General features: G+C 49.2%; 2 protein-coding genes across 4 annotated transcripts; one reads left to right on the forward strand and one right to left on the reverse strand.

Moving 5' to 3' along the window:
• The first annotated feature begins 214 nt into the window (after positions 1-214).
• Positions 215-234,425, forward strand: TG (thyroglobulin). The gene is made up of 48 exons (XM_065903111.1): positions 215-281; positions 1,212-1,320; positions 1,768-1,865; positions 3,229-3,432; positions 4,105-4,264; positions 11,962-12,068; positions 12,510-12,653; positions 12,838-13,023; positions 18,917-20,017; positions 20,665-21,252; positions 21,496-21,735; positions 23,857-23,979; positions 24,590-24,667; positions 25,215-25,327; positions 27,563-27,665; positions 28,650-28,850; positions 32,386-32,598; positions 34,179-34,333; positions 35,606-35,762; positions 37,084-37,308; positions 45,025-45,174; positions 47,277-47,447; positions 50,914-51,030; positions 51,538-51,653; positions 53,333-53,441; positions 58,232-58,423; positions 63,561-63,725; positions 72,676-72,741; positions 73,971-74,051; positions 74,715-74,852; positions 75,865-76,041; positions 77,992-78,103; positions 79,229-79,308; positions 80,215-80,358; positions 88,381-88,443; positions 109,609-109,743; positions 114,046-114,210; positions 120,834-121,053; positions 122,615-122,708; positions 125,209-125,368; positions 132,707-132,909; positions 195,049-195,213; positions 196,660-196,827; positions 210,608-210,789; positions 213,277-213,384; positions 231,460-231,594; positions 232,944-233,134; positions 234,274-234,425. The coding sequence occupies exons 1-48, from the start codon at positions 215-217 to the stop codon at positions 234,390-234,392; spliced, it is 8,298 nt and encodes a 2,765-aa protein (XP_065759183.1). The 3' UTR covers positions 234,393-234,425.
• SLA (Src like adaptor) lies at positions 138,596-175,063 on the reverse strand. Of its 3 annotated transcripts, XM_065902862.1 has the most exons (8): positions 174,911-175,063; positions 163,605-163,750; positions 153,604-153,703; positions 152,681-152,767; positions 149,195-149,298; positions 145,743-145,874; positions 141,550-141,682; positions 138,596-140,669 (listed from the first exon to the last, which is right to left on the reverse strand). In XM_065902862.1, the coding sequence occupies exons 2-8, from the start codon at positions 163,663-163,665 to the stop codon at positions 140,453-140,455; spliced, it is 834 nt and encodes a 277-aa protein (XP_065758934.1). In that variant the 5' UTR covers positions 163,666-163,750; positions 174,911-175,063; the 3' UTR covers positions 138,596-140,452. The 3 variants fall into 3 exon arrangements, with proteins under 3 accessions (XP_065758934.1, XP_065758933.1, XP_065758932.1); XM_065902861.1 differs by lacking the exon at positions 174,911-175,063 and having other exon boundaries at positions 138,596-140,666; positions 163,605-163,782; XM_065902860.1 differs by lacking the exon at positions 174,911-175,063 and having other exon boundaries at positions 163,605-163,782.
• Positions 234,426-281,540: the final 47,115 nt, after the last annotated feature.

The raw sequence follows: 281,540 nt of genomic DNA on the forward strand, positions 1-281,540 counted from the left end.
TCTCACCCCACACTGGCCACACGAGTGTCCTCCAGGGGAACAGATGCAGGTGGAGGACCTCCTAGTGACCAGCAGAGAAAACAGGGTGGTGCTGCTTCCCTGAGTGCCTGTGGGTGGGGGCTAAGTGCCCACAGTGGTGCTATAAAGGCTGCTTGGCCAGAGCCCTAAGCTGGGCAGCAGCTTCTGACCCTTCGTCCCTGGAAGGGCTCCCGAGATGGCCCTGGCCCTGTGGGTCTTCGGTCTGCTGGACTTAGTCGGCTTGGTGTCAGCCAACATCTTTGGTGAGTTCTGACCCTGTGGTCTCAGAGTGTCGGGTCAGGAGGGACCTCTCAGGCCAGCTCCTTGTTAGCCAGGATCTGCCCCAAGCCCTGGGAACATTTGTGACCTCATTTAATCCTCACACTGTCCCGAGGTCAGTTATGCACTCTTCCCTTTTCAGATGAAGAGACAGGAGGTCTGAGAAGTCACAGAGTTAGTGATCGGTGGAGAGGACACGGGAAACTAGATCTTCCTAATTGGATTCTAGTTCCCCTCACCCCACCCTGTTAGCAAATGTTGGTATTGACTATTTTTTTTTTTAATTATCTTCACAATCTCAAGTCCCAGGTTGTCCATATGGGGTATTTGAGAAATAGCAGGTAGTGAAAAACACAAATCCACCCATGGTGTGAAATAGACCTGAGTTCTATTATGCTGCAGCTCAGCCACTTGGCGTTGATTTTGGATAAAGTCTCAGCCCGTTTCCTCTCTGGGAAGGAAGCAGTTGTGACTGTGATTTCTGAATAAGCCCCTGCACGTTACATGCATTCTCCATCGAGGCCAGGAAGGTGCTCTGTCTGCAAGGAGTGCCTTGATAAACTCAAGAACACCTCCTTTATGGTGTTCCCTGACCCAACCGTGGTCTTGGGGAACGCACAGTCCAAGGGTCCTCTGTGAACCCTTCTCTTGCCAACGGTCTGATCCTGAACAGATTACATTCCCGGCCGAGTCTCAGGGCCAACTGGGTAAGATGGTGACATCACCTCCCAGGGGGTCAGGGGAGTTAATGTCAAACTTGTGAGTAGCCGCAAAACCGTGACTTGGAATATACTTGCTGATGGTGCTAGAAATAAAACCCGGAAGAGGGTCTGTGTCTCCAGCGAGCCCGTCTCCATTACTGGAATCCAGGCAGCAGGTCCTCTCTCATGCGCGGCATCACCTCCTTTGTGCAGAGTACCAGGTGGACGCCCAGCCTCTCCGCCCGTGCGAGCTGCAGAGGGAGAGGGCTTTCCTGAAGCGAGAAGACTACGTCCCCCAGTGCGCCGAGGACGGCAGCTTCCAGTAAGGCCTCCTCCAGCCGTGCGAACCCAGGGGCCTTAAAATCCACCTTCTTCCTGTCCCCGCTCCCTGCCCTTTACGCTCCTCCTCAAAACTGACCTGTGGCCACTGTTGCTGCAGTGCTCCCCAGACCCGTCAGCACTGAGTCATCCGACGCTCGTGGCCCCTATCCATGCTTCCTTCCAGCCAGAAAGAACCACAGCCGTCCCTTCCTTTCCTGACAAAACTTTTTACCGTAATTGTTTTAATAAGGGTGCACAAGGTGATGGTGATGGGGTGGTGGGATCTAATGACTAACGCTCCGATGCCCCCTCTCCTCCCTGCATTGAAAAGGTGCTTTCTCTAGTTATCTGTCACACTTCACACCCGTCTTTTTTCTAACTGAAATGAGTTAAAGGGTGGAGGGAAGGAAAAGGAAGAAGGGGACCTGACTGTGGCTCCTGTCCCCAGGACCATCCAGTGTGGGAAGGATGGGGCCTCCTGCTGGTGTGTGGACGCTGATGGCAGGGAAGTGCCTGGTAGCCAGCAGCCCGGGCGGCCTGTGGCCTGTAAGTAGGAAGGGGAGGAACTGCAGGGGGCAGCTCAGGCCTGGATAGAGCCCTGGGCTCGGGTGCACCCGGGGCTAGTCTCCCTCTGGGCTGCAGATCGTCCTCTGAATTAGGCCCCACCTCCTATGGGACTGCTGTGAAAATCAATGGGACAATCAAGTCATGTGTTTGGCAAGTAGCCTCTGACTTTCCCCTGTGCCAGGCCCCACGTCTGAGGCTAAGGATGCATCAGGGAAGAGACTTCAAAGTCCTCTGAAACCAGAAAGTGCCCTCTTGCTCAGGAAGTGTTTTTCTCAACTGGGATGTTTCTAAGATTTGAGACTTAAGGCAAAAACTTTCCTGTTAAAATAATTGCTATGATGATTGGTCAAAGAAGCTCAGTTCCCTCTTTAAAGCGTGTCACAGTAAAGCTATAACAAGGGTCAGTTTAAGCTGCTCATCTTAAAATGGTGAGACTGAGCTTCAAACCAGTTATCCTTTAAGAGAGCAAAACTCTGTTGCAGCGCTGGTTTTGGGGGCCAGCACGCTGGCTTGGGGAGCAAGCTGACTCCCAGCAGTCCTGCTGAGTGACCTCTGCTGGGCTCCCCGCTGTCACTGAACTCCAGTTCCTGGTCTGTAACGGGATCTGCTGTAGGGGCAGCTCTGACGGTCGTGAGGGTTTAAATTGCACGTTAAGATATCTGGCCCCCAGTAGGTACTGAGCAGGGGCAGCAATCACTAGGGTCACTAGTCCTCACGCACCTCAAGTTGACTTGTTGTTCAGTCACTAAGTCGTGTCCACATCTTTGCGACCCTGTAGACTGCAGCACGCCAGGCTCCTCTATCTTCCACTGTCTCCCGGAGTTTGCTCAAATTCATGTCCATTGAGTCAGTGACGCCATCTAACCTTGCTCTGCCATCCCTTTGTCCTTTTGCCCTCAGTCTTTCCCAGCATCAGGGTCTTTCCCATGAGTTGTATTTTAATTCTATGGAGAAGGCGAGTTGGGCTCGGAGGGGTGAAGACTCCCCCAGGTCACAAGGGTGTGCAGGAAATTCGTATTCAGACGAGATGTCAACAGCCGGCCTGTGCTCCCTTCACACCCCACCTCTGCAGCTGCAGGGCTGTGGGGTGTCCCATGGACTGAGGGGACGCGATGAAACCTGCCCTTCCCAGCTCGGCCTGCAGGATGCCAGAAGAAATCCTGGGATATGGAGTTGGGCAGGCCGAACACTGGCCCAGAGGCTGCTGCCGGCTCTCGGGCCTCCTTGGGTGGTGGGAAGGGCCGCCCTGCCTTCCCGCCCCTAGGGAGGGTGCATGGTCCCCCGGGGCGCGGACCGTACGTGGTCCCCCCGCCTGCTCTGACACCGCTCTTTGCCACCCCAGGTCTGTCGTTCTGCCAGCTGCAGAAGCAGCAGATTTTGCTCAGTAGCTACATCAACAGCACGGCCGCGTCCTACCTTCCCCAGTGTCAGGATTCGGGGGATTACTCGCCCGTGCAGTGCGACCTGCGGCGGGAGCAGTGCTGGTGTGTGGACGCGGACGGGATGGAGGTGTACGGCACCCGCCAGCGGGGGAGGCCGGCGCGGTGTAAGTGCCACAAGCATCGGGGCACCGGGGGAGGCGGAGGTCCTGGGCAGCCTCCCACACCTGACCGAAGCGGGGTCAGGGCTCCCCGAGGAAAGGCAGGGGGCCTGTCCTTCAGCACGAGAAGGAAGGCGTTTTAGGAAGGTTTCATCCCTTCTAGATATTCCGCGCGGTGGACCGCAGTATTCACGGGCTGATCGTTAAGAAGTATAAGTAGGATTTCCGGGAGCATCAGGCCTTAGTCCCTGTTCGGAATGCTCTCCTGTGTGTAGCAGGAACACAAGCATCTAGACTGCAGAAGCACATACGCCTCCTCGTGTGGAAGAATTAGAAATTCTTTCCTAAACCTATGGACACCAAGGGGGAGAAGACGGGGGTGGTGGGATGAATTGGGAGGTTGGAACTGACACCCATACACTCTTGATATTATGTGTAAAATAGACCAACGAACATCTACCAATAGTACAGTCAGCTCTACTCAATGCTCTGTGACCTATATGGGAAGGACATCCCCAAAGGCGGGAGTGTATGTAAATACATGCAAATACATGCAAATATAGAGCTGATTGACTCTGCTGTACCGCAGAAACCAACATAACCTTGTAAAGCAGCCACACTCCAGTGAAGATCAATGAAAAGTAAATAGACTTAAACTGTTTCCTTGGAAACGCTTAGGTCCAAGGAGCTGTGAGATAAGAAACCGCCGTCTCCTGCACGGCGTGGGTGACAGGTCGCCACCCCAGTGTTCCCCAGACGGGGCCTTCAGGCCGGTGCAGTGCAAGTTCGTCAACACCACGGACATGATGATTTTCGACCTGGTCCACAGCTACAACAGGTAAGGGCCCTCCGGCGTGCGCAGCGCGGGCCACGCCTCCCGTCTCCCGCCCAGGCGCCTGCTGTCTGCGGGGCTGGGCGCTGGCAAGCGTGTGTGCGACACACTCAGCCCGTGCGAGCTGAGAGAGGCCTCGTGTTCACTCTCCCGTGACGGATGACTGAAGGCTCATGGCGTCTCCCACAAAGCAAGCTGGCAATAGCTATTCAATTAAAATACATGAACCCTCTGGCCCAGCCAGCCTACAGAGACGAAAACACCAAATGTGAAGATTCTGTAACTAGGATGTACTAGAATGTCCACTGCATCGTTGCTTTTTTTTTTTTTTTTAATTGAGGCCAAAAACTGGGAACAGAGTGAGTGACAACCCAAGGTGGGTGTCTGGATAAAAGCATGCTGTGCTGTGGTTAGTCACTCAGTCGTATCCGACTCTTTGCGACCTCATAGGCTACAGCCCGCCAGGCTCCTCTGTCCATGGGAGTCTCCAGGCAAGACTACTGGAGTGGGTTGCCATGCCCTTCTCCAGGGGGTCTTCCCAACGCAGGGACTGAACCCAGGTCTCTGGCATTGCAGGCAGATTCCTTACTGTTGAGCCACCAGGGAAGCCCAAGAATACTGGAGTGGTTTAGCCTATCCCTTCTCCAAGGGGTCTTCCCAACCCAGGAATAGAACTGGAGTCTCCTGAATTACAGGTGGATTCTTTACCAGCTGAGATACGGGAAGCCACTGTAAATATTTCCGCAGCCCTTAAACAGAATGCACTCAGACTGTGTCTGTTGGTTTGGAGTGGGCTCTGCAGCACCTTACGATAATATCATGTGAGCTACAAGGTGCACGTAATATAAGAAGATTTAATTTTTAGAACACAGACAAGCAAAAAGGTCCTAATTTTAAGTGCATGTATATGATTATATGATGATGCTTGTGTCTGTATAGGATTAGCTTCCCTGGTATAGGACTAGGTGAGGACAGAGAATTACATGAATAAGCACAAACTGGGTGGTTCTCACAGCCACGCTGAGGGTCAGGTTGCTGTGAAGGAGGAGGAGTCAGGAGAAGAATCAGCAGAAGAGGAAGAATGTGGACCACATTGATGCATTCTTATAAATGGCATGTATGTGTGCACCTATTAAGCTTATTTAAGCTTAAAGATTTATATAACAAATATAAAAAAGGTATTTTTAAAAAATAGATCTTGGCCCAAATAACTGGATGGCTTCTGGTTATTTAATATGGTGACTTTATCAGTATACAGGGCTTGCACAGACTTCAGATATAATCAAAACACTGTGAGGGAAAATAAATAATAGTATTAATCTGTAAATACTGGTAGGAATTCTCTTAGAGAACCTGAGGCTTTATGTGTCTGGCTTTCAAAACCACCAGTTTCTTTCCTATGAGAGAGAGAGGGAATTCCCATGGGCTGTGCCAGAGGGGTCATGGATCGGCAGCCTGTGACCAGGTACTGTCCCAGAGACAAGTCTCATTTGAGCTGCACACTATTTTAAACACTGAGAAATTTTAAATTGAATCCTGTGAAATTTAAGTTTGTGTAGGTAAAAATAGTCCAACATAGCAATTTTGTATGTTCAACCCAAGACACAAAATTTTGAATTTTTGATTCTAAAGAACAAGGGTGGGGACTGCATGTATTGTCCCAGGGAACCAAGAAACTGATTCTTTTTGGATCAAGTGCAACCCACCCCGCCCCGCACTGTGGGTCTCTTCCTGTATGCGCCACACTCCTCCTGCTCCAACTGTTTGCATTACCTGTCTGGCCCCGTAGCATTTGCCCTGTGACCCTCATTCTGACTCTGCACTGCTGGCAAAGTGAACAGGTCACTTACTTCTGAGTCTCAGTGTTCCCATCTGTAAGGACAACGCCAGCTCGTTAGTCATGCGAAGATCTGCTGAGCCCTTGCCAATGAAACCACTGTGAAAATGGTAAATTATTATGCATCTGTAGGGAATCCATCACCAGCTTTTACAAATGTAGGTTACATTCCCTTACCCACCTCAGGCCTAGACAATGTCCTGCCCATGTGCATATTGGAATCTCCAAACGTCCTGATTTACTGATGCTCAGCAATGCAAACCGATATGCGCTCAGTCCAAGTTCAATTGGATACTCACTGTGTACACTGGAATTTGGGATCTTTTCATCTACTTCAATATTTATAAAAATAACTGGAAAACGATGGTCTCTAGCACACAGTGGGGAATCTGAAGAAGAGAAATTAAGGAACCCACCCTAGGAAGCACAATTTGTGGGTTATAGACCCGTCTGGCTCCTTTTCAGTTCAGTTCAGTCGCTCTGTCGTGTCTGACTCGTGTGTGTGACCCCATGGACTGCAGCACGCCAGGCTTCCCTGTCCATCGCCAACTCCCGAAGCTTGCTCAAACTCATGTCCATCAAGTCAGTGATGCCATCCAACCATCTCATCCTCTGTCATCCTCTTCTCTTCCTGCCCTCAATCGTTCCCAGCATCAGGTTGTCTTTTCTAGTGAGTCAGGTCTTCCCATCATGTGGCCAAAGTATTGGAGTTTCAGCTTCAGCATCAGCCCTTCCAATGAATATCCAGGATTGATTTCCTTGAGGATTGACTGGTTGGATCTCCTTGCAGTCTAAGGGACTCTCAAGAGTCTTCTCCAATGTCACAGTTCAAAAGTATCAATTCTTCCGGTGCTCAGCTTTCTTTATAGTCCAACTCTCACATCCATACATGACTACTGGAAAAACCATAGCTTTGATTATGGGGACCTTTGTTGGCAGAGTAATGTCTCTGCTTTTTAATATACTGTCTAGGTTGATCATAGCTTTTCTTCCAAGGAGCAAGCATCTTTTAATTTCATGGCTGCAATCACCATCTGCTGTGATTTTGGAGCCCAAGAAAATAAAGTCTGTCACTGTTTCCATTGTTTCCGCATCTATTTGCCATGAAGTGCTGGGACCGGATGCCATGATCTTAGTTTTTTGAATGTTGAGTTTTAAGCCAGGCTTTTTCACTCTCCTCTTTCACTTTCATCAAGAGGCTCTTTAGTTCTTCTTCGCTTTCTGCCATAAGGGTGGTATCATCTACATATCTGAGGTTATTGATATTTCTCCTGGCAATCTTGATTCCAGCTTATCCTTCATTCAGCCCAGCATTTTGCATGATGTACTCTGCATATAAGTTAAATAAGCAGGGTGACAATATACAGCCTTGATGGACTCCTTTCCCAATTTGGAACCAGTCCATTGTTCCATGTCCAGTTCTGTTGCTTCCTGGCCTGCATACAGATTTCTCAGGAGGCAGATAAGGTGGTCTGGTATTCCCATCTCTTTACAAATTTTCCACAGTTTGTTGTGATTGATCCACACAGTCAAAAGCTTTGGTGTAGTCAATAAAGCGGAAGTAGATTTTTTTTTCTGGAACCCTCTTGTTTTTTCGATGATTCAACAGATTTTGGCAATTTGATCTCTAGTTTCTCTCACTTTTCTAAATCCAGCTAGAATATCTGGAATTTCTCGGTTCACAAAATGTTGAAGCCTCGCTTGGAGAATTTTAAGCATTACTTTGCTAGCATATGACATGAATGTAATTGTGCGGTAGCTTGAATATTCTTTGGCATTGCCTTTCTTTGGGATTGGAATGAAAACTGACCTTTTCCAGTCCTGTGGCCACTGCTGAGTTTTCCAAATTTGCTGGCATATTGCATATACCTACAATTCTCAAAGAACTTCTTGCAGGTGCCTGCTTGAGGCGCAATTCACAGCTTTGTCCACCAGAGGGCAGTCGAATTAAAGACAAAAGTTCAGGACTAAGCGTCTATTGTTAAAGAACCAAAAAAACGTTTACCCCTGAAATGGGAGCTTTTCTTTTATGTAAGAAAGCATGTCTCTGAGCGAATTCTGATTTAAGAAGGTCATGGGAAGGGTCAGGTAGTTAGTTACTGGAAGCCCAGCCATGCTCAGGAATTTTCTGATAAGCGGACCTGGGCAGTGCCAGCCCCAGCGTCTCCACTGGGCAAAGTGTCAGGAGCCCTGGAGGCTATGTGGAGAGTCTAGACATAGTACCCTGGATGGCTGTTAGATGAAAAAATGCCAGATGGCCAGTGATACTTGAATTTCAAATAAGCAAGGAGCAATTTTTCAGTTTAAGTGTGTCCCGAATATTGCATCAAGAATTTTAAAGCTGGTTGAGGGTTGGAGATATCTCATGAACCAGCAGACTTGGATTTTAAAAAGAATGGATTGCAGTCAAGGAAGAGCAGAGTGGTTGCCTAGGGGTGACTCTATAAGTTTGGAGGCCACTATAGTATTGCAGGTGAGAGGGGCTGTCAGCTTGAACCACAGCAGGTGATGGAGTGGGCGATGGTGGGATGGAGCGGGATTGATGGAGAAATATTGACTTGGGATTCATGGAACTTGGGGAAGGAACAGATAAGAAGGGTGAGAGAGAGAAAAAGTCAAGGATGACTCCTAGGTCTGGTTTCTGGCTGGCTGGTAGAGGAAGAGTCTGGAAAGGAAAAGTCACAAATTTGCTTTTGAAATATTGAATCTGAAGAGACGTCTTTGGGAAATTCACACGCAGAAGTGGTGCAGGGCAGTTGACCCATTTCCATGGGGCCGCAAGGAGCCTGAAGCCTCGCTTGCCAGCCTGTTTGTTGTGGGTTCTTGATGTGTTGGGTGATGATTTATGCTTGAACTTGACCACAGTTTTTGCCCATTTGAAGCAGATCCTTTTCCCCTTGAAAAAAGCAGCTGCTAACTACACCCATTTGGCTGGTGAATTTAGGAAAAAAACCACGTCATGGTGGGGAGTAAGCTTTGCTAGTCCTTCTGCCCCTTTCCTCATCTTTCACAAGGCCCTCATCTAACCATTGGCTAGGGAAGTGCATTCTGGATAAGTAACCCTGGTTAAGGCTTGATATGTCATCATCAAACCTTAGTGACCCGAGGTAAGACTCCACCAACTGGTCTTTTTATCAGCACTTGTTCTTAGTGACAGAGCTCATCCAACTCTTTCAAATGCACTGGGAACTCCTGCTACACAGATGACCCAATGAGAAGGAGCTGATGCATCTTACCATGCAGTAAAGGGGCCTGGTTACCTGAGCATGAGAGTGACTGTGTGTACCCTCATGGACTCATCATTTCCTGTTGTGCTCACTGGGCCCTCTGCAGGGGTCTGCATTGCCCCGGGCGTTGTGGGAGTTATCACAGCTCTTGATTTTGAGGAGGGATCTGCTGGTCTTCATCAAGGGCTGGTATCCGGAGGGACCAGCCATGAGGGGGGTGGGAGCATCTGATTGAGTAAGGGTGCTGGCTACTTGAGTCCAGGGGCATGAATCCTGCGGTGCAGGTGGGCAAGGCCAGACGCCTGCTTGGAACTGATATTATATTTCACGGAGCCTTATTTGTGATTTCTTTAACTCGGTGTTGGCCACAACCTGAGCGTAAATGCAGAAACGCCATCATTTCCCCCTCCACTACAGTTTTCCTTCTTGAGGACTCTTTGATCATCATCCTGAGATGTTGCTTTTCATTCAACAAAAGGGAAGCATCCTCTTCCTTTAGATGAAGGTCGAGGTGGGTCTTTGGGTTGAATTGGTGGAATGTGGGACTTGAGTGGTTTAAACTTCCTGTGCCTCATGCTGGAAAGGCTTGTAGAACTTTGGGCCAGCCGGGAGCCCCATCACTGTCTGTTAGATGCCAGGAAACCCCAGGATCCAGCAGAGAGGGAAGAGTGTCGGAGCAGAGGACTGCTTCTCGGGAGATGGGGCAGGAATGGGGAGCAGCCGAGCACTAACAGGTCGCTTGGTGGTGACAGCCTGGCTTTGAACTCCAGCTCCCACCACTACGTTACATGGTGGCCAACATACCTCACTTCTTTAACCTCTAAAATGGGCACACGCAAAAAAAAATACCACCTGGTTTTTAGGACAGTTAAGTGGATTAAACGAGTCAATGTCTACTAAACATTTTGCTGATTGTCTTTTACAAAGTAATGCTTAATTAAGGGAGGTGATTATCGTACTGTTTTAACATGTTTAGAATTGAATTTATCCCAGGTTCCAATGAAGGAACTTCTGTCATATTCCTCCAGTCAGTGTGAGCAACTGGGCCACGTGTGTCTTTAGCTTCTATTATGCAACTTACTAGAGCAGGAAATGGCAACCCACTCCAGTGTTTTTGCCTCGGAAATTGCACGGATAGAGCAGCGTGGTGGGCTCCAATCCGTGGGGTCTTGAAGAGTTGGACACGACTGAGTGACGCACACTCATACTCATGCAGTTCGCTGACTGTAACGTTCTTTTTAATTTAACCCATGTACGCATAATCACAGACCAACCATATGGAAAAAATCCACAATTCTATAGTATGTATGTAAGTTTTGTTTTGTGTGTTCATTTCCTTTCAGATTAACTACTACATGTGCACCCTGTGTTGAGGTTCTGAAAAGTTCCTGGAAATATATTCCCTTCCAATTCTGGTTCATTTGCATAGGAACAATTGTAGTGTATGCACATGCCATTTTGTAGTCTACCCTTTTTACATAATGTTATGCATGCATTCATTTAGGGGATTTACCATAATTCACTTTAAATTTTCATAGCTTTGGACATTAAGGTTGTCTTCAACACTTTCCTAGAATATATTGCACAGCAATAGACCTTTCTGTGCAGAGAGCTGCTATTATACTTCTTCTAATTTTTTGGTTGGGAATATATTTCCAGATACAGGTGGAAACATACTATGCTTGTTTTCATAGTGCTATATGGAGCATAAAAACTAATTTCTCAGTGTTACATAGAGATAGCAACTCCTCTCTGGCTGCTATGTCATTGCACGTGGGTACAACTTTTTATCACCTGAGCATCAAATTACTTCTAGGATGGGTAGCCCAGCCAATTAGTTCCTTGTAGCAATTGTTGGGCTACGCGTCATTTTGGCATCTTTTCCCTCGTCTTATGGAAATGATGCATAGCCCTTGTTAGTGATGTCACAGTGATTTGGTGTTTTCTTCGACTATGGGACTGGGAAATGTCCTACATAAGAATTTCCCGTGGTGGAGCCTGGCTTCTTTTCCAGCTCTTGAGAAGTCGTAAAGGGCTCTGAAGTCATGTGATCTCCCCAAATGAGATCATCTGCAATGTGTACCATATGTTTGTAAAACACACTTGGCCCTTAGTCTCGAGAGTTCTACTCTAGTAAAGGAACTCTTTAATGCAATGCTGATTAACTGTTTTCTGCCTGATCCTGTGAGACACCCGCTTGGGCATAAATTGGTCAAAGCCCACGAGTGAGAAAAACACTAATTGGTAGATGACAGTCAAGCACTGTCATCTGGCCAGCCTCACTCTGGCCAGGGAAAGCCAATTCAGAGAAAAAGCACGTCTACTGCAGGAAGCGTGGGGTGAACGGCGTGAACACAGAGGCGACGGCTCTTGTCCCCGGATGAAATTGTTGCTGCGGCTGCTGCTTTCCAGTTACCAAGTCATGTCTGACTCTTGTGACCCCGTGGACTGCAGCTCGCCAGGCTCCTCTGTCCTCTATTTTCCCCTGGAGTTTGCTCAAATTCAAGTCCATTGAGTCAGCGATGCCATCCAATCTCATCCTCAGATGGGACGAGGCCACATTCATTTATTTCTACTGGAAGAGGTTGTGATGACTTGCCTTGTATGAGACGGTGACCATGAATCCCACTGTCTTGCAGGTTCCCAGATGCATTTGTGACCTTCAGTTCCTTCCGGAGCAGGTTTCCAGAGGTGTCTGGGTATTGTTACTGTGCGGATAGCCAAGGGCGGGAACTGGCTGAGACAGGTAAGCACGTTCCCCTGAGAGCCTCAGTGTCGCTCCCGGTAAAGCAGAAAGAGCAGCTGGGCTGTCCCGGGTTGGAAGAGGGCACAGCCTTCACAGGCCTCCAAGGAGGTACTTTGAATACAGCTGCTGCTCATCCACGTGGCGCCTTTGCGGGAAGAGTTACCCCCATCAGCCCCCTCTGAGCAGATGCAGCTCCGAGCTTGGCGAGTGGTACCCGGGATGGATTTCCTTCCCTCACTCTCTCAGCTGTGTGCCCTTGTGCTGTGAACAACCTGTGCAACCACACAGAGCCACCCTGACTTTGGAAACCTGGTTCAGACGCAAAGTGCAATGATGCCCGCTGGGGGCTCTAGCCTCTTTACATCTGTTTGCATGGTGGTGAGGTCAGGGCCTCCTTTCTGAGTGAACCCATCCCTCCAAACACTTGTTTTCTTGGCTCAGGTTTGGAGTTGTTACTTGATGAAATTTACGACACCGTCTTTGCCGGCCTGGACCTTGCTTCTACCTTCGCTGAGACCACTCTGTACCGGATATTGCAGAGACGGTTCCTAGCAGTGCAACTGGTCATCTCCGGCAGATTCCGATGTGAGTACAAGCTGGAGGCCGATGTGTTTCTGCTAGGAGGAAACCTCTTGGTTTTCATGTCCCTGAAGCCTCCATGGCTATCCTATCAAAGCGGGCATGGGGATTGAATTGACTTTACCAGCATCCAGAATGCGTGCTGTAAACACACTAACCGCCCTGCCTCTTCTGCCTGGATCTCTTGTAGGCCCCACGAAATGTGAAGTGGAGCGGTTTGCAGCCACCAGCTTCCGCCACCCCTTTGTACCAAGCTGCCGCCTGGACGGGGAGTACCAGGCGGTACAGTGCCAGGGGGGAGGGCCGTGCTGGTGTGTGGACAGCCGGGGGCAGGAGCTCCCGGGGACGCGGCAGCGAGGGGAACCTCCGTCCTGTGGTGGGTGTCCTCTCCAAGCCTCCTCCCTTGTTCTCATCAGGTCAAGTTACTGTATCGGTCTCTCCAGACTGACCTTTCCAGAACACATTCATTCCACTGGCCCCCAGGGGTGCCCCACAGACCCTTCAAGTTCAACAGGATGGAAGCCCATGTATCATTATTAATTTCTAATATATTTCTCGTCCCGTGTCAGACATGGTTGCTTCCTCAGGGAGCTCAGAGAATGGTAGGAGAGGAGAGAATTAAGGGTACGGGTGCCACGAGAGAAGTGTGTGCTGGTAGCTCTAGGAGCGCAGGGCAGCAGGGGGTCAATTTTATCTGTGCCTGTAAGGCAGGGAGGCATCCAGGAGGGCTTCATGGCAGAGGTGACGCTTGATGACCGTCTTCTAAACTAAAGATGTTTCCTGAAGGAAGAAAATAAAGACAGGTGTTCACTAGAGTCAGAGCTGGGGAAGCAAAATTATAGGGACATAAATACGGATGGGGCCTGACTTAACAGTGGCTTGACTTACAATTTTTAGACTTCCTGACAGTGCAAACGTGATACGTGTTCAATAGAAACAGTGCTTTGAATCTTGAACATTTCCTGGCCTGGCGATATGTGGCATGAAGCTTTGTCATGATGCTGACCAGTGGCAGTGAGCCGCAGCTCCCACTCAGCCACACAATTGTACCCCATACACTCAGGACAATTCTGTACCCAGACAGCTATTCCATTCTCCTCTTTCAGGACAGCTATTCAATAACTCCCTGGCAGTCCAGTGGTTAGGATCTGGCACCCCACTGGGGCCCAGGTTCAATCCCTGATTGGGCAACTAAGATCCTGCAAGTTGCATGTGTGGGACTCCCCCACCAAAAACTTGTGAGATATTTGAAACTTTATTACAAAATGGGCTTGGTGTTCAGATGATCTTACCCAGCTGTATGCTATTGTAAGTGTTCTGAGGGAGTTTAAGGTAGGTGGGGCTACACTATGGTGTTAGGAATTCAAAGTGTTTTTGACTTAGTGATATTTTAAACTTATGATGAGTTTAACAGGAGGTCATTCCATCCTAGTCAAGGAAAATCTGTGACAGGCTTGGTGTGCCAATGAACAGGACTGAGGGACTTTCACATGTGCTAAGGAACACGGAGTCTGCGAGAAGGATAGAGATAAAAAACTTGCTGGAACATGTTTGGGGTGTGTGTGTGTGTGTGTGTGTGTGTGTGTGTGTGTGTGTGTGTGTGTGTGTGCGCGCATGGGAGCTCAGTCATGTCCGACTCTTGCGATCCCATGGACGATAACCCTCCAGGCGCCTCTGTCCATGGGATTTCCCAAACAAGAATACTGGAGTGAGTTGCCATTTCCTCTCCCAGGCGATCTTCCCAACCCAGGATCGAACCTAATTCTCCTGCATTAGGAAGGTGGATTCTTTACCACTGAGACAGCTGGGAAGCTCCTGTTTTGGGTGGGGACTCTGAAAGGCAGGGGTCATGAGGTCTTTCATATCAAGCAGAGCCTTGGGGGCTACATCCTCCAGTTTTCAGAGAAGCTGTTGAGGGCTTTGAAGCTGGGGAGTGCCCTGTGTGAGTTGTGTGGAAAGGCAGCCCAGGCATTTTGGAGGAGAGATTGAACAGGAGCGTCAGGCTGCAGGCAGTAGGCATTTAAAGGTCATTGTGGTGTCCTGAAGAGAGATGAGTGGCATGTATTATTTTCCTGGGGTGACTGTAGCGAATTACCACCCATGGAATGGCTTAGAACAGCAGAAATGTATTCTTGCGCGCTTCTAAAGGCTGGACGTCTAAAATCAATGTATCAGCATGGCAGTGCTTGCTCCGAAGGCTTCAGGAGAAAATCCTTGTTTCTTCCTGGTTGTGGTAGTCACCAACAATCTTTTTTGTTTTTGTTTTTTCAGCCAGAAACTTCGTTGTTTTATTTTCTTTTTTAAAAAAGTTTTTATTTGAGTGTAGTTGATTTACAATGCTGTGTTAGTTTCAAGTGTATGGAAAAGTGAATCATTTATACATATACCTTCTCCGTTTTAGATTATTTTCCCATATAGGTCACTACAGAGTATTGAGGACGGTTCCTTGTGCTATACAGTGCATCCTTATTAGTTATCCGTTTTATATGTAGTAGTGTGTATATATCGGGCTTCCCTGGAGGCTCAGTCGGTTAAGAATCTGCCTGCAAAGCAGGAGAGCCGGGTTCGATCCCTGGGTTGGGAAGATGCCCTGGAGGAGGAGGAAATCGCAACCCACTCTATTATTCCTGCCTGGGGAGCCCTATGGACAGAGGAGCCTGGTGGCCATCGTCCACGGGGCTGCAAGGGTTGGACAGGACTCAGCGACGAAACCATGAGCCGCGTATGTGTCCATCCCAGTCTCACAATTTATCCTTTTGCAGCACCTCCCACCCTCTAGTAACCTTAAATTTGTTTTCTATATCTGTAACTCTTTTTATTTATGCTTTGTGTGTAAGTTCATTTGAACCCATTTTTAGATTTCATCTATAAACAATATGTGATATTTGTCCTCCTCTGTCTGAGTTACTTCGCTCAATACAGCCCTCTCTAGTTGGTCATACTCTAGTTCCTCCATGTGACTGCAAGTAGCATTATTTTGTTCTGTTTTACACCAACAATCTTTGGCCTTCCTTGGCTTGTGACTGCAGAACTCCACACTCTGCCTCTGCCGTCAAACGGCTGTCTGCTTTGTTTGTCTGCCTCTGTGTCTCCTCCTCTTGTAATGACACCAGTCATAAAGGATTAAGAGCCACTTTAGTATGGACTTCCCAGGTGGCGCTGGTGGTAAAGAATCCACCCACCAAAGCAGGAGATGCAGGAGACGCAAGAAACGTAGGTTTGATCCCTGGTTCAGGAAGATCCCCTGGAGAAGGGAATGGCAACCCACTCCAGTATTCTTGCCTGGAAAATCCCACGGACTGAGGAGCCTGGTAGGCTACTGTACCTGTGGTTGAAAAGAGTCGGATACTACTGAGTGACTGAGCATGCTGCCTTACCCTAGTGTGACCCCATGTTAACTAATTACACCTACAATGGCCCTACATCCATAGAAGATCACATTCTCAGGGTCCAGGAAGGATGTGAATTCTAGGGAGACACTATTCAGCCCAGGACAGGAAGTAGTACTGAAGCAGACGCAGTGGGCTGGGGAGAAGTGTGTGAACTTGAGACAGATGGCCAGGCATTGCATCAGACTCTGTTCCTCCTTACAGTGAGACCCTGAGGGGTGTTAGCGGTGGAGCGGGAGGAGTCCAGGCGCACTCATCAGCTCCCACTTGGGGTGAGCTGGATGGCTCAGCAAGATGTGAGACAGTGAAGGAGGAGGACAGTCTTTTCAGAGCCTCAAAATAGACATGTGTTGACATTCTTTCAGTAACTTCCTGGGAAACCATTTGATTTCTCCAACTTAACATTTTGAGTTCTCGGTACTGTGTTGGGTAGCATCCTATTGGCTAAGTGTGAAGATGTAGAAAAAGAACATAAAGCTCTGCCTTGAAGGTAGCCTTTACAATTACACTCTGCTTCTGTTAGAACCCAGAGAACATTGTACCCTAATTCCAGGTGAAAATGAAGATCTTTGGTCTTCCACATTAAAACCAAAAGTACTTCCAAATGCATAGATCATATTTATATATATTCTACTTTTTCCATCTGATGTATCAGTCTCATTACCATGGAAACAAGTGCCACAAGAAACCAATATCTGATTTTTTCTTTGCCTTGGTAACACTACATAACAAATGAATGGACAGGGTGTGCTCTTAATTTGGAGAGAGAGTAAGCAGAGACGTGAGCCTGGTTTCTCCCCTGCCTTCCTGTAATACCCATTAGAGGAAGCCCTGGCCTTGTGGACGGATGTGTTATGTGTTCAGATGTTGCCAGCCTCTCTCACTCTCCCTGACCGCATGTTCCAGCTCTTACTCTGTTGCCTGGTTACAGAGTGAAATTGGCTGACTTTCTTTTTGGCGCCCGTGTGAACTGAGGGGAATGAATTATTTTCAAAAGTTGGGGGTGGGGTGAGTTGAAAAGAACGTCTAAGATTTATGATTTTATGGAGAAAAATGGAGTTTTCTCCCTTCCACCTATGTGACTGAGATGGTCAGAGTTTGAATTTTAAAACTTTTTTTTCTGAATATGATGACAGTCCAATTGGGATATTCAGACAGAATGACCTGACCAGGCATGGAGTTGATTACTAATTAATAATTCCGAGGAAAGTTCAAGAAGTCTGGAAGACTGTGCTAAGTGTGTTTGCTGAGCGGCCATTATCATGTTGTGGGAAATACCATGATTCCTGTAATGTTGTTGTTTAGTTGCTCAGCTGTGTCTGACTCTGTGACCTCAAGGATGTAGCCCGCCAGGCTCCTCGGTCCATGGGATTTCCCAGCTGGGAATGCTGGAGTGGGTTGCTATTTCTTTTTCCAGGTGATCTTTCTGTCCCAGGGGTTGAGCCTGAGTATCTTGAATTGGCAGGCAGGTTCTTTATCCCTGAGCCACGAGGGAAGCCCAGTTCCTCTAATATTGCATATTAAAACATAGGAAAATGTTTCTTCTTATGGAAAATACCAATAGCATTTAAAATATGGTTTTTAACCTCAAATAGATGATAAACTAGTTAGCCTAGATAAGATGATCCCCGTGGAGGAATTGACAGCCTGTTGAAGAGCATTATAATGAAGTGTTAAAAAGGCCATTGAGGGTTCTGATAGGAGAACCCTAGAAAACAACATTCCATTAAAAACAAACAGGAATTTGTTGGTGCAGGAGTTTCCTAGGACAGCCATAACAAATGACCACAAACTGAGTGGCTTAAAACAACAGACATTTATTTTCTCACAGTCCTGGAGGCCAGAAGTCTGAAATCAAGGTGTGGTCAGGGCTGTGTTCCCTCGGAAAGCTCCAGGGTAGAGTCTTTGCCAGCTTCTGGTGTATGCTGGCAGTCCCTGGCATTCATTAGCTAACAGCTGCATCACCCTAGTCTCTGCCTTCCCTCCTCCTATGTGTCTCCTCTCTGTATTCACATGGCATTCTTTAAGGACACCAGTCCTTGGATTTAGGGCCCACCCTAAACCAGTGGAGAAGGAAATGGCAGGCCACTCCAGTACTCTTGCCTGGGAAATCCCATGGACGGAGGAGCCTGGTAGGCTACAGTCCATGGGGTCGCTAAAAGTCGGACACGACTGAGCGACTTCAATGTCAATGTCTAAACCAGTATGACCTCATTTTAACTAATGACATCTGCAGAGATGCTATTTCCAAATGAGATCACCGTTGGAGGTTCTGGGCAGACATGGGTATTGGGCAAGGCAGGGCACTCATCAGTCGGGGAGACATCATTCCAACGGGTGCATTTGATGAGTGTGTGGACAGGTTTCCAGAAAGTGGGCTAATGTCTCTGAGCCCTGTCTTAGGAAGGGGTCACCCTCGAGTGGAATCAAGGTGAGGAAGTCAAGTCACCTGGAGTCCTCACTCCCCAAGATGGGGGTCACGGACTCTGCTCAGGGGGAAGGAACAAATAGAAGGACTTGGAGAAGGAGGAGACAGAGATTCAGTCCTTGACGGAATTTTTTTCATCTCATTACCAGAAAGATCTGAGGGCTGTGTCAGAAATGCTGTTGTTGTTCCACCTGCCAAGCAGGAGACACAGGCTCGACCCCTGGGTCGGAAAGCTCCCCTGAAGAAGGAAATGGCTACCCACTCCAGTTTCCTTTTCTGGGAAATCCCATGGACAGAAGAGACTGGCAGGCTACAGTCTGTAGGGTTGCAAGGAGTCAGACAATGATTATTAAACAACAGTAAACCAGAAAGATCTGAGGGCTTGCGCCAGGGTCACTGGTGATGGTGAAACTATTTCTTCATTTCTGTCTTTGCTTGCATTCCCCCTGCAGCTGAAGACCAGTCTTGTCCCTCTGAGAGGCGGCGGGCCTTTTCCAGACTCCGCTTTGGGCCCTCTGGCTCTTTCAGCCGTTGGAGCTTGTTCTTGGCTCCTGAGGAAAGACCGGTGTCTCAGAGATTTGCCAGATTTGCTGCATCCTGCCCGCCCTCGATCAAGGAGCTCTTTCTGGATTCCGGGGTTTTCCAGCCAATGCTGCAAGGACAGGACATGCGGTTTGTCGCCCCAGAAAGTCTCCTCAAGGAAGCCATTAGAGGGATTTTTCCCTCCCGAGAGCTGGCCCGCCTCGCCCTGCAGTTCACCACCAACGCAAAGCGACTGCAGCAAAACCTCTTCGGGGGGAGATTTTTGGTGAATGTCGGCCAGTTTAACTTGTCTGGGGCCCTGGGCACAAGAGGCACATTTAACTTCAGTCACTTTTTCCAGCAGCTGGGTCTCCCAGGCTTCCAAGATGGACGGGCACTAGCCGATCTGGCCAAGCCCCTCTCCTCGGGACTGAATTCAAATCCTGCCTCTGAAGCCCCCAGAACCTCCACGACAGGCGTCGCCCCAAGGAAGCCAGTTGTGGGCAGCTTTGGCTTTGAAATCAACTTGCAAGAGAACCAAAATGCCCTGCAATTCCTTTCTTCCCTCCTGGAGCTTCCAGAATTCCTTCTCTTCTTGCAGCATGCTATTTCTGTGCCAGAGGACACAGCGAGGGATTTAGGTGACGTGATGGAAATGGTGTTCAGCTCTCAGGGCTGCGGGCAGGCACCTGGCAGCCTTTTCGTCCCGGCATGCACCGCGGAAGGGCGCTACGAGGAGGTCCAGTGCTTCGCCGGGGACTGCTGGTGCGTGGATGCCCGGGGCCGAGAACTTGCCGGCTCCCGGGTTAGAGGTGGACGACCCCGGTGCCCCACGGAGTGTGAAAAGCAGAGGGCACGCATGCAGAGCCTCTTGGGGAGCCAGCCCGCTGGGTCCAGCTTGTTTGTCCCCGCTTGTACCAGCGAGGGGAGCTTTCTCCCTGTCCAGTGCTTCAACTCAGAGTGCCACTGTGTGGACACCGAGGGTCAGCCTATTCCCGGAACCCGAAGTGCGCTTGGAGAGCCCAAGAAATGTGAGTCTGTTGAGCGTTCAACCTGCAGACTCCGATTCTCCCCTAGGACCCTGACACGATGCATCCGAGTCATAGCTAAAGCCTAAACTTCTGCTAATGGTGAAATTTGCTGCCTGATTTAAACATTGTCCAGAAAGGTCTTGATAATGTTAATCATTCTAAGGAGTGGATAGGGAGATTAATTTGGCCTTAAGGAGCTGCCACATAACATTTCTGCAGTGCTGACAACAGCCAGTCTCAACTGCATTGATTTAGTGATGGGGAGGATCTCTGTCTGAATATTTACAAATATAAGGTTGATGAGGTTTCTATGGCTGTGTAAGGTTTTAGATGGAGTTTGGACAGATAAGGGTTTCCATCTTGGTCTTGGGTTTCCCAGGTGGCGCTAGTGGTAAAGAACCCACCTGCCAATGCAGGAGATGCAAGAGACAGGGGTTTGATTCCTGGTTTGGGAAGATCCCCTGGAGAAGGAAATGGCAACCCAGTCCAGTATTCCAGCCTGGAGAATCCCATGGGCAGAGGAGCCTGGTGGGCTACATTCCATGGGGTGGCAAAAGAGTCGGACATGGCTGAAACGACTTAGCACATATGCATCTTGGTCTTTGGGGCTTATTAACCTGACGTGCCTGTGCTTCGCCCCTCCCCAGGCCCCAGCCCCTGTGAGTTACAGGCCGAGCGAGCCTTCCTCGGGACGGCGCGGGCCCTGGTCTCTAACCCCAGCACGCCGCCCACCCTCTCCAGCATCTACATCCCGCAGTGCAGTGCCAGTGGTCAGTGGAGACCCGTGCAATGTGACGGGCCCCCCGAGCAGGCCTTCGAGTGGTACGAACGCTGGGAGGCTCAGAACAGTGCTGGCCAGGCGCTGACCCCTGAGGAACTGCTAATGAAGATCATGAGCTACAGAGAAGCAGCTTCCAGAAACTTCCGTCTCTTCATTCAAAATCTATACGAGGCTGGCCAACAAGGCATCTTCCCAGGACTGGCGAGATACTCTTCTTTCCAAGATGTCCCGGTATCGGTGTTGGAAGGGAACCGGACTCAGCCTGGAGGGAACGTGCTTCTGGAGCCCTACCTCTTCTGGCAGATTCTAAACGGCCAGCTTGACCGATACCCAGGGCCCTACTCAGACTTTAGCGCCCCTCTGGCCCACTTTGACCTCCGGAGCTGCTGGTGTGTGGATGAGGCTGGTCAGAAGCTGGAAGGAACCCGGAATGAGCTCAGCAAGGTCCCAGCATGTGAGTTCCTGGTGTGGAATAAACATTAGCTATTGCTGATCATCTCACAAAGTGGGTATGCCGTCGGTGCAGTGAATCCAATCGCCGAGACAAAACAGAAAGAACATTCCAGGTTGTGGGAAGAGTTGGGGCGAAGGGAACAGCTAAGGCAGAAACGCGTGTGTCTGTTTATGTGCGTACACACTTCCGAGGGGTCAGAGTGAGCTCCACATGGTGGTGAATCCATCTGCCTTTCCTCCCCAGGTCCTGGCTCTTGTGAGGAAATGAAGCTTCGCATCCTGCAGTTCATCAGGGAAGCAGAAGAGATTGTCACGTATTCCAACAGCTCTCGCTTCCCTCTGGGAGAGAGTTTCCTCGCGGCCAAAGGAATCTGGCTGACTGACGAGGAGCTGGCCTTTCCTCCACTCTCCCCGTCCCGGGAGACTTTCTTGGAGAAGTTTCTGAGCGGGGGCGATTATGCCATTCGATTGGCAGCTCAGTCCAGTGAGTGCCCCGTGCTTCTGGTTTCTTGTTTCTTCTTTGGCGGAAGTGAGAGCTTGAATGAGTTCCTCTTCAGTCATCTAAAGAGCTGTGGTGTCCCCCCGCCCTTGGATTCTGGAGAAGACAGAACGTCTTTTGTGATCCCAAAGCTGAAATTTTGCCTACCCCTCCAAGATGGCACCCAATTCTCCAGCAGAGCCACTTGGGGGCAGGGCTCTGTATTTTGTATTGCATATGGTGCCTGTAGCCCACCAGGAAGCCAAGTATTTGGGTTAAAATATTCAAATGTGTGAGCCCTGTTTCTGAAGTTTCCCTCCATTTCCAAAGACTCAGGAACACCCCCAAGGGGGAAAGGAGAAGAGCCCTCCTAAACTGAGGAAACCCGCTCTGGGCTTAGGCCCCTTCCTCTTGTGATCAAGTCTAATCCAGATAGTTAACTCCAAAAAGCACCACTTGGTCCCTGCGCCCAACAGAGACATGTGCTCAGAAGGCTGGCCCTGCCCCGGCCCGGCAACAGCTCAGCATTGCTTGATACGTTCCCCTGGCCAAACACTTTCTGTGCTAAATAGATGTTTACCAGATCTTTGCATTTGATCCTCCGACAGTTCCACGAGAGCCATGCTGTAATCACCATCCGTGATTCTTTTCAGAAGTGGAAACGGAGGTTAAGTCACGTGTCCAAGATCATCCAACCAGCAACTAGTGGAGCCTGGATGCGATGCTGGTGGTTTGGCCCCCAGGCCTCTGTCCCCACTCCCACTACTCCCCCCGGAACATCTGGACCCAGATAAAGAGCGCCCACGCCCACAGGCTGGAGCCTCCCTGCCCTCACCTTCCTGGCAGGTCTGCTGGCATTGGGCTTCCCTTGCCTTTATTCCCCTAACCACACGAGAGAGTCCCCCAGAGCCATCTTTGTTTCCCCCCTTCCCCTTCCCAGGCACCTCTGCTGGAGGACAAGATACCCCACCTTGCTCTTTACATTCTGGGTCTCACACAGCACCCGACAGAATGTGGGGACCTGGAGAAGGATGCTTAACCATCCTCCTTTTCTTTCTTCCTCTTCTCTCTCCTTCCCTCCCCAGGTACTTTTTTTTCCCTCTGTTTCTCGGAGACTTGGAGATTCTGCTTTTGGCAGGAACCCAGTTTTTAAAAAAGCGCTGTGCCTGGGCAAGTTGTCGTGTAATCAAAGAGAGGAGGACGGGTTGATGCCCTTGAGTGGTGACCACTTCTGTCGGGGAGGGAAATTTAGAGGAAGAGAGAGAAGTGTTGGCCTCATGGGAATTTATTGGTTGAATGTTGCGGTGGCACGTTGCTCAGAAGTCAGGCTAAGGAGGTTCCCCTCCACCGAGCCACTGGCTCTGCTTTGGCAAGTCTGACGCCATTGGGAAAAAAGGAAGTGTCTGTAGAGAACAACCAGGGTTGGTCACTTTTCTGGGCATCCCTTCAGGTGAGAAGGGGCATCTCTAACTGCACCAGAGGACAGGAAGCTCTTGGTGTGCAGGCCTCCGGAGCCTGGGGAGTCTGGGGATGGAAGGCCCAGTCCGGGAAGAGACTGAGGGCCACGAAGCGTCTCTGACCCACAGAACCCGGGAGCGGTGTCCTGGGGCCTCAGGGAGGAGGGGTGGGCACAGTAGGAAAGGCAGTTATGTAACATGCCATCAGTGTTACCAGCGATCACTGTTCTCTCACGTGCCTGGAGACTCTGCCTTAACCTGATCGGCTCTAGAGGAGAATTCCTGAAGGAGGAGCAGTGATTCCTTCAAACTCGGCTGACAGTTTTTACTTTTCTGATTGCACCATGTTGCTTATGGGATCTTAGTTCCCCAACCAGGGATCAAACCCGTGGCCCCTGCAGTGGAAGCATCCCACCCACTGGACCACCAGGAATTCCCATCCGCCGGCATTTTAATTTTTTTCATTTTCATTTTAAAGGGCAATCTGGTGAGTGCCCACCCACTCCTCGATGAGCCTCTGTCCTGTTTTGGGGTGGAGATGTTTGTCACAGAAATACACAGGCCGCCTGTGTTGGAAAAGGACGAGGTGGCTGTTCTCAGGACAGAGTCCGCTCGGCCTGAACTTTGCCCGTCCGGTGCTCACCTCTCTCCTCCTGTCTCCCGACTCCAGCCTTTGACTTCTACCAGGGACGCCTGGTGACCCTGGCCGCGTCTCCACGAGCATCTGGCCCCTACGTGCCGCAGTGTGACGCCTTCGGAGGCTGGGAGCCTGTGCAGTGCTATGCCGCGACGGGTGAGGGGGGCAGGCGCCCTGGGGGTGCTGAGGGACACCCCCTTTTCATCTGGGGAAAAGAGCCCTACAAAGGGAAAGAGCCGTACACTACAGAGCAAGCAAAGTGGACTCTAGGCCTTGGCAGCTGGTGGCAAGTCCCTTAATTCCTCTGCCATCTGGTCGTTGCGTCCGTACAATGGGGGTGGTAACCTTTTGTCTGCCTGAAGATCAAGGGGGTAGCTTCGGGGGTTTCCGGGGGTTAAGGCCTCTGATTCTGGACTATGTTAGGGAGAGCAGACAGGGGGTTGGGTGAGAGAACTTACTGGCACTGCTGGGCACTTTTAAAATTCTGATTGGAGTATGGTTGATTTATAATGCTGTGTTACAATAGTTTCTGCCATACCGCACAGTGAGTAGGTTACACCTAAACCCACTCTTTTTCAGATCCTTTCCCCATATAAGGGCCCTTCCCCTTCCTATATAGGCCACTACAGCGTGTTGAGTAGAGTTTCTGGGCTGTACGTCAGGTCCTTATTAGTTATCTCTTCTATATATGGTAGTGTGGATTGCAGGACCCTCGGGGCAGGGCCCTTGGGCGCCTTCTGAACTTCTGGCCGTGGCTCTTTTCCAGGGCACTGCTGGTGTGTGGATGGGAGGGGAGAGTACGTCCCCGCCTCGCTGACCGCCCGCTCCCGGCAGATCCCGCAGTGTAAGTGGGGCCTTCTGGCGGGAAGTGTGGTGCCCTGCCCGAGGAGGCTCCGTGGGCCGGCGCTTCAGACCAACCCCTGAGAGCAGACAGACCGCATCCCCACCCCACCAAGTCCCCAGGCCTGGAAGACGTCCCTGTTCCTGACCTTGGTCATCGTTCCTAATTGTCTTCCTCATTTCCCAGGTGGAGGGAGGGAGCTGGGGGTGGGCAAGGAGCCCCAGGTCCAGTCCCCCACACCTGCTTTCTGGGAAGTTTCATCTATTTCTGTGCTTTCAACAACGGCCTCATGTCTGGTCCATAGTCAAACCTCTCTTCTGAGTCTGGACCCGTATAATCAAGCACTCACTTTATGTCTCAGAGATGAAATGTCCCATGTGGGTCTTTGTCCCCGACCCTCAGACTACTTCTCTGGGGTTCCAGCTCTCTGCACAAGGCACCTCCATCCACCCAGATGCATGGCTCCGACTCTCGGGGCCAGCCTGGGCTCCCCACCTGCCCTCAGCGCCCGCGGCCAACCTGTTGAGAGCTCCCCTCTCTCCCCACCCAGGCCCCACTGGCTGTGAGAGATCGCGAGCCAGTGGGCTGCTTTCCGGCTGGAAACAGGCTAGTGTCCAAGCAGAACCATCTCCTAAAGACCTGTTCATCCCTACCTGCTTAGAGGTAAGTCTCTGAAGGCCCAAGAAGGTTTGAGAAGAAGTCAGAACTTTCTGGATGGTGAATTTTCAATAAACTTGTTTTAATTGAAAACTCTCAAGGAATTCTAGGCTTCGGTTTTTGTCCCAGCCCTGGCTGACCCAAGCTATGTGGTGGTGGTGATGTTTAGCTGATCAGTTGTGTTTGACTCTTTTGTGATCCCATGGACTGTAGCCCACTAGGATTCTCTGCCCATGGGATTTTCCAAGCAAGAATACTGGAGTGGGTTGCCACTTCCTCCTCCAGAGGATCTTCCAGGTATCAAACCCACATCTCTTGCATGTCCTGCATTGGCAGGCAGATCCTTTAACACTGAGCCACCTGAGAGGCCCAAGCTGTATGACCTTGGGAAATTTATTTACTGTCTCTGTGCTTCTCTGGGCTTTGCGTTATCCTAAGATCAGACTACATTTTAATCTTTCCTAGCGCTAAGATTGTTTTGAGGTTTTGAGGAAATACCTTTAATGAAACTTTTTTTAAATGAAACTTTAATGAAACTCTTTGAAGAATAATATACATATACATAGTTCCTTAAACCATGTAGCCACATCAACATGCCCATCATACTTCAGCTTCTCAACATAAATGGAAGACTCTGTAATATTTCCCTCTCCAGCTCCCTGGTTGTCATGATTTAGGGTAGCGACTGATGTGAAAGCTCTTAGAGGGAGACTTCTGGCTGGAACCTACCATGCAGGTACCAGCTGATGGAAATCCCTGTGGCTCAGGCCCTGTACCCTGAAGTAGGGATGATAGGAACACCGCCACCCACTCTTCTGGGCTCGCAGGGGCTCCAAGGAAGTCAAATGAAATCAGCAGTGCAGAGGTTCATAAAAATGCAAATTACTGACCAAGGTTTCCTTGTTACTGTTCCTCACTGTTATTAACATTGTTTGGTGCTATAAATATGGACCCCAATTACGGCAGAGTTTTATAGAGAAATTAGCATATCTAGTCTTTTATCTTGGCTGGCAGCCCCCTACCACTGAAATGAGAGTCTGCTCCATCATCCTGGGACGCAAGTTCACCTGTGTAGAAGGAGAGGCAGGAACCACAGTTCTGACGAAGGGAAAAGTGATTGAGACCAGCTCCCAGAAACCTCCGATCGTGTGGTTCCCCAGGCCGGCTCCTGGAAGGACCCAAGTGCCAGGAAACAGGACCCAAGATGTCCAGTGCTCAAACTGGACGGCTATATGTTGGACCTGTTCCTCAGGAGGAGTCATGTTAGCAGCTAGTATGCTCTCTCAGCATACTTTACAGATCTTTACGATCCCATATTTTCTCAAACCTTTGCTTGGGTTTGAATCCGACCTATGCGGCTTGAAGGCAATGCACCCGGGGGCACCTCATCTGATTCCCCTGGGTCTCTCTGCGTCTAATGGGGACGTAGGCTCCCTACCTACGTCAGGGACTGAAGGACACCCCGGGGGCCTCCTGATTATGTTCTCTGTAAATGCCGGGTGTTATTACGATGGTCATTTATCGTCTGTGAAAGAGGCACAGCAGAGTTTAGAATGAACAAGTGGCCTCGGAAAGCTCAGGGAAACCCTCAGTGGTCCCAGGGAGTTTGGAAGAACCACCCTCCCTTCTGCCTGCGGCTGCACACACAGGAGAGAGAACATTGTCTTCACCAGCAGTGCGTGGGTCCATCTGGTCCCACCTCCTCTCTTTTCAGATGAGGAAACTTGCCCCAGTGAATGGCGGAGCTTGCCCAGCATCCCCAGCTGGCCGAGGAGAGAGGGGCCCAGGGCAAAGGCAGGGGACTGCCTCCTCCCTTGTCTTTCTTTTCTGGTACAGACCCCTTTTCTCCAAGGGATGCTGGTGGAAAATCGTTTCTGGAACTAGGGGGATGGTTTTAAGCCAGGAGTTGGGCTCTGGGGCTAGGCAGGCGTGGGCCCAGCCCGGTTTGCCTCTCCCCAGCTGCGGATGCTGCTCTGTCACTATGTCTCTCTCAGTGAGCCTCAGTTTTCCCCACTCTAAAAATGGGTTCACTGCAGCTCTTGTCTCATGCGGATGTTATAGCCAGAAATTCAGACAATGTCCGTAAAGGTTCTCAAGCAGGACAGCCCCTTCCAGCCCCTCCCCAACGTCTGGAAAGGTCATTTCCAGTATTTTCGGGAGAAATGCCCTTGACATCTGGCTCCTGACTTCTCAGTTACAGAAGCATCTTCCCTGGGTGACAACACCTCGGTTTTGTCTCAGACAGGAGAGTTTGCCAGGCTGCAGGTGTCGGAGGCTGGCACCTGGTGTGTGGATCCAGCCTCGGGAGCGGGTGTGCCGCCTGGCACAAACAGCAGTGCCCCATGTGAGTACTGCCCCCCATCACCCTCCAGCCCCCACCTCATGAGCACGAGGTATGGAGCCCCAAGAGCTGGCTTCACGTCCCAGCTCGGCCATTCCAGAGCCGTGAACGCCTCTAACCTCACTGTGCCTCAGTTTTCTCATCTGTGAAATAGGGGCGTGATTCCCCCACCTCATGGGTTCTTGGGAGTAATACATGTGGCAGGGTTTGGGGTGACTAGAGGCAGACATCAGGCAGTGGGCACTTCTGTGCAGTCCTGACGCCGGGGCTCCCGCCTGCCCCTCGTCCTCCAGCCTGGCCCAGCGATCTGGTTTCCACTGTGAGGGCAACATGGTGTCTCTAAAGGGCACATGTGCGGCTGTCCTCTGCCTGGAGCCCGTCGACGCTCCCCGCGGTCCTCAGGCCCAGGCTCCTTGCTGCGGCTCCTGGACTTATCTGTGTAGGCTCCTGTATCTTCTTGGGCTTCTCTTATTTCTCCGTCTCAGCATCAGGTCCAGGAATAGTAAACTGTAATCAGACTTTTCAAGCAGGTAGTCACGCTCTTGCCTGGGCCTTCATGGTCTGGTTCAGCCTTTGCAAACCCCCCGCCCCAGCTGGCTGACTCTTACCCTGCCCACCCATCAGTCCCTCTCGGAAGCCTTGCGAGCCTGCCTGTCCTTCACAGCAGAGCTCAGTGCCTTCCGACGGGCTCACAAACTGCCCCGCGCTCCTCCCGTTGTCATCCTTAGCATCTGAACTGCAGTTGCTCACTTACCTGTTAATTATCCTCTAAGAGTCTCAGCTCCTTGAGGACAGGCAATGTGTGTGTGTGTGTGTGTGTGTGCATGGAGTGGAGAGGGGAGCACACAGCCGAGTGTCCGAGTGCAACATCCCAGTGGGGAGGCAGCCCCAGCCCCTGGGGCCCTGCAGGCAGGTGGCGGTGGGTGCTGACAAGGGCTGCGGCACCCCCGCGGGCAGAGAACACATGTAGCTTCTCTTTGCCTCAAGGCCCGAGCCTCTGTGAAGTGCTCCGGAGTGGAGTCCGCTCCGGGGGAGCCAGCCCCGGCTACAGCCCGGCCTGCAGGGCGGAGGACGGAGGCTTCTCCCCAGTGCAGTGCGACCCGGCCCAGAGCAGCTGCTGGTGCGTCCTGGGAAGCGGACAGGAGGTGCCCGGGACCCGCGTGGCCGGGAGCCAGCCGGTCTGTGAGAGTAAGTGGTGACGGCCCAGAGCGGCCCCCCGGGCTGGTGGGGATCCTATCATCTCTTCCTTGGCCCTGGCTGGGATGAAGGGGTCACCAAAGGTGCCAGGAAAGTGAGGGCAGGAGGGGAGACAAGGGAACTGCATGAGGGGTTGAAGTTGACCCCTGTGATGTTGAAATTCTGTCTCAGTTCAGTTCAGTTCAGTTGCTCAGTCACGTCCGACTCTGCGACCCCATGAACTGCAGCATGCCAGGCTTCCCTGTCCATTGCGAACTCCCAGAGCTTGCTCAAACTCATGTCCATTGAGTCCGTGATGCCATCCAACCATCTCATCCTCTGTCGTCCCCTTCTCCTCCTGCCTTCAATCTTTCCCAGCATCAGGGTCTTTTCAAATGAGTCAGTTTTTCGCACCAGGTGGCCAAAGTATTGGAGTTTCAGCTTCAGCATCAGTCCTTCCAATGAATATTCAGGACTAGAACTCAAACCAAGGCGAGCCTGTGTGGTGATCTCCTGAGCCAGTGAAGCTTGGGCGCTGGCCTCCTGGGGGTGTCAGGCCTTGGTCTCCCTGTCCTTGAGTCGGGAGGCGGGTCCACACGGCAGGATCTCAGTGAGGGTGGGGCCATCCCAACCGGGGAGCTTCAGGAATCAGTGGAAGTGTTGATTTATTTATTTTTGTTTCTACTTTAAAAGATCATTTGGATGTCAAATATTGAACTGTACATGAATATATAATATTGAAATACATTGTTACTTATTAAACATATTGATTTATTAACTACTTACCTTTAATTTTTCCTATATACTCAAGTCACTGGACATTGTAGTCATTTTAAAATGTATGTGCACAAGTAGGTTATATTATCTGTGACTTTTGTTTCAGAGCAGTAAATAAAGACATTGCAAAATATTTATTACAAGTTGGGATGTTGGGTCTGGCAGGGTTGAGAAATGCTGCACAAAATGACTAATTTTATGGCAGTTGCCTTTCTTCTGTTGTTCTTACTGTTTTGTTGCCTTATTTTATTTTTTTAAACATTTGTGGTCTCTAGGCAACATTTTGGAACTGCAGACACATTTAATTAGGTCTAGTAATTTCTATGTGTAAAGAGAATTTTTACATTTGTAGAGTGATATTTATATTTGTAACAAGAGAGGGGAGTCTTCAAAAGAAGGGTGGGAAGGACAAGTCGACGCTGTCTTCGTGGGGCTCTGTCTCCTTCTATCCATCCCTTTGCCTACCAGGCAAAGGGGTGTGTGCCCAGGGTTCTAACTACATGCCTTTTCTCCCAAGTCCTTGAGTTTCCCAGTCTCTATGGGTTCTGTTTCAAGACCCTCAGCCGCTGCCACCATGCAGGGAACACAGCAGGTGCTCGATGGGTGTTTATGAGAAGAGCTCCCTGCTGGGTGTTGCCGAGAGCAGTGAGTGTCAGCCTTAGTGTCAGACACATTGAACTTACAGGACAGCTAAGAGTGGTCTGCACTGTTGAGACCGTAGGAACAGACTGCTGAGTGTCCTGCAGGAACAGGTCTGGGGGCACAGCTCTTTTGGGGTCTGGAAAGACCTCCTGTGTCTTGGCCCTGCCAGGATTCCGTGATCATAGCTCACCTGTGCAGAGATTCACCTATTAAAATGTACTTGTCACATCATACATTCCATTTTTTGCCTCCCACTGAAGGTAAATAGATAGAAGAGTCCTACTCTCCATTTTACAGATGGCAAAACTGGGACTCAGAGAGGGTCATTAATGTGTTGAAAGCCACCCAGCTAGCAAGTGGAACAACCAGCACTTTGAGTTCCCCAAAGCTTCTTCCTGCTGACTTCCTGCAGAGTGTGGGGAGAAAGCTCAGTTGAGGGGGTCAGAGAGATAGACCCAAGTGTCAGCTCTGCCAACGCCCTTGCTGGGTAACTCTGGCCAAGTCCCTTAACCTCAAGTTCCCAATCTGTAACTTATGGGCATGGGGTGGGGGGAATCATAGCTATTTCTTATCATCACTGTTAGGGTTAATTCAAATAGTTCCTGTAAACTGCTTAGCCTGGTGGCTAAGAGCCAACTCAATGAGCCCACTGCAAATTACAGCACACAATCTTGTCCAGAGGCCATTGTCCTTATTAGACAGAAGCCCAGGCTGCACCCTGAAGATCAAAATGAGTCATTCTCCATCTGAGGACCCCAAGTAACCTTGAATCATGTGAGGATTGCAAGCTTTAAAGCCAGATATATACAGGCAGCAAGGCTGTGCTCAAGAGTCAGATAATTAACTGTATCTTTAGCCAAGTGTGAAATTGTCACTGAGCGTGTCTGTTCTTTAATTTACTCATTCATCTACTGATTTAACACACACTCCTGGAGCTTGTGGTCTGGGTCAGCCTTGGGCCCTGGGTAAACAGAGGAGAGACAGCCTCTCCCCTTCTGTGGCTCAGGCCAGCGGGGAGACCCGAATGCAGATAGAGTCTTGTTTGATTGATCACAAGGCGGTCTGCTCCAGGGGCCCTGAGGGCTTGGAGAAAGGTGGCTAAAGTCAGCTTGGAAAAACTGCGGAAAGTGTTAGAAAGTTAAAGGGGTTGAGCTAATCACTGAGGACCCAAAAAGAAATCTTCTAGGCAGATGAGCAGGTAGAAGAAGGAAGGACGTGGGCTGTACATGCATGTGGTTGGGAAATAGCCACTCTGCCCTGTGTCAAAGTGGGGCTGGAGAGGAGACCAGAGTAGAGAGAGGGGCTAGAGAGGAGACCAGAGTAGAGTAGAGGCCAGCAGGCACTCAGGAGACTTGAGAACCAAGTCCAGCTCCATACATTTCTCTGCTGGCAGGGGGAATGGATTGGACATGGGGGCAGAGGGCAGGGGGTGAGGCCCAAATGCAGGGAGCTGGTGAGAAAGCTTCAGTGGCCATTCAGGGAGAAGATCACGCATGTTTAAATGAAGGATGTGCGGTGGGGATGAAGAGAAGTCAAGAAGTTGTGAGCCGCAGCTTAGCTGGTGGGCAAAGGAGGTGGGACCGTCTGGGTTGGCCGCCGTGTTTCTGGCTAAAGGTGCCAGGCCTCAAGCTGGGGTTGCTTAAGCTGGAGCAGGCGTGGGCAGCAGACGCTGAGCCTGATCCTATTGGCTTTGAGGTGGAGGAGACTGGGTGGGAACTGGACTTAGAGATGGGAAGGTGCTCCAGAGGGCCTGAGTAGAGGTGAAGATGTGAGAGTCGTCTCTGCTCAAAAGTGCTATCAAAGTGTTGGTCACTCCGTCGTGTCCGACTCTTTGCGACCCCATGGACTGTACCTGCCCGTCTCTTCTGTCCGTAGAGTTCTCCAGCAAGAATACTGGGGTGGGCAGCCGTTCCCTTCTCCAGGGGATCTTCCCGACCCAGGGGTGTCTGTTAAAATGAGAGAGGATGGGATTAGCCAAGAGGAGGGTGGAGAGGGAGTGGGCGGGCCCAGGCTGGCCTGAGGGAAGGTGGGGTGAGGGGGGCCCAGTGCTTGCGAGCAGAAACGGGAGGTGGAGGCGCTCAGCCTCGGTGCCAGGTAGGAGCCCACAGTCGCCCCTTTCCTCCCCCAGGTCCGCAGTGCCCGCTGCCCTTCAACGTGGCGGATGTGGCTGGCGGGGCCGTCCTGTGTGAACATGCCTCAGGCCTGGGCACGGCTGCCAGGCAGCAGTGCCAACTACGGTGTGGCCGGGGCTACCGGAGCGCCTTCCCTCCGGAGCCGCTGCTGTGCGGCCTGCAGAAGCGACGCTGGGAGTCCCGGCCGCCCCACCCCCGCGCCTGCCAACGTGAGTGGCCCCAGGAAGGCCCCCCAGGATCCCAGGGCTCGGGGCCCAGGCCTTTATTTTCCGCGCCTGAGGGGAGCGTGTCCATGATAAGCCAGGTGGCATCGGAGCAGGACAGAATGCTCAATGCAGCATTTTCTTCTAGAACAATCAGATCAGATGTGCTTCCCAGACCCCTGGGGCGAAGCTTTATTCGTGGCTTCTCTGCAGCAATCAGCTCCCTGAGACACCTACTATTGTTTCTGGTTCCCACGAGAAGTCCTGGATCCGGGACTGTTCTCGAGGTGTAGACCCTTCAGTGGCCACATTGGTTACTATGATGCTGACAAGCTCAGAGCTGCTGGTCTGGCTTCTGGGAATCACAGTGACACTAACACACCAGCCTCTACCAATCCCCCCCCACCAGTCCACCTGTAGCTCTGGGCTGTGGCGTCTGTTCTGATCACTGTGGACCTGGGTCATATTTAAATATGGGTGGCTCCTTCCTCCTGCTCTCAGAGAGAACCCACTCTCACATGCTCACGGCTGTGAGGCTACACCGAACTCTGCGTCCACCTGGCCAAAGGCCGGCTGTGGTTACTCACAGCCAGGCTGGGCAGGGGTCAGCGCAGGGACCAGTGTTGGGTTCACCCAGGGCAACGGGATGGGCATTCAGGAGAGAGACCCAGATCCTGGGACTGACTGTCACAAGGCTCTGGTTAGCTGGTAGAGGGGCTGCTGCTGCTAAGTCACTTCAGTCATGTCTGACTCTGTGTGACCCCACAGACGGCAGCCCACCAGGCTCCCCTGTCCCTGGGATCCTCCAGGCAAGAATACTGGCGTGGGTTGCCATTTCCTTCTCCAATGCATGAAAGCGAAAAGTGAAAGTGAAGTCACTCAGTCGTGTCCGACTCTTAGTGACCCCATGGACTACAGCCTACCAGGCTCCTCCGTCCATGGGATTTTCCAGGCAAAAGAGTACTGGAGTGGGTTGCCATTGCCTTCTCCGGTAGAGGGGCAAAGGACACAAATTTGTCACAAAGTATTCTGAAATAGAGACTGCTATCCTGAAAAAGTTCAAAAGGTGATTTGGACATAAAAGTGACTTGTCCCCCTGATGGTGACTGAGTAGCTGGAAATCAGAGCTAGACTTGTCATGAGTAAGGGACTTGGGAGAAGAAAGGTGTGGATCCTGAACTCTTAAAATGGAGTGCAGGGTTGCTGGGCACATTTGTGCAGGTTGTGCACTGCACAACTTTAGTCTTGCACATAGGCTGCAGTATCTACTCTGAATGGGTCAAAGCAGGTGTCATGGCCCCATTGAGTGCAAGGTAGTATGGAAGATTTTCCAAGAAGAATGTCCAGGACCTCAGCCTGGGTTTAGAAGCTGAGGCAGGACTGGGCTTGCTGTGAGGGTGCTAAGTAATTTCAGAGACAAGCTGGCATGCTGGGAAGTAGTTAGACCCAGAGGGTGGCAATGCAAGATGGCAGCACTTGTGGACTCCAAGTGAAATGAAGAAGGGTTAGTTTTTGCAGAGAAAAAAACACAAAAGCACCCCACAGCTCTTTGCCCCTGTCTGCTGACCTCTGGTGCTCGCCCGCAGGGCCCCAGTTCTGGCAGACTCTCCAGACCCAAGGGCAGTTCCAGCTCCGGCTCCCAACGGGCAAGGTGTGCAGTGCTGACTACTCGGGCTTGCTGCTGGCGTTCCAGGTCTTCCTGTTGGACGAGCTCACGGCCCGCGGCTTCTGTCAGATCCAGGTATGTGCCCACAAGCAGGGTCGGCCTGAACGCAGCGTCACTGCGCAGAGAACCTCAGGGCTCAAATGAACCTACAGTTCAACCCTCATTCATTTTGCCAACTGAGACCCAGGATGAGGAAGGCAGCTCAGACAGGGCCAATGGCACAGAGGTAGAGGTGGGACTGGCCAGCTCCCTGGCCGTTCTACCTGCGTACAGATGTACAGATACCACTCCAAATGTGTGCCGAGCACTTAGATTGTGCCAAGCAGTGTGCACCCCTTGGCACGGCTTAGCTAATGCAGTCCTCAAGGGACCCTATTATTATAACCGTTTTGTGATGAGTTAAAAGAGTTGGGCAGTCACACAGCTGAGAAATGGTAGAGCCACAGAATCCCCTGCTTTTACACAGCACCTTCATTCACCTTCTCATTCACCTCCGACGCCCCAGCTTCTGATAAACTAACATCCCCAGGACTCCACACAGAAGCGCCTGGGCTGTTGCCTTTGCAAGAGCACAATGCAGAGTGCACAGTGAGGCCTGTGTGGACCCCCAGCCCTGCCCTCGAGGTAACCGGGCCCTGCCACCATCCATCCTCCCAGCCTGCCCTGCGGATGGTCAGCGGGCGCTGTGGGGCGTCCTTAGGTGGGGCAAGAAGCCGGGCTGCGTGGTCACACTGGAGGAGCCGGTGGGTGCTTCCCGGGAGGGAGGCTCGTGTCCTGCTGGGTGTGAGTCTTGCGAGGGCTTGAGCAGTCGGCAGGAGTTGTTTCCCCAGTGAATTACAGCCCCATGAATTTGGAGTGTCTGAGCTTTCTTTGTCTCTGTATGTGTGTGTGCCCTTTTTATTATTTTTTGATAATCTTTACCTTTTTTTCTAAGCATATTTTTTGTCATCTATCTTCTTTTCACATGTACATGTATCTCTTCTTTTTCAATCCTTTCCCCATGTACGTTGGCTCTTAATGCAACTTAACACCTCTGTCTACAAGCTGTGTAGCGAAGGCAGGCGATTCAACTGCTCTGAACCCAGAACCTCAGTTTCCGGCTCTCTCAAGGCTGTGCCCTCCCAAATGCTCCCACGAGGCGGTGGGGGTGCAGAGCAGCCTTTGGCAGGGCAGGGGAGGGCCTAGGAGTTCCGATCGCCCTGGGGTCAGCTCCAAGGTCAAGGGCCAGTCCTGTTCTCTCTGGGACCTCCTCCAACAGTAAGATAAGCCAGTTTCGGTGCCCGGCATAGGCTCGGCAAAGCTGGCTCCCGCTTCGTGTTCCTGAATCCCGCCTGCATCTCCGTGCAGGTGAAGACGGCGGGATCCCCTGTCTCCATCCCCGTCTGTGACGACTCCTCGGTGAAGGTGGAGTGTCTGAGTAGGGAGCGGTTAGGAGTCAACATCACGTGGAAACTGCGGCTTGCAGACGCGCCCTCTGCCTCCCTTCTGGACCTGCGGGAAGTTGGTATGTTTCCTCACACTGCTGCCCTGAAACCACGCGGACTCCTTGGGTCTCAGGCTTCATCTCAGCCATTCTGCAGTGCTTGTGAGTGATTATTAAGGCCACCCCCCCCCCATAGCATTATGACTTGTGTTATTATTTAGTCTGTAAGTCATGCCAGACTCATTTGTGACCCCCATGGACTGTAGCCCGCCAGACTCCTCTGTCCATGGGATTCTCCAGGCAAGAATACTGGAGTGGGTTGCCATGTCCTTCTCCAGGAATCTTCCTGACCCAGGGATTGAACACATATCTCTTACGTCTCTGCATTGGCAGGCGGATTATTTACCGCTGAGCTGCCAGAGAAGCCCCAGCATTATGAATTAAGGGCCCCTGTTCGTTGTTCTCTGGCAACAGACTACACAGTTTGGGTGTGTTTGAAGCTGCAGATGGAGGCAATGGTTATTCCTGGCGTCCACGGCCTGGGGCTGTGCTCACAGCAGCCATTGTGGTGGGAACATTCATTGCGTGCTGGGGTGTCCCAGCTCCAGGTGTGGGTCTTGCCCATCTACTTCCTTCCTAGGAAACCCTCGTAGTTCCACAGCTGGAGGGTTGCCAACTTTAAGCTGAATGTTGAGGTGGAGGCTTCACCCTCCCTCCAAGCGGCCCCATCACATCCTCTCTTGTAATCCCCACCAACTCCAAAAGGGGCTTTCCCAGCCCATTTTTCGGATGGGGAAACTGAGGCTTAGAGACAGTTGCTTGGCAAAGGCTGAGACAGTCATGCATCTGGACAGTGTACCTTAGATGAGTGACTTGGGTCATGATATTCTCAACGAGTGAGGGTCACACTGCATGTGTGTGTGCTAAGTGGCTTCAGTCGTGTCCGATTATTTGCGACCCTATGGACTGTAGCCTGCCAGGCTCCTCTGTCCATGGGATTCTCTGGAAAAGGATACCAGAGTGTTACTACCGGTTGCTACTCCGTCCTCCAGGGGATCTTCCCAACCCAGGGACTGAACCCTTAAGTCTTAAGGTCTCCTGCACTGGCAGTCAGGTTCTGTACCATCAGCACCGCCTAAGAAGCACTGAGGGTCACATTGCTGCCACAGAAATAACGGGAGCTGGAGACCTGGACTGGAGTCCTGGATGTGCTTCTGATTTTGTGACTTTCGGTCAATCAACCCCCTTCTCTGAACCTTAGTTTCTCCCTCTGTAACTTGAGACGCTGGGTAAGGCTTATGTCTCCTTTCAACGTGGACATTCTGGGAAGCTCTGCACCTGGATCCTCCCCGACCCCAGCAGGAACAGTGATGTGACACTCCTGATTCCTCTTGTCTTGCAGAGGAGGCCTTGGCAGGCAAGTATCTTGCTGGGCGATTTGCAGATCTGATCCAGAGTGGAACATTCCAGCTTCATCTGGATTCCAAGACTTTCTCAGCAGATACCTCCATCCGCTTCCTCCAAGGGGACCGCTTTGGCACCTCTCCCAGGACAGAGTTTGGGTGCCTGGAAGGATTCGGCCGAGTCGTGACCACCAGCAATGCCAGTCAGGATGCACTGGGATGTGGTAGGTGTCTCCTGTCTCGGTGGACCGCTGTTACTGGGCCATGCCAGTTGGGGGGATGGCCACAGAGCCCTGCGGGAGGTTATGCTGACATGCAGAGTGGGGAACCCTTCATTTAATTATTCAGTGGAAGCGTTTCAGATGTCTAGCTGTATGCATGGGCTTATAGCTATCGCCCACAGGGTAGTAGCTAAAACTGGGAGCAGCATGGAGAAGGAAACAGTCCCGTGTTTGGGGTTATCCATCCTCTCTGCTCTTGCCGAGCACAGACCCGCAGCCTGGGTTGCATTGTGTTTGTGGAGAAGGCCGACATCCACCCTGTGCGTGCTCTGTGACTTATCCCAGCCTGGTTGCAGCAGCATCTTTCTCACCACCATCCCCGGATGGCCAGCGATCAGCCCAGGGCGCGGCGGCTCAGGGGCAGTGAGTCCTGGTGGAGGTCATGGGGCTGTTCTTGGCTTGACACACGAGCAGCCTTGGAAGCACCCTCACTAGCCCGTGCCTGCTGGCTCCCAGAATGGAAGCTCTGTGCGTTTCCTGTTGCTGCTATAACACATGGCCATAAGCATCGTGGTTTAACACAACACCCACTTATTATGCTGCCGTTCTGTAGGTTTGAATTCTCACACGGGCCCAAATCCAGGTGTTGTCCGGCTGCATTCCTACCGGAGGCCCTGGGAAGGAATCAGTTTCCTGATTGTTTTCCAGCTTCTAGAAGGTGCCCACATTTCTCGGCCCTTGGCTTCCTTCCTTCTTCTTCAAAGCTGAAAGCGCTGTACTTCTCAGGCTGTTCCTCTGCCATGAGAGCTCCCTTGGAAGTTTATCTATTTATTTATCTTTGGTTGTGCTGGGTCTTCGTTGCTGCACGTGGGTTTTCTCTGGTTGCTCGGGTGAAGGCCACTTCTCCTTGCGGTGTCCGGGCTTCTCACTACGGCGGCTTCTCTTGTTGTGGAACATGGACTCTAGGACAGACAGGCTTCAGCAGTTGTGGCTCATGGGCTTAGTTGCTCCTTGGCATGTGGAATCTTCCTGGACCAAGGATCGAACCCGTGTCCCCTGTGTTGGCAGGTGAATTCTTATCCACTATACCACCATGGAAGTCCTTTCTTTCATTTCTTTTTTTTATATTTCTTTTTTATTTTATTTTATTGGAGTGTAAATGTTCTGCAGTGTTGTGCTAGTTCTGCTGCACAACAAAGTGAATCAGTTGTCTGTGTGACTACACACAGCTGGATAATCCAGCAAACTCTCCCTCTTCTAAGGCCAGTTGACTAGAGACCTTATTTCCATCTGCAGCCTTAGACTCCCTTTGCCGCGTGACCTCACGTGTTTACAGTTTCCAGGGACTAGGACGTGGACCTCTTTGGGGGCATTGCTCCATCTGCTACCGAAGCTTCCAGGGTCTCACAGTTGGAAGCCTGCCTCCCACATGACATGAGACACAGAGGCTTTTTTATTGAGCTGAAGAGAGAGAAGATGTTTCTCAGTTATTTATTTTTCCACTATTTATATTGGTTGCCACACAAAAGCTACAAGGCCTCTCCTCTCTTGAAATCCATGCCAAGTTTTAAGTTCCACACTAGATATCACATGCTGCTAACTCAACACAGAGACCAGAGACAACAGTTCTTGCTAATATTTACAGAGAACCTTGCAGTTGATGAGACATTGTCACAAATACTTAGCCATCACAATCTCCCCCGGTGGCAGGTCATCTCCTCACTTGACAGGTGAAGGGTGGAGGCCCAGATGAGGTGAGGTCATGGGTCTGCAGGACTGACTCAAAGGAGAAGTTTGGTTCTCTGTGGATGAGTCACCCTAGGTCCTCCAGGACCAGCCTTCATGATCCTCCCACCTCGCAGAGCTGCCCAAACAAAGAGGACAAGAAGCAGAAGCAGGTGTGGATGGCGGCACCCCCCAGGGTGGGTGAAGCAGCGTCACTGCAGTGGAGGTCTCTGCAGTACCTGGCAGTGGGTTCTCAGGCTCGCTGTGAAGGGCCCTGGGCTCCACTGCCAAAGACTGGGAGTGTGTATGAGTGTGTGTGTGTGTGAGAGTGTGTGAGTGTGTGTGAGAGAGTGTGTGAGTGTGTCTGTGAGAGTGCGTGTGTACATCTGTGTGCTGTAAGTGTGTGTGAGTGTGTGTGTTAGAGTGAGTATGTATGAGTGTGTTGTGTGTGTGTGAGTGTGTGTATGTCTAGGTGTGTGTGTATGAGTGTGTGTGTGTGTGTGAGTGTGTGTATGTCTGGGTGTGTGTGTGTATGAGTGTGTGTGTCAACATGTATGTGAGTGTGAGTGTGTGTGTGTGTGTATGTCTGTGTGTGTGTGTGTGTATGAGTGTGTGTGTGTGTGTATGTGTGGATGTGTGTGAATGTGTGTATGTCTGGGTGTGTGTGTGTATGAGTGTGTGTGTCAGCGTGTATGTGAGAGTGAGTGTGAGTGTGCGTGTGTTGGGAGGAGGGTGTTTTCAGAGCCACCCCAGGTGGTGTTGATGAGGGGTCTGAGAGCCCACTCTGAGGCTCAGTGGCCTTGAGTGCCCCCTCTGGAACACGGAGCCAAGAGGCGGGGTGGCCAGAGGTGGCGAGAGGGGCCAGCCAAGTGCCAGCTCCCCATTTCCTTCATGTAAAATAAAGGGGGTGGCCTGGAATCCGGGCCTAGGTTTTCTCTAGGGACCTTGATTGATGGTTAGATGAGCATTTCCTGTCTCCTAGGACATACAGTCAAGTAGGAGATGGGAGGAAATGATGATGAACCAGGAGTGCAGGTGGACTTTCCTGGTGGGTGTTGAACAGTGAGGGACCGGGAATCAGAACCTGGCCTGTGGTGACCGGGCTGCAGAGAGTGGAGCCCCAGGGTGGGCCTGGGGAAGGGGCCGAGTGAAAGGTCTGGCTGGGGCTGCAATTACTCCAGGAGGTGGCCACCTTTTTTTGTAAAGAGCCAAAGCAAGTCTTTTAGGCTTTGCAAACCATTCTCTTTTGGTCTCGAGGACTCAAGTCATCCATAGTGGGGAGAAAAAGGCTGTGTTCTAGTAAAATTTCATTTGCCAGACAGAAGGTGAGCAGTATTTGCCCCGAAAGCTGCAGTCTGCCCATCTTAGCTCTACATAAACCTGCATTCTGTTTGTCAACTGCGGCAGCTTTTTACTGATTCACAAAGAATTGTTGAGAACACCATTCATCCCCACCCCTTACTCCAAATGCTCAGAAAGGTCCAGAATGGAATTCACAAAAGCAATACCAAAAGCCCCAGGTTTTTTCCAGTATCCGTGATAGCATCCATCCTCTACTGAGTTTCTGCATTGCTCTGGTCCAGAGAGTTCAGTATCTTTAATGCTGTGGGATGGACGAAGGAGTGGGGGGAATACAATTGACAGTGTCAGGAACTTGGAAGTCTTTTAAGTCAGATGGATCTGGGTTCAAGCCATGGTTCCACCACTTCCACAGTGTGGGTTCTTGGGACACTGCCCATCTTCACTAGGCATCATCTAGAAACCAGGGACAGTGATATCTATTTCATGGGGCTTTGCAATTTGCATAGCAGAATATAATCGATACAAAGTATGCTGATTCACACATAGTGAAACTTCAACAGGTGGTTTTGTTGTCAATTGGCTATGTGAGATTTCAACTCAGCTGTGCTGGTTCCATAATTTTTGTTCTGTCCTCCGATTCACAAGTCTCCCTTCTCAACAAGGGCTCTTGGTGAAATCATGCCCTCTGATCCCTCAATCTATTCTAATTGACTCTTCCCCTTTTGAAGCACATCTGGAGCACAGCTGCGAGGCTACAAGCAGAGCATTGTCTTATGGAGATGAAGCAGGGTTTCTGTGTGCCGTCTTGGGGGGCTAATCTGGATGGTCCCCTGGGAGGGCAGTGACTCAGGGGGACCAATGGGAGTGTCTGCCTCCCCTTACTCCAGTAGGCAGGGCCGTCTTGACCTACACAGTATCTGTTGCGGAGCGGGGAGGCTTTGTTTGCAAGTCCCATGGGGTCAGTTACTTTCAACCTCTTGCCTCAAGGCCAGCCTAATGGCTTTCCCTCAGAATTACCTGCAGGCAGCTTTCATGCCAAATTGGCCCATTAAAGGAGAGTCCCAGGGAAACTGTCTGGATTTTCTATTTTCATTCTGGACAACATTTGCTCACTCATTCACTGCAAGTTCTTATTATAGAGCTAGTTCTCCATGGATTTTTTTCTAAAGTAACAAGTTGTGTCTCGTTTCCTTCCCCCCTTCCTCCTCTCCTTTCTTCCTTCCTCTTTCTTCCTCCCTCCTTCTTCCTTCCTTCCATCTCTCTATCCGTCCATCCATCCTTCCATCCATCCTTCCATCCGTCCATCTTTCCATCCTTTCAACCATCCCATCCAAACTTTCAAAATGCAATTATGTGTCAAACACATAATGTGAAATACTTAGTGAAGCAAAAGTCATAGCCCCACTTTCAAAGAGCTCACAGTCTAGCTGAGGCGAGGTGAAGTGAAAAGACAGCTAAAATATCCTGTGAAAAGCCTTTTGCATCACAGTCAGGGCAGTCAGAGAAGGCTTGCCGGGCTAGCACAGGCTGGTGTGAAGTCACACAGGTGAGTAGAAATTGCTGCTTGGGTAAGAGCAGACAAGCAGTGGTGTGTGTGTGTGTGTGTGTGCGCCCCTGTGTTGGGGCTGCTAAAGTGATGGACGTTCCAGAGCTGGAGATTAGTGGAAAAGCAGGCAGTTAGGAAGTGCTGTGCCTTTTATGGGGCCCGTGCACATGGTTCATGTGGTTGGAGAATGGGGTTATGGGGAACGTGGCAAAAGATTGAGCCGGAGTGGTCGGCAGGGAACAGCGTGGGGGCGCCTGGGGGCACAGCAAGGGGCTTGGTCTGGTGGGGTCCCCCAGTGGGGGGACAGGGCCAGGCCAGGGGTAGGCTTGAGTAAAGCAGGTTAAGGAGGGAAGGACGCTCCCTGTCCTCAGGTAGTTTGCTTCAGCACAAATGTGGCTGCCTTATTTGGGGACCCTGGGATCCGGTTGGCAGAAGGGATGGCATAACCCCAAAGCTTCGTGAAACTCGCAAACTCAAATAGGCCAAATGGCCTTATTTTACGGAGGAGGGAACTGAGGCTGCCGGGGCTTTCCAGCAAGTTCCATGGGGGGATTTAAGTGAAGGATAAACACCTAATTGTTTCTGTGAAGAGGACCCAGTTACTGGAGGAGGAGGCTCACTGTGATGTATACAAGGGTTCTTTTGGGTGGAAAAGACACTTGACGTCAGAGATGGAGAGAAACACAACACGGTTTCCTTGTGCGTGGTCGAGAGGCCTTAAGTTTGTGGCAGCAAAGATCTCAGCTTTCATTTTTCTGCCCCTTCACTTGCACCCGGGGTTCGGAGGCAGCAATTCAGGCTGGCTGCACAGGTTTTGTTTTCCTTCAGCAATGAACTTGGAGACTGCTTAAAAAAAAAATGCCCCAGCACGGAGGTAAAAATACTAGAGATGATCAACAATGTGACTCATAGAAGTAACGAAACTCCCCTCTGAACGAGGGTGTGCATGGCGCCAGGCAGGCCGGAAAACATAGCATTCTGTTTCCAAGATGGGCCTGGGTTTCTGATTTACTCAGAAACACTACACGCATATGAACACACGGGAGAGTAGCTGTCAGATCCACACGGGCTCTGTTCTAGCAGGTCCCACACGTATGGGCTTCATTTCTTTGTCAAAAGAAGGTGGCTGAAATGGTGGGTGGAGAAGAGGCTTTGGTTTGGCGAGAATGGGACTAAGATCCCACCCGTATCACCTTGCTGCCTGGTTGAACTTGACCCTGAACATCAGTTTTCTCCAGACCAGAATGGTGGTAATACCTTTTCCATAAGGTGGTGACAGTGAAGCATCTGGCAGTGTGCTTGGCATAGTCTATAATTTTACTCCCCACTGCCCTTCACAGTGGGCAAAGGGGCGTCATGCATGGATTTCCTGAGACTCAGCTTTCTCATCTGTGGAATGGGCTAACATGCGAACTCCTGTCCGTGCAGAGGTGATATACATGCAGTGCGTACACAGAGGCGCACCAGGCACCAGGACAGTGCTCCCAAGAGCGGGCATGCTTCTGACACCCACCCTCCCCGAGTAACAGCTCACTTCTTCCGGAAGTTACTTGACAAACTCAGCAATACCACCCTGGACCAAGAAAAAAGGCAAGAGGGAACCTCTTTCTCCCATCCCTTGTCTGAGCTTTCCGAAACAGTGTGGCCAAGTTCATACCCTCGCCGGACAGCAGAGGTCTTGGATGCCAACTTAGAACCTTTATGAGACGGGCATCTGTCCAGTTTGGGTTTCTGTTTCCCAGCTCGTGTCCTGTTGGAGGAAGCACAGTAGGAAGGGCTGCGAGTGTTAGAGCCAGCGGGACAGAAGACCCTGAGAGTCTGCAGACAGACAGGGGTGCACAGGCAGGAAGTGAATGAGCGGAGGGAGGCATCCAGGGTGCCGACAGGAGCCGGTCCCCACTCCCAGGGTCACACCTGGGGTTTCTGAGAAATCAGAGCCTCAACACGCTGACCGCTAGTGCCTCTGTCGATCCCGTGCCCCGGGCATCTCACGCCCCAGGTCTGAGCCCCGCCATCACTGAGTGACCCAGAGGAAGAGGCCATGTGAGTGGAGTGAGATGGTGCTGAACGGTTGAGATCACCCCACGGAGGGAGGGCACCCTGTGTAGAGAGAGCAGGAGTTGAGGTACAAGGAACAACTCCCTCACCTGTAGACTGGGTACCTATGAGTCTGGATTACGGTATGTGCTTTCTGCACATCACTACTTCACTCCAGTGGGATAATATAATGAATCCTTATTTTATAGAGAGGGCTTTCCAGTGGCTTATTGGTAAAGGATCTACCTGCCAGTGAAGGAGATATGGATTTGATTCTGGGGTCAAGGAGATTCCCCTGGAGAAGGAAATGGCAACCCACTCCAGTATTTTTGCCTGGGAAATCCCATGGACAGAGGAGCCTTGCAGGCTATAGTCCATGGGGTTGCAAACAGTTGGACATGACTTAGTGAATAAGCAACAATAAAATGTCATGGAGGAGAAAATGCAGCCTCAGAGAAGCCCACAGTCATTTAGGCACAGGGAGGAGGGGGGCTTTATTGGGTCTGTCTGACCCCAAAGTTTGCATCCCCCACTGTTTTCTACCACGTTCCCATGGCAACCTAAGGATGGGTGCTCATCTTTAAGGATGTTCTCCAGCTTCATCTCATGACACCCTTCTCTTTCTCCACTAAGCTCTAACTCAGTAGCTGGCTCTGTTTGGCTTTTCTCTTTCCATTCCTTGGAGAATCCAACTCATTCCTGCCTCAGGATTTTCGCACTTGCTGTTCCCTCTGTCTGAAATTTTCTTCTGCATCCTTGCCTGGGGTCCTCCTCACCCATCAGGTCTCACAAGTCATCTCTCAGAGGGGCCTTCCTCGCTATCATGCCCTCTGCTCCTGCTTCCCCTCACTCGCACCTGACATTCTTGTCAGACACCCTCTCATCCTACCAGCCCCTCAGCTCCTGGAGAGCAGGAACCTTGTGGACCTACTTCAAGGCTTATCCTCCACTCTTGCAGCCTCACGCACAGTGCATTCCTAGTGGGCGTTTGCTGAATGAATGAGTTCTCGTCTCATTTTGGAATTTCACAGATCCAATGCATTCTGAGGTTGTAATTGTACAGTAGGTGTCTTGTTTTTTAACCTCATTACTCCGTTGATCTCTTCTAGTCAAGTGTCCGGAAGGAAGCTATTTTCAGGATGAGCAGTGCGTTCCCTGTCCTGCTGGATTCTACCAAGAACAGGCAGGGAGCCTGGCCTGTGTCCCCTGTCCTGAGGGCAGAACTACCGTTTATGCTGGAGCTTTCAGCCAGACTCACTGTAAGTCCTCACAGGTCCTGCCACGAAAGAGAAGCCCTACAGTGCCATGCGAATACATCAAGACAGCTCAGCCTTGATACTCCTGAAATCTGGAGACAGACAGTTCTTCATTTGGGAGGGCTGTCCCTTGCGTGAGAGGATGTTTATTTAGCAGCATCACTGGTCCTTACCTATCAGATGCTGGAAGCACCTCCTTCATCCACACCAAATTGTGACAACCAACCTGTCTCCAATGCCAAGAATCTCTTAAGTGTGGGGCAAAATTGCCCACTCTTGAGCACCACTGTGTCCATAGCATAATCAAAGGGGCACCACCTTTGAATGCCTCTGCTGCATTGAGACCTAGGCCAGACATTTCACTAGTGTTGTCTCAGTCCATCCTCCCAATTATCCTTTCAGATAAACATTATGAGTTCAACTTTTATGTTTAAGAAAGCCAAGACTCATCGGATGAAACTTAGCTAAAGTCGTTCAGCTAGTGTGAAAGTCGCTCAAAAAGTGACATAACCGGCCTTTGATCTTGGTATTGTCTGATTCTGAAACTTCCAATTTTTGTAAGTCAATGTTATCAGATTTAGAAGTGGAAGATGTTTTCCACCTACAGTCACCTCCACCGTGTAGCTCATATTCCCTTTCTGGGCCCATGGATCTGTCGGGTCTGTGTGCACGGTGGCCTTCCCGTATGTCATGTGATTTCACTCGGTCTATTTACTTAACAGTCACCTGGGGAGGGTCGGGTTTTCCCTCGCAGAGACCCATAACTTGCCTCGTTGCACATCTTTTCATGGTAGTCTGAAATGGCATCAACATGAGGCAACCGTGGCTACTATTATTTGAAATCTGAGTCGGCTACTATTATTTGAAATCTGAGTCGTGTTTGGAGTTGTAAAATAATTAATCAAAAGAGATCAAGTCCCCTTCTGTGATAGAGGAGGTCTTTTTTGGTCAGGAGAGCAGTGGAAATAGGGCGGTATATCTAAGGAAGTAGAAGTCAGAGGAATTCCCGAGGCTGGAAGTCCGGCATCCCTTCTAGAGAAGAGATTCTTCGCCGGAAATACAGCGTCCTTGATGTCCACACGTGGCCCTAGTCACTGCAGTCTGGGATGACGTGGGGTGCTGTCACACGGCCTGAGGGATCCTTTCTGGGAAGGGGTTCCCTGCTAGGCGCTGGTCCTTGTTTGTGGAGGGCGTGCTGCATACACACGTGGTGGGCAGCTGAGCAGGAGGCAGGGGCTCGGGATCCCTGCCCCAAACGCATTTGCTCCTCTTTACTCCCCACTCTCGCTCCTCCTGTTGTGACCTCGGCCGAGTTACCGTCTTTCTCTGAAGGTCCACTTCCAGGCATGGCGGATCAAGACCAGATGCGTATTTCTTATTATAAACCACAGTATCAAAGCCCAGGGCGGGCAGGGGGGCTTGTATTACATGTCAGAGGCTAGGCAAGACACTGGGATATAACAGGAAGCAGAACCAGGTGAGGTCTCTGCCCGCGGGGGAGGGAGGCAGACAGTTGCGAACCAGTCCTTCCGCAGACTGATGACCATAATCACCACGCTTCTGGCTCTGAGCAGAGATGCGGGTCTGGAGGACAGCGTGTGACACTCGGGCATCAAGGGACTTCCCTGAGGAAATGACGACTGGGTGGCAAAGAGTTAACTCCCTGAGAACCAGAGAGAGTTGGGCAGCAGGAGAAGAACCAGGGGGCAGAGTCGCAGTCCAGAAAATGGTATCAGAGCCAGTGGTACCCACTGATGTGGACACACAGGTGCAGATGGAGGGTCAGATGGGCGGGTCCAGGTCACAGAGGCCCTAGTGGCCCAAAGGTGAGCCCAGACTTTGTCCTTCTGTCAGGGTGGGGACACTGACAAGTCTGAAGCTGGGGGAGTGTGTCTGGCTCAGACATGGGACTTGGATGTCTGATCAAGGACTGGGAGCCGGGCAGATAGGGGACCCCAGAAGCACAACACTGATAGTTTTTTTTTGGCCATGCGGAGCCAGGGATTGAACCTATACCCCCCTGCTGTGGAAGCATGGAGTCTTAACCACTGGACCACCAGGGAAGTGCCAACGACACTGATGGTTGTATTCATCTTTGGTTCCAGGTATCACCGACTGTCAGAAGAATGAGGTGGGCCTGCAGTGTGACCAGGACGGCCAGTACCGAGCCAGCCAGAGGGACAGGACCAGTGGGAAGGCCTTCTGCGTGGATGGCGAGGGGCGGAGACTGCCCTGGACGGAGGCCGAGGCCCCGCTGGTGGACGCCCAGTGTCTGAGTACGTGCAGGCCACTCCTGGGGACAGGGCGTGTAATCCCACTGGGCTTTCTAAAATGGGAGAGACACGCAAGATGTGTTTGTCCCCAACCTTTTATTTTGAACACTTCTAAACTATGTAGGTGTTGAAAGAATAGTAGGATGAAAAAATATTCATCACCCAGATCCACAAATTATTATTGTTTTGCTCTTTCTCTCTCTCTCTTTTAATCATTGGAAAAATAAAAAATATTTCCGACATCATGAAACCTCACACCTAAGTACTCAGCCTCATGAGAAATGAATATAAAAGTCATTCATCTGCTGAGGTTTCCTTTCTTGTGGGCAGCTTGCCCCCCAAAAGTGGTCAGTGTTTCTCCCTCAGTGGGATGTTAGGGGAAGACCCGAGGGCCAGTCCTGCTTCCCGAACTTACTTGCTGGGTGACCCAGAGCAAATTGCTCAACTTCTCTGAGCCTCATCACCCCGGCAGCCTCCTGCTCACTTCCTGAGACACAGTGAGGGTCAATATCATCCTGTGTAAACGACAAATGTTCACTGAGCCCAGCTCTTTGATGAGATAATGGATACAAAGCCCTGGGTGAACAGACAGGTGTCCTACAGTCCTAGGTGTAATGGGACGGGGCACAGAACTAGTTTAATCCCAATGGTGCCCTTATGGGTCTTGTAATGCTGGGCAAGTCACTAACCTTCAACAGTTTCCCCATCTGCAAGATGGAGATGAAATGACTTAGCGAAGAACTTATAAATGCCAAGGATTTGTGCATGTGTGTCCATGAACAAACTTTCATGTCCATGGATAAAATCTCATGGCAAATCCAATGAAAATCTTTATGGCTTTTTCCATAATCCATCCTCTTGGGCAGAAATAGCAGTCAGGGGAGTTAGAGCTTTAAGGACAGTCAGAACTTTAAGGACTCAGTTAGACAGATCTTTGCTGTCCTTTACAAATGAGGGAGAGGAAGGCCACTTGCCCAAGGACCGTGGTGATGACTGCTGTTCTGGGTGCTCGCATCTTAACTCCAGCCCTCTTTGCATCCCTACCACCAGCTCAGCTGTGTGGATTGTAATGCACACTTTGTAAAGCAGTTCCTGGCTCACTCTGACTTTCATTCATCTGGAGCAGAAAGGCCCGTTCAATCAGTGGCATCAGAAATGTTTACAAGGAACACGGCTCAGCTTTGCCAACTTTGATGACGCCTCCCTGAGGTGTTGTAGGAATAGCCTCCAGATAGGTCCTCAGAATCTCTGGCTTCTTATGCAAAGCTCCAAACTTACTCAGCAAGAATACTGGAGACACAATGAATGAATGGCTCTAATTATCTGGGCTTCTTCAGAACTTATGCTTCTTAGGTGTCTCAGTGGTAAAGAGTCCATTTGCCAATGCAGGAGATGTCGAAGTCACAGGTTAGGTTTCTGGGTTGGGAGGATCCCCTGGAGGAGGAAATGGCAACCCACTCCAGTATTCTTGCCAGGAAAATCCCATGGGCAGAGGAGCCTGGTGGGCTACAGTCCATGGGGTCACAAAGAGCTGGACACTACTGAGCGACTGAGCATGCATGATCAGATCAATCTCCTAAAGGGCACCTAAAGGAAGGGGATTTTCCCACCATCTGAACTCCTGTAGCCAGTTTCACGAGCTGGAAATAGCTGTGTGACCAATAGGGTGCTGTGCCTTGATGCTGACCTTTAATCCTTTTCCCAAGACATCTGTAAATATGTTAGATATGTAAATTTGTAATCAACTATAAGGCATGTGGGATGTAACAACAAGAGGATGTATACATCTGCATACTAACCCAATATTCCATGGACCCTTTGGTAACTCAGTTCACAGATTGTTTCTATTCTCTTTGTCAATGAGTTTTTTCTTAGAGCTCTGCAATGTCGAGACATCACTGTGGTGTCTCTTAGGTGAAAATCAGCAGATTCTCTAATTGAAGTGCTAAACTTACCACATTTACAGCTCCTGAGACTAATTTAATTGGAAACTGAAAAACTTCAAATTTTATTTAGTCTCCTAGAAGGCTGTGAGCTTCTTGTCCACACCACCCAAGCCTTAGGGACACTGTGCTCAGTATAAGATTGTATTTGCTGGATTGGAGCTTCTGGTCCCTATAAACAAAATATTAAGGAGTACAAAAAATAAAGAAGAAAGGAGGGGATGGGAAGGGCTGATTATGGACTAAGCATATGAACTTGGCCACTTCTAAGATCAATGAGGGCCATTTTGTAAAATGAGAGTTTTTTGCATCAAAGTTTCTGAAGGCTTAACGCCTGTCATTTCTGCTATATTAATACCCCCTCTCTCATTCCCACTCCAAACGCACTTTTTTTCCCCCTACACTTATTTAGTAAACTGAGAACAGATTACTTAGGATGGCCTTGAATGTACTGACATGATGAAAATCAACCCAGACACAATCTCGTTTTTTAAAGCAATGGGGAACACGTGTAAATCCATGATTGATTCATGTCAATGTGTGGCAAAAACCACTACAATATTGTAAAGTAATTAGCCCCCAACTAATAAAAATAAATGAAAAAAAAATAAAGCAATGGGTGTGTGTGAGGATGAGGGCTTACATGTGTTGGGCTTAGTGCTTGGTTGTGTCTGATTCATACCTATTTACCACCACATCTTCAAAAAAAATCAGTACTCAGGTACTTCAGGGCTTATTTTTTGATAGTTACCTACAAAATATTAGTGCTTTTGAGCATTTTGGCTTGTAAATGAGTTTCATTCCTAGAGAGCTAGTAACCTGCCTTGCTTGTTTTTTGCTTGGTAAAGGGTGAGTTCCAAGTTTCATAGCCTTGAGAAATTTTATTTCTTTCTCTTCTCTTGCCTAGTTCCATGAACTCGTGACTGTGTCATTGTGACAGATAGGAGCTCAGGTGTGCTGATGGTACCTGGGAAAACAGATGCTAACGTATCATTTAGATAAATGCTATCATAAAAATGTCTGGGCCACATGGTGCGTATTCAGACTTACATGAACCCATGTGCACGTGTTTTATCTTTTAAAAATAATTTTTCTTTCCAGAAAGAGGTCAAGTTGTTTAACAATAAACATGAGATATCATTATAAATAAAATATTTTATTTGTATCATTATAAATAAAATAATTATGAGATATTATTAGCATTCAAAGATAAGGACAGGAAATATAAATGTATGTAGAAAATCAGTATCAATGTGAAAAAGGGAGTTGTGAGGATTAACATATATTAAATATTCTTCTTACTTTCAGACAATGAGATGGGAAAAAAGGAGACATGATGAGCGATAGCTCTCAGTGTTAGCTATGAGGCAGCTTCTGGAACTACCCTTCAAAGGGAATTTGTCTCTTTGGAGCACCCGTGTGAGCATAGCAATGAAGTGATTTCTTGACCTAAAGCTCCTTTTGGCTTCTCTGCAGAGACCCCAGACTCTTCAGACTCAAATTTCACGGATATGCTTACATTTCAGTGATGCGGAAATTTGAGAAGCTTCCAGAATCTAAGGTGATCTTCAGTGCTGACGCGGCTGTGATGGTCAGGTCTGAAGTTGCCGGTTCTGAGTCCTCACTGATGCAGTGCCTGGCAGGTGAGGGGCGATGGGGGGCCGGGCACGTGGGTGGTGCCATAGGAATACACAGTGCTGATCTTGCAAGACACATCAAGTACAACCTTTGAGATCATAATCAAATATACTTCTTCAGAAATACTGTGTAAGTCAATTGATTTCCAAAATGTACATCTAACTCATAATTTTAGTTCTGAGTTTATAGTGCATCCACTGCCTGCCAAGAATGAGGCTCTGCCAGATGTTAATGGAGAAGCACTGAGGGACATTTGTTCTTTGTAGAGCATTTAGTCCAGCTCAGGAGATGCAGCTGTCTATTTCAAGGGTGAGGCCAGAGACGAATAATAACAATGACCACATATTGAGCATTCATCTTCACAAGAACTTCCTCATAATCCTCCAGTCCTCCACGAGTAGTCACTGTTACAGTGTGTATGTGTGTTTGAGGGGCAGGGAGTAGGCGTTTGTGTCTGTCCGTCCTCTGTGTCGCTGAGAGACAGGTAGCTGACTGTCCCCTGGTTCTTGCAGACTGTGTACTGGACGAGGCCTGCGGCTTCCTCACGGTGTCCACAGCAGGATCACAAGTGTCCTGTGATTTCTATGCTTGGGCAAGTGACAACATCGCCTGCACGACTTCCGATCCGGTGAGTCGTGGCAGCCGCATGGAAGTTCTGTCTTGTGTCTGTCCTACATCGGACATGCCCTCGTTGAATCGACACCACTCTGAGCAGATGAGGGAATGAGATTATCAACAAGTGGTCCCACATTTCCTCCATTTCTTCAAAATGATGGGATTTTGGGAAATTGAAACTGTAGGGGACTGGTGATGGCTCAGGATGAAGCTGACATAGGGACTATTCATCTGAGCAGCATCATTTCCTGGTAGATTCATCAGAAGAGGGTTGCAGTGATGAGCCCCTTGCCTCTGTCCCCCACCCCCTATCTCACTGGGCAACTTGGGTCACAGGACACACCAGAGTCCCAAATACCATCTGAGTCCCAGACTCCAGCATTCTTTCTCATTGTAGACGTAAAATATGATTATAACTTTAAAAAGGAAAAGATAAGTTAAATATTAGAGCCACATGAAATTGTTCTTTCCATACGTCAAAGTGGTAGGGTACCGGCAATTTCAGCAGATGGGTCAGGGTTCCTGTCATCTGGGACCTAAAACTCAGGTCCTTTCCACCTGCCAGAATGTCTCCTGCTTAAAGGCCTTTCTTCCCTCTGCATACCACCTGTTCAATGAGTTTGATTTTTATCTAAAAAGCAAGGAGAGTGATTGCTTTCCAAAAGCCTTTGTTTTAGCTTCTGTCCTCCCCAAATTCCCAAAATTGAACTGGGAAACTCAAAGTTGGGTAACTCTGGAGGAGTCAAACTACTAGAAGCAAGACACAAATGGATACAGATTTATCCCACCAAACCCACACAGCAAGAGCTCTGGAACTAGAGATCAGAGATAAACGAGAACGACACGATTTATAGATGTCTAACCTCCTTATTTTCAAGCTAAAGAGTCTTCCCCTGATCCTCACCACATACAAGCCGTGCACCAAACAAGGTCTTTCACAGGCTGGCCCCTGCCTCTCTCTCTCCCACCCACCACCTGCCTCCCATCCCTGTAACAGACAGTCCCTGAGAACCACTGGACCTAGTTAATCGAAACACCTGTGGGATCCTGGGTCTCCACCTCTGCCATGTCCTCTGCTTAAAACCCCTTGTTTTCCCCTGACAACCTCTTATTTATACATCAGAACCCCACCTGGATTCACTTTTCCTGGGAAAACTTTCTAGCTTCTGTTTCTCAATAGAATTAACCACTCCTGATTGCCCTCTCCCCAGAACACTTAAATTGGCAGTGTCGCCCAGTGGTTGTATGGAAAATAGAATCCAGCTGGGATTCATATCTCTCCTCTCCATAATTAGCTGCATGGATTTTGCAATCTACTCATCCTCTTTAAGCCTGGGTTTCCTTATTTTAAAATGCACATATCAATAACACCTACCTGATAGAGCTGTTTTAGAAGTTACAAGAGATAATCACACACACACACACACACAAAGAATTAAGCACTCCTTTTTCAGGGGGTAATTATCTCCTCTTTTATGACATGTATCTTTGCAGCTAACACTCTGGCTGGAATTTACTGCTTACCTATCTGCGTGCTCCAGTAGAAGGGGAGAAATTAAGGAGGAGGTTTCCTCTCTTATTTATCTCTGTAGCCCCTGAGCCTAACTTTGGGTAGAGTTTGGTCAATGTTTGCTGAATTTATTATTATGGTAAACATCACAGGACTTTAATGGAGCTTCTTTCCATCTTTAGGATGAAGACACGTTGGAGACCTCGCAGGCCACCAGCTTTGGAAGTCTTCGGTGTCAGGTGAAAGTGAGGAGCAGGGAAGGAGACCCTCCAGCTGTGTATTTGAAAAGGGGTAGGTTGATGATCTGGATGACTGGAGGGGCCCACTGGATTCATGTGTTCAGTGTTTGGAGCTTCTTTCCCACAAGGCGAGTTTAGAGGGGAGGCACGCTGCCCCTGGCCCCAAGGGACGGCGGAGGCCCTCCTGCAGGTGAAGGCTTGAATTGCAGAGCAGACACGAAAGCTGCAGGCAAAGTCAGCTGAGTCCAGCCCGTGCCCCGTGCAGACCTCTGAGTCTGCCTGTGATACCGGGGCGTTCCCAGCAGGGCCATGGGCCCGGAGCTCCCTGCAGCTGCTGGTACCGGCCCTCCATCTCAGGGACCTCCACCCCACCTGCTTTCCTCTCTACTCTCCTCTCTCTCATAAGCAGTCCAGACCTCCACGCACTTGTCTCTCCCCACCCTGCACCGCAGGAGCGCCTCCGGCTGTAGTGCGCATGCGCAGTACCATTGGCCCATCCCAGGTAGCGCTAGTTGTAAAGAACCTGTTTGCCAATGCGAGAGACATAAGAGACACGGGTTCGATCCCTGGGTTGGGAAGATCCCCTGGCGTAGGAAATGTCAACCCACTCCAATATTCTTGCTCAATAACTCAAGGTAAGGCCAAGATTCTGCCTTTCAAATAACTTCTCAGGGGTGCCAAAGTTGCTGGTTCATGGACTACATTTTGAGTAGCGAGGGTATCTCATAATTTATAGTTTATGTCTCACTTCTCCATACATCCTTTCATTCCTCCCCTCACAGAGATTCTCGAAGGAAGGTGAAAAGGGTGTCATAATCCCTGTTTTACAGATGAGGAAATTGGGGCTCAAAGTGATTAAGAAAGTGGCCCAAGGGCTTATGTATTGCTAGAAATCGGGGATCTGCGTTTGAGCCTAAGTGTGTCTGAATCCCCCATGCGGCCTCACAGAGGGGGACAGGGCGACACTTCTTGGTCACTGTAACACATGTGGGAGGAGCGATGGGCCTCTCCCAAGAATCCTATGGCATCACACTTCTGCCCTGTACGCGGGGCCACGACTAGGCTCTGCCCGTGAGCTGTGATACCTTTGCTAGTCAGGGCCCCCTGGCCTCGCTTCCTGCAGTTAAGGGTGAGGCGCTGGAGCCCACCTGATGGGTTGACCCGGGCCCTGATGCCGCCAACTCTGTGGTCTTGGGCAGGTTCCTTGGCATCACAGGCTGCTGGGCCTGCATTAGTCAAACAGGAGCTGCAGGTGGACCGAGGTTGTTGGGAGGTGGGAAAGAGGGTGCTGTAGAACGATGCAATGCTTTTAAAACAGCCTGAGGCATGTGGTGAAGAGCAAGCGCAAGTGGAGGTTTCTACGATCCTTTTCACTCTTGCCAATGGTTTCCCAAAGGCCCAAGGCTGTGGCTCTGGACAGGAAGACAGGGCAGGGAGCCTGAGCAAGGACTAGGGGGTTGGAATGAAGGTGGCAAGCATGTCACTCCCCTAGGTCCATGGCTCTGGGCAGGCAGCCTGGCCACCAGCAGCCACAGACTCGCCCTGCGAGCAGCTGGCACTTGCAGGGAGGCTCGGTCCGCCCAGGTCCAGTGCCTCAGCTGACCCCAATAGCAGGCTTGGTCCATGGCAGGGACAAGCGACCACATCCTTCGGTCTCTGGCTCTTCTTTCACCTAATACCTCCACCCTGTCTTAAATGAGAGCTCCCCTGGGAGGAGGGAGTCCAGCAGGGTTCTGTTTTCTCTGATCTCTGGCCAGGGTTTTAGAATTTCTGCCCCAGTGTTTATTCCAATTATTTTTACTACCCGTTTTGAAAAATAACAGAGCACAGAGATCATTTTCTGAAACAGAAAACCCAAATAAAACAAGTAACCCCTCTCAAAAATGTTCTTGAAAACTCTGCTTTGGCCTTTTATCATTTTTTTTAATGCAATTTTATTTCTTTTTAAGTGTTTGTTATTTTTTTCTCATCTCCTGAAAGTTTATACTTTGGAGGAAAATTGCGAGGGAAATTGTGAAGTTTCTTTGCTGCCAAACTGAATCAAGGACAGAACTGTTTTTTTTTGCCCTTTTTTGTTTTGTTTTGCTTTTTATTTTTTCAAGCAGAAAACGCACAGACCCAGCCATTCTGGATTGTGGTGTAATGGAAAAAGAAGGGAGGTGGGGTAAACTTGATCTGGGTTTAGACTCACCCCCAACGTACTAGTTCTTTGATCAGGAATGCCTTCTTTATTTTACTTTCTGTAAAAGTGGAAATACAGTGCCACAGCTGAGGTAGAAAGGACACAGCTTCTGAAGGTCTCTCGAAAACTCCATGGCGCCCAGTAGGTAGTCAGCATGTCCGTCCACACGCTGGAGCTTAGGTGACCTGGAAGATGCTACAACTTGGCTTGTCTTTCAGGGCCATCCTCTGCCCAAGCTCGTGGTCTTGACCATGGAGGAGGAACCACATGCTTTTTCAGAGTAAAAGGGAGTCAGGGCCTGAGGGTTCCTTGGAGATTGTCTAGCCCTCGTTTCACAGAGGAAGCCTAGAAACAGGAAACATCTGGTCACACTCCATCCAGGGAACCCAAGACTTCAGGCCCTGACTCCCCCAGCTTGGGAGGATCTCCCAAATCTGCTCCATTGCTCAGGACTCGACCACCATGTGGGTGAACCCAGCACGGCACACCCCGTATGTGTTTACCCAGAGCCTGTGGTAGGATATGCACTTCAACAGGTGCTGTGGATGCACCTCTGATCAAAATCAGAATCACAGCTGATAGAGGAATTGATCCAACAACAAGAGCACTTCAGAGGGTGATCAGTGCTTTGTTGAAAATGAAACAGGACATTGGGGTAAACATGGACGTAAGGTACCTAGAAGAGACACATTCATGGAGAAGAAAGTGGAGCAGTGGTTACTAGGAGCTGGGGGAAGCGGGATGCAGAGACAGTGTTTGATGAGGACAGAGTTTTAGTTGGGAGGATGAAAAACGTTCTGGAGGTAGATGGTGGTGATGCTGCAGATCCTGTGAATGTACCTTTTTGCCTTTGAACTGTACACTTAAAAATGGTTAAAATGGTAAATCGTTCATTATATTTTATGACAACTTAAAAAGGAAAAGAAAAGTGGACATGAACTGCTTTGAGTGCTCAGTGAAGGAACTTCCCTCAGATGTCAGAACAGAGGATGGGGAGGGGCCCACGTGCCCACATCTCAGGGCAGGTGGTCCTCTGTGCAGGGCTGTATGGAGGATGCCCTGTGAGCTGAGACGTGGCCCTACCGTCCGGGCAGCCCTCTCTGCAGGTGTGGAAATGTTCCATGTCTCTGCTGTCCAGCAGGACAGCCGGTAGCTGCGTGGCCACTGGGCACTTGGAATGTGGCTATTGCAACATGGCTCTGATGAACTGGAATTGATATTCGAGGAGTCACACATGGCTGGCGACTCCCGCCTCTGACAGCAGGACTGGGTCCAGGAATCACAGCTGGTGTGGGAGCAGTTGCTGTCCCAAGTGGCTTAACTGCTGGGTGAAGGATGGCAGAGCCTTAGTAGAGGCACAGACAGAGTGTAAGAGAGATTGAGGGTGAGAGGTGAATTCTAACCCCATAAAGCTGGGACATGGGCTCTTTAAGTTAAGCTGGGCTTTGGTGCATGATGGGCCTGGCACTGTTAGAGGGCAGTCAGGCAGCAGGGGCTGAGTGAGCCAGGGCTTGGAGGAAAAGATGCTGGCTTTTTTGGACACCTGTAATATATCCACTGAGTGTCAGCTAAGGGCCAGGTTTATGGCTCAACTTTTTAATGTCCAGTCTATCTTTTCATCCACTCAACATCATCTGCGAGGGTTACATGCCTGGTTACAGGAGGGGAAACTGAGATTCTGAGGACCTAAGAACTCACATGCCCAGGGTGCTGCGAAGGTTTGCACTTGGGTCTGTCTGGTTGTGAAGCTTGCACTCTCGGCTGTAAGGTCTCCCGCAGCTTTAGGTGTGTGAGTTGGTTAAAACCTGGTGAACTGCTAGGCCACTGGGAGGTCAGGGTGACCTTAAGCACAGGCTCTGGTGTTCTTTCTGCCACCGACGAATTGTGTAAACCTAGGCCAGACTGCTCACTTGCTAAGGCTCTCTTTCCTCAAATGTAAAATGGACATAATAATAGAACAGACATTTTGGCTATAGTGAAATATATGTGTATATATATCTGATAAAAAACCTCATATTTGCAAAAGGATGCTCTAAAAGTAACTGGCCTGTCTGAGGCAAGAAGCAGCCTGTGGGCTGCTGGGTATCACGTAGCGCTGTGTGTCTGCAGCCCGCTGTCTTTGGCTGTGTGTGTAAGTGCTGCACTGGCCTGTGGTTTGATGGCACAGAGCAGGGACACGCTGGGGACACTGCAGGTCAACCAGGGCGACTCAGCATCGCAGCAGCCAACCTGCCTATGCACCATGCGTTCTCGTCATTGTGTTACAGAAATGCACGTGCTGGCAGAGCAGGCCGAGCCCAACTCCAGAGCGCTGAGCCTGAAGTGAGGTTGTCTGGGCAAAGCGTGTGGTCTGGTGTCTATGTATACAGTTAGAGCTCAGAAGCTATTTACTGGTGATAAAACCATAATAAATGCCCACTCTCCACATCTCCCCTGCAGACCCGCCAAGGTGCAGTGGGCGTTTGTCTGGGTCCACTGATTTGGGGCCAGGTCTCCATGCTCTGCACCCACGGGAGGTCCAGGGGTTTTATGACACAGAGGACATCTCTCTGGACTGAACTCTGCCCCGGTTGTGGTCAGAGGGTCCACTGTCGTGTGACCAGCACAGTCTGCGTTCCTTTTAGAGTTTGAAAAAGTTTATATTTCTGCTTTCCTCCCAGGCCAGGAGTTCACCATCACAGGTCAGAAAAGATTTGAACAAACTGGTTTCCAAAGTGCACTCTCTGGAATGTACAGTCCCGTCGCCTTCTCAGCCTCAGGAGCCAGTCTGACCGAGGTCCATCTCTTCTGTCTTCTCACCTGTGACCATGATTCCTGTTGCGATGGCTTCATCCTCGTGCAGGTCCAAGGAGGTAAGGTGACAGTGGGGGCCAGAGCCTCCTCCCTCTTGTGCGACCTGTGGTCTGGAAAATTTGAGGGTTGCTGAAGCTAGTATGCACAGCACGGGGAATGCTTTGGGAAGCAGCAGGCATGAGGGGACCACCGTCATTTGGAAGGTGATATTTGCAAAATGAGGGACGACTGTGACCCTTCCAACAGGTCACATACTGTGCTGGCCACTTCACATGGCAACACCACGTTTCTCCTTGCTGCTGTCTTCAGGGGAAGTATTTCAAGCTCCATTTTTACAGACAGAGAAACTGAGGCTCAGAGAATTTAGACCAGCGGCTCCTGGTCACCCAGCTTATGACATGTCCAAGCATGTGTGGGGTTCTGCTGCGTACCAGGCTTGATACACAAGATGGCATGAGGGTCTGAGGCCTTGGGAGACTGGAGTGCAAAGGAGGAAGATGCCAAGGGGACTTGACGGCCAGGGAGGGCTGTCTAGAAGAGGAGAGACTTAGTCCAGGCTTTGCAGGCTGAGTAGTGTTTAGAGGGCTTCCCAGGTGGCTCAGCAGGTAAAGAGTCTGCCCGCCAGTGCGGGAGACCCAAGAGATACGAGTTCGATCCCTGGATCGGGAAGATCCCCTGGAGGAGGAAATGGCAACTCACTCCAGTATTCTTGCCTGGAGAGTCCCATGGACAGAGGAGCCTCGTGGGCTACAGTCCACGGGGTCACAAAAGAGTTGGACATGACTTAGCAACTGAGCGCACATGCGCGCCTGCCGTGTTTAGAGACACGCGTGCACAGTCACACCTCGTTTTACTGCACTTCACTTAGTTGTGTTTTTGCAGATGGTGTGTTTTTTTTTTTTTTTTTTACAAATGGAAGGTTTGTGGCAACCCTGCATCAAGCAAATCTATCAGTGCCATTTTTCTAGCAACTTTTGCTCACTTTGGGTCTCTATATCACATTTTGGTAATTCTTGAAATATGTCAGATTCTTTCATTATTATTACATTTGTTATGGTGATCTGTGATCAGTGATCTTTGATGTTACTGTTGTAAAAAGATTACAGCTCACTGAAGACTCAGATGATGGTTAGCATATTAAAGTACTTTTAAAGTAAGGTACGCACATTGTTTTTTTAGACGTAATGCTATTGCACACTTAGTAAACTACAGAACAATGTGAAAATAACTTTTATATGCACTGGGAAACCAAAAATTCATGTGACTCACTTTATTGCAATATTCGCTTTATTGTGGTGGTCTGGAGCCAGACCTGCAATAGCTCTGAGGTGTGTCTGAATATGTCTCTATGTCAGCCTATATTTAGAAACCCTGCAATTCAAATCCAGGATGATTTCTGCTTCTTTAAACTAAATGTCTTTTCTCAGGACACCACAATTTCCCCAGGTGTCCAATTACTCACCAGACCATAGGGTTTTTCAAGTTGGAAATGTTGATTTCATTTTCCATAGGATCATATACGGAATAATTATTTTGTTCCATGGAGCCATGAGCCCACATGATCCTTTATTTTCCATGACATTTCTGGCTAGCAGCTTGCCAGCCTTCCCCTTCAGTGTAACCCTGATCTGTGAATTATGTGGGTTTGAACAGCGACCTCGAAATGCAGCAAGTTAAGCTTTTCTTCAAGACACACATCAACCAGCAGGCAGATATGTTTCCCAGTCTTGTCTGGTGGGCAGACCTGGAATTTTAACTTGTGAAGTTTTGGCTGGATCTGCTCGTACCCAGGAGCAGAATCCCCTCCCTGCTGTCTGGGAAGGCACTTAATTTCTGCAAGAGTCTCTCTGCTCCCTTGTCCCCTCCTCCCCAGCAAGGTTCCCACCCCCTCCAACCTCCCACCCTGAAATGGCTTTCTTTCCACTGATAATTATTAGTGAAAACTCATGAGACTTCCATACCTACATTCATGAGCCTACTTGTACCTCAATAAGTAGCTGAAGCCACTGGGAAGTGGAGTTCAGCGACCCTTGCGTGGCCTGGTGTAACTGAAGCTGGCCTGCGGGATCAGCAAAGTGATTTCAAATTCCCAGCTGTAACAAACACATGAAAAGATGCTCAACATCACTCATTATCAGAGAAATACAAATCAAAACCACAATGAGGTACCATTACACACCAGTCAGAATGGCTGCTATCCAAAAGTCTACAAGCAATAAATGCTGGAGAGAGTGTGGAGAAAAGGGAACACTCTTACACTGTTGGTGGGAATGCAAACTAGTACAGCCGCTATGGGGAACAGTGTGGAGATTCCTTAAAAAACTGGAAATAGAACTGCCATATGACCCAGCAATCCCACTCCTGGGCATACACACTGAGGAAACCAGATCTGAAAGAGACACGTGCACCCCAATGTTCATCACAGCACTGTTTATAATAGCCAGGACATGGAAGCAACCTAGATGCCCATCAGCAGACGAATGGATAAGGAAGCTGTGGTACATATACACCATGGAATATTACTCAGCCATTAAAAAGAATTCATTTGAATCAGTTCTAATGAGATGGATGAAACTGGAGCCCATTATACAGAGTGAAGTAAGCCAGAAAGATAAAGACCAATATAGTATACTGATGCATATATATGGAATTTGGAAGGATGGTAACAATAACCCTATATGCAAAACAGAAAAGAGACACAGATGTACAGAACAGACTTTTGGACTCTGTGGGAGAAGGCGAGGGTGGGATGTTTTGAGAGAACAGCATCGAAACATGTATATTATCAAGGGTGAAACAGATCACCAGCCCAGGTTGGATGCCTGAGACAAGTGCTCGGGGCTGGTGCACTGGGAAGACCCAGAGGGATGGGATGGTGGGGGGGGTTGGGGGGGGGAGATGGGAGGGGGTTCGGGATGGGCAGTACGTGTGGATCCATGGCTGATTCATGTCGGTGTATGGCAAAAGTCACTGCAATATTGTAAAGTAATTAGCCTCCAACTAATAAAAATAAATGAAAAAAAATAAAGAAAAAAAATCTTAAAAACAAAAAGCTTGCAAGTCTTTAAAAACCATTCTAACTAATAAAATGCTCTAGTTAACACCAAAAAAAAAAAAAAAATCTCCAGCCAGCACCCACCTCTCAGACACCCGCACTGCTCACTGGATGCTAGTTAAAGAAGAAAGCAGCCTGTGTTTCTCTTCCCAGCTCTGAGAGGCGGAGGGAAAACACGACCTGCCTCTTGTTTAAGACCAGGATTTTCATTCTTGGTTTATGAGACGGGCAGCCAGAGTTCAGGCTCCTCTGGGCTCTCCGCGGGCTCTTACGCTTCCCTGCTGCCCCGTGTTCCAGCTGGGACAGACCAGCCTCCCGTTCCAGCCTCTGTTGCCCCATCCGTGAGATGATGCAGCCTCACCAGCCCGGGGATTCTGGGATTCAGCCGTGTTAGCTCACGTCACCAAAGTGCACCCGCCTCCACCGGCCTGCATGGTCGGATGAGCACCTCTGTGGTTGGTGCTGAGGAGCAAGCGTGTTCAAAGCCCTTTCTGCGACTTTGATATGACGGCCCAGGCGGTTTGAGAACCACCAAGTTAGTTTATTGGGTCTCTGAGGTAACGTTCACCACGGAGATGCTGCTGATAGTAATGGTGACGGTGATTTTTAGCTATTCAGTTAAAAGTGAGATAGGAGAGAACAAAACGTCAAATTTATAAGCTGGACATTGGTGAGTCATCTGTTTTGGGGACATTTTGGTGAGAGAGGTTTGAAGTGTATCTGCATTTGGAGATAAGTTAGGATAACAGGGGATGGGAGATGTGAAGTGGTGTATTTCCATTCTGCCCCCCCCAGGAGAATCTGAACAACTGTACTGCCTAACAGGATTATGTATCCAAATTGGTATATGGTATATAAATTATATACCATATAATGGTATGTATGGTATAAATTGTATACCAAGTAACAGTATATATGGTATAAATAATATACCATGTAAGAGTGTATATGGTATAAATAATATACCATGTAATGGTATATATGGTATAAATTATATACCATATAATGCTATATATGGTATATACATTATATAAATTGGTATATAGTATATAAATTCATTTGGTATATAAATTACTTAATTTCTAAATCTCAATAAACTTAAGCAATGTACTTATATGAGGCTTAGTTTCCTCATCTGGAGAAGGAGATAAAAAATAATAAGAATTAAGAGAATTAATATTCTTAAAACACTGACCATAGTGGCTGACATGTCACAGGCATCCCAACATTTGAGTTACCTTTATTGATCTAACTATAATCACTATCAAATTCAGTTAGCGGGCAGGTAGGTCTTTCTGCTACTAAATAAAGTCATAACATTGGGGCAGCTTTTTTAAGAGTCAGAGTTAGAAGGTATATTCAAGACAAAGTAGTCCAATGCTTTCCAGCTGCCAGATCTAGTAATGGATCCTCTCTGTGCATCCCAGGGACGTGGGTGCTCAGCCTTGACTTGCATCCACCCAGAGACGAGGAGCTCATCTCCTACCAGGACGGCTTGTGCCCTGAGTGTACAGCTCCTGGGTCTTAACAGTTCTGTACCTTGACTCTGAATACGCCTTCCTTGGACTTCCTTGCCGGTCCAGTGGTTAAGACTCTGCGCTTTCCAGTGCTGGCTGTGTGGACTCAATGCCTGGTCAGGGAACTGAGACCCCACACACCGCATAGTGTGGCCAAAATAATAATAATAAATAAATTAAAAAAATAATCCTGAGCTCTTCAAGATTGATTGTGTGTGTGTGTGTGTGAGAGAGACACAGAGAGAATTGGAGATGCAGGGGGTGGGGTGGGCACTGTTTATTTCCTTGAAGCCTCAAAAATGTGGAAAGTGGAGACAGAGGCCGCTGGCAATAGGACCCCTGGTAGTATCAGAGGTGTCTCTGCTGCTGATCCCGTGACGAAGGGCTCTTGTTTTGGAGGAAGTGGTGGCCCTCCTCTCTGGACTTGGCTGGTAAGACAACTGCAGGACGATCGGGGAAGGATGGGCCAAATCAAAAGCAGGCTCCTGAATTCCTGGGCCCATTCCCGAGGACTGGTTCCCGGCCTGCATCCTGCGAGCCTCTCAGGGCGCAGACGTGCGTCTCCAAGGGGCCCCTGCTTGTCTCCCATAACACCCACCTCTCCTCTGTCTCGTGACTCTGCAGGTCCTCTCCTCTGTGGGTTGCTGAGCTCCCCCGATGTTCTGCTGTGTCACGTCAGAGACTGGAGGGACCCTGCGGAAGCCCAGGCTGATGCTTCCTGTCCCGGGGTGACCTACGACCAGGACAGCCGCCAGGCGACGCTGCGTCTGGGAGGACAGGAGATCGGGGGTAAGTGTCTGCCTTCGTCCCGGGTGCGTTCCTTCACAGTGACCTGGGCTCACCAGCAAGGTCTGCTCCTCTGCTGGGAACCTTCTCTGTATCCTGAGAAATTCATCCTTCTGAAAAGAATTTGTACCAAAATGCTGCATTAAAAACAACCAGAGCTTCTCAGCAATGCTCCATGAGAAGCATGGTGTGACTCTGGGGCCTCATGTTGGCTCAGGGTAAGCAGGCTCAGCGGGATGACTGTGCTGACCTCAGCCAGGTTTGCTCATGTCCTGGGGTCACTTGGCAACTGGATGATGTTGCTTGGACTTGACCACGGTGGCCTGGCCCTGCTTCAGTGCCTCGCCTTCTAGACGAGCATATTCTCCTGTGGGCGGAAGTGGGAGCGTGCGTGCATGCCAGGTGGCTTCAGTTGCATCCGACTCTTTGTGAATGGATGGTAGCCCACCAGGCTCCTCTGTCCTTGGATGCTCCAGGCAAGAGTCCTGGAGTGGGTTGCCATCCCCTCCTCCAGGGGATCTTCCCGACCCTGGGATACAACCCACATCTCCTGTGCCTCCTGCACTGGCAGGCAGGTTCTTTACCGCTAGTGCCACCTGGGAAGTCCCAGAAGAGGGAGAGAACAGGGAAAGCAAGCCAGGCCACTGAAGGTTGAGACTTGGGTCTGACACTGTCATCAAGACCTCATTGCGCTAGCCTCACCTGAACTCAGGGCTGGGGAAAAATACTCCACTCTTTAGCGGGAGCGACTGCAGAGTCCTGTGTAAAATGTGTGGTTCCAAGGAGGGGTGAAGAACTGGAGGCCAAAATGCAATCTGTCTCCCAAGTGAGTGCCCCCCTGGGCAGAGTTCCCCCTCTGACAGTTAAGGAATTCCAGGCGGTAACCACTGCATCGCCCATCCTACTTAGAGGGGCATGAGGAACTCTGGGGCCCCTGACATGGGCTCAACTGATAGAAATGACCCTTGAGCTGGCTCCTTGGTCTTTTGTCTTTGAGAAGCTCTTCCAACCTTTTCCTCAAGTATGTAAGTGTTGGATCTAAAGGTCACCCCGAGATCATGCATTCCACCCCTCATTTTACAGGGAGGTATGTTAGCAACTGCGACCCCAGTGGGCAGTCAGCTCTCTCTGTCTCCCCTGGCCCTGGGTGGCCTCCACCTGCAGAACTCTACCTGGGAGGGGCTGAGACTGCTCTTTCCTGAGCCAGGACAGACCACACCAGTGCGCCTCAGTGTGGTCAGGACCAGCAGGCAGGCTGAGCATCACCAGGGGATCAGGAGAGATACACGTTCTCAGACCTCTCCCCGAACCCCCAGGGATCCACTCTAACAGACTGTCTGATGATGCTATGTCCGCTAAGTCTGAGAAGCTCTGAGTAAGTAGGTGACCTGGAAGTTCTCTTCCGACCTCAAGAGTCTGAGTTTACAGGGCCCAGTTGCTCACTTACTTCTTCAGATCCAGTGTGAGGTCAGGGGCAGCCAGGTTCCATCTTATCTACTCTCTGCTCTATTTATTTGCCAGCCCTTGAACGTCAGAACTGGACCCCATGGTTCTAGTCCACCCTCTGAGTGGGGAGGGGTGAAAGCCCACGCTGGTGTCAGCCAGAAAGAGGAGGGAGGGGGCTGACCTGTCAAAAGAGCCGTGAGATCCCCTGGAACGTGGTCCTCTATGGGCTGGCAGAGACTGAATCTTGCCTCCCGGAGAAGTTTCCACCCTCTGCTTCTCAATGTGCTGCAGCTCTTGGGGTTCTAATGGCAGTGAGCTCAAGGTCACCTCCTCCAAGAGCCCTCCCTGACTACCCACAGAGCTTATTCCTTCCTCCTCTGTGGACCTTCAAGCGTACTTCATGCACTGGTCTTTTAGGAAGCACAGGGCAATGGGCAGGGCGCTGAAGCTGAGCCTTTGTCTGGCTGCTTCCCTCCCTGGCCCAGTTGAGAGTTTGCCCCGTGGTGTTGAATTACAGTTTTGGACACCATCTGTGTGGCCTTGAGCAAGCCAGTAAATGTCTGCAGGCTTGATTGCTAATGGGGTAATGACAGCTCCCTGCTCACTGGGTTGCTGTGAAGATGAAAGGAGAGGATAGACAATAACGATAGTCATAGAAATGTCTTCCATCACGCTTACTAAGAGCCAGGCCCTGCTCCAAGGTCTTGAGCTGTTCTAACTCACGGATCCTCAACATGGTGCTTTGGAGGAGGCACTAGTGTTACCGTTGTTCCCATTTTGCAGCTGTAGACACTGAGGCAAACAAGTTAGGGCTTCTCAAGGTCTCAGAGCTGTAAGTAGAAGGGTTGGGACCTCAATCCAGGCGTTCTGCCTCCAAAGGCCTCCAAAGTGACTTTCTTAACTGCTTCCTTATATCGGTACTTTCAGATGATCCCCGTGTAGAACTTAGTAGAGTATTTGACACACAGTATTAATATTACCTGATATCATTAAATGATATCCGCCATTTTTGGTTATATTTTAAGAACTAGACTTATTATATAGTATATAATAAGATCTGTGTCTTATTAACTTCTGGATTCACACTATGGAACATAAGACCTGGAATAGACACTGTACATAGTACCTGTGGAATGCCTATTCACCAAAGCCTGGAAAAAATATTACAGAATTTGGTGGAATTCCATGAGGATTCGTTTCTTTTGCGGTAAATAAAATCAAATAGTTTATTTCTATGATGGAAAGTTAACATATGGGATCCGTTATTCTGAGAGGTAGCCCAGGGTGAAAATGAGCATTTGAAGAAAGACACATGATCCATTCGTGGGCAGTAAATGCAGAGTGAATCGCTTAACACAGGGTGTGTGCTTGGTCCATGCCCAAGAAGTGGAGACTGTGCCCTCATCTGGCCTCCCTGAGATGGAGTGGTTACTTTTGAAGTTTTTTTTTTCCAGGGCCCTGGGTGTATATGTATATCTTGGGGTCCAGGCGGAGCTTTATGAAGGGAACTCTTTGTTGGGAATTTCAGGCAGCCTCAGTCATGTTCGTGATGTTCCAGATTGAGGGTTGCTTTGTATACAGAGTGACTTGGAGGTCACCTCCAGTTGGGAACTGTAAGGAAAAGAAGGGATCCTTCCTTTCCACAATAGAAAGTCAGCTTCAAGTACAATTAACCCCTGAGAAAGTAAACATAGGAATTAAAATTCTTACTAAAGTGCGAATAGCTGAAAAAATCCTTTCCTAATGGCAGATATTGATGAAAGGAAAGAGGAGTGAGAATTCCAGGTATCTGAACAGATGATGGAGCCAGTGTAGACTGGGTTGGGAGAACGTGAGAGGGGGTGGGGCAATAAAGAGGAACTCCATCCATCCCACAGTGGTTGAGGGTCAACTTCTCTTCCTTCCATTTAGCAAAAGGCTAGATGCTCATTAGAATACAGACTCTGGAATCAGACCTCGGGAGGCAAATCCCAATGTGAATGCTTACTCATTGTACGATCTCTCTGTGTCTTGGTTTTTCTAATTATAAAATGAGTTTTATGGTGATTTCTGATGCTTGGGGAGGTTGGGAGGATCCTAGGAAGAATGCATGTGAAGCCCTTGGAGTACTGCCCAGATGGGCACTGGGTAAATACTGGAGATGCTGGAGCAGTGGTTTGCACTGAAAACATTGCAGTTGAATCCTGCTTCCTCCTCCCCCACCAGTTCCATAACCTTGTTCAAATCACCTAATCCCCCCGCCCCGAACCTCAGGGTTTTCATCTGCAGAATAGGGGTGTACTTTTTAATATCTTACACAATGAAGCAGGGCTTTCCAGGTGGCTCAGTGGTAAAGAATCCTCCTGCCAATGCAGCAGATACAGGAACATGGGGTTTGATCTCTGGGTCGGGAATATCCCCTGGGGGAAGAAATGGCTACCCATTCCAGTACCCAATCCCATCGACAGAGGATTGCTAACATGCACTACAGGCTGAAGTTTAAGGTGGTTTTCTGAACCCCAAGTCCCTGGTCCCCTGCCTGCACATCCAGCAGAAGTGCTCAGCAGGACGTCTGGTTTGGATGTTGACTCGTCGGTCAGCTCAGGACCTGCTTCAGCAGGTGGCCTGGTTCATGGAGATTGAGCATTTACTTAGAAAGCGTCAGTGAATGGAACACCCTAAATTCAGATAGTAAGCATGTCAGTATCCGTGTTGCATTTTACAAAGCATTTTCCATCAGCTCAGTTGATCTGTGTTTGACAGTCTGGTGAGACCGAGGCCACCTGAGGCAGAAATGTGAGGTTGTATCACACTTTTGCTCATGGGAGTCAGGTTCAAAGCTGTGATGTGTCACATTTCAAGAAGCTATCTTTGCATTAATTGCTGTGGCTAGGGCTTCAACTGCAGCTTCGGGGATCAGAGTTGTCAGGGGCAGCACTCACTATCTGCTGAGATGGTCCTGCCCCTGCTTGGCTGGAAGCAGAAAGTGCTTCAGAGGGATCCTTCCATCAAAGCGGCAAACTAAGGAGTCTGGTAATTGAAAAGTGTGCTGCCTGGCCATCTCTCTGGGGCCGCTGTACTGCAGTCATTGGGTGATGAATGTCAGCTCCCAGCCTGCTCTACTCCAGGAGTCTGAAGGACTGTGGGGGGAAGGGAACAAACGGTGCAGGAGAGGCGGAGGGTCGAGTGTGCGCTGCCGTGCTGAGTGGGGGGGTGCAGGACAGCCGTGGGGAGGGGAGTTGCTGAGCTCACCCGTCCGCCTCTCGTCCTGAGAAGCAGCTGGCTGTGAGGTGCCCAGCCAGGCAATTGGATCACTGAGATGGGTGGAGTGGTTTCTGCTCTCAAGGGGCTCACAGGCTAGTTGGGGTGACCTATAGGGACGTTGTTAAAGTCTGGTGGGCTTTCTATTTGCCCGTCTTATGGACTGATGACAGATCATTGGACACAGAATCCCCCTGAGCATGTCTTTACTCTTCCTTAAAAAAAATTTTTTTTTTCTATAGCACAATTTTAGCACAGGTGGGCGTCCCTGGTGGCTCAGTCAGTAAAGAATCTTTCTGCAATGCAGGAGACTGCCTGCCAGTGCAGGAGACCCAGGTTCAATCCCTGGGTTGGGAGGATCCCCTGGAGAAAAAAATGGCAACCCACTCTATATTCTTGCCTGGGAAATCCCATGGACAGAGGAGCCGGGTGGGCTACAGTTCATGGGATTTCAAGAGTCAGACACAACTTAGCAACTAAACCACCACCATAGCACAATTTTATGTGTGTATGAAACAGGGTATTAAAATTGAATTTTCATCCAGACCTCAATACACAATAGGTATGACATTTCCAAGTGAGGAATCACTGTAGACACTAAATGTAAATTCTCAAGAAGCATTTCCCAGAGCCCAAAACACCTACTTGGATGATGTAAAAGGTAGCAAAACAGAGGAGAATTTTGTAAGTAGGCTTATTTGGGAGAGAGCTGAGGGACATGTCCCCTCTTCTGTTAAGCCAACCAACCCTTTCTCACTCCAGAGGAGTTTAGGGTAGACTTCTGATATTACCCAGAACAAACAAATATATCTCCAAACAAACAACCCCACGAATCACCTGAAAACCATCTTATTGTCACTTTTCACTTGCTGTGAGGTTTCTCTTTCCTGTCACCAGCTTTCTTGTTAACCTTTGTGCCTAGATTGACATGTGTCTCAACCTAGGGAGGAATCCGCTCAGAGTTTTTGCCTCTCCTAAATTCCCAATGGACATCTCTGAACATTTTCAACTATTTAATGTTGGCTAGATTGATCTTGTTTCTAAGAAAAAAGGCTCAGTAATCTTTAAGCTCTGGAGAAGGACATGGCACCCCACTCCAGTTCTCTTGCCTGGAAAATCCCACGGACGGAGGAGCCTGGTAGGCTGCAGTCCATGGGGTCGCTAGGAGTCAGACACGACTGAGCAACTTCACTTTTATTTTTCACTTTCATGCATTGGAGAAGGAAATGGCAACCCACTGCAGTGTTCTTGCCTGGAGAATCCCAGGGACGGGGGAGCCTGGTGGGCTTCCGTCTATGGGGTCGCACAGAGTTGGACACGGCTGAAGTGACTTAGCAGCAGCAGCAGCAGCAGCAGCAATCTCTAAGCTCTGTCTCATTTCTGACAGTGGCTTGTAGTATAAATGAATAAAAAATAGGCAGATTAAACATCTTCCAATGTCCATAGGGATTTAAAATTTTATGGGAAAAACAGGCCTTGGCAGAAGTACTCCTGGGTTTGTTCTAAATCCTAAAGTTTCATGTTGTTGGTTCATGGTGAGGCTCAGCATGCTGGCTGGCATTCTCTTCATGGGAGTCTGTTTTGTATTAATGATTGTCATTTTCTTGGAGTGCTGGGGGTTGAGAGGGAGGAGCTCACATGCCTCTATGTTGCTTGTTGTCACTGGATGACTCTGGAGTGGATGTATGGCGGATACGTACACACGGATGGCCCTATTGGTTCTTTACAGTAGCCATCATTAGCACCAAGAAGAGCCTGAGACTAGGGTTCAGGAGTGTAGTTTATGTAGGAAGGACAAGGAATAGAAGTAGAGACATGGGGGAGAATAACACAGAGAAGAGAAAATGGCCAGTAAAAGGTAGATTCTGAAACCTAGGATTTCCAGTTTAGGAAACTGCCCACCCCCAGTTCTATTAATCCCAAAGGAAATCAACCCTGAATATTCACTGGAAGGACTAAAGCTGAAGCTCCAATAATTTGGCCACCTGATGTGAAGAGCTAACTCATTGGAAAAGGCTTTGATGCTGGGGAAGATTGATGGCAAGAGGGGAAGGAGGTGACAGAGGATGAAATGGTTGGATGGCATCACTGACTCAATAGACACAAATCTGAGCAAACTCCAGGAGATAGTGAAAAACACGAAAGCCTGGCATGCTGCAGTCCATGAGGTCACAAAGAGTCGGACTTGACTTAGCAACAGAACAACAACACGTCCAGGTTTTTAGAGTCAAGCTTTTACACCCCAGATGCAGCACAGGGTCTCTGCAGAATTGTCTTGAAGTCAATTAAAATCACATAACACCCATCAACCGTCAAGAATCAGGCTCCATGCCAAACTCCCACCATTCTAAATGTGCATGTGTTCCTGCAGCCTTGATTACAGAGAGAGCAGATTACATGCGTCAGAGTCTGCAGGCCTGTTTATGTAATGGGGAAGTTTTAACTCAGTTCTTGTGGAAGGCATGGGACAATGTCTGAACAATCTAAACCATTAGCCAGGAAAAGGAGGAATCGTGTGGCTTCTGTTTTCTGTACCTTATCATCAAAAACATAGAACTGGAGAGGCTTTGAGGAATGGAGTGCAGGATCAGAAGTTTGCAGGAAGAAAATCAGTTTCACGGTCAGCCTTCTTGTGCTTGTGCAGTGAGCCTCTGGGTTTACTTGGTGGAATCCGAAAACCATTGGCTGCTTTGTTTTCCTTACACACACCTCTTTGCATTCATGAGTGTGCTGAACACTGGTTCTATACCAAGGGTTATGCTAGGTTTGGGTGAGAAAAAGAGGAATAAGGCTCAATTCTCAGCCTCTGGAAGTGTATTTAAGGAGCTGGAAAATTATGGTCAAGCATGGATCGGAAGATAGAAATTCTTGGCCTCACAAATACCATCCCCATTTGCCAATGGGGACTCAGAGGACTTAAGTGAGATGGAAAATTAATACAACTGTTGACTCTTCTTTAAGTTCTGGCCTCTTTAAACCAATCCTCAGTTCCTTAAGTGATGCTAAGTGTCACGGCACCCTGACCCTCCTTCCCCCTGTCGTCCCTTCGGTGCCCCAAGAAAGACATGTGGAGTCTGGTGAGGACAGAGGGAAGGAAAAGGGCCCACTGAACTGAGACGGTATCTTGACACTGGGAAATGAGGCAGGCAGATCCAAATAATCAGTGGGTCAATTTATTACAGGGAAACTTACTCAGAGGGGATGGGGATCCAACATCAGTGATCTAGAACCATTAATAGCTACACTCTGCACTGTTGAGGAGCCCCTGGGATGATTTATAATTAATCTAGGGTCCCGAAGAGTTGGACATGACTGAACACATATACACACATAGGAGTATGTCCTTAGTGGCTCAGTGGTAAAGAATCTGCCTGCCAATACAGGAGACTCGGGTTCAATCCCTGGTCCAGGAAGATCCCCTGGACAAGGAATTGGCAACCTGCTCCAATATTCTTGCCTGAGGGAACCCCATGGACAGAGGAGCCTGGTGGGCTACAGTCCACAGGGTCACAAAGAGTTAGACACAACTAAGAGACTGGCTGAACAACAAAAACAAATAGAGGTATGTGCTTGGGAACAAGGCATGCATTCCTAAGTCAAGATTTATGAATGGGTAGCTAGACTCATGGGTGCTGGGAATATATCAGCCAAGGTCTTCATCATTTTTTGGAGGCTACCAGAGCACAGAAACCACCTGGACTTAACAATTGTTGTGTGTGGGTTCATCTGCTTGGTCACATCCGACTCTTTGCAGCCCCATGAACTGTAGTCCTCCAGGCTCCTCTTGTCCACAGAATTTTTCATGCAAGAATACTAGAGTGGATTGCCATTTTCCTCCTCTAGGGGATCTTTCCAACCTAGGAATCAAACCTGCGTCTCCTACATTGGCAGGCAGATTCTTTATCACCAGGACTACCTGGGAAGCCCAGCAATTGTTAAACAATACATATTAGCTACAAAACCCTTGACAACAGAGAAGTGATTTACCAACCTGGACAGTCCTAGGCTTTAATGGAAGAATAGGAGGAACTGCATGGGCCCAAGATGACATCAGTTATGCTAACAGCTATACTCTGGCCAGCTCTAGTTTTGTACTAGCCACTGGAAGAGAGCTCCAAGATAGACTTTGGGATTCACCTTGTATGGGAAACAGAATGTCAGGCTCAGGAGGGGCCAGTGTCGGGGCAGTGAGGCAGTTGTGGTCATGGTGAGTCCCTAGTAGGAGCAAGCACACTTGAGCTCATACAAATAAACATCTTCTTTGCAGGTCTGACCCCCCTGGAAGGAACTAAGGACAACTTTACCAGCTTCCAGCAGGTTTATCTCTGGAAAGGTGAGCTCTGTGGTGGGGACCGTGGTGAGCAGGACACTCATCACAGGAGAGCCTGTGGTCCTATTTCTCATTCATGGTGTGCTCTGCTCTCCAGAAAGAAATTGTAGAGATTTACTGTCCAAGTGAGTGCCCTGTGTGGAGAGAAGCGTGGAAACCCAAGGAGGGATGAAGTAAGCACTAGGTCCTGTGAGATCAAGTTCATTGACCACAAGGTGTCTTTGTCAATAGGATGGGAGCTCTGAGGACACCACACACTGGAGGCCTTTCTCCTGGGGGACTCAGACCCAGGTGCCTCCCTCCCGGGGGCTCGGTCATCTTTCTCATCATGTTAGACTCATCCCACATGCCTTTCACAGTCCCTGGCTCTGAGTAGGCACTTGGCCAATGTTCATAAACTCAAAGGAGGACAAACAAAGCAGTGAAGAATCCACCTGCCAATGCAGGAGACATCAATTTGATCCCTGGGTTGGGAAGATCCCCTGGAAGAGGAAATGGCAGCCCACTTCAGTATTCATGCCTGGAGAATTCAATGGATAGAGGAGCCTGGTGGGCTACAGTCTATGGAATCACATAGAGTTGGACATGACTGACCAACTGAGTATGAACAACTTTTATAATAGTGTATATAACTATACTTCAATTTAAAAAAACATAAAAAAATAAAATTCTTGTAAATAACTTTCTAGCTGGTGGAAAATTAAGGACTTGCTTCTCCCCAGGACATTTGCCCCACTAAGCAGAAGCATCCCAAGATCCACCTAAAACCTAGTTCCCCTACCATGGAAAACCTGTTACTGACTTGGGAGTTTTATTTAACTCTTTTGAATTCCATTTCATCTACTCTCCACCTGCCTGTTCTAGAATAAGTTATTTCAAGTCTCTGAGTCTCAGTTTTCTCAAGAGTAAAATGGAAATCTTACCCCTTACCTTCATGGAGTCTTGTGAAGACCAATATTTATGAGCATACTCTGTTAACTTTGGAGGATTTTGTAAATGTTGATAATTTCAGCATCAAGGACAATAATAGTTCTCTTATGGAGAAGTTGATTGATGTTCCATAAAAAGCCAAAGAATGCAGAACTATGCCACTGGATTTGTTCAGATCTTATTGGGGCCCCTGGCTGTGGACCCTGAGGATTTCTCACATTGTCATTATCATTTTGTTGACCAGAAGAATACCTCCCCTTTCCTCACGAGTATTAGAACAATAATCCCTTTTTCTCTCCTAGATTCTGACATGGGGTCTCGGTCTGAGTCTATGGGATGCAGAAGAGACATGGAACCAAGGCCAGCATCTCCAACAGAAACAGGTACCCACCCCAAACTTCTTGATATACTTGGGGGTCTGGCTGTGGAGACAAGATGGTGATGCCAAAGGTCTGATCTGTGAATGGACCCATGATGGGTAAGCTGGAACTTTCAAGTCTGGGGCTGAGCAAAGCTGAGAGCTGTCTTCACAGATGAAGGCTGCCATTTGGGAGGGAGATAGATATTCCATGTGGCTTCAGAAGACAGAGGGCGTATCAGTGGTTCACATTTACAAGGAGGCAGATTTGACTCCTCGACTTCCTAACTGTGGGATGGGCTGCTGCGGTCAGGATAGACAAGTCACATGAGTCTTCAGGGAGATTGGACAGAAATGTCATGAGCAAGAGTCCTGCCTTAGTGAAAAGTTGAGCCAGATGGCTCTCAGGTTTACTCCCCAACAAAGATTCTAAGATTTTGCAACTCTATAATTTTTAGGACTTTCTGGGACCTTCTGAACTTTTCTTACCTTACCAGCCTCCCAGCCATATTGATTCCAAAGTGGCTCTGGGGTCATTGAGCCTGCAAGTGTGTGTGTGTGTGTGTGTGTGTGTGTGTGTGTGTGTGTGTGTGTGTGTGTATGCGTGCGTATGTGTGAGAGAGAGACAGACAGAGAGAGTTGCCATGAGATAAAGCCAAAGGAAGTTGACTCGCCCTTTCTTTTTCAGATTTGACAACAGGCCTTTTCTCCTCTGTGGATCTTAACCAGGTCATTGTTGATCCAAACCTATCCCTGCCCAGCCAGCAACACTGGCTTTTCAAACACTTATTTTCGCTTCAGCAGGCAAACCTGTGGTGCCTTTCTCGTGAGTATCTTAGCCCTCATCCGCCTTCTTCTCCACCCTGTGGTCAGGCAACACAGACCTAGGTTAACAACTCCTGAGACATAGACAAGATCAAATTCAGTAGCATAGCTCACAGATCACTTCAGTATTAGTGCCGTGAGTGATACAGAAGACAGGACATAACCATATCTTCAGAAGCTGATTGTGCAGTCGGTATCTACTCTGCTCCCAGAACCTATCATCCAATCATCCAATAATCCATCCATTCATCCTCCTATCCATCCATCCATCCATCCATCCATCCATCCATCTATCCATCCAACAGTCCATGCATCCATTTATCCAACAATCCATCGATCCATCTATCAATTCATCTATTCATCCATCCTTCCATCTATTAATCTATCCATCCACCTATCTATCCAACAATCCATCTGTCCATCCATCCATCCACCTATCCATCTATCCATCCATCCATCCATCCACCAATCTATCCATCCATCTATCATCTATCCAACAATCCATCCATCCATTCATCCAGCTATTCTCTACCCAATTAGTGTGTCCTGTGTTGAGCATGTGCTGTGTTCTAGGCTCTGTGTTTGACCTTGGGGATGAGAAAATAAAAGGTGAATCAGTCATACCCCTCTCTCTCAATGAGCTCACATGTACCAGAGCAAAGTTGGACACAAGAGTGGGAGCAGGGGAGACTGTTCACAGCGTCACCAAGTTTTACATCCTATGGTCTGTAGTCTGAGACCCTGACTGCCTCTGAGATGCTCCCGGGCAAGGCTCAATGGAATTTCACCCTCTCTCCTCCCATATTGCTGAGTTTACAGCTGACCCCTCACCCTCCCGGCTCTGCCTTTGTTCAGAGCCCCCTGGACTTCCTGTTTTCCAGCTGGCAGAACCCTGGTATTTTTCTTGAGCCTTTCAGACTGGGCAGCCTCTACTGTCCCAGAAGATCCTGCAGGGATAACCTTCCCCCGCCAGCCTCCCAGGGACTAACACCCAGCTGCTGTCTTGCCTGTAGGCTGTGTTGGAGAGCCCTCTTTTTGTCAGCTGGCAGAGGTAATGGACAGTGAACCCCTGTACTTCACCTGTACCCTCTACCCGGAGGCCCAGGTGTGTGATGATATCCTGGAGTCCAGTCCCAAGGGCTGCAGGCTGATCCTGCCCCGAAGGCCGAGTGCCCTTTACAGGAAGAAAGGTGAGCGCTTGGTCGGATCATCCCAAACTGCATTTTCAGTGGGCTGCTGACTCTGTGGTTTTAGAAATATCCCGATCAGCTCTTCTTCTTTTCTAAGGGAAGTTACCCAGGCTTCTTGTAGAGATGCAGAGACATTTAGAAATGTATCAGATTGACCAGAGAGAAGAAGCTTGCTCTGGACTCCACTGCTCTTAGAAATCATGTTTATTGAGTATAGCAGTGGGAATTCCCATTGGATGTTTATCAGAGAAAATCCCAACAGCTGTGGCTTCAATAAGACAGAAGTTGATTTTACCCTTTGGAAACATCAGTGATACTCTGGGGAGAGGGATTCACCTTGCACAGTTTTCACTTCTTCCGTGATGTTGTGATCTTCTGCTTACTGTTCTGTTATCTTTGCTGGAGGCCTTTCTTAGGTATCTGGTGACCCTTGATTTACCACTTCAATGTAAGAGAGGGGCCCAGAAGCTAATTGGGAAGCTCTAAGTGTGTGGTGGGAGCATGTTGACCTTGAGTTTCTTTGTAGGATGACCTAGTTGGGCCACCCTTTGGGGACTCCCTCACATCTATGTGGACTTCCTTGATGGCTTAGATGGTAAAGAATCTGCTGGCAGTGCAGAAGACCTGGCTTCGATCCCTGGGTTGGGAAGATCCCCTGGAGAAGGGAATGGCAACCTACTCCAGTATTCTTGCCTGGAGAATCCCATGGACAGAGGAGCCTTGCAGGCTACAGTCCATGGCGTCACAAAGAGTTGAACATGACTGAGCAATGAACACTTTCATATCTGTGTGTTTAGGCCCTTCCTCCAGATGCATCATGAATAATATCTGGCCTGGGGACATGAGCCTGGCTGCTTGTGGTTTAGATGCCAAATAAGGTTGGAAAAATGAAAGAGTCTCAATATTCACCACTTAGACTAACTGGGAAAAAAAATATTCCCTGGCTTCAGCATGGTCCCGTTCGCACTGTAACTCGCTCTGGTGCCCCTGAGAGACCTCACCTTTGTACAAGGGGAAGGGGAAGTTGTTGGAAAACGAGAAGACCTCTGGAGACATACCTGCTTCTGTAAAAGACTTCCATGCCTCTGCCTCAGCTCACTTTCATCCCAGTACTGTGAATGCATAAAGCTTTCAGGACTCCAGAAGATGTATGTGTGTGTGCCCAGTCGTGTCTGACTCTCTGTGACCCCACGGACTCTAGCCTAGGGCCTTCCCAGATGGCACTGGTGGTAAAGAACCCACCTGTCAATGCAGGAGACGTAAGAGACGAGGTTCGATCCCTGGGTCAGAAAGATCCCCTGGAGGAGGACATGGCAACCCGCTCCAGTATTTTTGCTTGGAGAATCCCACGGACAGAGGAGCCTGGCAGATGGCAGTCCACAGGGTCATATAGCGTTGGACATGACTGAAGTGACTTAGCTCCCACGGACTGTAGCCTGCCAGGCTCCTCTGTCCCTGGGATTCTCCAGGCAATATACTGGAGTGTTGCCATTTCCTGCTCCAAGGATCTTCCTGACCCAGGGATTGAACCCATGTCGCCTGCATCTCCTACATTGGCGGGCGGATTCTTTACCACTGAGCCACCTGAGAAGCCCCCCCAGAGGGTGTATGGGGTTGCTTCTTCCTACAGAAAAGTCAAGAATTCAGGCTTCTTAGGTTTATGAGGTCAATGTTTACTCCTCTCTATTTTTTCTAGCTTCCAAAATTTGTCACTCTGTCCTCTTTCCTATTCTCTTTTGCCTTGTGGGTGTATGCCTTTACAAAAGTCCCTTTGCTGTGATTTTAGTGAGATTTGGGGAGAGAACAGAGAGTAAGTCTGTGGGTTTAATATGCTATCTTTAATCAGAAGTTCTCAGGAGGGGTTTGTATACTTTGTCCCCTACAGAAGTATTTTTCTGGTTACAGTGCATCTCCCCTTAAATAATATGATGTCTTTCTTCCTCTGTGTAGTTGTGCTGCAAGACAGAGTGAAGAATTTTTACACTCGCCTACCATTCCAAAAGCTGACGGGGATTTCCATTAGAAACAAAGTGTCTATGTCTGACAAATCCATTTCCAATGGGTAAGCTGCTTTCATTCATTCCTGCCCTCTACAGTACTTATTATGAGGACCCTTCTATTTTCATAAAGGTGATATGATATCAGTTAAAGACACAAGCATAAAAAACTGCAAAACTCAAAGCAAAGGTGAAAAAGTAATAAAGAGGCAACTCTATCTTAAAACCGTGGCTAAGGTCAGTGACTCATAATCAACACAACATTTAGCCCTGAACCTAAGGCCAGCTGATGCAAAAGGGGAACTTGACCTGTGTTTTTTTTTTTTTTTTTTTTATCAGTAAATACAAATTATCAAGCATTGAAATTAACTTGATCAGCAAAGTCTCCCTACTGCATTCAGAACCCAGAGAGCATGCAGAACTTTTCATAGGGTCCGAGGCATATAAAGTCTTTTATTTAATTTTTTATTTAAAAATGTATCCTGTGGAACTTCCCTGGTGATGCAATGGTTTAGACTGCACTCCCAATGCAGGGGGCATGGATTCATTGCTAGTCCGGGAACTAAGATCCCACATGCTACACAGTGAAGCTGAAAAAAAAAATTAAGAAAAGTTTTAAAAATATATTTTAATTGGCTATAGTTTAGCTGTTTTCATTGAATGTGACTAGTGTTTCTCTCCACTAGTCTGTGAATCTCATCCATCAGAATCGCCAGAAGGGCTTCTTACAACCTGTGGTCCTGGGTCTTACCCTGGACCTCCCGAATCAGCATTTACAGGGGGCTCAGGAATGTGAATTTTAACCAAGTTCTCCTTGTAGAAGTTAGAATTTGAGAGTCATCCATCTATGAGCTATGGATCTACAAAGTGTTGTTGATATATAAAACTATGCCCTGCTGCTGGCATTTAAGATTGGCTTTCGAAAACGGAGTTTAAAAGATGCTAAAAGAGGTCTGGCCGGGCACTGCCCACGCTGATGGAGTGGGGAAGAAAGGGAGGGTGGAAAACGGGGATCAGCCTGGCCCTGGTGCTGGGTCGGGGGCTGCAGGAGCAGAGCTTGTGTGTCTGGACTCTGGGAAGGGTGTCACAGAGAGCAGGCCCCCAGAAGTCAGAATGACAGTGATTCAGCCCACCTCGAGGATCCCGTCCAGCACAAACCTTCAGGCCTCCTCTTTCTCCTCTTCTGCCAGCTTCTTCGAATGTGAGCGATTGTGTGACCTGGACCCGTGCTGCACCGGCTTTGGCTTTCTGAATGTTTCTCAGTTAAAAGGTAATGGTAACAACTCCTTCTGTAAAGTACCCAGCACGTTACAGTCTAGAAACATGTTCACACCTATGTTGTTGTTTAGTCGCTAAGTCGTGTCCGACTCTTTTGTGACTCCATGGTCTGTAGCCCACCAGGCTCCTCTGTCCACGGGGTTTCCCAGGCAAGAATACTGGAGTGGGTTGCCGTCTCCTTCTCCAGGGGAACTTCTTGACCCAGAGATCGAACTCGCATCTCCTGCATTGGCAGGCAGGTGGATTCTTTACCATCTGAGCCACCAGGGAAGCTCTGCTCACATCTGTGGGCTGATCTAATCCACAGCGTCTCCTCATGGGGCTTGAGAGAGGGCAGGTGGCTGGTAACTATGGTAGCTGGGACAGCTGCTGGCCAGTACCCAGTCAGCCGGACACCACGCTTGTGCCTGACCCAAGCAGCCTTCTTGCCATGGCTCACCAGACTGTCTTCTGCTTGCTTTTCAAGACCTGGGTCAGGCAGCTTGGTGGGCTGAACGTGGAATCCCTCCATATGACCTGCATTTGAAACTTGATTCTCTCATGTACTAGACAAATGATCCTGGACGAGCCACTGTGTCTCTCTGAGTCTCAGCTTCCTCATCTGTAAATAGAGAGATAAGTGCCTTTCTGTGAGGACGAGCAGTATGACGCAAACAGAGCCTTACACAGCTCTGGGTGCATGAAGGATGCTTGACGAGTGTGTGTTGCCCCCACTGCCGTGTTCTTAGACCAGAAACTCACTAAGGCAGCAGGGTTTTCATCAGCGGCTAAGATCGTCCCTGGAATAGGGCGATTCACCCCACGCGTCTGCTGAAGGATGAGTTTACAGAATTCCTCTCATTCAGTTAGAATCTTGCATCATGATCGTGTCCCTGGTCCTGGTTACTTTTTGCTCCAGGAGGAGAGGTGACGTGCCTAACTCTGAACAGCTTGGGCCTTCAGACGTGCAGCGAGGAGTATGGAGGGGTCTGGCGCATTCTGGACTGTGGCTCCCCAGACACTGAGGTCCGTACTTACCCCTTCGGATGGTACCAGAAGCCTGGTAAGTGACCTGCCCTGAGCAGCTACACAATTATTGCTTAGTGCCCTGGGGAGTGGACAATATTTCCTTCATTTTAAGATGAAGAGAGTATGGCGCAGAAAGCGGAAGTTATTTGACCTGAGCCGCATAGCCAGCAGGAAGCAGTCAGGTTACAAACCCAGCTCTGACGACTCCAAACTTCTTTCTTCCCCTTTCATGCTGTGCCTGGTGGGTCTCCCACATCCCACGAGCTATTGGATGTGAAACTGTCTAGATGCGCTGTCTGGCTGGTTTTCCCCCAGCTCAACTCAACTGGCCACGGAGGTCATTGACTAATAAATTGAAAAAATAAAACTGACTAATAAACTAATAAATGAAACCAGTGGTAGGTTGGCTGTGTGTTCCAGAACCATGTCCAAGCCTCGAGACCTGGGATGGGGCTCCTTGGTGGAATCTGGTCCTTGACACTTAAACATGAATCTACTAATCCCAAGACATTTTGTTGCTGCGTAGCAGATTTTTTTGGAGTTGGTTGTTACCAGGCTGAGTGGAATCCTCTTTGCTCCCTCCTTGAGTATCCTGTGTTTGGAGTTCACTCTATCTATGACCTTTATTTCATCTTAACATCTTGAAGTGTTTTAAGGAAAACATCAGGCCTGTATGACGAAATAGCCTCAGTGGGTTTCTGTGTATGTGTGCTAAGTTGCTCAGTTGTGTCTGACTCTTTGCAACCCCATGGGCTGCAGCCCAAAGGCGCCTCTGTCCATGGGATTCTGTAGGCAAGAATACTGGGGTGGGTTCCCATGCCCTCCTCCAGGGGATCTTCCCCACCCAGGTATCAAACCCATGTCTCCTGCAGCTTCTGCATTGCAGGTGGACTCTTTACCGCTGAGCCACTGGGGAAGCCCTGGGTCTCCATGAGGGAGAGGAGGGGTAATGTGCCATTCAGAGGAGGCTTTAACTATCTCACAGAGACTGGGGCATGAACGCCTGCCTAGGTTGGTGGCTCTGCTGGAGATCCAAAGCCAGCTCTGAGTATTTAGGGCCTTCAGGACTGAATTCTCACTGTGCAATGCCTCTTTGCCCATCTGTCCTCTCACACCTCTTCCCGTCTCCTCACCCTACCTACCAAAGGCTGGAAAATGTCATTTTTCATCTTTCCATTGCGCAGGGAAGGGCTGGGTAAAAAGAATCAAAGACATAATTCATTTGTTCAGAAATATGGGAATCAGACCTGAGTGTTACAACATCTTGGCAGCAGTTGGCAAGGAAAAGTATTCAAGGTAGTTATTGTCCAACTCTTTTCCATCTGTTCTGTTTCTTTTTATCTGACTGCAGAGACTATTAACTTTTTCCAACATATATTTCACAGGGTCAGACTGAGGACTCAGGAGTTCTGACCAGGGCATTGACCGAGCATCAGCCGTGCCGCGGGGGTCTCTGGTTTTCTAAATCCAGCCTCTGTTCTTTGGGGTCTTCTGGTGTGTGTGCCTGGCTGTATGTAAGCACTTGACAAATGTTATCCCATCTAACCTCACAACCACTGTTAGGTGAGGAAACAGAGGTCCAGGGAGTCTAAGTCACTTTCCCAAGGTCACACAGAGCAGGTAAATGATGGAGTTTGGACTCAGGATTGTTGGACTTTGTCAAAAAGAACCAGGTCCAAATAACCAACTGTATAACCAAATGGTGTGGCTGTACTCAGCCGTATGACATATTCACTATGATGTAATGGCTGAGTATGAATACGATATGATTCCTGTCCTCCAGGTGCTCAACTTAAGGAATAATTGATGTTGTTGCTGTTTAATTGCTCAGTTGTGTCCAACTCTTTGAGACCCCATTGACTGCAGCCTGCTAGGCTCCTCTGTCCATGAGTTTTCCCAGGTGAGAATACTGGTGTGGGTTGGCCATTTCCTTCTCCAGGGGATCTTCCTGACCCTGGGATCCAACCCACATCTCCTATGGATTCTTTACTACTGAGCCACCTGGGAAACCCTAAGGAGCAATTACAGACTGTAACTAAATAAGCCATTCTAGTGCTGGATTGCTCATATCATAAATCTAGAAGTTTTGAAACTCTGTTGAGTGTCCATTCTGAGTCATACATTGTGCCAGGCAATGGGAAATGTGAAATTAATAAGATGTAGTCATTTTTCTTATTATAGATGCTCACATCCTAGTAAGGAGGTCGTGGGCATATATGATTAACTGTACCAGCCTAGACTCAGGACCAGAACAGACACACACGAGGAGTTGTGGGAACACAGGAGCAAGGAATTAGCTCTGCTTCCGAGAGGTGGAGATCCATTACTGACAGCCTCCGGCAAGCCCTCTTCCATGCTTCAGGGACCACTCCCTGTAGGCTCTGGTCTGCTGGCCTGGAGCTGCCCTCGCAGGCAGGTTTCTACCCTGCACACTGCCTGTTTTCAGTGCTTGGGTGAGTGGGGTGGAAGACATTAAAATGCCACAATGGCATCAGTTTCTCAGGACTCCTGGCTGGAAAACACCTGAGATGTGCATGGCTCAAGGCCATTCTGGTGCGAGTGGCTCTGAATCTCCCATTTCAAAAGAGCAGAAGAAAGAGGGCTGGCTGACACAGAGTTTTGGTGACCTGGTGTGACCCATGGCTCCCATCAGAGCAAGACCAGGTTCTCACCAGTCCATCTTTCTCCCTTAAGTCATCTTCATCAGAAGCAGGTGGTAGGGTAGGTCTTAAGACTTGATGAATGATCTCCTCCTAAGATCCAGGCAGAGAAAAGGAATATTATTCAAGGAAACTGGCTTCACTACTTAGACTGGTCTTGTAGTTGAGTCACACTGATCCAGTACAAAGTCACCTTTTGGTTTGTGACATATTTTGAGCCAATGTCAGCCACCTTCTGGATTCTGAACCTTAGTATGGCCTTGTATTCTGTTTTCTGTTGTAGACAAAACTACAGCAGTGTAACTCTGGAAAACCCAACACACAAGCTGACATTGTCATTTCTTTTTCCCCTTCCTCATCGTTGTGTTAGACTGTCGCGCACAGTCAGAGGCGGGAGGGGCCCTGCGGGAGCAGGGAGGCTACACAGAAGGTCCTGCACCTTCAAGGGTGACCTCTCAGTCAGCGCTGGCACAGGAAACAGGGTTTTTACAAAGGAATTCTTGCAAAGATTTTCTGTAATAGATTTCGCCCTGGCTTCAAATCCATGGCTTTGTTGTGTAGCATCCTGCCTTCGGTGGTTTTTGGGGCGTCATGACCTTGAGCACTGAACTCTGAGAGCATGTACCTCAGGGGAGAGTGAGATTCCTCCTGAGATACGGCTGGGGGGACCCTGTCGTGAAACTCAGAGAGGCAGAGGCGAGCAGGGTGCACGGAGAGGCAGGGAATGTGATCTAGGACCTCAGGGCAGAAACCCAAACGCAGAGAGATGACAGATGGATGGGTAGATCCAAAGATCGTTACAAAGATAGATGATAGATCGATGGGCAGATAGATAAATAAACAGATGATGGACAGGTAGATACATACATATTCCCTGGTGGCTCAGATGGTAAAGAATCTACCTGCAACACGGGAGACCTGGCTTTGATCCCTGAGTTGGGAAAATCCCCTGGAGAAGGGAACGGCTACATACTCCAGTGTTCTGGCCGGGAGAATTCCATGGACAGAGGAGCCTGGCGGGCTACAGTTTATGGCGTTGCAATGAGTCGGATAAGACTGAGTCACTTTCACTTTCATATATACCTTGGCACATAGTTACTTAGACATAAAGCATGCCTTCTCTATTGCCATCTATGTTGAGTGATGAGCATGGACTCCTGACTTGACTCCAGGCTGAGAACCAGACACAAAAAGCGTAACGCGGGGCCTGTATCTGAAGAACTGGACGGAGGAAAGGGACAGGAAGGGCCATTTGTTGAGCTCCTAATGTAATAATAATATGTTCTGACGCTCAGTCGTGTCCGACTCTTTGCAACCCCATGGAGCCCACCAGGCCCCTCTGTCCACGGGATTCTCCAGGAAGAATACTGGAGTGTGTTGCCATACCCTCCTTCAGGGGATCTTCCCGACCAGGGATCAAGCCTGGGTCTCCTACATTGCAGGAGGAGTCTTTACCATCGGAGCCTCCAGGGAAGCCCCTACTGCACGTCAAACACCGTGGAAGCACCAGGGCTAGAAGGTCCTTCCCCAAAGGGTTGAGCCTGGCCTGGGAGGCAGACGTGAGAGAAGGAACATTTCTCAGGCACTTAGTGATGCCAGAAACACTTCTGTGGTGCTCTCCCTGAGTTCGCTAGGACCGCTGTGGGGCTGGTGCTCTCCTAGCCCCTCATCTGGGGTAATTACTCCCTCTCCCAGAAACGACTCAGCCCTCTGGCTTGTCTTACTGTGGGGAGATGCAAGGGGGCTCCTGGAGCACAAAAGGGGGGCAAGAAATGTTGTTTTACATGGGATCACACCAGAGCCACTCTAGGGGGAATCTGGGCGGAGTTGACGGAGTGTCACGTGGAGGGTGCAGGGACAGTGGGTAGGATGGCCATGGTCCTTCCCTGCAACCCCCGGGCCCCCAGAGACCTGCATGCAAGAGACACCACCCTGGTACTGAGCTGTGTTCTCAGAACAAAAATGGAAGTCAAGTTTCCTAGGAGCCCGGAGAGAGGCACAAACCTAGAGCTGCGAGGGCCCAGAGGGGCCCCCCAGAGAGTCGTGTGATTTCTCACTGCTGTCTGCAGTGAACAGAAAGTTCCAGGGATCTGAGTACAGAACTCAGAGGCCCAGGCCTAGTGACTGTGGATGCAAATGAGGCTGTTTGCAGCCCCTTCCGGGCAGGGCGACAGTACTCAAAGAGGAAGCATCTTAGCAACCAGGGTGGGGATGGAAGGGGAAGAGGCTGCACTGTGGTCCCGCTGCCTTGGGGCTCCGGGCTGCCTGGAAGGCGGCGCCTCTCAGAGGGGAGCTGAGCTGCTATTCAACCCCCCCCCCCCCACCCCCCCCCCCCCCCCCCGTCCCATACCGCCCACCCCTGCAGCCTTGTGTGGCCTGAAAGTGGGGCAGGGTCTTTGGTTTGTTTACAAAGTCAAATGCAGCTTCTAAAGAAACCAATAGAAGCCTCCCACTTCCTCTCTTCTTCTGCTAAACAAATGCACTTGGACCCTGTAGATAGATATTCTAGATACGGGAATGACTTGGAAAGGAAGTGACTGGCTCTTCTAATTATGCCTCTCTGCAGCCCACATAGAAACCACTGCACGTAGGAGAGCTTACTGTCTAATTCATTCCTCAGCATCACTCACATCCCAGCATGAGCGTCTGCCATTTGCTTAGCATGGTGTCGGCTCCTTGGCTAGGCTAGTGTTTAGTCTTATTTAGTCCCTAAACAATGTGATGAGTGGGGTCTCTCCTTACCCCCATTTTCTGCTCTGCTGGCAAATGTATTACAATTAGGGAGGGCTGGGCAGATACAGGGCGGGGTATCGTGGTTGCACTTTCCATGGTATAAACACCTCAGCCGCAGCCCAGCCCATTTCAGGCCACCAGCTGGATGTCACTGAAAGCAGAGTTGGGAAGAAGCAAGAAGGGTTACCATCCTCTTGCTTCACAAGCATGAATTAGCTGAGCAACTGGCTCAAATTTGCACAGTGCGATTCTCTGTAGGAGGGCCCCCAGGGAACGAGGGTGTTGAGATTTTCAGTGCCCTGGGGGGCCCAGGGAGGCTGAGAACTTTCAGGGTTCAGCTATTCCTGCACAGTGAGAAGGTCCCACCCAGAGGGTTGACAGCACCCTGTCAGCAAACACTGGGGGCTGAGAAAGAGTAAGTGAGGCAGTAGCAGTGGATCTAGGTGATAGTGCCTGGACGTGCACGTGGTAATTATCCCTGTGGACAGCTTGCCTAACTGTTCTCACAGCCTTGGATATATAGAGGTTCTGGCGATTCATTAATGTTGTATAAATCTTTCCTTCACAAACCGAGCTTGCTTTGAATTTCCAGACAGACTTCCAGAAGGGGAATCACTGGGCCTAAGAGGGTGGACTTGTTACAGATCCATCAAATAACTGTTCTCTGGAGTGTGTTGACTCTCAAGGTCTTTGCTCTGAGGAAGCAAAGATGGACATTTAAATGAACTCGCTGGCCCCCTGGGTACCGTGGAGGGTGATGGGTGGTTCTGAGTTTTGTGTGAGGAGCTCACAGGACGCTGGGTGACAGAAGCCTTGGCTCGGTGACCCTCAGAGTGAGTCCATGGACCAACAGGGTCAGCATCACCTAGGAACTTATTAGAAATTCCAAATCTTGGGCCTCAGCTCACACCTGCTGGGCCAGATACTGCAGGGGAAGCTCACACAGTGTGCATCACCAAGGCCTCCAGGGGATTCCAGTGTCCGCTGAAGGCTGGGAACCAGGCTCTAGAATGATGACCGGGAGCAGGTGCTTTTAGGCAGATGGAGCCAAGCAGAATGGACACACAAGAACTGAGGCTCTAGAACTCGGGGAGGCTGGGTCACAACGTGTCCGACCAAAGTGAAGAAGGCAGAGGAGGAGATGGGATGGGAGGGGACCCAAACCGGGGCTTTGGGGACCAGATGGAGCAAGAATCTGACTTGAGGTTTTCATGGAGGCAGACTAGGCTGAACATCAATGATAAGGATGTGTTACTATGAAAGACTGACACATGTTTTTTTAAGTTTTGCTTCACTGACAATTTCAGTAGTGCTGAAATTTTTAATTTAATTTTACTTTATTTTATTTTTTTCTTTTGGCCATGCCCCAAGGCATGTGGGATCCTTGTTCCCCAGCCAGGCATGGAACCTGCACCCCCTGCATTGGAAGCTCAGAGTCTTAACCACTAGACTGCCAGGAAGTCCCAAAAAGGCTGATATTAAGAGTAAATAGTGGCCAGCATTTATTGAGTGCTTACTGTATGCCCAAAGCTTCACATACACTGACTCATCTAAGCCTCAGAGCCCTAAATGAGGTACTATCATTACTCCCATTTTACAGACAGGGAAGCTGAGGACAAGGAAGGTCACCCTGGGTTCCTGACCCTTGACCGCTGCCCATGCTTCACTATAGCTCAGAGAGGGAGAAAGTCTGGCCGCACTCCTGGTCTGGGCCATTGGGAGAAAAGGATGCTGCGGCTTTGAAGACTGTGATCTGTTCAGTAAGGGGAGAGGCAGGGGAGAGGGCGATTAGCACTGATGAGCCACCTCCCGGATACGTGCAGTCTCTCGTTTAATTCTGACATCATCCTCTCATATCAGTGCCCGAAGCTGGGGATAGAAGAAGCCAGATCACTTGTCCATTTGCCCTGCTTCTAAGAGGCACATGGAGGTTGGAGCCCAGGTCTGTCTGCCCACCTACTCCAGGTTCTGTCCACCTGCCCCGCTGCCTGCCATGAAGAGCTGTCTTGTGACGTGTCAGGCCCTGTGCCTGGCCTGACACTACCTCCTGTCATGCTCACGGCAATTCTCAGCATACGCTGTGTCATCCCCATTGTACAGATGTGGAAACTGAGGCCCAGAGGGGCTAAGTGCTTCCCCTAAGTGAGTCAACTAAGCAGTGATAGTGGGCATTTCCTTTGTTCACCGCATGTCTCTAGACGTCCACTCTCTGGACCACGGCTGGTCTGCACTTTTGCACCTCTGGCTTTGGCAAATGGTGTGAAAATAAGTGCTATGTGTCACTCACAGGCAGAGCTGTGAGAGCAGGGGCAGCCTTGTCCTTCCCAGCTGGAGTGTCTGGGAGGCAGGGGTGTGATGGAACCTCCCCTTGTCTGGGGCTGAAGAGGCTTGACACAGAGGAGAACCCCCAGCATCTGCAGCAGGCACGTAGCTCAAGGGAGAGGAGACCCTTTGTTGCTTTAAGCCCCTGAGATGTTAGGATGTCCCTTCAACACAGCCCACCCCGTCCTGACCACACAGGAGTGGAACCAGGCGCTCTGCTCACTGTCTTGCCTTCCACGCATGACTTTGTGTCACCAAGTAGGACCTCTCTTCCTGCCTTTGGGGCTTGATAATCCAAAGAGTCAAAAAGAGCTAAAAGGCCGTCTTTGTCTTCTTTTCAGTTTCTCGAAGTGACGCTCCCAGTTTTTGCCCTTCGGTGGTTCTGCCTGCCCTCCCGGAGAATGGTGAGTCCATGGTCGTCTTTGTCTCTCCCGTGTGAGGCTGATTTTCTCCTCGCTTCCGTCCATCACATTTCTGACCTCAAGCTCCTATCAGTTAGACACATGCATGCAAAGAGCAAACACCAGCACCACACCCATTTCATAGACGAGGAAACTTGCAATGCTTAAATGATGGCCAAACAACGCAGCCAAGCGGAAGCCGAGTGGGATGGGAGCCCAGTACAATAAGTCTGCTACACGTGTATGCGTTCCATCCAAGAGCGTGTTTTATGACATGCTATCTGACAAAGTTAGCCTAGGTACCCAGCTAACACAATGGGTTAGCAGTAGTGTACTGTAATAGGTTTATAATGCTTTTTGCACAAATAATGCATACAGAACAAACATAAAAAAGTAAAACATGTTTAACCTTACAGTTCACTACCTTGAAAAGTACAGTAGTACAACACTATAGCTGGTGCATCTTAGCAGTACCAGCTGTTTCACCACTGCCTACGCTTGTTTCCAGACATCTTGAGCTTGAAATAAATATACTGTACTACTATACTCTATGCAGTTCTGTACAGTAAAGTACCCCAAACACTACCACTTGCAGAGGATGCACGCACCTGGCCATGCATGCCAGACACATGAACTAACTTACGTAATTGGACGTGTGAACACACGTTTGCATCTTTCAAAGTCTGCAACTTGAAGGTTCCTGTGTAGAGGGTTTACTGGTACTCCTGATTTTCCTTCTAAGGTTTGTTTTCACCGTATGGCGTGGTGATGAGGCCTGCACAAGCCTGGGGCCGTGTCAGGAGCCGTGGTGTTTGGGGCCCCAGAGTGAAAGGAGCCAGGTCTTCTATGTGCGGAGGAGTCGGGGCTCAGAGCCCTGGGTGCCCCCGAGTGGCACAGTGACCTCTGAGGCCGGGCGCTGGCCCCGAGCCCAGGAGCACGGGCAGGCTGAGGCTGCTGTCCCCTCCTGCGCCTGGCACCGTGCCCAGCACCGCTGGCCCCATCTGCTGCCTGGGCAGCGGGAAGCGTGGGGCGCTGGGCGCCGGGTGGGGCAGGGCGGGAGTGGGCAGGCCAGCATGGGCTCACTGCGCGTCCCGCTTCTGCCTCCCCTGAGTCAGGAAACACGAGGCTCTCATCATTCCTGTCTGGTGACATGATGTCTGAGGGGCGCTAGACGTGTGTCATCACGGTCCTGGCCGAAGGGACAGAACGTGGCTCGTGTGGGAGGGAATCGTTTTTAGTCAAGGCTGGGCTGAGAGTATGAATGTCTTCAACCGTGTCGTCACTTCCTTCACTCAGCAAAAAGAGCTGACTCTGTGTGTACTTTTCCCCCGAGCATTCTGTGCAGAATATCAATGTCTAAGCACTTACAGATTTCATGTCTAAGACTTTTGATCATCACACCAATCTCCAAAGGCAGGTTCCATCTTCCTATTCGTTAATTACAGAAAAATGCAAATGATACCAGAATACAGGGGGGAGAAAAAATCACAGGATTATTTAGAAGTTACTCCATGTCAATTAATACTTTGGTTTATTTCCTAATCTCTTCAGATTTTTTTTTAATGTGTGTGTGTGGAAAGTAGTTGTAATTTCTCTTCAATGCTTTGTTTTTACCTAATATTGCATCATGTGTGTATTTCCAAACTGTTGTAGATGTGCAGACCATTCGTGCATGCATGTGTATATTCATTCATTCATTCAATCAAGTTCTTACCCCCAAAATGTTCCCACTCTGGTGATGAAGAAACAAATGGAACAGTATCAGCCACGACTGTCATGTAGTTCACTAACTCATTCCTCTATTTCTGGGCATTTGATTGTTTTTGACTCCTCATCACTATGAAAATATCACAAGAATCCCTTTGTGCATAAAGCTCTTTCCAATGTCCAGATTATTTCCTGGTGGTGGTGGGTGTACCTTCTCTGAAGCAGAATTACTGGACTTGAAAACTCTAGATTTTAAGACTCTAGGTCTATATTGCCAAATTAGTCCCAAACAGTTGTTTGTAGTTTCACACTTGCTAGCAGTGAATCAAAGTGTTTTTTTTTCATAACATGTTCTTAAATACTATCACTAAGAAATCATTTATTAAATTTATGGATAAAGAAAGTTTTGATATCTTATGTCAAATGTATACTGTTAGATATAAATCAATCAACATATAAGCATCTTCAGGTGATTTTACAATGCTTCCAGTCTGTTTTTGATAAGATTTGTATTACTGAGATTTGGATCACCAACAAAAGAAAAAAGATATAGAATTCCACATCACTCTTCATGAACACACAAAGTCTGCGAATCTGGGTAGATGTTTTGAAAGCGGAATGAGATGTCACAGTATTTTCAAATATGCCTTGGACGAGTGTGGTTGGAAAGCAGAAGAGGTGTGGGGCCAACATTCCATCTGTGCACAGAGCTCCCAGGTTGGAATTAAGAGTGTGAGCATGTTTGTTTGATGTGTCAGAGGCAGGAGTGTCATTCTGCCTTCAGGGTATTGGTGCCTCTATGTGATGCTGACATGGATGGTGTGCATGCATGTGTGTGCACACACATGCAAATACACACCAAGCATATGTAAATCTCTCATCTTTATGCGCTTTTTATTCAGGGAGAAAAGGAAGTATTTATTACGTACCAAACATTGCATATATGATTTCATTCTCAAAAGGAAGTGAGATGGTCACAAGGTCTATTTTTCAAATAAGGAGTCCGAGGCTCCATTAGGGTAAATGACCACACTGGAATTGGAACCCACGTGTATCTGGCCCCACTAAGAGTTAGATGAAAATGTTTGATTTGAGCTTCTGGAAAGGGTGACAGAGATGAACTTCCCCATCTCAGACTTGTCAGGGGACTTTTAAAGTCTTGGCCTTGTTTCTTTTATGAAGTTGTGTGTATAAGCTACTCCTTCAATGTCTGCTGGAAAAGGGGAATTCTGATGCAGTGATGGATGGATTAATGTGGAAAGAGGAGTCGAAGGTGACCTGTGAAACCTCAGGGGCCTGTCTTGGGTACATACTGTGTGCTGGGGACCACTCTAAGCTCTGGTTTATGTTGCTTCAAAGAAGGTTTCTAACACATTAGCGGGTTTGAAGACAGCGCAGAGAAAGTGTTAGTCTCAGTCGTATCCAACTCTTTGTGACCCCTTAGACTGTAGCCCGCCAGGCTCCTCTGTCCATGGGATTTTCCAGGCAAGAATACTGGAGTGGGTTGTCACTTCTGCCTCCAGGGCATCTACCTGACCCAGGGATTGAATTCGAGTGTCCTGCATTGCAGCTGGATTCTTTACCCCTGAGCAACCTCCATAATGAGCTTCAAAATGACTCATACGCTCTCCCTTTGGGCTGAGGACACGGTGCATGGACAAGCTAGGCTTTGAGAAAATGAAAATGATTGTGTCATCTGTGTGTTAAGTGTCATTTTACCCTAAAAGGGAAAATTGTATGTTTTTTTAAATAGGCAAAACAGCAAAGATGATATTTCTTCATAGGAGAAAAGATCCATTGCTTCTGAAAAGACTCATGACAACCAGTCCAGAGCGATGTTTAGGACATTGGAGGCTTCCTATACGATGACCACTATCTCCCCGTCCCCTGCAGGCCAAGCTTGGGGTCTTTCAAGGGGTAATTCCCAGGATAATTGCTTGTCATCCACTATTTCAGAAGCTCTTCTTTTAGTGGTGTCATTGAAACAAACTGAGTATTTAGAGTGCAAGCCAGAGGAAAACACCAATTGTGAGTCTTAGAAAATCGTGTCTATGCTCTGAGTTCCTTTCACCTGAGGAATTTCAAAACACCCTTTAAAATACGCTCTTGACTGTGAGCACAGGTTGGTACCGGCAGATCAAGGCTATGGGTGAGGCTGCAGCTTGAGAGGGTGAGAGGTGTGGCTGAAGAAGATGCCTGGTCAAAGTCTGCCCTGCTCAGCTTCCCCAGCCTGGAGCTCAGCGACAGTGACAAAGCCTGAATTCCAGTTTGAAGGAGATAAAAGTGGCCGCGCCAACAGGCTTTCTTGGGGACACACGATTGTAGTCAATCAACTTGGTCTGCTTGGCCTCCGTCCTTTTCTGGCTGTGCCAAGGAGCTGATGGAATTCAGTTGATCTGTTCTGCAAATGTTTTCCGTTAAGCTGGAGGCAGAATTGTGTGATCCTAAAAAATGCCAGCACTGGCAGGGAGTGTGTGTCTGATTGAGGGAAACATCAGGGCATTCTGGTGCAGCCATGGGCTTTGAAGTCTGTCCGCCCGGCTTCCAATCCTGCCCCATCACTTAACCACTGGGTACTCCGGGGTCAGATTCCTCAGCCTCCTCAAGCCTCTGTTGGCCTCTGTAAAGTGAGGATGGTGGTGAAATATAAGAAATATCAGTCTAGTAGGTTTGCGTTGTAGAATAAAAAGTACAAGACTCCGCACAGAACCTGATAAGACTGGGTGTTCAAGAAATGTCTGTAATAATTCCCAAGTTCAAACCCGTCCTTTTACAGAGGAGGAAACAGGCAGAGAGAGAAAGAGTGACTCTCCCAAGTCACAGCCATTTAAGGTCAGAGCTATAAAGTCATGAATGTTTCCATTATTATGTATATAGTACCTTATTCTGTCAATCACTGTGCTAAGAACTTCCATATTTTCATCCCCGTAACAGCCCTAGGAGGTGTGTACCCTCATGTCCATTTTACAGACTTGGAAACTGTTAGTCAGAGAGGCCCAAGTTCACAGAATTAATGAATGGTAGAGCCTGGATTCAAACCCAATCTGATCCAAACCCAGAGGCTCCCCACTGAAGATGCTGACTGTTGCTGATTGGGACCCCCAGGATTCAGACTCAGAGATTAGAATGCAGGTCACTTTTTAGGGAGTGGAGTCCAGGGGGTGGAAGAGGAAAAGAGGACAGAGAGAGAACTTGAGCCTCAGTACGACTTTAGCTCAGTTGATCTCCAGGGATGCTGGGGTGACCTTCAAACTTGTTACACCCTCACATTGGTCACACATAGATATGGCTGCCCTTCTGGGGTGCCACCCTCCCTGCATGGGTCTGACAGTAGGGTCTCTGCTAGCAGCTCTCCCAGCAGCTGGGGAAGAGCCCTTCATTCCTGAAGGGGGTTCTGGAGGACATCCTGCATCCCAGGGGCGCTATACTTTAATGATTTCATCTGGGGCTCATTTGAGGCTGGGATGGGAGCTATTAGCAACTGTGTCCTGCAACGACCCTGGGCACTGCCACCTGCCTGCCATGGCCATTAGCGTGGTGATGCGTTAAGCCACACACACGCCAGTTCGTCATTCTTCTGGTCCTTGGGCTGAAAGGACCATGTGAGCAGGCACTGACTCCAACATTGCCCCGTGTTTGCATAAAACTTAAATCTCGTTTTCAAAATGCACAGAGCTGACATGTGCACTCGTACACAGAGACACACAGCCTTTCTCTGGACCTCGCAGTATAGACTCTGTCCCTAGTCATGGGAAGTGGTGTCTAGAGGTAGATTCCATATCCCAGGGCCCAGCAAGGTTGGCAGGCACGCACTGTTGCCTGTCTGCAGCCTGCCGAGAGCGCTGAGTCTAGCTAGCAGCAACAGTGCCCACCTAGACCAGTGCTTGCAGCCAAGACGCCCGCCTGCCCCGGCCCCGCGCTGCCTGGGTGGCTGTGACCGGCAGGACTGAGTGTGCTCTGGACACAGCCTTGCCTGGGGCAGGTCCCCGGACCTATGCCCTGCTGCTCAGAGACCCAGGGGCTGAGATGGAGAAGAGGCTGGCAGACTGGGATCCCAGCCATGGCCGAGGGAAGTAAAGTGGGACACAGGTGGAAACTGGCCCCCAGCTCCGAAGGCTTCACTTCTCTCCACAGAGGCAGAAGGAAGCCTCGGGCCAGCTGGTGAAGTGCAGGATTTGGGGCACAGTTATGGTTCCTCTACCTCAGCTGCCATCCCCCTGTTCATTCGCTTGTTTGTTCAACAAGTGTTTAGTGAGTACTTGCTCTGCCGGGCGCTAGGTACTAGGGCCAGAGCCATGAACGGAGCCTCAGAAAGCCGCTCACCATGGAGCCTTCATCCTGGTGTATCTTTGGGGCTGGTACCTCCTTGGAGCTGAGCTAACATCACCCTCCACCGTCCCCATCAAGCAGCCTCTTCAGCACTCCCTACCCCTTCACCCTGCCGTAGTGTCTGCGTATCTTTGTGCTGTGAAATCTTCTCCCATGTGTACTGCTTGAGTAATTGTTTGCCCTCCTCTAAAAGGGAAGTCACATGGGGCAGGGGTTTTTATCTGTCTTGCTCACTGCTATATTTAAGCTCCTAGAAACATGACTGTACCTAGTCAGTTCTCAGGAAATAGTCCCCAAATGAATACACATATTTCTCTTGTTTGCTTGCTTGTGAGATTTCATGCTCCAAAGGGCAGATATCGTGTAATTCATGGTTTGATCCTAAACACTTAGCAAAGTGTCTAGCAGATGCTCAATCTTATTTTATTTACAATTGTTTGCTTTTTTAAGAAAAAATGTAAATATTCATTTTGCTCTAGGTTAGTATTTTAAAGTTAATAGTGATTCAATTAATGCTTGTTGAAAGAATGAATACATTAATGAATGATAACCAGGTGAATGGATTAGAAATCACATGGGATGTAGGAATTTCATCTTTGCCCTCCTTAGGTTGTGAACTTGACAAATTTAAGGGACACTTATGAGTTTCAGTTGTTACACTTATAAAATGGAGATGATGGTATCTTCAAAGAGGTTGTTATTAAACTTTAAAGTTGCCTTATGTGTAAAACTGCTGCCCCAATGCCTGATGAAGTTTGGCCATGTTGGAATAGCTAGATTAGGTCAAGCACTGCTAGTTCTAAGGGATCCTTTTCACAGGTCACCTTTGTGGATGCTGCCCCTGCACCTGTACAGTATACAACCTGTGCAACTGTACATGGTGTGTCTGGGAGACATTTGATTAATGTTTGCTGAATAATTGTGTCTTAAACCTTTGTTAGATCTTAGAGACTGGAGAAAACAAAGGATTTACCTTAATAACTTCCCTCTCAGACAGCACCAGTTTTATACTGGTCCTCAAGGATTGGCTCAATTGAACTGAAGGGAAATAGGGTCAAGAACAAAATATGCCAACCTTCTTTTGTAACCTGGAGAATCCCAGGGACAGGGGAGCCTGGTGGGCTGCCATCCATGGGGTCACACAGAGTTGGACACGACTGAAGCAGCTTAGCAGCAGCAGCAGCAACCTTCTTTTGTATAACATTTTCGCCAAGAGTGATCACATTTTAAGAAGTGGGTAAACCAGGAAGATTTCATTTTTAAAAGTGGAAATTCAGATCCTTTGTTAAGCATTTGAGGGGAAATATTTCAGAATGGTTACCCTTCCTAGGACCACTGTAATCACTGTGAGCTGATTATGAATTAAACCATCTCTGAAAGCAATCTATTAACAGTGGTAGATTTCCTTTATTTTTATGGGTTTTAATAATTCTGTTGATTAAAAATGGTAGCACTATGTTACCAGTGGCTAGTGCTACACAAAGTTTTTATTTTATTTTATTTTTTATTGTTGTTGTTTAGTTGATAAGTTGTGTCCGACTCTCGTGACCCCATGGACTGTAGTCTGCCAGGCTCCCTTGCTCATGCGATTCCCCAGGCAAAAATATTGGAGTGGGTTGCCATTTCCTTCTCCAGGGGAAACTTCCCAACCCAGGGATTGAACCTGTGTCCCCTGGATTGCAGGAGGATTCTTTACTACTGCGCCATCAGGAGCCTGTGCTGAATTCTCTGGCCTCCTTAGTGGAACAGAATCTTATTTGTCAAGGAAGTAGTCACCTTTCCTCCCCGATGAGTGAAGTTACCAGGAGAGGAGAGGAGCCTGGCACAGGGGTGACTGTGGGAGGGCTTTCATGTAGACATGACCTCATGGAGGGGGCAGTAGGAGATGAGATGAGAGGGGGTAGGGTCAGAGGATGAGAAAGAGGCGCTACTGGTCCTACTGTGATGGTGTGAGGTGGAGAGGATGAGGTCCCCGTCAGTGGAGTATTCAAGCATATTGGAGATTCCCTCGCTGTGGGAGGGGGTGGCTTCAATGGCCTCTATACTTCTCTTTTAACTTTTCTATTTTGGTAATTCTAGTGACTGGTTCGGTTACACTTTAAGGCGTGGTTTTTTATTTTCTGTTTTTGTGATAACTTACCCAGAGGGAAGCAGAAAGCTCTTGGTAGATGTTTTTAGAAGCAGAAGCAGTGAAGCAGAGAGACCTTGGCACTGGGCAAATCTGGGTTTCAATTCCAGTTCTGCTCCTCCTCTGTGTCCTGGGCCAGTCGTCCCTACACTTCTCTGAGCCTCGGGTTCCTCGGGGCAGACTCTTCATGTCTCCTGCATCCATGAGTTGCTATGAGATTTGGGTTAATCGGGCAGGACAAGTGTTTAGCATGATACCTAACGTGTGTAGTGAGTAAGGGGTCAGTGGGGACAGCTCAGCGGCTCCTGCCCCCACAGTGGCTGGAGAGGCGGAGGGTGGGAGTGCTGTCTTGAGAGCCTGACTGCCTGGGTTCAAACCAACTCTGTGACCTTGCGCGAGTTCCCCACAGTCCACTGAGGTCAGGGTGGCCTCTGTCCCACACAAGAGCTCAGAGTCCCTAGAGAAGCCTCTTCATCACTGGAATTACTTTGCTTAGTTTACATTGGTCCTCAGATGCATGTGTGCCTCTGAGTTTCTGCACGTTTCCCCAGCTTCCCAGGATCACTTGGGGGCTCCAAGGAAGAGTTCAGATGCTCCAAGTAACCCAGCTGTCCTGCCACCTCCCAGGAAGCCTTTGTCTGGGGGTGGAATTTGGGGCCTCCACTTGATAAGAGTCAAACTTCTTTGAGAGAAATCATATTCAACCTGAGCCTTTGAATTTCCACTAGGAAATTCTGCTTGTGACACATTTAGTGATTTGCTGTGAGGACGTGGACAGAGTCTGGTTTCTTGGGTATGCTTTTTTATTAGACATTTCTTGAGAAGTGTCTTTGAAGTTAGCAATGTAAAAGGTGATTACTCACCAATCACAAGCTCACAACCTCAGTAAGTGTGGGACTGTTTCAGATGTCTTTGAAAACCCCTGCCTGGGATGTCCATGCCGCTTGCGTGCCTGCTAAGTTGCTTCAGTTGTGTCTGACTCTTTGCGGCCCCATGGACTGTAGCCCACCAGGCTCCTCTGTCCGTGGTATTCTTCAGGCAAGAATACTGGAGTGTGTTGCCGTTTCCTACTCCAGGGGAATCTTCCTGACCCAGGGATTGAATCCCAGCCTTTGAAGTCTCCAGCACTGGCAGAGAAATTCTTTACCACTAGTGCTGCCTGGGGAGCTCACATGCCACTGCAGGAAATCAGTTTATGATCTGGAATTGAGCCCGGGGAGGGAGGGGGCAGCTGCAGTGGGATGGGGATTGGAAGGGGACAGTCTGGGTCAAGTCCTTGACATTCATGAGCTGTGATTTTGGCCATGTGATTCACTAGCACCAAGCTTCAGTTTGAAAGTGTAGTCACTCAGTTCAGTTCAGTTCAGTTCAGTTGCTCGGTCATGTCCAACTCTGTGACACCGTGGACTGTGTCACAGAGGAGCCAGCCAGACTCCTCTGTCCATGTAATTTTCTAGACAAGATTATTGGAGTGGATTGCCATTCCCTGCTCCAGGGCATTTTCCCTACCCAGGGGTCAAACCCAGGTCTCCTGCATTGCAGGCAGGTTCTTAATTATATAAGCCAACAGAGAAGCCCCCATTATTAAATATCACAGTTTAAATGAAAATGTTTCACAAACAGGAATGGGCCACATAAAAGTGAGATATTGTAAAATCACATGTACATTATTTGCTTTCTATGTGATCCACTGATCAATTAATTGATTTTGTTCAATTATTATTTACTGAGGTCTTGTGGTATGAGAATAGTCATAGCATTAATCTTTATAGAGATGAAAAAAGAGTGAGTATCCCATTTCTCCTTTATTAATTAAGGATCTCTATTAATTCACTCATTTGTTACATGTTTATGGATTGGGCAGTTCATGCAAAATTGTGATATTGATATTCCTGTTTAGCATGTAAAACCCTAGATCCTTTAATAAATGCTAGCTACAACTTTATTTGACTTCCCAGGTGGCTCAGTGGTTAAAAAAAAAAAAAAATCTGCCTGCCAATGTAGGAGACTTGGGTTAAACCCCTGGGTCAGGAAGATCCTCTGGAGAAGGAAATGGCAACCCACTCAGTATTCTTGTCTGGGCAATCTCATACACAGAAAAGCCTGGCAGGCTATAATCCAGGGCTCACAAAAGAGTTGTCACAACTCTTTTAGTTTAACAACTAAACAGCAACTATATATCTATATCTATCCTTATTTTTTGGCCACGCCCTGTGCAACATGCAGAATTGTGGTCCCCTGGCCAGGAATCCACCATGCCCCCTGCAGTGGAAGTGGTGAGTCTTAACCACTAAACTGCCAGGGAAGTTCCGCTATTGTTAGTATTTTTATATGCTACCATGACAAGTCTTGGAGAATTAATAAAACTAAGGCAGACTCTTTGTTCTCTAGAAACTGATAATTTAACAGGGGGAAAAAACATAAGTAACTTGCAATGCTGCGTATCAGTGGAGCACTTGACATATTTATAAGATACTTAGAGCAGAAGAGAAGCTCCTGGGAATGGCCGAGGAAGGACTCTTGGGAGGGTTTCTGAGGGAAGTGACATCTGTGCTGGGTTTTGAAAGATGATATGAGCTTATCAGGTGCATAAACTGAATTCACTTTGCAAGTGCAAAGGGAATGGTGAACAAAGTCAGACATCACAGAATGTTTTGCTAAACCGCCAAACATGAGTTTGGGGTAGTAGGAAGTAGGTGGATGAGCGAGGAGCCTGGAGAGGCAGGTGAGGGAGGCAGCAGACAGAATGCATGAAAACTTGGAGGCCATGTTTTTTTGTTTGTTTTTTTCACTAGAAAATCAGATAAATGCATTTACCCCACACAGAGTATCCACTTATAATGGATGTTTAGACTTGGAAAAAAATAAAACCATTTATTTTGACTTTCTTTCTGTATTGTGTCCTTTCTAGATGGACAGTCTGCTGATATATTGGTTAAGGATACTGTTGAATATTTCAAGTCGGGTAGTCCCGCAGGTAGTGGTGCCAGTTCTCAAAAAGATAATGCAAAGAGGGAATGAGTTAAAGAGCGCGAGGATGGAAGCGAGACTTCAGGGTCCAGCTTTCAACATGCCGAGTTTGGGATGCTTCAGGGAGGTATCTAGTGAGTTCTGAGTATCTCAGCATGTGGCTTGGACAAAGGTCTGTCCTGGAGATACTTCTGATAATCACTAGCATGCCAGTGGTATTTTAAGCCTTGGGGGTTATGAGATATATACTATATACTCACCCTTGGAGAGTATATAGAATGTAAATAGTAAAGGTCAGGGACAGACCCCCAAGGAACTGCAGTCTTTAAGGGAAGAGAAGAGGAGAAACCAGAAGAGACACTAGGAAGCTAAAAGGAGCACCAGGGCGTGTGGAGTCATGGAAACCAGAGTACCTTCAAGGAAGATGAAGACTGTGCATATTCATTGGATTAGTCATGAAGGGCCTTTTGTAAATTTCGCTGGTGAAGAGGGAAGAAACTACATAGTAGTGATTTGAGAAAAATGGAAACTACAGACTTTCCAAAAAATCTTGGCTCTGAAGTCAAAGAGAGAATGAGATTGACAGCTAAAAAAGAATTGTGGAACGTTCGTTGGTAACCAAGCATTTTAAGGTCATGAATCACCCATGATAAAGTATTGGAATGTATCCTCCATAGGTACCAAATTTTGCATGTGTTTTCATGCAAGCGACTCCGTGAAACCCAGAGCTCAAGTTAAGAAACCTAAGGTGATGGGTTGGTTTCATGGTGGAGAAATGTGGGTATGTTTTCGCACAAAGACTGAAGTGTCAGTGTCCAGGGTAGGTGGGGCGTATAGGAGATGGGGAGAAGAAGGGGGAAATTGGAGATGGATGTCCAACTGGCTTCAAATAGCCACCCTTTCTCTCAGAAGAGACAAAGAGGGAAAGATGGGAGGCTTCACAGAGAGCAGAAAGGGGGCAGAGAGTTAAAGCTGATGCTAATGGTCACTTTTCCTCTGGGAGGCAAGGGATCAGGCACCTCCTGAGAGGGCAAGGGTCATGGTGATGCCTGGCTTAGGAAACCAGAAAAGAGAGGACCACAGTATCAGGCTGCACAGAGAGTTCAGTGGAGGCTGAAGGCTCAAAACCTGTAAAGGCGCCAGTCTGTTTGTGGGTATTTCTTTAGCTGTGTTCAGGTTGAGACAAGTTGCAGAGAAAGCAGGCCCATTGGATTAATCCAACTGAAGGGAAGGGGGTTGAGAGTGCTGTGGCAGAAGGGAAGTTGAAACTCTTGACCAAGCCTTGAGAGGCCTTGGTTTATGAGAAGCCAGTGAAGATGGGCAACCTGGAGGAGGTTAGAAAGTGGAAATCATAGTGAAATGAAAGAGCTGATTTTAATGGAATAAAGTATAAAAATTCTGGGAGGAAGGAGGGCTGTGGGAAGTAGCAGCATGGGGCACTTTGAATGAGTGGCGTTGGCATGGCAATGGAACCCAGTGCCCTGACAGTTTGGCTGTGGAGGCGCTTGGCTGGGGTGAGTGCAGGTACAGTTTTCTGTGTTTAAAGAGGTCAAGAAACTGAGAGCAGAATGAGAAATGGGCCATCTGCTTTACCCATAGATGATAAAGTCACTCGAGATTTTAGCAGTAACTGGGGTGAAGATGGAAATTATCTTGGCAAAGATAATTGGAAGAATTATCTTTGCTGGCAAAGATAATTCCAACTGGCAAAGAATTGGAAGAATGTGGGGGAATGACCAGAATCCATAGTTGGGGATAAGAGAAATACTAGAAAGTTCCATAGCCAGGAGACTGTAACCCAAAATGAAGGCCGGGAACTTTATGGTAGGAACCCTTGTTTCCAGGACACAGCAGATAGGGAAGGATGAGGGGTTTGCTGTGGCAGCAGGGAGGTGGTTTCAGAGAGCTGGGAGCCACAGGAGCCTGGTTCAGAAGTAGGGTAAGACTATGTGGATTTAGGCTTGGATTCTACCTTCGAATTGGAGGGCAGCTCATGTTGGCCAACTTTTCCTTCTACCAAATAAGAACCATCAGAAAACACAAGCCAAACAAATCTTTGTCATTTTGTAAAAGAACTTTAACATGCCAAGTTAGGAAGGAAGGGCGACTATCAACGTGTCATGCTGCTGCTGCTAAGTCATTTCAATCGTATCCGACTCTGTGCGACCCCATAGACAGCAGCCCACCAGGCTCATCTGTCCCTGGGATTCTCCAGGCAAGAATACTGGAGTGGGTTGCCATTAAAATTACAATATTTTAGCTTCCAGACGGCATTCCCCAGATGACTCCTCATTCCTGGAAAAAGTACAGAAACTCCCTGTCAACTTTCCTGTTGAGTGTTTGGTTCCCAGAATGTAGACCCTCCACCCATCATGGTGCATGGTGACTGAACCCATGGCCCTCTGTCTCTGCCTTCTGGACCAGTGGTGGCAAACCACAGCATGCAGTGTGTTCAGAACCTATAATCTGAGAATGGATATATAACATACAGAGAGTATGCAGCAGAGAATGAATGTGGGGCAGCCAAGCTTAAAATATTTACTATCTGGCTTCTAACAGAAAAGTCTTGCTGACCCTGCTGTAGCCTGAATATGTGTTGTCTTCTCCATCCTTCCTCCCAAGTCCCTGAATCATCTGAGCGGGTCTTCTCTGGTCCTCCCAGGCCACATAACCTACCCCTTACTGTGTGACAGGCTTGATCAGGAAAGTAAAGAGGTGGCAGCAGTCCTACTAATACTGTTAATGCTCATGTTTTGGCTAAAAATGCCCTGTTTTATTGATACAAATGACAAGATGTACACCCTCGTGCATTCAGCCACATGGCACAGAGGTAGAAGCTCTGGCTTTGGAGGCCAACACACAGGGGTGACTCTTTAATAAATGTTAGTGAGCACTCTCACGTGCCAAGCAGTTTGCAGGCATCAGTCCATTCAGCCCTCACCCTCACCATGTGTCCAAGGCTCACTGACTTCTCATGCCATGACACAGGTTGGATGCAATGACATGGCACTGGGAAAACCAGGTGGAAGGCTAGCCCAGCAGCCTCCACCCCCTCCTCCAAGAGACTGGAAGGCTCAAGAGCAGACTCTGACCCTTAGCATAAGGGAAGCCCTGACTCAGGTGACATCGGGTGGCCAGACTCTTCCAGTTTACAGAGTGCAGTGTACCCTAAATCAGAGCTAGCAGAGGGCAGAGCTTGGGACTGAGGCAGGCAGAGTGCCCCCAGAGTGGTCCTGCCTTGGAACATGCATTGCAGTGGTGACCAGAACACCACTGGTCACCATTGCAGAACGTGACCAGAACAGTCACGTACACAGCTCTGTATAAATTAAGTGAAACAACACGTACACATTGCAATGTGTCTGGTAAACAGGAGCTGCTTAAGAAACATTAGCCATTGTAATGTGACATGATAAGAACTATCATTAGGCTCAGCATGTCTGTGCAACAGCATGTCTGCAGCAGGCTCACTGTGAGTCAAGGAATGGACGTTTTTGCTGAATATTCACTCACTGCAGTAGTTCAGGCTATGTAACAAAATGCCACTAACTGAAGGCTTAAACAGTAGAAAATTAGTCTCTCCCAGTTCTGGAGGCTGGACGTCCAAGGTCAAGGTGCTTGCAGGGTGGGTCCCTTCTGATGGCCGTGAGGGAAGGATCTTTTCCAGAACCCTCTCCTTGGCTTGTTGATGGTGGTCTTCTCCCTATGTCTGCTCATCATTTTCCATTAATGCCCACTTCTAGGACTTAATTTCCCCTTTTCATGAAGACCCCAGTCTCTTTGGATTAGGGACCAGGGCTTCCCTGGAGGCCCTAGTGGTTAAGAACCCACCTGGCAATGCAGGTAGATATGAGAGATGTGGGTTTGATCCTTGGGTTGGGAAGATCCCCTGGAGAAGGGCACGGCAACCCTCTCAGTATTCTTGCCTCAAAAATCCCATGGGCAGAGAAGCTTGGTGGGCTACCATCCATAGGGTCACAAAGAGTTGGACACAACTGAAGCGATTTAGCACAGCAAGCATTGATGACCCTACTTTAACTTGATTACCTCCATAAAAGCCCTGTCTTCAAATAGCGTCCCATTCAGAGGTGCAGGGTGTTAGGATGAATTTGAAATGTGAATCTTGGAGTGGGGGCGGGACACAGTTCTACCACAGTACTCAGCACCATCCCTCTGCTAAGCTCTGGAAGTGCAAAGTCAAAGATGAAAACACACCTCCTGGGGAGCTCAAAAGTAGGTATTTAGGGGCTGAACAGAGGTAAATATGTCCCTGGATACTTTTATAGTGTTATAAGTGTTGAAATGGGTCCAGTAGGGTCTGCTTTAAATGTCGGACATGAGAGACAGATAGTTCGCTCTGGTCCCATTTTCATCTCACAGATGATTGCGAAATAACAAGGGGTGTCTTTTTTCTTTCTGTTATCAAAGGAACATCTAGGTGTTTTTTTTTTTTTTTTTTTGCTAATGAGGGTAAAAATAGCCCAATGTGATGTGGTTCTCACTTGAAAGACGGTGTCTGGTGAGAAATGAGAATGTCTGAGCAGTGGTCCCATCTAATAATGATAGCACACAAGTTTCGTCATCAGCTAGAGCTTGTGGCCATGAAACTGTGAAAGCAGCGTCAACAACCCTGTTACCCTCTGTTTATGCCAAGATCGCAGAGGATTGCTGTTGCCTGAAATGGTTTTCCTGTCTGAAAGCCTTTTCCTGTCTGAAAGACTTCAAAACTTTGATGTTTTCCCCCAGCCAGCCAGCCTGGGCATGGAAACCACCTCCATTATTTCCTCAAACTTTCCCCATATCCAGCATTGATAAGCATTAAAGAGCAGAAAGGAATTCTTGGTTCTTGACTACAAGAAAAACAGTATGAGTCCTGGCTTCTTTTCAGTGCTTTAGAGTTTCTACTTTTTATCTCCATTCTTGGTGATTCTTAAGAAAATCCCATCAGTCTTTTCATTTAACAAATGGGTCTGTGATTATTTGAACGTTGGCGAGGTCAGGCAGTCACAACTGGCTTGACATTTCTGCACTTGGATCTGATTGAAAATCTTTGAAAGGCTCCTTGCCCTTGTTTTGAGAGGCGAAGGCCAGAGTGAATGCTTGCCCTTGCTAACACAGTCAGCAAGGGACAGACCTGCTCTTCCTGTCTCAACACAGGTCTGCAGTTATGTGGGCGTTTGTTTTGTTGTGGCTAGTTTTAACACCTGAAATTACTCTATTTGAACCTTAAAATCAAAATCAAACATTTTCTTCTTTAACTGACATCTGTCTGGAAAGCACAAAGGAAGGCAGGAAGACAGGAAGGCAAGAAAAGAGGAAGGAAGGGAGGGAGGACGCGAAGGGAATGAAATACAACTTTCCATATATTGGTGGAAATTTTCAAATGTGTTTTTAGTCTAGTGATTTTTTTACGCTTAGTCGACATTAATATGGAATAATGCTGCCTGGAAGGGAATGAAGGACCCTGGTATCACACTGAGGCCTGCCCTACCCAAAGTTGCCCCCCTTCCCTCAGCCCCACCCCACCTCAGCAATGCTGTGGAGTGCAGGGAGACATAATCAAAGCAGCAGGAGATTTCAAAACCTTCCTCCTGCCTTCTCCTGATCCCTCCCCCCGCCACCACCGCCACAGGCTTGTCCCAGGACCCCTGGCTTTCTGCCCGGGGGGGATTCTATCCACACCTCCCCTCCCGCCTCTGGCTCTGGGACTCCTCGGTGAGGCCATTAGCACAGTGGACCCGGGCCACGTGCCCGACACTGAGGCCTGCTGCCGAACACAGCGACATTCGGAAACAGGAGCGTTTCGAGGCTTTATGAGCCCAGCACATCCCCAAGGGAACCCATCGCTGCCGCCACCCTCTGTCCTGCTCCGTGCCGCCATGCCGTGTTCTTTCTTTCCTCGTGGACATTTTCCACTGCACGGTCTGTTGTCCAACCCAGAAATCCCATGGTCTTCATCACCATCTCCCTTACCCTGTCCTGTCAATCCTGTCTCCTCGGCCCCTCTGGGAACTGTCCTTTCCTTTCCACTCCAAATCTTTCTTTCTTGGCCACACTGGGCAGCTTGCAGGATCTTAGTTCCCCGAGCAGGGACTGAACTGGGGCCATGGCAGTGAAAGCACCAAGTCCTAAGCACTGGACTGCCAGCGAACTCCAGTGACCTTCTTTTTTAAATAAGTGATGCTGGCAATGTGATTTTGTGACATAGATTTTACACAAAGGGAAAAAACTAATCAACAAACCACAGAGGCTGCATTTCAGGGGAGACTATCCCTTGGGGTGAGTCTGAAAGCCACCGCTGCCTCCTTCACCTGGTGAATAAACCAGAACCCTTGGAGTTAACTGTGGATGCTGAAACTGAAGGAGCTGGGCTCAAGCCCAAGCAGCACCACTTGTCGGCTAAGCCCTTTGCGTGTGTTTCTGGATCTGTTTGCTCGCCTGTAAAATGTGCACGTAATGGTGGCCACAGCATGGTTTATCGTGAATATTAAGTGGCAGTGGTATTGTTGAGTTCTTGACAAGTTAGTGAACTCTTATGAAATGCTACCAAGACTACCCAGCTTTCATGCTTCACTATGATTTTGCATTCGCAAGGGATTTGCTGTCAGAGTTTTTCATGAGGTGCATATAAAACCCCAGATGTTGGTTTCAGCATGGCAGCAATGATTCATCCAGGGGTCCTGTGGGCCAGGTGCCCGGTGTGGCAGAGAGCTGGCTCCAGGCCCTGGGTTGGCCACCGATGAGCTGGCTCTCACTCTGGCAGTGACAGTCACCCTTTAATTAGAGCATTTTCCCCTAGACATCAACCTAAATGTGGAGGGCAGCCAAAGCTTCCATTTTAAGATCATAATTGGCAGGTTCAGTTCTGAAATCCCATCATAAGTTTTCTCTGAAATTTCCCTGTACTCACCATCTAATAATATGTGCCTCAGATCAGCCGTGTTGCAAAAATGCCACTTGCACTGACCATGGAAATAGCAACACATGGAGGATGCTTAAGAAAATGACAGCCTTGGGTTTCCTGCAGGGAACCAGGTTCCAAGTTCAGAAATACATGGTTCAAGATTCTGAGAGTGATCTCACAGCTTCAGGATGAGTGTGGGGGTCTCACCTTCCTCTTCCTGAATCCATGTGAGATCTGGTTGCATTATTTTGCCACTTCTCTGAGTACACCTTTTTTTTCTCTCTTTTTCTTCCTTCCTTCCTTTCCTATTCTTTTTTTTTTAATTGAAAAAAAAAAAGGGTAGTGGTGCTAGATTGTTTTGGTACTTTATTTACCATTCTAATTTTAGTGACCCTCAGTACTATGGTGTCAAAGACAGGTTCGAGATAAAAATAATAGGCTTCCTCATATAGCTAAGAGCTTTTGCTCTCAAAGACAACAACCTTTTCCTATCTGAGGATGGTCTTCTGGAGAGGCTCACCCCGTGGGAGGCTCAGAGGGGTGCAGAGAAGCACTGGCTTAGAGCCAAGAGGCTGTGTCTCGGGCTTTGTCATCATCCAGCTCAGTGTTCTTAGAAAGTCACGTAACCTCTCCCAGCTCCTGACTCCTCACGTTTGATCCCTGTCTGGGGCACCGTGTGAATCAAGCGCAATGAGGTTTTACAGACAGGGAGACAAGGCGATGGAGTATCGCTCCCAAAGGGCTTCGGTGTTAAGTAACGGCATCTTATAGGCTGTGAAGTGTTGCACCTAAGATGGCCATTGCGTTTTGCCAGCACAAGGTAAATGCTCACAGATATTTGTCATAAGGGTACACTCTATGGTCTTCTAAAAAAAAAATCAAAGACAGAAGGAAAAATGAATAGATAAATAGATTTTCCCCATTAACTATCAATTCTGTACACTGAACCGCTCTGTACGGTATTCAGGTATTAGCACGCCATCACAGAGACCTATTTTGGGAGGCGATTTTGTGCCCTCTTCAATGCCACGTGTGGTTAGAATACTGCACCCACCCCCCTGGGCCCGTCCACAGTCCTTCCTCGGCGGCAGCCTGAGGCCCCTGCAGGGTCTCCTCTGTCCTCACAGGGACACTGGTGCTCTGGTAGGGCTCTTCGCCTCTGCCAAGCATTTCTCCGGCAGCCACAGCCTGATGATGCCTCTCACTCTCGCGGTGACAGAGAGTCACTCACTCAGGATAGGGGAGTGGCACACTCTTGGGAAAGCTGTTTTCACATCCTTGTGCCTCACAGACTTCATCTCTTATTTTTAAAATTCTTTTAAAAATTTTGATTGGAGAACAACTACCTTGCAATTTGTTAATGTCTGCTGCGCAGCGCTGTGAATCAGCTCGGTTCAGTTCAGTCGCTCAGTCGTGTCTGACTCTTCGCAACCCCATGGACTGCAGCACCCCAGGCCTCCCTGTCTGTGACTAACTCCTGGAGTTTACTCAGACTCATGTTCATTGAGTCAGTGATGCCATCCAACCATCTCATCCTCATCAACTATACGTGCAGATATCTCCCCTCCCTCGTGGGCCCCCCATCCCACCCCTCTAGGTCATCACAGAGCGTCGAGCTGAGCTCCTGGTGTCACACGGCAGCTTCCCACTGGCATCTGTTTTACACACGGTCGTGTGTATATGTCAGTGCTGCCCTTTGTCATACGGAGGGAAGCAAGTCAGAAAGACAAAAACAAATATCGCATATTCATGTATAGATGTGCAATCTAGAAAATGGGACTGATGAACCTATTTGCAGGGCAGGAATAGAGATGCAGACACAGAGAATGGACTGTGGACACAGCGGAGGAAGGGAGGATGGGACGAATTATCTTCATCTTTTAAAGAGGATGTTTTGGCTGGAGTTTTCCAGGAAAGACTCTGAGATAGAGTTGCATACAGAAAGTTTAGTGCACAGTGCTCTTGGGAGCAACACGTGTAAGGAAGCGAAGGGGCAGAACTGGGCCGGGGGTGAAGTAGAACATGGATGCAAACCAAACCCTGGCCACATGGACACCTCAGTGAGCTGTGAAGTTGATTTGGCCACCGGTGGTTGTCCCATTTGGGGGCCAGAGAGTTGGAACTTTGGAGATCCACCTGAACTAGTTTGGGGATGAAGGTTGACCCTGTGGAGGGAGGCAGCTGGCCTAGTCCTAGGTAATTCCTAGGGAGGGACTCGGCCAGCAGCCCCAACCACTTGGGGAAATGAGAGCTTTCTCCAGCTTCCCAGCACTTGGGGAAATGAGAGCCTTGGCCCTGAGGCAGCCTGCACAGTGCATCACAAAGCACCAAGTAACCAGCACGGTGTGTGTGCTCAGCCATGTCCGACTCTTTGTGATCCCCTGGTCCCCGTCAGTCTCCTTTGTCCATGCGATTCTGCAGGCAAGAATACTTCAGTGGGTAGCCATTCCCGTTTCCAGGGCATCTTCCTGACCTAGGCATCAAACCCTACTCTCTTGTATCTTCTGCACTGGCAGACAGATTCTTTCCCACTGCGCCATTCAACACTGATGAGCCTGTTATTATCATGGGTGCTGGCATTATTCTGATTTTTGCATTATAACAACCGTGTGTGTGTGTTGGTCACTCATTTGTGTCTGATTCTTTGTGACCCCATGGACTGTAGCTCTCCAGGCTCCTCCTTCCTTGGGATTCTCCAGGCAAGTATACTGGAGTGGGTTACCATTGCCTTCTCCAGGGACTCTTCCCTACCCAGGATCAAACCCGGGTTTCCTGCATTGGCAGGTGAATTCTTTACCATCTGAGCTACCAGCGAAGCCCATAACAACTGTACTATGATGTTTTTCTTATCCTTTCACATTCTCTCCCATTCTCTTGTAAGCTGCTCAATAGAAATGCCCATGCATTTGTTGATTTGTTTGTTTTGTTTTTTTAACCTCTGTATTCCCAAGCTTGAGCACATAGAAATTTGGAGTTTGGCTCATAGAAATCATTGAAAAATTGTTGTAGAATGGAGAGATGGGTAAAGAAGTGGGGTCACATGAGAATGGAGACCCCCGGAGGAAGCCCTGGGCACCCTCTGGGAGCATCGTGTGACACCCCACTGATGGTCCACTTCTTTCCCTACCAGTCACTCTGGACTCGTGGCAGTCCCTGGCCCTCTCTTCAGCAATCATTGATCCATCCATCAGGAACTTTGACGTTGCCCACATCAGCACCGCTGCCATGGGGAAATTCTCTGCGGCCCGAGACCGCTGCTTGTGGGGTAAGGGGAGTGTTCACCCTCTAGGTAGGGGGTGGATTGGGATGAGGGTCCTCTCACACAAGTGCTGCTGAAGATTCTGATCTCATAAACACATTGGAGACCCCAAGATCACCTGGGTGGGGTGCCTGGCCAGAAGGATGTCACCTGGGGGAGGAGCCCTGGCTGGGTTCTCCTCTGTAGTCTCCTCATCCTCCTGCAGAGTTGGCCCATGGCCAGGGTCTCCAAGAGGCTAAGCCAGCCAGAAAATAAGCAACACCGAATCAGGTTAGAGGAAGGATCTAGGAGGTTAGTCTAAGACTCAGGAGATGGGTGGAGGCTGTGATGGCTGTCCTCAGATGACAGGTGGGTAGTCATGACAGTGAAGCAAGATTGTTCTCGCCAAGTTCATGGGGCAAAGGGAAGACCTGTGTTGTGGTTGTTCTGTTGCTCAATCACTTCCGACTCTGTGACCTCATGAGCTGCATCATGCCAGGCTTCCCTGACTGTCACTATCTCCCAGAGTTTGCTCAAACTCATGTCCATTGAGTCAGTGATGCCATCCAACCATCTCATCCTCTGTCTCCCCCTTCTCCTCCTGCCCTCAACATTTTTCAATGCAATACAGAGAATTTTCTAATAGGCAAAGCTGTCCACAGATGCCTACTTCCTTTAGAGGGTTTTGGTCACTGGTATGTAAACAAAAGCTCGGTGACAACCTGATCAGAAGATTCTACAAAGACTTTACCTTATGAAAGAGGTCAAGATTAGATAACATTTGTGAAAGTGAAAGTTGCTCAGTTGTGTCCAACTCTTTGCGACCCCATGGACCTTACAGTTCATGGAATTCTCCAGGCCAGAATGCTGGAGTGGGTAGCCTTTCCCTTCTCCAAGGGATCTTCCCAACCCAGGGATCAAACCCAGTTCTCCTGCATTGCAGGCAGATTCTTTACCAGCTGAGCCACAAGGGAAGCCCATTTATGCTTCTGCAATTATGAGGTTCCATGGATCTCCTCCTCTACAAGGTTAGATAACAACACGCCCAAATTACAGACGGGGCTGCCATGTACAGTTGTACAGGTTGTACACTGTACAACTCTGTGTGGTACCACAACACAGAGATTAGGCTATGAATAAGGGCTTTAGGCAATGCCTGACTTGCTCAACTGAATGAAATGTCATTATTTTCAGGGCTGTTCTTAGGACTAAATATCCTAATGCCGTGAATCATTTAAACTGTCTAGGGCAGGACCTGGTTTACATGGGAAAGGACATAACCCTTGATGGAACATAATGAGTGTGATGAGGCAGGAGGCAGAGGGAGATGAGGCTGAAGAGGAAGGCATGGGGTAGAACATGAAGAGCCTTGTCTATTTGACTCAGTCCTGAGGCCAGTGGGGAGCCATGAAGATGCTCTAAACAGAAAAATGACAAGAGCACATTTGTGAACAAATAACCAAAGAAAACGCTGACTGTTGTGTGGAAAATAGATTGATGGGAGAGTTGAGTCCCCCCCCACCACTGTTTTATTCCAAGATTCCAGCCCTGTGCCAGGTGCTAAAATGAAGGAGTGAGTGTTTGCTTGTATGTATGCATGCATAATTGGATAGATGAATGGATGATGCATAAGTGGATATATAGATTCATGAAGTGTGATTGGATGAAGGATGGCTAGCTGGCTTATGCTCTTAAAAACTGTGACTTTGGGCTGACCCTGAAGGAAAGTGAGGAGACTGCAGAGGAGTGCTCACCCATGTCTGCTCTCCCAGATGGATTTCTTCCTGCCAGGCACCTCAGGTTGTCTTGGGACAAATGGAAGAGTGGGTAGATGGATGATACACAGATTCACAGATGTATAATTGCATGAATGGATGAATGGATGATGTTTGGATAGATGGGAGGATGCATGCATGGATTCATGGATGTATGGTTAGATGGCAGGATGGATGGATGAATTCATGGATCACAACTGGATGGATGGATCAGTTCAGTTCAGTTCACTTGCTCAGTCGTGTCCGACTCTTTGCAACCCCATGAATCACAGCATGTCAGGTCTCCCTGTCCATCACCAACTCCCAGAGTTTATTCAAACTCAAGTCCATCAAGTTGGTAATGCCATCCAGCCATCTCATTCTGTCGCCCCCTTCTCCTCCTGCTCCAAATCCCTCCCAGCATCAGGGTCTTTTCAAATGAGTCAATTCTTCATATGAGGTGGCCAAAGTATTGGAGTTTCAGCTTCAGCATCAGTCCTTCCAATTAACAGCCAGGGCTGATCTCCTTTAGGATGGACTGGTTGGATCTCCTTGCAGTCCAAGGGACTCTCATGAGTCTCCTCCAACACCACAGTTCAAAAGCATCAATACTTTGGCCTTCAGCTTTCTTCACAGTCCAACTCTCACATCCATACATGACTACTGGAAAAACCATAGCCTTGACTAGATGGACCTTTGTTGGCAAAGTAATGTCTCTGCTTTTTAATATGCTATCTAGGTTGGTCATAACTTTCCTTCCAAGGAGGAAGCGTCTTTTAATTTCATGGCTGCAATCACCATTTGCAGTGATTTTGGAGCCCCCCAAAATAAAGTCTGTAACTGTTTTCACTGTTTCCCCATCTATTTTCCATGAAGTGATGGGACCAGATGCCATGATCTTAGTTTTCTGAATGTTGAGCTTTAAGCCAACTTTTTCACTCTCCTCTTTCACTTTCGTCAAGAGGCTTTTTAGTTCTTCTTCACTTTCTGCCATAAGGGTGGTGTCATCTGCATATCTGAGGTTATTGATATTTCTCCCAGCAATCTTGAATCCAGCTTGTGCTTCTTCCAGCCCAGCATTTCTCATGATGTATTCTGCATATAAGTTAAATAAGCAGGGTGACAATATACAGCCTTGATGTACTCCTTTTTCTATTTGGAAGCAGTCTGTTCTATGTCCAGTTCTAACTGTTGCTTCCTGACCTGCATACAGACTTCTCAAGAGGCAGGTCAGGTGGTCTGGTATTCCCATCTCTTTCAGAATTTTCCACAGTTTATTGTGATCCACACAGTCAAAGGCTTTGGCATAGCCAATAAAGCAGAAACAGATGTTTTCTGGAACTCTCTTGCTTTTTCGATGATCCAGCAGATGTTGGCAATTTGATCTCTGGTTCCTCTGCCTTTTCTAAAACCAGCTTGAACATCTGGAAGGTCATGGTTCACATATTGCTGAAGCCTGGCTTGGAGAATTTTGAGCATTACTTTACTAACATGTGAGATGAGTGCAATTGTGTGGCAGTTTGAGTGTTCTTTGGGATTGCCTTTCTTTGGGATTGGAATGAAAACGGACCTTTTCCAGTCCTGTGGCCACTGCTGAGTTTTCCAGATTTGCTGGCATATTGAGTACAGCACTTTCACAGCATCATCTTTCAGGATTTGAAATAGCTCAACTGGAATTCCATCACCTCCACTAGTTTTGTTCGTAGTGATGCTTTCTAAGGCCCACTTGACTTCACCTTCCAGGATGTCTGGCTCTAGCAGAGTGATCACACCATCGTGATTATCTGGGTCGTGAAGATCTTTTTTGTACAGTTCTTCTGTGTATTTTTGCCACTTTTTCTTAATATCTTCTGCTTCTGTTAGGTCCATACCATTTCTGTCCTTTATCGAACCCATCTTTGCATGAAATGTTCCCTTGATATCTCTAAATTTTTTGAAGAGATCTCTAGTCTTTCCCATTCTACTGTTTTCCTCTATTTCTTTGCATTGATCACTGAGGAAGGCTTTCTTGTCTCTCCTGGCTATTCTTTGGAACTCTGCGTTCAAATGGGAATATCTTTCCTTTTCTCCTTTGCTTTTTGCTTCTCTTCTTTTCACAGCTATTTGTAAGGCCTCCTCAGACAGCCATTTTGCCTTTTTGCATTTCTTTTCCATGGGGTTGGTCTTGATCCCTGTCTCCTGTACAATGTTATGAACCTCCATCCATAGTTCTTCAGGCACTCTATCAGATCTAGTCCCTTAAATCCATTTCTCACTTTCACTGTATAGTCATAAAGGATTTGATTTAGGTCATACCTGAATGGTCTAGTGCTTTTCCCTACTTTCTTCAATTTAAGTCTGAATTTGGCAATAAGGAGTTCATGATCTGAGCCACAGTCAGCTCCCAGTCATGGATTTATGAATGTATGGTTGGATGGTAAGGTAGGTGGTTGGATAGATGAATGGGTGAATTGGATGGGTTCATGGATGCATGACTGGATGGATGGATCAATGGATGCATGGATTCATGAATATGTTTTTGAATACTTGACTGAGATGATCTCTCAGGCTCAATCCCCACCTTTCTCCTCTGCAGAGTGTTCCCGTCACCAGGACTGCCTTGTGACCACTCTGCAGACCCAACCTGGAGCTGTGAGGTGTGTGTTCTATGCTGATACCCAGAGCTGCACACATAGCCTGCAGGCCCAGAACTGCCGACTTCTGCTCCACGAAGAGGCCACCTACATCTACCGGAAGCCGAGTGAGTGCCAGCCTGTGTCTTTGCAGACATTCTTGAGGGCCTGGCTATGGCTGGGAGGGACTGTCCAAGCATGTGGTGACTCATGGGCGGTGGCTTTTGAGGTTCTTAAGGAAAAGTCAGTCATAGTCATCTTAGGCTATGTGGCACTTACATGGGATGAACTGAAGGAAGACAAAAAAGTCTACTTCTGACCTAGAACTTCTCTTCACCATCTGTAGTCATGACTTCTTTTGAGTTATAGAAGCCATTTTGGCCTTTGAGTTTCTGGATAAAATAATTCATTAGGCCACATTTTAGTACTGTTTCAGAGTTTATAAAGTTGTTTCACATATCTTATCTTGTTGGATCCTCATGTTATCCTGTGAAATATCAAGATAAAGGATTGATCCCCATCTTAGAGACCAGAAGACTCTAGTCCAGAGAAGTTAGGTTACTTCTCTGATTTCACACAGCTAGTGATGACAGAACAGGGACTTGGAGCCAGGTCTCGTATCTCTAGAGGCAATCCTCTCCCACAAAACCGCATTGCCTAGTGACCACATCACCATCACCAAAGAGTGTGGTTGCTCCTGGCTGGGTTTAGTTTAGAAACATCCAGTAACATGTTATCATGTGTCAGCCCTTGTGTTGGGTGCTGGGGATGCAGGGGTGAAGCAGGCAAGGAGCAAGCAGCATATAATTACAGCCTAAAGTGAAATAATATGAGCTATAGACCAGGAGACATGGGAGCTGAGGCCCTGGAGGACACCTCCTCACGGCTAGACATGCTTATGGGATGGAGTGAATAACTTTTTAGAAATGTTGGCTGAATCTGCCATCTTATCTTCAAGAGCAGATGTTTGTTATCTCTCTCTGTAAAGAGTCAGATAATAAATATTTTAGGTTTCACAGCTACAAGTCTCTGTTACAGCTACTCAACTCTGCTGTTGAAGCAGGAAAGTGGCCACAGACAATAATAGATCCATGAGTATGGCTGTGTACCAATTAAACTTTATTTATAAAACCATGTAGCAGTGGGATTTGGCCCCACCTTGTCCTCAAGTATTAATGGTCCTTCAGGCCTGTCTTGATCTGGGGATGTCTTCTCTGCCCCGTTCCTCCACCTCAGTGTTTAGATCAGGAGAAGGTCCTACAAGAACTTTGATTCCTATAATAAGGCCCTTAATCTTAAGGCTTGCCTTCTATTCAGTTCAGTTCAGTTCAGTTCAGTCACTCAGTCATGTCCAACTTTTGTGACCCCATGGACTGCAGCAAGCCAGGCTTCCCTGTCCTTCACCAACTCCTGGAGGTTGCTCAAACTCATGTCCGCCGAGTTGGTGATGCCATCCAACCATCTCATCCTCTGTCATCCCCTTCTCCTCCTGCCTTCAATCCTTCCCAGCGTCAGGGTCTTTTCCAATGAGTCAGTTCTTTGCATCAGGTGGCCAAAGTATTGGAGCTTCAGTTTCAGCATCAGTCCTTCCAATGAATATTCAGGACTAATTTCCTTTAGGTTAGACTGGTTTGATCTCCTTGCAGTCCAAGGGACTCTCAGGATGCTTATACCATTTAGTCGAGTTAAATAGATTTCATCCATAGTGTAGCCAATCTGCGTGGTAGTCCTGCTGAGAAATGCCTTCACTTTGAGGTTTGAGTTCTGTAAAACAAATTAGACTGTTTCTCTCTCTGTGTGTCTCAAATTCAGCATGAAATGCTCACTCTTCAGCAGAAGATACATGCCCGCATGTGCCTACAAAGACATTTATTTGTACCTAAAGTACATATAGAGTTACAAACAATTTTATTAATCCAAATAGTCACAGAGCCTAAATATATGGGTATTCTAGAAAGACTCTCCACTTCTGCAAAAGATTTCAAAAGGAAGAAATGCACAGCAGATATTTTTCCTATGTTGGATCTCATTCTGTCTGGGATACATTAGGCAGCCTCTGGAGGGAGGCTTAAATACCAGTGTCCGTGGGAAAGCAGGCTTGCATTCCCTCGAAATTCTTTAGCTTTTATATTTTCTGTCTCTGCTCCCTGCTTGAGATGATGCCACGTTCATGAAATGTGGCTGTTTCCTGCAGAGCAAAAGAGCTGACCTTGGGAGTTTTCGTTGCCTTAGCATCCACGGTTGGTCCTGAATGCTGGCCAGAGAGCCTGTGATTTGCAATTGAAACAGGAAATCTTGTGAGAAGGAAGGAACTGTGGGGGTGAGAGCAGGTATGATTTGCGATCGAGGCCAGATTATAAAGCGGCACGTATTTCTTTCCATCCCAAGTTTCCATTTTGGGTTATAACTCACACGCCAGTGTGTGAACAATCAAGTTTTCACTCACTCTTTCCTTCTTTTCTCTCTACCTTTTGTCCTTCCTTTTTCTTTCTTTTTTTCACCCCTCCACTCCTTCCTTCTATCTCTTCCTCCTTCCTTTCTTCCTTCCTTCCCTCTCCCCATTCATTCATGTGTTGGTCTCCTGTCTCGCACCAGGCACTGAGCTTGGGACATTATGGGCATCGTGTTATTTATTCCTGACGTCTTTGTGTTGTAGGGACAGCTACTGCTCCTTTCTGGGTGATGGGAAAATCAAGAGTCAGAAGAACTATGAGATATTTCTAAAGTAGCTGGTCCCTCACACAAACACAGGTCTGCTCGACCCTTCATTGCTTCCTCCTCACCACGTGGGCCCTCAGTGGCCCGGAGGTCATGGACGCACATCACCAGGGGGTCTCAGCCCCGACACCACTGACACCTGGGACTGGATGACTGGATGACCTGTCGTCTCTATCGTAGGTTGTTTAATAGCTTCTCTGGCCTCCGTCCTGTGAGATACTAGGAGCTCAGAGCTCTTCTCAATCCTTGTGACAACCCCAGAATATCTCCAGAATATCTCCAATACCCCCAGTCAAATGTTTCCGGGGGTCAAAACCACCTCCAGCTGAGCCACTGCATAGTACCAAACTCTTGAGGAACGGCTCAACTTCCGCCTGTCTGTCTGTCTGCCTCCTCTCCCACATTTATGTTCATCATAAGTGTGTATTTTAAACAGGCCAGAGCTGTGGACCAAGCTGCAAAGCTTTCTCACTCCATCGGCCCACAGTGAATGGGAGCAAAGAAAACACACCTGTTGGAAATAAATAAGAGAGACTGCACACACATGTGTGTGTGTGCGCAGACACACACACACACACACACACACACACACACACACACACCCCGAATCTCCTCACCAATGTTGGTTTCCTCCGGGTGAGGCCCTAAGACCTGTGGGAACCAGACACAGGCCTGTCTTAAGCCCCTGAAAATGGCATTTGGCACTGAGTCTGAGCTGGTACTCATCTCACACGCTAGTAAAGTAATGCTCAAAATTCTCCAAGCCAGGCTTCAACAGTATGTGAATCGTGAACTTCCAGATGTTCAACTTGGATTTAGAAAAGGTAGAAGCACCACAAATCAAATTACCAACATCCATTGGGTTATCGAAAAAGCAAGAAAGTTCCGGAAAAACATCTACTCCGCTTTATTGACTATGCCAAAGCCTTTCACTGTGTGAATCACAACAAACTCTGGAAAATTCTTGAAGAGATGGGAATATCAGACCATCTGACCTGCCTCTTGAGAAATCTGTATGCAGGTCAGGAAGCAACAGTTAGAACTGGACATGGAACAACAGAATGGTTCCAAATTGGGAAAGGAGTACATCAAGACTATATATTGTCACCCTGCTTATTTAACTTATATGCAGAATACATCATGAGAAATGCTGGGCTGGAAGAAGCACAAGCTGGATTCAAGATTGCTGGGAGAAATGCCAATAACCTCAGATATGCAGATGACACCACCCTTATGCAGAAAGCAAAGAAGAACTAAAGAGCCTCTTGATGAAAGTGAAAGAGGAGAGTGAAAAAGTTGGCTTAAAGCTCAACATTCAGAAAACTAAGATCATGGCATCTGGTCCCATCACTTCATGGAAAATAGATGGGGAAACAGTGGAAACAGTTACAGACTTTATTTTGGGGGGCTCCAAAATCACTGCAGATGGTGACTGTAGCCATGAAATTAAAAGACTCTTGCTCCTTGGAAGAAAAATTATGACCAACCTAGATAGCATATTAAAAAGCAGAGACATTACTTTGCCAACAAAGGTCCTTCTAGTCAAAGCTATGGTTTTTCCAGTAGTCATGCATGGATGTGAGAGTTGGACTATAAAGAAAGCTGAGTGCTGAAGAATTGATGCATTTGAATTGTGTTAGAGAAGACTCTTGAGAGTCCCTTGGACCACAAGGAGATCCAACCAGTTCATCCTAAAGGAAATTAGTCCTGAATATTCATTGGTAGGACTGACATTGAAGCTGAAATTCCAATCCTTTGGCCAACTGATTTGAATAACTGACTCATCTGAAAAGACCCTGATGCTGGGGAAGATTGAGAGTGGGAGGAGAAGGGGATGACAGAGGATGAGATGGTTGGATGGCTTTACCGACTCGATGGACATGAGTTTTGAGTAAACTCTGGGAGTTGGTGATGGACAGGAAAGCGTGGCTTGCTGCATTCCATGGGGTTGCAAAGAGTCAGACACGACTGACTGACTGAACTGAACTGAGCTGATAAAAGTATGTTGACTCAATGAAAGAATGTGAGGGAATACAGCAGAGGAGATAAGATAAGGCTACAGGGAGGCTGATAAGTGTCTGGAGATTAGCACTGCTGGGAGGGGCGGGAGGCCTGGGGAGCACAGGGCAGGGTGGCTGGCTGCACCAGCCTGACCTGAAGGACCAGGTGGGATCCAGACAGAGGACCAGGTGGGATCCAAAGGGAGGACAGGTGCCGCAGGCTAGGCCTGGCCCTCGACCCTGTGTGAACCTCTGACCCCATGGTGAGAGCTGGGGCTCAGAAAAGTACAGTTTCGAATCCTACCTCATCACCTTGACATCCTGACAGCTAGCCACCCTCGGCCCCTAAACCCACTTCCTCACCAGTGAGATGTACTTACCGAGTCTGCAGTGCCACAGCAATAGGTCTAAAATCCAAGCAGTCTTAAAGTCAGAACAATTTTTTTGTAAGTTTTTGGCAAACTTGTTTGGGGTCAAACTCTGACCAAAAGTTGACCAAAGAAATGATATCGGGTATTCATCCCTCTGAGGAGGACCAGCCCATACATTTCCTCCCAGAAGTAAGTGGTGTGTCTAATGATGGGGCTCAAGTCCAGATTCCCCTGGAGGATTGGACCTTGCATGGTTCTTTTTAAAATACAAGTAATCCAGAATTGTGATGACATCTGGTTCCAGGGGGCTGCATCAGGGTTTGTGGGCCTGAGTAATCTCCCCTGGAAGAACTTGAGATGACAGGAACTGAGGGAAGGATTACTCAGTGCCTAGGGAAGATCAGGTGTCTTTGTTGAGTTTCTTTTTTCTTTTCTCGCATTAGACACTAACTTGACTAGACTTATCACAATAAACTGTGGAAAATTCTGAAAGAGATGGGAATACCAGACCACCTGACCTGCCTCTTGAGAAATCTGTATGCAGGTCAGGAAGCAATAGTTAGAACTAGACATGGAACAACAGACTGGTTCCAAATAGGAAATGGAGTACATCAAGGCTGTATATTGTCACCCTGCTTATTTAACTTATATGCAGAATACATAATGAGAAATGCTGGGCTGGAAGAAGCACAAGCTGGAATCAAGATTGCTGGGAGAAATATCAATAACCTCAGATATGCAGATGACACCACCCTTATGGCAGAAAGTGAAGAAGAACTAAAAAGCCTCTTGATGAAAGTGAAAGAAGAGAGTGAAAAAGTTGGCTTAAAACTCAACATTCAGAAAACTAAGATCATGGAATCTGGTCCCATCACTTCATAGGAAAAAATGGGGAGACAGTGAGAACAGTGTCAGACTTTAATTTTGGGGGCTCCAAAATCACTGCAGATGGTGATTGCAGCCATGAAATTAAAAGACGCTTCCTCCTTGGAAGGAAAGTTATGACCAACCTAGATAGTATATTAAAAAGCAGAGACATTACTTTGCCAACAAAGGTCCATCTAGTCAAGGCTATGATTTTTCCAGTGGTCATGTATGGATGTGAGAGTTGGACTGTGAGGAAAACTAGTGCTGAAAAATTGATGCTTTTGAACTGTGGTGTTGGAGAAGACTCATGAGAGTCCCTTGGACTGCAAGGAGATCCAACCAGTCCATCCTAAAGGAGATCAGCCCTGGGTGTTCATTGGAAGGACTGATGCCTAAGCTGAAACTCCAATACTTTGGCCACCCCATGTGAAGAAATGACTCATTGGAAAAGACCCTGATGCTGGGAGGGATTGGGGGCAGGAGAAGAAGGGGACGACAGAGGATGAGCTGGCTGGATGGCATCACCGACTCAATGGGCATGAGTTTGAGTAAACTTTGGGAGTTGGTGATGGACAGGGAGGCCTGGCGTGTTGCGATTCATGGGGTCGCAAAGAGTCGGACAGGACTGAGCTGAACTGACTAGACTTAAGTTATTGGAGCCTGAATGAATAGCTAACTTTTTTTTTTGAAGTGCAGAAAGCGGTGTTTGGACTTTTTGATTTGTTTCTTAAAGCGTATCTGGAATACCCCTGAATAGAGCATGTGCTGTTCTCTCTCTTCCTTCCCCCGCCCCAGACATCCCTCTGCCCAGCTTTGGGACATCTCCACCTTCAGTGCCCATTGCCACCCACGGCCAGCTGCTGGGCAGGTCGCAGGCCATTCAAGTGGGCACTTCGTGGAAGTCAGTGGACCAGTTCCTGGGAGTTCCCTATGCCGCCCCACCCCTGGGGGAGAAACGCTTCCGGGCCCCAGAGCACTTGAACTGGACTGGGTCCTGGGAAGCCACCAAGCCACGGTAAGGATGGAGTGGAATACATTTAGGGGGATGTCCAGAGAAGCCTTCTCCCATTCTAAGCCTTCAAAGTGAGAGTTGATAACAGAGCAGTGCATTAGAATTTGAGCCGTGCATTGGGGGTACATTAGCTAAGATGACGTTGAGTGCTCTTACACGTAAACACCCATTTGTCGGTGAATTAACATTGTCTTGGTCCTGTCTCCTTTGGTGATGAGGTGCTGGTGGGCTCTGCTCCATGCAGTGATGTGGGGACCCAGGCTGGCGTGTCTTCTTTAGCACAGACCTTCCAAGGTTCCTTCTAGGAACCTTCCTTGACTTCGCATCCAGGAAAGAGAGGCTATTAGTGCAGAGGAGGTTTCCTTGGGCCACGCCCATGGGCGGGGCATGTTCATTACCTTCCCCAGCGTGGCAGGGGCTGGAACTCAACCTCCAGGCTACAGCTGACCTCAGTGGGGCTGAGAAATGGGCAGAGAAAGAAACGCGTAGGAGCTTATAATAATAATAAATAATAATAATGTAAAAGGTCTTTTCATTCCCCCAATAGGCATAATATGAAAAGGAGTTTTCAAAAATGGGAAAAAAAATGGAATATCCTATTTTCCTTCCTCTGCTTTTCAATTTTGCCCATTTCCTCCTGTGCATGTACCACAGTAGATAGTTAACAAACGGGATACAATTTTGTTATTTTTCTGATGAAAGCATGTTCAGAGTATCTGTGAAAGGAGCACCCACGCCGTCCTCTCTCATCCCATGGCCTTTCCCTCTGCATAGGCATCATCAGCTCTGTCCCAGGAGGCAGCCACATTCTCCCTGTCCATCACTGCCCATGGCCAGTTGTGGGCAACTCACACCTCAGGACCAGACAGAGGGATGAGCAGGAGCCTCTGGGATATTCTAGGCGAGTGACAGGAAGACTTAAGCTAGGAGAGTGGCAGAAGGATGCAGAAAGCCATGAAAGCGTCACCACTGGGAGACAAAAGAAACAAATAAGCACTAATTAGAGAACTTCACTGGGTTAGGATCCACCCATTTGACAGATGAGGGGACTGAGGCTTTTGAGTGATGAGCAGCGAGAGCTTGGTCCATCAGAGCCCAGTGCCAACCAGGCTTGGACAGGTAATCATCATGCCTGCTTCAGGTGTGTCCCAGATTTGCATCTCAGCTCTTACGCTAGGAGATGTTTCCACTGGCACACTTGGACTCTGTAGTGATGGAGAAAGCAGGCCGAGGCCCCTCATCCCAGCGGGTCTGCACACTGGAGCCTGCAGGGCCCCAGGGCCCAGGTGAACCCGTGTTCCTCTGCTCTATCTGGGTCGGCAGCTTGTCCAGGGGACGCTCCTCAGGCCCATGGTGGGGAGACTGGTGGTCATCCTGCTCTTTCCAGCATTTACTCACCAGTCCCATTAACCATTTCCTGAAGCTGCCTAATTGTCGGTGGGCTGCTGGGCCTTCAGAATGGGGCAGTGGGCTCTGCTGCTGCTGCTGGGCATGCAGGAAGGCTGGCGTGTGTCCCTTTAATTGTTTTTCCTGCAAGTCACACACCATCCTTCTGTATCTGCAGGGCCAGGTGCTGGCAGCCAGGCCTCAGGACGCCCACGCCTCCCGGGGTCAGCGAAGACTGCCTGTATCTCAACGTGTTTGTCCCGCAGAATGTGGTGAGTGTGGCTGTCCGGGCTGTGGTTGCCGTGAAAGCTGCCCTGTTGGCACTCCCCAAGCCCCGCGCTGCCAGCGTGGTCCGCGCTGTGCTCTCTGCTCTCCTGGTTGGTTCCTGGCTCCCTGAGGCCTGAGTGGCTGAGCTCCAGCCTGGTTCCTCCAGGGCCTCCCCTCGTCTGCACAGGAGCATGGTGCTTCGTTATTCGGGTCCAGTTCTCTAAGAGATGTTCATAAAGCGCCAGTGACGGGAGGGTCTGTTCTCCCTGGGCTGCAGCTCTGAACAAAACAAGGTTGCTGTCCTCAAGGGGGCTTCCATTACAGCGGGAGGAGCAGAAATAAGCAGTTCAGTTCAGTCACTCAGTCGTGTCTGACTCTGCAACCTCATGGACTGCACCATGCCAGGCTTCCCTGTCCATCACCCACTCCCAGAGTGTACTCTAACTCATGTCTATCAAGTCGGTGTTGACATCCAACCATCTCATCCTCTGTCGTCCCCTTCTCCTCCTATCTTCAATCTTTCCCAGCATCAGGGTCAGGAACAGATAAGCAGATAAATATTGGAATACTGTGGGACTGATAGGATTGTGATGAGAAGCACAGGAGGGAGGAGACAGAGTGACAGATAGTGTCCGGAGGGGAGGGTGAAAGCCACGCCAGTGGATGAGGGCTGGTGATGCGGGGTTTCCTGGAGGGCCATGGGCTGGGGAAGTGTGGAGCCAGGTCAAATTAATCTGCAAATGAGGAAACCAGCAGTTGTCCTTGGAGAGACCCTTGGAGAGAACTCCTTGGGGGCGTTTCTTTTTGTGTGGTCTCACTTGAGGCAGTTCTAGAGGGTGGGTAAAATTTGGGAAGTGGCCCCGACTCTGGTTATTATTGTTGTTCAGTCGCCAAGTTGTGTCTTAACTCTGTGACCCCATGGACTGCAGCACACCAGGCTTCCCTGTCCTTCATGTCCATTGTGTCAGTGATGCCATCCAACCATCTCATCCTCTGTTGTCCTCTTCTCCTCCTGCCTTCGATCTTTCCCAGCATCAGGGTCTTTTCCAATGAGTTGGCTCTTCATATCAGGTGGCCAAAGTATTGGAGCTTCAGCTTCAGTCTTTCCAGTGAATATTCAGGGTTGACTCTGGTTGGTCCCTGTTTTGAAGCCTGTATCTGCCTAAGTAGCATCTAGGATCCTGATGTTGAGTTGAGTTTCCTGTCTGGGGGGAAGGATCAGAACTCATGAGAGAAAACAGAACTGATGAGCCTTAGGAAACGTGAGTCGTGTTGGCAGATCCCACAGTGCATGTGATGCGCCTCCACTTCCTGGTCCCTGAGCCACCAGCAGCCAGAGGCAATGCACTTCGGAGATTTGAGCACAGCAAGCTGCTGAGTGAGATTTGGAAAAAGGGCATCTGGACATGGAGGTTCCTCTGGGATGCATTAATAGAAGCATAGAGCCTGGAGTGAAGGAGGTGATGGTGATGCCCAGTGCTGGCCGGATCATGCTGGGGATGTTGAATTAAGTTCTGGCTCCAAACCAGCCTACCACTTACCACTGCCTCCCTGGCCTGGAAAAGGTCACTCACATCCTATGTGCCCCAGTTTCCTGTTTTGAAAAGTAGGGAGAGAAATAGCATCAGCTCATGAAGTTCTTATGAGAATGGAATAAAACAAGGCATAGATACTAATTAACCAATGAACAGGTGATAAAGAGAGACATTGGAAATGGCAAAGAGTGGGACAGAGACCACACCTAAAGCCTGGAGGAGACCATCACTTGGGCAGTGTAGGAGCTGGACAGTGTTGAACATACTGGAAAGAGCAGGGGCTCGGGGAGGGACACCTCTGGAGGTCTGTGCCCATCATCGGCTGAATACCTCACAGCATCCTCCCTGCTGATCCTCCTGATGCCTCTAAGAGGTGTCATTCCCATTGGATAGATGAGAAGCCCAAGGCTCAGAGAGGTCGGGTGACTTGCCTAAGGTCACTCACTATTACTGTAGGTTTGGTCAGTCAGGTCCCAGAGCTCACGGCTAGGGCCAGTGAGTGGTGGTCGGCGAGCATACACTTTTGCCGTAATGTGAGCAAGAAGTTGACGACAGTACTTCACAGTTGATCTGTGAAGTCACTGGTCTTCACACGGACTCTTGGAGGAAATGATAGGCATGTTTATTTCTATCTTCTCCCCCTTTTCCCACTTTAGAGGTGTAGAAACTGAAGCTAGGAGGGTTTTCGTGGCTCTTACTAAGAAAGCACAGTTGGACTGAGCTGAGACTTGATCCCCATCTCCTGACTTCAAATCCAGAACCCCTTCCCCCTCGGGGAGTTTCCAGTCAAAAGTAGCTTTGCCATTCTTGGGCTGTTCCGTCTCCCCTGCCTTGCCTTGGGATAGATGTGTTGACATACCCAGAGCTGTGTGTCGGCTCAGTCCGGCACCTACATGGCAAAGGTGCCCTTCCCAAGCTCTGGAGGGGGAGGTGGCCACCTGCAGCCCCCACATTTCTGCACTCCCTGCAGGCCCCCAACGCATCCGTGCTGGTGTTCTTCCACAATGCCATGGAGGGCAAGGGCAGTGGGGACCAGCTGGCAGTGGATGGCTCCTTCCTGGCTGCTGTCGGCAACCTCATCGTGGTCACGGCCAGCTATCGCACGGGCATCTTTGGCTTCCTGAGTTCTGGTGAGTTGCTGGGGTTGGTGGGGACCGCTGACTCCCTGAGCCGAGTGTGTTGTTTGTGTGCGTTTAGTCCTTTCTTCCTAAAACCTCACCCCTTCCTGGCCCCTGGCCCTCCTTCAGCCCACTGAGTGGGCAGTGGTACAGCCAGTACCTTCACGAGACGCTCCAGCTGTGCTGATGCCCGTAGGTCACTGTTGCCACTGACGAAACTCACCACGTGTCTGAAGCCGTTCCAAGTACCTTAACGTGTCTTGTCTTGTGATAATACCTCTGTGTGTGTGCTTCTGCATATTGAGACCCCAGAGGGCTAGATCCTTGCTCAGGCTCACATGGCCAGGAAAAGGCAGAACCAGGATTCACCACTAGGGTTCACCTGCCCTGGAGACACTAAGGGATGGATCAGAGCTCTGGGACCCTCAGAGAGGCATTTACTAGAGTAAGGGCTGCATAGACAATGATTTCAATCATCACTGTCAATTTCTGGCCTGTCTTCCATGCAGTCACAGACTCCCTTTATCCCTCAGGTTACACACTCCACCTTCCCCACCAGCCTGCAGGGCAGAATTGAGGCTTGGACCAACCCCAGCATCACCCACTCATGTCTTTTCCTTCATCTCCACCCCAACCCCACTCCCACGAACCCCACCCCACCTCTGGTGGTAGGGCAGTAGTTTGTTAGGCAGCTGTGGTGGAGGGTGGATGTCTTGGTCTGGGAATCCAAAGAGCCAAGTGTTATCCATGTGACCTTGGACACAACCCTCCCTTTCTCCAAGCCTCAGTTTTCTCCTCTGTAAAATGGGAGTAATTTTAACTCAACTTCCAAAGTCACTGGGAGACTCACGCGAGGTGTGAAGGGGCTCCAGAGGCTGTGATGGGCTTTGCGTGTCCTCAAGGACAGCACCAAACATCATCTCTGTTCTCCGGGGATTTCATTTAAGACCTGGGGCGCCTTGCATGGTGGATATGGCTGGGCGATTGGGAGGTAACCTGGCCAGAACCGCGGCTCCTCTAGAACGTGGGTGAGCGAGGCAGGCATCCAGCGTGAGCAGAACTCTGGGAACACTGGGTGATAGGGCTGGGTGGACCATGTGGCTAGAGGCCCTGAGTGTCACAACGAGGATTTTAGGTTTGCACAGCAATCATGAAACAGGCAACAAGGTAAGGCAACGTGTGACTGGTGCCGATGAGGGGAGTGTGGCTGATGAACCGATTTCAGGCTTTCCTTCGGGGAGGCAGCGGCAGGGCTAGAGCACTGAGCACTCCTGCTGGATTTTCTTTCCTTTTTTCAAAAACACGACTGATGACTCTGTTAAGTCAGGAGCTCCTTTCACTAAAGAGACGGTGAAACCCAGAAGCCAGCCTGTGGGACCCGCTTGGGTGGGGCTTTCCACAGACCTGGCTGACTCTGGTTCAGAGCTTTTCCAGACAGAAGAGAACTTCCATATGCTAGCCGTCGGTGAGGGGGCGGGCTTATGATTTCATGGGCTGTAATCTATGGAGAATTCCGTGGGCTTCTGGGAAGGCGAGCCCATTTTTGGGAGCAGTGTCAGGGGAGGCAGGGAACACGCACCCCTTCTCACTCCTGGCTTGCAACATTGCCTGTTCCTCTGCTTAAAGCAACACTGTCAGCAAGAAAGAGAGAGAGGGACGCTCACCCAGCACACGTGTCTCTACCAGACGTCTTTCCCAGGTGACGTCATCTTGGTCTCCAGGCAGCTCCTTGAGGTCGGCATGGTGTGGCCATTTCAGAGGAGAGCTCGGGGCTCAGAGCGGTCGGGGGACTTTCTGCCTCACTTCTGAGTGTGTGCTCTGTTGCTCAGCTGTGTCCCAATCTCTGTAGCCCCGAGGACTGTAGCCAGCCAGGCTCCTCTATCCATAGGATTCTCCAGGCAAGAATACTGGAAGTCGGTTGCCATTTTCTACTCCAGGGGATCTTCTCAACCTCAAGGGTCAAATCCACATCTCTAGCATCAACTGCATTGGCAGGTGGATCCTTTACCAGCCCCCTTAGGCTCTTGGTGGCTCAGAGGGTAAAGAATACGGCTAGAACGCAGGAGACCCGGGTTCAGTCCCTCCGCGTCTCATCCATTCCAGGCTGCTCGCCTCTCATGAGATCAGGCGTGTGAAGGCAAACATCTGGAAGTTTGCTGGCACCTCGCAGGCGCTCCCGAGGGTTAGCACTGCTTCCCTTTCCCTGGTAGGGCCTCCGTAAGGGAGGGCTCTCTGCAGCCATGTCCGGGCCCTGCATCTGGCCAACAGCAGCCCTGACAGCTACTGAGTGATGCCGAGTTGCCACTTCATGTACTTTATCTCGTGTGATGAATGTACGCAGCATCTGCTGTTGTAGCTCAGAGTAAAGATAATCCCCTGAGAGCTCCAGACTCCAGAGGCACATTAAGAAAGAGATGGAAACAGAAAGTGATGTCAGCTCTGCGGCCGACTAGACAAACTCGTTCTCTGAGAGCAAAGCCCAGACTCAACAGCACTTAGAAGGAGCACGGTTCCTGGTGAAGAGCAGGTGGGAAGGCAGTGAAGGGGTCCCCCGCCTGGATCTCACTGGCAGGACAGACCCCGCCAGCGTGGGGCACAGTGATTACCCTCCGCTCTTTGGCAAAACAATGCAGTGAGGGGACCCGGGGCCAGTGGCCTGCAGGGTCAGAGGAGTGGGTGGGCCATGGTCTGCAGGCCTCCTGAAGGGTGTGCGAACAGGAAGTGTGCTTTGGCCTGGGAGCCAGACTGAAGGCCAGGCCCCGTAATGTGCCCAGCACCCCATCATCCTGGGGGCACTCAGAGCTTCCCCTTAGTGCCTCCCCTCTGAGGGGTCTGCTCCCCTTTGTGACCAGGAGAACAGGCCCAGAGTCCTGCTCCATCACAGGTGCAACTTCTGTTGCTAAAGACAAGGTAGACCCCACAAAGGGCATCTGTGAGATAATAGCTGAACCTAAACCTGTACTATTTTATTTAAGAAAAGACAACAACTTCAAGAGTGCTTTATACCAGATTCTGCATCATTCTGTTCCTTTTAGAATTCTTAACAAATTCATAACAACCTGTTGAGGTTGGTACTATTATTATCCCATTTTACAGATGGAGAAAGTCAAGTCACATTAAGTAACTCATCCAGGGCCCCACAGAGCTTGTAGGGGATGGAGTGAGACTGGTGCCTGACTGGTCTGGCTCCATAACCCACCTGCAAAGCCTGTGGACCACAATCCCTTTTATTGATGGCCATCAACAAGAACTGGGGGAGGAACTGCTGTGAGCCCAGCTGAGGAGCTTTAGAAAGATAACTGAATAAATAATCAAATGAGCAAGCAAGAGTCAATTAGATCGTGAGGAGACAACTGAATGTTTGCTGATATGTTATGACCAGAGAGTGGGGTAGAACAGAGCTGGAGGACTAGTTCGGGGTGGGGTGAGGCACTTGGAGAGGCGCATCATCATGTTTGTCCGGAGATCTTCCACATACATCCTGGACTCCCTCTTGGCCTGTACGTGCCTGGCCAGCAGAGAGCAGCCCTGTCCAGTTTCAGGCCCCCAGCAGCACTGCTTGCTGCATGTTTGTGGCGGGGCTGAGTCAGGTGAGACCAGAGCTCAGCCCTGAAGATGAAGAGAATGGAGCTCAGCCAAGACCAGAGTGCAGGGCGATGAGCACAGGCAATGAGCAGACCCCGATGCCTGGACTAGGACGTGTGTTGGAAAGTGAGGGGAACCCAGACGGCTCAGACGGGCTAAAGTTAATCTTGCTGCTACTGCTTAGTCAGTAGCAAGTTGTGTCCAACTTTTTGAGATCCACCCCGCCATGGACTTGTAGCCTACCAGGCTCCTCTGTCCATAGAATTCTCCAGGCAAGAATACTAGAGTGGGTTGCCAGACCCTCCTCCAGGGAATCTTCCCAACCCAGGGATCGAACCCGGGTCTCCTGCATTGCAAGCAGATTCTTTACCAGCTGAGCCACCAGGGACACCTGAAGTTAATCTTAGAGGGGAGGAGAAGCCAGGAAGAAGTTAGACTTGATGCAGCGGGAATGAAGGCGTCATGAAGGCTTCTGAGCAGAGAAAGTTCCATAAAAAGCGTACCTAAAATTTTTAATGAAAATAACAGAGTGCCTTGCACACCATAGATTTATTTTTTTTGACAAATGTTTGCTGAATTGGGTTGAATGTTAGGACAAAAAGTACTAGTGTATGTTGGATTGAAGTGCCGATTCTATCTCAGATTTGCTTCTAGGGAACTTCCCTGGCAGCCCAGTGGTTAAGACTTTGCCTTCCAGCGCAGGGAGTGGGGGTTCATTCCCTGATCAGGAAGCTAAGATCCCACATGCCTTGTGGCCAGAAAACCAAAACATAAAACAAAAACAATATTGTGACAAATTCCATAAAGACTTTGGTCCACATTAAAAAAAAAAAACAAAGAAAATTTACTTATTGCAACTAAACAAACTCCCTTTCAAGTCTCAGGTTCCACTAGGGAGTAAAAGGGCTGAGTTAGACCATGTCAGATGAGCTAGTTGGCTGCTCCCTGTGTGTGTCCTGGAGGCTGTCTGCCCTGAGGGCTGAGACCTTGTCTGTCTTGCTCTCTGCAATACTCAGCACAGTCCTGGCATAAGGTGAAGCCCAGTTCAGACTTGCTTCCTGAGAGAACCCTCATCTCTGACTTCCTAGGGGTCTGTAGACCCCAGAATGTCAGCGTTGTCCGTGGGAAGCTGCTACTTGGGGGCCTGGGAGTCAGGGACAGTGTCATGCCTCCACACTGTCCCTGGAAATGCAGGCCGCGGGCGTCACTTCCCAGACTGGGTCTTGTTCAGCCGCTGCCCAGCCTTTCTGCCCTCCCTGAGACCTTGGAAACAAACAGAATGTGTCTGCAGTCCAGAAAAGCCCACAGAGAAGGGTGCCAATGGCTTCACTAAACCCAGAACATGAAATGCGTTTGAAGAAATTCTGAGCATCTCCCCAGCTGGAGGAGTAACTCGAACCATTCTGTCCACCGAGCTGGTGTTCTCGTCAGCCCTTTGGGAACAGCAGGCTGGGGAAGCAGGATGCGAGGTCTTGCTACTTTTCTATCTGGGGAAATGGGTTTTTGTTAATAGTTTCTCACTTGATACTGAATTGTGTTCATTGTAAGTGTAGTCATTTCATTCACTAACATTTCATAAGGACCCACTGCGTGCCACTGGTTTTAGTGGAGGGCGGAGTCTAGCAGGGAACCCCATGCTGGCAAGTACTCTGAAAGGGGGCCCTCACTTCCCCCGAGGCTGCCTGTGAATTGACGGTGTAGCTCAGACTCAGGATGACTTGGTCAGAGGTCGGAGCTAGGGCAAGTCAAGGGCAGAGGGAGGGTTCTGGGTGGAGGAAGTCATGTGCCAAGCCCAGGGTGGGGGAGGGGAGGGGTGCGGTGTTTGAGCATCTGATGGGGAGCTGGGTGGCTGCAGCATAGGACAGGGTGAGGGGGACGGAGACAAAGAGAGATGTGCCCTGAGAGATGGACGACTGGGTCCTGGGGGGCTTGGAATGCATGAGAAGAATTGAAATGGTACCCTAAGGACCATGAGATGAGATGGGAGACTTTACATAGGATGAGGCAGGGGGTGTGTGTGTGTGTACATTAACGTGTGTGTACATGTGTGTGTATGTTGGTTAGTGTGTTTGTGTGTGTACATTGGGGTGTGTGTTTACATTGTTGTGTGTATGTGTGTGTACATTGGGGTGTGTGTGTACATTTGTGTGTGTACACTGGTGTGTGTACATTAGTATGTGTGTGTACATTGGGGTGTGTGTGTATACATTGTTGTGTGTGTCTGTGTATATATGTTGGGGGTGTGTGTGTATATATTGGGGGGGTGTGTATATGTTGGGGTGGTATGTGTGTACATTGGGGTGTGTGTGTATACATTGGGGTGTATGAGTGTATACACTGGAGAGTGTTTGTGTGTCTCAGAGAGAGATAACCAAATTGCAATTTAGAAAATCACTCTGGATGCACATGGAGAACTCAGGGGCAGGAGGAGAGTGCGGATACGGGAGGCCAGTGAACAACTCTAGGAGAGACAGGGCAGAGATCAGTGGGGGAGCACTCACCACACCAGGGGAGGGGGGAGGAGGGGATGCAGCTGAAAGAGGAGTCCACGGGAAGACTCACGAGGTTGTTCAGGAGTGGAGTGGGTGGGTGTGGCTGGGTTTGAGGGAGAAGGTAAGAAACTCGGGAGAAGCTGCTGGCGGGGCACTCAGGAGACTCGGAATCAATTCCCTTTGGGACTGAATGGACCTGAGGTGCCTGTGAGTCAGCCTCCTGGAGGAATGTGAGGTACCTGTGCCTGGAGAGTGCTCTGGGCAGCGATGTCATCCTGAGAGTCAGCCTCACATAGGCGGTGGTTGAAGCCAAGGGTCCTGAGAGTCAGCTGCCGTAAGTGGTGGTTGAAGCCAAGGGTCTGCCAGAGAAGAGGGGGTGAGCCTCGGCTCAGACCACACTGTCCTGGTGCTTCAGGGTCCTTAGTGGTGTAGACTAAGGGGGGTCCACTCAATTCAGAGATGGCCGTGGGGCCTGGGCATAGAGTGTTCCACATGCCAAGGAGAAGAGTGTTCTGGCTGTAGGTTTTCTTGTGTCCGAATCATTCCATTTTTAAAAAGTGTTGAACTTTCAGTAAATATTTACTGGGGACTTCCCTGGTGGTCCAGTGGTTAAAACTTTGCCTTCCAGGGCTGGAAATGCAGGTTCTATCCCTCATCAGGGAGCTAGCGTGCCTTGCAGCCAAGAAGTCAAAATATACAACAGAAGCAATATTGCAAAAAATTAATAAAGACTTTAAATATGGTCCTCATCGGAAAAAAATCTAAAAATGAATACAAAATATTTCCTGAATTATGTGAAAAAAAAAGATCAGCTCTACTGAGTGCTGCTGAAGGTCATGGAAGGTGGTGGGAAGGGGTGAGACTGATGGCCCCAGGCTGGCCTAGCCTTCGTCCCGGGGAAGAGACCGGAGAGTCAAGGGCAGTCAGGGAGGATCCGGGGCAGGAAGCTCAGCTCCTTTTCCCTGGGTATGCCAAGCGGGGGCTCTGAACACGCACTGCCTCTCATCTGAGCAGTTACCCCGTCTAGGACAGGGAAGCCTTAGTCCACAGACGCGGAGGGATGTGTCCACAGTCTCCTACATGGCAAAGGCTGATGGGAGAATCCCAGTTGGATGGACCTGATTCCAGAGCCCAGGCTCTCCCACCGTATTGAGAGGCCACAGTCCTGACCTGGGTGGACAGGAGTCTAGGTCCCCCACAGGCGCCACGTGCCTGACTGGCTGCATCCAGGGTGCAGGATCACAGAGGGTTACAGGCTTTCCTCTTTCTTAAGGGTCCAACGAGCTGAGCGGCAACTGGGGGCTGCTGGACCAGGTGGTGGCTCTGACCTGGGTGCAGACCCACATCCGAGCGTTTGGCGGGGACCCTCGGCGCGTGACCCTGGCAGCAGACCGCGGCGGAGCCGACGTGGCCAGCATCCACCTTGTAACCACCAGAGCCGCCAACTCCAGACTCTTCCGGAGAGCTGTGCTGATGGTGAGCTGCCCACTCTGTCTTCAGTCTTGCTGAAGGCGGTCCTTCCTTCCCCCACCTGGCTTCGATTGCTTGGATTTCCTTTATCCTTTGTTCTGAATGGGTGTCCCGCCCATGGCCATCTTTCTATGCATACATGAGCCAGGATGTTACTGGCTACTCATAGCCAAAGTACTAATTATGTAGACAGGGTAGTGTTAGTGATAATGATGATAATGGTGATGAAGGTGGTGAAAATGATGATGATGGTGATATGATAATGATAGGGATGGAATAATCATGATGGAGGAAACCACCTGTTGACCACAGCATAATCTCTGTTGGGTGTTCTGATTAGCTTCTACTTTTATTGAATGTCCAACTGGTGCCAGGTACTATGCTCATTGCTGGAAATGCCTTACTACATGTTATGTGCCCTAGCTTTCAGGAAGCTTGTGGTTTACCTGAGAGAAAGGAGACAGACACTTAAAGCAGCTGTTTAAAAGAGAGTCTTACTGCAGCTCAGAGAGAAGCCCCCGGCCAAGCTCAGGGAGGAGGGCATGCCCTGGGAGCGGGACTGTGCTCGCTGATGCTGCAGGCTGTGTTGGCTCGCAGCCAGAGTCCTGGCATCAAGGGCTCCTCACTGGGATCTGCCCATCATGCAGTGCGGCTGGAGGGCAGGGTCTGCCTGGACTGTGGAGTGGAGGCTGGGCGGCAGAGAACAGCGAGACTGCGCTGAGCACCTTGGGTTTTATCCTGAGTGCATGTGAGCCATTGGTGGCTTTTGTTTGTTTGCTGACTTGGTTTCCCATGTTAACCATTACCAGGCACACCATTCACTGGCATTAAGTACATTCGCGACGTTGTGTGACCATCAGTATTAATCGTCAGCAGCACCTTTTCATCATTCCAGACAGAGACTCTGCACCTATTAAGCACTATCTTCCCATTCTCCTTTCCTCCCAGCCCCTGGTAACCTCTATTCTACTTCCTGTCTCTGTGAATTTGCCCACTCTAATCCGAATTTATCTCATGTTGGTGGAATCCTATGAGATCTGTCCTGTTGTAACTGGCTTATTTCACTTAGCATAACATCCTCAAGGTTCATCCATGTTGTAGCATGCATCAGAATTTCATTTATTTTTAAGGCTGAGTGATATTGCATTGTGTGTGTACACCATGCTTTGTTGACCCATTCGTCTGCTGATTGACATGTGGGTTGCTTCCCCCTTTTGGCTACTGGCAATAGTGCTACTATGAACACTCCTACCATCGAAGGGTCAGACTTCTAGAGCTTGGTGGAGGATGCATGTAAGGGGCAGTGCTGGAGGAAAAGAAAGCAATGAGGAAACTGTTAAGTGACACAGAGGAAAGAGCAATGGAGAACCGTCAGGGCCAGTGTCAGGGACCACCTGGTGATTCTAAGGCCATCAAACCACACGCAGCTCTGTCCAGGCTTCCTGGGATCCAAACCCATGACTATGAGGAGGGTAGAGAAGTGTCAGTGCAGAGGGCACAGTTGAGGCCGGATGGGCATCGTCTCCGCCCTGAAAGGGAGCAGTGCCTCCTGCCGCTTTATCTCTCTCCTGCAGCCACGGAGCCGTCTGGTGTTCATTGAGAAATCTGTGCTCTATTCAGCCTCTTCCAGGTGGTTTCCTCTGCCCGAAATGCTTTTCTCCCATCGTTCTCTTTCCTGACCTCCTCGTCTTTCAGGGACTCCTTCCAGACTTTCCAGCCTCGGATCGGACCCCCTTCCTGAGGCCGCTGCCACCTGTAACTCTCATCCAGCCTTTCTCCCGCTTCCCCACCAGTGCAGAATTACTCTTCCTGCCACGTGTGTCTCTCCCACAGACTGTCAACTCCAGGCCAGCAGTGCCTGGCTCTCCACAGAGCCCGGGGCACCCAACGCTGCTGTGTTCTGGTTGATGCTCCGTGATTAACATACAGCCAGTGGAGGAGCTAGCTCGTGAACCTGGGTAGTGGGATGGTGGTGTATGTCCTGGGACCCACAAGCCGGTCCTCTTCCCTTCCTCCCACCTCTTTCTTGTGTTTCTTGTCCTTCACTTCGGGTGGTCTTCAGTCTGTCCCTCTATAGGGGGTCCATCTGAGTGGCAAGAGACCTGAGCACAAACATCTTGCAGTTTCTGGTACTGAAAGCAGACCTTCCTGACTGTGAGTTATTCCCAAAGGGATTCCCCCCAGGGCCCTCTCAGAAACCAGACACTCAAGGGGACCCAGAGGACACCAAAAATACCTTTCAGTAGGCCCAGAAGGCAGAATTTTCCTTTTAAAAGTTCTGGAGGGTTTAGATGTTTGGGGAATTTCAAAAACGAATCTGTTTTAACAAATGGTAGTGTATTTAAAAATAAACCCTCCTTCTGTTTTAGTCACTTAGAGACAGCTTTTACAACTGTTCCCCACAGTCTTTGGGATGCATGTGAAATTATTTGGAACTGAGAGAACTAAAATACTTCAATATATTAGCAGTTCCTTCAACGTGCTCTCTACCAACAGATGTTTGGGGGAATGAAAGTGAGGTGATGATATATTCTTGGATAAAACCTTCAGTCTTTCTGCAAATCTTGGGCCAGAACTATTGAAATTTGAACGAGACAGACTCCTGTGATAATTAATAGCTTATATGTATTTGTTTAGCATGTGTGGGGCCATAAATCCGTTTCAATGCATGATCTCATAGGTTCCTGACATTGATTTGCAAGGGACATTTATTTTGTTTCTAATCTAGACATGAGAAAGCCAAGGCTCAGAGATGTTTAGTGATCTGCTAAAGAACACACAGTCAAGAAGGCACTGCATTAGGGGCTGGAACCTGTGAAGTCAAATCCTGTGTTCTTCTACACTGTGAGAATGTTTCTCCAGGAGCCTGGGATGCTTTCAGGGTCTCAATGTGTCAGAGAAAAAGCCTAGAATCAGACAAGCTTGCATTAAGATGCTGGCCTTGGGTGAAACCTTTTACTTACCTGCTTCATGGATAAAATGGGTGCGATTAATTCTGTCTCCCAAGGATTCAAGTAGTCATGATATAAGGTTTGTAAATTGTCCTGCACCCTGTGGGAACTTAAGAAAACCAGTTCCCCATATCCCATGCCAAGCAAAGGCAATTCCAAACAAAAGCAGATCAGGAGGTGAAAGGTTTCACCTGCCCTCATGGGAGGTTGAAGAAGGAAGGGGAGGCCGTGTTGCAAGCCTGAATTCTGTGGCCAGTTTTAAGAGAAGGTAGAAGAGGTCATGTCCTCTACTCTATGATTTACAGGACTTAGAAGAAATTTCCATGGCTTTCCTACAACATTGCCCCAATTCTGCATTCCTCAGAATGAGCTCCAGGCCCCAGGAATTGGCCTCAAACTCAATTTTCCTTTCTCCTTTCTCACACAAACCCGCAGTCCAGGCTCACCAGCTCCGCCGTCATTCCTAGAAAATGCCATGACTTCCTCTAGATCTTTTCCATGCTGGTCTGTGGTCAGCACGTCCTGTTTTCCACCTGGAAACTCACTCTATCTAAGAGGGCTCAGCTGAATGGTGCCTCTAAGCCTTTCTCCATCTCTAAAACAGAAAGACTCTCACTGCGGTGAAGAGACTTCTGCTTGGTAAATTTTAGGAATTCTGATTTGTTTTACTTGCTTGTTATGTTTTCTAGCACAGCTTACTCCATTTCTACTAGGACTGTAGGCTTGATTGGGTACAAAAATCTTAGTATGGCCTTAACACTTAGCTCAGCTCCTGGTTCAAAGAGGGCATCAAAGACCATGCTGAGTCCCTTAAACCATCTGGGGGCAGTGCGAGGGAGATGCTAGTTTGGGTCCAGAACACTGTTTTCTCCTGTTTTCACACGCACCTTAGTAGAAGCGCTTGCCTACCCTGCTGCTTCTCTTAGTCAAAATTGGCCTGGCTATTCATGGGCTTTGATGCTTCTGTATATATGTTGGAATACGTTTTAACATTGTTATTGTTCAGTCACTAAGTTGCATCTGACTCTTTGCGACCCCATGGACTGTAGCCTGCCAGACTCCTCTGTCCATGGGATTTCCCAGGCAAGAATACCGGAGTGGATTGTCATTTCCTTCTCCAGGGGATCTTCCCATCCCAGGGATTGAACCCAGGTCTCCTGCACTGGCAGGCAGATTCTTTACCACTGTTCTACCCAGGAAGCCAGAATAAGTTCACTGATTTTTAAAAATATTCCTGATGGCAATTGGACAGTAGTTTCACATACTTTTCCAAATCATTCTGGCAAAACATCTGTTTTTAGGATATTAGTTCTTATATCAGCTTAACCCTATAACCAGGCCCATAGTATTTTTGTCTCCTTATCTTTTCATAGAGTTTTGAACTTTTCTCCATAAAAGTTTTACAAACTTGTTGTGAGGCAAGACCCTTCCTAAGTGGTTTCGTGTTTTCTATTTTACTCTCCAGTTGGTAAACAAGGGTGTAGGGAACTAAGTTGGTTTTGCATTTGCTAAGCTTTCTTATCATCTCTATACTTTGTCTGCTGGGTCCATTGGATTTTTATAAAGTTATCTCACTATCTGCAAATCAGGTTTATTTCTATGCGTGAGTGTGTGTGCTCAGTTGTTCAGTCATGTCTGACTCTGTGCAACTCCATGGACTGTAACCTCGCAGGTACCTCTGTCCATGGGATTTTCCAGGCAAGAATACTGGAGTGGGTTGCCATTTCCTATTCTAGTGGATCTTCCCGACCCAGGGATAGAACTCAAGTCTCCTACATTGGCAGGTGCATTCTCTACCACTGAGCCACCTGGGAAGCCCCTTTATTTCTATGCACTTTGGAGCAAATGCTCAACTGCTTTAACAAGGAGACCCATCATGAAAGCAGCTTAAATAACAAGTGAGTTTCTTTTTTCTCTTTCCCATAACATTTTCCCAGGTGGGGAGTCCAGATATCTCATGATTTCTTGGGGGCCACGTTCCTTCTATGTGTTTCTCTGTCATCCTAGGGTCTTGCTGTCATCTGAAGGGCTGGGCCTGGGTTGCCAGGAACTTCAGGCAGAAGGGAGGGGACGCAAGGAGAGGAGAGCTTCCCTGCGGAGTTAGGTTGGGAAGGACACCGCCTGCCCCTGCTTGCAAGGTCCTCTTCTGGTTTCACTGCAATGGTCGCAGCCCCTAGAACAGCATTTGGTATCTAGTAGGTGTCCAAAAACATATCTGTGGAAGGAATTCTTGGAAGAACAAATTGCAGAGCTATCACAAGTAATATGCAAGAGTGTCTAGGTGAGACCAAACTTTCCTAACAATCGCTAAGAAGTTGTTGTCTCCTGGATCTTGGATGTCCCCAGCCCCAAGTCGGATGAGAGCCTCAAAAGTCATCAAGCCCTGTTTTCTTATGACTGCATCTCCAGGAGACGCCGACACACCAGCCAGTGTGGGCTCCTCTTGTGTTCCCTGGTCTCCTCTCACTCCAGCTGCAAGTTTCTTTAAAAATTCTTAACCCACAGAGCCTCAGAACTAACCACCCACCCGCCTCACCCAGGAACCTCTCCCCAGCATGCCAAGTAAATATTTTTTCATGTGGGCCACTTATAAAGTCTTTGTTGAGTTTGTTAAAACACTGTTTCTATTTTATGTTATGGCCTGAGGCTTGTGGGGCCTTAGCCCCTTGACCAGGGATCGCATCCCCCCCACTACACTGGAAGGCGAAGTCTTGACCATTGGACTGCCAGGGGAGTTCCCGGGAATTAAATATTTATTAGGCTTATTTTAATCAGGAATAAATACATGATTTAGCAAAATGTAATGCTTCCCATTTAAAACCTGCCCCCCCACACCGAGTCCTCCCCAAATGTCCCAACCATGTCGTTGGTCACAACGGAAAACAGTAGAGAAGACGCAGCACACACATCTGCCGTTGGCGAGGGGGGAGTTGGCGCCCCCAGAGCTCCATTCATTTCCCATACATCGGCCAGCCCTTTAGAAACAGCCTGTGGGGAGTGTTGAGGAAACCGCAAACGTCCTCTTGGATAAACACGCTGGAATCCGATGACACAGAAGACCGTGTAAACGCCTGTGCACACACCGCCAGGGCAGTGATGCCAGATGGCTGGAATGTGTGTGCTGAACAGACAGCCTTTTCCCATCAGCAACACCCCTCCTCTCCCGGAACCCTTTGCAACGGCGGGGAAACAGGTCCTAGAGGCAACTGCAGCCCCTTCCTAACAGGATCCGGAGAGAATTGCTTCTCCTTCTCCAGAAATTTGTGGTGTTTTCTCTCTCATCTCTTAAAATTCTGTTTGACAGAATTAAGCCACTCTGGTTCCCCTCTTTTCTGGAGCTTAGCATTTTTATTCATGTGCCTGACAGACTCTTTTTAGAAGAAGATACTGGATGGATGATTTCTTTAGAACTTACCAAATTCCTTTTTTTTTTTTTTTTCCCAAAAAATCCAACCATTCTCACATATCCAGTCCAGCCAACCCTTCCATTACTTAAGGATCCAGCTGAGACATGAATTCCTGGGTCACCCAGTCCCAGGAGGACATGGCAACCCACTCCAGTATTCTTGCCTGGAGAATCCCATGGATAGAGGAGCCTGGCGGGCTACAGTCCACAGGGTCACAAAGAGTCGGACACGATTAAAGTGACTTAGGACAGCATAGCACTTCCACAATATTTGTCTATAACAAATATTTACTTCCTGTCTATGCTGCTGGGCCTGATACCTCATACCTACACAGGTCTCAACACGGTGCCTCTTCTGGTAATCACGAATGAATACCGGATGCATGAATAGAGGCAGGAACCTCAGCATCCCAGAGAAGCCCTTTCTGTGCCGTGAGCCATGGCTGGCGACGTCGCGAAATCTCGCTCAGTTCCAGGCCTGCCCTGGTGCTTTCCCCATGGGCAGCCACCCCCTCTCCCATTTCTCCCGGTCTCTGCATAAGTTGGGAAGTCACCTGACTTCTACACATATAGTTTTGGAGCTAGAAGCCCAAAGGGATCTTCCGACTGGGGGCTTAGAAGGAAGGTTAGCGTTTAGTGCCACTGAGCTCCCTTAGAAAGAGAGGAGCTGCAGCCCAGAGGTCTCTTTACAGATGGGTTTCAAAAGTTCAGTGCAAGGGATCGATTTGCAAACCCAGATTGTCTGCCAGGCTGTAGCTTCTGGCTCATTTTCTTCTCAGGCTTTTCTCATTCAGAAGTTTTCTCTAGTGGCCTCAGAGGGAGCCCAGCTGCGCGGTGTGCTGGAGAGGGTACTGGTGCACTTTCTTGTGAGCGAGCATCTTTGTCTTTTGCACAGACATAGCGTGCACATACACACACACACACACACACACACACACACACGGCTCTTCCAACCCCCTCACACGAAGATGCCAGGAGTCAACATTTTGCAGTGTGCCTGATCAGACACCAGGGAGGGGTCCCCTTTGTCATGATATGGATGCAGAAGACAAGAGTTCAGTTCTTCACGTGGCTTCTCTTGGCTTCTGGAAGACATGAGTTTCCCCAGGGACCACGTGCCTCTATGCAGAATGGCAGGTGACAGTCATAACCTCTGTTATTTTGGGCAAACACTGTGGTGTCCGTTCTCCAGTTAATCTTCAAAGTATGGTGGTGACGAGAAGAAAGAGCTCTTCCTTTTGCTCCCACTGTACATCAGAGACACGCTTTTCTTCTTCCGGTCGAAGGAGGCGCTGTCATCTCCCGTCAGGGACAAGTACGAGGCGATGCTTTCCCGAAGGCCGTAACTGAAAAGGGACTCATCCACACCGACTGGGTTCTCTGCCCCCTCCGGGTCCTCTTGCTGTCTGCTAGTGGGCAGATAGTGGACAGAGAAAGGGGCAAAGCAGAGGGGTGGAGTGGGATGGAGGACAAGAGAATAAGAAAAGGGAGAAAAACAAATGAAGAAGAGCCTGGTTAATATGTATTGAACTTGTTCTAATTCTGCTTCTTCCATCTGTGGCTGTGTAATTTTGGAGAAATCACTTGACCTCTCTGAGCCACTGTTTCCTTGGATGGCTAAAACTTTCAGCTGTACATTTTAATGAATCTTTCTTCATGATAATTTACAAGGAACGACTGTTTTATTTCCTAGGCAATTCTGATCACTGATTTTCTTTGAATTTACCAGTGGGATGTCTGGATCGTTATTTAATTAATAAGGTAACCCACCAGTTCCCATTTACAGATACCCCTTAAATGCAATAGCTGACAATCAGAACAAATAAGGGAAGATTTTTTTTTTCCCCTTAAAGAATGAAGTCGTCTTAGGATTTTGCTGGCGGGTTTAAGCTTCACAATTGAGTTTGCAACAAGATTAAATTTACACAAGACTGATCTGTGTGTTGCCCTCTAGGATACTGACAATTAGAAAAATGCAAGGAGGTATCATTCGGCTAGAAAATATTCAGCTGATGCTGAAGGAGGGCTGAACGAATGTGCAGAACTGGGGGTACTCAGGCTGTAGCGGGGAGTTGCTAGGGCCACGCCACCCAGGGCGTGGGAGCTGAGATAGGTTGGTCTCCCAGGGACATCGGGATTCCCAGGGTCTGCACCTGCGCAGAGCAGGGGGGTAGCAAGGCTGGTGGTAAGAGGCCACAGTTTTCATGTGCTGGGCTCACGTGCTGGTTTGGGGCTTATACATGCATGGAGGACACACACACACACACACACACACACACACACACACACCTGACCGCCCTTCTCCAGTCAAAGTTCTTCTGGCGCAGGGTGACGGGTGAGTCGGAGGCCCTCATTGCTGGGGCTGCCGCCGTCTGAGTGAGGCAGGGGGTGGTCAGCACACAGCAGAGGCCGTCGGCCACCTCTGAGGAGAAAGTGGAGAACCGGTCAGCGGCTCTGAGATGCCCCGGCCAGTGTGTGCTGCGGGGCCCTGGATGTTCACGAGGGGAAACTGAGGCTGAGACTTGCCATGGGCTGAGAACCATGTGTGCAGCTGCTGAGGACATCTCAACGTGCCCTGAGCGCACACTGCGCTTAGCTTGACACGAAGCAAGGGTAGACTTTAGGACCCAGGATCCGCAAGACTTGGGGTAGAGTCTCAGCTCTGCCCAGATAGCGTATCACCGGGACCCTCTCTGAACCTGAATCCTCTACTGTTGGATGAGAGGACGGAGCTGACACGTGAGAACAGCTGGCAGAGTGCCCGTGTGAGGGAGACCCCACGCCCAGGGATTTCCCACCAAGGTGCAGGGCCATCAGCTTTGGGGGCAGCCTCCTGTGTGCTGGGGGGCTATGTGCACTGCTGCGTCCCCCACGGCACACAGAACCAGGGTCCATATAGCATGGGTGGGGCTGATGCCTCTGGAGGAAGGAAGAGAGATAAAGGAAATAAGGGAAGAAGACAGGAAAGGAGAGAGAGGAAGAGAAGAGAAAGGGAAGAAAGAGGTAGAGAGGGAGGGAGGGGAAGAAGCAAAGACAGACCAAAAAGGACGAACGACACAGAAATAGGAGGAGAAAAGCAGAAAGATAAAAAGCAAAATCGAGAAGAAAATTGACGAAGACAAAAAAGAAACTTCTCTCTTCTCTACCCTAGATACTCAAGCCAAAAAAGGATGAAAATTAAATAAATCCTTTCCTTTTATCCTCCTTTAATAGCTCCTAGTTGAGCTTCCAGGGCCCCCCATCTCTCTAGGAGCTTTAAGATAGAGCCTCCATCTCCTCAAAGTCTTCCCCTAGCCCATGTCATCGTGAGACAGGCTCGAGCCTGCAGTGCTTGGATGTTTTCACAGATGCAGGAGATTCTCTGGGGCCCTACTGAGGATGGAGAGCCCAGTGGGCCTCTTGTCCTGCGGAAGATGAAGTGCCTGCCTGGATGCAGCCAGCCTGGCTTCGAGACTGCCCGTCGCCAGGGTTTAGGAAGCACAGCACCCCTCTGCTGGGCTCTGTCTCCATCACAGTGATGGAGCTCTTGGGGTGTCCTAGCCAAAGAAGAAAAGGGAATTGTAGCTGAAGAATCAAGTCAGAGAGTGGCTGTCAGTAATGCTTCGTGTCCGTGTGACTTTCACCGTGGGGACACAGATGTCCACCCACGCTGGCTCGCTCTGAGGAATGTGAGATTGGACCCTGAGGTTACAGGGAGCTTAACTGGATGTGAACCTGAAATAATTACCTGTCAGGGGCTGGAAATTGAAACGACCTCCCAGGTTAGGAGGCGAAGGACACCAAGTCAGACACAAAGATGAAAGAAACGAGCGGTGGTAGAGAGCACCTTCCTTAGCAAGGTTAATTCTTAGGGTGAGACATACATTTTGGCAAAGAAGAGAACCGGCACTTCTGAGCGTGTAGCCTCAGGCCCATGCTGAGTGAGCCTGGCAGCTGTCAGCTCAGGGAGCCCTGAGCTGCTCTGGCTGTTGGTACTGTATACCCGTTCGGGGAATGAAGAAGTCAAAGACCCTGGGGTCAAGTTATGAGCTTGAGGTCACAGCCAGTCACAGGCATGATTTTTGTTTTTTTTTTTTTTTTTGTGGTCCTAACGATAATCCTGTAAGAAGCATTTTAATCCCCATTTTATAGATGCAGAAACTGAGGCGCCAAAATTATTGGTTCAGATGGTAAAGAATTTGCCTACAATTCAGCAGACCCAGATTCTATCCTTGGGTCACAAAGATCCTCTGGAGAAGGGAATGGCCACCCACTCCAGTATCCTTGCCTGGAGAATCCCATAGACAGAGGAGCTTGGCGGGCTACAGCCTACGGGGTTGCAAAGAGTTGGACATGACTGAACAATTGACACTTTCACTTTCACTTCATAGATACAGAAACTGAGGCTCCAAAATTATTAAATTCAATACTAGCAAATTTGAATAATAATATAATTGAATAATTATTAAGTTATTAAATAATTTGCCCTAAGGCACTGGGATAATAAATACAACTAACTCATAAAACAAGTCTGTTCACACCCCTGAGCCGCAATGCTTTCTCAGATTCTGCACCTTTAGGAAGAACCTGGTGGGTTGTAAACTGGCCACGTTATTCCCACCATGGGGTCCTGAAGGTACCAGAAGCCTTGCAGGGCCACAGACCCTTTTCAGTCACTCGCAGAGAGGACTGCTGACTTTGACCCCTGTGCTGGTACAGTGACCGGGGCCCGTTTTTGGGAGGTGCGCTTCTGTGCTGCCATGCGATCCTTGGGTGTTCACGGCAGGGAAGCCTCGTGGACCTCCTGCTCTGTAAACATCTCTGCTGGGCCAGCATCCTTTTCATGTTTGCTTTTGTCTATGCAAAACTTATGGTCTCCACACCTCTCAGATGATTCTTATTAAAAGCCAAATACCACGACCAACTTCTACTCGTGATCAGTAAAAGCTGACTGCTTCCAGGACTCCCTTCCTCTTTCATTTTTAGCTAAGCTGCTAGGTGTTCAGGTGTCATGGGAGTAATATTTGCTCTATCATTTATTTGGAACCCACCATGTGCCAAGCTCAGATAGACACGTTGCGTGAGCTGTCATGTTCAAGAATCGTGGCAACCACCTGTAGGCGGGCTGCTGTCATCCACCTTCCATGAACAGCAAAGTGGACTTCACGAGGTGGAGGTCTTCACCCAGGAACTCAGAGAGCCCAGAGCCACGTCTGGGTGTGGGTCTCCCGAGTGACCCTTCCTGACCTGCACTGCTCACAGGCCAGGTGTGATAACCCAGCCCCGTGGATGCCTCTTTTCACCTTGAAAGGCCCTTCAAGATCACACATCCTAAAGAATCTAGGGCTTAGGTTCAGACGTCCGGAACGTGGAAGGGGAAGATGCTTGTGCAGTGAAAGCAGCTTCTGTCTTCCTTTCTCTCACGTGGCAGAAGCGGGGAGGAGGGCACCCTCCCGGTCAGGGAACAGCGGCTCATGCAGTGACAGGAGCCCACGTTTATGTCCCGGGTGCTCTCATCTGCACTTTCCCCGCGCTACCTCGGTGAACTCTCACCGTGTCTTCAAGGTAGGAACACTTAGCATCTGCGTGACATGGAGAATGGACTCAAAGGTGAACCGCCAGCCCAAGGTTGCCCACATCTGGGATCTGAACACAAGATGGTTTCAGAGCCAGCTTTTAGAAATGGAGCCACTTTTTATATATATATATATCATTTCTCCCTTTTCCATAGGGTGAAACTCTTAACTCCTGACCTCCTGACCTGGCGTTCAGGTCAGTCTAATTCACAGTTCCTCTTCCGACTCTATGCACTACACCCATAACCTCCATTGACTTGGAGGGTGCTCCAGTCAGCATGGAACGCTGGGACCTGTCTCCTGGGCCCAGGAAGGACATTCAGATGAATGAAGTATAATCCCTGGTCTCTAAGAACTTGTTGAGAAGCACAGACCAGTAGACACTTAACTAGGTCACCAGGCGGAACGCCCAGAATTCTAGGCAGAAAAACACCTGGCACGCAGGGGAGCCGAGAAAAAACAGGCCATTCATCTTCTACCTCCAAGGGCTTCGTCAAGGAGGGGGCTTCCTGTGGGCCTTGAAGGTCGATGAGGACTTTGACATGCAGAAAGGGGGAAAGGAAGGGCATTTCAGAGCAAAGCCCCAGAGGCCCAAGTGTACGACCCACTTAAGGAAGTGCAGACCATCTGTGGTTTTGACTGTAGGGGTGTCCTGATTCATTTCACTTACAGGCAGAGGGAGGGTGAAGTCGAGGTTGGTTGCGTTTTACTTGCTTAGTATTCACATTCAGTCTGTTTTAGCCTGAAATTTGCAGTCTGAATTACTGAGAAAAGAGCATATGAAGAAGGCAGGATGGACAAGAGAGCAAATAAATCACCAGGCAGGTCTAGGGGAGCAGCCTGGACTGAGGGCCCAGAGTTGGAGCAGGGGGTAGGCAGTGAGCCAAGAGGGATGTCACGTGTTGGTCTTGATGGAGTGATTCTTACCAGAATAGTGATTCACCAGGTCCTCCAAGCACTGGAAGGTGAGCCTCGGGGAAATATAATACCAGTTGTTTGGCAGACGGAAGATTCGGTAATGCTTCACCTGCCGGTGTCTCACCGAGAGCGAATAAAAACCTGCAGGGAGTGGAGGACAGGTCATCACCCCAGGGCCACCAGCTAAGGAGCCTACCACTGTGGAGGTGGAGAGACCTCCTCAGCCTTATGATACGACCGTGTTACCCAGACACATGCTCTTGTGTTTTGAGCAACAACTGCTCGCACCTCATCTGTTTGGATGTAGCTCACTCTTTGGAATCTCTAGGAACATGGTATTTGAGCAGTCCAGTTGCATTAACTGTATCTCAATGCTCTTTTCTTTTCAAAAATATTCGTGTATTTATTTTATCTGGCTGCACTGAGTCTCAGTTGTGGCTCATGGGATCTTGATCTTTGATACAGCATGCAGGATCTATTTTTTTTTTAAGTTGCAGCATGCAAACTCTAAGTTTTGGTATGTGGGATCTAGTTCCCTGAGTAGGGATTGAACCCCGCCCATTGGGAGCATGGAGTCTTAGCCCCTGGACCACCAGGGATAGTACCTGCAGTGCAGATTTCCAAACACAGAGGCTAAATCTTTGCTTCGTTAGTTACCATTTGGGAGGTTTCCACATCCTTTTGTGGGCTCTGGTGTGCTGTGCTTAGTCGCTTAGTCGTGTCCGACTCTTGGCGACCCCATGGACTGTAGCCCGCCAGGCTCCTCTGTCCATGGGATTCTCCAGGCAAGAATACTGGAGTGGGTTGCCATGCCCTCCTCCAGGGAATCTTCCCAACCCAGAGGTCAAACCCAGGTCTCTTGCATTGTAGGCGAGTTCTTTACCGTCTGAGCCACCGGGGTCTTTAGACTAAATGAAATGACCAACATTGGGTTGTAATCTGTACGTCCTGATTCTGCGGTCATTCTTGAGTCTTTCTTGAGTTCACACTCTGAGATATTTGTGCTCTCGTTTTCCTCTCTGACCCACCAATGCTGCCCCATCACGCAGCTGAAGGGGCTTTACAGTTGTGGCCCCTTTTTCTTAGACCCTTCCCCTCTGACTTGGGCATGGTGTTCTCAGAAATGAAGAAAATACGGCCGTGAAGACATTTTTCTGAGTATCCCTCAGCAATATAAAATGTATTATTTTTTCTTCAGCACCATGAGAGGAGTAACCCAAGATGGGTTCATCAGAGTAGAACGTTGGGTGAGTTTCTGCACCTCTCTTAGCCTCCATTGCTTCAAATGGAAAGTGAGAGAACTGAGCTTAGGTCACATGTAAGGGTTCTCGGGCTTCCCTGGTGGCTCAGATGGTGAAGAATCTGCCTGCAATGCAGGGGACATGGGTTCAGTCCCTGGATTGGGAAGATCCCCTGGAGTAGGAAATAACAACCTACTCCAGTATTCTTGCCGGAAGATTTCTGTGGACAGAGGAGCCTGGGGGGATATAGTCCACGGGGTCGCAAAGAGTTGGACACGACTGAGTCACACACACACACACACACACACACACACACGGGTCCTCCTTGCTGTCTTCTAGAGTTCTGGGGGGGCAGAGAAGCAGACAAGGCAATGAGTGGGGAGGGAAGCTTGCATGTACTGAGCTGTGGCTTGCATATGCAGGGCCAGGGGCTAAGCTATTTCATAGCAACCTCTCTGTTGATTCTCAGAAAGACCCTGGGAGGTATTGTCCTCAGATGCTGTTACAGCTGGAGAAACTGAGACTCAGAGCAAGCAGTGAAATGGCTGGAGGCACGCCGCTCAGAAGTGGCCGCCCCGAGGCGGGTGGGACCTTGTCCTCCTGGGGCAGGCCTCTCCAGCCCCAGGGGCCAGCATCCCTCAGTCTCCCAGGCCCGCCCTCTGCGGCGGCTCAGCATGTGTCTTCCGGTAATGGCAACAGGGACTGAAAGGACAGCGAGCAGTTCAAGAGCTGCAGGTGGAAACTTATGAGAACTTTGCATACCCGAGGGAGCAGGGCCTGCCGCCCCCACCCAGCCTGCGGCTCAGCCTATTTTTAGATCAGCTCTGGCTGCTACACTTGGGGTCCATCCCCCACCACCCCCTGACCCAGCCTGGGTCTTGGGACCTGCCAAGGAAGTTTCGCCTCTGCTTTGCTTTTGCTCTCACCCTGCATATTTAGGTTTTTTAAGAAAAAGGTTGGTCCTGGATTCTTCATTATATCACAGAGAAGGTCCCTGCTTCCCCAGAGGAAAGCTGACGCTCATTTTACTGGAAAGCTCAATCCAGTACCAGGTAGCTCTGGTGCTTAATAAGCACGTGGGAGATAGTCTCAGAAACCACACTTTCTCTTCTTTGATGGTGGGTGTACAAGAAGCAGGCTGAGATTGTGGGGCTATTTTCTGTATTCAAGAAGTTAATGTTAACTCTCCATGAGTAAGCCCCAGCTATCAATGTTTGGCTTCTGTGAATTTACGCATACTCTATTCCAGACTTCCCTCGTAGATCAGTTGGTAAAGAATCTGCCTGCAGTGCAGGAGAACTGAGTTTGATCCCTGGGTGGGGAAGATCCCCTGGAGAAGGGAATGGCAACCCACTCCAGTATTCTTGCCTGGAGAATCCCATGGACAGAGGAGCCTGGCGGGCTCCAGTCCATGGGGTCAGAAGAGTCGGATACGACTTAGCAAACTAAACCACCACCACTTATTCCAGACACTTGCCAAATACATTCCTGTTGTTAATCCCGTGCTATAGAGAAAGGAAAAGAGGCCTAGAGAGAGGAGGTGACTTCTTAGTGATTCGTACAGGCCAAACTAGAGCTGGAGACTCTTGCTTTGAACCATGGCAAAGCCCGGCTATTTCTTTTTCACCAAATTACTTATTGCACAGGATGTATGAAAATTACAGTGGTGAAGGCCATGGTGAATCTGCTTGTCCCAGTCCTCTAAGCTGTCTGATTTCATTGTAGAGTGCAGAGACTAAGATTGAAGGTCTGCTGTGTCGTGAGAGCACAACAAATATCATTACATTTGAATCACACCACAGTCTCACAAGGAAAGGGTTTTCTCTCCATTTCACAGATGAGAAAACTGAGGTCAGAGAAGTACATGACTTGCCCCAGTCACAGAGCTTTGCGGCCCATGCTCTCTCTGGCCTGGGCACTGCCCACTGGCGTTTTCATCTTTCCTCCGAGGCTGGGAAATTCTGCAGCGGGAGTCTGCCAGGCCTGGCGTGGGTCAGAGCCTGAGCCTGTGGCCCACCAGCTCCCTGCGGCCTGGCTCCAGTGCCCCGGTTTCGGTGCTGGCCACCCTGCCGGTGTGTGGGCTTTTGGAAGCTCACCACATGGGTTGATTCACGTGCATCGTGGGAGGAAGGGGACCTGAGCCAGGTGATGCATGAATCAGCCCAGAGCAAAGCTTGTTCTCTGACCCCTGCATGGAAAGATGTGTTCAAGGCTGCTCACCTTTCTTGGTCTCACTCTCTCTGATCATGAAGGAACCGATCTTCGTGTCCGGCAGCTGCAGCAGCTCCTCAGCCTTGTCTCTGCCCAGCCCTTCAAACAGCCAGCTGGGGACAAGAAAGATAGCTATGAGTACCCTGAATGTACCCTCCCCACCAGAAGACAGGAGGGATGCAGAAATGATCCAGGTCCAGCTAACATAAAACCTGCTGTTGGGATTAAAAAAAAGAGCAAGGCAATCAATGATTCATCATTCATTTATTCTTTTAATCTTTCAAATATTCCCAAATACCTGCTGCAAGGCAGGTGTTACACAGCATAATGACACGGAGAGGCACACAGCATCTTTCTCATCCTGTTTCTTAAATGCCAGCTACATGGTACCCATTCTGTATTATATAAAAGCATCTTAAAACATGATAAAGGACCTTTTGGGCAGATTATTTAATGTCTATGTTCCTTATACTCTGACTGCTCAGCTCCTCCATCCGCGGGGGCAGGGACTGTGTCTGTCGTTTGGGTTTTGTCTTGCTCACCTGGGTGTCCAGGTTATCAAGCCATGGTATATAGCCATGAAAGAATGAGTCAATACAAGAAAGAAAGAAAGAAAATGAAAGAAATGGCGGTGCCTAATTTCACCACCTGACGCCCCACCCTGCACACATTCTATTTCCTCCTTGTTTTCTCCCTTTCAACATGTTTTAAACTCGGTTGTCATTGCATGATGCATTTCTTTGCATTTTTTTTCACTTCACTGTTAAAAAATAAAACAGTTATAATACTGTAGCCCAGCTTTCCAGTGGAATGCTCACCTTCAGAGGAGAGTGGGCACTTTGAATATGCTTTAGAAAGCAGCTGGGAACACAAAGGAGCCTGAGTTCTGAGGGGAAGGGCCCTGACTCGTGTTGCAGAAATGCTGTTAGCAGTTGGCTGCTGTGTATTCGGAAGCAATTGCACATCCCTTCTTAATTGATGTTGTGTTTCAGGGAACGGGCCCTGGCTTTTGATCACATGTCTGGATGAGTGAGTATTGTGGCAGCATTAACACTCTGCTATTTCTCACCCTTTAATATTCCCCGTGGCATGAAAGCAGGCCATTGGCGTGGCTGGCTGAGGCTTCCCACCACGTGTGAGAAACCTGCAGACATAACATCAGATACCATTTTACTTATGTGCTGGTCTCCAAGAGAGCCCTTGTTGGTAAGATCATGGTGATGCCATATTTGGCCAAATATTTCAACTATTCCCTTAGTTCTCCGTGATACATGGCATACTAATTTGTTTTAGCATACGTGATAAACCTTCAACCTTTCAAGTCCTTTCATGAGATTCCACTTATAAAAATGAAGATAATAAAACAATGGTGATAACAACATCCATGCATGAATACTAATTATGGGCCCATACCATATCACACACTTGAAATCTAACCTTCATATCAACCACCTAAGATCAAGAGCATACCTTCTATCTCACTGATGAGGATGCTAAGGGCCAGAGTGATTAATTTGTTGAAGTGACCCCACCCGTGGAGTAGGAAATGGTAACCCACTCCAGTATGCTTGCCTGGGAAATCCCATGGACAGAGGAGCCTGGAAGCTGCAGCCCGTGGGGTCACAAAGAATCGAATTCGAGTGACTGGGCATGCACGCACCCACATCGCAACGGACAGTGCTAGAACTGGGGTGCATTTTTCCAACTCCATTACCACTGTGCTGCACCCCCTGTCTTCCTGCTCTGGGTTTTCAGGACACTATTGCACCAGCTAGACCTGGAAGCTCTGTAGGGTCAGGATTGCATCTTACTTATCTGGGTTCTTCACCCCCCGTCCCCACTCATGCCGGCATTCAGCACCGCCTCTTCAGCACGAAAGTACTGAGGCCTGTTGGCTGAGTGCACAGATGGATCAGTGACACACAGCTGATAAGAGTTACATGACTCACGTCTCTTTCAGGACGTAACTCTCATAGCAACCACCGCCCCTCCTCTGCTCAGCTTTGTCATCCTCAGCGCAGGGACAGCTCTTGGTACTCATCATCAGAATCAGTAACACTGAATGACATGCACTGGGTTCCATGCTTCAGAAAACTTAGGCAGTTGGCTCTGCTTCCCCAGGTGAGCAGGTGGCTTGCTTTCTCTGACTGTAAGGAAGTTATTTCTGGACCCCTCAAGTGAAAAGTGGAGTTCCCTTCTCCCGCCCTATATGCCAAGGTCTGGCCTTGGTAGCTGGACAGATGAGGAGACTGGTTCATGGAGACTGAGGAATTTTTTTCCAAGGCCCCACAGTGGAAGCCAGGCTGAGCCACACCTTTCCTGGCTGGGGTGTGCCGGCCACCAGGGCTCACCTGTCATGTCCCGTGGCCTCTTCTGTATGACTGCAGGGGAGAGAAACATCTTTGCTTTCTCATCTGCATGCTCTATTATTTAAAGGGGCTCCTTTTTTGCTTGATTTCTCCATTTGTCCAGGTGGGTGTGTAAGCATTTTTGGCAGCATGTTCTCCATATGCTGGATATGATTTGATAAGAATGTGGCTGGTCTGTTTTGAGTGGGTTTCCCAGGTGGTTCAGTGGTAGAGAATCCAGCTGATAATGCAGGAGACTCAGGAGACAGGAGTTTGATCCCTGGGTCGGGAAGATCCCCTGGAGGAGAAAATGGCAACCCACTCCAGTATTCTTGCCTGGAGAATCCCACGGACAGAGGAACCTGGCGGGCTCCCATTCATAGGCTCATTAAGAGCTGGACACGCCTGAGCACCTGTGCACCCACAATATGTGCTGAGCACTGCTGGTAGCACCAGGCACCGCTCCGAGAACTCATTCTCCTAACAGCCTGACTCTGGTCCCATGGCTGTAGATCATCACTCCTGTCGTTCTATACTATGCTCTTATTTAATTTAATGAGTGGGTATAGGAAGCTGACACATGCCCACTGTCATACAGACTCAGTGAGAGTCTCTGGATTTGCGTCTCAGATTGGCTGACTTTTGTCTGTTGCCTCTTCTGATCACAGTTCCTGAATCCTTATGGCTATAGCAACACCACATTACACCTGCGAGGTCCGTTACTCATCTTCCTAATGGAGAAATTGAGTCTCAGAGGGAGAAAGGGTTAACCCAAGGACACCTCTGTGCTTAGAGACTGAGCTAAGATTAGAAGTGACCCTGCTGAACCAACACCTTCCTTTCCAGTGTCCCCTGCTGGGATCTCTCTATGCACTCTCATAGAAATGAGTGAAATTTAGTCACTCAGTCATGTCTGACTCTTTGTGACCCCGTGACTATAGCCCGCCAAGCTCCTTAGTTCACGAAATTCACCAGGCAAGAATACTGGAGTGGGTTGCCATTTTCTTCTCCAGGGGATCTTCCCAACCCAGGAATTGAACCCAGGTCTCCTGCATTGCAGGCAGATTCTATTCTGTTTGAGCCACAGGGAAGCCCACATTCTCATAGAGATCATGCTTTATTGATGCTATTTTAGAAACGTACTTACCCATGGTAAACTCTGGCCACGCATATTCCAGGAATGTAACTTTCTCGACCGGTGCTAAGAGAGATGGCTTTCCACCAGCCCCCTTCACTAGAAGGATAAGAACAAATGGAAAAGAATGACTAGGGAAGTGGTGAGTAAGTGAATGAATGAACAGAGTAACCGGATGTAACCCAGGGTGCATTGGGATGTTCCTTTTTCAAGGTCTGTCCTTGGCCACGTTAACTAGACTTTTTCCCTATGAAAATTTAGTTTTTAAGTGTATCCCCCCATTTTGATCTAAACAGAAATTCTTCCCACATGCTGGCAATAGCCACCCTTCAGGGATCAGCAGCTGTTTCTGGCTTGTCTTCCATGGTTGGAGGCTTTTTAAAAAATAAATGTTTACTCTGCTAAATTAGACCCTGAGATGTAACCAAGATAGTTTCACATGTCTACATCAGTGAGGACCTAAATAAAAGGGGCTCAGAGACCCTATGTCTTCTACAGGCTTTTTCAAATCTAAAAGAGACAATAGGTCAGAAGGCAATACCTTTCTGTTTATCATCAGAAGTTTTTTTTTTTTTTCTTCAGATCCCTGAGTCCTCTTCCTGAGTTTGCATTAATGTATAACCTCAACCTTGCCCATGTTGGGGGGAGATGAGGCCAACATAAGAAACAGAAGCTGGATCGTAAAGGGTCTCAAAAGCCAAGTTAAGAAATCTCAATTTTATCCATTAGGCAACTGGGAGCCAGTGAAAATTTTAGAGAGCACCAGCGGCAGTCAGGAGGCTTAAGCCCGGAGGCCCGCTGTTTGGGCCAACTTTCTCACCTCACAACGGGACCAGGACCCATGGGGAACCAGACAACTGTAGCAAAAATCTAACAATTCCCACCAGCATTGAGTTCTTCAGGGGCATCGTAAAAGTTTTGGAAAGCTCACTCACTCAGAAATCACGCGCAGTTTCTCCCCACGGCGGAATATTGGGGGACTGATGTCAGGAGACGGGTAGTCGCTTAGCACAGCCAGAAAGTCACTATCCAGCTCTGGGGAGACAAAACCAAGGTGGGAGGCAGAGGTAAGGCCTTCCTGGGGGCTTCACAGCAAAAGGCAGCTGATTGTTTCGAAACAGCAATTTTCAGTTGGTCCTCCTCTCTTCAGGAATGGTGAGTCAGGTGCCCGAAAGAACCCAGAGGGCCAGGTGACCTACTCTCCTGTTCATCCCTGCCCTGGCCTGGACATTTTCATCTGGGAAAGGGGGATCCAGAGGTCTTTGAGCTGAGGTCACGAGGTCTGACTCCAGGGTGTTCCCTTGTGTCTACTGATCCATATACTCTTGGGCAAGTCCTGGAATGTCTACTAGCCTCCATTTTCCCATCTTTAAAATGGAGCTAATTACTCCTCTTTCCAGGATTTTTGTGAGATAAGATGAAAGTATATAGCAGCACCCATGAATGATGAGATGTTGTGAAAACATCCTGTCTTATTACCATGACTTTAGGTACCCTCCTTGGGGCTTGCGAGTCCCACATCTGTAAGTTATTGAAGTGGGGGTGTCAGGGCTAGGCCCTGTGAGTTCTGGGGACCCACCAGGACCAGGAGGTTATTGACTCTGAAGCTCAATAAAGCCCTTCTTCCCCACAGAATGTAAGGTGCCAAGTCAGAAGTCTATTTAACAAGGACCTTTGCTGGTGGAGAGGTAGGAAAAAAATCAAGTACTCATCATACATATGTTGAAAGTAATTCTGGTGCAGTTTTGAAAAGGAAAGGCTGCTTTCTGGCTCATTCTGGTTGAGGTTAGTACAGCTTACTGTAGACTAAAGATAGAGTGACAGCATGTGTGTTTGCCTTTTGTCACTAAGCAAGGCCTTGTTTCACAAGTGATTCAGGTACCTCAGCTACAGGGGAGTATCAGGGACATCTTTGGGGAAATAGCTTATCCTACAGACTGGAGAAGACTCTGATGCTGGGAAAGATTGAGGGCAGGAGGAAAAGCAGGTGACAGAGGATGAGATGGTTGGATGGCATCACTGACCCAATGGACTTGAGTTTGAGCAAGCTCCAGGAGAGAGTGAAGGACAGGAAAGCCTGGTGTGCTGCAGTCCATAGGGTCACAAAGAGTCAGACATGATTTAGTGATTGAACAATAACAACAACGAATTGGCAAAGAAAATTATTGTTTGCTGTGATGTTGCATTTATTAGTCTATTTGCTGGCTGGGCATCTGAACTCAAAATTCTGGGTAACATACTATTTATTCATTCATTCACCAATTATTTGCTGAGCCCCTACTGTGGGTGAGGCATGGTGAACAAGGCAAGCCAAGTCTCCCTGCTGTCACGGAGCTCATAGTCTAGAGAATGCATCAGTCATGGAAGGAGGGTCACTCCTGCCCCGTTCACCCCAGGCAGGCTTGGTGGCCACCTTCTAGGATCTAGGTGGGACCTCTAGCCCCTGCCCCTTACAGCCCATCTGTCTTGTAGTCTCCAACTCACATAATCTCCATCAGACTAAGTTGACAGAGAGTTTAAGTATGAGGATGAGTAAGAATAAATGAGAAATGAGAGATGGCCATGGAATAGTGTGCTCAGATGGATTGTTCACTTGGGGAAGCTGAGTCACAGACAACACACCCTGTAAGAACAAACGTCCCTGTGTGTGAGATGGAAACCAAAAGTGACTCATGGTGGCCGTGGTCGTCGGAGTCGGGGAGGGCTCATGAGAAGGAGTGGAGTCCCCGGGGACGGCTGACCTGTGAGGTCTCTGACCCTCCCCGCACCTGTGGGGAGTCATCTGTCACCCTCTGCTTTGCTGAATCAAGAAAGAGCTCATCCCTCGTGCAGCCCAGACCTGGTTCAATAATTAGTGATAGCACTACAGTTGGGCTTCAAGCCCAAACTCCCGAGTTCTAACAAGGGATGGAGCCAGACTTGGTGGGACATGAAACCTCTATATATCTGGAGGTCCTCTTTAAGAAAAAGGGCACGAAATTGCAGGTAGAATGTTAGGTAGGGGACGGAGGAAGGCATCGTGCCAGGAAGCCAGGCCTGGTGCATCAGGTTTGTCCAGATGCTGGTAAATCGTCCTGGTTTTGAGACTGATTTGCGGCTCTGAGTGTGGTCACATTTTCCCCCCTGGGATGTGGGTTACTCTGGAAAATGAGGGTTTGGAAAATGCCTTCATGACAGAAATCTGTTCTTCTTAGATTGACAGCCCCCAACTATGGAACGACCACTTAGTAACAGGGTCTCCATTGCCTGCATTGCTCTGAGATGGGCCGCTGTGTTTTTCCCAGCCGGCCAGATTACCCATCCGCAGAGCCAGTCAACAGGCTGTTCCCTCCGCCTGGACCACACTCTGCTCTCCCCCTCTCATCCCTCCCACCTCTGTCGACTCAGAGGTCAGCTGATGCTCAGGAGCCCAGCCTTCCTGTGGTCCGGCTTCTCCGGCCCTGCCTTTGCCTTTGAGGCAGTGAGCCGGGGTTGTATGTGGTGTATGTGTGACCGTCAGGGAATGGCTGTGAACTTTAGGAGGAGCAGTCTTGTGCACCCAGCCCGGGATGCTCAAGGCAGGTTTACCAAATGAACACGTGAGGAGGTCCCGGTGCTATTAGGCCTTGGAAAACTGCCGTCGTGCTGAGCTTTTTAAAGGGTCCAGCAGAAGGAAGCCTGATTTGTGGCAAGCAGGATGGTAGGGGGTGGGGGTGGGGTGACGGAACCAGACCGTTTTGAAAAACAAGCGTGAAAATGAGACGCACAGCTTTGTTATCTGTGACAGCAATGGAACCTTGAAACAAGCTGTGTGTCTACAAAAGAAGCCGGGGCTTTGATCTCCGATTCAAGATTAAGGCTGTGGAACAGAGCAACCGTCTTTTCCTAATGGTAAAAACAGAAACAAAAACAAAATCCCTTTGTAAAAGATTTGTTTCAAGCAGGGGAAAACAGGCTTCAGGGGCTGGAGGGTTTCAATTTCACAATAACAGAGTTGAGTTTCCTGTGGAATTTCCGTAATAATGATGTTTTTTGATAGCTATGACACTTAAGCATCACTGAGAAAAACTGAGTTCGAACTTTGGCTTCTAGGTTATGGCCCTTGCTTGGTCTTTTGCGAGGGATTTTAGGTCCACCCCATCACCTTGTTTCCCCAGCACTGGAAAAACAGACGGCAAAGTCAGGGGGAGATAGAGTTTGGTTTGTACTTTTGTGGGAAGGGCGGCTGTTTTAAGTAAGGTCTGGGGCTAGAATCCCTCCGAAGTCTCCATGAACTTTGGTCCCTATGGTGAAATTAATGCAAAATAGAAAACTTACATTTGCTCATAAAACTCAAATGCATGATTATGGACTTCTGTAGTCCCTAGCTTTGTGGAGAGCAGAGCATTTGAATTAAGTCAGATAAATGAAGGATACAGGGAAGAGTTGCTCAGAGGAAGCAGACAGGATTATTGCAGACTCAAGATAAGGAACCGAATTAAGTGATGAGATGCGTGCTGGGCAGACAAAGGAGAAATCCAGGGAGAGCTTTCAGAAGAAAGGACCAGCTTTGAAATCAATCAGGCCGGGCTTAAATTCCACCTCCTCTGCATAATTGTTCTGTGAGTTGGGGAGAAATTTATTTTTAACTCATCTGAGCTTGATTTCTTCATGTATTAAAATTGGAACTATCACACTGGACCTCTTGCATCAGGTTAGGATTCATGAAGAAGTGTATGAACAGAGCCTGCCTCAGTCAGCGGTAGCTGGTATCATGTTTATGGCAGGGGGTGAGGTTATCATTTCCGTTGTGATCCCAGGCCAGCCTCAGCCAGTAGTGTTCTGAATTTTGCAAAGCCTCTAGTCCCGTAAATTTAAAAATATTCTTATCTTCTAAAAATAAACGCCATTTGGTGAGAATAGAAGATGCAATTCAAGAGACCAAATATTTGCTGATAGCTGAATGCAAAAATGAGTCAGATTAAACACACTGTACAAAAGTGTAAAATAGGAAATGAATCCAAAAGTGGAAGGAGACCGAGGCAGAAACTTACTAGCCACAAATATTACTTGGTCACAAGAGGACAGGCCCTTTTTTTGCATTATTATTCCTTAGAGTAGCATTATCATTCATTTTTTTGTTTGGTTTTCAATTGTATAAACAAGTAGAATTTATTGATGTATAAGTTTAGTAAACTCTAACCACAAGGCTACATTTACAGTATTAATAGTCCTGGAGACATAACTAATTACATTTAAAAATATATAAAGAGCATCTGTGCTTTTTTGTATTTCAGTATAAACTAATTTTTTACTATATGAATTTCAGTGGCCTGAGCCATTGAGAGAAAGCCATATTAATTAGCTACATAGGAAAATAACAATCCAAGTGCAAAAAAGTTTTTAGTTTATTTGGCTGCATTTGGTCTTGGTTGCAGTATGAAGAATCTTTTAGTTGTGGCATGTGGGGTCTAGTTCACTGACCAGGGATCAAACCCGGGCCCCCTGAATTGAGAGCCCCGAGCCTTTGCCCCTGGACCACCAGGCAGGGCCTATCATTTCCTTTAAAATGCAGAAAGCCTTTAGTAAATCCCATGTATAACCATCTTGCAAAAGCAGGCATTCTTTACTTTCTTGTCTCCATACAACACGATAAATATACGGAACATATATTCTTATTTGGGCTTCCCTGATAGCTCGGTTGGTAAAGAATCTGCCCGCAATGCGGGAGACCCTGGTTCAATTCCTGGGTTGAGAAGATTCGCTGGAAAAGGGATAGGCTACCCACTCCAGTATTCTTGGGCTTCCCTGGTGGCTCAGTTGGGAAAGAATCCACCTGCAATGTGGGAGACCTGAGTTTGATCCCTGGGTTGGGAAGATCCCCTGGGGAAGGGAAAGGCTACCCACTGCAGTATTTTGGCCTGGAGAATTTCATGGCTGTATAGTCCATGGGGCTGCAAGGAGTCGGACAGGACTGAGCGACTTTCACTTTCGCTTTCATCTTCTTATTTAAAAGGTGAAGAAAGCAAGGCTGAAGGAGTTTCAGAAACATGTTCAGGGGAGAGCATGGGGGTTGCCAAGCTCATGGTGAGGTCATGAAGCTTCTTTGCTCCTTTTGGGACTTAGTTACCACGCTCTGCCCAGTTGACCTTTGACTCATGACAAATTGGGACAAAAACTGATTTAACTGTGGCTTCAGAATTGACACAAAGCTACTCAGTGCAGATGGTGGGACAGGAGTTAACCAACTTAGTGAGCTCAGCTTCTTGTTTTGCATTCCCTTGAGTCATGCTCAAACTCATGGCCTACGGAGGAGTCAAAGCAGGTCTTACTTTTAGTTATCTTTCACAGGAAATACCCCTGGCACCAACACACACATAAACAATGAGACAGGCCTGGGCAGAGTGGCCTGATAGCAGGTCTGCTGAGTTCTCTTGGTCACCATGGGCCACTTGTGCCTGTGGGTCCTTTGTAATGGTCTGGAAAGGGAGACACAATGGCTCAGAGAGGTCTTCTCTGTCAATTAGATGGGCAAGTGTAGGACTGAGCAGATTCTGAGACTCTAGGATGGGACATCAAGGTGGAGAGTCTTGCCAAAAAAAACAACCAGCAAGTTGAGGGCCTAGTTTCAGAACCAGGTAACCTAACAGCAGACTCCGCTCTTGACCACCCGCTCTCCTCGTCACAGCTGAGCACCACCTATACTGCATGCCTGCTGAGTTGCTTCAGACATGTCCAACTCTGGGGACCCCATGAACTGCAGCCCACAAGGCTCCTCTGTTCATGGGGATTCTCCAGGCAACAGTACTGGAGTGGGTTGCCATGCCCTCCTCCAGGGGATTTTCCCAACCCAGAGTCTGCACCTGGGTCTCCTGCATTGCAGGCAGACTCTTTACCATCTGAGCCACCAGGAAACTCCTTGTATGCTGGAACACTAGCCCTCTGAGCCTAGTGTTTGTGTTTCTTTTTATGTTAATTTACTTTAAAAAAAAATCATTAATCCCATTCTAACTAATGTGAAGTCAGGTTTGGTGGATTGGTCATAATTTGCATGGTATCCCTGAAATGTACAAATATTACACGTGCAGTTCAAAAGCTGAATAATATTCGTCCTAAAGCCATCGTAAGTACCAGCAGTGGAGTCAGTGAGACCAGATGGGGAATGTGCCTCTAGTTAAGAGCTGACTTGGGTTTCTGTCTGTCTTTCACAAGGCCACTTGAGTGTCTGTGTCATTTGCTCTGGTGACCACACTGTCCCTCATCCTAGGGAACACCTGTCCTTTTAGCAAGTCCATTCCCTCCAGGCATATAATGTCGGGGTGATGGGGGAACTCTAGATTCAGGCCACTGGCTTCCCAAATCCCAGTCATATGGCCTCAGGCAAGTAACTGGACCATTTCATCTCTCAGTTTCCTCAGCTGCCAAGTGGAGATGCTAGCAGGGATGAACCTCAGCTCTAGGTGAGAATTCAGAGTTGATGTGTCTAAAGCATGTGGCCTCATGACTGCTGCATGTAAGCACCAAGTAACTTGAATTTCCACTTTTTACAAACAATGACAGAGAGACACAAGGGAGACAGGCTGGCTTCTCCTCTCTCGCTCCTTGTATGCTGGTGTAGCAGCAGGTCTGTGGTCTGCAAGCTTTAGAAAGCTTAAGAGGCACCAGGAGACTTGTAGGAAATGAGGCATGCTGCCCCCTCCCACCATCCCTGGATTCTGATGAGCAGGTCTAGAGTGGGGCCCCAAAATGTGTTTTTTAAATTATTTATTTATTCGGCTGTGTCTGGTGTTTGCTGTGACATGTGAACGCTTAGTTGGGGCATGTGGGAACTAGTTCCCTGACCAGGGATTGAACCTGGGTCCCCTGCATTGGTAGTATAGAGTCTTAGCTAGTGGATCACCAGGAAAGTCCTGGAATCTGCGTTTTTGATGGTTACCCAGGGGATCGAGGCAGGTGGTCTGAGCACCACTCACTGAGAAGTAGTCCCCTGGCTCTGAGACTGCCTCCCCCTTCTTCCTCCCTAGAGCCCCACCCACCCCTCTTTCCACCCACCTGGGCAGCACTCTTGATGCTATGTAAATGCACAGTTTAGCATTCTTTCCACCTTGCATAGAGAGGGGTCTGAGCAGTGTCTGGATTTGTGTTACCACCTCTGCCAGTGAGATCTCACTTTAGGTCAGGGTGATAAGGTTAGAAATAGGGAGGGGAAAAAGATCACAGCAAGGTGACTGAATTCTCTTTTTAGGGTGGAAATATGCCATTTCCTAGCTCTTTGGGAATTCCCTGGGTCTTACTCAAGTTTGTTCCACCTGTGTCTGGCCCCAAACAGGAGTCTGAACCATGCATAGAATTTGCAGAGAAAATGAGCTCTTTGGGATGATTTGGGAACAAGTCACGGAATCCCCACTTTAAAACTTTTTCCGGGGTGGGGGGAGCAGGGGGGAAGACCATTTAAACACAGCCTAGAGCCATCGGATAACCTCAAATGGAGTTTAAAAAAGGAGTGCTTCCACCCACATGTGTCAGGTAGCTGCTTTGTGCTCTCATCGCTGTTGGGGAAGAATTACTCTGATCTCCATGGACAGCCTGCCTTGTGGAAGGCTGAGTGACTTCCCTGTGGTCAGGCAGCCCCTGCAGAACAATACCAGAAGCCCAACAAGGTCATCTGCCTCTGAGACATGCCCTATTTCCAGCAAGCCCTGCTGTCTCTCTGGGTTTTATGATATTTGTCTCTGAGAACTAATCAGGAATAGTCTGGAAAGCTTAGTTGAGGAGAAAACAGACGGGCAAATGCATATTCCCAGGCATTCACAGTCCTGCTCAAGAACACTTGTTTGTCTGGAAGTTCACATTGTTGGCCTCTTGCTCATCTGTATATGGAGCCTGGAGCTGTGGGGTTTTGAAGTCAGTGGAAGCACTGTCTGTTGGCCTAAAGGTTCTGCTCCCGGGAGACCTCCTGGGTCCTTGAGATCAATCAAATGAGTAAGCAGGAGTGTTGGCTGAAAGGTGCTTGTTCCATGCAAACCCACCTTCTTTACATCATTTGAATCGAGACTAATTCACTTAGCATCGACTGTACCACCTCATCCCTTAGGTGTCAGAGGAAAGAGGAAATCAAGTTAGGACTGATCACAAAGGAAACTTTTCAGGGGTGGGGGATGGAAAAGTCACCGGCCGCCAGCACTTGATGTGGTTGCCTGGATCGTAAACCGGGTACCACCTGGGGAATTCTCGGAACCAGGGGGCGGAGGGTCGGGGAGACCCCTGGCCCTCTTCTCTAGAGGCACCCTCCCACCCACACAGTGGAAAAAGAGAAACTTATTTCATGATAATTTGCATTGAGAAAATAAAGGCAAATGGGCGAGTCCTTGGAGGCCCATGTTTTCATGGAGTTCGCTCAAGCATGCCGCCCCCGCCACCCCCGTGGGAGAGGCGCCCTCACAAGATGGGCTCCTGGGGGGTGCCTCCCACAGGCAGTCGGGGCCCTGGGCCTGGCAGAATCGCTTTTCTAGAAGTGGCCACGGTCAGAGCAGACTGACATGAGCTGGTTGGGAGGAGGTGGGAGAGGCGCTCAGGCCTCAGCCACTCTGCACAGCTGCACACAGCTCGGGACTTTGCCCGGGGTGCACTCACTCCCGCCCCTAATCACGCGGCTCCGCCTCCTTTGTCTGGGGGAACATTCTCACTGTCTTCCCCCTTAGGTCTGGGGAGGGGTGTTGCGGAGCCGGACAGGACGGTCACTAGAATTGCCCTGCATCTGACTTGAGCAAGGACGGAACAGGAGGGTCTCCGCGCAGTCACCTGGGGGCATCTGAGGAGTCATGAGACCGTGGATATGGAGTGGCTCCATTTTGGAAGAAATGAGAAGGTGGCTCCTATTTCAAGGGGTCACAGATGTCATGGATTAAGCGGCAGGTGGGGAGACAGGGCTTGGTCTGGCTTTGTCCCCGCTCGTGTGGAGCTGTGCTTAGCAGACGTTGTACTGGGCTGTGCCTGTGAACTTGGCCTAGTTCAGTGCTGCAAGGGACATGGGGGCACCAGGTGGGGTCACCCCTTAGGAGAGGGCGATCAGACCCCAGGTGCTGTGATAGAAGGTGGGAGATCCAAGTGTCCCGAAGCCCCCAAGACTCACCCTGGAGACCTGATGAATCACCCAACCTGGCCATCCCCTTTCTGACTCCCTAAAGGACCCATTGGTACGTCCTCACTGTTCTTATAGGAAATAAAGGTGAGTGTGTTAGCGGCCACCTGCACCTCTAAACCATGGGTTTGCTCTCAGCCTCTGTTTCTTCTTGCCAGTGTCCCCTCCCAACTCTCGGGCCATCCCTGAATGACTGTGGCTTGCATCTCTGGAGAAAGCTGTTCCTGTCATCCTCGATTAACTCACCACACTATGCCCTCTTTCTAGGACACCTGGTCCCTGCTGTCCTACAGATGCTCACAAAGATTCCTTTATTTTCAGGAAGATTTCTTAGGACTACTGGTTAGCTTCATTCAGTTACACTGAAAACGTTCTAGCCGAGCTTTTGTAGCATTATATATCCAAGCAAACATTATGTACCCACGATAATATCATACACTCAGGATAATATTAATATACCCATCATAATATTATATCACAGTTGGCAAGGAATGGTAGAAAAAACCTAGGTTTCAGAATCAGACCAGCTTAGGTTGGAAATCTAACTCTACCAATATCTGATATACAAGTTGCATTTGCTTTGTGGGCCTCAGTTTCCCCACCTATAAATGAAATAAAAGGATCGAACCAACTGCTTCGAAATTCCATCGTAAAATGCCAGTGGCTTAGCATCCTGGCAGGACACCATTGTTGATAATTTTTAGCATTTAATCACGAGCATGTTAGCACAGGCAAAGCAAGAGAGACGGTATAGGGAATCCCTGTGTACCCATTGCCCTGTTTTAACCGCTGTCAGCACCCCCATTGCCCCATCTTCGCTGAAGAAACCAGACTTACCCTCTGAGCTGGGCAGAGGCCTCTCGGGGGGCGCCGGGGTGGATCGCATGCTGTTTCCCATTTTCCTCTCTCCCCGGGCTGTCGAAGCCGCTCGAAGCCAACGGCACAGGGGATCCACACGGGGAGTCAGCCACGCGCCGAGCCCTCTGGGTGGAGAATGACCCAGTTTAGAGTACATCCTGCATCATCTTTTCAGGCCGCTCGCTTCTTGAAAGGCGGGTGTTTTTATGTGAAGATGAGATTCGTGAATGTTGGTTACATTTGCGCAGCTCTACTTCTTTTATCAAGGGAATGACAGAGAAAAACCACAGAGAGGGAAGTTGCTAGCAAGTGTTGTTGGTGGAGAAAGTTTCCATTCCTCGTACGGCTGACAGCCAGCAGCCGGCAGTGTGGCAGTTCGTCTGAGGGCTGAGTGCCTCTCAGACTCCCCACCCCAGGGTCTCCGGAGCCTGGACCCTCAACACCCACGGTCCCGGCCTCCGGAGCTCTTACCCTGCAGGAGTTATGTGGCTCCGCAGCCCGAAGGGGATGAGAAATGGGGTACTTTCTCTTTCCACCTGTCTATTCTGTTGGAGTTTCTCAACATGCTCTAAGCAATGGGGACAAGTGAAAACCCCTAACGAGGCTGTTTGTTGTCTGCTTCCTGTGTTGCTACAGCGTTTGGCACCTGCTGTCGCCTTTGATTATGGTAGCATCCTTGCATCCCTTACCCCATTTTGCAGAAAGGAAACTGAGTCTCAGAGAGGGGAAGGATTTTGTCCAAGGTCACACAGCATGTAATGGGGAAGCTGGAATTTGAACAGAGAGTGCTAAGTCTCTGGTTTAATTGTTCCATACTGTTCAAATGCTAAGTCTCTGGAACATCGTTCCATAATTGTTCAAATTCTGGTTCTGCGCATGGAAGCTGGATGCCCTTGGGGAAGTTCTTAACCTTTCCCTGCCTGTTTTGGGGAATAATAATAAAACAACATTGGGTTGTGGCTGCAACATTAATAGATAAAGCCTGTGAAACGCTTAGAACACAACCTGGCAGAAAATTAATAGGCGTAAAAAAAAAATTAGTAGGCGTAAAATTGCTAGTTATTGCCATTTACAGTATATTTTCTGAAAGTCCATGGTGAGGGAAGCTTTAATTCTGGGTCTTCATACAAGTATTTTAGAAAGGGGCTTAAATGATCCCAGCATAGAAGTGTCCTCTCAGGCTGCTTGAAGCAGAGGAAGTCCACACCTATAGACAAGAGTTATTCCTGTCCCTGAGGACAAAGAAAATTGATGAGATGGAATCCCCCAGCCAGTGTCTAGCCCACCTAGAAACTTGCATTCCACCCCATTCTTTGTCTCTAGTTTAAGATCGAGGCATTATGAGTTTGAAAGGGCCCTGAAGTCAACCCATCCAACCCTTGCATCCTTCCTCTATGCATTTCAGGTTCAGATACTGGACAGATCAATGCTCCCAGAGCAAGGCCTTTCAGAGACTGAGGGAGGTGTGCACCACTTCCTAAAGGGTGGGGTGAAGGCATGGAAGGGGGGGTCTATGTGGTATATTGTGAAACAAGGAAAACCAGAAAGCATGTCCTTTGAAAGTTAATCTATTTTAACTAGTTACATGAAGTTTATCACTTATAACTCAGACTGAGAGATTGTAGTATCATCGAGTTCTTCCTAAGAGAATCACAAGACTTGTCCAGACTCTAAACTTAACAATGCACTGCAGAGCATGTGGCTGGATGGGCCACTTGCTCAAATGAGAAGGCCGGCGTTCTGATCCTGTTGGTCTTTGTGACTGGAAACAATGAGGGTAGTTTAAGGGCGAGGCCGCTTTGATGCAAGATCAGGACCCCTTTTCCCCGCCATCTAGCCTCCCGCCTCCCCAAATACAGCCAAGGGGGCGCTCTGTCCCTGGCAGGCCTTTCCTGCAGGCCAGCGGGTTTCAACAGCATCACCCTGGCTCCGGGGGGCAGGGGTGAATTTTCTTTGTCTCGGGTGTGGTGCAGGCATTCCTGGAAACGTGCTCAAAGAAAGTGCTGGGGAAACCACGCTAGTGGAGGGAGCAGCAACCTCACTCTAAAGTTTCATGTCTGCTGTGTGGGGCCTTGAGCCAGCGCCCAGAGAAAGGGGGCCCTTGGGGTCCCATCCAGCGGGCAGGAAGGCTGCCGCCTCTGGGGCTCCATCTGAGGTTTGTCCAGGGAAGGGGGAAGTAAGCAGACTGGCTCTGGGGAGCCAGCACCCTGCATGGGATGCACAGACATCCTGAGAGGCCCTACTGCCTCTGTCCTGCTCCCAGCGACTTCCTGGAGCCCGTGGTCACCCCAGTCCCTCAGCCGCCCTGTCTGTGGTCACCAAGGCTTCTAGTGGAGCTCTCAGGACACATGGGGAGTGGCTCTGCAGGCCTCCCTGTGGAGATATCACTCAAATGTGTGCCCACCTTGCCCCCTCGCACTCCCAAGGGTCCTCACAGCACTGCTGCTGGCTCTGGGAACCATGCCCCTCTCTCTCTGCAGCCTGATGCTTGGTCTGCAGGATCAGCTAGACCCCAGGGCTTGGGCCTTTCACCCCTACCCCGAGCGCCCAGTAGGCAGGTGAGCTCTCACCCCTGCAGACCCCCGGGCCCCTTCCCTGCAGCATGTCTTAGCCCCAGTCCAGGTCCATCTTGTCCCCCAGCCACTTCCAAGTGACGACCTCCAGCCATCACGTCTTTCTCTCATCTCTACATCAGCAACTCCAGGAAAGTTGCACAGAGAGACTTTGTTATCTATCAGAGGGAATTCTAACTTCGTCTCTTTCCAACAACTTTATCATTCTTCTCAACGCTGTGTGTGCTCTTTGAAGGGATTCAGGAAATACAAAGAAAATGAAAGTGTTAATTGCCCAGTCATGTCCGACTCTTTGTGACCCCAAGAACCATAGCCCGCCAGGCTGCCCACTTCATGGAATTCTCCAAGTAAGAATACTGGAGTGGCTTGCCATTCCCTTCTCCAGGGGATCTTCCTGACCCAGGGATTGAACCCAGTTCTCCTGCATTGCAGGCAGATTCTTTACCATCTGAGCCACCAGGGAAGCCCAGGAACGACAATGCAGGAAAACAAAAGATTTGAAACTTGCATTTACAGGTGAAAAAACTGAGGTCCATCCAAGGAAAGAAACATACCCAAGGTCTCGAGATGAGATGGAGTGGATGCTAGGAGCCCGAGGTCTTGTCTTCTCCCTGTTTCTATCTGGCAGGTGGGCTCACGCCGGAAGCAGGGGCTGTGTTGGACTGTAAGCTCCTTATCCCGCCCGTGCTAGGCAGAAAAACCATCAGTCTACCTGCTCCTTAGAGGTCTGCTGGCTGATTTCCTATCATCTCCAGGGAGGAGCGAACTCATCTGAAGGAGGCTTTGATTTGAGAAGAGCGAAAGTGCCCCCAGAGACTGAGAGCTGGGGTTTCCCTAATGAAATGGCTGAGCAATCTGATTTAATCTGTGACAGTTTTGTGCAGTGGCTGGAAGTGGGAGCAAGGGTATGAAAGGCATAATTGCTTCTAGAAACAATAAGGAGAGGGCCAGAGAGAAATGAGTTAATTAACCCTGGCTCCGAGCAGCCTTGGGTTCTTCACCCCTTTTCTTTGTGATGTCAGATGTCAGAGGGTGGAAACCAGCCTTCACCTCTTCTTTGTCCCCCCATCTTCAGACCAATGTTGCTTTTCGTTCTGTGAAAACTCAGGCCTCAGTTTCCTCTTCTTAAAAATGAACTGAATGAAAAAGGTGATCTCCAAGGAGAGAGCTGCTGAACCTCTTTCAATTCCAGCAATTTCAGTGACCTTTTGAAAATGATTACTAAAAGACCCGTCATCACCTTCTTATGAAGTCCCATTACACGGAATACAAGCCTTGTCTTTATACCTCTCAGGACATGGGCAGGGTGGTTTGTGTGGGTGATGAGCAGATGCCAGCACCTTTCATCTTCCTGGCATCCTGGGAGGCAGAATTTCTGCGTTCACCTTCTCAGTGTGCAGGTCAGCTTGTTGGCTCCACTGCCCACACACCCGGGTCCAGGGCCCCGCGGAGCAGGGATGCAGGGGCCCGCCTACTGACCCTGGCTGCAGAGCCCTTGCCTTTGCCCCAGGGCCATGCTGCCAACTGCACCAGGAGGAAGCCGGGTCCCCAAAGGACTCTGGTCAGCAAATGGCTGGCCACCCTTTGAGCAGACCCCTGGCATGGAGCAGTCAAGGCGTGCGGGCCCTGCCTTCTCAGACTGGTTTCTGTCTGACCAGATCAGGGATGTTTCCCTCTGGGGCTCTGTGTTACCGGGTGGACACGGCGCCTGCTGCTCACGGGGCAGCATCCCAGGACCACTCTGTGCGTCTCATCCACTTTGTGCTCCTTAAGGCCAAGCCTCGCTCTGGGGAAGGAGGCAACCTGAACCCCTTTATATTGTGACAATGGGGCGGCAGCTCGAGGAGCCCCAACCCGGGGAAGGCAGGTCTAGCATGGTCGGGTAAGCGTGGCGACAGTCGGGAGGTGAGAGCTCACTTGGGGGTGCAGCCCTCCCTTTGGAATCAGGCGTTTCTCCCACAGAGTGTGGCAGCGGCAAGGCCGTCCACGTGACCTGCTTCTAAGGTGTGAAGGCACGGTGGCACAAGTGGGGGCCTCGTCACCCATCACCTCCGAACCCCAACAGCAGCTGTCACCACAGAATCGCCAGCACCGCCCCTGGGTGGTCAGCCCTTCCTCTGCCGGGCACCCAGCATTTTACAGACATCACACTCCCCTACCCAGGTTCTCACACAAGAGCCCTGCTCTTAGGTGACATGAACTAAGTAACGGGTCCAAGGTCACATGAGCAGTAAGAAGGCAAGCCAGGCTTTATACCAGGTCTGCTTGACTCCCAAACGCGTTCTCAAAACTAGCATGGAATGCTGTCCTGCTTGCCTGCCCTCGGGTCTAGTCCAAAAACACAACCGAAAGTGATTTTGAAAGGTTGCCAAAGGAAGCTTTGAGGGCTATAAACGTTGGGGGGGACCTTTAGCCCAGGGGACACGGAGGTCCCCAGGGGTCTCTTGGATGTCTGGTTGCAGTGATCGGAAGCACAGGGCTGGAGTTTTAACTGGGGGAGGGGGAAGGACAGGAGAGAAGTGCAAGGAAAGGTCTGCTCAGGTTCAGCTGTCACGGCCACTAGTAGGCGGCCTGGGGTGGTCAGAAGGGCAGGAGTGAATTGTGTGGGTTTTCCAGCCTTTCAAAGCATTGTTTTGAAGAACTGTAAATGCTCTGGGATGAAAAAAGCTCAAAACAAAGCAAACAAACAAAAACTAGCCATACTCATAGCTACGTGAGTTTTATGAAACTTGAACGTGAGTGCTTAGTCGCCCAATCATATCCGGCTGTTTGTGACCCCCTGGACTATAGCCTGCCAGGTTCCCCTGTCCGTGGAATTCTCCAGGCAAGGATACTGAAGTGGGTAGCCATTCCCTTCTCCAGGGGATTTTCCCAACCCAGGGCTCAAACTGTGTGTCCTGTAGCAAGTTGCTGCCCTTCTCTGAGCCTCCCTTTCCAAATGCAGAAATTTGAGATACTAATCCGTGCCCTGAAGGGTGGTTTTGAGGATTAAATTAAGGTCATATCTGAAGCAGAGATAAGTGTGGTAAGATGGGATCACTACAGATTTACCCGCTGGATCCCCAGGGGTACTGGGTGGCCAGCTAGGTCACTGGGCAAGCTTGGGCAGTCCTTCCCCTCCTTTAGGCCTCAGGTTCTCAAGTGTGATGGAGAAAGGGTTGGGCCAGACAGTGGCTCATGGTCCTTTTGTCTCAACTACCACCCACCCCACACCCTGAGTGGTACCCAGTACCTACCCAACCGTCCTGGAACTTGTTCGGGGCTGCCTGCGGTCTGCCACCCGCAGCAGGGGCCCTAAGAGCTGGGCCAGGACCTTAGCATCGGTTGGCTCCCCTGCCAGAAATCTCTCAGGATTTCCGGGGGCACCCTACCACATCCTGACCTCGCTCTGCAGGTGTGCCAGCCCTGTGACCCATATCGTTCCCAGCTGTCCTCACCAGGCAGGTGCAGCCACAGGACCGTCCTCCCTGCTCCCCAGGCCCATCTTATTCTTCTGTCCCTCTGCAGAGAAGGAGACGGCGGTCCAACTGGCTGGTTGTAACCTGTTCTAACAAAGTTTCTCCAGAAGCTCAACATGTGAAATAGATAAAAGCAAGCTTATTGGGGGCTGGGGGCTCAGCACTCCCTACCCCTTCACTCCTCCAGAGAGGACTCTCTGACCCTAGGATATCATAAAGCACCAACTGGAGATGAGCAGTTCAGTGTCCTCAAAATCAAAGAAAGGCTCAGAGAGGGCAAGCCATGTGCTCAAGGCCGCTCAGTAATTGTGGATAAGTGCTATGACCCGCCCCCCAGCCATCCAACACGCTTCCCACCACAAAGAGCCACTGACCATTTATCAGCGTTGACCCACGTGTCCACGAGCCTATGTTCCTTTCACCCTTGGGTGTCCGGAAGAGGATCTCATGTACCCTCAGGATAACAGGCCTGAGACCGGGATAGACACATCCTGGAAAACATTTTACAGTCATTTTAGGATGTCAGAGGAAGAATCCAGATCTGGGACCTCTTGGTGCTGGGGCATATTTCAGTTTCATCTCTTAGGAAGTTGCTAAACTTCTTTCCATTGCTTTTGGTTCATTTCTGTTTTAAAACTGAGCTTAGCCATAGCTTCCTTGCTGAATTTCCACAAGTAAGGATTAGAGAGTATGTGTTACAAGATTAGCACATTGCTGGGTGTGTGCGTGTGTTGGGGGGAGGGGATTGCTCTGTTGCTCATTTCTCTGCCAACAGTAAATGTGCTGCAAGTGAGCACCTTGACCCCAGGCCTAGCGGGATCCGTAAAACGCAGTGTCCAGCGTGGAGAGGTGAGCGATACAGTTATTCCTGGCGTGGCTTTAACATCTCACTGATATGAAAGTTAAAAATTTCCCCATTTCTTTTTTTTCTTTTCTAAATCAGCTTTTCATACTCAAAATGACTACCCCCCTCCTCCCCCCCACCCCGCAATACACAGGGCTGGTGGGATACGGTATCTCCCAGGCTGTTGAACACCGAACACTTCCTGACAAAAACCACGTTACAAATGAAGTCAGTCCAGGTCCTAGATACCCACATAACCTACAAACTGACAATCACAGACCTTGGCAATGAGCAAACAGTCAGAAAGCCAATTATTTTGGTGTTAGATCACAGAGATATGCAATTGCACAGAATGGGAAAGCAGTGAAGATGAAATGGGCTTTTCATTTCGAACGTAGATGCCTGGGAAATGCAGGTCTCATCAGAAGGTGGAGGTCAATGGTGACGCAGACGGAGAGGCAAGAGGGCCTCTGGATGCCTGGGCCCGGGCGTGGTGAAGTTAGGGGTTCCTGTATTGCATCACTTTTCCCAGCAAGACTTGGGTTATGCTCTTTGTACAGATGCGTGAACCACCAGCGAGGCTCACGAGCTTATCAAGGGAGACGGAAATTGCTCTTTTGTCTCTTAACGGCCTTTGCCTGTGCTGAGCTGCACGTGAATCACTTGCAGATGCCTGGGGGGGGGGGGGGGGGCTCAATGCTACCCTTTCTCAGCTCAGGGGTTCATCCTTACCTGCTCAGGGTCACCCGCCTTGCCTGCAAAGTGGATTATGATTCTAACACTCAGTGAAGACAGAGGTCTGTGTTCACTCAGACCTGAAACACACTAGATGTTCCAAAGGGAAAGAAAAGGAAGAGATGAAAACTGAGGAGACCCTGTGCCCGGGAGAGGCACACCACGGCCATCAGGCCTCTTGTAGGACTGAGGAAACTAACGCCAGAGTGTCTGCATGACTTGTCTGGGTTTATCAGCGGGCTGGTAAGAGAGGAGCCAGGGCTTGAACCCAGGCACCTGGCTCCGGAGCCCGGCTCTTAAGTCCTCTGCTCTGAGTCATAAGGAGGTGGACAGAGGGTTGCATAAAGCTAAATGGACCCCTTTTCACGACAAGATCGCAGCGCTGCTCTTGTGTGCTCGGAGGTCAGCTGCATCACAGCTGTTCAGTAGATAGACCAGTCGGTATATTGCTAAAGCAGCGTATCTGGAAGTGGGTTCCTCAGCTGCTGGGCTCTTCCAAGTTCTATTCAGAGGCTGTAATCTTTAAGCTGATTGTCCATGTGCCTTGGAGGGTGTGGGGGGTCCAGAAGAGTAGGGGGAGATGGCATATTTGTACTCTGAGAAGGAATGTGGCTGCCTCCAAGGGGTAATGTGAGAATTAAAGGTAAAGACTTCACTGACAACGGGTTCCCCTCTGCCCTCTGTCCAGGGTTCTGGCCCCTTCACGGCTCACACCACAGTTCCTCGTTATGGATTCGTGTCTTCAACAGCCCCAGGTTATAAACTCCCTGAGCATGCAGTCCTTTCTTTATTCTGTTGCTCAATGAGAAATTATTACCTGGCAGGTGCTTGGCATGTAGTAAGGGCTAACTGCATTCAGTAAGTGGCTAAAAATATCACCTACAGAGTACCCAGCACAGTGCAGGCAGGCAGGGCTGTGCTCTCAGGGGCAGCCCTATTCTCTCAGGGCGGGCCTTTCCCCCAGGGACCATCGGGGGGACAATTTCCTCTGTGGTCTGAAGCTCCTGGAGTCTCCCCACCTACCCCCACCCCACCCCAAGTCCCCCGGCCATCGTCCCAGTTGCCTGGAAGGTGCCAAGGAGGGAAGTGTGACTTTGCAAGGCTGTTTGGCAACAAAAGTGAGCCGACTGGAGGCCCCACGGTTTCTGTCTGTAGCTCCAGTTACCGTAACAAAATGAACTGCCTCCCCCCGTGGTGGTTCTCAGATGGGAGGAAGTGGTTGGGACCCCGTGTACCCAGTGTCCCTGTTTCCTTTGGAACTCTTGGGGAGGTGGGAGGGGAGGAAATCAGTCAGAGGGTACGGCCTCAGTGCGTTATTCATTAAGGGAAGGATGGATGGATGGATGAGTGGGTGGACAGACGGAAGGATAAATGTACTAACAGGCCCCTCATGTTGCTGACAAGAACCAAAGGCTCTAGTTTGACATACTGGAAAATTTTAATGAGAATTTTAAGCTCCAACTTCTCAGAGCTGGGGGAATAAATTCTTGCTGAATGTCAGATGAAAAATTAAAACCCAGCAGCATCTATTAATGCAGGAAGCTGACTGGGGTTTACCAAGATGAATAATTTCTAAGTCTTTAAGGAAGACCCACTCCCCTTGGAAATACATTGCCAGCTCTCGAAATTCAGAGTGGGGAAATTTTTTTTTCTTTCTGTATTAGGAAGATGATTTCAGTGCAATACAAACCTACCTATAGCTGTTTCACTTAAATGAGATGGAGGAACAGGTAGAAATAAGCATTTAGAAAAATCAGGAAAGGAATCACCAGGTCATCGGCTGTGCCATTTGACCCGTCGTATTGAACACTGCCCGCTACTGTTTGCTGCCGATGAACATACAAGCAACTTGGGGTGCTTTAATTGTCTGGGTCAGGAATGACAGTAGCTGCTATTTAGTATTTGGCATCCACTACATATTGTATATAATTTAAACATCTTACAAACACATAAGGAAGCTGGTCTTCTTTTTATTATAATACGAGGAAAAAGCAAACACTCAGATAGGCAAATTGACTTGCCCAAAGTCACACAGTGAGTTCCCTGGCGACCAACCCAGAATGTTGGCCCAGGTGGAGCTGATTAAAACAGTAGGTTTCCCTGGTCTTACTTCCCTGATTCTAGATCTGTTTTAAGACATGAAAGTCTAAATAGTTTTCAGCCTATTCCATAGATTTTTTTTTCTGTTATTACCATTATATATTTCAGAGCCTATTAAGCACTCTTTTTTTGAATATTTATTTACTTATTTGGCTGCTCCGGGTCTTAGTTGCAGCATGTGGGATCTAGTTCCCTGACCAGGGATCGAACCCAGGCCCCCTGCATTGGGAACTCAGAGTCTTAGCTACTGGAACACTAGGAAAGTTCCTTAAGCACTCTTGATTAACATTTTCCCAACTGGAGACTATAGTTGGCACCAAATTTTGCCAGAAATTTTACTTGAGCTTGCCTCCCTATTTTTGAAAGAACCACAGCCCAGTACAGCATCTCACAGCAACATACAAGAAGACACTCTGCAGTCAATGGAGCGTATTTCTCCTAATGCAACGAGCACTGCTTTAAATACACACTTTTGTCCTCCCCACACTTCAGCTCACTTAGGTGGGGCTCTTCCTCCCCCGTCTCAGCCCTTGGAGCCCTCGAGCCTCTCACCAGCTGTGTGACTTGGATGAATCACTTAACCTCTCTGAACCTCATTTTCTCATTTGTTGGAAGCAGATAATCATGGTAATCTTAACAGGATTGTTAGAAAGATTGCAAGAAAATAACTTTTCATGCAACATGCCTCCCCTGCCACTCAGCTGGGCAGACTCCATTCCTTCACACTGTGTGCAAAACCCCGATTCAGGACATTCTGAGGCCAAAACCCAGGTCATTTCCCTGATACACCAGGTTCTCTGGACATGGAAGGACCTAGTAGGATAAGGAGTGTGCCATGTTCCTTAGAAAATTCTAGTTCTCCAATATCTCTCCTAATGCTTGCATTTTATTTTCATATTTTTATATGCCTCCCATGTTTGCCTTTGATTTAATCATATGTGCTGTAAAAATCCCACCTACTTGGATTCTTGTTCTTTATTACCATCAGTCATCGTTAGCATCTTCCCAAGAAGATCCACACCCCAGATACCTAGAAGTACTACTCTGATGTCCAGCTGCCTGGGCTCCAGTTACAGACGTTATGACTCCACGCTGATAGCATTTTACTGAGCCCCTGCTGTGTGTCTGAAACTGGCCTGGGCACTTTGCATGTGTTAGCTTGTTGAATCTGCCCAGTACCTGTGTGATTTGTGTACTATTATTCCCACTTCCCAGAGGAGAGAATGAAGGCCTGGAGAGACGTAAATGTCTCACCTAAGGATGTACTTCTGGAAAGTCTAATGGCACGCTGCAGTGTCCACAGTGCGAAGCCTGCTCTGTGCTAGAATGCTCTGTGGCTGGAAGATCACCTTCTGGCATGAGCGTGCCCAGTCTGAGCTCTCCCAGCCCTTCTCGGCATAGAGCTCCCCATCAGTGAGCAGCCACGACCCACCAGCCACCGGGCCTCACTTAGACCTGCTTCTGCCTGTCTTCCCAGAGCACGTCTGTCTCCAGAAAGCCCACCGCCTGCCAGCTGTGTGTCTCAGGGGTCCCAACACCTCCCCTCCAGAGCCCCTACCATGTCCCCCCAGATACCTTCAACAGCTGGGCACGCTCTCCCCTGGGAGTCGCAGAGGAGGGACCGTCAGGAGCACTGTCACCACCGCTCCATCAGCTGCTACTTCCGTGGCAGAGTGAGCCTCCCGCCGGTGCAGAGGAGCCCATGCTATCGAGAAGCACAGTTGCTAAACCGGCTGCCACTTCCTCTGCTAGAAACGAGGAAGGCGCGGGCTTGCAGGAGACAGGTTCCTGTTTTCAGCAACCACGCAGAGCAGACTTCTCTTTGTAAGGACAGGGCAGATAGCAACACTGTTCTTATTTTTTTGCAAAGCACTTGGGAATATGGGCAGCTTGATTCCAAGTGTCTGGGCCACGCTCCTCTTTCAGACACGGAGATATTTTGTCTCTAATTAAAAGGCAGAGGAGGTTGAGAGAATGCTCTCATGGCCTAAAGCTCACTGGGTCCGAGGGGGCCAGGGCTCAGAAGCCTCAGCTGCTTCTCTCTTCTCAGGTTCTTGATGTCACTGCCCAGTGGGCTTCGAGCAAAGCTTCTGGTCTTGGCTCCACTGTAGACAAGTTTTTAATTGGCAGAGAATTGAAATAATGGGCCTCAAAGACCCTTTACAGAAAGAAGCAGCCCACCAAGCCTTCCCAGGGGAGGCACACCACCCCTTGGCTGGCTGGTGCTACAACCAGAAGAAACTACAAAGGTTATGAAAGGTTATTAAACTAGAAAGGTTATGAAAAATAGTCGGCTTTCCTAGGTTCCTGATGAAAGTTGACTAAGAAAACATGGTAACTGAGTGTATGATGCCTGACTGGCTCCTGGATCAAGGGTGAAGGACTAGAAAGAACATTCCTGGGATGGAGGTGGGGGTATTCAAATACAGACTGCATATTAGACCATTTGTGTCAGTGCTAATTTTCTTGGGTTTGATAATGACATAGAATTATGTGAAGAATGCTGATTTTTAGGAACTCCGTGCTAATGTATTTAGAGGTCAAGAGGCATGTTGTCTTTAACGTTCAAATGGTTCAATTAAAAAAAAAGAAAACACACACACAAACAGAAAGAGAATGAGAAAGACAGAAAGCAAATGTGGCAAAATGTTCATGCTTGGTCAGTTTAGGTGAAGGGAATATGTGCACTGTACTATTTCAACTTTGTGATGGGTCTAAATTTTTTTAAGTAATTGTATATATCTGCCTGTTCATAGCATGCTTCCCAGGTGGTGCAGTGGTAAAGAATCCGCCTGCCAATGCAGGAGATGTAAGAGATGCTGATTTGACCCCTGGGTCGGGAAGATCCCCTTGAGAAGGAAATGGCAACCCACTCCAGTGTTCTTGCCTGGAAAATCCCATGGACAGAGGAGCCTGTCGGGCTACAGTCCAAGGGGTTGCAAAGAGTCGGACACGACTCATAGCATGCTGGTCTCAACCAGGAAAGCCCAACACATGGAGCCCAAGGGCTTGTTGGTGGTAGAGATGGAAGCTGCTGGAACGCCGGCTCCAGACAACGTGTCATGGAGTTGCCTGAGTGAGCCCAGAATGCCAGGTGACCTGCTGCATGGCCCTCTGAGAGCTTTGGTCCACCTCCCACTTCACAGAGAAGACAGAGCATCCAATGATCTGCCCAGCATCACCCAACTGGTCCCCGAGCAGAGTCAGGTCAGTGTCTGGGGCTGATGGCACGGCCCCAAGCTGGTGGGAACAACACGGCCAGCAGGGACAGTCATTTAGAAACCTCTCTCACTGCTGCGATTGAAGATGAGTTCAAAACACCAGGGCTGCTTCTAAATTTAGCAAGGGCTCTGCACTAGAGAGATGCTTCCTTAGACAACTGGTGAGAGTCCCTGTGCTGCACGGGGCACCCTGGGAAGGGGCAGAGGAAATGTTGCAAAGATTGTCTGGGTGCTTGGCCTCGAGAGGGAGGAGTGGGCAGGCAGGGAGAAGCAGAAGTGGACTTTTCCCCCGAACTCACCCAGAGGAGTAACAGAGGTTTAGATTGATAGTTAAGAGGTATGAAGCTTTAGGCAACTTGTCAAAAAATATTTATTGAGCAGCTCTTATGAGTTAGGCTCTGAAGTCATTCCCTCATTCAGTTATTTATTCAATGATGTTTTCTAGGCATTGGAGTTCAGCCGTGCATGAAAGCCCTGCCCTACTACACAGCTATCAGTTCTGGTAACTCTGTAAGGAAAGGAAAATGGCCAGTGTGGAGGTGGGAGAGGGAGGGGTTCTCTGTGCCATGGGCTGAGGCTCCAGGAGGAAAAGGACCAGCCAGGGAACAAGCTAGATGGTTAGAGGCTCATGCAGACTTTGGGGGATGGGGAGGAAAAGCACGGTGGGCTTAAGGGAGCTCCCGGTGGTTTCATGGTGGAGACTGACAGCAGGCAGGCAGGGACCATAGATGGGTCTCCGTCAAAGGGAGTGGTCGGTACCCAGGAGAAGCTGCTGCGGGAGGAGAAGCCCAGAACTGGGAGCCATGGACCAGGTGGCAGGATCCTCTCTGCCCACTTCCACTGGGTGACCTGGAACTGCTGCCCACTTGCCCTGGCCTTGCTGTTTCACAACCTTCCTTTCACCCCCGGGGTGAATGCATGGAAATGGGATCTGTTTGAGAAAATGTACCTGAAGCTGTCAACTGTACTCCAAAGAATCCCGGGTTGTGGCCCAGGCTGAGGGATGGTGTGGAGGTCGGAGCCCACACTTGGCAGGGGACACTCCCACCAAGGTCCTTAAGTTAAGACTGGGATCATCCCTGGCTGAGTGACCACGTGTCTGGCAACCGCACTACAAGAGCACATGGAGACATCCAGATCCATCAATGTAAAAGCACCTGATTTTCAGAGAGTTTTTCAAGTTAATGAACTGTTATATTGTTGTTTGGTCGCACTCTTTGTGACCCCATGGACTGCAGCACACCAGGCTTCCCTGTCCTCCACTATCTCCCAGAGTTTACTCAAACTCATGTCCATTGAGTTGGTGATGCCATCCAACCATCTCATCTTCTGTCTCCCCCGTCTCTTCCTGCCTTCAATCTTTCCCAGCATCAGGGTCTTTTCTGATGAGTTGGCTCTTCTCATCAGGTGGCCAAACATTGGAGCTTTAGGTTCAGCATCAGTCCTTCCAGTGAATATTCAGAGTTGATTTCATTTAGGATGGACTCTAAATGATCTCTTTGCTGTCCAAGGGACTCTCAAAAGTCTTCTCCAACACCACAGTTCGAAAGGATCATTATTCGGTGCTCAGTCTTCTTTATGGTCCAACTCTCACTCCTGGAAAAACCATAGCTTTGACTAGACAGACCTCTGCAAAGTGATGTCTCTGCTCTAATATGCTGTCTAAGAGCTATTAGGCTAATGTCCACAGGCAAATTAGCAAGATGATCCTGTATGTTGAGATTTGCTTGACTGATTTCCTTCTACTTCTGTGCAGTCATCATCTTATTGAAATGAAATGTTCTCCTTTGTAAATGCTAGCTTTTTACATTTAGTGTCATCGAGAGCCAGGTGTTACGTCCCCACCTGGGGGTCTGCAGTTCTCCTAAACCAAGCAGGAACCAAGCCCGCTTCTCCAGCATCAACTCCATAGGAGGATGTGCATAGATTACCTAGCATAGTGCAAGGTGTATGGTGGGGGCGGGTGGGGGTGGGGACATGGGAACCACAGAATATGCCTCCCCCTCTTTCCTTTCAAAGTGGAGCATAAGCTGGGGAGAGCAGGGGCAGGTCTAACACAGACCATGAGCCCAGCACCGAGCCTGCCCCCCAAACAAGTGAGCCACACCCATGAACAAGTAAATGAAGGTGATGGATCTGCTTTCTGAACAAAAAGCACATGGCCTGTGAATACTGACTCCTTGCCTCCGGGGAGGATGATGAGCTAACCTTGAAAATCGTCTGGGAGGTATCAGACCCTATTGTTTCCTGGGAGTTGGGAGCTGTTTATGTGTCTGGAACCATCTCTGGAGTTGGGTAAATGGTCCATGTGGATGAGCTAAATTGTCCAGCTAGAATGGCACCTGAATGTGTATCCTCAGAATCTTTGTGTTTCTCTGGGAGTGCCTCTTGGAGCTGACAGTGTTTTCAGAAGGGAAAAAAAAAAAAAGCAGAAGCTCTGTTTGCACTGGGCTTCTCCACTCTGAGGAGTTGCACAAATGTGTTGATTCACCCAAGCTGTTCTCTTCTGCGGTTGCTCAACTCGTTCCCTTTGCATCCCTCTTAGGGACAGTGGGTTCCCAAAGCTTGGGAAGCTCTCTGAGAGGGGCCGCAATTTCAGTCTTCACAATGTTGCAATCTTGCTTTCCCTACTAACTTCCTGTAGATGCATGAAGATGCAAACTCTTTTCTAGATCTAACAGGTATTTCTTTATTTAAATGAGTATTGAGTATTGTATTGAGTAACTATTAGCTTCATGCCAACCATGAGGCTAAGCTCAGGGGGCAGCAGGGTGACTGGGACTCATGTCCTGCCATCCAAAAGGTCAGCGAACAGGGACCAGAAATGAACCATGATGACTTGGCAGCATGGTGGGGGTGTTGTGATGAGGGAAACTAAAGGAAATGGTTCAAAACGTTGCAGTGGCCCCCAGGCTCGATGGACGTGGGTGATGTTCAGCTCGACCTTGAGCAGGAGTGGAGCCCATCAAGGCTACACATTTGGCAGTGCTGGCCGGGACATTCCATGGGTCCCTTCTTGTGTTTTCTCTTTGTGGGATGATAAGTTGGAAGTGATGTCAATATCGGCCACGTGCTGGCCCTCTCGTGCCTGTGATCTCCTCTTCCCTCTCAGTGCTCCTGGAATAGGATGACAAGCTGACCCCCTCGGGTCAGTTCAGTCTCAGCACAGCTCTGCCCCAGCCCTCCACCCCCACTTCCCTCACTGTGCGTGGCCTTTGTGTTGATTCCTCCCTGGTCCTCACTGCTCCGACCTGCCATCTCAGTGACTTCCACTTTCTTCTACTGCCTGGCAGGCTCTGTTGGCTGTGCCCCTGAATTTGCACCTGCTGTTCCCCTCACTCTAGGATCTGCCAGAATCAGTAGTGAGCCTCCAGTCTGGGCCAGCCAAGGCTTGATCCTTTCCTCCTAGACTCAGAGCCTGGCAGAAGGACTCATGTTCCCTCTACCCTCTGCAGTGGGGTGGGGGAGGGTGTCAAGCCCTTTCCCCTGCCTGCTCTTGTCCTCTGGCCTAAGCTGAGGTTCCTCGGCTGTCTGAACGGCCTGTTCCCCAGACTGGCTCCCGCCGTGGCGCCCTGATGGGGAGGAGAGATAACAAAAGCGGTGCCATCTGTCTGCAGTGGAACCTTTTGCCAGAGTGCCCCGTGACTGTCCTAGAGGCAAGAAGCTTGCTGGTCGCTTTTATTCCCACCGGCGGAGCAAACACTACGGCGCATGGGGGCATCCTCGTTCAGCTCTGTTTCCTTCAGTTCACTGAGGAAAGGGCCTCTTCCTGTTCCCGAGTGCAAGTGTTCTCGTCTCCAAGCTGGTTGATCATGACAGTAAAACAAAGTTTTGAGTGAGCTTGAGTAAGCATTCCCTGTATGTGCACGTTTAGTCATCTTTTATATACACAGTCATTAATTATATTCACAGATGACTGTACTAAAACATACATTATAAACATGTTTAAAAAGAATAAGACTACCTAAATGATATTTATAGGTAAATATCTTGGAAATTTCTTCCTGTGCACCAATGCATTGTCTTATGCACCCTGTTTGGGAGACCAGAACTCTAATAGAAACATAAAGAGGGAGACAAGGATCATTTCTAAACAAAGCATTCTTAACAAGGAGTTTTGAGACATCACAGATTATCTTTTCTTGGTTCAAATGTATAGTTGAACCAGGAAGGGCACAGAGATTCTTGTGAATTTCACTTAGGACGAAGGCAAGAGGCAGTCTTACCAAGAGAAATAGGATTTGGTACCTGGTGGCATCAGGTGGTATCAGGCCCTTTGAAGGGAAGCTCTTCAAGAGTTTCTCTAATACCTCCCCTTTCCCATCTCTGTGTTGGTCTATCTTCTGAAAACTGTTAAGATCCATGAAGGCCGGAGGCTACCTGTTTTGTCAGTGATTGACACCTAGCATTAGCACCTTGCAGGGCCAGAGTAACTGTCAGATATTTGCTAGGAGGAAGAAAGGGCAGGGCGGAGGGAAAACTGGAGGGTGGGACGGGGTGGGGGGTGAGAGTTTAAAACAAAAAACCCAGAAAGACAGAGAAATTCCCCTCCCTGTAGACTACACCCTTTCTTCAGGCCCTCAAGGGTGCCTGTTCAGTCATGTCCGATTCTTTGTGATTCCATGGACTTCAGCCCGGCAGGCTCCTCTGTCCATGATATTCTCCAGGCAAGAATCCTGGAGTGGGTTTGCCATTTCCTACTCCAGGCCTTAATCATCTTCAAATTCCGTGCAGCATCTTGCATATAGGAAGTACTCAAAGATGCCCATGGAGTTCTGGCAGCAGAGGTGGCTGTGTCTCAGAGTTGATAGGAAGAGCTGGATGAACATTAGAGATAAGGCCTCTCTGATTAGCTCTCGAACATGAGCAGAGTCAGGCCTCTTCATTGTTTCACTGCTGTATTTTCATCTCATAAACAATAATCACAATTAAACTTGCCCAAACACCTCAAAATATGCTTTAACAGCACAAAATGAGGTTACCATCTCTCATAGCATGATGATGGCTTTTATTAAAGTCCCCTTGCTAACTTACCTCACATTTTATGATGCCTTAATACTTCTGTGACATAGGCTTTCCAGTCAAAACAAGATTCCGTGGTTGTCATCTAAAGAACAAGCTCAAAACTGGCCTTAATGCAATTTAGAATGGTATCATCCGTTTCCAAGCCACTGGTGGGTGTGAAATTGTCAGCCAGCCTTTGCTTCATCACCCACAGAGCCACGACTAATTACACCCAGCAGCACGGGGCCGCCAGGCAGGGACAGAAGATAGACAAGCCCAGCTGCTTAAAATATCCTTAGCCAATACAGAACTGCAATCCCCAAAGCTTTCTTTAGATTGGAGAAGATTTGACTATTTTTTAAATTTGAGTTTGAGTAGCAATAATATTATAAATCATAATAACCGAATCTCTGACAGTGTGTACAGGTTCTGAAGTATTTTTCAAACCTGTTATTTCATTTCATTCTTGCTAGAGCTCTTTGAAGTATCAATTCTGAGTTTAATATTGGCTACCATTCATGGGAAACCTAACCCATGTAAGCATATTACCTTTTACCTCATCAATTCATCACAACAATCTACTGAAATATTCTTCTTACCCTCATTTTACACTTGAGGAAACAGGCACAGGGGATTTAAATAGCTTTCCTAAGTACACACAGCTGGTAGGAAGAGGAGATACTGACCTTGCATATGCACTAATAATAAACTCACGGTCCATGCTTTTGATGCTGTACCTTGAGACACTATTATGTACCCATTTTACAGGTGGAGAAACTGAAACTCCAGTAGTAGAACCACTTACCAAGTTGTCACTTTGAGATTCAGTTAGATTTCTCCAACCCCAAAGCCCAAGCTCTGTCCATTCTTTTTCTACACTGTATGAAAATGTATATTTGTTTTGCCTGATGAATTTGAAGGGGATAGTGTTGTTGCAAATGACGTGACATGGACTCCAGGTGCTCAGCTGGGGCAGGGGTTCCGAAGCAGACCTATTTAGTTCATGCCGATGCATCACACCTTAGCAAGAGTCCCCTGGGCTTGTTCACAAGGGGGAGTTTGGGGAAAGGGTCAGGCAGAGTGATGGGCCCAGGGCCTGCGAGGGCTACCCTTGTTACAGGGAGGGGGCTAAGCTCAGACCACACCCCCTTAGCTGGAACTAATACAGGATAAGGAAGTGGGCCGTGGAAAATGCAGGTCCCCTCTGAACACACAGGGCCAAGTGTGGGAGGGTGTGGGTGTGAGGCTCAAGTCTGAAGGACAGCCACCAGAACAGGCCAGGGTCGCGGGTTTCAGCCCAGCTGGATGTGCAGACGGTCTGCCCTCAGGCGCTCCATGCCGCCTCTGGGGTCTGGACGTGAGGTGGGAGCCCTAGACCTTCCACTTCCGGTGGGGGCCCTCCCGCCTCCCCACCGCTGTGGCCAGCACAGGGCCTCCAGCCCAGAACCTGACGCCGGCCCCCGTGACTGACCTCCCCAGGGCAGCCCCTCACCTGGACCTTTGTGCCGGGCACCCCTGTCTCCCGGTCCAGCCTCTTCCCGAGGTGCCCCCTCCAGGGATGCCTGACCAGAGCCGGGCCACGGCCCTCCTCTCTGCTCTGCTCCCTCTGACAGAGGCATCCCCAGTCCGTGCGGCCCTGGTCACCCTTCCTGCTGACATTGACCCCTGAGAGGCCATCCTCTCCCCCAGCAGGTTCCCCTTCTGCACACACAAGACCATCCACACCCACCAGAGTCTCAGAACTTACACACACACTGCACTTCTCCAGGCAGCCCGGGGAGCCCTTTCTCCCCAGGAGCTGGTCTGTGCTACCTCATCCAGGAAGGAAAGGAGGAGGAGATGGACAAAGGGAGGTGATTGCAGGTGACAGGAAGGAAACCAGTAGCCAGACAAGGCTTTCTCACTCCTAGACATCTGGGCTGGGCCCTACCGTCTTCTTGTAAAGTCGCTAAGTTGTGTCCAGCTCTTTTGCAATCCCGCGGACTGTGGCCCGCCAGGCTCCTCTGTCCATGGGATCTCCCAGGCAAGAATACTGGAGTGGGTTGCCATTTCCTTCTCCAGGGGATCGTCCTGATCCAGGGATCGAACCCACATCTCCTGCTTTGACAGGTAGGTTCTTTACCACTGAGCCACTTGGGAAGCCCCCTACTATCTAGATGCTCATATTTGGAGGCATAGTTCAAATAGTCAGCCATGGCTGACTACAGAGTCACACTTAGAGAGAAAACAAGTGCTCAGTCTCTCCTGTGGGGCAGAGCAGCCAGGCTGCAGTTTCAGGCCAGCTTCCTCTGGGCCAGAAATTCCCACCATGCCCCTCACCCTTCTGTCTTTCCACCTTGATATTAGATGTGGGAATATAGCCCTGGGCAAGTGCTGGCTAACCCCCCACCCCCAGATCTGCCACCAGCTACAGTTATTTTTGTATACTAATCCATACAACCAAACAGAGGGATGAATAAAACCCCCCACTATGTAAATTGGTACCAGCTGCTGTGGAGAACAGTAAGGAAGTTCCTCAAAAATAGAGCTAAAAATAGAGCTACCATATGACCTTGCAGTCCCAGTTCTGGGCAGATATTCAGAGAAAGGCATGATGTGCAAGGATACCTGCACCCGTGTTCACTACAGCACTGTTTATAGTAGCCGAGACAGGGAAGCAGCCTAAATGTCCATCGACAGAGGGAGGCATAAAGACGATACAATGGACTGTTACTCAGTCATTAAAAAGAATGAAATAGCGCCATTTGTAGCAACATGGATGGGCCTAGAGATTGTCATACTGAGTGAAGTAAGTCAGAGATGGAGAAATATCATATGACATCCTTTATATGTGGAATCTAAAAAGAAATGATACAAATGAACTTACAAAACAGAAAGAGACTCACAGGCTTAGAGAACTTACGGGTGCCAGGGGAAAGGCTGGGAGGAAGGAATAGCTAGGCAGTTTAGGATGGACATGTGTGACTTCCCTGGTGGCTCAGACGGTAAAGTGTCAGCCTGCAAGGTGGGAGACCTGAGTTCAATCCCTGGTTGGGAAGATCCCCTAGAGAAGGAAATAGCAACCCACTCCAGTACTCTTGCCTGGAAAATCCTATGGATGGAGGAGCCTGGTAAGCTATAGTCCATAGGGTCGCAAAGAGTCGGACACGACTGAGCTACTTCACTTTCTTTCTTTCTTCAGGATGGACATGTACACACTGCTATGTTTAGAACGGATAACCAACAAAAACCCGCTGTGCAGCACATGGGAAAAAAGTTAAAAAGTAAAATAAAATCCCAGCTTCACAAAATGGATAGGGCGAAGTTAACTGATTTGCCCAACAAGACATGGCCACTAAGAGCAGAGGCTTGAACTGTCAAAAAAAGGCTTTGTTTTTGCTTAGTCTGTGTTGCTACCACTTCTCTAAGCTGATTTTGCTTTACAAGTTTTTTAAAAGCATGACAATGTAGAATTAGTCAGCGAAGGGCTGGCAAGTCCCACTGGGAGAATTAAGAGGAATTGAACGAGTGGGAGCCAGAGAGACGTTTGCTCTGCGTACAGCCCCGTGCTGAGTTCTCACCCTCCATACTTCCTAAAGCTCTGGCAGCAAGGCTGTAAGGCTGAGGAAACTGAGGCTTGCAGAAGTGACTGATCTGTTCAAAGCCAAAGCAGAAGAATGTGGGAAAGCCCAGGCCGGCCTCCCCTGAGTCTAAGACTTGCCCCCTCCTCCATACAGTCCCAGCTGTCCTAGGCATTCGTTCTAAGTCAGCCGGCCCCTGAAATGAAGCCACGGGAGCAATGGCTGGACGGAAACATCCGGGCACCTAGGCACTTCTATAAGTTGTGATTTGGAAATTATTTTTCAAAGGCGACACTTCCCCACTGCGTGTGTGAGCTGCTCGTTGAGAACAGAGGGGCAGCTTCAGGAGCCTGCCTTTCCCACCCTTCGAAATCAGAAGGCGGCCGTTGCCTTGGCCATCCGTCAGGGTGAACCTTTTAAAGGGCGATAGCTTTGCCTGGGACAGCAGTATGTTTCGAGTGCCAAGCGTTTAAATGGTTTCTGACAGGCAGAAGGGGATAGAGGCCGTTGGATGTAATGCTCATGACAGATGAGAGGAAAAAAAAAGGCATTTTGTCAAGTTTCCAAGAGCATGGAGGACAAGCAGGACAGGAGAGTGAGCATGGTTCTAAAGGGGCAAAGCCAAGGCTGAGAAGTGCCTGGGAGCCGCCCAGGCCCTGGAAGGCCACCCCCAGCGGATGCCTGGGCAGGGCCTCCACACAGCACAGCCACAGGTCGCAGAGGCGATTTGTAACCGAGTCATGTGGGAAGGAGTGTTTGCCAGAGATGTCAGGAGAAGGGAGGTTGAGAGCGGACAGTAGCCTGGTCCCCTGCTCCCTTCGGCATAGCAGGGTCAGGTGATGAGATGGCTTGGAAGAAAAGCTTCCTGAATCCAACTCGGTAACAGTAGAGGATTTGGGGCAAGTCAGTTATCCTGTCTGACATTTTCTAGAGAAGCTCTCGGCATCATTATACTCCTTCTTACAGATGAAGGAATAGTCCAGATCAAAAAGTACCAATAATCAGAGGTGTGCTTTGCGTTCAAGTGAGCCCTGCGGGCCCTCCTAACTGGTCCGTGACTCTCTCCCTAACAGCCTGAATACACTATGTGCACTGTTGACATTAGAAAGTCTCATAAATGGCTAGTTACCAGCACAGAAGGATATGCACAATGGACAGAGAGGTGAAAAAGACAAGTTCAAAATCAGTATGATCTAATTTATTCCCTACATATAAATATACAAATAGACACACACACACACAGAAGAGACATGCTGAGAGGCTAACAATATCTCATAGTCATTGCTCCTTGACTCAGAAAATTGTATTTAAGTTTCCATTGTTTTGCTCATCTTTATTTTCTACCATAGATTTCTGTGCTATTTTTGCTTTAAAATTGCAAAAGTTGCTCTTTTACCTTTAACTAAACAAAGGTGACAAATTGGGTTTCCCTGCTGGTTCAGTGGTCAAAAAATCCACCTGTGGTGCAGGAGACGTGGGTTTGATCCCTGGGTTGGAAAGATCTCTGGAGGAGGAAATGGTAAAACCACTTCAGTATTCTTGCCTAGGAGATCCCATGGACAGAGGAGCACTTCGAGCTACAGTCCATGGGGTCTCAAGGAGTCAGACACGGCTGAGCAACTAAAGAACAAAACCAAGGTGACACTGGAGGCTGTGGGACAATGCATGCTGGCCTTATTCTAGGTGTGAAGAGGATTGCCATTTTGGCAAACCTGGGATGTGATGGCAGAGGCTTGTTCTGGGGACCACGCCCACTGGCCAGGATCGCCTCCCTCTGCCCACAGTGGTCTTCCTTCTGCCCCATCTCTTATCCTCCCCGCCAGGTGTTCTTACGTGGTCTTGACCTTGCCACTTGTCCGCAGATCAGTGGGTATGCCTGCTTCCTCTCAACAAGAGTCAGGTTATATTTTAGTATGGAATTACTCTTTTAAATGTAATTAAGATTTGGTCTAATTAAATGTTATAAAAATTCTTTGGAGAAAAGTTAGAGTATTTTGAAAACTATAAAAAGTCCAAAAAATCACTCATCAGTCCCTCATCTTGAATTAATAGGGGACTCAGGGAACTGATAAAGTTGGACTACCCAAGGAAGCTGGTGGAGTGATAGGCGATGGGGAGATGAGGGAGTCAGGATGCCTGTGGACTATACAGGACCCCTGCCCTCCATCAAGGCAGCATGGCAGCATGGGAAAACCACAACATCTTGGGGCCAGAAACTCTGGCTTCTTAACCTCTTTCATCTGTACAAACAGTTTACTAAACTTTGTTGACATTCTTTCCTGAGTATATCCCAATTTCTTTTTGGAATGAGGTAGGGAATGTATAAAAAGAGTGATTAAGTAATGTATTTCCTTTTAAAATAATATTGGTTCTTCCTACTTCATCAGGTGTGTTGGAGTGTTGAGATGGTCTGAGCGAACACTGTGTATAAAATGGAATGTGGGTCACTTGTAAATGCACATCACAGTGACCCAGGGTGAGTTCTGGTTGGTCTCAGGGTGGCTTTTCCATGCCGCAGACATAATGAGGCCACAACAAGGGAGGGACCTTTACAAGCCGGCCTGTGAGACTGTTTCCCATTCGGCACTCCTGCTGCGGGTGAAGCCAGGCCCTCCCTGCCTTTCCTCTCTCTGTTCTGACTACCTTGCAAACGTCTTGTTTACAAATCACCACCCGTCAGCCACTCCTGAGTGTAGTGGAAAGCAAGAGTGTGATGGGCTGAGCTCTTGTTGTCTCTGCCTGTAGGTAGGACGGTGTAGGGGAGAGAGTACAAGCTTTATAACCCTGGCTCTGCTGCTTTCAGTCCCAAGACCTTGAACAAAGTACTTGCCCGTCTGGGCTTCAATCTCTCCATCTGTAAAGTGGGGATGGTAATCCATATAGGACTGTTGCTAGGATCACATGGGAAAATGTGCAGGAATGACCTGGCTCTAAGAAGTTACTTTATAAAATGTTCCTTCTCTTCCACCTCCCTTTAAAAGTTGTGTACGTTAAAGGTGGAGAGATGGAAGGGGAAGAGAGGGTGAGGAGGGCCCAGCAGGGTCCTATGGCAGGGAGGAAGCAGACAGGCCGGGAAGCCTGCTCTCAGTTCCTTGCTCCTCAGAGGAACTGGGCTGCTTGTTTTTCCTGCAGGTTCTGATTCTTGCCATCGGCCCTGATTCACAAATTTCTACCCCACTTTTTCCACACTGGAAGTTGTTTTCAAAGTTGTAAAGGGCACAGCAATTCAGAATTAGTCAGTGAAAGGCTGGCGTGTCCTTCTGGGAAGACCCATAGTACTAAGAGGAATCGCAGGAGAGGGAGCCAGTGGGGCGTTGGCTTGCTCTACACCGGCCCCCTGCTGAGTTCCCCACGCAGCATACTTGGTACCTCTGGCAGCAAGACTGTGAGGCCAGCGCTTTATAGTGGAGGTCGTTGAGGCTTGGAGAGGTGATGTATTTTGTGCACACACATTTCTCCACAAAAGAAGCAGCACTCACAGAGTTTTGTCTTTCACGAGCTCTCCTAGGCTATAATTCATCCCTGCAGTTGGTGTTAAGATGCTTCAAGGGCATCACTTTGTCTAATATTCAAAGGACACTAATAAGGGCTATGTGTGTGAGTCGCTAAGTTATGTCCGACTCTTTGCGAACCCATCGTTGTAGTCTGCCAGGCTCCTCTGTCCATGAAATTCTCTAGAAAAGAGTTCTGGAGTGGGCTGCCATTTAATTCTCCAACAAGGGTTAAGATGCCCCTTTTTCCCTTCATCCAAATTACCTGGGTTTCCACCAACTAAAACCAAGATCTACTGATTCCGAAGAAGCAGAGGAAGGGGGAAGTGTGCACTGATGCCCCGAAGACTAGGGTCTCAGGATGAAAGTTGTGTTAATTATCATCCCTTTGACTGAAATTTTGCCAAAATCAAAGTGTTACAAATCAGAGTGAAACTCATGCTTTTAGGGATCAAGAAAAGAAGATGATTTCAGTGTAGAAAAGATTAAAAGCAATATTAATACTAACTTGCATGTAGAGAAGATTTTTTTTTTTTTTTTTTGAAGTCTGTCTCTTGCTTTAGCTTGCAAAATTCTTTCCGAGTTATCTGCCTCAGTGATGTCCCCCAGTCCAGCTAGGGGGCTTCACAGGTGGCTCAGTGGTAAAAAGAATCTGCCTGCAATGCAGGAGATGAGAGTCTGAGCCCCTGGTTGGGAAGAAGATGGCAACCCATTTCAGTATTCTTGCCTGGGAAATCCCATGAACAGAAGACCCTGGTGGGCTATAGTCTATGGCATCACAAAAGAGATGGAGATGACTTAGAGGCCAAACAGTAACAATAAACCCAGCTAGTCTCTAATGTTCTTGTGGCGAGTTTCCAGGTTTGGGTGCGTTCCCAGGAGAGGGTCCGATGCAGCGCAGTGGCAACCAGGACAGTTCTGGTTCATGCCTCACCCCTCTCTCCTCCACCCACACAAGCCTCTGTTGGAATCCCTGCTTCAGACAGGACCTCTCCTGTTCATCCCACGTGGCGGTCAGTCAACCATCCAGCCATTCACTCGAGTTCCATTCTGCCCACCAATCTTTAGCAAAGGCCTGCGGTGCACCAAGTTTTGTGCTAGGTTCTGGTGGCAAGGGAATACCCATCCCAACCTCTGCCGTCAGAATTTTTCATCTTCCAGAGGCTTCGATGCTCGTTTGCTGAGGGGCTACTGAGTGCTATGCACCATTTTCAGCACTGAGATGCAAAATAATATGACCCAAGAATATTCCTAAAATACCTTCTGTCACACCCCGTTCAGAAGCTTTTACTAGCTCCTTGTTGCCTGTGGGATACCTGCCTGTTTCCCGGGGTTTACTGCTTTCTAATTGCTTATCTTGCTTAGGCTGAATTTACAGCTCTCCTACATTTGTTCCTCACTTCCTCCCTGTGCACATGCCTCTCTTACTCAGGAGAAATAACTAATCCATCAATTCATCCATCCATTCACTTACACAGTTGCTGGCTAACTCATTCAGTACCTATTTTGCTGAGTTCTAAGTCCTAATTTTAAAACTATGACCAATCTAGACAACATATTAAAAAGCAAAGACATTACTTTGCCAACAAAGGTCTGTCTAGCCAAAGCTATGGTTTTTCAAGTAGTCATGTATGGATGTGAGAGTTGTACCATAAGGAAGGCTGAGAGTCGAAGAATTGATGTTTTTGAACTGTGGTGTTGGAGAAAACTCTTGAGAGTCCCTTGGACTGCAAGAAGATCCAACTAGCCCATCCTAAAGGAGATCAGTCCTGGGTTTCATTGGAAGGACTGATGCTGAAGCTGAAACTCCAATACTTGGGTCACCTGATGGGAAGAACTGACTCACTGGAAAAGACCCTGATGCTGGGAAAGACTGAGGCAGGAGAAGAAGGAGACGACAGAGGATGAGATGATTGGATGGCATCACTGACTCAGTGGACATGAGTTTGAACGAGTTCCGGGAGTTGGTAGTAGACAGGGAAGCCTGGTGTGTTGTCATCCATGGGGTTGCAGAGTCAGACATGACTGAGTGACTGAACTGACTGAAGTCCTAATCTAGGGATTCTGGGATTCCTGAAACCAGCTCCCAACCCACTTAGCTCCCTGGGGTGATCACTCAGACCCCTGGATTCACCTGCCATCCCTGCCCTCTCCCCCAAGAGTGGCCACCTGCTCTCTTTTTCTCTAATCACTTACTCCCATCAAAGCCTATTCAAGTCCTACATCCGGGCAGCTTCCTCTGGACCACTCTCATGCCCAGAAATCTCTTCTTGCTCTGAGCTTTGAAAGCACATGAATTTCTGCTTGTTCTCTTAACCCTGATGATGGAGAGCCTCATGTTAAGGCCACTAATATGTGTATCCTGCTGGATACAGTCCATGTTTTCAACAAGCAGGAAGTGAGCCTGAGCAGAACCCCAGGACAGAGATCGCAAGGGACTTGCTACCTGTCACTTGGTATGTAACCACAGGCTTAAGTGACTTGAGAATAAGTCAAATTGTAGGAGTTAAACACGTGGATAACAGTATCTGTCATGATCATTGCAACTCACTTTACTGAATGATAATTCCGTGTTAGGTAATTGGGTTGGCTTCCATTATTTTATTTAATCCACATACCAGCTCTGTGAATGTTCATGAAAATAGCCCCACTTTTCAGATCAGGAGCTGGAAGCCCAGCACGACAAAGGGAATTGGCAAGATGGCCACAGGCAGAGCTGGGGTCAAAACCCTGGTGGGCCCAAACCCCGGAGCCATGCCTTTCCACTTTGCTTTGACCTCACATTCACACAGGGACAGAAAGGGACTGGCTACCAGGGCCATGAGACTGAGGACGCTCAAGGATAGAGCAGGTTGCTAAGGATCCAGCCATCTAGGTTGGAATCCAGTGCTGTCCCTCGCCAGCCATGACACACAGGGCAAGTGGCTTGATCTCCACCCTGAGTTTCATCACCTGTAGGGCTCAGATGACCCAGTCCCCCCCACACCTTGCAGGATTGCCCTTTGAGGGTAAATCAACCTTTATGAGCACAGCATGCTGGAGCAAGTGACACATAGTGAGTGCTGTTTAAATGAGAATTGCCACCATCCTTGTTACGTCTCCCCGCAGGGCACCTTCACAAGGGCTCAGCATGAATTAGCTCCTTGATTCCACACTGTGCCCCCAGCGGGCACCCAGCTTCCCACCCACCCCCTCTCTCTCCACGAGTGATCATCACCACCCCCGCCCCCGACCTCATGACCTCACGGGTGAGAAATGCACAATGCGGGGTGGGCAGAGAGGGGTGAGGGAGGCGGTGAGAGGAGCCTGCACGTCCTGGAGGGCTCACCTGCCACCCAAAGCCCCCCTCCTCACCCCCCAAAGAGGGGAAGGGCCCCTGGGCCCTCCTGGGACAGCATGTTTGTTACAGAAACTACCGCTCCTTGTTGCTTTAGGGGAAGGCCTGTGAGGGGTTCACTGAGGTGTCCAAGTTGAGAGTCTGCCGTGTCTGTGTGCGTGGCTGAGTGTCTGTGGGTTTCTGAGTGTGTCTGCGTGTGTCTTTCTATCTGCGTCTGTGTGTGTCAGTAAATGTGTGTGTGTCCTTGTGTGTGTGTGTGTGTGCGACTGTACTGTGAGTGCCTCTCTGACCGTGTGGTCCATGCCCACACTTGTCCAAGGGCACGTCCTGACTCTAAAGTGACCGTTGTGGCTGACTGAGGTCAAGATACCATCCCACGTTTGGAGGCTCCAGAAGGAAGAAGCAGTGGTCAGCACTTGTGGTTTTTGCCCTGTGCTATTTTTAAAGCTAAAAAAACACAAAACAAAAAAAAAACAAGCGGAAACTCATTGCCACTCGATAGCTAGGTCAGATTCAGATAAAGTCCGGCCCAGAGCTGTGGGTGGCTGGCTGGTGCGACAGGGTGGGCTGGAGAGACCCCGCTGCCGGCCCCAGGTCTGCGGAGCCTCATGGTGCCCACAGCAATGGAGACCTCTCTGTCTTCTCTTCTGTGGGGAGGACGCCGCCCCCTCCTCTGGGCATCCTCACAGTGACCTGTGAGGTCGCTTCATCATCCGCATTTACAGATGAGGAAACCGAGGCCCTGGGGGTCTCTCACTGGCCCAAGGTCACTTCATTAGTGAGCGGCAGGGTTGGGGTTTGAACCTGGTTGTTCTGCCCCCGAAGCCCCCTCTCTCTGCGCAGCTCTGCATACCACCCCCTCCTCCTACCCCCAGTTCTTTGTCTTCCATCAAGTGCTTCAAAGTGAGGGCTGAGCCAGCCGTTGGCCTGTTTAACCACTGATTTTCCATGAAGAACATGGTTTCCTTCAGAAAGATCGATTAAAACAAAGTCCTTGCAGAGAAAAACGTTCTCTGAGGCATCTTGCAATATCAGTGTAACCCACGCTGTTAACCACTTCCTCACCATATCAGGGACTCTGGCCTTTTATATCTGTAGAAAATGTAGAACACAGTAGGGGGCCCCCTCCTGAAGCCCACATCTCCTCTCAGCCTACCTGTGGGTCAAGCCAGCCCACCTTGGCCCCCGGCAGTCTGTCAACTCAGTGCGTAATTTAGAACGTGGGGCTTTGGCCTTGAATATCTTGAGTGTGTATGTGCGTGTGTGTATGTTTTCCCCTACGGATGAGCACTTGCGGTGGTCTTCATCGTTGGAAACACACCTGAGGGCACGGGGCTCTATTCCTCACGATGGTGAGGGCTCAGCCATGGTGCCCCTACTCACTGCCACCATTGCTGGCCTCCAGGCCCTGGGCTGGCTGGTGTTTTACTTTTACTACTGCTTAAGCCTGGAGTTAGGACTTGCCCCGGTTAACAGATGCTAAAGCTCAGAGCAAGTCTTTGACTGGAGACCCCCAGAGCCCCTCTGTGCCTTAAACCCCCTCATCTATAAAATCAGGTGATAATTCCCCCTGCCTAATGGGATGATTGTGAGGCTTAAGTAAATTGTGTGGGTGCGTGCTCAGTCATGTCTGACTCTCTATGACCCCCTGGACTGAAGCCTGTCAGGCTCCTTTGTTCATAGAATTCTCTAGGCAAGAACACTGGAGTGGGTAGCCATTCCCTTCTCCAGAGGATCTTCCCAACCCAGGAATCAATCTAGAACCTTCCACTTTCTTCCTGGGTTCCTGAGCCTAGTACATTCTGAAGCCTGACTGGCTGAAGCCACGGGCTATTTCCGCCTCTGATAAGATTTTTGTGCTTGGCTAAGCTGCTCATTTCCCTATTTCTTTATTTCCATGTTTATCAAATGGAAACAGTAACAGCTGCTAAAGTACACAGCTATTGTGAGGACACAATGAGATAAAACAAGATTAACTCGAGTTAATCGAAGTCCCCAGTCAATGGCCGTTCTGTTACTGTTAGAGGTGGCATTGTCAGTAATGGTAGTGATGCCAGCAGTCCTGCCCAGGCTGTCTCGGATTCCTTGGTGGGCCCCAGCCTGTGTCTGAGCTGGAGGGAGGGGTTGACCCACAGAGGACAGGCCCCAGGATCCTACCCTGCTCAACTCAACTCTTCTACCCTGGGCAGAAGATCCAATCCCACCAACTGTCCAGGCTCAGAGACCCACCGCCCAGTACCTAGCAACCACCACCTGCCTTCTTAGAGAGAAAATGCTCCCAGAGACCTAAAGGTTTTACGGAGACTTACAATGACTGACGATACAATTTACTTGCACGATGACTGTGTTTCCATCACCTTCTAGGTGGGCATCTATTTTAAAGTCTGACTCTATCCTAACGGAGCCAGGAAATCTTGCTATTTAAGAAATCCTCAGGAGGCGTTGATGGGATATACCCACCTTTTGCAGAGGTCCTCTCCTCAGAGGACAGTTCTGATTTTTGTCCCTGCTCAACCACCATCAGCTCTTTGTCTCAATATGCAACCTTAGTTCGGGCTTCCCTGGTGACTCAGATGGTAAAGAGTCTGCCTACAATGCAGGAGACCTGGCTTCTATCCCTGGGTTGGTAAGATCCCCTGGAGAAGGGCATGGCAACCCACTCCAGTGTTCTTGCCTGGAGAATTTCATGAATAGGGGAGCCTGGTGGGCTACAGTCCATGGGATTACAAAGAACTGGACTACATCACACACACACACACACACACACACACACACACACACACACACACACACACACACACACACACACACACTCAACCTTAGTTCATAGTCAGGACTGAAGATCACTCTGTCTACTGCTCTCACTTCACAGCAAGAAAACCTGAGGCCCAGAGAGACTCATTCAAGACCACACAACATGTTGATGTGATATTGATCAGCCCTGACCTCCCAGATGCCTATGGGTGTGCAGGGAAGGGTCCTGGGACTCCCACACCGGGAAGAAGGATGCAGAACCTTGATGCAGCCCTGGGGTCTCTGGGCTGAGCAGGGAGTGGGAGATGATCTAGACTTCAGGCTCTGAGTCTGCTCTCTCTTCCAGGGTGGCTCTGCACTCTCCCCAGCTGCTGTCATCAGGCCGGAGAGGGCTCGGCAACAGGCAGCTGCTTTGGCAAAGGAGGTTGGCTGCCCCAGCTCGTCCGTCCAAGAAATGGTGTCCTGCCTCCGCCAGGAGCCAACCAACATCCTCAATGATGCCCAGACCAAGGTGGGTACTAGTGTGTGAGTTGGGGAAGGAGGGATCTTTTACAAATGGAAACCAGGCCAGAAAGGAGACAGGATCCACCTAAGGCCATGCAGTAGGTTGGTGACCAGCTGGGGCCGAATGCATATTCCCTGACCGCCCCACCCCTTCCCCAAGCTGTGCCTGGGCTATAGTACATCATGGACTAAACTCAGGTCCTGAGGATTGACGGTCTCTGCATCAGATTTTGTCTGTACTATGGGGATACTAGGGTTTCCCAGGTGGCTCAGTGGTGAAGAATCCACCTACCAATGCAGGAGACCCAGGAGACCTGGGTTCGATCCCTGGGTCGGGAAGATTTCCCCTGGAGGAGAAAATGGCAACCCACTCCAGTATTCTTGCCTGGGGAATCTGATAGACAGAGTTGTCTGGTGGGCTACAGTCCATGGGGTCCCAAAGACTCAGACACGACTGAGTGAGCATGCAGAGTGGGCTTAATGATGGGAGTGGGAGAAGAAGATGAGGTGACATCTGTAAAGGGTCTTGCTGGTATCGTGGCATCACCCGGTCAGGTCACAGTGACATGTAGGGTACTGTGGGCAGGGCTGCAGTTCAGTGAGGCCCCCACGCCCCTTAGACATGACAGCTGGGTGCTTCTTCTCCAGCGTGTAAAGACGGTGCTCACAGCCCCCAGGTTCCCTGCCTGGCCCTGATATTGACAAAGGGACTCTAGCAAGAATAACTTGTCATCTGAGCTGAGGCTTTAATCCCTTCTGCAGCGGGCCTGGACTCATGGACCTGGAGCAGGTCTTATCCTCAGCTCCTTCAAATATGGGCTAATTGGATCATGACTAAAGCTGATGAATTTCCCCCATCATGTCCTGCCTTTGGCCACCACCATGATCAGTATCTCTTACAGGCTCAGGCTTACCCATTTCTCCCAGTGGATCTGTTGTCACATTGGTGGGAGGTTCTGGGATGCTCCCCTAGAGACTAGTCACTGCTCCGAGGAAGACTTGCCATCCTGACCCCGGCACTGTGGCCTGGTGTCCGGCCTGCTTGCTGTTCTGACCACATTGCTCTTATTTCCCAGTAGAGCTTTGGGTGAACAGCCAGCGTTGCTGTTCATTATGGTTGAGACTTGATTAAGTGAAGCAACTGTGCTGTGCTCAGTAGCTCAGTCGTGTCTGACTCTTTGTGACCCTTTGGACTGTAGCCTGCCAGGCTCCTCTGTCCGTGGGATTTTCCAGGCAAGACTACTAGAGTGGGTTGCTATTTCCTCCTCCAGGGGATCTTCTCTACCCAGGGACTGAACCCTCATCTCCTGCATCTCCTGCATTGGCAGGCAGGGTTCTTTACCACTGAGCCACCTGGGAAACCCCCAGTGAAGCAGTACATCTGGCTGTCCCAGTATCAGTCTTTAAGGATGAAGTCTGTATAAACCATGACACCCCTTTGCACCTGATGCAGCTGCTGGCTGTGAGCGGTCCCTTCCACTACTGGGGTCCAGTGGTCGACGGCCAGTACCTCCGAGAGGCCCCAGCCCGAGCTCTGCAGAGGGCCCCACGGGCCAAGGTGGATCTGCTCATTGGAAGTTCTCAGGACGACGGGCTCATCAACAGAGCCAAGGCCGTGAAGGTAGGTGGGAGGGGCCTCGGGGTGTGGCCCAGTGACTCTGGACCTAAGCAAGACCTTGGTCAAGAGTCATGGACTTGCTTGCTTATTATTTTCAAGACAGTCACTGAAAAGCTACATGTACAAAAGCTCTGTAAGGAATTTAGGAGATGGTAGTGGGGGTGGGGTCCAGAAATAAGACACCTGCTATGTTGTGAACAACACAGACCCAGACACATCCAGAAACTACATCTGTGAATGTATGAATCACAGTGGGAAACTACTACCAAGGCTGACTCAGAGCTCTGTAGCCTCAGGGTTCCAGACTGTGCGTACCCCCTGTACCCACGAAGGATGCTTATCCCATGGAGGCTGGGAGAAGGAGAGGCGGGGGGATGAAGGGAGTCTGGCAGGGAAGCCCAAACTCGAGTCTTGTGGTGGCTTGTTGGAGACACAGCAAAGTGTGAGGGACTCGTGGGGTCATTTATCTGCCTGAGCACACGCTTCCTGTTCAGACCAGAGAAGCCATCACCCCTCACTAGGATGCGGCCACCCCCGGGAAGGGGTCGGGCACACTGGCCCCTGGACCCCCCTCTCACTGTCCAGCTGCTCCTGATGGCCCTCTAGGTTGTCAGCCTGGGATGGTGGTCCCAGCGCATGACACACACAGAGGACACTAAATGTTGGCTCAGTCTGACTCTTGACTATAAGGCAGTTTCATTGGAATTAATAACAGCAAATAAGGATCATTAACACAACTGAACGGGATCTCTCATCCTTTGGATGATTCTATTCCCTTGTGTAATCTACCTCCCATAGGGGAATCTATCTTAGAGCAAAAGAAAAAGAAATACAAACCACCATTTTGAGATGAGATATATTAATATATAAAGGTATTATCACAGCATTAATTGTTATAGCAAAACATTGGAAGCAACTCAAATTTCCATGAATGGGGAAATGGTTAACTGAATGAAGATACACACAAACTATTGAATATATATAATGCAGGTTGTAAAAAGAATGAACCAGATACATCTCTCCTGCCTTGAAGGTGCCTGTGATATGTTGTTGAATGGAAAACAAAAGTCAGAACCCAGGGGAGTGTGTAATTAAGGTAGTATTCGTATATTAAAAAAAAAACAGTGTATATCTGTAAATATATAAATGTGTATAATTGTATATATTTCTATATGAAAGGATACACAGCAAACAATTAACATGGACATCTCAGGAGGTACATTGGTGTGAAAAATAATTTTCATAATACTATGAATTTAGTATTATGAACATTACTAACATACCTATGTACCCATTATCTAAAACACACATGCATATATGTATGCCTATACAGGTATGTATGGGCTTCTCTGGTGGCTCAGTGGTAAGGAATCCAACTGCCAATTCAGGCTATATGGGTTCGATCCCTGGTCCGGGAAGATGCCCTAGAGAAGGAAACGGCTACCTACTTTAGGATTCTTGTCTGGAGAACCCCATGGAGCCTAGCATGCTATAGCCCATGGGGTTACAGTCGGAAACGACTTAGTGACTGAACAACACCATCTGTGTGTGTATAAACAGAGAGCATTGTGTGTGCGTTTGTGTGTGTGTGTGTGTGTGTGTGTGTGTGTGTATTGGGAGATGGCATACAGCAAAGCTCAGTCACTATCAGCTTCCATCGGGTGACTCACAGCCGTGAAGAAGGAATTTTGCCTCTGATCCATCTCTGTTTTTCTGCCAAGCACTCATCTATGTCTCAGCCCTTTATTTCAAGGGTCTGCAACTTGGTTATGAACCAGTCTGACGGTTTCACTCAGGAAATACTGAAACAATGTCGCTCTCCACCACTAGCCCTGGGCTTTTCTTTAAAGCAGAGGCTCTTCAAATTACTTTTTATCAAGTCTGTCATCAGTTAAAAAGTAGTAAGCTTAGTCATTCGAGTATAAATAATATACAGGCATAGTCCTATACTAATTGTTATAAAAGATTCACAAAAACAGAGAGTTTTAAAGCATGAGAAAGAAATGAACATCCTTTCTTGCTGCATGCTCTATATACTCCGTGTGGGAGACAACACCCTACAGCGCCGGCAGGATGGAAAGACGTGCACATCGGCCCTGGATTCCCTTCCATGCAGTTCCTCACTTCACACGGCCCGGCAGGGGAGGAGTCGGGAAGCTTTGTGTAGAAGGTATTATATCCTAGCAGCTCTGAGTCTTTGGACCATGCACTGAAAATGCATCCTAGCCCATCTCCAACCTTAGAGAGAGGGGAAGAACTACATTCCTGGGAGCCTAGGGGGCCTCCTAGAGAGGTGGGGGGAAGCAGACCCTGGCAGCAAATTCCAGCAAATGCCACTCGGCATCGCGCAGAGCTCCCTGCGTTCTACAGTGGGTCCTGGGCGGCTGTCCGTGTTAAATACAGCAGTGTGGACACGTTGATCCCAGTTGATGGACCTGGTGCTAGAGTTGACCGTAGGGCAGCTCAGGTTTATATTTTGGGGGTGATGACAGCCCAGTGGAAGAGGATGGTCTGTGGCTGCCTTGGTCTTTCCTCTCCCGGCAGCATCTTGGGATTTTGCCAGCTCTGCCCTGAATCTCTGAGCCCCCACGGCAGGGAACCTGGATCCAAAGGACTAGGAACCCTCCCTAGCAATGTGTTTCCTTTCCTCTCATTGAGTTTCCCTTAGAGGCTTTCAAGGAGCTGTTTCCTTGGTCCACTTGCAAAGAAAGATGGTGTCTGCAGACGAGAGCTCTCTGCCCACATCCAGAGGTGGGTAGGGGGCCAGGTTGCAGATCAGAGAACTGGCCGGGAGGTCGGGATGCAGTTGCGCTCGGCTCTGTTCCGGTTTCTGCTTGTATCCAAGCCCTGTCCCGGCCAGTGCTCCCTTAGCGCCTTTGTTCTGGTTGGACTGTCCCCGTCTTACTGCCCTTCTGTGTTTGTCCTCGTGTGAACAGGCAGTAGTTCAGCCATTGGCAGGGTCTGGGGAGACTATGTCCCCCTGGGAACTCATCTAGCGGCCGACTGGAAAGTCGGGAGGGAGAAGGATGCAGTAACAGTCAGGCTTGGGGCCCAATGCACACTTGCAGACCCACCACGTGTACTTGCCTGCATCTCCTGGACTGACTTGTACCTCCAGCCCGACTCTCTTTGCTCCCACCCAGGCTTTTCCCTTGAACCCTAGACTGGCTTAGCCCAGGGTCTACTTGGCATCCTCACTTAGATGTCTCATCGCTTCTCACTCTTAACACAGTCAAAGGAACTGCTGATTCCACTTATGCCCTCCCCCAGCCCCAACCAGCTTGTCCTCCACTGTCTTCACCATCATAATAAATAGCAACTCCTGCTTCTGCAGGCACAGACTCCAAACCTCTCTTGCTCCTAGCTTTCCATCAGCACGTCTGTGTGGCTTTATCTTCAGAACGTTTCCAGCCCTCTCTCCCCACCGCTTCTGCCTTCACCCTGACCCATGCCATCATCTTTCTCCAGGACTTTTATAATGGCCGCCAACCATCGTCCAGCTTCTGGTTTTGCCTCCTATGAGGTATAAAAACCACCGTGGCTGGAGTAATCCCTTCACAGGATAAGTTACATCCCGTCACTCCTCAGAGTCCTCCAGGGGCCTCAGCTCACATAGGGGAAAAGCCACAATCATTTTCACGACCAGTATCTGATGTGGTCCCTTTGGTCTTTGACCTCATCTCCTGCAGCTCCCCTCTTGCACACTGTGCTTTAGCCCAACTTGTCCCTGTGGCGGTCCTCAGATCTGCTGAGCACACTCCCACCTCAGGATCTTGGCACTTTCCATTCCCTCTTCTAGAATGTTCTTTGGCTGTGCTGGTTCTTTGTTGCAGGGTGCAGACTTCTCTAGTTGTGGCTTGTTGGCTTAGTAACTCTGTGGCATGTGGGACCTTAAGTTCCTGACCAGGGAGCGAACCCTCAAAGTGGGGTTCTTAACCAGTAGACCACCTAGGATGTTCTTCTCCAGGTAACTCACTGCCTCACCCCCTTTAGGGTCTGTTTCTTCAGAAAGAACTTGCTGGACCACTTTGGTGGAGAGGACACCACACCCCCAGCATTCTCTCTCTCGCTTATCCTGCTCTGCATCCTCGGCAGTTGTACCCCTGAATGTTATCTATTTGTCTATCATATTTCTTCCTCCACTAGAATGTGAGCATATATCAGTCGCCCTGAGCTCAGAGACTTTATCTATTTTGCTTTCTTCTATATCTCTGGTGCCTATAAAAGTGTCTAGTACACAGTAAGTGTTCAATGAATCTTTGTTAGTTTGAAAGAATAAAATTATGGCTCTGACTTAGGAATCTTCAAGGAAATGTTGGGCTGACCAAAACCAATAATTCATCCCCCAACCAACCCTATGGATCAGGGATTATTATCACTAATTTTCCAATGGGAAACCAGTTCAGAGAGAAGTCAGAATTCAAATCCAAGTCTGTCCAACTCCAAAGGCACTCTATTTCTATCCCAGCCTTCTGGGAAAAGCCAACCTTCCCTTCATGAGCTTGCCATCCACCAATGACAGCGTGCTGGGTGCTCACACAGACAGGAACTCAGGTAGAATCAGTACCACTCAATGCAAAGGGCTTTTCAGTTCTTCCCACACTCTTCTTTTATCTCAGCCATAATGCTATGAGGTCCATACTCATGAAGCAACATTTTTTTTTTTTTTTTTTTGTATGAAGCAACATTTAACACCATTGTATTGAGGAAGAAACTTGTTTTGAGAGCATTGATGCTGTCCTAAGGTCACCTAGGGGCTTCCCTGGTGGCTCAGATGGTAATAAGTCCACCTGCAATGCAGAAGACCTGGGTTTGATCCCTGGGTCAGGAAGATCCCTTGATGGGGAAAATGGCAACCCAGTCCAGTATTCTTGCCTGGAGAATCTCATGGACTGAGGAGCCTGGTGGGCTAAGTCCATGGGGTTGCAAAGAGTCAGACACCACTGAGCAACTAAACATGCACATACGACGGGTGACCTAACTAGTCATTTGCAAAGCCGAGTCTCCACTGCAGGTCCTCTAGTTCCAGTTGGGGGTGCTTTCTGTATTCAACTCTAGGAAACTGGGCAGGGGTGGTGGGGCAGAGTAGAAATGCACTAGCAACATCTACACCCTACAGACAGATCATGGCCCAGAGGAGTCCTCAGCATCCTGCCCGACACAGAGCTGCCACGGACCAGTGTGGACACCCAAGTGGGAACCACGCTACCAGCTGCCCTCTGGATGTGGCGTTGAAGCTCCTCTTTTATTTCCAGCAACCCTGCTCTCACTTGCCTCCGGGTTACCCTGCCTTTTCTCAGCCTGCTTGTGACCTGCATTCAGGGTTGGGCTGTGGGTTTCTCCATTTCCCCCTGGACCGCTCTGTAGCACTTGAGTCCTACTGCCGTTAGTCAAGGAGAAGCCCAGGGTGGCACATCCCCAAGGACCTTCATCCCAGCAATTCCTTCTCCCCAATCCTCCCTCCATCCGTATGACTGCACCTCTCACACCCTGTCTGTGCTGAAAGCAGGACAAGTCCACTAGAACAGGGTCTCAGGCATGTTTTCCCAGCACAGAGACCTGCTCAACTAGTCATGGGACACTTAACAAGGCCACTTACTCTGCCCCCAACACTGTGCCAGGTGTTTGGGACATAAATACAAATTAAATTCCTGCCCTCAAGGAGCTCGCAGTCAAGGAACAAAATAGAGAATGAGCAAAAATAAATCACTAAAAGGCAGTTTTACACACTGTTTGGAGAGACAGACACCTCCTGCAGGACCTCTGTGCAATCAGGGAAGCGGGGGTCATTGGACCCGCGGTGGCACTGACAGCAGAAGGGACCCATGATGATGGACCTGGCCAGTACCCCGCCTCCGAGCTGTCTGTCAGCAGTGGAAAGTGTCCTGGGTGTCCACGGATTGTAATCAGGAGGATTTGAGCTCACTAGAGCCTGAGCCTCAGTTTCCCTATCTGTAAAATCGGGAGATTATTAGTACATATCCCCATGAAGATGTTGAAAGAAAAAATACAGGCAGCTGTAGCCTGTGCTCAATAAATGTTAGCTTTTCCCTTGATTCTTTAACTGTGCTATGACATTCAGTATCAAAGTTATTGTCCCCAGTCCATAGAATGATCCCGAGAAGGCAGGAATACAAAGAGCGTGCGATCGCTGAACCACCTCGCCGGACCTGCGCCAGTTTTCCAAATCGTGGCGGATACACACACATGCTTTCCTCTCATTCACCCTTGCATCAGTACCATCCAGAACCCAATCCACAAACACACACCATCCAGCTTCCCAGGGAAAGTCACGAGAGAGAGAGATAGACGTCCCTCCCACCCCAAGTGAGCCCCTGACTCACCCGTCCGTCACAGCAGCGGAGACCCAATAAATTGCCTCAGCCCTAAGAGGGTGGGTAGGGTTTCCAGCGAGTCCATGTGAAGACCCTCAGCCCCCAGCACCCCAGGCCGCCTGTGGCCCACCCGAGGAGCCTTAATGACACCAGCAGAGTTAACCACGTACCGGTGGTGCATCGGCGCTCCCTGAGATGCCCGGGATGGCTCTGTTCACAGAGAACGATCTTATTTTCTGAAGTAGCAGCTTTCCGTTGAAATTCTTCGTCAGTCACCGTGGTGGGGATTTTTCCCTCTTTTCTCTCTCTTTCTCTTCCTAACTGGTGAAATTGACAGTCTGCCTACATTAACCGGGCATTAATTTGCATGATCAAAAGCAGATTTGTTCCAAGAGGCAATGCTCTGCCTTCCCCTCCAAGCACAAGCATCTCCAAGGAAGGCGAGAGAAAAACCGCGATCGGCCCCCGCCGCGTTGCCCCTGAGCTTGGCCGGGAGTTGGCCTCGTCCAGGAGCAGGTGGGGCGGGGGCCCTGCAGGGAGCGGGGAGGGGGGGCAGCCCGTCTGAGAGTTGGAAAGTGGCACCTGGCAGCCCCAGGAGCTGGCATGAGCCCCAGCCCGGGAAAACCAAGCCTTTGGTGACAGATTACAGCAGAGGGGCGTGCCAGTCTCAGGGAGCACATGGATTTCCTGTGGGGAGAGAGGGGGACTGCCGCACCGAATCCCCGGCCCTTTGGGGTAAAGAGATGCGAGGGTCCGGACCCTGGACATCCTGGGGCCCTCTGGAGAGCCAGGACCCAGAATAAGAAAAAACAGGTCAGGATTCCTTGCTTTAGCCTTGCAATGAAGGCAGCTGAAGCAGTCCGAGAGCTGCCAACTCTTTAATCTTCGAATGGGCACAGGGCAACCAACCCTGTAGTTAAGCGAGAACTTCTGTCTTTTTTTCTTCTTTTAAAGTGTATTTTTAATTGGAGGACAATTGCTTTACAATGCTGTGTTGGTTTCTGCCATACAACAACATGAACCAGCTATCTGTGTGTGTATGTATACATCCCCTCTCTCCTGAGCCTCCCTCCCAGCCCTCTAGGTCATCACAGAGCCCCGAGCTGAGCTTCCTTTGCTGTACGGCAGCTGCCCGCTAGCTAGATATTTTACACACGGTGGTGCGTATATTTCCCTGCTACCCTGGAGCAGGAAGTGGCAGCCCCATCAGTAGTCCTGCCTGGAGAATCCCATGGACGGGGTGACTGGCAGGCTGCCATCCATGGGGTCGCAGGAGTTGGACATGACTCAGCGACTAAACCACCACCGTGCTGCTCTCTCGGGCCGCCCCACCCTCTCTTTTCCTCACTGTGTCCACGTGTCTGCACCTGCATCTCTACACCTGCATCTCTACCCTGCATCTCTGCATCTGCATCTCTGTCCTTGCCCTGCAGATAGGCTCATCAGTACCGTTTTCTTAGATTCCACGTGTATGCGTTACTGTATGGTCTCTGTTTTTCTCTTTCTGACTGACTTCACTCTGTATACCAGGTTCTAAGTTCATCCGCCTCAGTTCAGTTGACTCAATGTTGTTCCTTTTTATAGCTGAGTAATATTCCGTTGTGTATGTATACCACAATCTTTTTATCCATTCGTTTGTCGACGGATGTCTAGGTTCCTTCCGTGTCCTGGCTATTGTCAACAGTGCTGTGATGAATATTGTGTTACATGTGTCTTTCTGAATTATGGTTTTCTCAGGGTATATGCCCAGTAGTGGGATTACTGGGTCATAGGGTAGTTTTAGTCCTATCTTTTAAGGACTCTTAGGCAAAGGTCACAGCACCCAACCCTGGGAGCTGTACTGAGACCCCTCCCCGCTGGTGCTGTAACCACCCGACCCTCAGCATCGTCACTCACTCTAGTGAGTATCTCACCCTAGTCTCAGTATTCCCTGCCTGAGCTCTGGGAAGAGAAAACCAGGGATCAACGGGTTTGACTCATCCCCCAAAAACAGTAAAAATATTTTCTGACTATGTAAAAGATGAATATAAACCAGGCTGGATTCATTATTTTTTTTTAAGATTTTCTGATGCAGGCCATTTTTTAACTCTTTACTGAATCTGTTGCAATACTGCTTCTGTCTTATGTTTTGGATTTTTGGCCCTGGGTTATGTGGGATCCAAGCTCCCCAGCCAGGGATGAACGTGCACCTGCTGCATTGGAAGGTGAAGTCTTAACCACGGACTGCCAGGGAAGTCCCTGGATTCCTTAGTATATGTTCATTATTGTTGTTATTATATTTATTTTTTCTTTTGATTAAAAAAATTAAAAGGAACATCTTATCATGGCCCCTACAATGATGACAGGGCCTGTCAAGAGGCCTGCTTGAAGGTGAAGTCAGCCTTTGGTCTGGTCACTTCCACACCCAGGGGTCAGGGCAGGAAGGGTCAAGACAAACTCTCTGCGGGCTCACCTCACTGCTCTGGGGGAACATTGTAACCCCCCGCCCCCAGCCCCCACCAAAGAGATCAGGCTCCTGGCTCATAGAGTTTATGTTCCAGGGAAAGGACAGTGACAGTGGTGTGTAAACAAAGGAAATAGGAATTTCAGATCATGGAATGTGCTCTGAAGAAAGATCTACCAGTAAAAGGAGAGGAAAGGAAGCAGTGGGGGAAAGCACTTTGCAGGGAGGTCGGGGAGGGGACTTCTGCTCCTGAGTGATGAGAAGGGCCAGCCGTGAGGGCAGCCAGTTGGGGAGCGGTGCAAAGACCCCGGGTAGGGCTGGTGTGAGGGGCGAGAAGGCCAGATGCTGTAAACCCAGTGGGTGATGGGGGGAGCAGTAAGAGAGGAACGCAGACCTGTTAGGCCATCTGAACGGTGACTGGATTCTACTTGCAGGGACCAGTTATCAGAAAGTTTACGCTAGAGAATGATACCCCTGATCTGTGAATTTGAAGAGCATTCTGGCAGCTCTATGGAAAACTGACTGTGGAAAGATAACAAGGACTTAGAGACCAGACTGAGGTCCACTGCGAGGTCCAGGGACAAGCTGGTGCATAGTTAGGGTTAAAGACACGGAAGCGGTGAAATGTGCTCAGAGTGGGGATATGTGTAGGATGGACAGTTGGGTGGGTGAGCGGGGCGGGGGCGGGGGGTTCAGGAAGGGGTTCATAGCTATAGATACAGATCTGGAAGAAAACCAGGAAATCTTGATGTCACAGAAAGCCAAGAAAGCAACGTGTTTGTGAAAGGAAGCTGAGGTCAAGGGTAGAACGTCATTGGAAATGGTGTGAGATGAGGGCAGAGATCTGACCCCTGGACCTGACAGGATGTAGGTCCCGGGGGCCCTTGATAAGGGGTGTACTGGGGGTGAGGGGAAGGCCTGAGTGATGAGGGTAGGCTGAGGAGGGAGTGAGGAAGCAATCGTGTGCTTCCCAAGCCCACCCTCTTTCTGCTTCACCCCCATCTCCGCTGGACACCAACCCTTGACAGTTTCCACTACCACTTCATTCATTGACACGTTACCTCTTCAACTTTACCAGGCTGTTCTGTGGGAAGGTCTGTGTCCTGCTCTTTTCAAACCTCTCAGCTGCTGGCCACAGTAGGTCTCTAACATATGCCCATTAAATGAAGGAGGATTTGTGTCTCCAGGTACCCTGGAGCTGTAGAGAATTCTGGGGGCGTTTGTTCATTCTCTCCTCCTTTCATCGTGCACCTGATTGCCTTTGGGGATGCTGCTCTGGGTCTCCCGAGAGCCAGGGGCTCCTGGGCTCCCTGCCGGGGCTGTGTGGAGCTGGGGACACTGACCAGCAATGAATCTTATGAGGCCACACGCAGAGCCAGGTCTGAACCCCACATTCAGTTCCCTAGGCCACCAGCTTGCAAGGTGACTCTAAACCCCTCTGCAGTCTCTAAAGGTTCTCCAGGGCTCCTCTAACTGCCCTGTGGGGCATATTCAGGGCAGCCCTTTAAAACCACACAGCTCAGATGTGCCAATCCCTGATGGCCCTTAATGAGCTCATGCCCAGCAAACCCGCCTCTGAGGAAGGTCCTGCCTGTAATTACAGCTTGTGCCACTGGCCCCCAGCTTGGCAGTCACGTGGTGGCCCCACCCCCTCCTGCTGCCTCTTTAATTAAACGAGCAACAGCATCTGTGCTTCTGTCTGTGCCAAGCAGGAAGAGACCTGGGTCTTGCTGAAATCAGGCCCCTTCGCACTCTCACGCGCCCCCTGGGTCCCAGGTCCACACTCCAACCGCCTCTCCAGACTAGTTACCGTGGACACTGTCATGTCCCAGTTCATCTGAGCGGCTCAGGTCCTCTTAGAATGTGAAATGAATCACAGTCTCATGGCAGCAGAAACTGGGCCCTTCCCTTCAGCATTTTAGCTGTGGAACTGTTCAGGTTGTTCGAGGTGCTTCTGGTAAGGCCCAGGGCTTAATGGCGTGCTGCTCCTAAAAGCGGCCTCTTTGTGGAAAGAATTTCCCTAGCACCAGGACAAGGTCAGTCATTCTCCAGCAGTGATTCAGAAGAGGAGTTCCAAGGGTCTGGACCCACAGCCAAGGGGACCAGCATGGATCAGGTCTTACTGTAAAACACGAGCCCCCCTGTGCCAGTTGAGCTGGGCCCAGGGTTGAGGCTGCATGCATCCATCAGTAGGCATCATGCTAACAGTGTGCGTGTTTAACCTCAGGACAGTTTAATGAAGAGGGTAATGTTATTGTGCCCATTGCACAGAGGAGAAAACAGAGGCAGAGAGGGCTTCAGTAACTTGCTCGTGAAGCACATCTAAGACCTAGCAAAGGTGGCACCCAAGTCCAGGTCTTTCCAACTTTGGGGATTTGAATCTAGGAGGTTTGACTTTGGACTTGCGACTTCTCCTGTGTTATTTCTACGAAGGTCAGGGTCTTCACTATTCATTTTGTCCAGCACGTACTGAGCACCGCGCTGAGTCCTATGGTTCAGGGGTTCCTCGGTGATTCTGGAACACGAGAACAGGAATAGCCCCTGGGGGTTCAGCAAAGCATCCTGAAGGCACCCAGGGGCCCCTGCCTGCATCTGGGACAAGGAAAAAGGTAATCACTACATCTACTGACCATGTGTGCCCAGAGCTGTGCTATGCCCTGTATATTGAAGTGTTGTTGGAATTTGACAGTGATTCTATGCAACTGCCCAACTCATATGGTGATTTTGATATATCAGTGAAATACACATGCTAAATGTTTAGCAATAACCAGAGTTATGTGAATGGTGACTAATATAATTTTGGGGATAAAATATTTCAAAAACTCAGAAAAGGGCAGAGAATAACATGATGATTTCCCCCTAAACTATTAGAAGATTGTGAAGTCAATTAGATTGCAGGCAAGCATTTTGAATAGACTAGATCAGACTAGACTAGAATAGAATACAATATAATGGAAACTATCAGATACGTCATAGATGTTAACAACAATGAGAATGAGTGTTACTTGTGAACATTACTACACACCTTTGAGTGTGATTCCTTTGAGTTATTTCCTTTTGAGTGATTCCTTTGAGTGTGATTTTGTGTGTGATTCCTCATGTATCCAATGTCTTTTTTATTATAGATCATGATCAGAAATATTTGATAATATATGCACTGTATAATAAACCCATGTTGATATAATAAACACTGATACAGTAAGCACATTGCTATTCAGATTTAACAGGTATTAGTATTTTTTGCCATATTTTCTTCAGATCTTTTTCCAAGAAATAACCCATTATAGATAGAATTCAGACTAAGCCATATTTGCACACCTCTCCCTATCTCCTTTCCTCATCTCTCCTGAAGCTGGTGTGTAGCCACCAGCAGACATGCTTCTGATCAGTGATTCACCCAGGTCCAGGCTCTTGGTGAGACAGGCTAAAGGAAGCACACCCTGTGACCCCAGGGGGTTGTGTCTCAGACAGCAGGGATTCCTTACTGGTCTCACCCACTCCTTGAATTCTAAGCACAGGTCCGGTGTGCTTGGGAATGTTTAGGAAAACAATCTAAACACGTCAGGATGTCCTGATAAGCACATGTCAGTGTTGACCTAAGAGTCTAGAAATATGTAAACACACATCCTAGGGCTGTACAAGAGCCAAGGCGCCTGGACCTCACACGTGGGAGCTGCATCTCCTTCTGCCCCTTGTCTTCAGAAATAAGGAAACTGAGTCTTGGGAGGGAGGACATGGCTCTCCCCAGACTCTCCCAGGCAGACAGGACAAGTAAGAAAGGGAAGAAGGAAGAGGAGGAAGACAAATAATCATACGACTTCACTCGCAGGTGAAACAAGCAACTGAACAAACCAAACCAGGCAGCAATAAACACGCAGACACGGTGGGGGGCAGAGTAGCGGTAATGTGGGGGGGAGAGGGCAAAACGGGTAAAAGGGACTGACTTCAGTTTCATTTACTGTCTCAAGCGTATGTGATGGGATGGAAACTAAACCTCTGGTGGTGAGCTCACAGTTGGGTACCCAGAAGAAGGAATAGAATGTTGTACACATCCAACTCATCTAACGTTATAGACCAGTGTTACTGCAGTTTAAAAACAAATTTTGAAAAGAGAGAAGGAAGCAAACGAGAAAGAAAGGAAAGATGGGAGGGAGGGAAAGAGGAAGGAAGAAAGACAGGAAGAAGAGGGAAGGACTCATTCCTAACTGAATGCCCGTCCCCAGAGAGGGGATGCCATCCCCAGAGAGGTGCCTGGGTACCCCTCCCCATCCCCGCCCATCCTCTGTGAAGTCGCCCTGCCCCCGCCCTCTCACCCCGCTGTTTCTCTGCATAGCACCTGTCCCGGATGAACACCTAACTATTTGCTTATTTTCCACCTCCACCTCTAGAACATGAGGCCCGCGAGAGCAGGGATGCTGGATCAGGGCTCCCTGAGCAGCATGCTCAGGGCTGTTTCCCAGGCCTGGCAAGCAGCTGGCCCTGGCCCGGGAGTGGGTTTACCAGCAGAAGAGAGGATGGAGGACACCCTTACGTTGACTGCTTGAGTCAGTGAAGGAGACGGGAGTCTGCTCTGCTCACAAGCCCACGTGACAAGCTGGCTGAGCAGGTCCGGTGCAGGAGCACCCACCGTGAGACCCGAGAGCAGCCTGCAGCAAAGGGGGGCGTTCAGGGAGCGCTTGCGTATCGCCGGCACCCTTTGCAGTGCTTCACCTTTAAATCTTCCTTGCAGCCCTGCCTGGGTTGGTGGAGGCAGGCTCCACTCTGTCCATTTTCAGGCTGGGAGAAGAGGGCCCAGAGAGGTAGAGGTACTTGTTTAAGGTCACACAGCTGGAAGGAGGCAGCGCTGGGATTCGCACCCAGGCAGTCTGGCTCTAGCACAGATGGGCTGCACACCATCTTCCACTGCTTTCCAGAGAGAAAATTCTAGACCAGGTGTTGGAGCGATGCTGACTCGAGGCCTTTCAGAATCTGACCAGGTGATTTGCGTATCTTTTTCTTTTTCAAGCAATTTGAAGAAAGTCAAGGCCGGACCAGTAGCAAAACAGCCTTTTATCAGGCGCTGCAGAACTCCCTGGGCGGCGAGGCAGCGGACGCCGGCGTGCAGGCCGCGGCCACGTGGTACTACTCCCTGGAGCACGACTCGGACGACTACGCCTCCTTCTCCCGCGCCCTGGAGCAGGCCACGCGGTGAGTCCCCTGGGCGTGCGGGTCTGCCTCCACGCGGGCGTGGGGATGCTCAGGCCATTTGGGGAGAACCGGGGCATGGTGCCGGTGCTTTTCGCTGCCTCCTTCATTCAGTCCAAAGTGCGGGTGCCTGCCCGCATGGGGGAGACTTGAGGGGTGGCCCAGTCCTTCCCTCCATGGTGCTTGCGCCTGCTGTATACACCCTGCGCATAGAAACTGAGCTCAGCTATTGCTGGTGAAGAACCAGGGAGGGGTGTGCTTGGCTCAGAAGAGACAGCCCAACCCAGCAGATAGGACCCCACGTCCTCCAATCCAGCGGTCTGGACCTAGGCTACCCTTGAGAACCGTGTAGGGAGCACTCGAAGGGTGGGGCAAGAGCCCAGGCCTCATGAGCACTGGTATACATCTCTCAGATGGTTAAAAGTTCGCCTGCAGTACAGGAGACCTGGGTTCAATCCCTGGGTCAGGAAGATCCCCTGGAGGATGAAATGGCAACCCACATCAGCATTCTTGCCTGGAGAATCCCATGGACAGAGGAGCCTGGCGGGCTATAGTCCATGGGGTCGCAAAGAGTCCGACAAGATGGAGTGACTAAGCATGAAATGTATTTCAAGGGTCCCCCAAGTGACTCTGCTTTGTGGCCAGAATTCACCTTGCACAGGAAACACAGGCCTAGACAGGGGAAGGTTTGTGCCTGACGTCACACCTAGAATAGAGGACACAGGGCTTCTAAGGCCGTGCGACCCCTTCCCCAGGATGCTGCTTCTATGCTCACTGTTTATGGGTCTTGCTGTTCTCACTGCTTCCAGCTTCCTTTCCTGGGGAAGTCTGCCCAGGTCCCCCACCCAGGAGTGGTTAGTGGATGCCCCCACCCATGGCAGCCTCTGCCGTCCCCAGACCATCCCTCTGTCTCATCACAGTCAAGAAACAGCCAGGTTCCGTTTCTCTCTGCCTTTGGAGCCCCCGGGATGAGACCACAGCGGGGACTCTAGCTCTCGGGTCACCTGTGAGCCCCCTTGGGACGGTCTGGTTCCCTGGCAGGCCCCCTCCATGAGGGGAGAACGTGGTCAGGGGGGTTCCGGCATCCTGTGGCTTCTTTCCTGTCCTCGGGGAGGTCCACGCTGGCCCTCGCTCTCCGTCCCTGGGGACAGAGCCACTGTTGAGGCTCGGAGGTCCCTGCTGAACTTGCCTGTGATGGAAAGAGCTGGACTGAAGGGTGCTGAGACGCGCTTCCCTGCTTGGTCTCTCTGCCCAGGAGCCTGCGGTTTCCAATCAGAGCATCATGGGCTCTAAATAAAACTTTGTACCATCTCCTGGGACCTTGGGGACCAAGAAGGCTCTAATTTTCCCTCCAGTGGAGAGTTCAGCTTTGAACCCTTTGAACCAAATGGGCAGCAGCTGTTCCTGGAGGCCCAGTCCCAGAATGGACTCTAAAGGCTCACAGATGTCCGACTCCTGGGCCCTGAGATGCTCACAGCCATGTCGGGACTGGCTCAGGTCCATGTTGTGGAAAGAACTCAGGCTAGAGTTCAGAAACCCGTGTTCCTTCCTGTTCCAGCTTTAGCCTGTATCTGTCTTTGAGAGCAATGCATTAGCCGGGGGCAGGAGCGGAGGTCTGAGGGAGGGCAGGTAACCCAGGAAGGCTTCACTGCTGAGCTGGACTCCAGATCTCCTACAGGTCCGGCCCTCCTTCCCTCCTGGCAGGACTGAGGCAACAGCCTCCACGGGCCTCCCTGCCTCCAGTGTCCTCGTCACAGTGCTACCAGGGTGGGCCTCTCTGGAGGTCTGCTCCCACCCCTGTCCCGCTGACTGCTCCTCAGGGGCCCGTGAGTTGAAGAGGGCTGCCTCCATCTGCACTTCCAGACTCACCCCGCCAGCCACATGCTCTCTGAGAACCTTCCCTGTGACCCCTAGAGGTGCTGGTCTCCACCTCCAGAGGAGGGGTAGGCAGCCCTCCTCAGTGATGGACTTCCATGAGTCCATCACTTACCAGAATCTCTGCAGCATCGGGCTCATGGGCCCCGTTTCTCAGCTGAGGATGTGGAATGTCAAGGAGACGTACAGATGCTGTGTAGGATTCAAAGCCCCGTGGCCCCAGACCCTTGAGGTCTCCATCTCCTTTTTAAATGCATGATTATGTTCAGCTCCACAGTATATTGTATTTATTTGACTATAAGATGTTTTGTTCCCAAGGTTTTGGGTAAAATTGATGTTCTGGGAAGATGATGCTCCCACGGGTCGCTTGACCCTGAGATGTGTCGTATGGACCACAGCGTGTGATTGTGGCCGTCATGAAGCAGGCTGGACTGTGCAGGGGGCCCAGCTGGGGCAAGAGGAAAGCCGGGGGTACGAGGAGCAGGCATGTTCTCTGCTGCTGTGTGCAGAGGGCTGCTCGCCCAGGGACCCTCGCCTGGGAGAGACCTTTACCCAGCACTGTTGTCTATAGAGCTGGGCATGGCTAGACACCCCCCTCTGTCTTCCTCTCACCAGAGACTACTTTATCATCTGCCCCGTGATCGACATGGCCAGCCACTGGGCAAGGACGGGTCGAGGAAACGTCTTCATGTACCACGCTCCAGAAAGCTACAGCCACAGCAGGTAAGGTGGCCCTGTGGCTACGGTGGGTGTGGACACATGAAGGGAATCTGGCCGAGGGGTCCTGTCACTTCTGCGGTCCACAGAGTAACAGAAAAGAGACGGCAGGACCACCGTACAACTCCTGGTTCAGTGACATGGAACACATTGCTTAACTTTTCTGAGTCTCAGTTTTCTCATCTGAAAAATGGGTGGAATAGTAATCACCACTCTATCTCACAGCACCGTAGGAAGGGCATGTAGGATAAAAGATGTAGAAAGCACTTTGCAATTGCAACATTAGCTATTCATTGGTTGACCTGGCTTGGGAGGAGGAGTCATCTCTATTAACCCTATATGTTTGTGCCTCTAAAAACTGAACAGTTAGCTTAATTTAAGAAAATGGCTTTCCAAAGTATAAAAAGATTTTTTGCAACAAAAGGAAATCATGATCACCTAGAGTTACCAGGTCCTAAACTCTAGAACCTCTAAAAGTGATCTCTTAAGGAAAAAGGGGCTTGTAGATGTGAATAAACTAGGGATCCTGATGTGAAAAAACTATCCTGAATTATCCCAAAGTATCCTAAATGCATTTATAAATGTCCTTGTAAGAGGGAGGTGGGGAGATTTGCTACACATAGAAGAGGAGAAAGCAGAGCTTGAGTGATGCACATATAAGCCAGGAAATACCAGCACCTCCAGAGTTGGAGGCATAAGGCATGGCTTCTTCTCTGGAGCCTCCAGAGGCAGCATGGCCCTGCCCACATCTGGATTTGGGCTCAATAAATCGGGTTTTGTCTCCAGAACCGTGAGACAGTAAATTTCTGTTGCTACAAGTCACCAGAGTTTACAGTAATTTGTTACAGCAACTACAAGAAATTAATGCAGTCTCCCAAATATTCTAGTTTTCCTAAGCAAGCACTCACTGTTTACCTGGCTTCCCTCGACAGGTTTTTCAATTTTGTAACACTGCACAGAATGTCTGGTAAAGAATCTTCCTGCAATGCAGGAGACCACGTTGGATCCCTGCGTTGGAAAGATCCCCTGGAGAAGGGCATGGCAACCCACTCCAGTATTCTTGCCTGGAGAATCCCATGGACAGAGGAGCCTGGCGGGCTACAGCCCATGGGGTTGCAAAGAGTCGGACACGTCTGACGGACTAACACACACACACACAACATCCATCTTTATGAGGTCAGCAGTGTTGGGATGACCATCTGCATTTTACAGATAAAGAGTCTGAAGGTCAAGGAGCTTCACATGATTTCCCCAAGGTGGTTGGTTATAGAACAGTGAGCTACTCAGCTTCTCTGAGCCCCAGAGTTCTCTTTCCACGAAAATGTGTGGTTTCTCTGCTTAGAAGTATGTCAACCTGCTCCGTTTCCTAGAGTCAAGCAACTGCCTCCAGGTTGCGGGAAGCAGAGTCATGCCAGGCTAGGATTCTGCTGAGAAGGCAGTCAGTAGAGAAGGAAGAGGTGGTGAGGACAGTTGAGGGTTTGGACAGAGATGAAAGGAAGCCTTGTAACCCCGTGGCCACCGCGTCCTGGGGGGCCGGGCGTGGGAAGTTGTTGGTAGAGTCTGCCTTGGCAGCACCTCCCACGTGCCAGGGCTCTCAGGAATCCACGCCCTGTGCATTTCTTCAGTCTGGTCTGCCCTCCTCCCTTCTAAGGTAGAGGTTATAGCAGAAGTTGTAAGCCTCCAGAAGTAAGCTCATCAAAAGTCTTCAACATGTGCATGTACTTTTGGACTCCAGAATTTTTTTTGATAATTTTTTTCATTTATTTATTTGTTTTTGGCTGTGCTGGGTCTCCATTGCTGCATGGGCTTTTTCTCTAGTTGCAGCGAGTAGGGGCTACTCTCTAGTTGCGGTGCGTGGGCTTCACATTACGGTGGCTTCTCTGGCTGTGCAGCACAGGCTCTAGGGCACATGGACTTCAGCAGTTGCAGCACTCAGGCTTAGAGGCCCTGAGGCATGTGGGATCTTCCCAGACCAGGGATTGAACCTGTGTCCCCTCCATTGGCAGGTGGATTCTTTCTTTACCACTGAGCCACCAGGGGAAGCCTGGACTCTAGAATTTATAAGTGGCAAAAAAAGAACTGCACCTATTATATGAGCGCAGAAACAATGAAAACAAACATAATGAAAAGACCCACAGGATTCTGGCCAGAATCAGTAATGCTTTAACCCCATCTGAATTTGTTTCCACCCTGGGTGGGGGCGGTTAGAACAATAGTTCTGGAGGCCCACAGTGTGGAATCAAGGCAGGGGGCAGGGCCACGCTCCCCCTGGAGGCTGGAGGGGTTGATCTCCTCCAGCCCCACCCCCACACCCTGCTTCCCAGGAGCCTCAGGCATTTCTTGGCCAGTAGGTGAACATCTTTCCACAGTGCGTCTATGTGCAAATTTCTCCTTTTTGTAAGGACGACAGTCCTACTGCACTAAGACCCACCCTAATGAGTTCCCTTTAACTTGGCTATCTCTGCAAAGACTTTGTTCCCAATGAAGGTCATATTCTGAAGTCCTAGAGGTAGGGGCTGCAACATGTCTTTTAAGGGGATCAGAATTCAACCCGAAGCACCACCCTTCTGAGTAATATGACAGCCCTGCTGAGGAGGCTCCCGAGGGACAGGAGTTCAAACCTGGCTGTTGAAGACTTAGGATCGGGGTGGTCCTGGGAGGAGTGATCCTTAAACAGAGTCCAGGACATACCCTCTGTCTCCCGTGGCCACTTTGGGGCTCTGTGTTGCTAGCATCTTCACACTCTCCTGGGGACAGACAGATGGGGCTGGTCCGCAGAACTTCCCTTGAAAGGAAGACGTGTTTGTGCATCAGAGACACACAGTGCCGGCTGGGTCTTTACAGCCACAGCACCTCAGGACCAAGAGGCCCTCCTGACGCAGAAAGGGCAGAGTAGGTGCTCAGGACGCCGTGCTGAAGGGCGGAAGCCGGTCCAGCTACCTCCTTTAACAGGCGGGCAACTGGCCTTCCCACTCCAGTCTATAGGCACCTTGGGGCTTAGTTTTGCCATCTGCAAAATGGGAATAAGGAGGTGAGAGAGGTCAGGAGTACTCAGCCTTAGCTGTGCTGTGTAGAGCCCTGGACCCAGGGTCCCTGAGAGAAGGACAGCAAGAAGGGGATGGGGGGATCTGAGCTTCCCAGCCCCTTATCTCCATAACTGAGCTTCGAGTAAAATTTCAAGGTCATGCAGTATAGAGAGATATGAAAAACGTCTGGGCTCAGTCACCTTTAAGGCACCTTCTGACTCTCACATTCTATGAATTTTGAAGCAAAGAGACTCTGAGTCGCTGATACATTTTAGAAACAGAGATGTTGCCAACTGTACAAAGGCGGAGAGTGTCCTGGTTAGAGCAGGGACTCTGGGCCAGCTGCCTAGTTAGAAACTTGTCTTATATAGCTCAGGAATCTAAAGCAAGTCACTTAATCTCCTTGGTGACAGTTTCTTCATCTGAAAATGGGAATAATAATAATAGTGTCTACTTCAGAGGGTTGCTGTGATCATTTGTATATAGAATGGGACCTGGTAAACAGGAAATGGTGAGAGTGTCTCATTATTCTTGTCCATCAAAATGGATTCTTGACATCTTTCTAGGCATACATCATCTCTCCCACCACGACCGTAATACGGCTCCATCTATACAGTAGATGAATGAATGAATCACAGGAACTAACCCATTTAATTGTTGGCAAGTTTATCTTTTACTGCCTGAAAAGACATCTCTCTCATTCTGCCCTGGAGCTGTCACAGTCTCATTTATTTCTGGCTCAGATCTACAGACTTAAAATATATGTGCATCCTTATGGTTTCAGCCATCTGTCTGGTACCTCCATTTCTGTGAGCATATATTAGCTTTCCTGGCATAGCCAGAGAACAAAACACAGTAAATTACCACTTTTTCACAGCCTCTTGTTAATTGATCACAGCACTGCTTGGTCCTCTACCTGCTTACCTTGGATTATAGATGAGATTTACATCTCTGAAATTCTGTGAGGAAAGAATAGGCATAATTGATGAGGGAGGACACAAAGAAATGAAAATCTACAGTATGAGAAGAAGGTGCAATTTTAAGATCCAGATTCAAAGAATCACAGACTATGTAAGATGATTTTGTCTAACTCATCTTACAGATAAAGAAACAAATGCTCAGAGGAGACTGGAATTATGTCCCAGTTACAGAGTCAGTAAGTGGCAGTCTGAACTCAAACTCTGTCTCCTACTCTTTCCCCAGTTTTCTTTCAATTGTACCTTCTTCAGTCTGAAACTTCTGAGTCCCTACAATGGCTAAGTCCACTTGCTGGCTGTGTGACTGTGGACAAGATGCTTAACATCTCTGAGCCTCTGTGCGTCTTCATCTATACAAGGGAGAGTGATAATGCATGTCCCATAGGGATACTGGGAGGGTTCAGGGAGAGAAAACCTGCATCTGGGGTGTGTGTGTGTGTGTGTGTGCCTACAATGATATCTAGCAGCTTTGCTTCCAAGACTGTTGACATGAGAACACAACTTACACTCTTTAAAACTATTGACATGAATCCTTCCTCGGTGATCAATGCAAAGAAATAGAGGAAAGCAATAAAATGGGAAAGAGATCTCGTCAAGAAAATTAGAGATACCAAGGGAACATTTTATGCAAATGCGGGCACAATAAATGACAGAAATGGTAGGGACTTAACAGAAGCAGAAGATATTTAAAAGAGGTGGCGAGAATACACAGAAGAACTGTACAAAAAAGATCTTCATGACCCAGATAATCACGATGGTGTGATCACTTACCTAGAGCCAGACATCCTGGGGTATGAAGTCAAGTGGTCCTTAGGAAGCATCACTACGGACAAAGTTAGTAGAGGTGATGGAATTCCAGTTGAGGTATTTCAGATCCTAAAAGATGATGCTGTGAAAGTGCTGCACTCAGTATGCCAGCAAATTTGGAAAACTCAGCAGTGGCCACAGGACTGGAAAAGGTCAGATTTCATTCCAGTACCAAAGAAAGGCAACATCAAAGAATGTTCAAACTACTACACAATTGCACTCATCTCACATGCTAGCGAAGTAATGCTCAAAATTCTCCAAGCCAGGCTTCAATAGTATGTGAATGGTAAACTTCCAGATGTTCAAGCTGGATTTAGAAAAGGCAGAGGAACCAGAGATCAAATTGCCAACATCCGCTGGATCATTGAAAAAGCAAGAGAGTTCCAAAAAAACATCTACTTCTGCTTTATTGACTATGCCAAAGCCTTTGACTGTGTGTACCACAACAAACTGGAAAATTCTCAGAGATAGAAATACCAGACCACCTGACCTGCCTCCTGAGAAATCTGTGTGCAGGTTAAGAAGCAACACTTAGAACTGTACATGGAACAACATTTCCGTGGTTCCAAATCGGGAAAGGAGTATGTCAAGGCTGTATATTGTCACCCTGCTTATTTAACTTATATGCAGAGTACGTCATGTGAAATGCTGGGCTGGATGAAACACAAGCTGGAATCAAGATTGCCAGGAGAAATATCAATAACCTCAGATATGCAGATGACATCACCCTTATGGCAGAAAGCAAAGAACTAAAGAGTCTCTTGATGAAAGTGAAAAAGGAGAGTGAAAAAGCTGGCTTAAAATTCAACATTCAGAAAACTAAGATCATGGCATCTCATCCCATCTACTCATGGCATATAGATGGGAAAACAATGGAAACAGTGAGAGACTTTATTTTTGGGGGGGCTCCAAAATCACTGTAGATGTGACTGCAGCCATGAAATTAAAAGATGCTTGCTCCTTGGAAGAAAAGCTATGCCCAACCTAGACAGCATATTAAAAAGCAGAGACATTATTTTGCCAACAAATGTCTGTCTAGTCAAAGTTATGGCCTTTCCAGTGGTCATGTGTGGATGTGAGAGTTGGATTATAAAGAAAGCTGAGCGCCGAAGAATTGATGCTTTTGAACTGTGGTGTTGGAGAAGACTCTTGAGAGTTCCTTGGAGTGCAAGGAGATCCAAGCAGTCCATCCTAAAGGAGATCAGTCCTGGGTGTTCATTGGAAGGACTGACGCTGAAGCTGAAACTCCAATACTTAGGCCACCCGACGTGAAGAGCTGACTCATTTGAAAAGATCTTGATGCTGGCAAAGATTGAAGGCGGGAGGAGAAGGGGACGACAGAGGATGAGATGGTTGGATGGCATCACCAACTCAATGAACATGAGTTTGAGCAAGTTCTTGGAGTTGGTGATGGACAGCGAAGCCTGGCATGCTGCAGTCCATGGGGTCACAAAGAGTTGGACACACCTGAGCGGCTGAACCTAACTGAACACAACTTAAAATGTTTCTTTTGCTCAGTTCTGCTCACTGCAGAGATTTTGAGCCAGTTTCCTCCATGGCTCCATCTATATAGCCTATTGTTTCAGGAAGAGGAATTTTCACTGGTGGCTGTAATCTAGAGTTTCTCAACTTGAACTCTGTTGACATTTCAGGCCGGATAATTCTTTGCCATAGAGGCTCTCCTGTGCATTGCGTGCTGATGAGCAGAGTTTAGCAGCAGCTCTGGCCTCCACTCATTCAATGCCAGAAGCACCTTCCCAGTTGTGATAACTAAAAATGTCTCCACACATGGCCACTGTTCCTTGGGGGCCAAAATGGTCCTCAGCTGATAAACACTGCCAGCATCCCTCAAAACGGCAGTTATCACTAACAGCACTGGAGGGAAGCGTGACCCCATCCCTGAATGAGCACAAGACCAACCCACCCCCAGATACCGTTCCTGGCCCCACAGACTCTCCGGCAGACCACAGCGCACCACCCAAGCAGAACATTTGGCGCTTCTATTACAAAGCCCTGGAAAGCTGACAGGCTCTCTTTGGTGGTCACATCAGGCAGAGCCCTGGCCTGCTGTCCGCTCCTGCATCTCAGGCCAGGGGTTGTCTCTCTTGCCCAGCTGTCTCTAAGCATCACCTCCCACACTCTGCTGGGACTCTTGCCTCCCTGCCAGTCCCAGCTTCACCATCTTGTTGACTATGGTTGATGTCTTTCTCTCTAACCAGCTCCTCCCAAAGGACACACTTGCCGAATATCTTCCCAGAACAGGCCCCCACTTTATTCTCTGCCACTTATGAGCAAAGGATTCCCCTGTGACCAACCCAGGTTTGGGGGATCCTCTACAAACCTTCCTCTAGGAGCCAGGCCCCAGCAAGCATAGCAGGGAGCATTGGTGTTTTCTCTGATATTGCCTGTCCTTAGGGGGCTCAACCTGGTTCTGCCTCGTGCTGTGTGCCTCTGGCCAGCGACAGCCTCTCTGAGCTTCAGTTTCCTCGTCGTAGATGGAGCTAGTAATAGTACTGACACATACAGGAGTATGTCAGGATCAAGTAAGACAAAGCATGCAAACAGCCTAGCTTGCCACCTGGCGTAAAGTTGGGACTCAGTAGGTGTTACTCATACTGCTTAATGTATGATCCTGGGAGAGCCCACGTTGCGATGAACAAGTGCTAGGAAGAAAGCAACCACACATAAAGTGGTTTTGGGGAACTGGCCACCATAAGGGTTGCTGTGGCCACTTCAGAGAGGAGATAGAGGCCCATGATCTTAAGCTTCCTGGCAGGTAGAGTCAGGTCGTCTTTCGCATGGAAACTCCCCTCGGGACTGTGTGTGAGCCGTCAGACTTGAATCGTGTCCTCTGTTCAGGTCCTTATTCCAAAGCTTTTGGACTCCAGGATCCTGAGACGTGATTCCCTTGTCTCTGCAGCGCAGTGCATTTAGAGAGCTGAGACTTGACTTTGAATGGGCGGTGGGGTCGGACTCTTGGGATTAAACACCTCTCGAAACTCCACATGGGATGTTGGACCGTTCTTTACCTTTGGGAGAAGCAATTCAGTGTAGAAGAACACATCCTTGGAGGTTAAACCTACTAGGATGTTAATCCTATCTCTTATGTTTGTTAGCTCTGCATTTGAGCAAGTTCCTTCACCTCAGTTTCCTCACCTAGAAAATGGGTATAGTTACATCTGCCTCATAGTGTGAAGATTCCTGTCAATATACATTAAATACTTGGCTGGTCAGTATTTGGGTTATTTTCCTTTTAGGAAAAATAAGGTCTGAGAAAAAAAAATTAAAATGACTAACGAAGCAGTTATGTTTCTCCTTCACAAGTTGTCCCAACCCTGGAAAAACAAAGTCATCAATTCCAAACTCAAGACATTTCGTACACCACTGCATGTGCATTCTAGATGTTTCTGTGCATTCCAGGGGCCTTAACATTCCAGATTCACAGTCTTATCTTTCTAGTTGATGTGTCTTGGTGGATTAGTTGAAATTAGCAAACCAAAGAAAATATTAAGAGGCTGAATTCTTGAACTGAGTCCCTTGGCCTGGCTACATCTGTGTGATTAACAAGATAATTTCCCAGTAAAGATGGAAGTAAATCATTTTCTGAGACTGAAGCCAGTCTCATGATATTATAAGGGCTTGAGGTATACATCCACTGAAACACTGATTCAACAAATAACTACTATCTTCTATACTGCAGATTCTTTGAGATGGAAATCCTAGAGAGAGAGCAACTGCTAAGACAGAGAAGGGGTGCATTGTTGGGCCTAACACTGTAGTCATGGGCTAAGGCTGATAAGGGTCTAAGAGTAGGTTGCAAAGAACAGATGATAAATAAGGAGAGTAAGTTCAGATAATGGCAGTAGGAAGGAAAAAGGAAATAGGCTTGACATGTCAGGATAAAGAGGGATGGAGAACTGAAGTCTTTTGAAGAGGAGAAGAGTACTTGGAGATGTGGGAGAAAAAGATGGGTTCTTGCAGTTCACATAGGAGCTTGCAAGCTGTGGCAGGCAGAGATATTATTGTATCTGAGTATGATAGGAAGGCATTGGAGATTTTTAAGATTATGTAGAATGCACATTGGTCTTTTCTTTCACACTCATAGCACAACTCACTAAAAACCATTGGAAACCCTGTTATCCAATATTATGATCATTTAGTTAATCAGGAAAGTTAGCTAAAATGGGAACTTGTGAAAAATGAATAAGGTATGTGTATGCCTTAAACATCTAATTTGAACTGTAAGCATATAAACATACATTTACTTGCCATGCTTCGTGCAGGGTCAAAAGTTTGAGTAGAAGAACACAGTTTGTGATTCTCTCTTTGAAATTTGTGCAAAACCAAAACCATAACGAAAGCTCTGTGATGTCCACTTTTGGTTTCTTGAAAGTGGGGCATCCACGAGATACACAATGCATTTAATTCAGCTCTATAATTACAGTGAGAACCATAACAGGCACAAACAAATTAGCGAGGAATGCAGTTGGTTCTGGGTGGACACATAACATCCTGGTGAGAATAGATGTCTTGGGCCAGGAAAGTTCAGCCTTTTCGAAGCAGCAGTTGTTATGCCTCATGTAGGGAATACAATATCCGGGTTAACCCAGCAAGTCCTTTGAAAGGGTCGCCTGTATTGCCAAAGTATATATCATCCAGCTCTGCTGGGCTTTAGGGAGCTATGGAAATATTGCAACTATTTCATCTGGAGCCATGGATGGGGCTGTGTTATTTAAAGTATTGTATAGGGAATCCTTTTGTAAAACACAAGCCAAAGCATATAATTACTTCTTGATTAATTCATGGGCAGAATCTGAACTTTTGCATATTAGATTTGCGCAAAGAGAAGCACACTGGTAAGCTTCTATTTATAAGTTATTTAACAACCCTTCAAAAAAAAAAAAAAAAAGGCCTGGGAAGCAGAAGGACTTTTATTCCTTCATGTTCCCTAATTTCCTTTGGAGGAAGTTGTCAAGAGATGCTGGCTAAAGATGAGAAAAGGAGTATATTTTATGGGAATGAGGTCAACAAACTTCCTCCTGTAGACAGAACAAAAAGGATAGAAATTCTTGCAAGAGCCGGCTCTCAGATCAATCCAATCACATAGGCTGGAGTAATGGGCCTTTCAGCAGCCAAGCCTCTTCAACCCCCAGAAGGCAAACACGTGGTCTGTTTATGTCAAGAAAGATCCTACCCTGCTCACCCTGCTCCCCAGCACAGATCACTGTGTCCACAGGGCCCAGAATCAAGTGCATTCCTCTGGGGACAGCACCTCAGTCCTGCTCCCTAAGAAGCCCTGGTGTCCATGTGTGATGCTTCCCTTATGCTCAGGTCAGGAGCTTGTGTGTGAATAGTCTCTGAAATGTGACTTTGCTTTTGACTCGCTGGAATGCAGGCTTAGCCTCCCTGCAAACCCAGCAGATTTTAGGTGAGCGGGTTGGCTAGAAGGTAAGGTCAGGGCTGGGGTGGGGTTGGGGGTTAGGGCGCAATCTGTTAAAGGAAGCAGCCTTCTGTCCCTACTGGATAGCTGCAGCCACCCTGCGATTTCTGTTCTAATCTGTCTTCCCAGCCTACTCCAGCAATGGTTCCCAAAGAGGTCAGCTGGTGACTGGCTTGTGGAGAGGTCCCCGATGTCCCCCATCCCTTCAGATGTGGCCCTCAGTCCCTCTGGTCTCAGGTCTCACGCCTTTCACAGGACCAGAGCCGAAAGACCTTAATGAGCAGACAGTCGAGTGGGTCCCAAACTTCCGGTTTTCCTGAATCAGGAAAAACCCCACTTTCATCTGTCAGCATGATGTGCTTCTCATAGTACACGAGGCCCAGATCTCTGGGGGCTCCGTCACCTGCCGCAGTTCCCACCTCTCTGTGCCAGGCCACGCCTCCCGTCCGGGCCTCCGCACGAAGCTCCAAACCCACTGTGATTCACACACCCCGAGTCTCTGCTCAAATGCCTGTCTGCACTTTACCCCCTCTCTAGAGACCCCTACTCACCTTTCAAGGCAAGGTCAACCGTAATTTCTCCTGTCTGGCTTTCTACAAGCTCCTCTCCATTCTCTGACCTAAAATAAGTAGCATCACTTTTCTCTTTGCAAAGCATTGCCAATGATTCTATCATTTGGCATCTATTTATCTCTCTGAATCTTACGCTTTGTAATGTTGGCTTCTCTGCCCTTCCTGTCAGACTCCTAGCTCCATGACGGAAAGGTGGACTTAGTCCTCATTTACCCCCAGCACCTACTGGGAGCACAGCGCACAGTAGGCCTTTGGCAAAGGTGACTCAGGTGCAGTCCTGCCCCGACGTGCTGTGTTTGCAACCATCCTCACTGAACTGTATTCACATCCTGAGCTCAAAGCCCACGCCATCCCCCGGGCGGGGAGCTGCTGGGTCCTGCCCCCCTCTGGCTCTTTGTACCGTGACCAGCACCAGCAACAGCAGCTCTCGCTTGGGTGGGCTGTGCGCTCAGTCGCTTCAGTTGTGCCTGACTCTTTGCAGCCCTGTGGACTGCAGCCCGCCAGGTTCCTCTGTCCATGGGATTCCTCAGGCATGAATACTGGAGTGGGTGGCCATTTCCTCCTCCAGGGGATCTTCCTGACCCAGGGATCGAACCCAAGTCTTTTATGCCTTCTGCATTGGCAGGTGGGCTGTTTACCACTTGCGCCACCTGAGAAGCCCTTGCTTGGATGGCAATTTGTAATATTTAGAGGGACTTCCATCCATCATCAGTCTGTGAACACCTGGTGATACCACGGGGGAGGCTGAACAGGGGTGAAAAGACCCATCTCACAGGGAGAACAACCAAGAGTCGGAGGTGGAAGCAGGGTTTGAGCTGAGGTCACCCAGCCTGGGCAGGGAGTGTTCCCAGAACTCACATCCACATAGGACAGGGAGAAGATGTAGACCTGGCCTGAGATAGGATGAGTGACTGTCATGTTAGGGAATCTTGGTGGGAGGATTGTTAGCAAATGACATCAAAAGGCTAAATCAAAGCAGCGTGCCCTGTACAACTGCCGCAGGTCTGGGCCTATGACCTGTCAGCAATCAAACCCAGCACAGAGCAAAGAAGCCAGATCAATAGGCCCGAACTGTCCGCCCCCAGCCTCAGCACTGCAGCCTCTCAGCTAGCGAGTTTCTTCTTTTACCTCGACAGTCCCTGAAGTGTCTTTCCATGTCTCCCTCTGCTGATAACCGGATCCAAATCCCTCTTCTTCCTCCAGAAGCTCTGGGGTTCTCAGGCCCAGACTCACTGAGGCCTTGGTCCTCCAATCCCAAATGCTTTCTTCCAAGGCTCCCCACCGCCTGCCCCTCCTCCAGATGTTTGCCGTCAACAGCTCGAAATAACTCCAGCATCCTGATAAAGATCAGCCCTGCTGAGGAAACAACAAAGCAAGCAACAAGACAAGCTCTCAGATTAAACAGATCAGATGGGCTGGAAGGCCAGGCCTTCCCCCAAAGCAGTGCTCTGTAATCTTTGGGTGGTGGGCTGGAGCACAGCCAGTGTGCACCTCTCTTCCCAACTCCATGTTTTATGATGTCTCTTTAGTAGTTTGGTACTGTCTATAGGCATGAGGGGGCTTCTCAGGTGATGTTAGTGGTAAAGAACCTGCCTGCTAATGCAGGAGATGTAAGGGACATGGGTTCGATCCCTGGGTTGGAAAGATCCCCTGGAGAAGGGCATGGCAACCCACTCCAGTGTTCTTGCCTGGAGAATCCCATGGACAGAGGAGCCTGGCAGGCTACAGTCCATAGGGTCGCAAAGAGTCAGACACAACTGTAGCAATTGAGCACACACACACACACATGCGTGGGCAGGAGACCATGCTCATCGGCAAAGGCCAAGGTTTAAGTGTTCACCAGCACACCACGGGCCCGTGATCTTCCCAGGAATGTGGTGAAAGCTGTGAAGCTTCTCCCAAGAAAGATGCGCATGCACACTGTCACAGCAGGTCACACCTAGTATCAGGGAATTTGTGCTCCTCTGAAACCCTATAAGGAAGCCCCGAGTTAAAGACCCTTACTCCTAAGCTTTCTGATGGTTCTTATAAGGTAAAGGAAATGGGATTGGGCACTGGAGCCAGAATCTGCGTTAAGAGGTTTGAAAACTGTTGTTGCTAAACCTCACTTAATGTTTGGAAGTGCAATTGCTTCACCCTTTTGCCAGTGTGGACCCTGAAGCCTGGAGTGGTTATGGATCTTCTATAAGACTTCACAGGTACTAAGTGATGGAGTCAGGATCTGAACTCTGTTCATGACACCATTTGGAACGCAGCTTTCTTTGAAAGTAGTGATAGAAAGGCCACAATGGGAGGCAGAATATGGCCCCTCCAAATGTCCACATCCCGAATTCCCCAGGCTGTGGATACGTCATCTTATATGGTTAGGGGTCCTGGCAGATGTGATTAAGATTAAGGACCTTGAGTTGGGAGGTGATTCAGGAATCCCCAGGTGGGCTCGATCTAACGATGTGAGGTCCTCAAGGCTGGAGGGGTGCCAGAGGAGCAGGTCAGAGGGATGGGGGAAGAGGAGGACTCCACTGCGTGCTGTGGCTTTGAGGATGGAGGAAGAGGACCATGAACCATGGGATCTCAGTTCTGACACAGCCCCCGGCTCCCCACCCAGTGAGCAGGAAACAGATCCTTCTGCAGGGACTCCTAAAGAATGGCGCCCACTGACCACTTGATTTTGGCCCAGGGAGACCCATGCTAGGCCTTTGAACTCCAGAACCTGCGAGATAGTACATTCCTGTTGCTTTAAGCCTCTTATTTAGTTGCTCAGCCATGTCCGACTCTTTGCAACCCCATAAACGGTAGCTCTCCAAACATTTTCCAGGTGAGAATGCCACAGTGGTTTTCATTTCTTCTTCCAGGGCCTCTTCCTCCCCCAGGAATCAAACCCTCGTCTCCCGCATTGGCAGGCAGGTTCTTTACCACTGAGCCACCTGGGAAACCCTTCTTAGGGCAGCAGTCGGAAAGGAATAGAGCTACTTTCTCTGTAGGTGGCTCCCTTCCACACACCATAGAGGAGGAGCAGGCTGGGCTGGGGGTAACAGAGGGGAGAGGCTGACCCCTGAGACTCCAGGCCCCCCTCGTTCGCCCACAGCCTTTGAGAGGCACAGGCCTCAAGCACACCAGTGGTGGGGGTGCTGACGGAGAAGCCCATGCCACGAGGCCAGGACAGTGGGCCTTGGAATCGCAGACCTCGTCCCGGCATCATTGCTGAGTTTCAGGGCCTTGGCAGGAAAATGATGTCTTGGAGCCTCGGTTTTGTCCAGTGTAAAATTCTGCAAATCACTCCACACCATCTACTCACAGGGATTGGGGATCATAAGGGTGAAAGGGACTTGCGAACTACCAAGTGTGGGCATAGGTGAGATGTCTCTGTCGCCCTTGTCACAACATGAACACCTTCCTGGTGTTTTTTGTCCTGCGTTTCTTTCCCTTTCATGGGGCATTAGTACCCTGTAGTGGTCCTCAGCCCCCTCCCCTATAGGTAAAGTAGATGGAGACAGGATTTGGGGTCTGAGAGACAGCTTCGGACCCTGGCTCTCCTGTGACGTATCACCTTTCTGGGCCTTGGGTTGTCACCTGCAAATGATGCACATGCTACTCTTACTTCCTGGCTGGTCCAGAATGTTGCTGATCAAAGACCAACCACAGTTTCTGGCACATCACGGGTGCTCGGGAAACGGTAGCTGTAAACAGCAGCTGACGAGAGCTGGCCGCTGAACAGTCCAGGTGGGGACTGCAGACTCTGAGCTTTGTCTGAGCTTGACCGTGGATGCTTTGTCACCGAACAAGGGGCTTGGTTCTTCGGGTCCCAGAACCTATAAATTCTGGTTCCACTTCCTCCTCCCTGCTCAGGACTGAAGGAAAGCTTACCTTGGTTCTAAGAGGATTGGGGTACCTGACAACAGCTGCAAAGAGACATCACCCTTTAGGACTGTTATTCTGAGTGCCGTTGGTCCTGGGGACTCAAACTGTCTCATGTTGCTTCTATGATGCCTTTCATGGAGGCACCAGAAACAGTGACAGATTTTCTTTTCTTGGGCTCCAGAATCACTGTGGATGGTGACTGTGGTCACAAAATTAAAAGACGCTTACTCCTTGGTAGAAAAGCTATGAACCTAGACAGCATATTAAAAAGCAGAGACATCACTTTGCCAGCAAAGGTCCATATAGTCAAAGCTATGGTTTTTCCTGTAGTCGTGTACAGATGTGAATGTTGGACCATAAAGAAGGCTGAGCACTGAAGAATTGATGCTTTTGAATTTCGATAGTGAAGAAGACTCTTAAGAGTCCCTTGTATAGCAAGGGATCAAACCAATCATTCCTAAAGGAAATCAACCCTGAATATTCACTGGAAGGACTGATACTGAAGATGAAGCTCCAGTACTTTGGCCTCCTGATGTGAAGAGCCAACTCATTGGAAAAGAAGCTGATGCTGGGAAAGACTGAAGGCAGGAAGAGAAGGGGGCATTGGAGGATGAGGTGGTTAGATAGCATCACGGACTCAGTAGATATGAATCTGAGCAATCTTCCAGAGATAGTGGAGGACAGGGGAGCCTGGCATGCTGCAGTCCTTGGGGTCACAAAGTGTTGGACACAACTTAGCTACTGAACAATAAAAACCATAATCACAATAGTTCCCTGCATTTGTGAAACACTTGTTTTAATAGCCTCCACGTGCCATTGATGTGCTGATCTGTATTTCACAATGAAGAAGCTCAGCCTCAGAGACATCAATGACTCATCTAAAGTTACACGGGTGACAAGTGACAGATAGAGCAGGGTCTCAGCTGAGTGACTCAGTGGCGTGTCATTTCTTCTGTGCCCCGCTGCGAGTCACATGTACACCTGCTGATAAGTCTGATGGTCACAGGAGGCACTCTGGCTCTCGAGCCCCTAGGAAGTCCCCAGGCTAGACTGGGCACCAGGCCCCCAGCCCCAACCTCAGGCCCGTGGGTCACCGCAGCTCCCAGCCTAAGCAGGTGAGGGACGGCAGAGAAGGCCCCTTCTGGGGTTGAAATGTCCCCCTTCACATCCCTAATCTTGGGGGTCTCCCTTCCCATCTCTGGGGTCATCACAATGGGTCACTCTGAGCCAGAGTCCACTGTCTAGTCACACAACTTTGCTTCTTGCTCTAGAGCAGTTCAGTCTCTGTACAAATTGCCTTTACATGAGAGTCATGTAATCTAAGCCCTTTCCCAGGACCAGCACTGGGCCTATCTGCCCCTTGTACCAGCGCTGATGACAATCACTGGTGACTCTGTTCCCCTGCTCAGAGATGCTGCTGACACCTCAAAGATGGTTGATTAAATCTGGAAGTAGAATGATGGATGAGAAGGAAGTGGGCCAAGCTTTCAAGTACCTACTGCATCCCCCATCTTATTTCAGACTTCACTGCAGCCATGTGCAGCAGGTATTTCACACTCGTTCCATAGATGACAAAACAGGAAATCAGGGAGGTCAAGCACTTTTTGAGAAATTGCTCGGCTTGAAAGTAGAGGAGCCAAGACCAGGGACAGTGTCCTTGGGCCACTCCACTCAGGTCTTTTGTTAGCATCATGCCTTCTTAGCAGTGTTCTTGACCCAACTCTGCTGGTCAAGTTCCTGCTGTCTCTGAGTAAGTCAGGAAACCTCTCTGAACTTCATATTCCTCATCTATAAAGTTAAGAAATTGGCTCTCGTGATAAAGTGGGCCAAGTGCAAGGTCAGAGAACACGGCCTCCCCACAAGACCACGCTCATTTCTGAGGACAAGTGCAAATTTGGGGGGTTCCCCAAACCACCTTTTGGTTTGAAAACTCACTGGAAGGACTCACAGACCTCATGGAAAGCTGCTGTAGTCATGGTTGAGGTTGTCACAAGGAAAGGATGTAGATGAAGATCAGGCAAAGGAAGAGAGGCCGAGCGCAGAGTCCAGGCGGCTTCCAAATGTGAAGCTCCGCTGCTGTCCTCTCCCTGTGGAATCGTGAGAGTCAGGCTCTGAACACTGATGTATGACAATGAAGCTCCAATACTTTGGCCTCCTGAAGTGAGGAGCCAACTCATTAGAAACGACCCTGATGCTGAGGACAGGAGGAGAAGTGGGCACCAGAGGGTGAGGTGGTTAGACAGCATCACAGACTCAGTGGATATGAATCTGAGCAATCTTCCAGAGATAGTGGAGGGCAGGGGAGCCTGGCATGCTGCAGTCCATAGAATGGCAAAGAGTAGGGCATGACTTAGCAACTGAGCAATGACAACATTGTTGTGGGTTACTCAGCAATGACCCAGAGTGGTGTCAACCAGGGAGGTGCCTTCAAACGGTGCTCAGAGGTTTGACAGGAGCCCCTTTACGTAAGCATGATTGATTGCTTGCTTGATTGCCCATGTGGTTAACCTCAGTCTCCAGGTTGACTGTTATGTGACCCATAGCCCCGCCACTCTAAGTCACGTGGTTGATCTGTCATGGCCAGCCCCTGTGCTGACACCGCTACATTTAAGGAAGGTCCAACGTGGCCAACAAAGTGCTGCCCTAAACAAAGACGCTCACATCAGTGTGGCATGGATTACTTCCCAGCCCCCAGAGGACATGGGCCAGACTTCTTGGGAAAAGCCAGATTCTCTACTACACTGTTATAAAGTCCCTCCAGCCTTTCTCCCAGCACTCACTCCCACGGACCCGTGTACCCCTGGACTGGTCTCACCATTGCCAGCTCAGTCCATTTCAACCACTCATTGGGCTGCCAAATCTTTATTCCCTCCTGCCTGCTGCTTATTAGATCTCCAGTTCAGTGTAGCATATGTATTATTGACCAGTTATGTGCCAGGCATTGTAATGAGTGGGTTACATGGATGAATGTCAACCTGGAAAAGAGTTGGAGAGTATAAGCTGTATATGAACAAGGACTAGCACAGGAAAGGGGTTGAAAACACAAGTTACTTTGAACAGATGTTCAGTTGATAGTGTTCTAAGTATCATGGAATGTGGTCAAGAGAACATTGTCTTAGATAACTGCTTAGGCTTACAGATGTTTCCAGGGAGTTGCATTCTCAGAGTTTGGTACTCTTCAACCTATCTATGTGCCGAGGATATGCCCAAGGGGCCACTGGACTAAGGGCCAAGCAGAATCTCAACTCAACTAAGCACATACATACTTACAGGAATCTAAGACTTAAAGAGAGAAAATCTTCAATGGGGCATGAATACTGGGTTTTGGCTCATGTGGGTTCTTCCAGCAGTTTATTATTCCTTTAACTTTTGTTTCTTCTTCTTTCTGTGTGTTTTCCCAGCCTGGAATTGCTGACAGATGTCCTGTATGCCTTTGGGGTTCCCTTCTACCCTGCCTATGAGGGGCAGTTTACTCTGGAGGAGAAAAGCCTTTCCCTGAAAATCATGCAGTATTTTTCCAACTTCATCCGATCGGGGTGAGTGGACCATGTGAGCCTGGAGGCTGTCGTGTGCATCCCTCCCCTCCCTCTGAACGCAAAGGTCACACTTTGCATCGCTGGACTCACCCTTGCCTCCCTGCCAGTGGTTTCCCTGACTCAGTTTCCCCTTCCACCCAAAGTGACCTTGGTACAGAAGCATCCCAATCATGCACTCCCTTGGATGGCTCTAGATTTTCTCACCCTCAGCACTGTTGATGTTGGTCTGGGTGAGTCTGTGGCGGGGTTTCCTAGGCACTGTAGGCTGTCTGGCAGCATCTCTGGCCTCCATCCACTAGATGCTGGAAGCACATCACCCGTGTTCCAGTTATGTTGTTGTTTTTCAGTCATTCACTCCTGTCTGACTCTGCAGCCCCATGGACTGCAGCACGCCAGGCTTCCCTGTCCTTCATTATCTCCCAGAGTTTGCTCAAACTCATGTCCATTGAGTTGATGATGCCATCCAACCATCTCATTCTCTGCCACTCCCTTCTCCTCTTGCCCTCAATTTTTCCTAGCATCAGGGTCTTTTCCAAGCAGTCGGCTCTTCGCGTCAGGTGGTCAACAATTTGGAGCCTCAGCTTCATCATCAATCCTTCCATTTATGAAAACAAAAATATCTCAGACATTTCCAAATGCCCCCTGGAAGGCAGAATCACCCCAAGTGCAGGACTGCCATCTTAGATGATCAAATGGAGTTCCAGCACTCGAGACCCTTCCTTGTCTCCCTCCAGCCTTCCCACACACCTCTGTTCTAGCCCGGCCACTGTGCTCACCACTCCTTCTCCTGAAGCCAGTTCCTGCTTCACTGCCGCCCCGCTGTCGTTTACCTGTGTCCCCTTACACCTGACAAGCAGCGCTCACCTAGCTCAGTGCTCAGCCCCCTGGAAACTTCAAAGGACGAGCCGACCTGTAGGTAGCCAGCAAGTTTGTCCAGCTCTAGGCCCACCTTCCTGCCCAGGCCTTGGGCAAAAAGGCATTCCAGACACTGACAGAGCAAAGATCACCAGGATTGAAAGGGACGTGATGACTTCCTGAGCCATCGGAAAATCAGAAGGGCAGGGCTAGGTCCTGGGAAACACGGCTGGGTCCTGAACTCGCGTCTTTTCCTCTTCCAGAAATGGCCTAAGAGGGGTGAGTCAGGGCCTCTGTGTCTCTACTCACGTGCAACACAGCTGTTCAGAGCCCAGCCCTGGAATCAGACTGGGGGTGGTTTTCAGCTCCTGCTCCTACACTTAAAGATGTGTGACTAGGTCCTCAGAGACTGTGTGCGAGTGGGCAGCGATCTCACATGATGAAAGGAAAGAGCATTGCTCCTCATGGGTGTTTCTTTCTTCTCATTTCCCCAGAAATCCCAACTACCCTCACGAGTTCTCCAGGAGAGCACCTGAATTTGCAGCCCCCTGGCCTGACTTTGTCCCCCGTGATGGCGCAGAGAGCTACAAGGAGTTCAGTGTCCTGCTCCCCAATCGACAGGGCCTGAAAAAAGCCGACTGCTCCTTCTGGTCCAAGTACATCCAGTCTCTGAAGACCTCGGCAGGTGGGGAGCAGGAGGACACCAGGTCCCTGGGATGCGGTTGACACCGCCCCTTCCTGTGGGGGGCTCACAGTCTGGGGGCGGGGGGAGTGGGTCCTCTTTGCCAAGGTCTCCTGTTCTGATGGGGGAACAGCCAGAAGACCCTGGGGGCCCGGGGTGGGGAGGGCTGGGAGGGTGGAGAAGGGAACTGCAGGCAGGCCGGACTGTTGTGGGGAGAGACCTTGAACTTCCTGCTCGCTGCCCTCGGAGGCTTGACTGAAACGGCTTAGAGAGGGGTTTCTGCCAGGGCAGAAGTGGGCATTTCATCTCTTGCTGTTGAAGAGAACCTCCTATTGCAAAGGTGCTGAGAGGAAGTGAATCATGAGGACACTGGGAATAGAGAGAGTGATGCAGAAGCTTCCGGAAGAATAGGGGACTGAGTGACATAACCAGCAAATGCCCTTCCGCTTTGTGGTGCCATGGTGGAAGTCTGACCCTGCACTAGTGAGGTCCCAAGGGAGGGAGGGCTGGCATCTCCCGGGAGCCTCTGGAAGGCTTCCTGGGGGAGGTGATGCTGGGGCTGAGGTTTTCAGCTTGACAGGAGCTCTTCATGTGGGGAGCGAAGGGGTGGAGCGCTCAGCAGGGAAGCAACTTGAGTTTTAGACTCTCAACTCTGCCTTTTATTATTATTTTTACTTATTTATTTATTTTGGCTGTGCTGGGCCTTCCTAGCTGCATGGGCTTTCTCGAGTTGCAGGGTGCCGGTTTCTCCTTCTGTTGCGTTGCACAAGCTCTAGGAGGCATGGGCTCAGAGTCTCGGGCTCAGTGATTACAGCACGCGGGCTCCCTTGCTCTGCGGTACATGAAATCTCCCCAGACTGGGGATCAAACCGTGTCCCCTGCATCGGCAGGCAGATTCTTAACCACTGGACCACCAGGGAAGTCCTCAACTCTGATTTTATCTTCTCAGTTAATGAACCCAAGGCCATCGTGCTCTTAGGATGTCCCTAGAGTCAGGCTGTAAGTCTGGAGCCCCGCCCCAGAAATGTCCCTCTGGAGGGGCGTTACTAGGGAGATCCCATCCGGTCTCTTTTGGGTCATAGGGGAAGAGATGAGGGAGAAATTGGATCCAGATTGGACCGGCCTTGTCTCTCCTATTTCAGATGAAGCTAAGGACGGGTCGTCAGCAGAAAGCGAAGAGGAGGACCGGCTGGCTGGCTCTGGGCTGACAGAGGACCTCCTGGGTCTCCCAGAGCTAGCCTCCAAGACCTATAGCAAGTGACCAGTCCCATCCCAACTACCACCGGACACCTTATTCCCCACCATAGCCACTAACTGTCAATAAAGTGTCTACGTGCAGAAAAGCATTGGTGACTCAGATTCATTAATTTCAGACAGTCCTTGGGAGATACCAAACCATGTCTTAATCCTCCCAAAGTTTGAATCCCAGGGTGCTGTTTCCTTCTGACAAATGTTGATGGAGCATCCCTTTTGCACCAGGCCCCGTGCAGGGTACAGGGGGTGGGGAGGTGTGGGCAAGGACCCTCCCCTCCGGGAGAGGCAGGCAGGTGAACAGTGGCCCAGGGAATGGGGATCTATCAAGGGCAAAGCCCAGAAGGAGACAGTCTCACCTGTGTGTTAGAAAGAATTCTCTTGTGAAGACTCCAGAACGGAGGTGGGAGGCCACCTCAGGCTGGGACAGTATTCTGAGTGAGAGGCGGTGAGGTCTGGATGGAGGCAGTGAGGATGAGGTGGCAGTGGGGAAAGGCATAGATCACAAACCCTTCAGAAATTAGAGGCGACAGGACCTGGGTGTGAGAGGAAAGAGGTGCAAGGATGCAGAATTCTCTCTAGCCTTTGGTTGACTTGCATTCCCAGGTAAGCACCTGATTTTATCATTCACCTCCTATGGGACACACTTGTGAAGGCAAGTCTTCTGTTATCTTCTGTCTAAATCCCTCACCGCCTCCCTGCCCCCAAGAACCTTTCTCTCTCTCTCCTGTTTCTCTCCCCTCGCTCTCCCACATTATACACACACACAATTAACCCAAAGTTGAAGCAGGTGGAGCTGGTTCACAGTCTGTCGTTTACATGACATGTCACAAGTTGTGTTCACAAGTCATCTCATTTGAACTCAGACCAAAATCAGTGAATATTCATATGTTGGGACTATCACTCCCATTCTGCAGATGTGGAAGGCGGAGCTCAGAAAGGCTTGTAGGGTGCCTAAATTCATGCAGGGGAGAGGTGGAGGATCAGAGTTCAACTCAAGTCTTCTGATTTTTGTTTCCCTGTCCTTCCTGGACATCAGATAAATCTACGTTCTTGTAAAAGCCCATTGATAGCACTGAAACCCCCAGGTGACCTCTAGCATGCATTATAGGTGTTTGTTTTGTTTTGTTTTTTGCGAAGGTGGTTCCATGTAAGTAAACAAGTACCCAACTACAGTGCCTTGACTAAAGGATACTTCCAGAGGCAAGTAGTCCTGAGATTGACCAGTGGCTTAGTGGTGCCATCAAGGACTCAGACTCTGTGTAACCTTTCCTCTTTACTATCTTCAGTCCATGGATGACGGTTCACTTCACTAACACGTTATGGCTGCCACAGCTCCAGACATCACATCCCCTCCTGACAGCATCCCATGCTGGAAATAAGCAGGACAGAGCACCAAGGGCCTTGCCTTCAAGTGCTTCTTTCTTTCCTTGGAGGAAAATCTTTCCTGGAAATTCCTAGAATATTTCCCTTTGCCTCACATTGTCCATAATGGAATGTGGACACTTGTGTTCTCACTTTTAGACTAGTTACTTTAGACTTTTAGACAGTAGGGAATGGGCTTACCATGATCTGATTAGACTAGGCATGAATTGTTCCCTCTAGTAGGAGACATTTGGGGTGCAATCAGCTGAGAGAAGTGAAGAGAAAATTGTTGGGTAGACAGCTGTCACTCTGCCACAAAATTAGCCTTTGCTCCCAAGACCATGAGAGTTGACCCTGCCCTCTTATCCTTGGGGCCATTCTTTCTTGGCCCAGGGTTGGAGTTGGCCTGAAGCACCTCTTTACTTCCTCAGTCCAGTGTGGACTGTGGAATCCGATGAGCCCAGCTGCCCGTGTCAGGGGTCATGGCCCTGGTGCATCCAGGTTCCCTTAATTCAGGAGCAGATTCCTGGGCCTGGGGGTTCAGACAGGGGGCAGGGGGCAGGGGGGGGCAGGGGACACAGCCCCAGGAGGTGTGCTCTGCCTTTCCAGGCCTTGTTTGGGTCTCCTGGGGGATCCAGAGGTGGGAGTGGGTGAGATCTCTGATTGCTCTCTGTGGCTGCTCTAACACATTACCCTAAAGGGTCAGGGGGGTAGGACTAAAGCAACAGTAGTGAATGATTTCAGTTCTGGAAGCCAGAATCCAACAGGAAAGGGCTAGCAGAGCCACTGTCTCTAAGGCCCTGAGGGATGATCTGTTTCATGCTCCTCCCCCAGCTTCTGGGGGTTCCCTCCCATCTCTGCCTCTGTCCTCACACGGACTTCTCTGCACGTGTCAAATCTGCCTCTCCTTTCTAAGGACACTCTAAATCCAAAATGATCTTATCTTGAGATCCATGATTACATATGCAAGTCCCATATTTCCAAATAAGTTCATATCCACCTTTTGCATTGCTCAGTTGCTCAGCTGTGTCTGACTCTTTGCTAACTCTACCAGACTGCCTGGACTGTAGCCCTTCAGGCTCCTCTGTCCATGGGATTTTCCAGGCAATAATACTGGCGTGGGTTGCCATTTCCTACTCCAGGGGAACTTCCTAACCCAGGAATCTAACCTCATCTCTTGCATCTCCTGCATTGGCAGGTGGATTCTTTACTCCTAGTGCCATCAGGGACGCCCAAGGTGGTTTTGGTTTTTGTTGCTTTTAGCTGCTAAGTCATGTCCGACTCTTGCGACCCTATGGACTGTAGCCTGCCATGCCCCTCTGCCATGGAGTTTTTCAGACAAGAATACTGAAGCGGATTGCCGTTTCCTGGGCAATTTTCCTGTCCCAGGAGTCGAGCCCACATCTCCTGCATCGGCAGGTGGATTCCTTTACCACTGAGCCACCGGGGACGCCCCTTTGAAGACGGAGGAAGGGGTTATGAGCCCAGGAATGTGAGTGGCCCCTGGAAACTGGAAAAAGCAAGGAGTGGATTCTCCCCCACAACTTCTAGAAAGGAATGAGCCTGTTGATGCTCAGTTAGTCTGCTGAGATGTATGTCAGTTTCTTATCTGTAGAACTGTAAGATAAAAAATTCATGTAGTTTCAAGCCCATAAACACAACCACAGAAAAGTAACTTATTACTGCACTTGTTCAGAGCTAGGTTTTATCCTTATTGGAACAAAGCTCAGACACACCTCATTATTTTCCTGATAACAATAAGTTCTCAGCTGTCCAATATCAAAACCCCAAATTCACCATTGATAGCTCAGAAAATGGAGCATTCACATTCTCCAGCAAGGTCGGGGTGGGTGATGGACTAATGCTCGCAGAGCCCACCCGGACCACCCCTTTTGTCAGCCGTGCCCATAGGGCCTGGCACCGGATGCCACCTGCTACTCGTTCTCAGCCTCTGAAAACTGAGATAGAAAACATCCCATCTGAACATCCTGTCATTATCATAATGCCGAGTTTGCAGGTTCACCCTGCTGACGGAGCTGCTGTGTACACCAACAGAAAACACTAACGCGATGTCCCCAGAGCCCGGACAGTTAACCGTCAACTCAGGACACCTGCTATGGATGAGTCCGCCTGTGAAGAAGGCAGGGATGAGGAATCAGATGGTCCAAGGACCAGGCCATCTTGGTCCTACCCTGAGACAGCTCTCAAAAAACGCCTGCCCAAAGAGACACATATGGTAGTTACATCGTTTGCGCTGGAGGAGGCCTGAGCCCGCATCACGAGGAAGGTGCTGAGCTACACTCACCCCATCGGGCCCAGTTCCCATTCCAGCACTTTCTCCTGCAGCACTCAGATGCCTCTGCAGGTCCTCGTCTCTTCCCAGATGGGCTGGGCCAGCTTGACATGGGTCAGGGCAACCATGAAGACGTCATAAACTTTCTCCTTCTCTGCCAAGGACAGGAAGGCCCCAGAACGCCCGACATCAAGGCGAGAGTCACCCAGGAGTCAAGAGGTGAAGGGGGTAGCACCTCCCCCTGATACCCAGAGTGACCTTGGGGGTCAGTGCGGCAGGAATCAGGAAGGGAAGTGATGACATTTCCCAGGAGCCCTGCGCTGGTCTGAGTCAGCTTCCGCCTGAGCTGGAAGCAACTCAGACAGACAAGGGGATGAAGCGAGGAACCTTCTCAAAGGGAAGTTGAAACACAGCTGTGAGCTGGGGCGGGGCGGGGCGCAGATTGTTGGGGACTCAGGGACTCCTGGGTTCCACGCTCCTTCCAGACCACTCAAGGCCATCAGGCAATTTGTCCAAGATGGGTCTGGACAGTGCCCGATAATGACCTGAGGTTCCTGTTCCCAAATATTTGAGGATGCATAGGTCTTGGGTGGGGCTCCTAAATCTAAGAAATACCAGGTGCTTAAGGAACGCCCTCCCTTGGCTTCCAGTCTGCCATTAAGTCCATTTTCCCAATTTGGTCTTCCAGTTTCATTTTAGTTTGGTCTCCCCCATGATTCTAGACAGTGTCTTTTTTTTTTTTTTAATTTTACCTTTTAGCCATATGTTTACAGCCTGCTTATTTTATTTCTTTTCCAAGAGTATATTTTTCTATTATTGGAGCATAATCGTTTTACAATGCTGTGTTAGTTTCCAGCATGCAACAACAATGAATCAGCTGCACGTATACCTATAACCCTTCCTCCTAAGCCTCTCCCACCCCCATCCCACCCCTCGAGGTCATCACAGAGCATGGAGCTGAGTTCTCTGCACTGTACGGCAACTTTCCACTGTTTTACATACCATGGTATGTATTTTTGATTTATCAACTTCATACTAGGACTATTGATTTCCTGTTGAGAAAGATGAAGGTTTAGCATACTTCGCCTCACTCAGCCTCCCATCACAGACCTCCACAAGCTCAATAACAGTGCAATTCTTATTTCTTCTTTTGGATACTTTTGTAATTCTGAACAAGATCTTTTTTTTTTTCTTATGCTGTCCATTTTCTAATAACAGCTTGCTATATAAATGATGAGCGTGCTTTTTTTTTTTTCCCCTGACACTTCCTCCTCTTCTTTTCTTCTGTTTTACTGTCCATGCCCTGAGATTCATTTTGTTCTTCAGCCTCACTAAGCTGATCATGCTTTGTTCCCTAGGGGTAGTTCCCACAGTTAAAAAGCAGTTCACATCATTTACCCGGTTAAGAATTTGATAGACACTGTTTGCAGGCCAAGCCATGAGCTAGAAGTATACATTTGGTCTGTGATGCAGTCCCTGGGCATTTCAAGAGGATTATGCCCAGCCTCAAGATCAAATAGCTTCTCTTTTATGAGACTCTATCAGTTCCTTAAAATCATGCCATGTTTTAGAGTGATTTCTGTTTAGACCATAACATTAAAGTATAGGCTCTTGCTTTATTTAGCATTTACAGTCTCTTTCCTCTTCTTTCTCCCTTCTCTTCCTCCCTCCCTTCTTTCCTTCTTCCTTCCCTCCATCTTCCTTTTTCTTTTTTTAGTATCTTCTTGGAATGTGTCTGTTCTTACATCTGGGAAATGTGGACAAGTCATCACTCTGCTGGCAGAGCTGTGAAGCTCCTGTGAGGCTAGAGAAACCACCATCCTGCATAATTTGAAATGGATAGACAATCACTGGAAGATGTTTTCATGACTGATAAATGCTTCAGCTTAGCTCATTTCCTATATTGGGCCAGGCCTTCTGTTCGGTGCAAAAAATACAAAGATAAACAGTTTCAATGCTTGAGGAGCTCCAAGCCTAGAGGAGCTCAGACAAGTAAGCAAAGTCTCAATTGAGGGCAACGAGTGTGATGATAGAGACAAAACAGTGGTCCTAGAAGCCAGAGGGGGTATCTAAGTCAGACAGCAGAATGTTCTCCGGGAAGGTGGTCCCAGGCTGAGTATGAAGGATGAATAACAGTGAGCCTGGCAGACAGCTTGGCTGGGTGGGGATGGTGTTCTGGGCAGGCCCCCTTCCATCCCCTGCAGAAGTAAGGCGCAGCTGGTTCCCAGTTGTCATGCAGGAGCCCTCGGAGCACCACAGCATCTGGTGAACTGGTGAACTCACACACTCAGGAGCTGCCTCCGTCCAGCCCGGGAGGCTCCTCACTCGCCAGGGGAGCCCCAGGTCCCTTCTGAGTCCCTTACCCATCAGTTTCCCATCTGCCCAGGACTCCAGGGCTGCTTACCTGCCCCTACTCTAGATGGTTCTGCCTCTACCCTCCACCCAAGTGCTCAGCCTCCAGCCCTGGAGCAAGGCTTGAATGCCGAGCTGGAACCCCTGTCCCGCTCGTGCCCATGTGAGCCAAGCTTCTGGACCTTTCCGAGGTTGGAAAGTGAGTCAAGGCTGGGAAACAGACAAGTGAGGGGGCTTTACCAATGAGCATGTGTGCAGTGACCAGTGTCTGAGGCTCTGCCAACGTGCTGCCTGGACGGGGCTGTGGCCACCTTGAAAGAGGAGATGGGACCCAGAGTTCGTCCCAGGCCTTTGCTTGCTGGTCCTTCTCTGAGATAACCCCTGGAATCTTCTCCTCCTCTTTGTTTCTTTTTATTCAAGCTGGAATTTATTGGGTCTCCCCTCCCTCTGAAGGATCCTTCCACCTTCCTCCCTCGCCCTGGTTCAGCTGTCCACAAGCATCCTCTAGTCCAGCTGTGTGCCTGGCCAGAGGCCCTCCATGAGGACATGGCATTTGTGTGTATCTCACTAATGGACGCAGCCGGTCATGGAAAAGCTGGGGGAAGAGTGTTTGAGAAAGAAAAAAGTGCAAATTAGGACAAAAAAGACATGCCCCTCTCTACCCCTAGCAGCAGAGAGAAGACCCAGGAGTTCCCAGCCTGTTCCATGGTGGAAAAGTCAGTGTGACCTCAGACACCAGCCCAGTGTCTGGACTGATGTGGTCTCAGAGAAGGACAGTGTAGCATATATACCAAAGCTGAAGTCACTATTCTTTCCTCTTTCCATTGACCCTTCCAGCACAGGGCCCTTGACTTCTCTGAAGCTTGGTTTATTTCACTGTAAAATAGGGGAGGAAAATGACCCAATGTATGACCAATAACACAGGAGTTGTGAGACTACAATAAAACCAGGGACCCAAAGGCCTGGCTGGTCTCTCTGCCTGGCCTGGTTGGCTGTGAGTTGGTAGAGGGCACACCTGCCTCTTTGAATCCAGACTCTGTGCTTTGCCAGCTCTGTGTCCTAGACCAGGTTACTTAACATCACTGAATGCCTCCAGAGTTAGTGATGAAATTCCATATCTACACTTCTTAGGAGCCCCATGAAAAGTAAGTTAAGTTCATGGCTATCAACGGCAGCTAAAAGCTTCTGTATGCAGCAGCTGATCAAGAGGCGATTATCATAATTAGGAATAATTAGTAACAAGAGATGAATGACTTAAAATGCAGGATTTTTTATTTCGATTTTTCTGCCTTTTTGCCACGGCCCTTCTCACTTAGTTCAACAGCATGTATTAACACCTAATTTGTTCCTGGTTCTCTACAAGACTGTAGTTTGAAGCCAACCACTCATTACCCTTTGCAGGATGAGTTATAAATACATTGGGTCATCAAAAAGAGGAAGGCGCACACCTGGGTAGTCAAGAACATGTAAATTCGGCCAGAGGAGACTTTAGGGCCCAGAGCCCACCCAGCACCATAGTCTCCCCTCTTGGTTCTGTATAAGAACTCTGGGCATCCAGGTCAAGAACCGCAGGCCAGCTGGCTCCCCATTCCAACTGCCCCGGGAAAACCCCAGGGTCTGAGTGTACTCAGGGAGGTCACAAAGGCAGACAGACTCACACTCTAGGGAAGAGGGAAGTGGCCCCTGGTGGGGAGGGTCCAGGGCTTGGTTCCAGCAGGTGTGATGCTTCCCCTCTGTAGACTGCAGGGTCTAGAACTTGGAGGGTCCAGAAGGAATGAGCAGGTGCATCCTGCTCGTATAAGCTGTGCATCATATAAGCTGGATGACCTTGGATGCATTGTTGAACCCCTCAACCCCAGTTTTCTCATCTGTACAATGGGATGCTCTTGATCATTAGAGAAAATGCAGGGAGTCATGTGACACCTCATAGATACTCAACAGAAGTCAGGTTCTGTTTCTGTTTCCTCTTGGTAGTATTATCACTTCCGTTTCATACCCCAAGTGCTTAGAAAGCTCCCAGCACAAGGAGTGCTCAGAGGAATAAGGGAAAACTCAGAGTTCACCATATCAGACAGAATTCTCATGTTGGCACAGAACTCACTGTGGGGTATGGGAGACTGAATAATGGCCTTGCAAACATAGCCATGCTCTGGTACCAGGACTCCATGAATAGATTGTTATATGCCAAAAGGGGCTATGAAGATGTGATTAAGGATAGGGGCTTTAATATAGGAAGATTTCTAGAGTATCTAGTTGGAGTAGAGGCCAATCTAGTCACCTGATCCCTTAAAAACAGAACTTTCTCTAGCCAGGGGCAGTAGAGATGCTGCAGAAAGAGAGGGCATGGAGATCCTAGGCATGAGAAGGAGTCAATGTCTCTGAGATGCAGTGCATACAAGGACCAGTCAGAGGCCTCTGGAGCTAAGGGTGTCCGCTCAGCCCACAGCCAGCGAGGACTTCAGCCCTACAACCACAAGGATCTAGGATCCTACAAACAACCAGAAGGCGCTTGGAAGTGAAGTCCTCTCCAGTGCCTCTAGTGAGAAATGCAGCCCTGATGGCATCTTGGCTTTAACCTAGGGTGACTGTGGCAGACCTTTGACCTACAGAGACTGTGATTACATAAATCTGTATTGTTTTAAGCCGATTTGCTATGCCAGCAATAGAAGACCAATACACAGTGCCTACAGGTCATGAAGAAGTTAGAAACTAAACTCCTTGGCTACCGTATACATTTACCAAGCATATTGGAAGTACAACCGTTGCTACCATTTGTGCTGTTTGCTGAGATCCAGGCCCCTTGCTTGTGGCTCCCACATCCTTCTCCTCCTAAAAACATCATATCATCCTTCAAGATAGCTTATTGTATGGCTGCCAAGGCCCATGGACCATCAGACCTTGGGCCCCTAGGGTACCAGACAGGATAAATTAAGGCCAAGATCTTTTGGCTGGGAGAATCTTGGGGGAATTTTATTAGAACTAAACATATCCTATACAATAGGAATCAAATAATATTCCAAACAAAGTAATTTTTCCCTAAAGATTTCACAAGCCCCATGATGCACTAACGTCCTGAAATCCTTCTCACTGATGGCACTCCTTCCAACTCTGTAACACCTTGCATCTGTTTGATGGGTCATATAGACAGGTGGGGATTTATGAGTGGCAGAAGGGTAGAGACAGGGAGCAGGCAGAGAAAACTTTGCTGGGAAGACAGCTTATTGCTACTTCCACCTTGAACTTTGATATTTTAAGTAGGTCATGTCCAACACACCGGGGCAAAAATCCTTTAGCTGTGGTTTCTCACGCCACTAAGGTAAAAGTCACCAACCATTTTCCTCTCTTCTCACCCCTTTTCTTGCTCACAGGGGCTGAAACTGGTTCAAAGATTTGGGTGCATAATGGCTTAAAACAAGACCCAGCAAACTCAGTCAGCTGGACCAGAAAGACCTAGAAACACTGTCTGGTCTTTCAGTGACCTCTCTTTTTATTAATAAAGATCTCCAGGTGCCTGGGAGAGAAGGTAGACTAGCTGTCCCTCTCTGAGATTGCTTCCAGTTTTAACATTAGATGTGTGTGTGTGTGTGTGTGTGTGTGTGTGTTAGTCAGTCATGTCTGACTCTTTGCAACCCCATGAACTGTAGTCTCCTCTGTCAATGGGATTCTCCAGGCAAGAATACTGGAGTTAGTTTCTGTTCCCTTCTCCAGAGGATCTTCCTCACCCAGGGATCGAACCTGGGTCTCCTGAATGGCAGGCAGATGCTTTACCATCTGAGCCATGAAGGGAACCCCTAACATTAGATACCTGTCCTGACTTAATCATTACTTCCATCCCCCTTTTACTGATGAGAAGGAAGTTTGCAGGGTTTATATAAGGTCCCAGAGGTTCCAGAAATGTCCAGAAGGAGCTGCTGTGAGACACAAAAGAAGATTATTTGTCATGTGCCGCAGCACACAGTAACCCTGACCAAGGTCGAGCTCTGCCAGGATCATACATGAAATTCCTCATTTCCTTCTCATGCAAATCGAGCAGTGAAAAACCCATTTCATCAAAATCCAGAGGAGTGAGAAATCCTGCCCAAGGCCACACTCAGTAAGAGGGACTTGGACCTAGAAGTCTGGCATGAGGGCTCGAGCCGTGAATGTCTGCACCTGGCAGCCTCCCTGTGACAGGAGGAGAGAGGACTTTGCAGTTGGCTCTTTAAAGGATGGGCTGATAGTAACCATGTTGGGGTACCAGAGGCTGCTGCTGGCCAGAGGGCCTATCATGGGGCCAAGGTCAGAGTCAGCATGGAATGCTGGGAATGCTGGAGAATCATCAAAACTGACCTTGAAAACCTCCTGCAAAGTCCAGTAGATACAGCTATGAGAAGGGCCCTCTCAGTGACGGAGCAGCAGGAGGTAGGCAGGCTAGGATGACCAGGGAGGGCCCAGGCGTTTCAGCCCCCACGAGAGCAGAGGCTTAAGGCCAAAATCCCTATGGCCCCAGACCTAGCCAGCTCCCCTTTTGCAGCCCCGGAGCTCCTTGGGCTATGGTGGCACGTTCCTGTAGACTGAGTCATGGGGGTAGCTTCCTGTGCAGGAGACAGAGGGACCGCCTCCAGGGACTGCCCCTCTCCAGCCACTTGACTGGCCACAGACCCACGCAGTCAGACAGCAGACGACATCATAACCACAGTGGTGCGCTGGCCCGCCGGGTGACATCACAGGCCCCAGAGAGCTCCAACATATGCTCCCAGTTGAGAGAGGGGAAGCAGGGTCATGGGGCCTCCAAGGCCAGCCACTGCTGTTCTTCTGGAACCCTCTGGAGATTCTTCCCAGCAGCTTCTTTGATGAATCGTCGACTTACAACTTGGATTGCAGAGGCATAAGAATTATTGCTAAAAGCAGACCAGCCAAAGGAGAGAAATGGAATCACAGCAAACCTCAGTACACAGAGAGAGACACTCCCATCGTTCAGAGTGTTTCCACCTTTCTACTTTGAGTTTTTACAAACATAGTCCTACAGAATATAATTATTTACACATTTAAAAAACAAAAATGGCACATATGATAGGTACTGTTTTGTAGCTTACTTTAAACAAAACTTTTAAATCAGATGTGGGCACTTACTGCATCATTAATTATTCTGCTAAGTAATTTTTAATCACGGGGCTTCCCTGGCGGCTCAGCCAGTAAAGAATCCATGTATTACTCTAGTACTGAACCTAGCACTAGTATTACTCCAGAACTGAATCTAGCACTACTGTTACTCTGAATCTTGCAGTATTGGAGGGAGGTTCAGCTCTGAAATCTTGAGTAAAAATCATATACAACCTATACTGATCTTGAAAATCTCCTATAAATGTCCAGTTGGTACAGTTGTATAGAATGTGTGTGGTGTGGCATGTGTTAGTCATTTAGTCATTTCTGACTCTTTGTGACCCATGGAATGTAGCCTTCCAGGCTCCTCAGTCCAAGGAATTCTCCAGGCAAGAATATGGAGTGGGTTGCCATTCCCTTTTCCAGGAGATCTTTGCAACCCAGGGATTGAACCTGGGTTTCCTGCATTGCAGACAGATTCTTTAGCGTCTCAGCCACCAGGGAAGCCCATAGTTGTTTAGAATATGACCTTTCAACGCTAAACTTTTACTCTGATGTTGGAGCAGATCCTTGCTTTTTTGTTTTTTGTTTTTTCTGGTTGAACATGAAAGAGAAATAGATGGCTTGTAGTTATAGGCATTTGATTCAAAACATTTCTCTATTTTCACCATACCAATATTATTACTAATTACTTAGTGCATAGAGCTGACTACCCACAAGTTAAATGCAAACATGACCCAGTTTCACCATTTTGGATCTTCCTCAGCCTCAGTTTGGAGTAGGAAATGGCAACCCACTCCAGTATCCTTGCCTGGGGTATCCCATGGACAGTGGAGACTGGCATGGGGTCGCAAAGAATCAGCCACTACTGAGTGACTGAACAACTTCGTTTTACCTCCTCACTGAGGCCCAAGGAGATCTGAGGGTTGGAACAGTCCCACCACAGAGACCATGCTCTACAGCACCATAGCTGCACAGAAGATCAGCGCTTGAAGGGGCGTCTGGGATCATCTCATCCCCCTCTGCCATTTTCTAGTTGGAACTGAAGCTGGAGGAGAGGAAGGGGTCCCCCAGTGGGTCAGCAGCAGCTGGGCTACATGCTATTAGGGCCCTCAAGTAGTTTTTCACATGGTCCTTGAGTGGCCCGGTGGGGTCACCAGACTCCCACTCCTGGATTCTTTTATATAAACATGACTGTCACTTGGGAGTGTCCACAGGCTATGGGTATTGATTAACTTGTCTGATCGCCACAACAACTCAGGCACGTATGGAGAACAATGCTCATCTGCCTTTTACAGCTAGGAAACTCAGGCTCGGAAGGGTTGGGTGACTTGTCCATCATCATAGAGCTGATCCCTGGGGTTTCCTTGGGTCATTCATCTGATACCAACCCCAGGGCATTTTGGCACACTTCCTCTCACCCACTGTGTCACGCTGTGTTTCATAAGATGATGGAGAAATAGAGCCACTTCTCTGGAAGTAGTTAGGGCAGTACCTTCTGGGTCCCACAGTGGGATTAGAACATAGGGCTCCTAATTCCAGGGCCGAGTTCTGGGTGCCCTGCTCGTCCATATAGAGTGCTTATACTACTTAACAGAAGGTGCTCCACTCTGTGGAGGCCCCTGTCGGTTCATGGCCTGGTGACAGACAAGAGATGGATTTCAGCCACTGCCTTCTGCCTGGCAGGGGCTAAGCTGATGCTGCTGTGCAGAATGAGACTCCCCCCAACCAGATGCAAAGGCTTGTTTGCATCACTCAACCGAGTTTTCTGCCGATGACTACAGATCTCTATCGCCCTGACTGAACACGTACTTGTTAAGAGTCATCTTCTCCCTCCCCAGTTTGTTGTTCAAGCTTTTTAAAGATGCAGAGTTTCTTCCAGCCAGACCACCCCCTCTTCGATCCTGCTGGGAAAACGGGAGAAAATAGTGGGTCCATCAGGTTGCTGAACATCCAAAGCTAGAACTTTCTGCCTGAGATGTCAGTCTTTTCTGTTGCAGGCAATGAGCTCGGGGGAAGTCAAGAAAGAACAGAGCTGCAGAACCGCTCCCTCCTGTGGTCAGCCCATGCCCCCGGATCAGGTGATGTCACCTCCACCCCTACCCTTTCCAGAACGCTCTCTGCTCTTCTTCCTGGGGAGCCCTTCTCCCTCCTTCCTGTCTCCCTTCCTGTGAAGCCAGCCTGAGCCCCTCTGGGCCCTCAAGAGCCCTCTCCACCTTCCATGGAATTTCACTCACTGTCCCGTCAGCATGGAAAGTGCTGACTTGCAGTCAGTAACTTCCCTGCCTTCATCTCTGGGTGATGAGCGGTTCAAAGGCTGGAAATGTGTCTTAATGATTTCTGTAGCTTGAAAGCCTTTGTCAGTGATCTCATGTTCTCAAACTTCCCAATTTTTTTGTGTTAGCTTTTTTCTTTAATGGGAATCAATAGCTCAAGCTTCCAACCCTCAGATTTCAGGAAGTCCACTGCCCTCCCTCAAACAATGTGTCTGAAAGTGGCCTAGGGACTCACTCCCAATTACCTAGATGATGAGCCACCTAGACCTGGGGTCCTCATCCTCCTGGTCTGAGGGGCCACACCCAAGCTGGGTTACAGTCTAGACTTGGTCTTCTGGCCCCGGCAGCTGTTGTCTGGGCAACCAGGTTCCCATGGTCCTCAAGCTCTCTGAGCCCTGGGCAGCTGGTTGCCTAGACAACAGCTGCAAACCACTGGCACCTGAAAGCAGAGCTCCTGGCCATTGGTGCAGTCCCACCAACGAGAGCGCTTTCTCTCCAAGACACGGCCACCTCCTTGGGAGCCAGAGCCGCCCTGCCGCCTTGGCCCCTGCCTCTCTGGGGTGATAGGAGGCTTGGGCTCCTGTGGCTTCTCCTCTTGCCAACCCAGACTGAGAGGTTTCTCTGAGGCAAGAAAACCAATCCCATGTCCATGACCTGTGGCCTTCATCCCCAACTCCAATGACGCCCTAGCAGTGGCCCAACGTGTAGAGCCTGGAGGCTCCCCTGCTGCAACACCGACACACATAGGCACACATATGTGGACACGCACATGCACACACATGTACACACACATGCTCACGCTTGCTCTCCCTCCCAAGTGTGGTCCTCTGAACCCCCTGCCCCTCACTCAGCCTGCTTTTCTGCACCTCCTTCCCACAATGCCCTCCTCTCCTTGGCACCTCCGCACCTTCTTCACGTGAGCACGCCACCTGCTTGCCTGACAGACTCGTCCTAAAGGCTGGGGTCGTGAACACCACCCACACAGATCAGGAACAACTCGATACAGTACCCTGGATATTTGGGCTTCTCAGCCATCACACCCTGGGCCCTCTTTTTCTAGCCTCTCCCCAGGCTTACCGCCCATTTGCTCACCCATGGAACTCTTCTGATATCTCCCTCGTCTCCTCTTTCCTGACTCTGGCCTCTCTCCCCCTGCCCACCAGAAAAGATCTGGAATTCCTCTTACGGTATCAGGTGAGTCATCTTTACCCTCTCTGCGTCCACGTCCTGGGGCGGGGGGTGGAGTGGGGAGAGGTCTGTGCTTGTCCTGATCCAAAAGGCCCTCTATGGCTTTTTTTCTAAACCAAAGTGTCACCCAGCATCGTCAGCTACATCATCCCTTCCATTTTTTCTTTCTTTTTTCTTTCATTTGGCTGTGCCACAGCATACAGGACCTTAGTTCCCCTACCAGGGATGGAACCCGCGTCTCCTGCAGTGGAAGCACAGAGTCTTAACCACTGGACCGCCAGGGAAGTCCCCCTTCCAGCTTTTCCACCTTCAGCTCTTGTTCATCAGAACAGTTCAGAGGCTTTGCAGGAGTCCCTCGGTTGCCACCCTGCCCCTCCCGGGCACCTGCCCCCAGCCACGCAGGCAGGGCCCCAGGTCCCGTGGAAGTGCCTACTGGTCACGGGCTCTGCAGCTTTGGCCTTTCACACTGGCACAGTGGGGATGCGTGAGCAAACGCTGTTTCTTTGTGTGTTTAGGCGGGGAGAGTGGATACATAGGGTGGGGTTGGAAGTCATGTGAGTGCGTGTTGTATGTGTGTGTGGGCACGTGTGAGCATGTGTGACAGGGCTGGAGACTGTGTGCATGCTCGTGCTCCCTCGTGCTCGTTCCGGAAGTGGTGTGCGTGTGCGCACATGACCGTCTGTGCTCTGGGCTGGAGGTGGTGTGTGTGTGCTCACGTTCGCCCGAGATGGAGGTCAGGGGGCGGGCTGGGAGACATTTGTATATGATTTGAGATTTCCCAGGCCACCTCTTGCCAAGTGGTTTCCTCTGAAGCTCAGAATCAGCCCATATGGCCTGGGATGGAAAATACCAGTGTCAGCGGCCAGGCCCTGACTCATTCTGAAAGCCCGCAGGCCTGCTGCTGGCGGCTGGGAGCCCTGCCCTCCGGCCGGCTCGCCCCTGCCTCCAGGTGGTGCCTCTGAGGACCCAGGTTCCCTCCCCAAGGTTCGGAGGGCCGTGAAAACCCTTCACTCCCTCCATCACCGGACTCCCTCCCTCGGCCTGGCTCACCTCCCCAGAACACAGCTCCACATGCCACCTCTGCACTCTGCGTTCAAAATGCCCTCAACCAGAGCCTTCCCAGGAGGGCCTGGAGTGTCACCGAAGCCCCAGAGGTCCTGGTGGCCACGTCGGCAGGGCACAGCATCACCTCTGCCGAGTCGGGGGCCCTGAGACTGTGTCTAGCAGAGAAACCACAGAAACACCCACCTTTTCATACCAGACCATCATCCTGTCCAAGACCCCTCCGCTGCTCCTGATCCTTGCCCCCACCCTGCGGTGGGAGTCCCTGGCGGCTGGGGAACTGGGGCGAGGCTGGGGGCTGTTTGAGAGCACGCCGAGTCACAGAGCAGGTGGCCACTCAGACCCGGACATCCTGATGCAGCGAAAGGCAGCGCCCGAGTGGCCACATCAAAGGGCCCCAGGGTGGGGCCACCCTCTGTGCTGGGAGCTGCACCCCACATGCAGGGTGTCGTCCTGAGCGGAGGCCACCCTGTAATTTCACAGGGTGTACCTTCTGCTGCTCCGGGGAGGGTCTGTTCTGCTATTCAGTTGGAGTGGATCGGAACCACCATGCTGGTGATGTATATGTAGATGCCCAGAGAGTCGAATGGCTGATTCACTGGCCCTGCTGTCATTGAATATTCTCCCTTGGGGGAGCGGCGGGGCGAGGGGGGAGTCCCTTCCCCCACCACCTGTCTGCCACCGCCTATGATTGCTTATGCATTTGGAGCCTCACTGTCATTCAGACACCCAAAAAGCCTCCCAGGCTAGCAATTTCTTCTGACTGAACTACAGCGTCTACTTCCGCCTCTAGTCCCCTCTTCCTTCCTGGTATTAATAGATGGTGAACAGAGCCAAATGGAAAGTCACGCAGCCTTGTCTTCCCAAATCCTCTCCTAGCTCCCCTGTTTCTCTGCAATCTAATCCCTCCCTCCCGTGTCTGCTCCTGATTTCTACATAAAGCCTCAGTTGCTGCTCCGGGTCCCAGGATGCTCTCTGAAATGACCAGGGCAGACCAGCGTGGACCTCCACACCACTCAGGAGGACGCTGCCTCAGGGAAACAAAGCTGGACCCAGGGAGCAAAACTGCTCTGCTTACAAGCTGTGTTATCATCGCTGGAGAAACCCTCAGACAGTAACCTTGTTACTGCCTGAGGAATGTTCTGATTATCGCGACAGTGGGTTCTGAATTTTACTCTCTCCAAAAGAAACTAAAAAGTTCAATTTAAAGTTTATTTTGAGGCCCACTTTTTTGCCAGATAACAGAAAATGACACAATATAGTCATTCCTTGACAAATTGAGTCCCTGCCACTACCTGTGGGGACTCTTTGGGGTGAACAGGCAGGACCAGACATTCCCGGCCTCCTCTCCCACCAACTGTTGCCTGATTCCTGGATCTCTGGATGTTGATGGGGACTGGATGTCTGGTCCATGTCCTCAGCTGTCCCCTAATGATGCCTATATGTGCATGCTCAGTCACTAAGTTGTATCTGACTCTTTGCGACCCTCGGACTGTAGCCCACCAGGCTTCTCTGTCCATGGGATTTTTCAGGAAGAATCTTGGAGTGGGTTACCATTTCCTCCTCCAGAGGGTCTTCCCAGGGATTGCATTGGCCGGCAGATTCTTTACTACTCAGCCACCTGAGAAGCACCTAATGATGCCCACAGGATGTAAAGGTTCTCTTCCAGAGTTTGGTCTTTGGGAGCCAAGGTCTCAGGAAAACAGAGGTGGGGCAGTCTTTGCTCCAGGTGAGAGAGGCAAATCTGGACAACTCAGCCCTCTGGCCCCCACCTGCCGTTCTTGTTACAAGAAATGAAACATTCAGTCGATCAATTGATTGGACGTTGCATAATTTTTTTAGTTATTCTGCATTTGAGAAGGTCTGGCCTCAGTATATAGAAGCTACTACTTGGTATGTAGTAGAAATACGGGCTTTGGAGAAAACAGACGTGGATTTGTAAATCAAAGTGTGAATGAGTGACACACAAGAATTCAAGTGTGACCTGAACTCACTCTTGACTGGTGTGAGACCTTGGTGTTAAAAAGTCAATTTCAGTACAGTTACATTTAGGATATATTTACATACGAATGCAGTCCAATCTCATTTTCAGGGTTGTGTAATAGTCTATCTTAAGATTCTATTTCTAGTTCTATTTCATATTCTATGTTGGACATCCACAGAATTTCTAATGTTTTGATGAATAAAAAATTCTTCCTAATGAAAGAGAGACACATTTCGTAGAAGATCTCTATTTTGTTTTTTCTCTTAAGATGTTCATTTTTTTTTTTTAATTGTAAAAGTCACACAAATTTGCCATGGGAAGTTTTACAAATGTAAAAATTATGTAAATAGAAACTTTAAAGTCACCCACAATCCCCTCAGAAATGCCAGAAACGATCATTGTAAATATTTTGACATATTTTCTTCTGACCTTTTGTCTCTGTGTGTGGGTATGTGTAGATTTACATAATTATGCTAGTTTTTTTACATACTCTTTGCATCCCTTTTTGCTTTCTGTTTCTTTGTTTTCTTATATCTACTGTTACACCATGAGTTCTTTGAATTTCCCACTAAGATATCTATGAAGACATCGAAGAACAAAATGAAAGAGAAACTTACATTTTTTTAAAAAATCTTTTTAGCATATCATGTCTTGGTGCTGTGTTTAATATATCTTATATTATCTCTGTTCACAGCAGCCGTAGATGGGAGGCACTACTTTTTGTCCTATTTCAATGTCTATGATCCCACACCACACCATTCACTCATTCACTCTACAAATGATGAGTACTTCTCTTGCCAGGCATTGCTATAGAATAGCTCAATGATCAGAACAGGTGAAAAGAAATGCCCTCTTTGGGTTACTTTTTATTGGAGGTCAGTGGGTTAAAAACAGATGATGAGTAAAAGAAATATAAACATCATACAGTAAAATAAATGGTTATGAGTGCTGTGAAGAATAACAGGGAAGGAAGAGGAGGTGAGGTGGAAGAGCATCACCGCCTGAAACAGGGTGCTTAGGACAGACCTCACCGAGACAGTGTATTTGAGCAAAGTCTTGACGGAGGTCAAGAAGGGTATCTGGGGAAGAATGTCCCCCAGAGAGAGAAGCACATGCAAAGTGCCCAAGGCCGAAGGTACTTGAACTGTGAGCAGGAGCGAGCGTGGGAGGAGATAAGACTTGAGATTTGAGTCATGGGGTCCAATCGCTCTTGTAAACCAGTGTTAAGATGCTGGCATGAGAAGGCTCGAGAGTGACACGATTCAGCTTGTATTATAAAAGAATTCCTTTGGCTTTTGTGGGGAGAAAAGACTATACAAGTGAACAGGAATTTAAAAGAGAAGAGTTAAAACTATACTCAACATTTTGCAATAAACTGTAAGGGAAAAGAATCCGCAAAAGAAAAAGTGGGTTTAGGTGGCTCAGGCAGTAAAGAATCTGCCTGCAATAGGGGAGACATGGGTTTGACCCCTGGGTCAGAAAGATCCCTGGAGAAGGGAATGGTTAACCACTCCAGTATTCTTGCCTGAGCAACCTCACGGACAGCCTTGTGGGTTACTGTCCATGAAGCAGATAGAGAGATGCAGATGGAATTGGACACAAAGAATTGGATGCACTGAGTAAGTAACATATACATTATAAGGGAAAACAATCTGCAAAAGAAAAAAGTATATATATATACGCATTTATGTATAAGTGAATTATTATGATGTATACCTGAAACTAACATGATATTGTAAATCAACTATACTTCAATTAAAAGCATTTTTTTTTAAGCATTAAGAAGCTATTGCCACAATCCAATGGAAGGGTGTAGACCTAGGTGATAGAAGGCAAGGTGAGAGCGGTCAGAGTCCAGATCCACTTTGGAGGAGGCAGAGAGCACATAAGAGTGGGTGCCTGAGAGTTACTCCAGAGGATGTTCAAAACTTTCGGGTTACATGAGGTCACCTGGGAGGTGTGTCATAGAGAAGAAAGACTCCAGAGAAGTGAGCCTAGGGCCATTAACAAGAAGTTGAAAAGAAACTAAGAAACCTGTGGTGGTGAGATGGGAAAGGAGTCTCTTTGGAGAGTCTGACTTGACTCTCAAGCAAACTGAGTCAGGCAAAGGGCCGATGTCCGATGTGCATTAGTTTATCACAGTCCCACCCCTCATCTTCTCCCCGGTTTACGGCAGCGGGAAGTGGAAGCTTAGAGAAAAGAGAAGAATGATCCCAGGTGTCGGATGAGGGTTGAAAGGAGCTTGGATCGAAACCTTTCTCTGGGGATGCGGTGCGCAGCTGTCTTGGGCCGCCTGTGTCCTGCACCTGGGCATCAGACTGCCTCTGCCTCTCTCTTTCTACCTCAGCCCTCGACTGCAACAGAAAGACACTTGATCCATAGATCAAGCCTCCTCCCTCCAAGGATGCGATAGTTCTGAGCTGTGTTCCACACCATCTCCCAGGGCTCCCCAGTGGGGATGGGGCCCCATCACCTGGTCACCACTGTGGGTCAATGATGTTTCTTACGGTCCCTGCAGCATTGCTTGATCATTCTCTTAGTGGGATTCCCCAAATTGCCTCCCAATTCTTCCCTTGCCCTTGAATTCTCATCTCAGGAGCTTCTTCTGAAGAAACTCAAATGTAGACTCGTTCGTATTGTGGACAAAGAGAGTTACCTGTCATTTCAGTCAACAAAGGATGTTGAGGCCATAAAGTCATCAGCCACTGCAACTGTCCCCCACCCCGTCCCTCAACGGTGTACCTTGAGGGGATTCAGGGTGGAGAAAACCAGGATGCTGGCGCTAGATAGTTAAGGTGCATATCAAAAGAATAATTTCAATTAGTCCAGACACTTGCATCTTCTCATACATAGAAAAGTGTCAATTCATTAACTTAAGATGTCTGTTTTTTCTTTAATTAGATTACTATCTTTGCTGTTTGACCACCTGCGTTTTTTTTTTTTTTTTTTTTTTTTCCTTTTGGAAGAAACTCCTATATGCCCTGGCTCCTCCCTTACCTCTTTAGAGCAGCCCCTCCAAGAGGGTGTATCTTGGGCTACAGTGCTCAGTAAGTCTGCCAAGTAAAATATTAATTTTCAACTTCTAGGTTGTGCATTTTTATTCAGTTGACAACGTGATGAACAGAGACTCACATCTGAGAGAACAGATCATCTCAGAGGCCCTGCTGTGTCTGCAGTCAGGGGCTTGGGGGTGGGGTCCCTACGCACATGGAGCCTGTGTATGAGACACGTGAATGAGGGCACACATCCTCGTGATCACGTGGGTGGCTGTCCATGTTTCTGGGCAAGCTCATGAGCTAAAAATAGGAAAGGAAAATGTAAGCAGCTTCTTATGTAAATATTGGGCAACTGAATAATTTTCTTTTGTTTCTAGTCATTTCAGTCTCTGAAACTTTGCTGCTCTTTCCCTTGGATGGAGGGTGGGAGTGGAGGTGGGGGAAAATGAGGTTATTTTGGTCCTGGGGAATTCAGGGTCCCTCACTCAATGCATGTATCCCCCTTCTCTCCCACCCACTTGAGCCTCCAAAGGAAAGATCTACTGAAGAGATGAGTTTCCTGTTAACTGGCAAAGCAGGGGACGCCTCTGCTCGTCTGGATAGCAGGCAATCCACAGGGAGACCCAGGCTCAGCCAGTGGCTGCCCCCGGCCATTCCACCCTGTTATCCCAGCTACAGAGAAAAGGAGAGGCAGGTACCAGAGTTGAAACAGTTCTAGATTTGACGGTGGAAGCAGAGATTTGCAGTTCACTTCCATTTGTGACAAAGTTAAATCATTCAACCCTTCTGAGTCTAGGAAAGGGAATGACGGAGCCTGCCTCCCAATCTTCAGGGTGGCTGTGAGTCTCAGATGTGTATAGGAGCCAGTGGAGAACATCTGAAAAACCAGGTTTTGGAACCAGACAGGTTCAAATCTTGACTCTGCCCTTCCTGTGACCTTCGGGAATAAATGAATCTCTCTGACTCTGTTTTCACACATGTAAACATACAGTTGACCCTTGAACAACATGGGTTTGGACTGCATAGATCCATTTACACACAGATTTTTTTTCAATAAATATATTGGAGATTGTTTTGGAGATTTGAGATAATATGAAAAAAATGCAAAATACACAAGCAGCCTAAAATATCTAAAAATTAAGAAAAAATTAGAAATGTCATGAATGCCTAAAATATACATAGGTACTACACAATAGACAGAAAGTGAATCGAAGTTTTAATATAGCATTAATAATATGTTCATTTTCTTCTGTTTTATAACTTTGCTTTCAAAGAATAGCATTACTGTACAGTCTGCCTTTCTGATAACTGGAGAAACTGCCTTTTAGCCTATGATCAAGTGTTTTCTTTATAAAGTAATGATGTTTCCAAAGCTGTATTATGAATATGACTGTAATATGGCATGGCATAAAAACTTGATGACAATGCGTTCAGTAGTGTACAGGCCAGGCTACCATGAAGCAATCAGGTCAACTGCCCTTGCCTACCATAGGGATCACATCACTGTTCTTTGTTATCAACGTGTGAATCCTTCAATATGAATGCATAAATAAGAATTTCTTTCTCAAATCATCTTTCTACTTTTGAGGTCTATTGTTAGTAAATACCTACAGTGTTTTACATCATATAAGAAAATATTGATGTAGATACTGAGAGAAAATTCATCTTGCTCAACAGACAGCATAAACTTACAGTATTGATAAACATAATGCAGTCCTGTAAATGTATTTTCTCCTCCTTATGATTTTCTTATTAACATTTTCATTTCTTTAGCTTGCTTTATTATAAAGATATAGTATGTAATACATAGAGCATACCAAATATGTGTTTTATGATCATTTATGCTGTTGGAAAGACTTCCGGTGAAACAACAGTCTATGTGTAGTTAAACTTGGAGGGAGAAAAAGGTTATTTATGGATTTTTGACCCTGTGGGGATGCCATGCCCCAACTCCTGCATTGTTCAAGGGTCAACTGTAAAGTTACATTGTATCAGGGAACATTATGAGATCATTTAAAAGCCATATTTAAATGATATCAGTTTGATTAATAGGAATAGGCTGAGTGACAACAGTGAGATGCAAAGAGATATCTTTATATTATATTATGCCATTTTGATAATGCAAACAGCGATCAAAAAACTCTGTACACACACGTGGATGATTCTAGGAGCAGAGTGGACAGGGTGTGTGCACATCAAGTTGGTAACACTGATTGCTCGGGGTGGTGTTGGGAGTGGGGAGGGCTCATCCAGCAAAAGGAAGGGAGTGAAAGAAACAAAAAGGGAAAAGAAGGGAAAAACAGATCCGTGAGGCCAAAGACGGGTACAATGTCATCTCACTTATGGGCATGTGCCTACATGCATTAAAGTTGAGGGAAAATACAAGATTCCATTAGGGGTACAGCCTCCTGACTTAAGGGAAGGACTCTGCATGTTGTTGAGTGAAATGGAAGGAGTAACTATAGTGAAAAGACTAATGAGTGGGACTTGAACTTTCAGTGGCGCAGGGAAGGGGTGGAGGGGATGCGAAGGTTCAGATCTGGAAGGTGTGGGGTGTGCTCCTGGCCTGGAAAGGCGCGGCCCAGGGTGCTGGGAGAACGGACGCAGAAGTGACAACGGGAGTGTGATTAAGATCCCGGAAGCTTTCCTCCTCCTGTTGGCAGTGAAGTGGCCTATAGAAGTTTTGAAAAGATAGAGGAAAGATAGGCAGGAAGAGTGAGGAAAATGAAGGGGGTTTAAGGGTACTGATCTTCTCATCCTCAACAATGAAAGTGTTAGTCGCTCAATAGTGCCTAACTCATTTCAACCCCTGGACTATAGCCCGCCAGGCTCCTCTGTACATGGGTTTTTCCAGACAAGAATACTAGAGTGGGTTGCCATTCCCTTCTCTGGGGAATCAGCCTGACTAGGGGTTGAACCCAGGTCTCCTGCACTGCAGGCAGATTCTTCATCTGAGCCCATAGGGAAGCCCTCCTAGAAAATGAATTGGCCTTGTGCAAATTTGATGAATCAGAAGTAATAAAGAACTAAGACAATAAAGAGAAATCTTCTAAGAGGTGATAAATGTCATACCTCTTAATTAACCCACATCTTCAGAGGACTAGAATATTCTATTTCCCAAATATTTTGAAACTGCAAAGTTCATCATTCAAACTATCTATATTCACAGACTATTTTGAAATCGACAGATGTAGAAATCCCATCTGTGCAAGCATATCCCAAGTCAGAAGAAACTTCAGAAAAGATTTATATCCCTTATCCCTTATTTTAGCAAATTCTCCAGTACCCATCTGATGCCATTCCCTCTCTCTGATGGATCAATTATCAGGCTGCTGCTGCCATCCAGGGAGGAATCTGAGATCAGAATGATAGGAAGAAGGAAAGAAATCACCAGGTTCAAGCCCCATTTAAGAGGTAAAGTCAAGAGGATTTGTTAAGATGTTAGATAAGGAAATGAATAAATATCCCCATTTCCCTGGCATTAGCAAGTGAGCGGATGGTTGTGGCTTTATTAACATGGCGAGACTGTGGGAGGGACAGTTTGGAAGTTCTGCCAAGAGCTCGGTTTTGAACATGTTGTCCTTGGAATGTCTATGACAGATCGACTGGACATAGGCTCTCAGGTTCCCAGGAGAAGACTTGTCTGGAATCGTTCATCGGGAGCCACTGGCGCACCGCTGGTATGTCAAAGCACTGGAATGTGCGAGGTCGCAGGTGAAGCAGAGAAGAGACCCTTAAAGAGTCCCCAAACCAACTCAGCTCTTTCCAAAGAAAATACCCAGCTTCTTGAGTATCTTTGAAATAAAGGATTTGGAAGGATTTCCTCCGAGGAGCTTGGTCCCGTTAATCATCTTTGGCTGCCGGACTGATGTTCTGCCCCGGTCCTTGGCTGGCCCACGCGGTGCAAAGTTGGCTTGGAAACCGTGTCTCCTCCTGTGTTTCCCCATCCCACTTCTTCCTGCTCCCCCTCCTTCCTTCCACCCCACCTCTGCCCCGACAGACAATGAGACTTTGGCCTTAGAGTTCTGGAAGGGTTCTAAGGACTTGACAAGGTTTTGCCTTCTTTTTCATATACTATGACTTTAGTTAGGGCTTCCCTGGTGGCTCAGAGGTTAAAGGGTCTGCCTGCAATGCGGGAGACCTGGGTTCGATCCCTGGGTCGGGAAGATCCCCTGGAGAAGAAAATGGCAACCCACTCCAGTATTCTTGCCTGGAGAATCCCATGAACGGAGGAGCCTGGTGGGCTATAATCCATGGGGTCGCCAAGAGTCAGACACGACTGAGCAACTTCATTTTCACTTTCCTTTCACTTTCACAACTTGAGTATTAGTCACAAATGTCTATAAAAGAAGTGAGAAGGCCAGGTTTGTGGGATTTGGTTTTGGAGAAGCCTCAGTTCCAGGATGAACAGGTGCTGGAGGAGATCAGGGAGGGTAGACACAGAATAAGTGGCGGGGGGTGGGGGCGGTGCTCTGGTGTTGGGCAGGTAGAGGTCACCGCACATGGAAGAAGGGGTACGAGCATCTATCTCAGATAGAGCATGACTGGGGCTTTCACTGTCCTTCTCCTTGCACAGGGGCTTCCCAGGTGGTGCTAGTGTTAAAGAACCCACCTGCCAGTGCAGGAGACATAAGAGATGCGGGTTCGATCCCTGGGTCTGGGAAGATCCCCTGGAGGAGGTCATGGCAACCCACTCCAGTATTCTTTTTGGGAAACCCCATGGACAGAGGAGCCTGGTGGGCTACAGTCCATGGGTCACAGAGTTGGACACAAGTGAGTGACTTAGTACCTCTTTGCACAGTCCATCCTCCACACAACAGCTAATCTGGCTAAGGAGTAGGATGACTATGCCATCCCCATGCAGTGGGCCTTTATTGTTCCTAGAACTGAACCCGAACTCTGGCCAGCACTGAGGTCCAGCTCCTGCCTAATTCTCAGCGCTCATCTCCTCCTGAGCTTCCTCTGTTCACTGTGCTTCCCCACGGGCACCTCTCTTTAGTCCTCAATCATCTCACCCTCATCTTGCTTTTGGACCTCGCATTCTCTGTTCCCTCTGCCTGTACCACCCAGCCATCAGATCATCCCCTTTCTGCCTCTTTCTAATCATTCAGGTCACAACTCAAATGTCACGTGCTGTGAACTCGGCAAAAGAATTTGCTGCCTCTGGGTCACTCTCTGCCACAGTATCTTATTTTCTTTTTCCCCATCACAGCACTTAATGGTACCTGACATTCTTTTGTTTATTTAGGTAGGTATTTATTATCTGACTGTCTTCTCAGAAGCCAGGAACCCTGTCATTGACACTTCTGTATCTTCTGAGCAAGGAGAAGTATCTGGCACACAAGTGGCACTTAATAAGTCTCTGTTAGTGTGGTGCTAGCTGCTCAGTCATGTCCAACTCTTTGTGACCCCATGGACTGTAACCCACCAGGCTCCTTTGAACATGGAATTCCCCAGGCAAGAATACTGGAGTGGGTTGCCATTTTCTTTTCCAGGGGATCTTCCCAACCCAGGGATTAAAGCCAGGTATCCTGCATTGCAGGTAGATTCTTCACTGTTTGAAATACCAGGGAAGCTTCAAAATCTCCTTTGATCAGCCAGTAATAGTGAGATGAGAGCTAATATGTAATAACCACTCTCCTTGCTCTGGGAAGGATGGTATGTTATTCCATGAATAAACTTCAGATTTTAGTTCAATGAGCTCTGCAGTTTGTCCAGCCTCTTTAAAGAGTTAGAAGGCATACAAGTGTTGTTGCTCAGTTGTGTCTGACTCCTTGCCACTCCATGGATTGTAGCCTGCCAGGCTCCTCTGTTTGTGGCATTCTCCAGGCAAGATACTCGAGTGAGCTGCCATCCCTTCTTCAGGAGATCTTCTCGATCCAGGAATCGAACTCAGATCTCTTGCCCCGCAGGCAGATTCTTTACCATCTGATCCACCAGGGAAGCCTAGCCTACTTAGCCTCCCTGAATAAACCAGGAGATAATAGATGTTTGTTTGTTTTTAAAAAGCCCTCCCTTCAAGGAAGTGAGGATGCGAAGGTCCCTGGAGCTGAAAAGCTCTCCTGTTTTTTGACCATTGTCTGTTCTCTCTCTTACTCTTTCCGATGGCTGCTCTGGAGTGAGCGCCTCCTTTCCACTTTACGGATAAGAAGGCTGACACTCAGAGAGTGTCAGAGAGTGACCAGAAGCCACACGGCAGGGGGTTCTGGCAGAGCCAGACCCACGCCATCCACACCGACAGCGGTGCTCAGGCCCCCTTCACGTCCCCTGAGTTTACATTTGGCCTGTGCGCACTCTCCTCTTCAATTTGCCATCAGCTTCTGTCGGCCTCCGTCTTTCTGTCCGTGAAACAAGCGAATGGTCTAGACACAACCCCCACCTCTCAGCTCCCGCCTGCAACCCACGGCTGGGTGGGAGGCCGGTTCTCACTCCATTCCTGGAGTGTCTAGTTGTTCTTCCAGAGTTACTTGTGGCAGGGAGACAAAACCCACAGCTCACGTCCGTGAGGATCAAGGGATTTAAGTCTGAGGTCAAACGCTGGCTTTGGGCGCCTCTGGCCAAGCCCAGATCTGCCCCAAGCCCATGAAAGGCGTGTCTTGCCCAACACTGATGGCCACTTGCATGGCTTTTGAGTGAGCTCACGGTGGGCGAGCAGTGTGGAGACCACAGTGTCAGCTCGGATTGGTCCAGCACACCGTCCTGCCATGAGACAGCCCCCTTCCAGATCTGTGGAATGGCCTGAGATCAGGGGTTTGCAAATGCCTGGAAAAAGTTAGTTCTGAAGTTTTATCAGCCAAACCTCAACTCTGGCCATGGTCAGGCAGAGAACAAGGAAGAAAGCAGGAGAGAAGGAAAAAAGGGGATCTTATCACAGGATGGAGCAGTGGTGGGGAGGGGTGATGTAGGGGTGGGGCCTTATCCACACCAGATCTGGCTCATTCTAAACCCAGTCTGTGGACACCTGGGGCTTCCAGGGTGGCTCAGTAGTAAAGAAATTGCCTTCCAATGCAGGAAACACTGGTTCAATCACTGGGTTGGGAAGATCCCCTGGAGAAGGAAATGGCAACCCACTCCAGTATTCTTGCCTGGAGAATCCCATGGACAGAGGAGCATGGCGGGCTACAGTTTACAGGGTCACAAAGTGTCTGACTGAGCATCGAAGAAATAACAATGACTCTCAACACATGATTTCTTTTCTTTTTTAATTTAACTTTAATTTTTTTTAATTAATCCTTTAAATTCTGTAATGCTTCACAAAATTTTCATTTCACATGCACGATTTCATATAATCCCATAATAACCTCCCCCCCCCCCCGCCCCGCTATCCCTGCTGTCCCTCCCCACTTCCATCCCACAGCTGAAGCACTAGTCTGTTTACTGTATCTGCGAGTCTGCTTCTTCTTGTTTGTTTTACTCAGTGGTTTTTTTCTATTTTTTAGATTCCACACACAAGTGATATCATGCAAGACTGGTCTTTCTCTGTCTGACTTATTTCACTCAGCATAATACCCTCCAAGTCCATCCATATTGCTGCAAATGACAAAATTCCATTCTTTTCTGTGGCTGTCTGACCCAGAACTCACCTCGTTTAGCCACACTCTTAGGAGGTAGCTGGGTGAAGGGGCTTGTGAAAAAGGTAAGGTCAGGGATGCATTTTCCTGCCAGGACAACAAATGAGTGGGGTCCAGAAGAAGAGAAATGAAGAATCTGAAAGATGCTGGGGGGTCTAGAGAAGCTTCACCCCCAGAGAGGTCCCAGGCTTTAGGAGCTGATCTTACCCTGAGAGCAAAAGGAAACTTCTGGAGATTTTAAGAAAGGGACTGTGATGGTCAGGTTTCTCTTGTAGGCCAGTGGCTGCGGCAGCGGGAGAGGAGGAGCTGTGGAGGAGGGCGGCAAAGAGACCAGAGAAGGGCTTGCTGTGAAGCGACAGGTCGGATGCTCTGAGATGCGCTGTGGGAGGACGTCCATGCGCAGCAGGAAGCAGGGCCTTCATCTGCATCTAGGGAGTGCCCGCCACTAGCTGGCCTTGCATCCTTCCCACTCCCCAAGCAAGGTTTTCTTTCATGTGGAGTAAACAGAAATAGAAACACATGTCCTGGGTTTCTCACACTTAGGAAAATAAAACCAGATTTAAAAAAAAAAAAAAAAACCTTCTGAACTTGTGCTTTGAAGCTCTGGGCCAAGCCCCGAAGGATAGAGGGGGAAAAAAGATTGTCAGCAAATACCACGCTTGTTAACCACGTTTATATGAGGGCATCTCCCCTCGCTGCACTTCTCCCTTAATCTTCTACCTCCCCCCCTCCCGGCCCAGGCAGGCCATGTGCGGCGGGGAGGGGCAGGTTCTAAGGAGGGTGCATCTGTAGCTCCTTAGTGAGATGTGGGCGGAGACCAGGCTCCTGGGGTCCCAGACAGAGAGGCTCAGGGAGGAGCGCTGGGGAACACAAGTCAGGCAGAGGCGGAGTTCGAGGAACTCAGAGACTGGCAAATCCTGAAGCCTCAGCCCTATAGGAGGGTCTTGTGGGTAACATAATTGCCCAGGGCTCTGGTCCCAGACAGACCTGGGTTCACATCCTGACTGCGCCGATACAGTGGTAGGAAGCTGGAAACAGGCTAAGTGTCCAGCGATAGGGATTGTTCCCTTAAGCCATGGTGGGTCCATGCATGGGATTTGTTATTTAGTCGCTAAGTTGTGACTGACTCTTGTGTGACTTCGTGGACTGTAGCCCACCAGGCTTCTCTGTCCATGGGATTTCCCAGACAAGAATACTGGAGTGGGTTGCCATTTCCTTTCCAAGGGGATCTTCCTGACCCAGGGACTGAACCTGTATCCCCTGCTTGGCAGGCAGATTCTTTACCACTGAGCCAAGTGTTGCTAGTTCACTGTAGGCTCTCCTGGGAAATTGAAGGCACAAAATGTTTAGCTTAAAATATAAAGTAAAAAGTAAATAAATAAAAGTAGCAAGACTTCAGTTTCTGAATAAACATATAATATACACATAGAGATAAATTATTGAATGTCACTCAAAGTGGGATCTCTGCTTATCTCTGGAAGTGAATCTTTGTGTATCTTTTGACTTTCTTTTTTAAAAAGAAATTTGATAAATATTATTTTTAAAAATATAAATGATATGAATGATTGGTATTAAAAATAGCCAGCATTTCTCCATGTATCAGATGTTTAGCCAGACTCCTTATAAATGTTCTATTTTAATTCTCACAAAAGCACTTTCTGGTCAATTATTGGCTTCCCCTGTGGCTTATCTAGTAAAGAATCCGCCAACAATGTGGGAGACCTGGGTTTGATCCCTGGGTTGGGAAGATGCCCTGGAGAAGGGAATGGCTACTCACTCCTGTATTCTGGCCTGGGGAATTCCATAAGCTGTATAGTCCATGGGGTCAAATTAGTAATTCTCATTTACAGATGGAGAAATTGTTAAAGATACTCAGTAAGTGAGCAGAAATTAGATTTCACACCTGTGGCCTCCCCTCCAGGCCTGGGGTGCCCAGCTGTGAGCCTCAGCGCCCTCCCAGCATCCCCCTGTCCCACCCAGGGATCTGCTGCCTCTCCCGAGGGCGGACATTGGGGTGAGTTGTTTTGGAAACCAGTCTGGGCTGTTTGCCACAGAGGCTCACAGTGAGTTCAGTTTATTGACAAATGCTAGATTCCCACTGACCTAGCAGCTTTCTCCAGGGCAGAATTTGCTGAATCTCACAGAAACTGGGAGGGGGTGGAGGGGGGCAGGGAGTACACGAATTAACCCAGATCTAGAAGAGAGAGGAAGACAGGCAGCATTGTGTCCAGGCAAGGCATGCAGACCGGGGACAGGGCTCCCACACAGAGCCAAAGCTGCTCTGGAGTCCGCAAGGGACAGATCAGACCCCATCCCAGCTGGGGCGCTGGCCGGCTAGGCAAGGGGCTGTCCTGATTCCCTCCACATCCAAGGGAAGAGCTGAGGTTCACCAGGCAAGTCAGGGAGAGTCCAAGGGGAAGTTCAGATGACCAGCCCAGCCCTTCACCTTACAGAACAGGAAACTGAGGCACAGAGAGAGGAAGGAGCAGCCCACGGACGCACAGTGCCACGGTGCCCGAGTGCACCATGCCCTAGACTCAAAGGGAAGTTGTGCTAACTCTGCACCAGGCCAGGGAACAGCTGTGGGCAAAGCACACGAGTTCATTGCTGCCTGGAAGCTACATGTCCGTGTGATAAGCACTGTATCCCCATTTAACAGGAAAGTGAAAGTCACTCTATTGTGTCCGACTCTTTGCGATCCCGTGGACTATACAATCCTTGGAATTCTCCAGGCCAGAATACTGGAGTGGGTAGCCTCTCCCTTCTCCAGGGGAATCTTCCCAACCCAGGGATCGAACCCAGGTCTCCCGCATTGCAGGCAGATTCTTTACCAGCTGAGCTGCAAGGGAAGCCCATTTAACAGGAAGGGAGACTGAACCTTGAGGGATTATACAATTTACTTCAAGTCCATCTAAGCAGGGATCACCGAAGTCCTCCCTACTGTCTTTGTACACACAGATCGATGAATACAAACAACGGTGAATTCAGAGCCAGGAGCCAGGTCTTTAGGCTCAGATTGTCCAACAGCCAGACAGGTGACCCTGTCATTCTCTGACACCACCAGACCACACACTGTGGGGCTCACCCTGCCATCCCAATGGTTTGCAAGAACTCTGAAATTTATCTTCAGTTCTCCCACATTCCTGTTTCTTCATTCGTTTACTCACCCATTTAGTCACCATCTACCCATTCATTTGTCTACACATCCACTCATCCATCCATCCATCCATCTATCCATCTCTCATCATGTCACTTCCTGCTCAGAAGCCCCAGGAGCTGCCATCACCTGCAGGCTGAAGTCACCTCCCTCCTGACACGCTCTCCTTTCCCCATCGAGCCTTTGCTTCCACTACATCCCTCGTGTCCCCTGAGCCCAGCCACTCCTGCCACTGTACCCTAACTGGCTTCCAGCTGGAGCCCACACCTCCAACACTCCCCACCATGCCTGTACCTGATGGCAGCCGCAAGGAACCTTCTGCAAGATGTGACCTCAGCACAGCTCTGTCAACACCTTTTCTGCAGCTCCCATAGCTTCCAGAGGGGCCCCACGCTCCTTAGCAGGACCACAGGGGTTTTCAAAATCCAGGTCCTCTGCAGCTTTCCCAACCACTCGCCTCTCAGAGTACCTTCTGCTGCAGGCTAGACCCCTCCAGGCCCAGGGACCTGCAGAGCTTTCCCCCCTGTGCCTCTGGGGCCCTGATCTTCCTTCTGCCTCGAAACCATGTTCCCTAGCTCTGCCCTCCTGAGTGCTGCCTTCTGTGTCTACTTCATCTACCTGCAGAATCTCACCTGCCTCTGGTCCCACATCCCACACCACCCCCAGGCTGACTGTATCCCCATGACTCCCCAAGTTTGCCTCAATTGCAAGTTTGCTGCATAGTATTGGACTTGACTATTTCCTTATACATGGGCTTCCCAGGTGGTTCAGTAGTAAAGAATGTGCCTGCCCATGCAGGAGACTCAAGTTCAATCCCTGGGTTGGAAAGATCCCCTAGAAGAGGAAACGGCAACCCACTCCAGTATTCTTGCCTGGAAAAATCTCATGGGCAGAGGAACCTGGTGGGTACAGTCCATGGGGGTCACAAAAAAGTTGGACTCGACCTAGTGACTAAACAAATTCCTTCTCTAGCAGTGTCTTTGGGGTCAGGGCTGTAAACGGCCACCCTAAGCCCAGCTCCTTCTAGTGTCTGTCAGACTGCAGGTGCTCAGAGAACAGTGCTCTCATCAGGCCTGTAGAGAACTAGACTGGAATCGTGTTAGGGAGATAGACTTGGGCCCAAGCTCTGTGGGTTCGAATCCCATCTCTGCCTTAAAATTTGAAGCATGTGGTTTGATTTATCTGCAAATATAAAATGGAAATCAAAGGATGGCTGTGTTTTGTGGAGAAGATTGTTGAATGAATATATGCAAAATAACTTAAAAGGCACCTGGTACAAACAAGGAGCTCTGTAAACACAGGACTGAACGGTGAATCTGCCCATTGTTTCCTTCACGTGGAATCCGACTCCGTCTCCACACCCTACCTGGCGACTGAACTCTTACTCATCCTCACATGCCTCTTATGTCGTGCCCACGGCCTTCCCAGGTTTGCTGTTCTTGACCCATGGCACGGATGACCCCCATCTGTTGTGTGGGCAAGCCGCATGTGGACCTGGCGTGATTTCCCATGCCTGCAGGACCTTGGCTTGTCCCCTTGATCACCTTGGGGGTTACATTTGTAAGGGCAGCGTGGCTCACAGCTGGCTCTGCAGACACTGTTGAGTTAAACTGACCCACTCTACCCAGACTCTAGTGAGAGATTCAAGAGTTAGGGCCTCTGAGTCGGTGCAGAGCCAAGAGCAGGGGTCAGGAAGCCATCATGTTGCTTCACCCACTGACCTCTCTGTCTCCATCTGTGTCATGGATGCTGGATGCAGAACTGGGGCGGGCGTGAGACACCTGGCACTCGAGAACAGTGATGCCCAGAGAGCAGCATCACTGCCCAGAGTCACTGGGAAAAAATCACAGCTGTCTACAAAAGTCCCAGACGGGCTTGGCAGAGAAGACGCCAAACTGGGGAGGCTGTCTGACTCCTGGGACCTCCCACGCATTCAGAGCTCCAGGGAATCCTGTGAGACTCCAGCGGGCTGGCCTCAGTGTTGAAGCAAACTGAATGCTGAGCCCAGGGGAGAGAGATGCTTCCAGTCCTGCTGCAGACTGCCCTTCCCCACCCAGAACAAGCCCAGCAGCTCTGCAGGGACAGCACAAACCAGTAGCCGCCTGGCTCCCCAAACCCCAGCCCACACTCTGCTAGGCTGCACCACTCACCACATTCACGTGCCTGTCCCCGGAGAATTTGCCCTGATGACTGATTCAAGGGAATTTGGCAAGGACTCATGCAGAGAGCTGGGGCCCAGCCAGTCGCTCAGACAGGGTCAAAACAACCAGGCTCGTGAGGACATAAAGGCGAGCGGAGCACCATGCTGTGTGTGCATCAGACCTGGGTCATCTGTGGGTGGGCCAAAGACTGAACCTCCCCAAAGGTCCGGGTTCAAGTCCACCTCTGTCGATTACCAGACATCTGTTATGTTGTTGTTCCGTCACTGAGTTGTGTCTAATTTTTTGGGACCCCATGGACTGCGGTACTCCCGGGTTCCCTGTCTTTTGCTGTCTCTTGCAGTTTGCTCAAACTCATGCCCACTGAGTTGGTGATGCCATCCAACCATATTGTCTGTCACCGTCTTCTCCTCCTGCCCTCAGTATTTCCCAGCATCAAGGTCTTTTCCAATGAGTCGACTCTTCTCATCAGGTGGCCAAAGTATTGGAGCTTTGGCATCAGTTATGGGCTGAGTTTTACACCTCCCTGAAATCGGAAGGAAAGTTATGACCAACCTAGGTAGCATATTTAAAAGCAAAGACATTACTTTGCCAACAAAGGTCCATCTAGTCAAGGCTATGGTTTTTCCAGTGGTCATGTATGGATGTGACAGTTGGACTATAAAGAAAGCTGAGCACCAAAGAATTGATGCTTTTGAACTGTGCTGTTGGAGAAGACTCTCGAGAGTACCTTGGACTGCAAGGAGATCCAACCAGTCCATCCTAAAGGAGATCAGTCCTGGGTGTTCATTGGAAGGACTGATGCTGAAGCTGAAGCTCCAATACTTTGGCCACCTCATGCAAAGAGTTGACTCATTGGAAAAGACCCTGATGCTGGTAGGGATTGGGGGCAGGAGGAGAAGGGGACGACAGAGGATGAGATGGCTGGATGGCATCACCGACTCGATGGACATGAGTTTGAGTAAATTCCGGGAGTTGGTGATGAACAGGGAGGCCTGGCTTGCTGCAATTCATGGAGTTGCAAAGAGTTGGACTCGACTGAGCGACTGAATTGAACTGAACTGAAAACTGCTATGGTGAAATTCTAATCCCCAGACCTCAGATGGTGATTGTATTGGAGATAGTCTTCAAAGGTGTGATTAAGTTGAAATGAGATCACTAGGGTGGCTCTAATCCAGTGTGATGGTGTCATTCTAAGAGGAGGTTACCAAAGAGACACCCACAGAAGGAAGATGGTGTAAAGATACAGGGAGAAGACGGCCATCTACGTCCAAGGACAGAGGTCTCAAAGACACCAAGCCTGCTGACATCCAGGTCTTTGGCTTTCAGCCTCTAGAAATGGGAGGAAATAAATATGTTTTCTGTTATTTGAGCCACGCAGCCTGTGGTCCAATTTTCAGCAGCCCTCGGCAGACCATACACTGCATGAGCTCCAGGAGCCTCAGTTTCTCTGGCTGTGAAGTGGGCACCACTATACCTGGTGTCCTAGGTTTGGGTGAAAAAGAAAATGAGTTGTGAGCTTAAAAGTGCCTGGAACATGGAACACGCACCCCTGTTCTACTTCCTCTGTTTCCTCTCTATGACCAGCTTCTAGTGTGTGCTTTTTATTGTTGAATAGAATTCCACAATGTGGCCGAGCACAGTTGGTTTAAATAACCTCGTGAAAGGCATTTTGGTTTTCTCCAGTTTGTGCACAGATACAGCAGCGGGGAGCCGTCCTGCACAGCTTTTTGTGCAAGCATATGTTTTCCTTCCTGCACTCTCCTCTTTCTTTCTCTCTCGCCCTGCTTCCTCCTTCCTTTGTTCTTGTCATCCTTCTCCTCTTCTCTTTCCCTTCCTCCTTATTTTTTTTTTTCAGTCTCTCTTCCATCTGCTTTGTTGCCCTGGGGTGCAGATGGGTGAGGTTAGCCATATTTTCCAGTCTGTGGCTCCTTCCATCAGTGTTTTCAGAACTCTTCTAAGTTCCTTTTGTTCCTCCTCCTCCTGGTCCCACTCTGTTCTCCTCTCCTCCACAGCCACGAGTTGCATTTCTGGGTGTGCCCTCCAGTATGTGCAATTATTTGTAAAAAATTGCAATTGTTTGCATCTGACTTCAACTCACATCAGCAGTACTGGCTGGAGGCCTCCTTCCTGTCTTAAGTCTTCCCTTTATCTCTGGGTTGGAAGTTCTCTCCTTCGCTCTGGGCCCCTTGAGGGTGTTACTGCATGATTTGCATTACCAACCGTTTACTTCCTCGTGTTCCCCAGGTGGACGCCAGGCTCCCTCAAGACCCTCACCACCCTAAGCAAAACCCAGATTAGCGTCTTCCCAGGTACTCCTTTATAGTCTTTGGAAAAAGTCTCTGGGGCATATACACAGGAATGGGGCTGCCGGGCCCGTAGGACACACGCCTGTTTTATTTTACTGATCTTATTAAGCAGTGCCAGATTGCTCTCTAGTGTGGCTGCCCAGCCCACACGGGGAGGGGGCCCTGACAGTGCAAGCTTCATCTTCAGCGGATCATCTCCAGGAAGCAGGGGGAGGGGACAGATGTGGCTTTAAGGAGACAATGGCTCCAGACCTTGGTCCCAAGCTTCCAACAGTGACAGACAGGACCACTCATGGCAGACACCTCATTCCCCAACCAGAAGAATTACTTGAATATTATGTGTCTAGAATGGCTCTCTGCCTAGAACAAGGATGCAAATTAGTCGGAGGGGTGTATGTGTGTGTGTGCGCGCGCACGCACGCGCGCGTGCATTTCTGCTGTAGTCCTCAAAGAAATCCTTATCTTTTGTAGAAACAAAGTTGAAATTTCTGAAAGCCAAATCCTAAGGCTGCTGAATTATAGTAAATGGAATTCACAGCCCTGCAAGGAATGGGGAGTTGCGTAAACAGCGCCCTCAATATCAGAATGAGGACATACGGGAAGATTCCAGTGAATCCAAGGATTAGGGGGGATTATAGATGCCCTAATTCTATAAGCCTCCTGTTCAAGTAGAAACAACCCTTCTTCCCCATCAGAGAGGATCATCTTTCCTTGTCTGTAGAAGCTATGAAGAAATGTCTCAAGGGGTCTGCGTGGAGAAGGAGGGGTGACCCTCCCCCAGGTCCACCTCCACCAGCTCATGTTGCTCCTAGATTTACACCCAGACACATCACTAGGGGATTCTGTACAATTTTGCTACTTTATATCAACAGGCACTTGGGTCATATGTGTAGGAGTGAGTCATAGAAGATATTGGATAAAGATGAAAGGAACATGGTGTTAAATTAGATTTTATTTGTTGATATGATCTAACTAGCCAGAGATTACGGATTGAACATGCCAGTTTAAGCAGCTGTGAGTAGTTCTAACAGTTTATTTGGCCAATTCCCTGAGACTGGACCTAAAGGTGGTCCTGCCAGTTGAAATGCCAGAATTTCCTTAGTCTTCCATGATGGACTTAAGAATATTGGGTTGCTGGAATAGTTGTTTTCTTTTTTTTTAATACAGTTTGCTCATCTTGAGTTATTTCCCCTGGGAGGGGCCAGAGACCACTCCTTCTCCAAGCCTTTAGGACATGAATCGATGAGGGAACTTTAGCATCCTTGAGAGCCTCTGGTGGGGCAGGAGCTTGGATCAGGTCCAGACCAGCTTGCATCATAGCTCAGGCTTATTTACTCTGCTCTGGTTTTCAAATCAGACTCCAAGGAAGCCCTCCTTCAGACTCTCCAGGAAGTGTTTGTTTAAAAGCAAATTTGCAGCCCTTCCCAGACATACTGACTCACAGCCTCTGGGTTGCAGTCCTGGGAATCTGTACATTTATTATAAATGCTTCCAGGTGAATCCCATGCACGATTACTTATGAAAATTCCTGGTCAATACCAGACTGCATCTGAGGCTGGTCAGATGCCCAGGGCCTCAAGAATGAAGACACGCCGACTCCCCCAGCGTGGCTCAGAGGCTGGGGTGTCTCCTGGCACAGGCTGGCTTGAGACCTGCTTCTCCAACATTCTTTCCACGAGTGCTTTGGAAAGCCTCCGAGCCAAGGACAAGTGTAACATGAAGCTCCTTTCCACAGCAGAGCGGCTCACTCCTTCCCCGCCTGGAATCTGGCTTCCTTCCCACCTGCTGCCAACCCAAACTCAGGGCAGCCTCCACAACCCAGTGCGACACAGCTTTTCCAGCAAACCCACCCAGGACTCCAGGCCACGCACTTCCTCCTCTGAGCGCTCAAGAGCGCTGAGAGCCCCTTTCCGCTCAGAGAGTCACAATCCTGGTCAAGGGCACTGACATCCCGGGGTCGGAGCCGCAGCTCCACCCCCATGTGCTTGTGCTAGGGCTTAGCCGCTCGGCTGTGTCCGACTCTTTGTGACCCCATGGACTGTAGTCCGCCAGGCTCCTCTGTTAATTGGGATTCTCTAGGCGAGAATACTGGAGTGGGTTGCCATGCCCTCCTCCAGGCGATATTCCTGACCCAGCGATTGAACCCAAGTCTCCTGCTATGCAGGCAGATTCTTTACCATCTGAGCCACCAGGGAAGCCCCTGAGTCTTTGGGTCATTACTTACTTCTGTGAACACAGGTTTCTGCCTCAGTAAAACGGGAAGGATGTTCATACTTGCCTGTCCAGTGGTTCTGAGTGATGAATTAGAACCATGAGATGCTATCCCACACCTCCTGAAATGGCCCCAATCCAGGACACTGACAGCACCAAATGCTGATGAGAGTTCAGAGCAGCAGGAAGCCCCGGGCACTGTTGGTAAGGATGCAAAATGGCACGGACACTTCAGAAGACAATTTGGCAGTTTCTCAAAAAACTACACGTGGCCTTCTGTACAGCCCAGCAACTGTGCTCTGGGTATTTACCCAAACTCACAGCCACCCAAGAACCTGCCCCAGAGGTGCTGTCATTCAGTCATGTCTGACGCTTCTCGACCCCATGGACTGCAGCACTCCAGGCTTCCCTGTCCTTTGCTATCTTCTCTTGGAGTTTGCTCAAACTCATGTCCATTGAGTCAGATGTGTATTGCAGCTTTATTCATAATTGTCTACACTTGGAAGCAACCAAGATGTCCTTTGGTAGGTGAGTGGATAAATAAACTGGTGCATCCAGACAATGGAATGTCGTGTGCTCAGTCGGGTCAGACCATTTGCAGCCCCATGGGCTGTAGCCCGAAAGACTCCTGTGTTCATGGAATTTCCCAGGCAAGAACACTAGAGTCAGTTGCCACTTCTTACTCCAGGGGGTCTTGCTGACCCAGGGATTGAAACTGTGTCTCTTGCATCTCCTGCACTGGCAGGCAGATTCTTTACCACTGTGCCACCTGGGAAGCCACCCTATGGAATATTACTCAGCACTGAAAGGAAATGAGCCACCCAATGGAATATTATTCAACACTAAAAAAAGGAATGACTTTAATAAAAAGACATTAAAAGCAAGGAAGAAACTTAAGTGTATATGGCTAAGTGAAAAAAGTCAATGTGAAAAGTCTATATGCTGTAAGGGTGCAACTGTATGACGTTTTGGAAAAAGAAAAAACGATGAAGACAGTATAAAGGTCAGGGGTTTCCAGAGGTTAGGGAGGATGGGGGGATGAATAACAGACCTCAGAGGATTTGGGGGGAAGTTAAACTACTCTGCACAATACTGTTATGGTCAACACATATCATTATACATTATTCAAACTCATTGAATGCACCACCCATTAGGTTCACCAAGAGTGAACCTAACTACGGACACTGGGTGATAATGATGCATGAATGTTGGTTCCTTCTTGATGAAAAAAAAAATGCCATTCTGGTAAGTGATCTTTACAATGGAGGAGGCTATGCATGTGTAGGTGCAGTAGGTATATAGGAAATTTCTGTACCTTCCTCTCAGTTTTATTTTAACCCTAAAACTGCTCTAAAAACTAAAATCTTTTAAAGCAAACAAACAAACACGGGGAGGGCTTGGGCAAGAACCCAGCACATAGAAGTCACCCGTGTCAGCTCCTATCCCGGGAACTGGAGCCACAAAGAGGCACTTTCTTTGATTGAGGGCTCACAAAAATCCCATGCCGTGGATGGCATTGTCCTCTTGTAAGGGAGGTTTATTTTTGTAAATAACATCCATTGAGTGACTGCTGCATGTTTGACACAGGGCCAGCTCCCAGAGGGCATGGAGTTGACAAGGGTGTCCTGTGGCCTTGTGGCCCCTCTATCACCCACAGCCTTGCTTTTGCCCAGGAATCCTTGTAATTGGAGCCCAGCCCTGGAAGTGAAAAGAGAACATGGAGGCAGAATCCCTGCTGGGTCCCCCACAACAGAGGACAGGGAGGGTCCCAAGGCCTGGATCTGTGGCCTCACCCCTGCACCCCACCCCTGGACAGGAGCAGCATGACAGAACTCACGGCCCTGCAGATCCAAGCAGCCCCTGCTTCAGGGAACCCATGATCTTGCAGATCCAAGCAGCCCCTGCTTGCAGTGATCCCACCATGACTCCCCCAGATGAGGTGCTGGGCCAAAGAGTTCAGAAGTAAAGGAGCAGGACATGGATGCCTCTGCGTGGGACTCCCAGAACAGATAGCATGAATCTACGGTGCTAGAAGCCGTAACCGTGACTTCATGAAGGTGGCATCAGTGGGGAGGGGGTCATGAGGCAGCCTTCCTTCCCTGATCAGGGGCACACGGGTGTGGGCCTAACTTGTGGGTCAAACTGATCAGTCTGCACACTTAAGACTTGGGGGCGGGGGGACTCCCCTGCTGGTTCAGAGGATAAGAATCTGCCTGTCAGTGCAGGAGACACGGGTTCGACCCTTGGCCCGAAAAGATCCTACATGCCAGGGAGCAACTAGGCCATTGTGCCACAACTACTGAGCCTGTGCTTTAGAGGCTGGGAGCCGTAACTTCCCAGTCCATGCGCCCTAGGGCCTGGGCTCTGCAGCCAGAGGAAACTGCAGTGAAGAGCCCTTGCCTTGCGGCTGAAGAGTAGTCCCCGCTCGCCGCAACTAGAGAAAAAACCCTCACTGCAACAAAGGCCCAGCACAGCCAAAAATAAATGAATAAATTAAAAATTTTTTAAAGACTTGTGCAGTTTCTTGTGTGTTATATTTTAATAAGTTGCTTTCCAAAGAAAACTGGGCATAACCACCTGTCTGTCTGCGGTACAGCCCGTGGGGCAGGCCAGAAGCCTGGAGACGTCCAGAGGTCTTACAGGTCTGGGGCTGGAGGGGGTCTCCAGGAGGAAGGGTTCAGGACGCGTTTGCATCTGGTCTGAAGGGGTCTCCAGGGCCCTGACCTTGCCTCACCTTCAGGGAAGAAGCCCCAGGGTGCTGTCAGGCGCTGGCAGGGAGCCAGTCAGGCCAAGGCAATACTGGTTTTATTTCTCTTTCCCCCTCTGCACACACCCCCAATCATTTCATCAAAGAAACCATCAGAGACACTCACCCTAAAAACTGGGAGGACTGGGAGAGTTTGCTGGATGAGGTGGGACAGAGAAGAAGAGGGGATGCTGTGTCCCTGCCTCAGACTCCTGAGGACAGGAGACTCACAGCTGGAGGGGAGGGATCCAGGTGACCGGGGGGGGGGGGCAGTACATGGGAAGAGCGTCTGTGATGAATATTAACAATTTATTCAGCATCTACCACACTCTGAGAAACAATTCATCTCTATCAAGGCCCTGGGGGATAGCTATTATCATCACTCCCATTTTACAGATAGGAAAACTGAGGCTCATAGAGGTGAAGCGGCTTCCCCGAGACCCCCCAACTGATATGTAACAAAGCGAGAGTTTGACATGGGCCTGCCTGATCCCAAAGCCCTTGTTCTTCTCTTCCACCTTCCCAAGGGGCCCCCACCTGCAACCACAACTGGTGCTAGAGGTGAGCTTCTGCCCAAGTCAGCCACGGCTCCGGAAATGAGTAGTCTCAAGGGAACTGGCCGGGGACCACCAAGTGACCCTCCCAGAGCCGACCTAGCTGTTTAGGCTGGGGCCGGAAGGACAGTTACCTTGATGCGTTGGCCTCTAAGCAGACCTGGAGCCCAGGGTCACCCTTCACTGCAGTGCCCCAGGGAGAAAGGCAGAACCCCACCTGCGCCAGCCAGTCAGCATCACAGGGAGCAGGGGGCAGAACTGACCAGCCATCCCCCACCTTTGCTTTCTGAAACAGCTGGTTTGGTTGAGCACAAGGCCTCTGGCACCCCGCCCGGGGAGTGGGAGTTGTGGTGTGTGTCTGAGTAGCCGCAGGAGCTGGCATGGTGCCCCCGTTCTGGGTGGGTGCCGTGCACATTTGAGGGACAAATGACAGACAAATAAGCCGTGAGCAGGTCTGGGGCCTCTGGGCGCCTGGCCCCAGGAGTTACTGGAATGCTCTGTGCATCTGGCTCTGGTCAAGGAGGCCTTACTGTCTGGCGTCAGAATGCTCTCAACAGGCCTCTGTTTTTAAGCCCCCTCCACCAGCCCGTCTTTGGAATTTATTTACAGTGGCTCTGGAAGGTCTCTTGGAGGAACCACTGAGACGCTGCACTCAGACTGAAGGAGAACTCACACACAGCTGGGTGCAGGGACCCTGGGCCGGGAGGGGCGGGCGTGGAGGCAGGGCCTCCTCAGGGATGGAGTCTCCCCTGCTGCGGTCCCCTGTCCTCCTCCGCACAAGTCCTGAGTGCCCTCCATGGATCAGGTCAGGATAAGGGCCCAGAAATGCCCCCATCCAGACCCTGCCCTGAGCACTCCCCATCTAGAGACCAAGGAAGAATTTACTCCTTGTCATCATGGACGAGGGAGTTTACTGAGCATCTACTGTGAACTAAGTGTGTCTCATACATCCTTCCACAGCGCTTTCTCTGTGCCGGAAGCAATTCGCAGTGATCAGCACCTCCTTCATCCCCGTTTTAGGGAGGAGAAATTCAGCACACAGAGGTGAGAGACTTCTCCGAGGTCACACACAGATGCGTGACGGGGACAGGAGACCGAGCCAGGCCTGTGCAGCGGTTCCGAACCACACGGTGATGGTAACAGCTTGTTCTGAGGCCTGAGTCCCACAGAAAGGCCCCACCAGGCCCGGAAGGTGGAGAGTCAGGGTCACAAGAGGGCCCCTCGCTAGGAGGGTGGGATGAGGCAGGCCCCGAAGGCTGAGTGCTGGGGGACCCAGGGCAGCAGGTGGAAACCACACACTGGATAGAGGTAGCTGGGGAGGTCGGAGAACCAGACGGACCGGGGGAACGGAGGGAGGATGGGCCTGGGGCATCCTGCGCTTTACCTGTGGGGCAGACACCCGGGCCCACTGTCCGCCGTGAATCTGCTCTCTGCTGCTTACTGGCTGGGTCATCTCTGGCTGGTCCTTTAGCTCTTTGATTTCCTCCATGTAAAGAGGGGAAGAGATGAGCACAGACCCGCGAGGTTCTCAGAGAAGAGCTCAGCCCATCCTCAGTGCTCGACGTGCGATAATTAAGTTGACTGCCGCTCTATACTTTACAGGGATCCTTACATATGCACTGGGGCTTCTCTTGTAGCTCAGTAGGTAAAGAGGCAGCCTGCAATGCAGGAGAGCTGGGTTCGATCCCTGGGTCGGGAAGATCCCCTGGAGTAGGAAATGGCAACCCACTCCAGTCTTCTTGCCTGGAGAATCCCACGGACAGAGGAACATGGCAGGCTGCAGTCTCTGGGGGCGCAGAGTTGGACACGTCTGAGGCTAAGAGCAGCACATACACATGGCTCAGGGGTCCTGCTGTGGGGGTGGGGAGAGGCGGGAGATGCAGGGATGCGGGACGAGCAGGGAAGTGCTGGGTTCAGAGGGGCCCTGTGAGGCCTTGGCAGTGGGCCATGAAGCCTGTGCCACGCAGGAGGGAATGAATTACAGACAGTGGAGGTAAATAACCCCCTGTGGCGGCCCTGGGCCCCCCCGTCTGGGAGATGCACCTCATCCATCCCACCCCCCCCCCCCCCCCCCGCCACACACATTTCTGCTGTCAACTAGACCCGCCAGATACAGCTTAGCCCTGTCTCTCCCTCACTCCGGAGCTTCCTCTTTCCACAAATGGATTCTGAAGAACTACCATGGGCTATACTTTCTTCCAGGGACTTTGAGGAGCAGAGTTTGGCCTAAGTCAGTCAGTCAGTTCAGTTGCTCAGTCGTGTCCGACTCTTCGTGACCCCATGGACTGCAGCATGCCAGGCCTCCCTGTCCATCACCAACTCCCAGAGGTTACTCAAACTCATGTCCATAGAGTTGGTGATGCCATCCAACCATCTCATCCTCTGTCGTCCTCTTCTCCTCCTGCTTTCAATCTTTCCCAGCATCATGGTCTTTTCAAATGAGTCAGTTCTTCCCATCAGGTGGCCTAAAGTCAAGTGAATTTATTGGTCTTTCCCTCCAGGCCTGTCTTCCTTCCTTCCTTCTCCTCTTCTTCCTTCCTTCCTTCTTCCCTTCTTTCCTCAATCTAGCCGTCCTGTCACTACATCATCCATCTGTGCCCTTCACTGCTCTGACCCTTCACTTGAAATCTGCCTCTAACACATGCTGGGTTCTGTGGGTTGCCAGGCTGCAGCCCACAGAGGCAGACAGACAAGGACCTGGCCTCACCCGTGGACCTCACTACCCAGGAGGGAGACAGTCAATAGCTAAACAAACAAGCCTGGGCCCGGGCAATGGAGGAAGCTGGTGGGTGATGAAGCTGGAGTCAGGTGGAGGGGGCAGAGAAGGGAGACGTGGAAGACTACAGACGTGGAGCCCATCCTGGGGAGACCTGGTAAACAGACTGTTCCAAACGGTAGAATCATCTTCCCACACATTCAGTCATTCATCCACCTGCCCACTCATCTATCCATCTACTGCATTCTTTCCTGCATTTTTTCATTTACTTGTTCCCTCCATGAAGCAACTTGGTCTACTCGAAAAAGTTGTTTGGGACCACACAGGTCTGGGCTTCCCTGGTAGCTCAGACAGTAAAGAATCCGCCTGCAATGTGGGAGAGCTGGGTTTGATCCCTGGGTTGGGAAGATCCCTTGGAGGAAGGCATGGCAATCCACTCCAGTATTCTTTCCCGGAGAATCCCAGGGACAGAGGAGCCTCGTGGGCTACAGTCCACGGGGTCACAAAGACAGAGACACGACTGAGCGACCAAGCCCAGCACAGAGGTCTAAGTTCTGATGACAACTTTGCCGTGTAGAAGCCTAATGACTGGAGAAAGTAATTTCGTCTTTTTATGCCTCCGTTTTCTCATCTGTAGTATGGGCAAAAGATACCTTGAGACAGGATTTGATGAGATGACAAGGGTCTGCAGGAACATGATAGATGCTCCATAAATGCAGCTACTATTCCTGGCACCACAGTCTAGTCATGTAGAGATTTCCCAACTCACAAGCGGGAAATGCCTGACCCTAGACTCCCCACTCACCAGGGCTGACTGACCCTAGACACACTGACCCTGGGCTGCATCATGAGGTCTGCCAAGATGCCTAACCCCTGACACAGAATGGACCCAAGGCCACCACCCAGTCAGACCAGCCTGGGAGTGGCCCATCCCGGCTCCTCCATCCACAAATCCTGGGATGCTCTGAGTTGTCTGCTTCTGGCCTCCTAGTGATCACATAGTGTAGGCACTAATATGGTCCTATTCCTTCAAGCAGGCAGACTGAGGCACAGAAAGACTGCTGGTTGGCCAAGGCTCACCAAAGAGCTGCAGAGCTGTGGTGGTGCCTCAGGTGTTTCTCCTCCTAACCTGTTGCCGTTCCTGGGACGCCGTGTCACCTCACTCCAGGTTTCCTTGGCAGTGAAGAATGGCATCTGCCAGTGGGGCCAGCTGAACCATCCGGCTTCAGCAGTAGGCACATGGGGCCAGTATTTCGATCACGATTTGGGGAGAAAGTATTAGTCGCTCAGTTGTGTTCGACTTTTTGCAACCCCATGGACTGTAGCCCGCCAGGCTCCTCTGTCCATAGAATTCTCCAGGCAGGAATCCTGGAGTGGGTTGCCATTTCCTTCTCCAGGGGATCTTTGCAACCCAGGGATCAAAACCGAGTCCCTTGCATTGCAGGTGGACACTACCATCTGAGCAGCCAAGGAAGCCCTATGAATTGCTCTATCTGTTGCAAATGCTTGTTGCAATCAGATTTCCTGAAAGCAAGTCTGGCATTCTCTGGGTTCAGCTTCACTCTTAGTACAGAACCTTGAGGGACTTTGGCAGGTCAAGCCTGCTTGGAAGGGCTCGGTTGTTGTCAGGGTTCAAAGACTTTGGCTCCAGTTTCCCGTCTGCCACTAATTTAGGGCCTGGCATCCCTGAGTTCCCATTTCCCCTTCCTCGTAACAGAACAGTAATACCATCCACCTTGTGGTAACTCCTTTAATCACAGTTTAGTGCAGTGCTGGCCTCAAAGAATTTGTTTCTAAGAGTATCAAGTATGTTCATGAGAACAAAATAAGAACTGACTTATTGGATGGTTTCTATGTGATGGATATCTTCATTGCCACTTTATATACATGATTTCTATAAATTCCATATCTTAGTTAGGACGCATCTGGCTCAAGGAACAAATTACTCTTAATCTCTAATCCATACGTGGGAAGTCTGAAGGTCCAACTTTGACTCAGCAGCACCTTAGAATCCAAGGACCCAAGCTTTTTCTCTCCTCCTCTTCTACCATCCTTGGTACATTAGCTTTTCATCCTCCAGCTTGTGCCTCGTATGCTCAAAATGGTTGCTGCAACTCCAACCTTCACCTTTGAACTCAAGGGAAGAAACAATGAGTAGAGAAGTTTGTTCCACCTCCTGAGGAATGAAATCCTTTCTAGGAATACCCCCACAAATGTCTTTTTCTGTTTCATTGGCCGGAATTGGGTGAGAGGCCCACCCTTAGGTCAATGAATGGAGAAATCATCAGAGCCACCTCTTACGGGGTCATGTCTATGGTCATAAACTCCCTCCACAGACACAAACCTGCCGCCACTTCCAAGCAGCCGCATGTGGTTCAGCATCCCCTTGTTGAAGTTACAGGGAAAGGGAAGCCATGGCGTAAGTGTTATGAAAACCACAGGGGAAAGGACGTCCCTGAGGTCCAGGGATGGGGATTTGCTGGGGAAAGAGACGGGCAGCACGGGGTCCACTGAGGCTGCATGCAGTGCAGAGGAGGGAGAGGCAAGGGAAGAAAAGAAATCAGGGAGGCAGCTGGCCCGGAGGCCACGCCGGGACTGGACATTCCATGCTAAGTCAATCGGCAGGCTTAGGGAGGCTGGGACCGGGAGAATGCCATCACCTTAGTTCTATTCACCAAGGTTCGCTCTGGGGGCTCTGAGAAGGGTGGTAGGTAACCAATAGGAGTCTGTGGCTAAGGCCCACATGGGGGTGAGGGGGCTGGACTAGGGCGGACCAGGCTCCAAAGGAGACCCCCTTACCGCTGTGGCAAGTGTGTTGCAGAGCATGACGGCCAGCACCCCGAGCCCACCAGGGACGGCAAGCACCCGGATGCAGGGAGACAGCTCTAGCATCCAAGGGTGTGTATGTGTGTGTTAGTCGTTCAGTCGTGTCTGACTCTTCGCGACCCTATGGACTGTAGCCCGCCAGTACCCGTCTTCAGGCTAAGAGCAGGGGAGGGAATGCCCGCAAACTGAAACCAGGGCTTTAATTTGTAGAGGGGGTAATGATGGTGTCCCGGGCTCCAGTTCTAAGCTCATTTGTGAATTCCTACCATTTCGAGATCAGTGGACTAAAGCCATCCTCTTTTCTTGCAGCC

Source organism: Muntiacus reevesi, chromosome 12 (genome assembly GCF_963930625.1).
Source record: "Muntiacus reevesi chromosome 12, mMunRee1.1, whole genome shotgun sequence".
In the NCBI taxonomy this organism is placed as follows: domain Eukaryota; kingdom Metazoa; phylum Chordata; class Mammalia; order Artiodactyla; family Cervidae; genus Muntiacus; species Muntiacus reevesi.

Excerpts from the sequence above, each read along its gene's own strand:
- TG (XM_065903111.1), top strand. The coding sequence starts at position 215 with ATGGCCCTGGCCCTGTGGGTCTTCGGTCTGCTGGACTTAGTCGGCTTG. Across the intron at positions 12,069-12,509 it reads GCGGGAACTGGCTGAGACAG|GTTTGGAGTTGTTACTTGAT; the intron begins GTAAGCACGTTC and ends TTCTTGGCTCAG. Across the intron at positions 231,595-232,943 it reads TCCAACTTCATCCGATCGGG|AAATCCCAACTACCCTCACG; the intron begins GTGAGTGGACCA and ends TCATTTCCCCAG.
- SLA (XM_065902860.1), bottom strand. The coding sequence starts at position 163,782 with ATGTACTCTAAACTGGGTCATTCTCCACCCAGAGGGCTCGGCGCGTGG. Across the intron at positions 153,704-163,604 it reads GCCTCTGCCCAGCTCAGAGG|AGCTGGATAGTGACTTTCTG; the intron begins GTAAGTCTGGTT and ends TTGTCTCCCCAG. Across the intron at positions 145,875-149,194 it reads AGAGAGTGAGACCAAGAAAG|GTTTTTATTCGCTCTCGGTG; the intron begins GTGAGCAGCCTT and ends CACTCCCTGCAG.